The 288,358-nt window shown below is 40.5% G+C and overlaps 14 protein-coding genes across 43 annotated transcripts in view; 5 read left to right on the top strand and 9 right to left on the bottom strand.

Moving 5' to 3' along the window:
• The window catches only part of prex1 (phosphatidylinositol-3,4,5-trisphosphate-dependent Rac exchange factor 1), a 101,442-nt gene extending 40,229 nt beyond the window's left edge, over positions 1-61,213 (bottom strand). For all 4 annotated transcript variants that reach the window (XM_061058274.1, XM_061058278.1, XM_061058275.1 and 1 more), the window contains exons 1-13: positions 60,803-61,213; positions 36,388-36,453; positions 36,049-36,171; positions 29,681-29,785; positions 24,730-24,831; positions 24,149-24,310; positions 19,489-19,622; positions 18,019-18,134; positions 16,141-16,290; positions 10,629-10,776; positions 5,983-6,083; positions 2,928-3,031; positions 1,724-1,773 (exon numbers count right to left, since the gene is read on the bottom strand). In XM_061058274.1, coding sequence (XP_060914257.1) covers positions 1,724-1,773; positions 2,928-3,031; positions 5,983-6,083; positions 10,629-10,776; positions 16,141-16,290; positions 18,019-18,134; positions 19,489-19,622; positions 24,149-24,310; positions 24,730-24,831; positions 29,681-29,785; positions 36,049-36,171; positions 36,388-36,453; positions 60,803-60,946 — 1,505 coding nt within the window. In that variant the 5' untranslated portion in view covers positions 60,947-61,213. The remainder of the gene's footprint in view (positions 1-1,723; positions 1,774-2,927; positions 3,032-5,982; positions 6,084-10,628; positions 10,777-16,140; positions 16,291-18,018; positions 18,135-19,488; positions 19,623-24,148; positions 24,311-24,729; positions 24,832-29,680; positions 29,786-36,048; positions 36,172-36,387; positions 36,454-60,802) is intronic.
• A 2,356-nt stretch (positions 61,214-63,569) lies between these two features.
• Positions 63,570-86,247, bottom strand: LOC132990382 (ral GTPase-activating protein subunit beta-like). 11 transcript variants are annotated; one of them, XM_061058619.1, is made up of 32 exons: positions 86,107-86,247; positions 85,059-85,280; positions 82,543-82,745; positions 82,249-82,415; positions 81,967-82,153; positions 81,595-81,726; positions 80,535-80,713; positions 80,077-80,148; positions 79,423-79,574; positions 78,628-78,868; positions 77,975-78,010; positions 76,931-77,132; positions 76,670-76,837; positions 76,386-76,500; positions 75,355-75,502; positions 75,171-75,235; positions 74,942-75,080; positions 73,202-73,332; positions 72,930-73,112; positions 72,541-72,689; positions 71,617-71,804; positions 71,295-71,398; positions 70,980-71,135; positions 70,240-70,449; positions 69,844-70,002; positions 69,492-69,660; positions 69,252-69,374; positions 69,003-69,139; positions 68,803-68,911; positions 68,403-68,481; positions 67,793-67,941; positions 63,570-65,811 (listed from the first exon to the last, which is right to left on the bottom strand). In XM_061058619.1, the coding sequence occupies exons 2-32, from the start codon at positions 85,233-85,235 to the stop codon at positions 65,618-65,620; spliced, it is 4,623 nt and encodes a 1,540-aa protein (XP_060914602.1). In that variant the 5' UTR covers positions 85,236-85,280; positions 86,107-86,247; the 3' UTR covers positions 63,570-65,617. The 11 variants fall into 11 exon arrangements, with proteins under 11 accessions (XP_060914602.1, XP_060914603.1, XP_060914604.1 ...); XM_061058620.1 differs by having other exon boundaries at positions 70,980-71,132; XM_061058621.1 differs by having other exon boundaries at positions 73,202-73,323.
• A 2,121-nt stretch (positions 86,248-88,368) lies between these two features.
• On the bottom strand, positions 88,369-99,437 carry vwa1 (von Willebrand factor A domain containing 1). The gene is made up of 6 exons (XM_061056843.1): positions 99,038-99,437; positions 93,211-93,768; positions 91,246-91,578; positions 90,150-90,425; positions 89,609-89,884; positions 88,369-89,364 (listed from the first exon to the last, which is right to left on the bottom strand). Exons 1-6 carry the CDS (start codon positions 99,120-99,122, stop codon positions 89,336-89,338), a joined length of 1,557 nt encoding a protein of 518 aa, XP_060912826.1. The 5' UTR covers positions 99,123-99,437; the 3' UTR covers positions 88,369-89,335.
• Positions 99,438-114,371: 14,934 nt separating this feature from the next.
• On the top strand, positions 114,372-123,836 carry tmco4 (transmembrane and coiled-coil domains 4). The gene is made up of 14 exons (XM_061056651.1): positions 114,372-114,454; positions 115,196-115,346; positions 117,062-117,236; positions 117,691-117,718; positions 117,810-117,939; positions 118,713-118,810; positions 119,013-119,156; positions 119,301-119,420; positions 120,305-120,469; positions 120,928-121,064; positions 121,283-121,367; positions 121,594-121,711; positions 121,826-121,943; positions 122,603-123,836. The coding sequence occupies exons 1-14, from the start codon at positions 114,412-114,414 to the stop codon at positions 123,122-123,124; spliced, it is 2,034 nt and encodes a 677-aa protein (XP_060912634.1). The 5' UTR covers positions 114,372-114,411; the 3' UTR covers positions 123,125-123,836.
• A 1,316-nt stretch (positions 123,837-125,152) lies between these two features.
• htr6 (5-hydroxytryptamine (serotonin) receptor 6) lies at positions 125,153-131,610 on the bottom strand. Its single transcript, XM_061056652.1, has 3 exons — positions 129,954-131,610; positions 127,618-127,752; positions 125,153-125,539 (listed from the first exon to the last, which is right to left on the bottom strand). The coding sequence occupies exons 1-3, from the start codon at positions 130,866-130,868 to the stop codon at positions 125,183-125,185; spliced, it is 1,407 nt and encodes a 468-aa protein (XP_060912635.1). The 5' UTR covers positions 130,869-131,610; the 3' UTR covers positions 125,153-125,182.
• A 2,453-nt stretch (positions 131,611-134,063) lies between these two features.
• Positions 134,064-136,640, bottom strand: micos10 (mitochondrial contact site and cristae organizing system subunit 10). Its single transcript, XM_061056650.1, has 4 exons — positions 136,501-136,640; positions 135,333-135,380; positions 134,367-134,473; positions 134,064-134,270 (listed from the first exon to the last, which is right to left on the bottom strand). The coding sequence occupies exons 1-4, from the start codon at positions 136,571-136,573 to the stop codon at positions 134,262-134,264; spliced, it is 237 nt and encodes a 78-aa protein (XP_060912633.1). The 5' UTR covers positions 136,574-136,640; the 3' UTR covers positions 134,064-134,261.
• Positions 136,641-137,997: 1,357 nt separating this feature from the next.
• Positions 137,998-140,270, bottom strand: sike1 (suppressor of IKBKE 1). The gene is made up of 5 exons (XM_061057937.1): positions 139,820-140,270; positions 139,426-139,531; positions 139,206-139,348; positions 138,975-139,088; positions 137,998-138,405 (listed from the first exon to the last, which is right to left on the bottom strand). The coding sequence occupies exons 1-5, from the start codon at positions 139,976-139,978 to the stop codon at positions 138,274-138,276; spliced, it is 654 nt and encodes a 217-aa protein (XP_060913920.1). The 5' UTR covers positions 139,979-140,270; the 3' UTR covers positions 137,998-138,273.
• Positions 140,271-141,399: 1,129 nt separating this feature from the next.
• csde1 (cold shock domain containing E1, RNA-binding) lies at positions 141,400-158,593 on the top strand. Of its 6 annotated transcripts, none has more exons than XM_061057933.1 (21): positions 141,400-141,558; positions 143,863-144,514; positions 147,074-147,262; positions 147,866-148,064; positions 148,198-148,364; positions 149,133-149,219; positions 149,528-149,625; positions 149,718-149,799; positions 149,889-150,017; positions 152,189-152,314; positions 152,464-152,679; positions 153,206-153,376; positions 153,473-153,637; positions 154,763-154,870; positions 155,120-155,298; positions 155,389-155,501; positions 155,605-155,724; positions 155,816-155,994; positions 156,132-156,295; positions 156,432-156,564; positions 157,116-158,593. In XM_061057933.1, the coding sequence occupies exons 3-21, from the start codon at positions 147,104-147,106 to the stop codon at positions 157,161-157,163; spliced, it is 2,643 nt and encodes an 880-aa protein (XP_060913916.1). In that variant the 5' UTR covers positions 141,400-141,558; positions 143,863-144,514; positions 147,074-147,103; the 3' UTR covers positions 157,164-158,593. The 6 variants fall into 6 exon arrangements, with proteins under 6 accessions (XP_060913916.1, XP_060913917.1, XP_060913918.1 ...); XM_061057934.1 differs by lacking the exon at positions 147,074-147,262 and adding an exon at positions 145,651-145,918; XM_061057935.1 differs by lacking the exon at positions 147,074-147,262.
• A 444-nt stretch (positions 158,594-159,037) lies between these two features.
• Positions 159,038-161,928, bottom strand: rassf11 (Ras association domain family member 11). Its single transcript, XM_061057936.1, has 3 exons — positions 161,804-161,928; positions 161,474-161,586; positions 159,038-161,395 (listed from the first exon to the last, which is right to left on the bottom strand). Exons 1-3 carry the CDS (start codon positions 161,911-161,913, stop codon positions 160,095-160,097), a joined length of 1,524 nt encoding a protein of 507 aa, XP_060913919.1. The 5' UTR covers positions 161,914-161,928; the 3' UTR covers positions 159,038-160,094.
• A 3,268-nt stretch (positions 161,929-165,196) lies between these two features.
• On the top strand, positions 165,197-178,113 carry ampd1 (adenosine monophosphate deaminase 1 (isoform M)). Its single transcript, XM_061057490.1, has 15 exons — positions 165,197-165,340; positions 169,241-169,406; positions 170,542-170,695; positions 171,855-172,020; positions 172,122-172,341; positions 173,274-173,403; positions 173,813-174,007; positions 174,631-174,762; positions 174,936-175,099; positions 175,232-175,358; positions 175,626-175,789; positions 175,942-176,062; positions 176,250-176,423; positions 177,474-177,584; positions 177,737-178,113. The coding sequence occupies exons 1-15, from the start codon at positions 165,319-165,321 to the stop codon at positions 177,890-177,892; spliced, it is 2,202 nt and encodes a 733-aa protein (XP_060913473.1). The 5' UTR covers positions 165,197-165,318; the 3' UTR covers positions 177,893-178,113.
• A 1,888-nt stretch (positions 178,114-180,001) lies between these two features.
• On the top strand, positions 180,002-199,775 carry dennd2c (DENN/MADD domain containing 2C). 2 transcript variants are annotated; one of them, XM_061056725.1, is made up of 19 exons: positions 180,002-180,338; positions 183,735-184,850; positions 186,607-186,731; positions 187,553-187,635; positions 187,785-187,943; positions 188,909-188,987; positions 189,247-189,291; positions 190,504-190,688; positions 191,099-191,208; positions 192,489-192,558; positions 193,572-193,649; positions 194,053-194,193; positions 194,641-194,789; positions 196,273-196,450; positions 196,592-196,633; positions 197,795-197,903; positions 198,257-198,499; positions 198,800-198,886; positions 198,978-199,775. In XM_061056725.1, exons 2-19 carry the CDS (start codon positions 183,952-183,954, stop codon positions 199,007-199,009), a joined length of 2,814 nt encoding a protein of 937 aa, XP_060912708.1. In that variant the 5' UTR covers positions 180,002-180,338; positions 183,735-183,951; the 3' UTR covers positions 199,010-199,775. The 2 variants fall into 2 exon arrangements, with proteins under 2 accessions (XP_060912708.1, XP_060912707.1); XM_061056724.1 differs by having other exon boundaries at positions 190,501-190,688.
• Positions 199,776-203,659: 3,884 nt separating this feature from the next.
• On the top strand, positions 203,660-216,954 carry LOC132990339 (RING finger protein 223). Its single transcript, XM_061058554.1, has 3 exons — positions 203,660-203,774; positions 209,925-210,290; positions 215,836-216,954. The coding sequence occupies exon 3, from the start codon at positions 215,870-215,872 to the stop codon at positions 216,554-216,556; it is 687 nt and encodes a 228-aa protein (XP_060914537.1). The 5' UTR covers positions 203,660-203,774; positions 209,925-210,290; positions 215,836-215,869; the 3' UTR covers positions 216,557-216,954.
• Positions 216,955-218,042: 1,088 nt separating this feature from the next.
• On the bottom strand, positions 218,043-261,464 carry ptpn11b (protein tyrosine phosphatase non-receptor type 11b). Of its 3 annotated transcripts, XR_009676049.1 has the most exons (17): positions 261,353-261,464; positions 245,261-245,383; positions 238,344-238,538; positions 234,600-234,792; positions 234,282-234,401; positions 233,988-234,101; positions 232,113-232,209; positions 231,799-231,878; positions 230,758-230,913; positions 229,747-229,878; positions 229,046-229,200; positions 227,809-227,876; positions 226,987-227,138; positions 225,848-225,948; positions 225,603-225,732; positions 222,076-222,302; positions 218,043-221,968 (listed from the first exon to the last, which is right to left on the bottom strand). XR_009676049.1 is itself a non-coding variant. In XM_061058551.1 (16 exons), the coding sequence occupies exons 1-15, from the start codon at positions 261,364-261,366 to the stop codon at positions 225,645-225,647; spliced, it is 1,788 nt and encodes a 595-aa protein (XP_060914534.1). In that variant the 5' UTR covers positions 261,367-261,464; the 3' UTR covers positions 218,043-221,968; positions 225,603-225,644. The 3 variants fall into 3 exon arrangements, 2 of the variants coding, with proteins under 2 accessions (XP_060914534.1, XP_060914535.1); XM_061058551.1 differs by lacking the exon at positions 222,076-222,302; XM_061058552.1 differs by lacking the exon at positions 222,076-222,302 and having other exon boundaries at positions 234,282-234,398.
• A 6,633-nt stretch (positions 261,465-268,097) lies between these two features.
• The window catches only part of agrn (agrin), a 291,135-nt gene continuing 270,874 nt past the window's right edge, over positions 268,098-288,358 (bottom strand). For 5 of the 9 annotated variants that reach the window (XM_061058541.1, XM_061058543.1, XM_061058542.1 and 2 more), the window contains 8 exons: positions 286,104-286,220; positions 283,614-283,797; positions 281,597-281,684; positions 280,652-280,675; positions 278,845-278,877; positions 276,752-276,976; positions 274,822-274,925; positions 268,098-271,019 (listed from right to left, as the gene is read on the bottom strand). In XM_061058541.1, coding sequence (XP_060914524.1) covers positions 270,859-271,019; positions 274,822-274,925; positions 276,752-276,976; positions 278,845-278,877; positions 280,652-280,675; positions 281,597-281,684; positions 283,614-283,797; positions 286,104-286,220 — 936 coding nt within the window. In that variant the 3' untranslated portion in view covers positions 268,098-270,858. The remainder of the gene's footprint in view (positions 271,020-274,821; positions 274,926-276,751; positions 276,977-278,844; positions 278,878-280,651; positions 280,676-281,596; positions 281,685-283,613; positions 283,798-286,103; positions 286,221-288,358) is intronic. The other 4 variants (XM_061058544.1, XM_061058545.1, XM_061058548.1 and 1 more) reach the window with 1 other exon arrangement.

Raw genomic sequence — 288,358 nt, 5'->3', positions numbered from 1 at the left:
TCTACTTTATTCCACAGAGTATGACGTCTGCAGCAGTCTCATTATTGATTTTATTGGGCTTATATCTAATTCATCATATGTTATTATGCTTGCATTTTAATGTTATGAAACAAGGGCCTACTTTGTCACTCAAGTTCAATAAAACAGAGGCAGGGGCGATCATATTTATGATTCATAAAATACAACGCATGCATCACTCATAAAGTATAATGAATGGCTGCCACATACAATGCCAATTTAGTGATGGATTAAAAAAGGCCAGGGCCGTATTACATAATATCTGGCAGGCAGCAGAGGGTTTTGCTTTGTATGTTAATAGGATTTGTGCCCGGACCAAAAGCTCTTTGTTTGCTCCGATGGCAACCCCAGCACTTCAATCAGCGGGTGACTGATGGAGGGAGAGATAGAGGGATGAAGGGGGAAGAGCATGAAGGAGGGGCTGCAGTGGCCTGAGTGTGCGTGTGTGTGTGTGGGGAGTCCAAAGGCGATGACGATGTGTGTTTCCGTCGCTTCTGAACAAATTCCTGCTTTCATTCTGACTCTTGGAAGTTCTGATGTAAAAACATTTCTATAAAGTGAGATCACTCCATGGCCCTAATGTCACTATCAGACTTATTATTTAGATTTTAAGGTAAAATTAACCCCTTAAATGACACATCCGTTCAAGGTTAAAGGGTCAAGAAAGAGAATTTAAATATCTGAGTTTTTAATGAACAGTTAAGGACTAATGTTCACAGGGTTGTGCTTTTTCCTTTGATGACACATTCAGGGTGGGAAGCTTAACCTTTGTTATAAAGCTGAACTGATGTTTTCAATGTTTGCTAACCTTGTAATTAAACCAGGCATAATGTGACAAAACCTCGTCTATACAGCAAAACGTTAGCTTTCCCTTTGTGAAGACACTGAAAAGACAGTTAGTATAGAACATTTGGAGAAACACTAACGCCATATTGATGGTAAAAGAACATATAATCCATCAGACACCACTTAAAAACAGCATTTTAACATTTTACAGAGTTGATGGTGAAACATCTCACAATAGTTAAGACAAATGTTGTCTATCTAACGTGCATGTTGGTTAGGAATCGGTTAAATGTTACCGTTAGATGTTGTGTCCCAGCTCTCAGAGATGGTTTCTGTGTGTGTGTGTGTGTGTGTGTGTGTGTGTGTGTGTGTGTGTGTGTGTGTGTGTGTGTGTGTGTGTGTGTGTGTGTTCTGGACAAAGTAGTTTCATATTGCAGAGTACGTGTTGTGCATCTGTAAGCAGTAAAGTTGGACAGAGTGTCTGCGTTGATGTCTGAAAGCAGGGAGTGCATTAACTAAGGAATAAAAAGAAAAGGAGATTGATGAGGTTGAAAATGCTGCTGTCATCATCTGAACTTCTTCTTCTTCACTCATGTGTCTCAAGTATCCACTAAGATAAATTCACTTAAACCACAACACTGCCGAGATGAAGGAACAAATGCTCATGATATGTAGATCTCCTTAATCCTTTAAAAGCTACCTTTTTATAAACCTCGCTTAATGAAAACCTGGCAGACTGAACTGAGAAGACGTAAACCTGCAGCACCTCCAGAACTGGTACGAGAGGAAAGTGTGACTGTTAGTTCAGTGATTACAGAAAGGGTGACGCAGGCCAATGTGAAGCCCTAATGAATATGCATGTGTGCACCTGGAGAGCAGAAACATTAGCATACTGTAAAGGGGGGGGGCAGGTACTTACTTGATGACAGGCGTGTGGAGGCTGTGGAGACGGCAGTACAACCTGACGCCCTGAAAGAGAAGAAAAGCAGAGCGGCTTGAGTCATAGGAGGAACACACCTTGAGTAAACAAGAACAAGCATGGCTTCAGGACAAGATGTTTGACTGCTGACTGTGAAAAGAGCTTCCCCCCCTCCCCCCCTCCCCCCAAGGCAACATTTTTAAGAGATTCATTCCAAAGTCATTATCTCTAAACGAGGCCTTGGAAAGAGATGTAAACCAACACAAACAACCTTCATGTCCTTTTTTTCTTTAAATTTAGTCTCTGATTGAGTTTGCTATTTAAAGGCTTCAGAGGATTATAGAATAAATGTAGACACAAGTCGTTCAGGCTTATATGAATGTATTTTAAAAACTACATTTTTTAATAGATTAAAAACAAAAATATCTAAAGGTTCCAGGGGTGCGTACAAAGGGGTGGCATGGGCCCCCTTTGAAGTCTGATTGGCCACCCAGAATCCAAATCTGATTGGCTATTTACCTAAAACAGAGGCAGGACTTAATTTAAAATAGATTGTTCTTATTATTATTCTTTATGTTTGTACTTTCAGTGTAAATAAATACTTTGCATACTTTGCTCTTAACATAAAAATTCCAAACAAATACTTAACTTGTAATTAACAAACTTGTCAATAAATATATTTTTTTGCAAGTTAGAAAGCTCAAGAGTTAGCATGCAGTTTTCTGACTCTAAATTGTGACATAAACATTTTTGTTTTTGAGTCGCTAAATAATCCATCTTAGAAGATTCATATGTGGCCAAATTGTGTTACCTATAAGTACATCTCAATGTGGGGATAAGAAAGGGTAAAATGTTTAAAAACCATAGGCGTGTGTTTGCCCACAAACTTCATGAATTAGTCGGTGCCCCAGGTGGGCGACTCCAGTCAAAAAAAAGTCTGGACACGCCCCTGAATGGTACTTTGAAAAATTATGATAGAAAGTTTTTAAAGTCAAGAAAATGAGGTGAGGTTTGTCAAGTGAAGAAGAAATGACGGTGTAGAAATGATACACGACTTGCGCAAAACATATTTTACACATGATTCACCTTAAATCTGAAGTTAATGAGCTCAGACTTGTGACGCTGGTGTCTGTAAAGACGTGGTTTCTCTTTTTCATATGAAACACAAAAGAAGGCTATTCAGAAGAAGCTCGGTTACAGCTACCTTAGACATGATGTCCTCCATCTCACTGCGGGCCTTGTAGGTTCCGTCGTCGTAGCGGAATCGGTACAAAACCTGCTCGTTCTTGAACTGGTGTTTGTCTGACACTGAAACACAAAACAGAAAAACACCGAAGTGTCACCTGAGCATTACTCCTGTTGCGATGAATCTTCAGGTATGATCTTTAGTGTTTACATTAGTAATATAACCCTCGATGTTCGTTACTCCTGCCTCGTGTAAACGCTTTGAAAGGCTATCACTTCCACTTGAGAGGGCTCTCAGATACACTTAGTTTAAATCTTCAAGGTTAAACCTGTACAGTATGTTTGAGTCCTGGCTCAAGACTTAAAGTTAATCTTCTTTTTTTCTGCGAGAGTGAATTTACTCTGGAACTGTTTGTCAGAGGAATTGACTCATGCACGGTCAGTTTCATCTTTTAAATCCCTTCTAAAAGCAGACTTTTATGTGATTTACTCCCCACACACTCCAGCTCAGGAGTTTGGACTCATTGAAGGTTTACTGTATAACCTCCCTCTTCCTTTTATTACTCTTAACTCTGATATTTATAGGTGTCATCTGTTCTCTATTTGTTGATTTTGGTTTTCTACAATTCTACGATTCATCTAGCAGACACTTTTATCAGGAGAGACGAACATCAGACAGTAAGATAAACACAGGCGAGGATCTCGAGAGGAGGAAGCAATGTCAGGGAGCGCAAACAAGCAGCTTTAAGTCTGATAGGACATAGAGGTCGCAGACAGGAAGTGACCAGAGGCAGAGCAATTTTTTATAATTAAAGGTAAAAGTAATATATCGTCATCAATGACTACATCAACAGCTTTAAGTATCAAAACCATCCTAATTATCATAAGCATCATCATCTTCAATATCAGAGAGTGTGTAGATGTTCAGGAAAGTGATGGGTCTTTCATGAACACCTACATTTAGTTTCTGACCTCAGATATCACCAATCCTTTCATTATCTGGATTTGTTTTTTACTTTCTTGATGCATTTGAATTTGAGGGAATAAAATGTTAAACATTTTTTTTAAAGTTCTATATAAATGAAGTTATTATTTTGATTGTTAAAACCTTAACAGCTGAAGAAAATATCCAGACTGTAGCTGAATTTAGTCGACATCTATCTCATTCTGTCACACCAAGGATCCATCAGAAGAGTACTTACTATACATAAGGATGACATGTGGTTCAGCAGATATGATCTCTGAACATACACATGCACAAATACAGAAAGAAGCCTTCTTCTTCTATCTACGGGAAGTTTTCCCGTGATAAATAGTCTGAGCTTTTTATCTCGTTATCTTGGGAAGTATTCCATAACTACCGTTGTTTTCTCGACATCGAGAGTACTTACTTTGAGATAAAGACATACACAAGTCGAGATCTCCAGTAAACAACTGGACATTTCTCGTCATCACAGGAAAACAGAGTAAAATTAAATGTGTGAACACATGTCCGCTTAGGGCTTCCGTACAGAAACAAAAATATCTTAATGTTTGTTGTCAGACGTAAAACACCAAGCATGCACGTTTCCTCATGCTAGGACAAAATCACTTTTGTTTTAAGTGTCAATGAAATGTTATATGCATTTCATCTGTGGCTGTTATTGTGTAAGAACAGAGAAGAGACTAACAGCTCGATGTTAAAGTTTTTGGGGAAGCCCTGCGGTCGTGTGTTACAGTCTGTGTTGAGTGAGTCATGACATTCAAACTCTCAACACAATGGACAGCTGCCAATTCTCATTAAATCTCTCAGCTCACATTAATAAACAACCCAAAACATGTTCTTATTGATAATGAATCCAACAAAAACACAGAAAAGGACTAATACATACACAAACAGATGTTTGTTGGAGAAGCTTGCAGTGAAATGTGCCAAACAGAGGCAGTTTGGTTTCACCACAACACGTTGGCATGGGCTCAAACAAGCTGCTGGTTTCTCTCAGTCTAGACTTAAAATGCTCTCGTAAATTCAAAACGGCACCACACAATCAGCCATTGTAAACTGTCAAATGTGGAATTCAAAGTATGTCGAACGATAACTGAATTATTGTGATGGGACGAGGTGATTGCTTTGGGAAAATTGCAAACATTCAAGTAGGAACTGGTGTCTTTTAGAGGCTCAAACATGCACAGCTGACTGAATAAAGTTTGTATTGTGTGCTATAAAACTCATGTGGTCGGCTGTCTCGCTTTTTATGGGGTTTTTTTAGAGAGTACAGTCAGCAGGGAAAGATGGACAGCTTTAAGTGACCCGTCTGTCACATTTGATTCATGTGTCTGATTCCTTGTTTTTATCTGGTGTCACCTGCATTTCGCCTGCAGACCTCAAGCCTCTCCATTTCACCCACAATGCCTCATTGGTGTCCCACAGAGCCCTGCACGTCACCATTGTAACGGTTTGTGGTTGCACGCTACACTGACGGAGGATTTCAGGGGATTTTCCACACATTTTAAAAGGTATGTAAATGGTGCATTTCTGCAAATTCTTCCTGACAGGTTGGTGTCTATAAATCATGACGGTGGTTAGCGTTTACTTTGTACCCGAGCCCCTTCAGCGACACTTTTGATAACTGTGTTCATGCATTATTTATATGCGTTTGTGTTTGTGTGTGTGTCATTTCTTAATGCATTATTCAGGTTAGTGGACGAGTGTGAATGTCACACTCAGGAGAAAATCAGGAGAAAGGAAATGATGCAAGACACATTTCCAGCATCATCATACCAAACAGATCATGGTGGTTTCTACCCTAAATTGTCTCCCCGATTGGAAGTGAGGGATAATTCATAACAACAATGAGTCAAATAATGACAGAAGGATAATGTGAATCAGAGGGAAAAGAGAAAAACAAGGCAAAGACCAGAGGATGTGCTGACTAAACAAAGTAAAAACAGACAAACAACATGACAATGGGAGCTGCAGAGAGCCTCAGCCAACGTATAAGGGATTAGAAAATGATGGAGGTTTCACAAAGAGAGAGAGAGTGTGGGGGGGGGGGGGGGGGGGGGGGGAACTAAAGGATTCTGTTGTGTCTCACCGTGGTGAATGATGCCATTTTCCAGCAAGGCTTGTCCCAGGTTGACTCCTTCGTCAGGTTTGCTGATCTCTCCGCTCTCGATCAGCCATGACACAAACTCACTGGAAAAACAAACACATGACAAAGAAGAAAAAGATGAGGACTGCTTTCTTAGGGTGGCAATGTTATCACTGAAAATGTCACCATCTTTCCCACGGAGTAAGGTTGCAATGAAATAAGATGGTCATAGTAAAAATAACTGTTATCAGTAAATGTCATGTTTTTACAGTTTCCTGAAGCCACTCACTGAGGGCTTTGAAGTGTCTGTGGAAATAAAAATAAATGGATATTTAAGATTTTGGTGTGCTGTGCTGAAATACTTTCAATTCTTTTTTTTGGGCTGAGGGCGAGCGCGTTTTTTTGATTTACTTTGTGGAATCAAGGTGGCCAATAAGGTTTCATGCCACACCACTGGACACACCCCTGTTAAAGAGAGCTAGATATCATAGACAATATGAGTCTGCAATTTTTCAGCCAGAATTATTATGACTACAAAAGAAGAGTATGTTGGGGTGCTGATTTAGCTCAGTTGAGCTCACAGGTCGCAGGTTCAGTGGCGATTAGAGTCTGTTGGGGCCCTAGGCAAAAATTAATTGGGGACCCCTCCAACCAGCATTTATCACCAGTTTCCCAATGCTTACTTGTCTTCCTCTTTACAGATAATTCCTCTTCATTTTCTTTTGGTGACTTTCATTGACAAATGTTGGTTTTCAGATTTAAAATTCATGCCACGCTTAGCAGGGCAAGGAGAGCGAGTACTGTCAGATGGGACCCCCTTAGGGAGGTATTCCACTGTCATTGCAAAATTTGCATATTTTGAGCCACTGCTGAGGTTTAGCCTTGGGGCCCCCTATTGGCCTGGGGCCCCAGGCAGTTGCCTGCCTTGCCTGTTGACAAACAGCGCCTCTGTGCAGGATCATGACTCTGTTTGGTGCATGTACTCCCCCACTCTCTCTATATCCGTCCAGTCAAAGCAGAGTTTGTCCCTTTCAGTTCCATGTGACAAAACAAGTGAAATACAATCACTCTGAAGCTGATCTGGCCTTCATGTTCACCACTGAGACCCGTGTGTAATACAACATGTTAACACCCTGCAAGCCTCTCTGAGTAACACAGTCGGTCAGTATGACATTTAAAAATGTTCACAGTAGTTTGATTAATCACGGGCACAGAGGAGAAGTTTTGTAGAAAATTCAGCTTCCATCTCATCCTTTTGTCTGTGCGCTGAACAAATGTTTGAAGAAGCAAATTGCATTCTCCTCCTCTACCTGATTATCTGGGGAAGTGATTCCACTCAGCAGTCAGAAATACAAACAGTGAATGGGAGAGAGACGGTGTCTGTGAGTGTGTTGGTGTGTGTGTATTCATAAATTCTGAGAGTGAATATTTTGGCATGGGAATCATTTTGAAGCTCCTGTGTTAGAAATCTGTGTAGATGTGCTGTCAGGAAGGAATGAAGGAAATGTTAAAGAGTGTTTGCGTCACGGCTAAGTATGCGTAAATGTCAAGCATGTGTGTATGCGTGTGTGTGTGTGTGGATGTTACGAAAGAGTCCGTTTAATTTTGGACACAAATCTGTTGTTGAAATTAATATGATGTGTAGTAATAGTGAAGAAGGTGTATGTGTCGGTGAGAGGAGAAGAGAGAGAGTGAAATTGATATATAGAGAGAAAGTCACTCGCACACACACACACACACACACACACACACACACACACACACACACACACACACACACACACACACACACACACACACACACACACACACACACACACACACACACACACACACACACACACACACACACACACACACACACACACACACACACACACACAGCACAAGTGAAATCAACGTTCTTGACAGTTCTGAAATGAAATAAAATGACATGATACGGTTGCCACTGTACACATATCTAGATTTAAAAAATGTTTTTGGATTTTGTAGGATTTCACAGTACATGTTTGACCTGTGATTTGTCCACTAACCTCACAGCTACGGCACATACTGATACTGCTGTGGTTCACTTCATGAAATTCTCCAGGTATGAAAATGCATTTTAGCTCAATTTTCCTTTGTGTTCTGCGTTGTTTAAAAAAAATGTGCACCAACAGCACACAAGTAATGTATTTCTATTTCTCATACATTTACACTGTGGAAACAGTACAAGCTCAACATCTAAACAGGATGAATGGGAGGCCTGGAAATGGGACACAGCTTGAGTGTTTTCCCCTCGCAGGATAAGAAAATATAATGAAAACTTAAAGCTAGTGGAACAGAGTCCAAACAAGAACTGGAGCAGGAGGATTTGTCTTAAGACTCGACCGTTGAAAGCACATTTATACAAACAAACGATGCGAGCCAAGCACTAAAGTTGCAATCACAAAAAGTAAAGCATGTTACCACAGACTATCTTCCAAAGTAGAAAGCCGACAGATGATGGAATAAGATGGGATAATGCTATCAAGACAGCAGGGTGCTATCAAACAGGCAGTCAGCATCTCTGTTTAATGTAATAAGCACTCAAACTGTGCATGCTGCTAATTTCATCAGAGAGATAAATGCAGAGCTAATGCAGGTAGCACTCATCGGCAGGAAATGACCGAGAGATCCAGGGAGGAACGCTGATAGAAGTGGAAAACAGAGTGAGAGATAGAGACGGGCGGACAACACTTTAACATGGCCGACTCCAAGAAGAGCGAGTGACGGAAAACTGAGTGTCAGAGGAGAGTTTCCTCAGCCATAGCTAACCTAGCTAACCTTGAATTTTTTGTATTGATGGAAGTATGTCAGACTCCTGTACAGTTGGTGGAAATACTAGTTCAGCTAGTTACTATTGGACCATCTTCACGATGGCCTAAAGAGCTCAACAGTTACCGCCCACTTTTCAGGCGGCTGGGGTTCCGCAAGTAAATTTCTTACAATTACTTACATTTCAGAAAGTCTTTATATCAATGTTTTTAATCCTGGAACCAAGCCAACTAGCTTACAGAATACTCGCGACTATAAAAAAATGTGATTCGGCAAAAAAGAACTCCGATGGGAAACGGAGAAAAAGACTGTGAATAATTTTTTCCGGGAGTGAAAGACCAACGATCGTTTGCGATTCCAACAACAATATTTTATCGCGCTTCTTTTGGAACGTACACGGACCTTCATCATACATTTATCTTTATCGTAGTGTTTGTGTTGTTTAAAGATTTATATTTTAGGCTTTTTCAGCCTTTATTGTAGAGATAGGAGAGTGGAAAGAGTCGGACAGAGAGAGTGGGGAACGACATGCAGAAAAGGAGCCACAAGTCGGACCCGAACACAGGTTGTCCATCCCGAGGAACACATCCCCAGCACATGGGGCGCCTGCCCCAACCACTTGGCCACCAGCGCCCCTCTGTTTGTATTGTTATTAATAATAATGTTGTAATATATTGTAGTTTGTCTGTGTCAAACTTTAGTGGTAGAAACCGACAGCCGAAGTTCATAGGGGGAGTAAATAACAGGGAGCTTCACCAATCAGACGTAGCTGTAAAACTCTAGGATTCTGGGTAGTGTAGTTTCCCCCCTGAGATCTTGAATAAATCATGTTTTTCTTTAAACAAGGTTGATATCATACACACTTCTCTTCTACAGGAGCATATACCCTCGTTTCACACTCAGGTAGCTCGTGGTTATGACATTATGGGGAATAATCAAATCAGCTATGTAGAAAACGAATGGCATTTTTACATGTTTTAATATGTCATGCTCTGACAGGGATATGCAGTACTGCTGATTGTTCCTTCGAAGGTCTCAGAATCCAGACGGCTAATGAGGCACATTTGAATGGAAAAGAAAACCACCCAGTCCAGGACTTCAAACGATACCACCAAGGTGGAACCTGTCTCCCAGAAACACCATTACATCTTTGAGCAACTCATTACATTTAATTCTTGGCAATGGCTTAATAGTGTTATTGTTCATTTCATTTACTTAAAATAACATCTACAGATAGGAGGTGCATTTAATGATTTGTAATATACAGGGAAGCCATGCTGGTAGTGTTACAGTCGTTAATGGTCACTCCCTGGTTTCTCTTTAAAAGTCAAACCATCACTCGAAGTCTTAACTCGTTATATTTTTTTTATCTTTTCAAGCCAGTGCTTGGAAGAATCTTAATTGCTGCTCAGGATCTCTGGTGTGTATGTAGAGACTCTGAGGGAAACTTAAGATAGTCTCTCATTCTCCATTCATTGCATTGAAACATCAAGGGGACTGAGGGGACGGGCTTGTTGCAGAGCTTCAGCTAAAGGTCCTCCGCTAATGAAAGTCTGGGAGTGAGATTGTGTGCTCACTGGTATTAGTGTGTGAGCAGCAACTGGGTCCTTTCTGTGACCCGTTTAAAGAGGCTATGAGGGGGGCTCATTACAGACCAGAGTATGAGGGGATAAAACTGTTTAGGCACTCTGCCAGGACTTGAGTGGACTGGATGGCAGCTCTTTGAAAACCTGCTGATCTTACATAACAACTATTTGTAAAGATCTCCTTGTGAACGACACAGCAATTGCAGTCACATTCTTGGGAGCCAAAGAACGCAGGCAATGAGAAAGCAAAAAAAAATAGCAACTCACTTTCCCATGAAGCACTTGGGAACAATACTGAGCTTCCGGCGTCTATCCTTAATGAGGTGTCGACTCTTGGTCATCATCATGTGGTAGAGCTTCTCGCCCTTCTCGGCAATCATCACATAAGCATCCCGCTCCATTCCCAGTTTGAGACCTTAAAACACAAAAGAGAAAAATGGAGCGTAAGAGGGTTTGTCACCATTAATATCAATAGACAGCTTGATTTTGCCAAGTAGGACATGTTCCTGCACCAGCATCCCACACTGTGATCCTGGACAAACATTGCAAACAACAATTCACAGTCATATGAATTCTCCATTGTGATCCTCTTTACTTTTTCCTAAATTTCTATTGGTTGGATTCAATCCCCTCTAAAACTGAACACATACCCAGAGCTAGGGTTATATGAGCTCCTGCAGGGTTGGGGACTTGGTATGCAAGTAAACAAGTAAGCTTGCCAATAAGCAACAATATTGTTCACTTGCATTAAAGGAGAAACATGACACTATACACTTTAAAATCCAAATACAAGAATATCAAGTTATTTTTCTGCAATGCCTTTTCAAAATAATTTCAAACTAGCTCATTGGCAAGCTTGTTAGCATAGCATCCCTTGTTAGCATAAAACCCCTGCAGTAGCTCACAAAGCTACAGTTTTAGCTAAGTACTAGAACTATATATAAACTATAAACTATAAAATGCTGATAACTTAAGGGTATGGAGTTGAGGATATTGTAACTAACTTAGACTTTGAGAAGTCAGCAAAGCACAACATCACTTTGAAAGAAGTGCAGAAGCAGAACAATGATGATATCAGAGGGCTGCCATTCATTAAGCTCCATGTTGGTCCAGCACTGCGATCCAGGAACATGTCCTACTAGTGAAACATCACATGTGCACTTTGCTGTGTCATCAATGTCCAAGTCTCAGACTTTAAAAGACGCGTTTCTTTTGACGGGGATGTGAGAGTGAAAATAAATGAACAAACAAAATCTCAGCACAGCACAGCGACTGTGTCTTAATGCCAAGAAAAATACAGCAGACCCATTACTTGATTTTCAGAGCCATTTACACATCAGGGCCAAAAGGTAAAAGCTGTTATGGTGCTGTAAGAGGAGACATGCATGCCTTTGGCCTGGTTGTGTTCTGGTATTGTGCAGAGGGAATGAGGCAAGAACAGAGCATGGAGACTCAAGTCTGCTGCAAACTTTTGGTGTAGATGTAAATCTCTCACAGACAAGCAGTTTTCAGGAGTTCAGGAGGGCAGTGTGATTCTGATCTTGTTTTTGCGTTGGCTTGTAAACTATTATTCCTTGATTGTAAAGCAGAACATGTGAGGGTCCATTGTCAACGCCTGCCACCCGACTAGAACCTCTCTGTGAGTACACTGTTTGAGCTGCTTAACCTCAACAAGGGGTTTTGATGAACTTCTGAACCGTACTGTGAGACTTTCTGACTCGAGCGGCTCAACCCGGCTGCACTGTGACTCCCTAAGCTGCTTAACTCCTCTGAGAGGCAAAGAAATCTGCTGAACTCGGCTATTAAAGTATTCTTATACAGACATCCAAATAGACTTCATAAAAACAAATATTTGTGACACCTGGAAAAAGAAGTCCAACTAAAGATCTTAATCACTTTTCAACTAGCTTGCTTCCTTCCAGAAACAAAGAAGCTGAAAACTGTCAGACATCTATCGTTGAGTCTTGCAGACTTGCTTGCATCAGTGAATTTTACTATTTCATGCAACTTCTTCATGTTGTTGTTTTTTCGCACAAAGTGTGATATTGTTTCGCCTACAAATCTAAACTGCTGAACTTGCTATTTCCTATTCGGAAGCAGATTTATGTGCATGCTAGAATTTAGCAGGTATTTCCTTGCAGACTTTGCAGACTCTGCAAACAGTGAGTGATCCAATGGACCACATTTTGTTGTAGGTTTTCACCATTTTTATACATTTTGGAGGTTTACTACTTGGAGAGAAATGTATCCCCTTTTTTAGTGTAGATAACCAATCAGTGTTGATAGGAAAAGTAGTGTCAAGAAATCCTTCAGTGCATGCTATACTGACAGAGCTGTGCATTTACAAGGATGCATTGGTGCAAGCAGTTGCAGCCTCTGCCTTGAACCAGGTCTGCTTTGTTCTATCGGCCGAATATGTAGGAAAGGTAGAAAGGCTAAATATCCATGTCTTCAAAACAAAAGTCATTAATATTCTCTGCACTCATGAGAGACCGTTTTCTGTTGTGCAATGTACCTTGCAGGTAATTGCAGGGGTTAGAAAAATCCACACCTTTATAGCCGGTTAGCCTTGTTACAACTAAGGACTTCAAAATCTATCTCTGGTGCAGTGAAAATCCTTCCAGTATTTTCTGTGTATTGCAAACTATGCACTAAGTGGAAAACAACAAGCTGCATTTTGCCACTTTTGATATCTAAAGGTAGAGCTGAGTGGAGACTATGGGGCCGGAAGTCTGACCAGCTAATAGAGACCGACAGGATGAGACAAACAATGTATAAAGTTACACGGTTAACTCTTAAATCCAGTTTTCCCATTCAGTCTTTTGGGGTTCTGCAGTGGCAGCCCGTGATGGAGGTGGGGTTAAATTACATTTGACAGCAGCTGGAGTAGACTTAAACAATGAGTGTCATTGAACAACAGACGGGGGGCCCGACCAGAGCGGAGGCCCCCTCAGCTTCTGCTCCAGCTGTCAGAGTTTGTCTTGTGCCGCTCCTCGTCTAATACCCTGTCGCATTATCTTGACCCACGCATTTTGACCAACACTTCCGTGAAAACAGTGATAAGACAGAACACCTCCAGCTGGCAGTGGTTGAACAGAGGGAGGGGTTCAGGGGAGCTACATGTACGGCAAACGGGGAGGGCTACAGTGAAAAAGGTCCCATTGAACAAGGCGTGTCAGGGAAGGAAGTGATGCATAAAGAGGCAGAAGTTTAAAAAAAAAAGTTGTTTTATTAGATTTATTGCGGTAAAACTTTATCATTTCGATGTCTAGACTGTAGTTAAGAGGGAGAAAGGGAGAGAGCAGAGAGTAGGGTAGAGAGGGTAATAGAAAGAGAAGGTGTGGGGAAATTGGGCACTGTGACTGATCTGGCATCTGTTAGCCTCAGGTCGATTTCCGCTGGGTTGAAACTTAACACCGCGGGCTGCAGCACGCTCCTCCGTACTTATTTGTACTCTGAAACCCTTTCTTCACAGGATCAGATGACGCAAACTCCGTGTGGATGCTTGTTTAAAGTCAAATTAGGAGGACTAATTCACAAAAATGCTAATGTTTGTGTTGAGTTACGCTAACATGCCTGCGCAGCTTAAACCTTTTTTTCTGTTATTTCAAGCCAAGTCATGCTAATGAGCCAATAGCTTTAGGGATCCTGTTTAGATTTTTCTTTTTTTTTTAGCTATCAATGCTATCAGATGACCTATGTTGTATTCTGCCCCAAAATCTGTTTAAAGCCTCTCACACTGTCTGTAGCACACAACATTACAAAGACAGATGGCCAGTGCTGAACAGGTGGGGACACATTTTAAGACAAAAGAGGGAACTCGAACAACAAAGGGAAAGCATTTAAAGGAGCACCAAGGATATCCCTTTACATTACTAATCTGATATTATTACTGTTGTGTGGGGTGTTACTGTCAACGACTGGGGGGGGGGGTTGTTTTCATGCACATTTAGTTGACATTAAATATGCACCAAATTTTCTGCACAATCCTCGACTTCCTCCACATTTTAAATAATTAGTGAAAATGGATATGACTCTTGCAACAAACAAACACTCACATTGTGCTTGAAATAGAACCTGATTAATCAAAGGTGTGCATGACGGACTGAGCTTCATTTCCTTTTACAAGCGAATGCTTTCCTATTTTAAGCAATTGCCCAAGATGCCGTTTTTAGCACACCTGCTGTTTGTGAATGAGTCACGTCTCAACAAAAGCTTTCATCAGTAAAACATCACAGGTGCACTGATTATTATTATTTTTTTTAAAGTGAGGATCAGATTGTTAAAGCAGTATTTGTTTGGCGCACAGGTCACCCAGGCGGACTGTAAACGTCACAACGGCTAAGCCTCTATTTATGAAACAAAGGCAGGCAGCTTGTTCAAGGTGGGACATAACTGCAGGACACAAACGGAGTGTATCCAGGTCAGAAGCACAGCCACGGTCATTACTGTATGCCAGCAGAGGGGACAGTGATAGTAAGTGAATTAGAGGTGACACCAACATGTAGGCCAACATACAGAGAGTGGTGAAAAAGCCTCACGACTGCTAAACTACGTCGACTCATCAGGAATGCAGAGGCCAAAACTGGAGCCCATTAAATGTGTTTCCAAGGACAGAAACATCCGACTCCATCTTTTGTCAGTCAAATTGGATTCATCTGCTTAATACACAAACACCTTTTGTTCAATTAAGTGCCTCTGCAAATATATATATATTAGCATCATGTTTGACCTCTATTAAGCACCTTTTGCAAGACATCATTTAGCACCTTCCTGTGCGTTTCACATTCAAGATTCAAAGTGAGAAATTTGTCTTGGGCTCTTCACCCATTCTGCAGTTTAAAGTCCCTTTAGGTTTCTTAACTTGGTGATTTAACCCAATGAAAGATTTGAGTCACCTAGCAAACTAAAGCAAGATCCAAAACTGAGCTGCTCTGATTGGATGCTGTTAAAGTGATATAATGACTTGGATGCAGGTTATCCTGGCTGTAAATCTTCTGCCTGACATATAAAGGATTGGGAGCTATCTTGATAAAAACAAAATAGCTTTTTTAATGTATTAGTCATTGTCTTTTTAATGTATTTAATTGTGTATCTAGAACTGTCTTGGCCCAGAGACTCTTGAAAAAGAGATTTTTAATCTCCAGAGGTTTCTAGCAGCAGCTCAGCTAAGAGCCTCCTAACCAAGCTGATCACTGAGTGACTTGTTTTGATTCATTAACTTTAAGGGTGCACCCAAACACACATTATAGTGTTGGCCTCACTTTTTTACTGACAGGTGATATCAGGGAATGCAGCTCAACATGGCAATGAGCACACACAATAAAACGTGGTGTCAAAAAACGAAAGAGGATCTTGCAAGAAATTAAAAAAGAGTGACTAAAAATAACGGAATGGAGAGGAGCAGGAGGTACTTATTTACGCTCAAGTGCAAGTTTATGTGGTACACCTAATTAAAACTGCTGAAGTCGAACAAAACAGTCCGCCTATAAAATCAACATCATGAATGTTCTGTAGCTTTTGATTGGAAGAGCTTCAGAAAGGTGTTGGTCTTTTTAAGGAGTTTGGTGAATCATGTTTGTGACGTTCAGCTCACCCTCGTCGAAACAACTAAATCATAGACATTGCTCAAATCTGGAGGTAAAGTTTGGTGGTACCAAAGCTTTTTAAGCAAGACAACACCAACAACACTTTTTATGATGGGATTAAAAAAAAGGTTATTTCTTGTTTGACACTTTGTGAACCACAGGAGCCACAAAAGTTAAAAAGAGTTACTCACTCTCTCTCTGCTCCCGTTCCCTCAAGATGGCATCCAGCCACTTCTGCTTGTCCTCTGCATTTTTGGCCATGCAGACAAACCACTTGTTCTTCGCAGTGTTGTGGATCTTCCAGCCGTTAGTCACCGTGTAGTTATTACTGTGATAGTCCGCTGCAAGGGGGGAAAATAATCAAGCAATTAATTTGAAATAAAGAAGGAAGATATTTAATAGAGTAAGGCTGAGGGATGTGTAATAGGCCCATATTGGAGATGCCTTTTGGGTTTTGGGATGTACTTAAAACATAATTTGCAAGTCATCTCTTTTGCTCGAGCTTGTTTGTTCTCATGTTCTAGTTAAGAGAGAAAAACCACAGACACACGCTCCACGTTAGCTCTGACCTCAGTGGTAAGTAAAGGAATTGAATTGCACATAATCAAATTACAAGTGAGTAAGTTAACATTGAAGTTATCTCTAAAGAGGATTCAGCACTCGAGCGGTGATTTACAAGCCAATTAAAAAGATAAACGTGATGCACCCTGAGAGCAGAAAGACACCGTCTTTCCACTGACTCGACAAAACCTCTCCTCGTACCCCCGCTCTAATTTTATCATCCATTTAGCTGCAGGTGAGCCGCTGCTGAATAATGAATGGCCACTGGTAATGGGGTGCATTAGTCTCACACTCAAAGGTCATATAAATAGATCTGATACTTCAGGGCCCCGCAGGGAGCAGCTCCTGCTGATCTGTGGGAGTGAGGAACAGAGATTGGACACACATACTACCGAGTCTCTTTTTAGACACCGGGGGGGGAAAAGATGGATTCTAAGAAATCTTATGTAAGTACATGCTGAGATCTGTTAAGGAGGTATTGATCAGGAGGGAGAGGCGTATGAGTCAGTCAAGAGGGGATTTAAAATATTCCCCCTAAGTTTGTATTTAAATATTGGAGCAGGTTGCAGCTAAGAGTTTCTTTACCTGTGTATCGGTTAGCATTTTTAAAGAGAAATCTGATGTTTTTATTCAAGCTGTCAGCAGAGAAAACCCTCAATTTTCCCGTGTTTCATCTTCATCTTCATCTTCTCACTTGGTAGTCAGATAAGCTGTGTTCTAGGAGTTCATGCATGTCTGTTTTTTTCAGTATAGGACCACTTAGTTCTGAGAATAAGGCAGCATGTTTTTCTTTGCGGTTTCCCCTTCAACAGCCTAAATGTGACAGCCAGCATGCAGAAAAAAAAAAAAGGAGTCATGTGAGCTTGCAAAACACGCTGCCAGCGCAGAGGAGAGAGAAGAAAAAGAGGAAACATGTGAGAGAGAGGAAGACAAAGTGTTTCCACACCAGCATACGGCTCATACCGAGCTCAGCGAGGTGCCTCACAAACAAACCACAACAGCTAAACGAGCCGACTGAGGTCCGTATCTCTGCAGGCCCGCAGATGACACTTTGGCACATTGCCTCAAACAATAACAGAGCACCTTAACTTTATCACCTTTTTTTTTTCAAGGATTGCTTGTAAGCTTCAGATTTGTATCAACACCTCAGCGTATGACCGAGGAGCTGACATGAAAAGGTGGTACGTGAGGTAGCGAGCTACATCCGGTTTGAAACTAGGTGCAAGTTTGATACTCCACCCAAACTGTCAACAAGTACCTGATTCATATCCAACAGGCAGTTTCTAAACAGACGGTTTATAAACGAAGATGTGAAATAAAAAAACGACACTTCAGGCTGTTATTTTCTATCAAAGTGAACACATCAACACAGTTAAGAACTTAAAGGAAATATGTTCAGAATTAACCAAAAACGCTTGAAAAATTACAAAAATTTGCTGGGATGGGAGAGTTGCATGAATGGACACATAGACATTCCCCGAACGTAACTCTGCTGGGCAAACACAAACCTGTTCCATCCTCCACATTTTCCACCTCCATCACCTCCGTGTTGATCCTGCCTCTGAACACATAGAGGGGCCCGTTGATAGATTTGGTCCTCTTGGTGGACTTCTTTCCAGAAACCCTAGTAAATGAGACAACACTGTGGTTACTCTCAGCAGGAAAAAACATCCGCTGGTGCCAGTGCTACAGTGAGGAGAGAGCTTTGGTCTGTAACACGTTCATGCAGATACAGCTATGCAGACACATGGAGCTGTTATTGGTTTCCTTGCATAGTAAAAAGCTCGAATGTGGAAATTTGCCACAAATGTTCTGAGTTTTGTTTCTTCCCTAGCTGGTCAACAGAAATTAGAAATATTTTTTCCATGTTGTCCTTTTCTCTCTTCTTGACCCACTGCTGTGGTAGCTACGGTTTGTTGTCTGATAGTTAGAGTCTTACCAATACCAACACTGGAGCAGAAAAAGCCTCTAATCCAGCCTTCAAATCAGGAATCAGTATCTGTAAGCACGGCAGTCCAGTGTACTGATAACAACTTGTTTCAGTAGAATTAAATGATCCTTTACTTTCTGCTTGTCATTGTGGTTTAATGTAGATTTGTATAAGTGAACCACCAACCTACCAAGGGACTACAGATGGAAAATAGCCTATGGCTAAAATCTGGCATAGTTACATATTTATGTTAATCAATGTACACTGTCCCTATATTAGATGATCTTGTTTTTTTTTTTGTCATTCAGATACCCTTAGCATCCATTATTTAAAGGCTTGATTGGCTGATTTTCCTCAGAACTCTCCTCCTCTCCAAAACAGATTGATTCCCTGATTAGAACCAGTAGAGCATCAAATAAAACAGTTTCATGATAAATGTTGGTAAACATGAAAAAGAGGTGTACAGAAAACCTTCGTTCATGAAGAAAATATATTCCTTAATAAAGAAATGTCCCCCTATTCTAACTGTTTGTGCTTTAAAGAGGTTTTAATAAAGCTGCAATCTCTGCTGTCGAAAAATGAAGCCAAGTGTGAAAATGCAAACTGCACCTGCAGTACCTCAGGTGTCCACTTGGGGCTGGCTGAGAAATAAAAGGTCCCATTGATGCCTGAGTTAAAATGCCTGTTTTTACAGCAGAAATAAACATTTTTACAGGTTGGTTAAAAAAATGGTTCAGTCTGAATAGCTGGTGTTTATTTGTGCACACTGAAGGCGGGGTGTTTTAAAAAAAAACTCCTCCGTTTTGATTATATCAAGACCAAGAGTTAGACATAATTAACAGGTATGCAGGCTGTAACTGTTTACCAGGAGGATGAAGGCTGACCTCAGCTCTACCTCTTAACCTGTTTCTAAATTGACCGAAAATGTCTTTGAGATTATTACTACGGTAACCACCAGAGTTTGGCCTCAATACTCGCCTTCAGAAACCAACAGGTGAGAATGATGAAATTGCACTGGAACATATTAAACAGAAGTGGTTGTTCTCACCTGGACTTCCTCTTGCAGTAAACCAAAAGGTTGTCGAACAAGAAGAAGATGCGTTCCTGGATGTTGCCAGCTGAGATTTTGAGCAGATTTCCGTGAAGCAGCAGCTCTGTGCAAATATCAGTCAGGTTTGTTCCCTGAAGAAAGAAACAAAAAAAGGAAGGTTGAGAAAATGAGCAACATTATCACAGTAACAACAGAAGAGTTATTAAACGTCAGGTGGCAGATTTATCCACTGAGCACAGAGTCGTCACGCTCATGAGCTGCACACACAGTTTTGTTTTATCTGAGAAGAAAAATGGAAACTCTGATAACACTCTCGGTCTAAATTTAGAAGACGAAAGAAAAATAGAGTCGTCTGTATCAAAACTCGAAGAGTTCACAACCTCAATGAAACAATGTGAAATTCCTCTTTGACATTTTAAACAATTTGTTTTCATTCTGTCCTCAATGATAGGAAGAAGTAAACACAGCTGCTCCCCTCCCAACTTTAATTGAAACTCAATGCAAAAGTGCAAACATATCTGCAGGGGCACTGTTGTGTTTTTAAACCTTGGTCTTATATTTGGTTCTTATTGACTAAAAGGTATGAACAGTTTTGGAATTGCTCCAAGAGACTGATATGGGTAGGCAGTCTGTGATGACATCTTCTTTTAAGAAGTGATTGTTTTTCCTAGCAGAGGCTCAAAATGTTTTCTGGAGAGACTCAAAATATTATTGAAAGGAGCCCAGGAGATAGACCTTGCTGTGAAGGTGAGATGCTGTGACAAATTTCTCTTGAAAGCCACCAGGCTCCATTGATAAAAACGTTGATGTCACCCCACCGGACGTGGAGTTGCGAGCCTCAAACATTGCAACACTGATGTTTTAAAGGGTTACTTCCAATCTGGCACAACACAATACCAGTTCCAGTTCCAACTTGAGAAGCTACAAACTAAAACCTAGCTGTCCTACACTGAGTCTTGTCAATGCATAGCAGCTGGAGAGCCCTTTAAGCATTACTGCAGGATTTGAAAGGCCTGGAGGAGCTTTGAGTAAAATCATAATGAAAGTGTTAATTGGAGCTGTCACCTTTGGGACTCTTGTTTTAGAAACAAATAAAGCTTTAATATCTTCTTCTCAGGGTGTAAATCCAAAAGCTTCAAATACACATAAGATAAGACTGCGTGTGCAAAGAGGAAGGAAGTACACATGCAGCTAAGGACTGTATGTGGAAGTGCTTTAGTCTCGCTCTTCTCCCTGCAGCAGAACATGATGAAATGCTTTGTTCATCTGTGTTACAAGGGGGGAAACAATGATAGAAGATTTGGATGCAAAAGCCTTGTCCACTTCTCTGCTCTTATTGAAAAGAGGTTTTATCACTGGTTTGTCACTCTTGAGCCTTCCACCTTCACAGGATGTGATCATATCTTTTTTTAACGCCTGTCAGCTGTCAAATACACCACAACCTGAAGACACTGAAAAAAAACATTTGTCTCTCTGAAGCAGGGCGCTAGGCTAAGAAACCACACAAGCGCTGGTCTTTTACTGTAAACATAGCAGACTGCTACAGCTTCAGTAATGTACAGCATTTATCTGTTCAATTAAAGAGTTGCATGCTCTGTATTAAATCCTCTGAAAGACATTTATCATGAAGGATGAACAGATGATGGAGTTCTGTGTCTCATTTTAATGTATTTCTAAAGTTTAGAACATCTGTATTTACCAAACTGCTCTTTGAAGCTTTCAGTCTTTGTTACAGTCAATCTGAAACTGTTTTGCATTGTGTCATATTAACCTTTCCTTAAAGTAGCTGAACTTTAGTTACCAGTTATTCAAATTACTAAGGCATTACTCGTTTCAGAAAATCATTTTCAGAATTTTGTTTTTCTACTCCGGAGAACACAAAATGCTTTTATAGATACAAGCATGAGCAACCGTGCAGCCACATTCTCCTACCTGAGCCGTCAATTGCAGATTTAATTATTTTATCAAAATCTAAACAAGCGAGGAAAGCGAGGATTTAATTTAATGACTCAACAGAGTCCAGGAGCAGCAGAAGGTAAACATGCTGCCCGCCAAAGCTGTCAAAACATGGCTACTAAAGCATTTCATAAAAGACATCTCATTACTCATTGTTAGACGGATCATTCCCCTCCAAATCAACTGGAACTAAACACACCCATGTGTGGACTGAGGACCACCCCGCCCCCCACCCTCCACCCTGACTCTTGGCAACCACCCTCTGACCACCTCCACCCCCCCCTAAAGGCACACACACATATACATTAGAACAAGACTCTACCATTGTCTTTGATGTTTCTAATACAGGTCCACCAGAGACCCTCTGTGGAAACCCCCCGTTGACCACACCCACGCTCAAGCGTCCATAATTGATTCCCATGAGTGTACTTTTATGATGGATGTGCATCGCTTCAGAGTTCATTGAGAGAAAAATGATTCTGGGAGCTTTTCTAAAAAGGTGCATACCGACAGAGTCTGGGGGGGGGGGGATTGTGTTTCAGAGGAATCGATTCAACCTCATGTAAACTGCACTCAGCTGAGGTGAGTTGGCGGGGGCATGAGTGTGCGTGGAGGTCTATGAGAATACAGAGGTCAAGCCTGTACCATGCTCTGCAGTGTGTGTGTGTGTGTGTGTGTGTGTGTTAGCATGTCCATGTGCACTGTCATACATTTTTTATGTTTAAGAATACATGGTGGTGGTGTATGTGTGTTTATGTCGGTATATGTGCGCGCTTTCTCTGAGCAGATGTAATGCGTCTGGGCCTGATTCTGCACAACTGGCGTCCCCTTCCATTAGGGCTGGAGGTGATTATCCAGGAGAGTGGCTGCAGAGAGGAAGGAGGAGCAGAACTAATGCTGTAAGGTTGGCGGCTCGGCAGGGCGGACGGTTGGGGGGGGGGGGTGAAGTGCCTTTCCGAGCTTCTGCTGAGTAGTTCAGAGGAAGAAGACAGAGAAATTGCCTGTCTTTGCCAGCAGAAATTACAGTCTTTACGAGCCTTCACCTTTTTTTAAGTAATGGCTGCAAGCTGCGTAACGACAACATCATCTGAGTTCAGTGATCAATCATGTTCAAGCTTTCTAGACAAGGCAAGGATTCAAATCCACCCCATGACTTATCTGGAAGTCACTCACAGAAACACTACTTTACAATAGGTTAGGTCTGCATCATCCTCAAACGATTACTTTTATTACCCGTAATTATTTTTGACCAAGTAATTCATCTTTTTCATGTATAAAATGTGAGAAAAAGTTTCAATTCCAATCATATGTTCCCAGTGTCCAGACTGAAGTCGTCAACTTTAACTTTGTTTTTTAACCAAACTCAAAGTCTTCACATTTAGAAATCTCTTTTGAATAACTCTGCACAATGTTTAACAAAATTATTAAATTTAAGAGCATAGCAGGATAATCCATTTAGCGCTGCCTGTATTGTTCTTGGGACACACTGTAAAATAAGAAATGGGGACATCATGCAAGTTAATCCACAAAGCATGGAGTGAAAAAATAATAATATTAATTATTCAACCCGAGAGGGACCAAAAATATTCTGTATGATCTTGTACAGTCAATATTTTGCTGCTAACCCTTTGATAAAGTTAAACAGAGGAACTCTATAACTCCCAGTCTGCCTCAGTTATTTTCCCTGTTCGGCTTTTCTTAAATATTTAATTTTTGACTTCCTTATCTGTTTTTTTGTGTTATTTAAAAAAAAAAAAGAATTTACATTTTCTCATTTTATTGTATTTGTTGACTGGGATTTTGCATTTCCTTGTGTTTTGTCCTTTTCTCTGTGACTGTAGTTTTTTTTAAAGGTGATACATGAACAGATTTTGTAGAAATATTATTGATGTATTGAAGCCAAATTCTTTAAGTTCTTGTGGTGGTCGTTTCTAAGTATCACATTGTGACATTCACAGGAAGGGAGAAAACAAGTTTTGATTTTGGCAAACAGATAGTGGGATGTCCTGATGGGGCCCTCTCCATAGTTTCATCTTTTTTGATCCCCCCCCCCCCCCCCCTCCGATGGTCCCCTCACATAACCCTCCCCGTGCATGTGAGACTCGAGTTCTTCCTAGGTCTCTTCTGATTGGGCTGTACGCCCGTTGGCATCCTCTTGGCACCCTGAGTGGGTGGATTGTCCCATTGGTGCCGGCTGAGACAAGGCCTCTGTTGTGGTGGGTGAGGGAGGCGTGAAAAATGTACTGGACCCTCCGCTCGGCTCCCAAGCCCTGACCGTGGCCCCAGAGCCCAGAGGAGTGATTTGGCTTCAGTAGCGGTTAACTCTTACCATAGACAGAAACTGTGCAGGTTTTGATATTCCTTTAAGTCTGGCTGTTTTGGATTTTTATTGTAGTGTTAAAGAACTTTCAGCTGTTCTTTTGGCAGATATCATGTGCAAATAACCCTCGAGTTGCATTTGAGGATGCTCTAAGAAAGTATGTAATTCTTGTTTTCCATTTGTGCCCTCTAAATGTCAAAGCAGCGCCCCGAACCGTTCTGTCACTATCTTTCAGCTCTCAAGGTTTCAATTATTAGCCTTTTTCCTCTTTTGTCAACCTCTATCTTCCCTCCTTGTGACATACAAGCTTCCTGAAGACTATTGTCTTGTTCTTTCCTACCCCCCCCCCCCCCCCTTCCCCTCTGTCCGTCTAACGCTCACCTCCCAGCCCTCAATGTGAGACTGCAGCTGTTCCAGAGCCTCCAGTTTCTCCATCTGCCTCTTGGTCTCATTGATGTTGGAGCAGACAGCCTTCATGGCCTGCAGAGCCTCTTCCACCGGTGGGTAGTCAGTGTGCTTCTTAGGGGTCCGCTTCAGCAGTTCCTAGGTTTTTTGGAAAGGAGAGAGGGTCTTTAAAACAGAAATCAAAGACTGGCAGCAGGCACATGAACGATATTTCTGTCTGTCTTTGAGAGGCTTCAAGTGTTCTGTGACATTTAAAACAACTTCTTCCTGAGAAGTAGAGAAACCTCCACGCCTGAAGTCAAAAACACAAGAAGGTGGGGGAGATCTCTTCTTGAAATGCCAGCGGGTAGAAGGTTCCCACACCAATAATCCCCTACCTGAGTTACAGGTTTTAATCAATTCATAATATGCGTGATGATCTACATTACATCCACATTTCATCATGACTCATGTAAGTGTAGATCAGGGTGGTGTGAGCCTGTTGTGCAATGCCAAACAGAGCTGGTGTAATTACTTGACGACAGCATCATGACATTATTGCAGCAGCTGTTCTGTACCTTCAGCAGCAGAGGGTACTTGCAGATCCTCTGAATGGGGGTGAGAAGGTAACCTTCCAGGGGAATATCTGTGCTTTTCTTCCCTCCCAGAAGCATACAGTGCTGAAAGTGAAACACAAACCACAATATTACTCACCTAGACTGATCCACATTGTATTAAACAAGAGTATATTCATGGCCTGACGGTAGGAGGAAGAAATGTTACTGAAATGCAAGATGTATGGTGGCACAGAGGTGAAAATGAAAACGGCTGGAACGACTAACATTAAGAACACGCATAGCATATTCAAGAATTGCACATTTAAAGGCAAATGCAAACGTTTAAAACAAATGCAACAGGTGACACAAACATGCTGGAAAGAGCTGAAAGAAATGCATTAGCATCAAACTAGCTGCAAAAACACATAAAGAAAACAAAGTCATAAAGATGTATAGAAGAAGAAGAGATCCTTTAAAAATCCTGCGAGGGGAAATTGAATGTTACTCTCTGTTCTCACAAACATAGGCTGACCTACACACACATGCACAAACAGGATCCTGTGGATATGCACTGCTGGAGACATGTCACAGTGAGGGGGCTGCACACAGCGAGCGCTCCTGAGCTGGTGGGGATTTGGTGGCTTGCTCAAGGGTACCTCAGCAGTGCTCAGGAAGTGATCTAGCACCTCTCCAGCTACCAGAATGATTTTTCCAGACCTGACTCTGTCCACACCTGGACTTGAACCAACGACTCTCCAGTTCCCAACCCAAGTCCCTACAGACCTAACTATACACTGTACAGTACACAGAAATAATCTGACATTCAAAGGCTAACTTTAAGAGTAACTACATTTAAAACTTATTTTGTTCAAATGTTTAAACCAGAAAAGTTTGTCCAGTTTACCCCTGCTTTATAATGCATCATGGTTCATTTACAAAGTAAAAGAGTACATTTTACATTTCCCCACTATTTTAAAACTCTTTATTATCTTAGAAAGCATCCGTGTGAAAATCTATTTTGAACACACAGCTGTTTGCGTTGCCGTCTCACAGCCATTTGTGTGTTTTTCTTTCTGCAATAAATTACTTTAATTGACTGTTGTTGTCGTTTCTATTCAGTCACAGTCTGTCGCATCGGCAGTGTATCTATAACCGGTCCAGGTGCAGCACGACGATTGTCTCAGTTTGTTAGAGGCGGGAACGAGTGAGGTGCAGTGCATTTCCATATGTCTACTGCTTTTAAACAACAAATTATTACCGGTACCCCTGTATGCAGATTGAGATATGCTCTCGATACTAAAAAAATGCATTTGCAAAGGTGGAGAAAGTGTTTAAACTGCAGTGTTTTTTGTTCTCATGAGAAACCGTCAAAAAGTGAAATGTGAGATTTTCCAACATTGATTGAACATTTTATCATTATATGGAGCCGTTGGAAGAGTCAGTCATCTCTCAAGTTCAGTTACCATTTACCGTTAATTTAATTAAACAGAACTACAATTATCGTGTTTTCCTATTAATAGATTTATCCGTTTGGTAGATTAGTTTATTCATCTGCGAGAACTGAGCGATTATGGTTTATGATAACCTGACTTCATATCACTGATGACTAGAGCCAATATGAGATTTTTTGGGGCCGATACCGATATTAGTCTGAAAAATCGGATATCGATATATCGGCCGATATCTTTCTTAGATATATCTTCGATCTGAAAAGATAATTTGATACAGATTTACACATTTATTAAGTTGATCCCTCAAATGCCGTTATCAAACACTCGTGGAAAACATTTATAACAAAGAAAAGATGGTCACTCAACTGGAAAGTAACTGAGCATGTACGAGCATCAGCGCTTGACACTCTGGAGAGTGATGATGCTTGTTGGTAAAAGAGAACGGCTAGTGTAACACAATAAAACTCAAATGAAATGCTATTTGAGAGCTGAATATATCGAGTAATATCTGCACATATCTGCAATAAAATCAGCCGATACTGATAGTTACTTGATATGCTAATATCGGCCAATATTATTGGCTGGCCGATCAATCGTCGGGCTCTACCGATGACAACTTTCTGTCACCAAATATCTGTGTCACTGAAGTTTATTTTGTTTTATAAAATTGTTAAAATCACTTTCAGGTCTGTTTCAAACACATTTTTAGATTTCCGTGGATACATGACTACAGTGTTCTGTATACTTTTTATATATTGAAAATCATGATCAACAGCAAAAGATAATTTCCTTTTGTATCTCATAAAGTAAAGTAAGGAGGTTAAAAAAAAAACATGTTTGTGTCATTTTTAAGCCGGCTTGTTTTGACACACAACTCTACATCTCTAACTATCTGTTACTATATTTCTTGTACTATACCGCGGCAAAGAAACAACCCTCCATCATATCGAGTCTTTCAACAAAAGGATTACTGAGAAACCTCTTAAAAGCCTTCTCATTCCCCAGAAGATTTGGGCTTTACCAAACTGGACCACAGAACCAGTTAAAAGGATGATTTTTCTTCAGAAGAGAGGGAGGAGGAGGGTGAGGGAGGGCGTACAGTTACAGTCTGCGCCTTGAGTTTCGCAGGAGCGCAGCCTGTCAATGTGCTATGAGCTCATGGGATGGGATGAAAGATCAAACGCAGCCATGCAGATAAACCACTCGAGTGTTCTCCAGTGGGAAAGGAGGCAGGAGATCGCTTTAGAGCATTACATTCATATGGCAATTCCTTTCAACTCCACGTGGAGCATGAGAAGCTGGAGGGGGGGGGGGGGGGTTTGTGAAGTGTCTCTGATGGAAAAATGAGCAACAACCCAAGTGAACTTTGGGGTTCCACTCATTCCTAATGTGCTCCTCTCCCACACGCCCATTTCCATCTAAATCCTTCCCCGACTCTCTCTTTTCTTCTTCCCTCTCATGTTCTGCTTATTTGTAATCTTCCACAACTCCCTCTGCTCTTCACTCTGACCTCCTTTTGCTTTCACGTTTCTCTCCTCTCCTTCTTTTCCAAACGTAATTAACAAGACTCCATTTCTTCATGCAGTTTCAGAGGCTCTGTTCATTGTGTGAATCAATTAGCATAAAAATAGTTTCACCAGGAATTTAATTCCAGTGGAATTAAACACAGCTGAAAAGACGCCAATGGCAATTCATATTTCAACACCATTAAATGCTAATACAACGATTAGCAATGGTCACTGATTTAAGAAATGAGAAACCTCCATCCTTTATTTTCAGCTTTTCTTCAAGAGGGACCATGCAAACTCAACTTATATTAAATAGTAGGGCTGAATTTTGACAGTCCATCAAATGTGGCTGTTCCAACACAACACTAAACTCCTATCAGCTGGGGTGCCGTACATGACTTGTGCCCCATGCACAGAGGCTATGGTCCTCGTCGCAGCGGGTTTGAATCTTTGCTAGCATGTATGCGAGAGTGGGGGGGGGGGGGGGGATCATCCCCCACCCTCTCCTCCAAACATTTCCTGTCGCTCTTCAACCGTCCTATCGAATAAAGGCAATATCACCAAAAATATATATGAAAATAAACTCCTACCAGCTTAGATGGCTAGACACTAAAACATTTCCATCTTCTGATTCCTTATTATTTTTATTCATATCATTCATTCAAGTGTTTTTATTTTTTAAGTTATAATCAACAGGTTCGAGATTAAATATATTGTATATATTAAATATTGTAGGTAAGTCACGTCAGACACCTTAACAACATGCTCCCTCTTCCTTAAATATCACTGTAGAAAACAAATCAAACTGATAAAACTCCTCCTGTTAGATGCTTCTTTTGGATTGTTCGGAGCATGCTATCACCTTAACTGGTGAGTTTCCTGCAGGACACGCTGATGTTGTTGCACCCGCCTTGTCCTGTGTGCATTGACAAAACTAAAAAACCTAAAAAACCTAAAAAACAACAGGCGAGCAGACTCTCGGTCTTCTACACTAATGATTTGAGTCATCAACCTTTGAAGGTCAGCCCTTTATAAATAGACGATGCGTTGTGGTTTTGCATTTGAATATTTGAATCAATCTTGTTTCTATTTTGCTCTTGGTTGCTACACAAAACACAACAGCAGGTCCAATATCTGAGATTACACCGAGCAGGTCTGACAACAGGCCCTAACACATAACCAGATGTTATGATTTTATTTTGGAAGGATTAATGTCACACAACACCAAACCAATTAATGGCTGCTTGAGCGAGGCCAGGTGGACGCAAAAAGCCAAAGCACACAGCAACACTGTGATCCCGATGTTTCCTCCGCTGTGGGTCAGAATAATGCCAGGGAAGTAAACCATCAGGCAGCGATAAACGCACCGCCTCTGATCTCTCCGCCAATCCCATAAACGCTGCCAACACTTCACAGCTGGCTGGCCCAGACTCTGCAGATGATTTCATTGGTTGGACCCCCAACTCAAAGGGGGCCTCAAACGCCATTCAAAGTTCATTCATTGTCCAGGACCCAATGGGTCGGGAGTCGGAACACAGCTGGCAACGGAAACCCTACAAGAGCAACCTTGATGGTGGCTGCATCCTGTACAGGCAGGAAGAACCTTGTGGCTTTGTTGTGGTTACTGCCCTTTAGTCAAGTGTTAATATGGAAATAGAGGTGATATGATGGAAGGAACAATGAGGAAGAGGATGAATAGTTGATGGAAAAAAAGAAATAAGCATGAAGTGAGTCACTGGGAGGAAAGAAATGTAGGTCAGAGGAAGACCATAGAAAAGAAAATGAGGTGTGAGGGTTATGTGGGCAAACCACAACTAGAGCAACAGGATACTAGAGGCACGAGAAAGAATGAGAACACAAAGATAGTTATGCATAATAAATAGGATAAAAGTCATAGCGAGAAGAGGAAGGAAGCCCTCAAAAATGCAGAAGAAAGATGGATTCGATGGCTCAGGATTGGAGAAACCATGCGATGAAAAAGGAATGAAAAAGAGAGAAGCTGTGGTGACTTACCAGCAGGAAGGTCCTGATGTTGGGGATCTTGTTAAGCTCCATGAGAAGCCGTAAAGCCTTCTCATGGTTACTGCAGTACTCGCCGTACACCGAGAAACTCTTCCTCTGCAAAACAGGAAGAAAAAAAAAAACACAGGTCAGGATTGCAAACCATGGGACTAGATAGCATGGCTCTAGTCACACAGCATGTGCAAGAAGGAAATGTGCAGCTTTAGGGCCCGTGTTTACTAATGGCCTGGCAGTGCTCACATCCTCACTGCTCACCGGCATTTAAAGTTGTTAGGTTGCGGGTTAGAAATTGTGTCCTGGCATTAGCAGCAGCTCTAGACCTCGAAGTTGTACCCAAAAAGAGACGAGTCTGATAAATGTTTCCTGCTGTTGACAAAGTTAGTATCAGAAGTCCAGTACCTGTCTTGATTTTTATTGGTCGATGAGAATAAAAATGGCATGGACAAGTACGCCCTTGTTCCAAAAGTTGAGCTATTTTCAACTGAGAGCACTATGAGCTCAGCGACAAACAGCTGATGCATTACGGATGTAGAGCACTGAAAATGCTGTGTGCACTGGTTTTGTATAGAAAACGGGAAAAAAAAACTGTATAAATGGAAACAGGCCATTAAGTATAAAAGGTAAAGGATAGTAAGTTGGGCTGACGTTAAATGTGCGCAGGGTAGGAAGTTGCGGAGCCGAGTTGTTAGTTGTATAAAGGTTGGAGTCAGATGAAAAGGACATGGGCATTGTGTGCAACCAATCAAAAGCAGCCAACTCACAGCTAACCTATAACGACCAACAGTGTCAAAGTCATTCACTACTGAGCAGAGGACGAGATAAACCACCATTTAACGGTCGTTAAAGCACCATTATAATCATTTTAGAAGCACTGTTGCTGCCCCACATGCCTCAGAAACACTTGCATACGGTCTAAACTCCCTCACCTGGGCAGTTACTGGTGTTGTTTGGTTCAAGTGTAAAAAAGAGCAAAGCCGGCATTATAACCGGCCCATTTATGCAGCATTAATGAGGGATCTCTGCATATCAAGGGCTCATATTTCACTGGCTGGTTTGCAGCCTTGAGGGATAGTTTGAGACAACTGACAGGAGGAGGAGGAGGATTGACGGGGCAGAGCAGAAACTGAGGAGAAAGCAGTTATTATAGTCGGATGAGTTCTGTCGTACTACAGTGAAGAAAAGTGTTGGATAACTGCACGTTCACAGCTGCCGTTGTTTATTAATATGAGCAGTGCTAGTAGCATCATTAGCTTTGACTATGCCAGGCTGTCATGCAGAAGTGTAACTGTGACACTGATTAGACAAAACTACAGAGCGACCACTGACTGTCAAAGCTTTTTTAGAGCTTTTAAATGGAATTCATAATCATCTACACACTTCTCTTTTCTAAAGTAATGGACAGGGGGTGGGAAAAAAAATGCATGTCAACATTCAACATTTCCTCTTTTTACAAGGTGACAGCATCACACTGTACAGCCAGTCCAAACAACCCTACACCCAATAAAGAGCTTTTGTTGAGCTGTCATTTACTCTTCTTTACCCTGTGTAATACGAAACCTGGGCCTGATAATGTACCAAAGCTTTAAATGCATTATTCATGCAGAGTGCCATAGATAACAATGTATATATACAGTACCACAGCTGCAGTTTGATTTCCAGCCTGAAGCTTGTCGAAGCCTATTGTACGTATATTCTTAACTGTGGGGTATATCAGAAATGGGGATGTGAAAGTGTGTGTGTGGTGGGGCTCGAGCTGCAGGTCTAGAAACTGAAACTGTCATTTGAAACAGCCTCATGAGTGAAATCCAAAACTGCAGGTGCCCAGACGCCCGCTTTCATCCTTAACTAAAAAGCTACAGCCCGAGGGTGTTGAATTCAAAGCAGGATTGGTCGTAACGCTAAATAGGAATAGTTGTTGTTAAGTTTCTGCAACTGATCAGATTAAAAAGCTTGATAGCATCTTTCATGTTAGTTAAATAAAACAGCTTTAAAAGTGCAAATAGTTATTATTATTATGTCTATTTAAACTCGAAAATCATTGAGAGCATAGCCCTCATTTACAATGACGTCGAGCATGATAAACAATGAAAAATAACAAACATACATATACATATATATGTACACATACACATATAAGTATATGCATATACTGTATACACACATATATATACATCATAGATAAACAAAATCAGTTAAAAACCGACAAACAAATAATAAGAAGTATTAAAATCAAAATCAATTAAAACATGTGCAATCAGAAGTTAGGGAGTTAATAATTAAAGATCTAAAATGGCCATAAGAGACCAGTGCCTTGATTTTTAAAGTGCTTTGAAGCAAATTCCATGCTGATGGTGCAAAGAAGCCAAAAGCAGCATCCTGGAGAGGCACACTCTTTGTTTTACACACAAACTTAACTACACAGCTTATGTCCCTGCACAGTGTGTGTGTGTGTGTGTGTGTGTGTGTGTGTGTGTGTGTGTGTGTGTGTGTGTGTGTGTGTTTGACATGGTAGCCCAGCAGTGGTGACAGCAAGCAGCCAAAACAAAGCCGGCAGCTCTTTTTATAGAACTCTGTCTTTTCTCGATCCTGTCTGCACCAGAAGCAGTTAAAAAAAAAAAAAAAAAAAACGTTTGTACATGTGTAAAAACAAGAGAGCGACACAATGTAAACGGTGGGCTGTGTTGACCACACGCACAGGCTGGACCCCAAACACACCCAAAGCCACGTTTGGAAGGGGATTCCAGTCTGAAAGCACCAATGGGAGCAACAGCTGGGCCGGCATATGGTGAGAAACCCCAGATACTGTCAGAGTGAGTTAGTACACTACACGGAAAGTGGAGAACACATGGGGGGGTGAGACTGGTCGAGATGCATGTACCAGTTTAATCAATTTGTTTATGTCATTGCATAAGGATTCATTATCTGTATTCATTATAGTTCAACCACTGTATCAAATTTTAAACACTTAGCTGAAGGACTATTTTGTTGTTTCTGAACATATCTGTACAAAATCAGAGTTTTAAACAGTAAAGCCTTACCCACATGTTGAAAATGATGCTTACAAGACTAGCACAAACTGTGATCCAGCTGAATACAGGATGTCTCAATGCATTAGGACAACAGATAATTTCAGGCTTTCTAATAAAGCGAGTGGACGTGTCAATGAAAGAGTACTGAGAAGGAATACTGAGACCAACTCACAGGGTCGTTTCATGACATTAAATTATAGCTACAGATCAGTTGACACTAAATTGCTCCTGGATTTGGTGTCAGCTCAGTAGCTAGCTGCACCTGAAAACAGTGTGTCTTTTTGTTGCTATGTTTACAACCCCGGCCCACTCCAAGGTGTTTCCTTTTTCTCAAGTGACAACAACTGAATAGTCAATTCAGGCTCTGCTAAAGGTCTAACCGGGGCCAAAGTGTGGACCACAAAGTCAAATTTAAACATCAGGCCTACTACCCCTGAAAGACTGAAAGACATCAGTGTACCCAGAATAACTCAAAGACTCAGGTTGTCCCTTTGATAAACGTGTGTCTTTATTCGAATTCTTCGTCTTCGGTGTGTTATTTCGGAGGCGATCACGGAGAAATCACAGAAAAAGTCAAAGCATAATGGGTGTAGTTCAGAAACTGCATAATGACACGACTGTTGCTTCGTGCACTGAGCTCATGTATACACTCACAGAAATAGAGCAAATATTGATGTCTCTGATTTCTCCACTAACATGAGTCACTTTTTCACCTTTGCAGAGGACGAGTAATCTCACACATGCTGTGATTTAAACTGAAAAGAAAATCTTGAGTTTCTTGTGAAACTATTAAGCTTCAGTTAAAACTGTCCTGAGTTAATAAAAGTGAAGACGAAGCATTTGAAACAATGACAACTGTTGTATTTATTTGAACTCAGGATGAAAATCTGGATTTTCTTTTTTTTTTTATTATTCTCTACATCTGCAACCTCACGATCAATCTTGGCAACATCTGACTTTGAATAGCAATGAATCTTCCCATTTATCTTCCCTAAATGTGAGTGGCAGACAGTCTAGTGGAACAATGCGGGAGGTTAATCAAATCCCAGTCATGGTGTTGACCTCTGGTCGGGGTCAAGGGCTATGGCTGGGGGCGCCAGACGGGCCCAACGATTGGCTGTGAGGAGGCAGTGTTTAAGGAGACAAAGCTCTTTGGATGGATATAAGGAGGGTCACACTCTACTTTAAAACCTGATGTGTCTTTTAGATATATATACACATTTAGTAAATGCTTTATAAGATATTGGAGTTGTAGGAACATGGATGGATGTGTTTCAACTTGTTAATGGACAAACCCTTTTCCCAAGAAGCTGGGACGTTTCAAAACTTTGGACAACATATGCAATTTTTGGAGGCGGGCTAATAATGTCTTTATTTAGAGATAGGACATTGGATAGAGTCTGAAATCAGGGAGAGAGAATGAGAGTGGAGAATGACATGCAGCAAAGGAGTCACTGGTCGGCTCCGAACCTGGGTCGCCCACCTCATGGACTTTAGCCTCTCTGCATTGGACGTTCATACATTGTATGATTTATTCCTTTTTTTGTCAACAGCGTAGATCTATCTAAATGTGCCTGACTTTTCCTACAGGTTAAATTCTTGTTAGAATAAGTTATTGTGTGGTTTAAGTATTTTTTATTGCTTGATTTATTTCATTGTACAGATTTATGTTGGGGCTTTTTTACCTTTATTATAAAAACAGTGGACAGAGCAGGACATTCAGGAGAGTGAGATAGAGTGGAATGCCACGCAGTCGGACTACGTCCTCCTAACATGAGGAGCGAGTCAACCCTCTGGGCCATCAGCTCCTCATGTGATTTTGGTCTTTTTATGGGATTTTTTTGTGTTAAAGATATAGAATATTGCCATCTATCCTATGAGATTCAACAACCAAAAAACAGAAACACCTGCTTCTCTAGGTTTTGAATTGTTTGTGTTACAAAGCCAGAAAGCCAGAGATTGATCCCATTCATCTTTTCTTGCAAACATTCACCATATTAAAATGTTTTACTGTACATTTTAAATACTTCATATAGCCTCTGTTTTTCATGCATACTACTATACTACTTATTTGAAATATAATGCATAAGCTTTAGTGACATTTATTTGGATTCACTTCAATACTGTGACTCATTATCATGAGCCACAGGTAGCTCTCTTTCTTGTCACGGTTCTGACATAGACTCAAAGTAAATTGGAATCCAAGCACCTGCAGCCTTCATAACCCATCCAGCCTGACCTCTATCTCTCTCAGTCTGACCACGGAGCGATGGAAAAAAAACAGGCTGGGCTCCTTTAATCGATTCTCTACGCTGACACTTGGCCTGCCAGATTGAATGACCATAATGACCATATGTGTGAAGGTAAGATTTGATGGGCCAATTCAACAGCTACCCCGAGATGAGATTAAATTGAGCTTATGCAACCAGAAAGTAGAAGGTATAGGGAGGGATTGATAGAAGTGTAGTGTGGTTTATAAAAGGGTTTGAAGGTTAGATTTTTACATATATAGTCATTTCTTTGAGGCAAAACATATCCTCTGAGACACTGGAATTCCAATCTAATGGTGCCCTGCAACACTGACCTGCAGGCTGATGGAGCAAACTGATGGTGGAATACCTGGCTGAGGAGGTGTGTGTCTTAGTGAAAGTGTGTTGGAGATCAGAGCGAGACAAACAGAAAGAGAGAGGGAGAGAGAGAGAGAGTTAGAGAAGAAGCTTGAGATTGAGTGCTACCAGCAGAAGCATTGTCCCCTGCACTGAGTGACACACCATCTCTTCCTCCCCGGACACAGACCCTTCTTTGTTTGTTCCCTGAGGCCAAACGAGTTCAAACAGAGGGGAGGGGATGGAGCGGAGGGGGTGGAGGGGGTGGAGGGGGGGGTCACAGAGCGGAGAGAGGAATCTTTGGATGGAGGGATGGAGGGGCAAAAAAGAAGGAGATGGCAGGGACAGGGACTTGCACAGACTGATGAAGAGGGATGGAGGGAAGAGAGACTCTTTGGCCTGACAGGATGTAAGCCTGTTTAGAAAAGGAGAAAAAAGTATGGGAAGGGGGGAGGGGGGGTGGAGGTAGTCTGTGTGAGTGTGTTTGTGTGTTTCGTGTGAGAAAGAGAGAATTAAGGGGTATTTTCCCTGCAAGCTTTGCACGCTTTCCCTGCATCTGTGGTTACGGATAGCCCATGAAAAGAGTTTGTGTGAGGCCTTTTTGCATGGAGGGAGAATTCATGCATGCGCCCCCTCCCACCCCCCACATGCGTGTCCATGTGCTTGTATATGCATGTGATTGTATGCTTCTTTTTGTGTGTTTCTGTGTGTGTCATGTACTTACAAACTTGAGGAACACGTGGCCCAGTGCATGCTGAGGATGGGGTTCGGGCTGCAGACTGGACTCCACTGCGGACAACACCTCTTTGTGCAACTCCAGGATGTCCTCGATATTTGAAAACAGAATCTATAAACAGAGAGATGATGTAAAATGGGAGGGGACGCAGAGGAAGGAAGAGATAAAGAAACAGGATGGAGGAAGAAGAGCAAGGAAGGGACCAGCAGATGGTTGGAGGTTGGGGGGGGAAAGAAAGCAAATCTGTCATTAAATATTATATGTGAGGATAACGATGTCCAAAAACAACTGCTTTGAAAAGTATTCACAAGCCAGAGAGAGTCTTACCTTCACATGTTCAGGTGAGAGACACTGCTGGTCATCTGCTGTTTGTCTGATTCTGTGCAAAAATGCCTGAAAAATAAAAGAAACATTGCTTAAAAAATCTGTTCTTGTTGGTAATAAAAGCACATTAAGCATTTAAATCCACATAAAAGGACGACCATAAGAAAGACTGCCTATCAATCAGGGGTATAAAGAACTGTTAGGTGTCTTAATTTGGTTCAGTATGTGACTGAGTATGTGGACGGTACACCCTGTGACCAGCTGACATAACAGAAATTCAAAAGTTTATCCCAAAAGTTCCAGTTGTTGTCAATCAACTTAAGCATGCTAGTCCGCTTAGCAGGGTTTGTTAATCAAGCTAGCTAATCAAATTAGTAAGTCAAGCTAAATGGGATAAATATCATTCAAATATGTTGATCTTATTCGGCTAAAGCTGGATTTGTCTCCGTGGAAACACTTCAAGAATGCTACTCATGACGGTAACACCTGAACGTGTCGATTAGGAGAGGAGGACAAAAACAGACTGGGAGGAAAATCCTTCTCCCTGCAGCGCTGAGCCAGCCTCTCAATGCAGATTCAGACTTTAATGTCATAACAACTAATGCTACTGAGAGCTTCCTGGAGGCCCAGCTGCGCAGGGGGGGCCCTTAGAGGTTAGCTAAAACATCGTCCACTACTACTTATTAAAACGACAAAAAGACAAATTGTCCTCATTGTTGTTTCATTAAATTGAAGCCTGTTTCAAAATTTCCTGTCATCTTTTTTTTTTGTGATGTTAATCTTGTCTGCAGCTCCATTCACTTCGACTGCATCAAATCGACGTTACCACAAGCCCTGTGACTGGACGGCTGGAAAGCACTGTATGTCCTGCATTTACAACACTTCCAGTATGGCTGCCGTTTTTTCAGTCGCCATGGTTTCCTGTACAATGATAAACCAAGTCAGATACAGAAGAGCCCTTTCACCGGGGCCTTTCAAGGTGCCCAACTATTCATTTGGTGTGAATTTTTTGCAGGATAACCCTTCTTTCAGAGATAATGAGAGAGGTTTCTGACTTCTTCAACTTTTCTGTGTGCACACAACACAAGAAGTGGAAGTCCAGGTTCCGTCTACTGATCATCTCAGAATGAGTTTGTACAGTAAGTACTCTTTGCTTTGAGGAAACAGAAAGGTACAGACATCATTACACGCGAGGATAAACAAACAAGGCTTTCAGCTTTCCACAGTCACATGTACTCTCACATAAGACTGCTTTTTCATGGTGCTACGCTTCGATGTGTCACAGTAGCTTCGCGATCCCTTAGCCACCACAGAGCTTTCCACTATATGACATGTTTTTTTTCATCCCTGTCTTGTGACACTTACAGCCCACAGTATGGATCCTCTGTAGTGGAAACTAATGCACCTGAGCAGTCATCTGTAAGACATCAGCAAAAAATAGCTGCTTCATTGTTGCAGCGTCGACACACACCACTTCACCGAAGACAACCATAATAGGCTCATGTCAAGTTGAGAGCTGCTTGTGTGTGCAGATTTATCTGTGTGTGTGTGTGTGTGCTTGCCAATCAAGACTTGTTAGAAAAAAAATCGGATGGTGAAGAGAGACTGGAAGTGAATCTGTTTCTTTTATTCTCTGTTCCTCAATTCTGCGTCGATCGGCTTGCGTCTGAAAGGCTTAACTAACCTGTTTCCGTCTGACTGTCTACCTCATTTCCAGACGCCAATGCTGTCTTAAAAAGAAAAGGGATTGAAGAGATATGAATCCCCCAGACCACTAAATTAAAAAAAAAAAAAAAAACTCCATTCCTGTAGCCTCTTCTTTCTCTGGCAGGCTACTGATGTTTTGTCTGCCAGCATCTACGAGCCTAAAGTCTGAAAATTGACTGCGAGCCATGTGGATGAAGGGTTTAAAAAATGAACAATAATACTGGGTACAATGATGAACGTACAACGATAGTGATAATCCAGTTTGAGCTGATGGACAGTGATTCTGATATGAGATGGATGACACCTGCAACCTGCAAAGTTGGAGAGACGGAACAACTCATTGATGATCTGTATTCAACTCGCCTGCTCGAGTATATGACATAGAGACGGTTTAGATGTTTGTAGTAGAGTTGGTTTTGTTTGGTCAGATTTGTGATTCTCTCTGTCCTAGATATATAGCGATTCTTGTTTTGTTGCTCACAGTGTTTAAAAGTGACAAAATAACTACCCAGGACAGGAGCGCTGCATTCTGTAAACAAAGTCCCAATTAGTCTGAGAAATCTGAGGTTCTCCTTTTTTTGTTAAATTAAATGTCAACACTTCCCAATTAAATGTGAATTCAGTGCCAATAGGGATTTAAGTTTGAACCTTTTTAAAAAAAAAATGTACTAAACGTCTCAGTGCATCAGTGTAGAAATGGAAAAAAGTACAAAGTTGAACTGGAAATATGTCATCAGAACAAGAAAAAAAGAAAAACAACTGAAGATTAAAAACTTGTTTTTCGCTCGAGCTAATGGAGGTGATTCTTCTAAGCAATATTTCATACACCTTGATCCATCGATCTGGACAAACAGTCTGAGGGAGGTGAAGCTGCAACCTTAAACTTGATCAAATGAAGTCTCACAAAACATCAATCCTTCCATAACGTCGAGACAACATGGAAACTATAAACCTTAACTTTATCCAACTACATGTTAGTAAGTTTCTTTTCATATTTTATTCAGTTTGGCAAACAAAAAGCACAATTACAAAGTAATCACCTGCACCTCATGGAGTAAAGAAAGACAGAGCTGCTCAATGCTATAAAGATATAGTCTTTATAAAATGTTCCTGGTTTCAATCTTTGAATGACTATTCCACTAAATGTTAGTATTTTTGTTCTGTCATTTGGTTGAACTAACCCTGCGTGCTCTAAAAAGTCACATTTAACACCGGCTTACTACACGTGTTACTTACTGTAAGTCCCTCTCCGTTAATGAAAGACTCACACTCTTAATCACACATTTGCTCTAAAGATAGAAGCCCAGCCGAGCCGAGCAGGCAGTCAAGCAGCAATCATATCATTTCCTCAGAGGCCCAACACTTTGGGAGGCTTGTCTTAAGTTCCTCCCTCTTTACCATCTTTTATGCGTAGGTGGCACCAAAATAAGATGCAAAGGTCCTCGGCAGTGGAGTGCGACCTCACTAATTAAGACCAGCATTAAAGGGAAGCAGAAGTTGTCGCGTTCTTGACTGGTTACTGGAGGGAGGGAGCTGACTGTGCTCGAAGGCGTGCGCTAATTAAATCTCCCATATGGTAACTTGTACCGTGTCCACACTGGAGGAGTCACTCATGTGAGAGATTGCTCCCTGGCAGAGAAGACAAGAAGAGGCAGGAAACAGGGCTTTCCCTCAGTCGCTTTTTAGATGGAGGAGAGCGTAGGGAGGGACGGGGATGGGTGAAGGGTGAAGAAAAAGAGGGTAAAACGAAGTATCTAGAACTTAAAATCTTGCCTTAGACAGCTTGCATCAAGACTCACTCCTGAAATAAAATGTGCCACACAGATGTGGTGACAGTGGGGAGGATGGAGAGAAGGAGCAACAAAGAGATCCTTTCAGTCCAACGTCCTGCTCCAACACAGCTATTCTCACCCAGGGTTGTATTGGCTGTCTTCATTGTTCCATCACAAAGCACACACAGGTTTCTCCGGAGAGAAAATTTGAAGCTTTGTCAGTCATCATCATCTTGACTGAGACACTGACTGCAGCAGACCCAGAGAGGGACAACAGAACGCATCATAAACCGGGCATGCACACCAAGCATGTCGACGTTTACTTAAAGTCAGGGGGTTTTGGCAGTCTGGACTGGATTTCAGAGCGTGATCAGAAACCGGAACCAGAAATAAACCCCAAAAAAGAAAGAATGATGGGTCTAATTTGAGGGATGCTGACACATGATAGGCAGCAGTTTGTTGTGCTTGGAAAGCTAAGCATCATAATTGGACAAACTGCTGTCTAGACAGATTTTCATATTCAGCTTTCTTTTGAGCACTTAACACTAATGACCACCAGAGAAAAGCAACTTCCTGTTTAGACAAACACATCAGTCATACTAAGAAGAAGAATCAGTAGAGTTTATACTTCAGTTTAATATGAGAAAAGTTCTGGTGTTCTCTAACAAGTAAAGAAGTTTGCTACCAAAAAAAAGGTCCTTAGTCATCCAGAGGTGTTTTGGTTTTGCAGAGTCAGACCTGCAAAAGTACTTTGAGAAACTGCAAGCTGCAAAGGACAGCTCAACCTGAAAACACCTGCTTGGTGATATTAGCGAGACTACTTTTCCCACATGAGAAGAATGGGCTGTATTTTGTGGTTTACTAACAAGTGAGATATGAGGACTATAGAAAATATCATTCTAAATAGCAAGCAGGGGAGGCTTTTTTTTGCAACTGATCACAGATACAACACCGCCATAACATTTAAATGAGTCTGCAAAATTAACTTTGTAGGATAGACGTCTTTGTAGAGATATTATGCAAGAGGAGGCTTATACTGTAGAATGAATTGAAAATATACCAGCTAGAAATCACAGTCAAGTTCTGCAGACTGCAGACAATATGTAGGACAACTTTTACGATTGGTTTAATGTTATAGGATTTTCTCAAATCGTTTATTGATCATTTTAAATGGTATCAGATTTTGTTGCATGTGTCCATGGTCTTGATTTTTATCTGTTCGTGCTGATTTTTAAAAAGTGAATAAGGTGGGTTGGAAAGAAAATCACCATTTCCCCTTTTCAGCCCTCTGCCAATCCCCTAATGCTATTTTTGCTAAGACGAGAAGTGTTTCAGAAGTGTGAACAAATGCAAAAAGTCAATATTTCCACCTCTAGATTGGATAACACAAAGGAAGCAGATGTGACTGCAGCCTCGTATAACCCTCAGCACATTACAAGTCATGCATCATTTGCATGGAGAGGACAATACCTCAGAGCATTGCGCGCACACACACACACACACACACACACACAAAAAGACACACACACTGACATTAAGAGATGAGCTGAATATTAAAAGAGTCCTCCTCTCCACCATAAGCAGCTAAGCCCGTTGTTATTGGAAAAGACTCGATCATGAAAAACAAACACAGTAGTCATGACAAACAGTGTAACTCTACTCCTGTCTCTGGGTGAAGTCGTGGAGCTCATTACTTCTTAATCAACATGCAGAGAGGCTGCAGGATGCGGCTGATGCTCCTCGTTTACTTTCATATCTCCATCTCAGGTGACCTCTACACCTCTTTATATGGCATCAGGACTCCGTCATCAGTGAGCCGAGGGTGTGAAATCATGTTAAGTGAAGGATCAGACATTGCGTCTGTCGAGATGGACAGATTTTTCTCCTCGGCCCGTCTGTTATTGTCTGAAATCTGACACAGCCACGGGGCATCACTGCCCAACACTGTCTGTGAATTTGATCAAAAAAAATGAACGAGGAGATCGTTATGCTTTTAAAGCATGCGCCCTGAGGCAAAATGTGGTTCTAATGTATCTGCAGTGTAGCCTCTCTCCTGCAGCATGAGCAGCTCCAGACAGATTCTGAGGATACGAGTCTTCAAAACCCCTTACATATCAATCAATATGTTTAGCAACTTAGATGGTCTGATGATATTTTTTTGGTTACTCTTGGACTCATAATGAGGGAGGGTGGATGACAGTGAGGGCTCAGCTGCTGCAGAGAGCACTGCAGAAATATTGCACACGATGGTCTCTCGCCACAGGGGCAACGGGCTGTTTGGGGGGGGGCGGGGAACTGCTCGTGATGCAATTCCACAGAGACCAGAGACACAACCGGGAAGCTTTTTCAATGACCACAAAGTAGCAGCACAACACTTACAAAGAACTGTACCATGGAGTATGTATGGTAAAGCTGCTCAACTGGCCTTCATTAGACGAGGAAATCTAATAAAATGTCATTACAGATGTCTGAAGTCAGTCATTGTTTTTGCATTATTCCTGAAGCTGCTTTTCACCCCATGTGCACTGTGTGCCCATGAGGACTAAAGCTAAAGTAAAGTATTCATTTTGACCTCTCTATACCAGAAAAGGTGAGATGATAAATTAGGCTGACTTATCTAATTGAAACCAAAAAAAAGGGCGAGCCTAACGGACCCGAGGTTCCCGGCAACAGTGCTGTGTGCTTTGTGTATAGCACACTTGCTTTTGGTTATACCACGATCTCCACCAAACAGGCCCACACCCCTTCCACTAAACGTTCATATGCAAACAGTTGAACAAGGGTGTTTTCACACTCGAACTAACAAGAGGCTCCTTGAATTTGCCAAGTTTGCCTTAGTGTGAAATATCCTGGTGTGGTTCAGAAAAGGTGAAAGCCAACCACTCTGCAAATAATCGCTGCAACAACTCTACTCCATGGTGTGAATCATGTGAAAAGCACTAAACACTTGTTCATGAAAACTCAGCAATTTTCTGTCCCTCTTGAAGATGCTGTTTACTGAGCAAGGTGCATTATAACAGGACAACAGCGAAACCGATAGCATGCAAAAAGCACTGACGACTAGATGTGATGTCAGCATACAACTTTCAATATTTTGAAGAACTCTGGTGCTAAAATCCAAACTCATCCGTCCAAAATGTCTGGAGAAATTCTCCAGGTTCTGTATTTGAGTGGGCCGGGTGACTAACAGCCTTTACATCAGATGCTGAATGAGCACATGAGCAAGTTGACGTCTGGTCGGGAGATCCCGCAAAACTGAGTCACTGCCGACTTTATTGCAACAATTTGTGTGCAAGAAAAACTGAAGAAAGTTTAGAAGACTTCTGCACGCATGCCTCTGTTTGTGTGTGTGTGGCACGCAAACAGGAAGTGAACACAGAGCAATCACAAGGAACAAAAGCCAACAGTGGTTTTTTTTTTTTTTAGACAACCAAATCTTTGACAAGACTTTAGCTTCTTTTCAAAGCAGATAGGCAGAGGGTGAACTCAGCAGGGGGGGGGGGGGGGGGGGGGGAACAAACAGTCTGCAGAATGAGGCACAGACACAAAAGCTGCAGACGCTGTTTCTGGACAGGAAGTGTGGCTTTTTTGTGCAGAGGAAGTATGTGACATGTTTGACTGACCTCTAACTCAACTGTGTTTAAAGTGTGCCTGTTTAGCATGCAACCAGACTGTAACTAAGTTATAAATATTATCCACCTACTTCAACTATATTCAGCAACCTGTGGCATCAATTATGTTTATTTTAGGATCCTTTTCACTACTGGCTCCAAATGTCACTGATGTGAAACACACTAAGATATGTCTGACATTATTGACCTTGTCAAGCTCCTTGTACTTATTTCAATGGTAGGGCTATTTCTGTGTAGGTACACTGTGAGAAGCTTAACTGGAGTCAAATATATGTACACACATAACCTGTCAATAAATCAGATTCAGGTTGTTATTGTCATATAACGCTCTGTACACATGAAATGATGTCATTTCAGGATTTGATATTATTTGACATTTCCATCACTGCTCTGCAAAGCCACAAACTTCAATATTATAAGGAAACAGAAATAGAAGATGACTAATGGAATACTATTATTACGTCATCACTCCAGGAGACTCGGACCAGTCAAATGTTTTTGTCAAATTACATTTATTTCAAGCTGAGTCATTCTAAACATTTCTACTAGCAGCACAATTATCTACAGATGTCTTCTCATCTCCAAAACAAGCGTGGCCCAGTAATCAGAATTCAGAAGACTATATTTGGTTCACGTGGTTTTGACTGGATATCCACAGAGGTCCCAACTCTCGCCAAGACAACAGATGTTTTGATTAAAAAGTGGTGGTTTTCAAATAACAAATCAGTGTAAATCAAGCTCTTTGGTGAGCTTCAAGGAGTTTGAGCTAATTTTAACTCACTACTGGATAAAATCTAAATCCAGTCAAATGATTTTAATGAGTTAAAAACACTGGTGACATGACATGATGCACTAAGCAACTAGCCAGCTGGAAGTGCTTTAATGTCCGGGTGATAGTTCAAACTCTGATAAACGAGTGTTTGACAACTACAACCAGACCAGTTTAAAACAAAGAAGGGGTTTGATGAATGGAATAAAACAATCATAAGCCAAGCTTTGAACTGAGCAGCCACCTCTAAACCTACTGACATAACTTGTAGTCCAGTACAAACCACTAATCAGCTGCCACCCTGCTGGTGTGATCAGTGTGATCAACAGTGTGATCCCTGTTTGACAACAGTATCCATCTCATCCCATATAATTTGATACAACCCCCAGGCTGGAGAGTCAGATGTGGTTTGGGTGGTTCCTAAATGTAGAGGTTTATCAGAGCGAAGAGGAGCCAGACAGGAAGGTGTGAAGATACAGATGGACCATATGCTGGTGTGGGTTAAATGTTCGCTCCACTGGACAGAGAGAAGGAGGCATGCTGCTGACACGTCTGCCTCGTCTGCTTCTGAACAGAGCGTGACCCAACAATGGCTTCAACTCTGTTAGGACGAGGTCTTCCCTTTGGTCTCAAAACTCTTCTTAAGCTGGAAAAGAGTTTTACAAAAGGTACAAATACACATGGCTCCAAAACATCATCAAGCAGACTGCGAAATCTATATCACGTCTTAACAAGTTTCAAATGTTGGCCACTTAAAATTCATTTTTCAACACAAGAAACTCTACGCAGTCATTTTACAATAGCTAAAAGCAACAGGGAAATAACTGGAGAGAAGTAAGAAAATACCGTGATTGTCCAACAAGGTCCAGTTGCATCATAGCAGTAAATCAGACGTATACAGTCAGGCTCATACTGCAGGTTTGAAGCTTTAGGAGCTGCTGTCACACTGCTGACAGGGTGATGTTATCCCAAGGGTCGCTCGGGCCGTGGATTTAATTAGATTTTTGATTTGCCTTTACCTCCGTCAAAGGTTAACCGATTAAACATGGATTAATGGCACGATGAATGTCTGAAGGAACATGGTCTCACGGCACCTTCACTGACATTTTGGACGCCACCGCAGAGTTTTACTTGATTGCATCATACCGGAGAGCGGGTATTTCTTATATTTTGTACAGAAAAACTACAGGAGAGAGACACGCAAGAGTCCACCAAGTTCCCTGAATTACTTTAGAAATGTAAAGAATTCAGTAAAAAAAAACAAAAAAAAACAGGGGATATTAACATTTAAAGTCCACAAACTATTCCAACAACAAACACATCTGTGCTGATGGATTTAGAGACACATGTACTTGTCATTTACTTTCTACACAAAGAGCTCAATGCAATAAATTGATTCTGATTAAACATTTACATGTGTGCCAAAGTCAAACAGCAGTTTCATTATGTTCATTAACCTCTCTTTGGTAAGCATACTCTTGTATAAACAGTGTGCCAGGGACCTGATAGATTTCACACTTCCTGTTAGTCATAAGAGCAAGTGGAAATGTTCATGAAATACAACACAACTCAATAATGAGATGATGGTGTAATGCCCGTTTCTTTGATAAAGCGAGTTATTTCAGAGCGGAGACTCTAAACAGAATTAGTCCGTTCTGAGTAGGACAATCAGATTGCTCCGTTCGAGGAACATAATTACTTCAATCTTAATTTTTCTTCTTTGTGAGTGGACTTCTTAAATCTCTAGCAGCTTCTCCATAATGAGTCTAAAGATGACATTAATGGGGACAAAACTGGGCCCTTTTCCTGATTGCCAACGGCTACATCAGCATTCACAAACGCTGCTGCGCCGTCTCACTGAATTCAGATATCGCACACACAACAGACCCCGTATATCAAGCACAAGCTCAAACACTTGTCAAGGTTTTTCCCGCAGGCCCTGAGGGCCCCTTTTCAGTTCTCTGTGGTTCCCACACCGACTGAAACAGCCCTTAAACAGAATCCCAGATCCACAGATTCAGGACATTTCTATACAAGTCCTCAGGTCACCAGCCTCACTCTCTCTACCCCTCCTTATCCGAGAGAAAACAACAACAAGCTAAAAACAATGTGCCCATTAAGGGTCTTTCTCTTTTGGGAGAGGACTGGGATGGCCAGGGCAGTTCTGGAGAGGGAATTGGGGGCCATTTTGGGGTCGACATGGCATGAAATTGAATAAATAAATGAAGAAATCCCCTCTTTGTGGCCTGAGTGCAGCAGAGCCAGAGAATGGCCCGTGGTGCTGCCACAATGAGGGACCCCAGCAAACCTTAGCAGACTTCTTTCTCTCTGACGCCGTAATTCACATCTCTCCCTCCCTCAGCTTCCCCTCACCCTCCAACCAGCCCCTCACTGTCTTCCAAGAGAAACCCTTTTTGGCAGAGCCAATCACCAAAAACACAAAGTCTTCTTTGAGTCTGGTCCAGTTTTTTTTCCTCCCACTTTCTCTCACTTCCGCTTTGAAGGACTTTAAACTTGAGGGCTCTTTGAGACGCACACATGGGCGGAAACTAAACCCTACAGGGGGATGAGTCTGTGTCTCAACCACAGAGGACAGACAGCACTGGACCAGAAAACTTCCTGTTCAAGACTGCCTACTCATCAAGCCCACATCAGCTTTTTTGAACCAATGAATGTATGCGGTGAAAAATCTCTCAGTCTGGATGTGAGCCTTTTATAGTCCATCAAAAAAAATCTGCTTTCTCAAAGTGTCATGGCTGCAAACATCTGACTCATCTGTGCATGACTTGTTTTTTTCATTGGGCATGTTGGCATGTTCCTACGATGTGGTCCTGTATAAATATCTGCAGTGATATGTCCTCTTCCTCAGGTTGTTAGGCAGCTCTTTCCACACAACTAAAGCCTCATTCCCAATTCTTACACCCATTACCCAAACAGTGAAGTAGAAAACTTCTGTTCTCATGTACTCCCTTAGTGAAAATGAAAATGGAAATTTTCTTCATGCTTGTGATGCACAAAAGAGTGCTGGATCATACGTCTTTATAGTCGTTTCCTTTTTTTAAACTCTGAATTTAACCAGCTGGCAAATTCAAACATGCACATCTGCTCCAACCTGTTAATCTGTTAAAGAGGTCCAACTCTATCTGCATTTGACGTCTGTATTTTAATTCAATTCTGGACTAAAACATCATATTCTTATCTAAATGATCAGCCAATTTGATCTCTGCCATTGCCCACACTCAGGTTTGTCAAAGATTTCTCTTTGAGCCCTTCTCCGAATGACTTTCATGTTGAGGGGTGACATGTGGTGATCAGAAGATAACATCATGGACCAGATTGTCAAGGCCATCTGGACGTTTGGATGTGAGTTCTTCTGCTGCTGACAGACGCAGGCATCAGAGTGTGGCGAGTGTGGAGATGAGTGAGCCATCAGAGACCTGTGAGGCCCCTGACTGAGCAAAGAGAGACTGCAGAGAAAGATTTATTACACCAAACTATTTTAGCTGCATGCATTTAGCAATATCCTAAACATACAGTATTCCCTGTTAAAATGTGTATCCGAACAAAAATATGTGTTTACTTACTGTCCTTACAATACAATAATTATATTTCTTAAGTGTAAAATGGGAAAAACAGTAATGCAAATATCCTTATTTCTAACAATATATTGAACTTTGAGGGAGTAACGTATCTGACCTCTGCTCCAGACACTATACATTAAAGGAAACAATGACCCTCTTTGCACCTGGTATCAACATAAAGCGACCTGATCACAAGTGGACAGCACTTGAGTGACAGCGTTGAAGCTTTGCATTGAAAATGTGTTTCCAGTGACCACTTGTGATCGGATCACACTTGCCTGCTACATATACTTCTCCCAGTTCGTAACAGTGCCATCTTAGATGATGTAACTTGTTGGGGCAGTCCTTAATGTGGCTCAGGACACATGAGCATTCACACTACCAAACCCATGTGGACAAATGCATCCCAGATTACCTCCGTAAGCGGCCTGATTGATCAGATCTGTATGCATATCAGGACACATTGGAGTGCATTCACACTGGGGATGCTGGGGATGTTAGATCAAAATACAGCCAAACCGTGCTGCTCCTATGAGATGGTATCCGTCCACTGTGCTCGTTTACATCCAGTTAGAAGAGCAGGAGGAACAGGCCTGTTAACAGGAGCTACAGCCAGTCTGTCGCTGTAGGCCCAACTAATGGTGGTTGGCTGCGTTACAGTTTGAGCATAAAATGACTGCAACGAAGGCTGAAATATTAAAAATGAATTTAACTAACTAGTAATTCTGGTGCTGACTAACATGATGATGTTTAACCGTTAAGTCAACTAAACATGCACATCCCTAGTTCACATGTAGCATTAAGGCTGTCCAGTTGTGATCTGATCCCTCAGGGGGAATACAGTTGTAAACAGGGACCATTACAGTGTAAAATAAACTTGAAATCTGATGATTTTATATTGCTGTTTCATTGTATTTTTAAGGTGTTGTTAATATCATTATCTTAAATCATCAAACAAAGTTAGACCACATCAAAACAAAGGACACTTAAGAGGAATTATCTATTTGCAAACTAACGTCCTCTAGAGTGGAGGGGATACATAAATATAATAATGATCACATGGAATGGAGACAGCCTTGTAGAATGCATTCGGGTGCTGCATCTTAAATGGTTTAAATGGCTTTTAAATAAACGTGCACTGTAAAAGGTGCCATGAATGAAAGGGTTAACTTTTGGAACATAACCAAGAAAAACCCAGACAGAGAGAGCCACACCTGGCATTCAGCTGGGCAGACATAAACTGTGTCATGGGCACAGACTAATTTGGTAAAACACCAAATTAGTGTCCTACACTACACCATAATGGTGATTTGGCAAAGCAGAGTGGGATGATCACAGAGGACACCCACTGATTAAGACCAAAACAGTAATTTACCAACTCCATAGAGAACAGTATTTAATGGACGTACAGACAGCAGCTAGTTGAAGCCATTTCCATCCATAAAAATGCTAAAAACACACTGATGCAACTGACCTACATTCTGTCTCAACTTCTCTCCTTGGCAGCCACTAACACCACTAACACTTCTGTTAGTCTCCACTTCTGAAAGCGATGCTTCCAGGATCGTTTGGATTCACAATAGTCCAGCTCGCTGCAGCATCAAAGTGTTGCAGAGAGATAACAGAGAGTGGAACTGCTCATTGTGAAACTAGATCATATTTAATCATACGATGAAAAGAGGCAGTCCTGGTATCCCGATTAACTGTTAGAGCACTGCAAACATGCTCCACCAGTTCCTACATTATTATTTTGGCGGAGTATTTACAAATGATTCCTTAATAAAAGAAAATCTGTACTTCCTCGTTTTAAAAGGTTTTCATTTCATAATTACAAAAGATAGATGTGTCACTTCTTTCCAGCAAATGTGAACTCAATGAACACACAAAGCATTCTGGATGGAAGAACATACACATAAGCTTTAGCTGTGAGAATGGGTGTTTAGATCTTATAGAAACGCAGTGCCAACACTGGTATTACTTCTTCATGTACTTTATTTTCTTGGAGTTTCTTCAGTCACTTACTTGATATTTCTAAAATCGGTGGTACAACATTAAGGTATTTTATGCAAAATATGCAAAATCTTTTTTGTTTCTTTTTTTAGATCAATTTTAAGTAGGATGATGCACTCAACAATCTCCCCAGGCCATATAACATCCGCTCACTGCTGCATGCACTTATCATGTTATAAACTTATAAAGCTTCCATAGCAACGACATCATCGATAACGATGAGCTTAAACATGTCCGTCCCTATAAAAAGAATGAAGACTGTAGCTATGAAATGTTCTGTATTAGCTCACTTTAACTGGATTATGCAAAAGATGATTTCTGGCAGCAGTGAGTCAGGGTGAATGTTGTTTTTAAACAGTTGTAACCAGAGCTGCTTGCACTCACTCAAGGGTTTGTTTTTTTGGTCTGTCATGAATCCAGTCTGTAGACTCTAGAGCATCATGTAAATCACAGCTGGAGGCAACAACAAAAAAAATCCCCCCAGAAATTGGCCATGGTTATTCGTCATGTCAAAACTTGGTACAATTTCCTAAAAGGTTTCCTGTCAGCACAAGAGAACAAAATGATGGCATTAACAGCTCGAGCATGCATGACTCAGGCCTTTAATCATGCCATGTTAGCTGGCAAAAATTTCAACGCACTGAACTTGTGCCAGAATACAAACTCTTCAGCGAGCGGGTCCAAGAGTTTGTCAGCAGCTGTCTTGAACAGTTACAACAACAAAGTCTGCAGCCACTCGGAGTTACTGGGTTAAATTACATAAATAGGAAAGACCTCTGTTCATTAGTGAAGTCAGCTTGTTATCTCAGAGTTATTGTTGAACTTTGCATGACATGGTAATCACTACATAAGCCTGACTTGTTCTCAACTACTTAAGTTAATATTCAAACACTCTTACTTTTTGTAAATTAACCAAGAAACATAATTCAACAATGTTCTGTCTGCCAGATCTTTCCATGGTTCAGCACTCACTCTGGCTGACACACACAGTACGCTCTATTGGCACTTGTAGGCTGAACAATCATCTGACACACTGTGATTCAGTTTTCTTTCAGTGGATGTCAGAATGCTAGGCTGACATTTACCGTTGACCTTGAGCTGTCACACCAAAGACAACATGGATGAAATCCATGTCCAAAGACCGAACTGGATAGAAGCTGAACCCACAGATTTACACCTTCAACCCATGTGTTTATCTTTTAATCAAGATCTTAAGTCCACTGGCACGACTTGAGATAACTTGCCACCAGTTTCGATGGGAGGATGGATTTTGGATAACCAGGAGACAACATCCAGGGCCAAAAATGAAGGGAAGAGGAAGTGCCAAAAAACTGCAGTATCATGAGTGGCCACCTGTGGTTGCCTCTATAAAGAAGTCAATACATACAGAGACCGGGCGGCACCAACTTAACAAAATACTTAAATATATTTACAGTGTAGCACAGAATCAGATTTTTGTCTCTACAGCATGTACAGGGAACTTATTATTGCAACACAATACCCTACCATACCGTACCATACCATACCTTACCATGCCTTACCACACTGTACCATACCAGTGTTTCCCCCACCATTATATTGGGGGGGCGGCCCGCTTGCTTGAAGGTCAAGTAAAGTAAGTAGGTCAAGGTTTTTTTAAAGATTTATTTTTGGGCTTGTTGTGCCTTTATTGTAGGGATAGGATAGTGGATAGAGTCGGGAAATCAGGGAAAGAAGTCATTTAAGGATACCTTTCCGATAGAAAAGGACAGCTGTCATTAAAAGTAACACATGAACACCAAGATTCCTTCAAGTGTTTGTGTCGTCGTGTCGCCGTGTCGGCATGTCGGCTTGCCCCCCCAACGCTGTAAACCTAGGGGAAACACTGCATACCATACCCTACCCTACCATACCATACCACACTGTACCATACCGTACCATACCATACCACACTGTACCATACCGTACCATACCACACTGTACCATACCATACCACACTGTACCATACCATACCATACTGTACCATACCATACCCTACCACACTGTACCATACCATACCATACTGTACCATACCATACCCTACCACACTGTACCATACCATACTGTACCATACCACACTGTACCATACCATACCCTACCATACCACACTGTACCATACAATATGATACTGTACCTTACCATACCCTACCCTACCCTACCACACTGTACCATACCCTACCATACCACACTGTACCATACCATACCTTACCATACCCTACCATACCACACTGTACCATACCATACCCTACCATACCACACTGTACCCTACCCTACCACACTGTACCATACCCTACCATACCACACTGTACCATACCATACCATACCACACTGTACCATACCATACCACACCCTACCATACCACACTGTACCATACCACACTGTACCATACCATACCACACCCTACCATACCACACTGTACCATACCATACCCTACCATACCACACTGTACCATACCATACCCTACCATACCACACTGTACCATACCATACCACACTGTACCATACCCTACCATACCATACCATATGATACTGTACCTTACCATACCCTACCACACTGTACCATACCATACCTTACCATACCCTACCAAATAGAATTTCAGTTAACCTCAGCCACTTAATGAATTAGCATTGAGCATTCACTTTATGACTTTTGGTAGCCTACCCTCTAAACCCTTGTTCTCATCCAAATATGGGTTATTTTGGCCGCATAAAAACAAAGAATGGTCATTGCAATAAACTGCTATGAAACTGCTGCAGTGTTGCAGAACAAGTGACAACAGAAGAAGTGGGTTAGTGGAGTGTGATATGGGTGTGACTCTCCTTTGTCCCATTGTGTTATGGCTTGTGTACAGTGGAGCTTCCTAACTGGACAGCATACAGGCCAGACATTTACTCTGACCCGCTCCGATCAGGCAACACTTCAACAGTCCTGTAATCGTACCCAGACTTCATCGAACATCGACACATTCTCTACCTTTAAGAAGCTTTGTGTGAAGTTGTTCTGTGGTTGTTTTGTTATGCAGCACCTCGAGGAGGTATATGACCTCTGATCCTGAAAGAAGCCACACATCTGGTTGTATTTGAGAACACAAACAAACATTGTTAGCCCGCTGCCACAGTTTGTAAACCAAACAAGGAGCTCCAATGAGAGAGATCCCATCAGGTCTTTCTGCAGGTATTCCTCCATCCTATTCATTCATCTTTCAGGAGTGTTCTCATCAAACATGCTGCAGCCAGTGTCCATCCTGAGAGAGAGCATGTCCTAACTTTGTTCAGGTCAAAATATCCAAGGGGACATTAGAGATCTCATGTTCCTGTAGTTTAACAAGTCATGCTAGGTCAGCCACTGTATCATATAACAGCTTGAACAGCACTTCACAGAGCTTTTCAGATACACTGTTCTCACATCCTCTTATTTGTTTGGCTTGCTCCAGTAGTAAAAATGTCTCCGTTAACCAAACAGTACAACTGCAAAGTCTGTTTTGCCTGCATTCTTGACATTGCATGACCTGCTGTTTGACACAGTGAAATCAGTGCCTGATACAATGTTCATGAGTTCTTGTGGTACATTTTTTCCCCTTCTTCCACACCCCTCGGATTTCAAAGTACCGCCTTCTAAATAGTTTCACTTTAACTTCAAAAACACTTGAAAATAAACGTCTAATTTTATTTAATACCTATGACGGCAAAGTCAACATTCAAAATAAGACATCCTGCTACCCTGATCGCGTCAAATGACTTTTCTCCTACGCTCATTCAAGCTGGAACAATACGCAGACATCTCTCGCAGGGTGGGGTGATGGTAATGGGGGGGATGTTGACATCATGCCTCCGGGTGTTACAGTGGTTTAGACTTGTTAACTTGAATTCTTAAAATTCCTGCTGCAGTCTTATGCCTTAAAGAAATGGCTTATCAACACACATGACTTTAAGACAAAAAAAAAGCAAAAAGATTAAGTTGGGAAAAACTGGCACTAGCTTCCATTTATGCCGCAGCCTCCATTGTAATGAGTTGGCTCCACTGCAAGGTACCAGTTGTACCAGACTCAGATGGAAAGGTGCACAGTGGCAAACACTTGCGTCATATGTTCACCTCAAAGGTATGTCAGTGGTTCATGCTTTGACCTCAGGTGTAAGGTAGTCAGGTCAAGCCTAGTCAAGTCACTTTCTTTATGAAGCACGTCGGGGAGCGTGGGTTAGGATTTGGCTGTTCAGGTTTATAATCAAACATGAAAACATACAATTGTATTCAATAAAGCAAATAAAAACGAAAAAAGGCCCGAACTATCATTTAATCGACAACATGCAGTAAGAGGACCCTGCAAATGAGGTAAGAATAGAAGATCTGAGGGCAACATTAAATTGGAAGAAAACAATGTGTCAATGATTAAACTGAGGGTGTAAGTAAATATTTTGATACACTTGAGTATTGCAATGTTGCTCTTTGTGATGATGTCTCTTCTTAAACACACTGCCTAGTTTATTAATCAATAATCTGCATGCAAAACAATGTATTTTCTTTACTTTATCTGCGGATCGCTTTGCTTTAGGGAGGATAAAAAGCTGTGCTGTGATGATGGGTGTTACAGGGACTGTGGAAAACACAAAAGCAGATCCAATTGTTCTGACTGCAATAACAAGAAAACTTGTTATCAGATTTAATACATGCGCTGCCTGTTGTCTTTGGCAGTTTTCATGTCCAATATATTGCAACATATCCAAACCCCTCGTTTGTGATGTGAAACATATTGTTGGATTATTTCCAATAAAACACTCTGGCACTTGACCGGAGCATAAACGAGGGACTGAGACGAACTGTTGTGAGTATGACCTATGTGACCTTCGGGGGGGGGGGGGGGGGGGAAGGTACAAAACAGTCCTGGTCAGAAAGAGAGTTCTGTCTCTTTATTGTATTTGAACACCAATATCTACCTCTGCTGAACACCACCCTCAGAATTGATGGTTTGGCTATCCATGGAGTCTGTATACAATTTCTCCAACAGGGATTTTAAAGCCCAGTAATAATAAAAATCCTCACAAAAACCCCAGTGGTCTGCCATGGTAAATGTTCTACCTGCTGTTAGGACTCCACGTGCTGTTTTTTCCCTTTGGCTTTTGCTATATATGTGAAGCCTGCCTGTGTTTGTATGACTTCAGCTGGGCTGAGGTTGCAGCCAACTGAAACCACCAGCATTGTGGCCAAGATGAGAGTTAGAATCTGCAGCTATTTATACCCACTGAGCCCAGAGAAACTTCATCCTGGTCTTTCCCACCAAGTGGGGGAGGGCTGAAGAGATGGAGTGGAGGGGGGGGGGGGGGGGGGGAGAGAGAGAAGGGGAAAAAGGTAAGAACGAGTTGAAGTTAAGAGAGGAAGCTCAATGCTGGCTTCCTGCATGTGTGTCTTCCTGGGCACCAGCTGGATGATGTCTGTGTTTGAATGCATGTACACATGTCATCCTGTTTGCTCAGCAAGTGTATAGAAAAGGCAACAACAGAAAAAAAAGAGGAAGGGGTGTGAAAGGCTGCAGCTTTATACTGTACGTGCATGCGCATACAATAAAACGCCTGCACAGGAGGAAACATCAGCGTAAGACAACATGTGTAATCTCACTTGTGTGTGGGCCAAAGCAAGGGTCAGAGGGGGCAGGATTTCCAGATGTTTCCTATTATCCTGCAGCCCTGACGAGACCTTCCTGGTCACCCTACACTCTGTCTTTCATTCTCAGAATTAAGAAGGAAGGCTGAAAGCTGACTAACTTTACAGCCACATGATTATTATTCTGTTGTCTTTAGCGGAGAGGATTCATAACAGGCATGGGTCAGTGTGGTGAAAAGATGGCAAAAACCCTATTTTTACGGTTTTGCAGGAAAATCCCTCACATCTACCAGGTATGACGTCAATGCCCCTGGTCCTGACATAGATAGCCTACATTTTGGTGGATCACGGCAGGGAAAATCCAGTTGCTTGGATTAAATCAACAAAGCACAGCCCTGAAGAAAATCCCCACTAATCTACGGCTTTAAGAAATTATCAATTCACACAAACCAGGGATTTTTTTCCCCCCAACAAAAGCAGGAAGAGAGCAGTTATCACCACTGACTGTGATTTGAAAAGGAAAGGAGCCAGCTTCCACTTGGTCTTGAAGAAGAAACAGATTTGGAGATTTGCAATGACAACACAGAGCAAACCCAGTCATCTAATCCCTCCTTTCACATATCCCCCTACCCCCTTCTCACCTCTTCTCCTCCCAACACCCCTACATGCTTCCTCTCTAGCGTGTTGGGTGAGCTTGTTGGCACTGGTAATCGCCAGGGGATGAGTGACATGCAGAATGACTGAGATGCCAAAGCTGGATAAGCATCTCTTTTGTGTGTCATTGCAATCATTGCAATTGAGGAACGATGCCGCACGGGGGGCTAAAGATCTATCAGGTGAAGGACGACTACAAAGGGAGGGTGAAAATAAATCAGTGATAAGGCGATCGAGATTGACGTGGGCGGTCATCGGTGAGCTTCCTTTCATTGGTGGCTGTTCAATTTCTACCACTGACATGAGGCTTAAACCCCAAAGAGACTGAGCTAAAACTAACCCATCAGATGTGGACAGATAAGACAGAAGCTGTAGGGTCAACATAAGTAAATCAATAGCATGTAATGCTAAGCTCTGGACTTAAACATTGAGACATGACATCATCTGGATTTTTGGATCTGGATCTGGAGCGTGGCTGCAACTGAACTGACAGCAGAAAATGGTTTATTGAGCTAATTATCAACAGTATGTCATGCATCAGTCATAGTCGTAAAACTGGAGGAGAAAAGGGGCAAAACAAACAAAGAAACAAGTCTCTGAAGGTCGTTAAGAACATTGCTCAAAGGGTTAATGTTCCCACCAACATAATGCAGTTACTGTTGCAGAGATGTACGTTATATCATTTTAACATGATAAACAGCTCATTTATTACATTTTTATTTTGAAGCAATTTTGTAAATAACTTAATTTTAGACAGTGATCGCAAGAATTGGCCGCCTTTAAATGTTTTGAATTTCCATGACTGGTATTGGCCTCAATGGAGTCAATGCGTCATTATCTGCACTGATTTCCAGCAAACAAGGAACCAGATTGTGACCACAAGCCATGTCCTGTTTTCAGTTACATAGGTGCAGTTCACTTTCACTAAGGGGAAATACCTCTCACTGTCAAGCTATCACTATTACTAATTTGCATCTAACTCACAGAAGATGTGTAAATATACTAATAATTCTGAGAGAGATGTTAGATAGCATTCAGAGAAATGGAAAGTATCTCACTTAGCCATATGACAGATCGATGACGAACATAGCTGTCTGAAACAAAAATAACTGCTCCGATTCTTCTCCAAGACAACTCACTTTTCATTCCCCATCGCTACTTTGGCCTCTTCCATCTGAAGGGCTACGCAAACCCAAAACAATTAACCCCCCACCCGGAACGACTCCGTCCGTATCTTTACAGAAACCATATGTTGTGAGCTCCCACAGCCAGACTTCCCTTATCAACACCAGTGTGAGCTGCATGGGGGGACACAGCCTCGGCTCCCACAGAGGGGATGAGGAGCAGGCTCAGCTGGACCCTGGATGGAGAGCTTGGGAGGGATTTGTAGAGGATCTGCGCTGGTTGTTGGACTGATGTTTTCTTTCTTTTTCTTTTTTTTTTACTTTCAGCATGGTGCTTTAGCAATGAAAGCTATACTGAGCGGAGCGCCCCCCAAACACTAAATCCTCTGTAGTGATTGTCTTTGGGGCCTTGGAGGGGAGGGGGAGTCACATGACAAGAAAACATATATTACCACATATGGGGTACTAGAGTATAGAGCAGCATGCTTTGGCAACAGAGCTTGTCTACACAGTATGAGAACATATGTGAGGATGGCTCGTAATGAGGGTAATGAAATGCATCCATCCCACCCAACAGAAACACTTTAGAGTGAAATTTGAATGCTTTTCTTAATCTCTAAATGTGAGTTTGAATCAAGGCTGTCAAAATGTTTCTATACTCTGATACTTCTCGATACCATCTGTTTTAAAATAAAACAATCTGTTATTTTATTGATGTATAGTACTGTATCAAAAAGTAGTCAAGCTTGAAAAAAACTTCACATCATCAGTCATATCTTAACCAAAAGTTGCTGCAAGGGAAAGAAAGAGCCCCGTCGAAACTGTACAAATATGTCAGCAATGTTTCAGCACAGACAGTGTGCTCACGTAAATAAAAACAAGAAACTTCCCAATTATTGGTGCCCACCAGTACTTGTATTGTTGTTGCCATGGTATCCAAACAGCCATGACATCATCATTTCTTCTAGCATCATATCTAAGTTTAAAAACATGGTATGGTGACAGCCTTTGTTTAGAGATATGGTCTGAGGAACTCTACAATTGCTACTGATGTTCTCTGTATCTCAGGGATGCTGCCATTTAAAAAGAACAGATTTTCCTCTGGTCACCAGTGCCACCAATTGACACATAACAATGTGTGACATAACTAAACTCCCATTTTTGCTAACACTGCAAACAAGCTTCAAAGCTACGTTTCTTGGCATGCAAAAAAAGCATCCCGACTACAGAGGATGTTTGAACAAACACTAATTTAACAGAGAGTTGGCTAACTAGTTGGACATCAAACCATCTGAATCCAACCAAAGAATTTGTCTGAAGAAGAGCTGCTGAGCACGGCAGTAGCATGCAATGCATCCTGGTACATGTATGACGACATATGTCTTGATTACTTTAGGTGACCACATTGACTGCCAACACTGAAGGAAATCCATATGAAATGTGTGAAAAAATCATTTTACCAAGATGATAAAACATGAGAAACAGACCTTACATTTACACAGACCTCGATATCAAGCTGCACGTGACACTTGAATTAGAAAAACACCGGCAGCTTATATCGAATAGAGACAAAAATTCCAACACAGGATCATAAAAGCAGGAAATAATGGCTTAATCTCCACTCCTTTTTAAACTACAGCCTTTGCTTTATAATTGGAAATGCTATACAAAGACACATTGATAACATTCCCCTCCGGCCGGAGCGAGTCACTCCCCTCTGGCTATCACCGTATGGCTTAAATCAAGACATGCCAATTGATGTAATGTCGGGGAGGAGCATGGTGGAGGACACCAGCACTGACAGCTTTCAGATGTTCACAGGGGGAAAAAAAGCTTCCAGGCTTCAATGATAAAAGAGTGGGGCTTTGTCTTTATCAATACGTCTGAACTGGCTTTTTGAGGTGGGGGGGAGTAGGTCAAAGCGTGTCTCGCTCTGCTGCCTGGTCTGTCTTGTTGCAGAAGATAAGAATTGGCTACCTCTCAGCCCTTGCGTCATTTTTTTAAAAGGAAACCAAAGAGATAGACAATCTAAAGTTCACAATGTGTTTTTCTGAATGTGTTCAGTAAACTAGTTAAAGGTTCTGCTGCATATCTCAAAACGTTGTGATGTAGTTACCACTTCCAGATGATTTAGTATCTTTGTGACATTAGAAGTGAGGAAACTTTGAGGAAGTTCTTCGACACATGACAGCACGAGAGGAAGAAGGAACCATGACCATGTTTGACAAATACTTTCCAGCGGTTGAAATCGGACAATTTTACCAGCAGATAATATTCAGTCGTTGCCTTGTCAATCTTTTGAGCCAGCAGGGGGGGCAGAGCGGGTAAAAGATACCCTGAAATCCCCACCAGCTTCAGGGGTTGTGTTTTGTAGCTTACACTGACCTTTGACCTTGTTGTGGAGGTGGGGAGACAAAAAGGGGGGGGGGGGGGGCTTACCCCTACTACAAGCAATAAAGCATTATAATATAGTCCCATTATTGCTGTCATATTAAATGCAGTCAATTTGGAGTAAGTCCCACAGTTGTATTCGTCTCAGCTGGAGGCAGACACCACCTGCACAGTTCAAGTCCAACAGATGACAAGGCAGGGATAAAGGGAGGAGACAGAGGGACGTGAAAATGACACAGAGATGTGACAAATTGAATAGTCTCCTGGCTGCAGGTGGGAGCCATCTATGTCTGGCTGAAAGTAGCATGAAAAATCGCCAGGACAATCATTCATCAAAGGCAGCTGATGCGGCCAACAATGAGTGAATAAGTAGGCTAACTGTGCTGAAAGTGCTTCTTATCTCAGTGTGGAAAAAAGGGAGGCGTGGTGGTGTTGAATGCTCATGAATAGGCTACCTAATTATTTGCAAAGCCAGTGTGAATAGAGCTCTCCTTTGATTGTTTTGAACCTGAGCTTTAGCACACAAGGGAGAAGTGTGAATGATGCCTCGGGCTTCAATTTGAACACATTTACCAAGGTCTTATGTCTCTCACATACATGTCATAATTCCATTGACAAAGTGGGGTCTAAATTACTCAAAGCTGAACACATAACATGACAAAATAACAGGCTGTGCTCTCAGGAGAAAGCTGTCAATGTATGTCTGTGAAGAAAGACACATTGTGCAACAAACAGAAGCTGTAAACCCAAAGCTCACTTCCGCAGCCTGTTATGTATCACAACACAAATGTATTTAAAAATTAAACTACCATCAGATAAACTACTCGTTGAGTACCAAACGTCAAACCAGAGCCAATGCGAATTTCTTCCTATTTAATGTCGTACCAAGCCCGTCCACTACACTGTGGACAACACATTAACTTTGTTATTTTCTTGCTAATTTCTGCAGCTTAATTTACTCCTTGCATGCCGAAGTCAGCTTTGTACCCTGCCAATTCATTCAATACCACATGTCGTCTTATGAAGTGTGTCATTTAGCCTAAAAAGTGAAGACAACCCTGACTTTGAAGATGTTTAAATGGAGTTCGGCGGGCTGTCCTTGTCCGTGTCTGAGGGCGCTGAACGTGGACACAAACAACGTGAGAGGTAAATGTCAAAAACTTACCGACTGAAGGAAAAGCAACGTCCGAACATAATCCCTCTCTGTGTTCAGCATTTCATTCAAAACACAAAGTCTGAGCCGCTGTTGCCGGTCCGAGTCCTTGGTGGCGTGGATACCGTTCTCCAGATGCCCGTCGTCCTCTTCCATGATGGTAATTCAACTCGCAGAAACGGGTCGCTCTCTTTACAAATAAACTCTTCTTTTCTGGAGTATCCACACTCTGGCTGTGCTGCTGCTGCTCCTTCAGTCCATTTTGCAGCAGCAAGTTTTTCAAAATCCGCACGCAGATTAAGTGATGCACAGAGCACCACAAACACTGGAAATAAAGTTCAGTAAAAAGTCGCAAACAAACACAAGCGGAGAGCCGGAGTGTGTGGTCGCTACACCAGCTGAGAGAGCGGGCATTGAAGGCAACAGTCCTCAGTTCAGAGAGGACGGAGAGAGAGAGAGAGAGAGAGAGAGAGAGAGAGAGAGAGAGAGAGAGAGAGAGAGGGGAGGAGGAGGGACCCAGATCCAGACACACACAGGAGCCACAGCTCACTTCTGATCTGAGTACAGAACACAAAAACAAACACTTGCACAAACACATCTGGACCTGCATTCATGTTAAGACCCTACAGTTTATATTAAATAATGTGGGATTCTGCAGGAGATTAAACAGAACAACAAAACAAGAAGTTATTAAAAGTGCGTTTGTCTCCAAATGAAACAAGCTATAAAGTATACAATATAAACCCATGTTATTATATTTAGTCATGTATTTGGAGTGAGTGCCACAGTCAGTATATTGTAAATGTCTTGACTATTCCTAGCACAATGTAGCCAGCAAAGCATGCAAACTTTGCATCAATAAAAAATAGCAATAATCTACCTTTTATTAATGATTGGTAAAGTTATTTGGAAAACTATTTGTCTAAATTATTACTTGTTTTAATATACATGAATACATAAATAGGTCTATCCATAGCCTATGATATAAACTAAAGAATGCAAACATGGCTATTAAAAAAAGTTTTTGTTTGACTAGAGAATGAGTTTTTTAGGGGTGCTTTTTTATTTTTTGTGACTTAATTTTTCTAATTCTATATCTATTTGATAAGCATATTTATTTTGTTATCTTATTCATTTAATATAGACAAATACATGTGGGTGATAGCATTCCTTATGTTTTATGTGCATTGTTCCTGCTAAGCTAATTGCAAATTATGCTACATATTAGTAATCAAAAACAAATTAAAGGTCAGAAATTAGCAAATGAGTTGCTGGTTTTCTAAAAACATTTCAAATATTTTTTTAAAGGATTGTAATAGAGAGTCAAGTAAATGCATGTAACCATGTAAAGCATTGATATGTATCTACGCCTAGTTATAATCTTAATATTGTAATTGTTTGGCCCCTACCTGTCACTGGAGACCCCACCTTGAGCCAGCTTGTACATTTAATATGAAGGCGGCGCCCCCTGGTGGCTACAGGGATAATGCAGCTATTATTTTAAGATTCAGCGGTTCTCTAACGGTTTACATTTATGATTAATGTGAACCAGTCTGGGACGAGCACTTGTGATATGAGACTGTTCTCTTTAACGTCACTGTAAGTCTCGTTATTTCTATCTACATGCATTTTTAGTCACACACTGCTCATTCTTCATCACAGCCTCGGGGCATTGGAGGCACACCTACTTTCACTATGGACTCACCCGTCTATGGACTCACCCTGGATGAGTGTGTGTTTCTTACCAAGTAATATCCGGCTTGTTTCACTGAGTTCATCAGACCACCGTTAATGCCACAGGCCACTTCATTTCGTCTGTGGTGTAAAAACAAATCATTGCAGAATAACCGAAACGTCTGCATTCATAGGCCGACTCAAATATATTTTTAACTTAATCAAGTTTCTTCTTTTGGCCACTTTAAATACAGTTGTTGCATGTTTTACTTAACACTTTCTATCTCTGCAGTGTATACTTGTGATTTTTATAAAGTAAAGAACCTGTAGAACTCTGATGATGTGTGTACTTCAGGTTTTTATTAGTGAATAAGGAACCTTCAGATCTTTTCTTTTATTTGACTTATCATTCTAATGTCTTTATTTTGTATTCAGTCTGGCTGACCTCTAATCAGTCTAACATTATACATAATATACAACAGATATTGTGTATTCTGTTGTTTGTACGTCAACCTGTCAAACACCTCTTTGTGTTTTTTCTTTTTTTTGTGTTCGGGCTGCTCCACACCAATTACCCCAAGAATAATGAAGTTCTTTCAAATGAATTAGTATCTTGGTCACTTAATAATGTAGTTATTGTGTATTATAGTGTCCCTTATATCATGCTGTGTCCTCCTGTTATTGATTGTGTAAGGCCTCCGTACATGCAATCAATCATTTTGTATATTTTACACAATTTTATTTTTATACTTTGTACTGAGCAGGATATAGGCTACATTGTTCCACTGACAGTGTTAATAGTTTTTTTATTATGTAGTTTATGTTTTCAGGTGTGTTTCTTTATCGTCCTTTATTGAGTAGAGTTTTATAGTTTGTCTTGCATCACTTTTCTGTGATGACTACAGATGGAAATGAGCGACTTGCTTAATCTGGTTTAAACATTCTTTTTCGTTTTTCTTTGTATAAATGATCAATGTCAGTGCACACACCGTCCCCTGATGAATAAAATAAATAAAATAAAATCACTATTATTGTTAAGAAAAACTTATTTTTGTTCCTTATAAACACCCTGTGAACAAAGGTCAAATATTAGGAATGGGAGAAATTAAAATGTCAATAATAGTTTTAATTGATGCATGTTACATTCAATACCCTTTGTGATCCTCACACATAATTGCATACATACATTTCTTTTCTGGCCATCTCAGATGAGGAATGCGACAGACAACTTGTAAATGCCTTACACTATCATATATTTACATATCATCATCCTCTGCTTCTGCACATGACAAGTCTTTAAATATGATCAAACATCAGAGGTGTAACATAGGATACAATGTATGACTGATTGTATGTTCAAACATATTTCATGTACTTTTTTTTTAAATTCCTTCCAAAAAAGGCATGTGCATAAAGCACGCTCGTAAAAAGTGAGTCACACAGTTCGACATGATAGGTTAAAAACTCCTCTTCTTCCTTCTTATATTTCACAAGATAAAACTCTTCCTTCAGCAGGGTTTTTTTTTCTTCTTTTCTTTCAAAATGCGCAAAAAAGTACAAAAAGAGGGGATAGAAAATAAACATAACATGTGCTCAGTGCATTAAGACTTTGCGATGTAACAAAGAAACTAGAGAGGTGTTTGCCCTGTTCCATCTCTGTGATAAATAAATTCACATTGTTACAGGCGGACAGTGAGAGGGCTTCAATCAAAACCAAAGTACAGTGAGTCAACACAAGTGAAACTAATTGTGAGGAGGGGGGGGGGGTAGAAGAAAAATGTGCATGAAGGCAAATTGCATGTTCCTGTGATCAAAACGGAATACAACTAACGGGTTAAATCATCTGTTTTTAGGGTTTTGAATGAAAACGTTACAGCTTTAATCAGACAAAATGTGGTTTTCTTCCATCGTTGTTGGCTCCACTGAGTGTTTTGGCCCTTTAATTCATCACTGTAGATTTGTTTGGGAGGAGTGAGACACTTCAACTGTGCTGTAGTTCTGTTTGCGTGAACATGCCACCTGCAAACATCGAGTGCAAACCCAGGGAGCTCCGTCACCACTCTCACAATCAGTAAAGTCAAACGTTACCAAGCTGGAAGAGTAAACAAATGAGAGGATTACATTTGCAAAGCTGAATCATCTTTGAGATATTGATTTTTAAGGGACAGAAATCCTCTTTAAATGCCATCTATGGGTTTTTTTTAGGGGTCAGTATGACTCCTTGTAGTGTTTCTTACTAGCTGAAAAAGAATGTGGCCGCGCACGCACACACACACACACACACAAAGTGCAGCGACTCATGCGAGATGGGATGACTTTCATGACTGGCACTGAGGCAACGCAGATGTCAAAAAATAACGTTCAGATACAGAATACAATGCAGGAGTCCTATAAATCATGTAAAAAAAACAAAAAACGTATACAAACAGCAATATTGGTGTGCTCAGTCGAATGCTGTGATGGTTTGCACTAGGAAGACTTTTAGCATGTGTCCGCATGGAGATGAGTTTTGTAGTAAAATGACACAACGGGTTAACGCTTCCAATCGTTCCTGCGTCTCGCCTTGAAGCAGCAGCGATGTCTATTAGAAAACATTTGTCTGACGTGTTTATCTCCTTGGCAAAGATCCAACAGAAGTCTGTTTGACCGAAACAAAAACAGATAAGCGTGTAAGGTTTTTTTATGACACAAGTGTGTATTTACCAAAAACCATCATGAAGCCGACTCAGTTCACAGAGTTTAAAGGACAAACATTTGTACAATTTCAGAAAAGGCCAATAGTGTTACTATTGTATTGCAGTTAATGACAAGCAGAAAGTCTTTGCCACAGAGCGCGGAGCTAAATGCAGAGAGACAGTCACTGTTGAGCTTCGGCCGTTCAGACGTTTCGATGAGCGGCTGCGACATACAAATGTAGCTTCTTCCACCTTGGCATGGTTTTTGACACTTTGCTCTCGGAGTCAAAGGCAGACAGTGTTGATATTTGTATAAATAACAAAACAGTACAGTATAAATATAAAGATTCTGTGTGTTCCTGTGTGTGTGTGTGTGTGTGTGTGTGTGTATGTGTAATGTGTAAATGAAGTATATGATAAGAGCTTGGTGTGTTGCTGTGTGCGTTGGTGAGCCAGTGTTAGGACAGGGACAGGCGGGTTAGAGGTGGGGCTTCCCCTCCCCCACCTCGTGGAAGAGCGAGGTGTAAAACTCAGGCTCCAGTTGCTTGTTGCGGTAGCGCTGGACAATCTCCGTTATTTTCTGCTTCCGCCTCACGTGAGGAGGGTTGTACAAGTCACTTTCCAGGCGCTTCCGTCGGCACACGTTGATGACCGTTTGGCGAACAAGAAACCCTGAAAGAAGAATGAAAAACACAAAACAGCTCATCAGGTCGGCTTAGCCTTAATGGACAGTTTTTAGAATGTGTACACACAAAGGTAACAAACTCTCTGACAACTGATGAAACAAATGAGACACTACAGGTGTTAAAATTCTCCTGAACCAAATTTAATTTTACACTTAATTTCACATATTTAATCGATGGAATCCTTTTTTAAGCACTTATGCCAGTGATAGAAATGAGGCGGCTGTGTGCTCAGTTGGTACAGTCGTCACCTCTCAACCAAATGGTCGAGGGTTCGATACCCAGCTCCTGCAGCTACATGTCCGATTTGTCCTTGGGCATTGCTCCTCAGAAGACTAGAAAAGTCCAGTTACCATTTAATAAGATAATGGATCCCTATTTTTTTTAAATTGTCTTTATTATTCTGTTTATTTATCAAGGACAGAGCATTTTAACAAAAAAGCCAGCGGGCTAGTTTACATGTGTAATACCGGGAAAAGTCGAAGCTTTTTGTTGTTGTCAGTTCCAGTAAGCAGAACACAAACATGAGATGAAATAACACAGAGCATTTTCTATTTGGATATTCTATCATCATGTAGTGATATCAGATGAAGATATGTGAGATGTGCTGATATTATTCAGGTTGTAGGAGCAGTCTTTGGAAATGTACACCATCACTTTGGCTTTTTAATGCAGTTTTCAAACTCATAGCCTGTTTCCTGTTTACGATGTGTGTTGTAAACAAACCGACTATGTAGAGTTTGCAAGTCTGGGGTTATTCTCAGTATGGAAGGCTGCATGCCACACCGGTGACTTCAAGGAGGCGGGAGGATTTCCCAGTTCTGTTGAACTTGTTTATGTTGTTTCTCTGTCATCTTTAAAGAACCCATATTATGTCCTTTTTGGGGTTCGTATATTTAATCTATGTACCTACTTTTGTACGTTCACAATAGCTAAAGTTCGAAAAAAGTGTCTGTTTTCATGTACTGCTCCTCCTTGCTCCCTCTCCGCTCTGAGTCCGTCAGCTACGCTCTGTTGAGCCCACACTGTTAGACCCCACGTGGGCCAAGTCTGCTCTGATTGGTCTGCCGATCCGCTCTGTCCTTATTGGTCAGTTGCTCAGCACGGTTCTCGGAAATTTCAACATGAACTGCAGGGCTTGCCACAACGAGCCAATGGATTTAGATCAGTGATCTCACACTGACATAATATGGGCCCTTTAAATCTGGCAGTGACCATGGGGTCTCCAGAAGTGCAGTTGTAGGCAGCAACTGTGCTGTGTCATCTTTGAAGGGATTTCTCTTCCTTCAGTGTGTGCAGTATGAGTAGGTGGTTTTTAAAAAATATGGAGGGAGCGACTAAACATGCTTTTGATTTCTTAAAACAAACTGAAAGCTCATTACGATCCATTTCATATTTAGGATCAAAATCAGGACGCTCTTAACAGCATTACCACCTTCTTACACGATACAGGAAGTGAAGGGGGGGGATTAAGATTCAACATTTCAAAAACTAACTGCCTTGCCTAAAGATTTTGTAGTTTTAAAATCTCTTACATTTATGTTTTAGAAAGCCAAAGCAACCTTCAAACAAAGACTCCACCTACGCTGTTTGGTATCAAAGAGTGGCATAACATGGACTGAAGCAGATTCAGGTTTGCTTTGTTTGTCAAGACAACAAATAACAGCCAAGACTCGCTCATATTACAAACCATACCTGCTGCGTTGCCATATAAAAAGATTTCCTGTGTTTGTTACTCTCCATTGCCATCTTTAAAACATTAACATGGACACATTATCGTTTTAGTAAGCGATGATCCTGATAGGTTTCCTGTAAAAACCACAGGGTACATTTATACATCCTACCCCTGCTCTTCCTGATGATGAGAAATACAAAATGCATCATCTGGAGGGATAAACAGAGAGAGAGAGAGAGAGAGAGAGAGAGAGAGAGAGAGAGAGAGAGAGAGAGAGACCCATGTAAGCCATTACCTAGAGCTCTGCGGCTGACCACCATGCCGTCCACCAGGGGAATCACCATGCCAAATTTACCCACAGCTCCATGCAGCCGGACCCTGAAGAGTCCCGTCTTCAGAGGGTGGATGAAGATCAATGGTACATCCTTCTCAAGTAGCCCTGACCTGCAGAGGAAGCAACAGGAGAAGAGAAACAGAGGGGAAGATGATACAGGAGGTTTTGCACAAACTAGACTGACACATTAATAATATTGGAATATAATATTGTTGCATCTTAAAATAGATTATAGAAACAACAAAATACACCACAAAGTCAGTGAAGTTGCAGTTAATGTTGACTAATCTACAATATTTACAGTGAAGATGCTGAGTATAAGACAAATTAATAACAACAGTATTCTCCTCGATGCCACGGTTCCTTTTCCCTGCCTGCTTTTGCACACACTGCAGGTTCTACTTCCTGTTTTGCACCCTTTGTTTATGCACGGTTTGGTATTCTGCACGATAGAGGTCATGCCACTTTGTTTTTTAAATAGTGTTGCTTTTGCACCCCACAAACACCAGTTCATGCATCACATGCTCTACATACTTTTAGCAGGAAGTGCTGAGTGTAAACTTCTGAATACCTGCAGGAAGTGCTGTTGCTCATGCTGGCTTCCAAACCCGTGCTGGTTTCCGCCAAGAGATCAGTTAACGGGAAGTTCTCTAAAAAAAACAGAAAACAAATAAACAGAGAAACAATGACAGTCAGTCACTTCAATGTGGCATCAGGCTACCCATGTTACATAGCCATTAAAGCACACTGGGCATGAATGCACATCACACAGACACAACATCCCTATTCAGACATTTTAAGTTACTATATTTACGTCCCAGTGACGTTTCATGATGTTTGTTTTCGAAAGGATCGACTTCATCGACTTCATCTAGCTAATGGCATGTTCTTAAACTTTTTTTAAGAATGACTAACAAACGTAGAAGTTTAGACACGGCCCTGGATGTAAAGCGAGTAAAGTCATTGCCTACCAATGTCATCAAAGCGCTCCACCCAGACAACAAACACCTTCGTCTCAGGACCCAGAGGAGGGAAAGATTTCCCAGTTGATGACCTTTTTGTCTTTACCAAAGGACTCAGCTTTGGGGGGGAAAAAATACACAGCAAGTTTAAGCAAGTTCTACACACTCATTTAAAATCACAGTTAGTGCAGCCCAGATACAAACTCTACCTTTTTGGCAGACTCCAGGTTCTCAGAGTGGTTGGGGAACAGCTCCAGTGTGAGATTGGGTTGTTTGAGTACACCAGGAATGATCTCTGAGTTTGTGTCTGCCTCCACTGTGGAGTCACTGTGCACTGATGACTCCTCTGTGGAAACAACAACAGAGAGAGAAAATGGACCTGTCAAGCATGAATTCCTCTGGGGTTTTATTTTTGTATTGCATATAATATGCATCATTTCATGAGAGCTGAGGCTGACCGGAGTTTTCTGTTAAGGATGGGACCACGAAGGCAATCTCTGTCAAGGCGTCAGCATAGTACAAAACCTTCTTCTCCCCATTGAACACTGAACCTCCAGTGTCCTCAGGAGTTGCTGCTTCTTCTGTAGTCAAAGAAAAAAATCATCATCAGAAGTTTCACTTATTATCCAGAATATTAAACATGTACATGAATAACAGCTGTTGTGATATGCATTCTTCTGAAGACCTTCATAGCTTACCTGTTTGTTGTATATCGTTACTGTCGGAGCAGGAGTTTAGGGACCAGCTGGTGTCTAGGTGTCCAGTCCACCCTGGGTGGCGTCCGACGTCCACAGGCCAGCCCAAGGACATCAGGAACTCTAGAAAGTGGGGCTGGACGCTGGACGACGACTCCACATTCCTCAGGATCTGATCATTACAAGAAAAGGAACAAAATCCTTCTTATATAAGGATATATTTATGTTACATATATTATAATTTTAAGCCATATCATTCCATTGTCAATACAAAAACAAGCCACAGTTTTAAACGATTATACATCATGCTGTGTTTTGTGTGTTGCCACAACAGATCAGCCAATGTTCCCCTCACCTCAGGGCTGCTTTTCTGTCCCGCCCTCACATAGAAGACAAAGACGGTGTCGAACGGTCGGCAGGGAAGCAGGTCAAGGTAGCTGATGTCATCAAAAAACCCCGGCAAGGACGACTCCAGACCGATCAGATGAGGAGGTAGACGACTGTTGTTGGGCTCCTGTCACGAGAAAATTAATATTGTAATTGTAAATGAACTATATTAACAATAACAATATTAGAAATGTATAATTAAAGTATAATTAAATTAATCCTTCAATAGCACCATGACATAAAACTACCAATAAGAGTTAAGTGTAAGGAGCTGGAAGACTTTTTGATATTGGCAGAAACTTAAATCTGCCAGATTTATTCTTCAGCTATGAAAAGAAAAATCAGGCTAGCTACGTTTTCCCACCTTGAGCGCCTCCAGAGACAGAAAGCCAAAGTGGGAGAGGAAGAGGCGTGCTGTCTGGAACTCCTGCGAGGGTGGAGGAGGTTTGCAGTCCGTCTGTGGGTCGGGGAAATGCTTTGATTTCCAAATTTCATCACTGTGGCGCTCCAAAGCGTTCTCGTACTCTATCTGCTTGGTCATCAGAATACGGAGCTTGTCGTGCTGAAGTTCAAGCTGAAAAGAAAAAAAGAAGGGGAACGTCCAAATGTTGATGAATATAAAGTAATTAGTGTAGACCTTTAACACTAATCCAGTACCACCGCTATTCAATATCTCCAGTCTTTCTGAAACTTGTTGTTGTACTTTTCTTCACATTGTGCCAGAAATAAAACATGGGGGATTTTGTTCATAAAAAGTTAGTCTGTTAACATCGTGCATAAGCTTGAGAAGCCGCACACAACCGTTATTTTATCACCCAACTAGATGATTTCATCCTTCTTCCCAAGTGACACCCGAGTGAAATTTCATCTCTCAAATCAACTCACGTGTGGAAAATTACTGATCAGTGTATTGGAAGCTCTTGAATCATCCTGCCAGCCCATACAACACGCCTGAGTTTGTATAACAAATAGCATCAGAGATTTGTTTACTGCAGGGATCTGTCACTTTTGTGTGAGCTCATGCCCTTTTTGTAGAATCCTTTATAATGGAATATGTTTGTAATTAGTCATGATGTGGATATGATTAATGACAGCAGATCTCACCTCTTTACTGACAATGTCATCCAGGTCGGGGATGCTTACATCAGCTTTGACGAGAGGAATCTTATCCACCTCTTCGGGGAACGGCCGCTGCTTGACGTTGTACTTGATCCCCACGTCGTTGTTCGGTGTTGGGCGGCCCTCTGGGACAAACACCTGCTGTGGAAGGAGAGACATTGACAGAGTTGTGTTATCAGCAAAACCGCTGAGCCGCTTTAAGTTTTGCCAAAGAAAAACTTGGCTTGTCATGTACTAAAGCATTTCTCAAGATGATACCGGTGAAGCACAGTGATGCAGTAATTTACAGTGTGATCTCACCCTCTGATTGGCCCGAGCCCCTCGGGGTTGGTGGAAGAGCTGCATGGTCCAGGCATGTCGACCAGCAGTCCCTCGGATCAAGACTGTCACTGAGGGACTTGGGTCTGTGAGGACAGAGAAGATCTTATTTATGGAGCAACAGGATTGTTATTTGATTTTCATTCAGTAAGAGATTGGTAGTCTGATGATGTGCTAATTTATCTGTAATTTTAGGATCAATAGAGATCTAGTTCATCTTCAAATAAACTAAGTTAGTCCCTTATTCTCCCCGATATCGTAATATGTAATGCCTTATAAACTGTTACTAGTTCAAATTACTGACTCTGCTCATTGCCGAGAGGCTGCTCCAGCATGGCCAGGATGACAGAGTTGTCCAGGACGAAGTAGCGGAAGTTGCTCGCTCCTGTGGCACTGAGTCTAGCATAGCGAATCAAGGTGTCCTCGTTCAGCAGGCTGCAGGTGGAGGCAGGACCGCTGGGGGAAGGGAAGGCCCCCAACACCTGCATGATACTGGGAAAGACCACAGTAAAACCAAGAAGAGGGTAAATATGACGGAACTGGGTCAGTAGGTACAGCATGTTTACTTTCAGGTGGCCATCTGTGTGCCATGTGGAAAAGCAGAAAAACGGAGGGTAGGAGGTCATTGGAGCAACTGGAATATGGAACAAATACACGTTTTGTGCAGCCAAAAAGATTTGAGGTTTTAAATGAAAGGCTTTGACAGGGACTGCTCTCGAGTAACAAGCTCCACAAGTCAGCAGAGACAAAGTGTCACGTTTGACATCGTATCACGTTTGACATCATCATCAACACCATTTTAAACTGAAGCTAATTTCAGTTCCTAATCAAATGTTTGTATGTGTGTGTCAGCTGTCTGGATCTCACCCTGTCAGCATGTCAAATATGTTAAAAGGCTGATCATTAGTTAGCATTTTATGCAGATCTTTTACAAAACGCAAAAGTGGCAACATGTTAAAGAGTTTCTTCTACTATTACCACAAAGAAACACCCAACATAACGCCCTGTACAATCACATGCAGCCCTGTACAATCACATGCAGCCCAATTTTCCCCCTTTGGTGCTTTTTTATCCCCACTAAGAGGCCCAGGAAATGTTGCTGACTGAACTGGTGTACTGTTTTTGAAGTTAAAAAAAAGTACTTTTTAGTTTCAGTGTGTTAAAAGCAAGAGTTTAAAGGGACAATTTTCAACTACAACGCTACTTTGCATTGAATTTCTGATCTCACCAGGATAGAGTGGCCTCAGCAGCGTCCTTCACCCTCATGGAGGCTGGGTTGTGCTCCTTCTCCCCTTTATGGCGGACTTCTTGTTCCTGTCGAGACTTGCTGCCAGATATTCCCAGCTCCACAATCTCCAACACCTCGACCAAACAGTCCTGGTAAGAAAAGGGAACACAATCTCAGAGGACAAGTACAACATTTTCATTTCATTACACAAGCCTTGAGCCAGACTCGAAACTTACCGACAAAATCTTCTGTAGAATTCTGACTTAATTTTTTGAGTGATATCTTCCGTACGATCTCAGTAGCAGTGTAGCTTGAACTAACAAAGTTCTGTCTGTCACCAAACCAAATATCTGAGGCAAAAATGTACAGTATGTATTCTTTAACCATACCTTCTCATCCAGCATGTCGGGGTGCTCTGTGAGCCACACGCAAAGAAACTGGAAGGCAGCTACGATCATGGAGTGGAGGTCTCGGGATTGAAGAGGAGCTGGACGGCTACACTGGTACACAATGTACCCACATATAGAGCTGACAGCTCGCTTACGGTCTGCAGAGTCTACTCCCACCCTAACCTGTGCAAAAAAAAACAATACAGTATTGTTAGAGAAATTGCTTCATGGTGTCACCGAGTCTCTGTGGTGTTTGGACAGTGCAGCTTTACCTTGGCGAGTCCGGCCAGCAGCTCCAGTGCAGCCAGTGAAATGTTCATGTCCTGCCTCCACTGGGAGTTGAGTCTCTGGGTGACCAGGTGGATGCTTCGCACCAGCAGGCCTGCCGCCGTATCTGGAAGAGCTAGACCATATAACACCCAGAAAATACCAAACACCGCAAAGAATAGAGCAAAGCAAGATTCAGGCAACACAGCCAAAATATAGAGAACAAAAGGGAAAATGTCCCGAATGCCAAGTTAGTAAATATGTCAGTCCTGGTATTTTAAACATGCAGTTTTAATCAGTAAAGCACACAGATAGTCCGTAGAATACAGAGTGAACACATTGTCCAGGAACAGGGCTGAGCGATTAAGCTTTGACTTTAAAAAATGGATTTAGTCATTTTAACAAACTTATGGCAATACATTAATTTATGTGGCTGATCTGATAGGACAACAGAGAATGTACCAGTCAGTAGTCACAACTTGTCAGCCAGCACTTTCACATTTTAACTGAAAAAATGAAATAGATTGAAACACAGTAAAGAAATGTTTTAGCTTGTGTTAAAGAAGAACTTAAAAGTTGCCAGAATAGTTGGCTTTGTTGCTTAAGAATAAAATAACAAGTGAAAGAAATTGAGCCTTCAGGTAATATCATAGACTGTAAATATTGTAAATATTAGTGGACAAAGCCTGAGTGATGTCACCCATCTGTGACTGCAGGGGGCTTTGGGAGTCATCGATGGCAGTCTCCATGCAGGAAATGCTGTCTCACCCTAACTTTCAAAACAAAGCTGCTGCAGCAGAGGCGGGTCTTTAGCCTCTTGACAATCATTACATCGCCCCCACCTGTCAATCAGGTCAGACACATGCCTTACTACGCATAACTTGTATCCTTCATAAAATCAACGCGAATGAGTTATCAATACAATTCCCAACCATTTGTGATCTGACCATCAAATCAGGAGTGTATCCCGTAACTCAAGAGGATAGAGCAAACTAGCTGAGATATGAGTTAAGGTGCTTATGTTGATGTTGGAGATCTGGCTCAAGCTTCAGATCCATGCTTATGGTTTTCAAATGTATAATTAATATTATCAGCTCAAAAATCCTTAAGTCATGCTAAAATGGCTGCAGCGGATCAAGAAGTGTTTCTAGTCTGCTGCCTACACATAAGTCCTGTTTCCTGTCCGGCACTGAAACAATGCAATGGTCCGTCAAACAGGAAGTCTGCAGACGCCCATTTCCTGCAGGAGAAAGCTTCCTATAAGCAGCACTGACTTAAAGGGTAATGTATGGGAACTTGCTGGCAAACAAGAGTGGTTATAAATCAGAAATATCTCTGTGATAACAATAACAAACACTTTCATTTAGTCAAACATCGCTCAACCCCCTCTGGAGAATCTTTGAAGTGCTTCTGATTAGGAAACTTTGTTACAACCAATCAGTGAGAGAAAAGACTTAAACAGCTCGAGCACTTCTTCAGTGTAAGAGCCAAAGAAGACACAGCATCACAGCAAATAACTTTTACTTCACCTACAGAGACATTTCACCCAACGCTTCTTAACTCTGAACATCACTTTAACCACGTTAGCTATAAGGAACATGTGTTAGTAGATCAGCAAGCAGGTAAGAATCACAGTCGAATGCTCGCAGAGGATTGTTATGAACTATTTTAGCAATGCTAGGTTCATCGTGTTAATTCTGAAAGCACAGGGTTATTAGATTATGTGGAGGGGCCATGTGTCTTACCGTAGTCTCGCAGCAGGGCCTGGGCAGGACGCTCAGAGTCTGGGCTGGTGGCCTCTGTGCTGCCCCCGCTGTTGAAACTGATGCCACTGTTGGTGCGACTGTGGTTCCTTGAGGTTATTTGGCTCCCATCTATACTCCCCTACAACCACAATAAAACACTCTTTAAGTACAGTCCATCACACTGCGTCAAGCATCATAAAATGTTTAACAGCAGCAATCTGAGTCTTACTGTTTCCGTCTGCGCACCGATGGACTCCAACAGCGCCGAGTCTTGAACAATATTGAGCATTGCACCTGAAGGGAGAGAAATGAGGGATCCATATAGAATATATTAAAACTGTAACAGTGTTGTTTAGGTTTGCAAAAATGATCCAGACATGGAATATAAAAAATAAACATAAAGAAATAGATACCCAAGATGAGCTGTGTGTTCGTGGGATCGGTCTCAGTCTGTAGTGCTCCAATGAGGACATTAACCAGACGTAGCCTCAGGGACAGGAAAGACACGGGCTGGTCATGAGGCCACCCGTCCTCCTCATTGAACTTTCCTTCCAAAAGGACCTACAGACAAAAACATCACAATGGTAAAGAACACAGTGTACTTAACTTAAAGTGGCTTTATGCTTTGGTTATGCTTCGACAAGAATTTCAAAAAATGCTACGGTGAAAAGCTGCAGTAATTCAGTTTACACAACTGAGGTCTAGAAGCCCAGAGAAGAAAGTGAGAGAGAATATCAGGTGATCCAGTGTAAATGTCTGAACTCAACCTGTACTTCTTCTGTGTTAAAGTTGGGAAAAAAACGGGGGCACTGGTAGCCTAGCGGTTAGTGTGCACGCCCCATGAACAGAGGCTTAAGTCATTGAAAAGCGGGCGGCCCAGGTTCAAATCTGACCTTTGGCTCCTTTCCCACATGTCATTCCCCACTCTCTCTCTCTCCTGGTATCTGACTCTATCCACTTCTCTAAAAAAAGGCATAAAGATATTGAAAAGAAGATTTGCCAGGGAAAGAAACAGATCAAGTGGAAACAGTTTTGTCTGATGAAATGAGAAGTTTTCATGGACAATCTTCTGATCTACTTTTTCTTTTCCTTCTGTGAAAAAAAAATGTTTTAAATTCATTTGACGGTGATTTTTTGTTATTGGTTTATTTTCTCAAGTATGTTGTTGTTATACTCAATGCAGCCACAAGGGGATGATAAGAACAACTTTTCTGCTCTGCATAGGAGTTCAAACTGACCCAGAGGAAAAAATGAATGTTTTTGTCCGGAGTTCTTTTCTTCAGTTGTTTAAAAAAAAAATTAAAAAAAAAATACAAAAAAAAATAAAAAAAAGGAGGGAGAACATTTTAGATCAGACTATTTTCAAGGATCACCAGATTTTTTAGGTTCTCACTCGCTTCTTAGGGCTTCAAAAAAAAAAAAGGTCAGACAGCAAAAGTTTTACCTCTGATTTAATGTTGCCAAAGTGATGTGGCAGAGGCAGCATGGCAAGCAGGATGTTGATGGAGGCTCTCCTCAGGTCGGTAGGATTTACATACATCTTGAATTTGGACAGCTCTCTGCAAAGAGAAAAACAAATCATATAAACGTCATGAAACTTCCAGTATTCTCTAAACCTCTGAAGAGAAGTCTCACTAAGATCTTACAGTCTGATAAAGTTATCCAGAAATAAAAGGAATGTTACTGCATGACAGAGATTCAATCAGTGTAAGATACTACCAGTCTGACCTGTCTGGTACAATAGTCTCTAGGGCAGCTATGAAGTACGGCACCACCACATTGATGCCCTTCAGATCGGTGCAGAAGAGAGAGGAAGAGTTGAGAATAATAGACGCCAGAACTGGTCTACAGATGAAATCAGAGATCTGGAGGCCTTGAATCAGGACCATGTAGAATCTGCATGAAGAGAAATAATTAGTTTTTCATGATAGAAATCTCAATGTGCGTGCTTACAGTTTGGCTTTTGTTAGTGAGAACTGACTGGGTTACCTCGACAGGTAAACAGGTAGTATATCCTCCCCGGTTTTCTTGCTACAGAAGATGCGACAGAGAGTCCCACAGGCCTCGGCTCGTCCTGCCTCGTAGCTCTCTGGGAACTCGTTGGCATCAAACATGGGGTTGGACACCATGGAGTCTGTGGACATCTGTGAACCCTTCCTTCTCAGCTCCAGACCTACTTGAGTGGCTATGGCTGTAGAGAGCGGGAAGAGACAAGAGAATGAAAGGACACTGAATTGTAATGCTGTCATTAGGATACATGCACGTATGAGACACAGGCAGATGTTAACATTTAGCTGCTGTATGCACACTACAGTAAAAGTCAACATTAGAAAAAACAAAAGCACCATAAAGCAGACGTTTAATTGCTTTCACAACGAGAGGGAACAGATACTCCATGACTGCAAACACACACTCACATCTTCGAAAGGCATTCAAAAAAGGGAGCTGTGACACAAAGAGTTTGCCATAGAAGTTAACCAAGTGAAGCGTGCTGCTAGTAAAAATGTTTTCCTCTGCAAAATCTCTGTGTCAGCTCCTGCGCTGTTGCAATTACATGACTGTCACTCAAGGAACAGAACATTCACTTCATGCATCGAGGCACCAAACCAATAAAAATCAAAACTCAAGTGGACTGACAGTAAACAAGGAAATTTACAAGTAACAAAATATAAATGCTGAACTCAAGGGAGGGGGGGGGAGGGGGGGATCTGAGAGGAAATAATAAGGATTAGTGTGACCCAATGGAAGAGAAAATGAGAACTCAAAAGAGGGTGGCGTTGTCACAAACTGGCAACATTATGGTCGAGACAAGTGGTCAGTTGGTGAAACCCATTCCGTCACCTTTGGAGAAACGCTGAGAGAACGCTGGTGAAACTTTGATATATGACAAGCAGTGGGAACAGAAAAACAATGGCAGTAATGACAATGATCATGAGGAACTCAACTACAAAAAAACAAACAAAAAAAAAAGCAGGAAGATTTTTCAAGGAACGCAAATCAAGTGAGGAAAGAAAAGCTGCTGTTCCTACTTACAAGATTTATAAGAAAGGAGAATTTGGATAAAAGAGGCTGCAAGATAACAGAAATAGTGGAGAGACACAAAATCAAAGCAGGTCCAATATTTGGGGATCAATTCATTTCAGGCATGAATTGTGTTTTATTTTTGTTCTCCTTAATACGTACATGACCTTGACAAATTGGTTAACATTAATCAGACATGGTAGACACGTGCAGGACACTTCACCAAAAAGAGGAAAATTAATATAACGCCAATGATGAGCCAAATCTCTTTTTAAAACAACAACAACTGAATATGCTTTCAATGACTCCTCTAACAATGATTTCACTAATTTAACCACTGGGTGATGTCTTTAATTGGCATGTGATCATAGTGTTTATGCAGATTTAGCCAGGTTTCAATAGTTGGTGGATGTATATGGATTAGAATCAGATGGAAATCTCATATCAGGCCACTTCTAACCAAGCCCTCCACACACAAAACGAACGACACAAAGAAGTTTCAGAGAGAATGGTGATAAAAAAGGAAAGGATATCCCAACAACATACAGTCAAAAGAACAAAAGACACAGATAACTCCACAAAAACACACTCGAATGAACAGAAACAAAACACCCACCTGCCCATGCATTTATGGAAACACTACCAGCTATCGCCTTGCTGCTTACCGGTCATGCTTGGGTCTCTGCTGAGGCCGCTGTGGAGCTTACAGTGGACCAGAGCAGCATCGAAAAGCCACTGGCCAAACAGGTTGAGGATGCTGTTGACCTTCGGTCTCGCCGGGGCCGGCAGGGGTCGAGACTCCCAGCTGCTCTGATTGGGGCTGGAAAGTAGGGTCGGGGAGGAAGAAGTCTGCTGCTGCTGCTGCTGTTGCTGCTGGGATGCTTTGGTTGGTTGACTCCCACTGCTCTGAAGCGTGGACAGGAATAGAGTAAGATATCTGACTGAGATTGAAAACACAAGTATTGTAACTTACATGTCAAATAGACAGAAGGAGCTGAGAGCTTTCATTCTGCATAAAAAGGGCTAAAGAAATGACAGGATGTTTTAAAGCTGGATGACTAAACCAACACTAAAGGGAATGGCAATAAAATTAACGTCAATAACAGTGATACACTTCAGATTTTTACACAATATTGCTAGATCAAGAAGTCTTTCATGCTGCAGAAAAATCAACAATAGTGAGAGCCTGCAGTTTTAATCTTGCACATTCGGCACACTTCCACTTCCCCGCTGCAAAGCAGTGAAAAGAATCGAGTGGAACAGAGGCGGGAAAAAGCAGAGTGAACTCCAGTCATCCTCACAAAATGAGGAAACACAGTGGCTCAGCTCGCAGCCCCCTCAGGTATGCTGTGCCCGCCAAAGAGAATCGAGAAGACACAAATTCTAAAATATATCTTTGTTAGCTGTTCACTAGCTCTGCAGTAGCTTCTGGTCACGTAAAAATGGAAGGCTTCACTTACAGTTGAACTCTTGCTTGTGGTTTTGGTGACCACTGTATGTCGTGGCTTGCGGCTGTGCGGGGGCGTTGTGTTGGTGATGGAAGGGGGCGGGGACATGCTCATTCTGTTGACTGGAGTGGGCGGGGCACTGTCAGCTCTGGGACGTGAGATACCTGTTGACAGGAAGCTTAGTTAGTTGTTTTTTTTTTTTTAGTTGTCTGATGAAGGCGGGAAGAAGATTTCTGATTGGCTTCGGTAAACAAAACAAATCATTTGCATCCCACAACTTTTCCAGTGGACAGATCCTTTTTGAGTAAGTAGAATCATTTACGCCAATTTCCCATTCCTGATGTTATAAGAGAGAGAAGAAAATGAAGTGGCTTCCAGTCAGTAAGATGATCATAGACAAAATTAATTCGTAGACATGCAGGACACGGTTAGAGACAAATCAAAAATAATTGACATCCATCCATTTGGATTTACTTTTTTTTTCACAAACAAAAGACTCCTGCTTTATGATCTTGTTGCTTAGTCTGAATGCCTGGTGCATATTATTTTCCTGTGGCAAGAGTGAGCCCAGTTGTTAATATCATCATCACCAAAAAAAAAAACAGAAAACTGCATCCAATCCCCCATGAACATGACATTATACGATGTACCATCTGATGTCTGTACCATGAGAGAGCAGCACTGGAGAAAAAGAGAACACCCTCTCCCGTACAGCTCTCTTTTTTTCAACAGAGACACCTAAAGTGTAAAGAGAAAAATACACACTGACATGTTTCAATACAGACGTACACACAGGTATTTCTGACATCTTCTCTCTTGATTTTAATCAGGAGCAGTGCCTGAATAACGATGGAAAAGGAGTGAAAGTCAAATTAAATCAATGTTTATAATAGCTGTATAACAACGACTCTTTTTGTGTTTTTACATGTTTGATGTTTTCATCATAAATGAAAATACTTTCCTTTCCTCAAGGACCCCCTCAGGCTCAAATGTGCAAAAACAAAAGTACGATCCTACGGCCGCATTTTATAATTTCACTCTGGAATGTATTCCACTGTTGGTGTTGAACATTTACAACATGATAGTGGCACACGGCTGAGCTTCTCATTTATTACTTCTCTTACCTAAGAAGGCATCCACAAGGCAGCTGATGCCTCTCATGGCCCTGAAGAAGATCTGGGGTAGCTGCTTCAAACACGGATGCAGCACCACTTCATGAGGGATGCCGCTGGAGTTGAGGAACTGCTCCTGAAACTTTGGAGTGGTGCTAACGACCGCAGGGTTGCTCAGGTCCACTGGGTTACTAGAAACAAAAAGAAAAAAAGATTAAATCATTTAGCAGGGGTGTCTCAAACTTATTTGGACAAATCAGATATCTGCTTTTGACATGGCTTAGAAAGAACTAAACAAATTTTCTATCATTTACACTTAGACTATAAGAAAGTAAATGTCCTCAAATAGGTGATTTATGATACAGCACTAGTGTTGTAGTAAAGACCACATTAACTAAGACCAAGACATACCCGAGACCAGAGTGCTCCGAGAACAAGACAAGACCAAGACATTTAGGGATCAAGACCGAGTCGAGACGAAGACCAAGGCAGGGCGAGACCGAGACAAGACCAAGACCATAAATATCACTGAAAATCCTCATCTTGAGTGCAGGATGTCACTCACTTAGACCATAAAACTGGGAAGGTTGGGGACGTAACCGGGAGATAAAAATAAAATAAGGTGTTTTCCTTCTAATCACAGTAATGGTGTGGAAAAAGGTGGAATCAGTGGTAGTCTTGACTGGTCTTGATTTAAAATCTGGAGTCTGCCCAGACTGAGACCAAGACAAGACCGAGTAAAAATGTTTTGATTCCGAGACTAGATCTTTAAAAAGTGGTCTTGAGACCAATCTTGATAACTACAACACTATACAGCACAGAACAAAAATTAATGGGAAACGATAGACAACCGCAATAACAATAAATACGTCTGTAGCAGAAATCATTTCTAGAATCAACTTCCAGACAGAGGAAGCCGAGTACACAGAGAAGGAGAAGTAGGGGAACTTGACTTAAGATGAGGGACTACTTCACGTCTATCTATTAACACCACGTCTCCATCCCACTTCAGCACATTTAATTTAATTGAAAAAAAAAGAAGTTATAATCCAGAAAAACATGTTCTATGTACCTGAGCATGTGAAGAAAGCGGTACCACGTCTGTGCAACACAGTCATTGTCCATTTCTAAAGGAATAAGGTTGGCATCTTCATCGGGGACTTTGAAAGGCGGGAAGGACGGTCCGTGGGTGAAGCGTAAAAGTCTGGATTGAAAAAGTGAGACAGAAAGGCATAAATGATCACACTTAAGAAAGTGAACGCAGTTATTACTTATGATTCTTCATCCTTTTTCTTCATTAAAAACACAGATATATTCCACATGACAGAAACTACAAGTTTAAAAATAAGTTCATTTCCCATTTTCAAACAGTTGAGGAAAGTGCTAAATCTGTTTCAGCAATGTATCTTAAAGCCACATGAAGTTGAGTTGATGTCTTTCTAACCTAGATGTCAGGGCACAGGCAACTCTGCTCCACTGCTCGACAACAGGTGGGTGGTGTCTCCAGTTGGCCAGCATCTCCCTTGCTGTCTTCCAGTACGGGGGCGTGGGAAAGCAGCGTGCACATGCCAGCAACCACACCTCAAACAGCACCGCCATGAGTTTCTCTGCCAGTTTCTCTGCCACCCCAACTGAAAAAAGGGAAGACATTAAAGAGATGAATGGTGTTGTTCACCAGATTTAATTAGTAATTATAGGAAAAGCAAAAGAGAAGGGTGGGTCATACCTCCAACTGTGGGCGGTGCAAGTAATGTGTCATTGATGCGCAGCAGGAAGAGAAGGAGCACCTCCCAGGTTTCCCTCACCATGGATACAGACTCTCTTGCCAATTTCTGAACTGCAGTCAAAACCTGCTGGCAAAGCCTGATGTGGTTCAGACTGTGCTGCTCAGGTCTGCAGGGAGAGACAGAGGGATCCAAATGAGGGGAAGTCAGAAAACAGCAGGTATTTTAGTGACAAGAGGTTTATGGAGGATGACTTAGCGCAGCTTTAGGATCATGTGTGAACATGTCTGACATACCTGGGTACAAAGACATTGTAGAGATGTTTGAGGATGGTCTGGACGTACATATTGGGCTCTTTGACCACAGGCTGAGGCATTGAGTCTCTGGGGGACACCAGGGCCATCATCCAGTCCGTGTACACATCCACACACAGTTTGACTGTGTCCCCCTCTAAAGGGAGGGTGAGACCGTAACAAAGCACCTCCATGGTCCACTTAACCTAGGAGTCAAACACACCTTTGTTGTTAATTTATGTTAATGTTTAAAAGTTAAAAGCAAACAAACTTCTGGGTTCATTATGCAGCATAAAGTCCTGTTTCCTATTGAACATGGCACACAAACCACTGCTCCCATAACCAGGACTGTTTTTCTATCAATGTCATATCCTGTGAGTGTTGCCATTCTTTTTATATAAGACTGCACCCCTCATGCACAACTGCACTATGTCAAGTGAGAGACCTTGAGAAGCTTAACACATGATTTAGTGTCTCATAACAAAGAAGGCCAAAGGTTTATAGTAAGATGATGACGGCAATAACAATTCACTTCATCTCTCAACCCCTCTCTTTCTGTTTTTCTATTCATCCATCTGCCCATAAAAGACAGAACATTTCAAATGCAAGAGATGAATGAAAAACAAGATTTGATTTTACAGACCATCATTGCTGAACATATCAAAGTCTAAGATAACAGTAAAGTAAAGGGTTCATTCACATCATCGTTCTGATTCAATTATTTACATGTTTAGTACCTTCATAGCCTATAGCGAGCCTACATCATCCTTGTCAGTTTTCTGCAACTTTTTGTTTTTTTGTTAAGTCTCCTAGATTCCTTGTTGTTATTGTTGTCAACATGAGAGAGTCAGTGTAGATCAGCACTGGTGAGAAGGCTAATCCAAGCTTCATCCTCAGTATGAAGTTCAGCTCAAAGCAACAGCAGCCCTTCAGATGCATGGTGCACCTGAGAAATATTGCTGAAGTATTTTTAACCCGGCACATCCTCTCACAGCGCTTCCTGACGCATGCTGTCATATCATTAATTGAAACCCCCTGGCTTGCTGTGAGCGCTGCAGTTAATTTGCTCACAGCAGTGCTTGTTAGTTAGCAGACAGAGAGCACACAAAGAAAACAACCTCATCTACTTTTTATAGCTGATACGCCAATCCATTAAATGCAGCTCGAAAACAACAGTCAGTAACACACTTAATATTTCTCATCAGCAAAAATCCAAGTTCCTCTCAGGGGTTCATAAAATACTCTCTCCATCCTGCATCAGAGGCTTTAAGATATACAAAAGGCCTTTATCATTGTATATATTCTTTTACATAAACAATGCACAAGATGCAAAGAAAAATGTCTGCCCTGCAGGGATATGAGAAGCTAACTCTGCACCACTCCATCAGTGACGCTTTAAATACCACAGCTTCTCCTGACTATACCGAGATACTCATTAAAACGGACAACAGCCCAACTAGTCTTTGGGCCTTTTCAGAACTTCTTTACCTTATAATCACTTAGATCCCAAATACATAAAGTTGGCCCAGGTTTAAAATCATAGAATTTCCCTTTAAATGCAGACATAAAAGAAAGCAAAGGAGAAACCTACTGGATTTAGGTATGAACACTTAACACTAACATACTGAAGAGTCATTCTGGCTGTAAATCTTGACTGTATCTTCAAAAAATGTGTCTGAAAATGCTTTCAAAAGAGCCCTTGTAGATTTGCATAAATATGCAAAGTAATGTTAAGCATTTTGCTTTGCTAGGATTGGTTGTAAACTGCCTGTAAACCTAATTAAGCGAGGGAAACAAGAAGCAATATATCTTTTTAGAAGTGCAGTTATTTTAATGATGTGTGTGTTGGTTGGTTGTAACAATAATGACATTGTTCAATAAAGTTGCCCTCTGCATGCAGAAGTGTAATTATGTGGTACACAGACAGTGTACAGTAAGAGATAGAGGGCTGTTCCTTTATATCTATTACTGTACAAATGACAGCATGTTAAAACAAACAAGGAGCACGCAGGACATTTCATCTAAACTTCCTTACAGTGGTGTCACCAAAATGACTTGCAAGAATTCAAACAACTAATAATAGAAATTAAATCTCAGTTAAAGGGACCATACTTTTTTTGTTTTTTTTACAAAGTGCAACCTTCCTGTATCCCCTCCTTTTAGAGTAAAAATAAAAGGATTTTGGGGCACTGGATAGCCTAAAGGGTCCGATGCACGCCCCATGTATAGAGGCAATAGTCCTCATTGCAACGGCTGTCGGTTCAAATCCGACCTCAGCCCTTTGCTGCATCCCCCTTCTCTCTCCTCCCAACATTTCCTGTCACTCTCCAGCTGTCCTATCCAATAAAGGCCAAACAGCAAAAAAAATCATCATCATCATAAGCGGAGACATTCAGAAGCTGACAGGTTCTCTTAAGTTTTGGTAATATAGCTCGAAGCAAAGCATTCTACCTAAGCACTAAAACAACATGTCAACAACACACGATCCAAAGGTACACCAGCAAGGGAGTCTCTCTCACCTCCTTGTCCGTCTTGAGGATGTTCTCTGTGGCCACAGGGCTTACAGCTGTCCCCAGAGGCTTGACCACAGCATTTGCCACCTCAGTACCCACGCTGGTGGGGTAGGTGTGCAGAACACTGAGGTGGCCCTGGTCACTCTGCACCACCAGCTGCAGCGAGCGCCACTCGGAGTACATGCTGCTGATGTCTTAGTACAGTCTACTCACACCTCCTGCCTCCACCTGTAGACACACAAACACAGAAGGTCAGCTCAATATGGCAAGCTGGGGAAACTATGAGCAGCATACTTGGCTAATAAATAAAACAAACACAGCTGTGTTCAAACAGTCTCAGCATGTAACCCTGCAGACAGAATACATGTGAAACAAGATTGTTTGTGATAATAGATCATAAGATTATGCAGCTTTAACATATTGAACATATTTACTCTTAGATAGTAACTAAGTGTAATCTGATGGAGGTAGGATGACGCATTAAAACGTATTACTTACAAAAAACAAATATTTGACTATTTGTTGCATGATTTTAATGTTTTTATACTCATCATGTGAGATGACATTTACAGCCCTGATTTTTGTTTTTCTATCTAAGTGACGATGCTATGAGGGCTTTATTAACACAGAAACTGTTTAATACAAGCTGGTGTTTATGCTCTTCATATCAAACGAAGTTGTTAAATAAAACATACAGACAGTTTGAAGCTCGGATCGTCAACCAGCCGACGAACCAGGAAACGGTCCTGAAAACGATTAGCATGCTAACGCTAGCTAGCACTGACATCAAAACACCTTCCACATCACTGCTGATGACAAGAGCTTGTAAAGTAAGCTGCCGGCTGCTTTCTGCGATGCAAGACCGTGTCTCTCGAAAACACTAGAAAAGAGTAACTTATCGTACTTGGTTACAGTAGAGCCGACGCTTCCAGCTAGCTGTGCTAATGCTAACTCCTCCGTTGACATTAGCTCGTCATTACTGTTAGCCGCCTAACTTTACAAAGACGCTCACGTTAGCTCGCTAGCAACGTAACCAAAGGTGTTTTCCATTTACCTGAACCGGCTGGATATGTTGTCATAACAGATCTCTGAACCCTGCAGTTGGTGGTTTTCTCTGTTTCCTGGTCTAGAGCAAAGCAGCCTCCATCTTCACAATGTCAGGGGCTTGAAGTCTGACGGGCTAAAGATTAACGCCCCCTGCTGGTCTGACACCGCAACTACATCAGATGTGATGTTAACTTACAAAAAGTGTGTCTTCATGAGAAGTTAGCTATTGATTTAAACTTTTATACCAAACACTAAAATAATAATAATAGCATTCATTTTATTTATACAGCACATTTAAAACCTGATGTTTACAAAGTGATTTGACAGACAAAGCAAAGGCAGTAATTTGGGAATATAACAAATTAAGCATCAATAGTCAGGCCAAACAGTGAGAGGTCTACAAAATTCAAACAAAAGGCAATTACAAAATGCAAAAGAAAAACATCAATAAGAATAAATCCAAATGAAGAGTTCAACTAGAAACAGGAGATCTAAAAAAAATGGTTTATCAAGATTGATTTTTGGGTGTTTTGCCTTTATTTGACATGGAGCAGGGATATGGTAGGAATCGGAGAAAGTGGGGAATGACATGCAGGAGGGGATCCGCAGGCAGGACTTGAACCAAGGTCGTCCGCTTTGGGGAACTTTAGCATCCTACATGGGGCGCGACCTAACCACGAGAAAGAAGTTACTGATTCTGCCTTATCTCCTCAGGGAGGTTAGTCCAATTGCTCTAATTAACTTTGTTTTGCTCTGTGGAGGAAGAAAAGTATCTATGTGTTAAGATATCTATGTAAACTTTAATTAGACTAACAAGACAGTCACGGAGCATGAGATCTGTCACTGTGAAATAAACCTGTTAAAAACACACACACTGAATGTAACTTATATTAAATATATACATTTTATTAACACTCACCTAATCTTGTAAATATTCTTATCCTCATGCTCTGACATCATGCACACTGACTTAACGTAAATACTGTAAAACGATGCACTTCATGTAAGTTATCCCGTTGTCTAATTATGTAATTTATTATCATGTTTATTTTAGCATCTTTTTTGCACTCCTCACCGCTGCACTATTGTCTTATTTAGTATTGTACACAGACAATTAGTCTTTGTTCATTTGTTTGTTTATTGTTAAACTTTGTACATGGAGAGTAAAGTTTGTGTGAGAATACCTTGGCATTAAAGCTGATTCAGATTCTGAAATTACTTTAACTGAAACAAAATTCAAATAGGTTAAAACACCTTTATAATGATGCACTTTAGTATAACAAAATACAATACATGTGGTGAAAAAAACCTTCATTAATCATCTTTTAATTCAACATTTATCGAGAAATTATAAATTAATCTAATCCTTTGAAATTCACAAGTTAATACACCTGCTGACCAATTGCAGTTGCTTCCACTCTCCAGCAGGGGGCAGCATTGACGCAGACATTTGCCTTCTCAGGAGCAAGTTTCACTGTGGATGTACTGTAGTTATTTCATCGTGTGTTTGCTTGATCTGCGCCCAGAATCTGAATTAATGAAAGTCTGTAGAAGAGCCTAACTAACATTATCATTTAAAAATAACACATCTAAAGCAACTCCTGTCAAAGTAGAGTAAAACAATAAGATACATGAGACAGATATGTGTTCAGGGTATGAGCAGCATCCCTACTTGATTAAACTGTGATATGACTCGTTGTCCATTTCATTCAAATCCTTTTATGTTTGGGGTTTAAAAACACTATTCATGTCAAGCATGTGGTTTATACTGCGCTTTTAAGTACTGACATATGTAACATTTATAAAGGGGATGACACCTTTAAAAAGTTGACAGCGACTTTTGGAATCAAACTCTTTGTTTCCTCAATAATCCTGTGTTTGTCTCTGCGAGTGTTGGTATACAAAGATGCTTTTTTAATGTCTTGAATTTGCTAAAAAAAAAAAGGCAGGGTACTTTAAAGAGACACATTTAAGAAAGAGCGCTCAAAATATGAGGGGGAGATATTCTGGATTTCAGTCTCTAGAAGACGTTATTGTTAAAAAATGCCCAATCGTAATTCTAAACTCCTCTCATTAGAACTTCTCTGCCTGTGAAATGATCACTTAAAATTTCTTGCAGAGCCGTTAAGACATTACACAAGTGTCTTCACCTTCTGAGGAGCTATTCTCAAGACTTAAAAAAAATTACACTGACATGTAGAATCAGTGAAATAAGGTGTCGCTAATCTATGTCCATAGCAGATTGTGTGATAGAAAAAGAATACATGTGTATAAACAAAATTATTAAAGGACTTTATTGCAAGCTCATGTTAAAATTCAAAAGTGGTGAACAGTCATAAAACCTTACATTTGCTTTCAGAAGATAACAGTCAACGATAAAGATCTTTTCAGTAGGTGGCAGCAAAGACCGGCCTTAAAAAAAAGGTAACAGTCTTAAAATGTAAACTTCCTGCCTGTAAATACAGTATGAATGCTATTAATTCTTACACTTATACGAATACAGATTAATAAATATGAACGATAGATCTATGCAGAGACCTTCTCTCAGTAAAACTCATTGGTAAAAAGATGCAGCATCTCCGTAGTTTCAGGGCATGTCTGTTTGTAATTTTGGAAAAGTTCAAAGCGATCCTGAAGATCCTGTTATTAGGGATGTGAACGTTGTAATGTGGCGCTCCAGTGTGCACACATGCGAGTATCGAGCATGTGCAAAGAGAGAAGTTATTTAAGTACAAGTCATAAGTATCCATTATAAATGTAAATCAGATGTGCTCTGAGTGTTAGCAGGAGTTGGAAAAAATATGCAGCGTCGGGCTTCAGGCCCACATATGGAGGAAAGCCTTTTCTCCTAAACAAGCCACATAAGACATCCAACATTCCCAGCAAGCCCTGCTCTGTAACTGCGAAACAGACCTAAGTAATATTGAAAGTTTGCATATTTTAACTTAAGTGTTATACATTTACTGTAGGTGTTGACCAGATGAGACACAGAAACGGGAAAGCAAAGGGTCCTCTGTGTTGCAGATCGTAGCAGTCAACATGTGGTCATATTGTCCCAGACCACTATTAAGTGTCTATGGCTTCCACGTTAGCGCTCAGTGAGCCAAACCACACAGCTCTCCTGGAGGATGTCCACAGAAGGGGAGAGGCAGGAAAAGAATTATGGATGAAAGTCAGCATTCTTCTTGCCAATCGTCCCTCCATGTTTGGTAAGGTGCGCTTGCAGTTCAGGAGTGCTATGATTGGTAGCCATATGCTAATGCATCTAAAGACGAGGAGGAGAGAGGGAGAGGACAGAAGAGGAGATATTTAGGTTTTCACACTTTTAACATATGGGCAAAAGTCAAAGTTATATGTTTCCTTTTGCTTCATGAACACAGCCGTCAGAGATCAAATGGAATGAATCAGCAGCAGATCATTAAGGTCATCATAAATCAGTTTAAAATTCAGTTTAGAGCGTCTGTACCATCCAGTATGAATTCAAACATTTCCTTTCTTACTTTACTCACCTGAATGAAACTGTGCAGTGCAACACAGTCCCTCTCCCCGCGCTGTCCGATAAATGGGCGACACACACACTCTTGCTGAAGGAGGGATGTGTGAAAGGCGCGTTGACAGAGAGTCAGGCGGCAAATAGAGGGAGGAGCGCTGGTCAGGTATTGAGTTCTGCTGCCCCTCCCAGGTGAGCCAGTAGCCCCTCAGACCGGCTACACTGCCCTTCCAGTCCACCTGCACCGAGTCGCTCCCCACCGTGGTCAGCTGCAGGTCTGCCAGGGCTGGAGTCACTGGAAAGTGAGACCACAGAGATGTAATCAGAGTAAAAACTGATAACATATAACGTGACTCTTGCAGTAGAAAAATGTGAATTCTTTTAAATCGAAGCCACTCTAGCTGCTCAGTGAGCACCTAAAGTAGTCAAACCTGTATGAAAACGCAGGTAATTATCTGAAATGTAAGACCCTAAGCGGAATAGGCTGTGCAGGATTAGGATTAGTGTGCAGTAAATTGATCCTCATTCAAGTTTGGCGGCGTTTTCTCCTTCTAGCTCACCTTCCTCAGTGCACACTTTGACAGACATGGCCTTCTCCTTGCCGGTAGCGTGCCGGGCAGTAATGGTGACGAGGTAAGTGGTATCAGGCTGAAGGTCTCTGAGGAGCGTGGAGTTTTGAGTGCGCCCCACTGTGACAGCGTTGAGCTTCCCCCTTGGCAGGGCTGAGTACTCGATGTAGTAACTTGTGACCTTGTCAGGCTGAACAGGACCCCAACTCACCCGAACGCTGGTTGGGCCTGAGTCAGAGATCGTCACTGTCGCCGGGCTCAGCAACTCTGGTGTGTGGGGAGTCCAGAAAAAAACACTCTGAGATAATATAACCAATTATAATAGGTGTACATTCTGACAGGTGTGAATTTGTTTTTTCTAATAACAGAAACAACAAAAGGAAGAAAAGAGTCCAGGATTGGCACACCTCAAGTTAATGTTTTTCAGATAACAAGTTTTTAAGCCAGTGTACAGCTGGTCAGCTCAACATTCAGGTCATTGTTCAAGAAATAGCGTTTTCCAAGCTAATCTTTTTTATTCAGCCTGGGAAGCAGACAAATCTGCGAGCTCATGTTTAATTAGATCTGGCAAGATACATCTGGCCTTCTCCAGCTCGGGCACATTTCCATCCGACCTGATTTAAGTCAGGCCAATCACAACCATTTATGTCATATGAGTTTGAGAGAGAAGGCATTTATGTAAACAACAGAAATGGCTGCTGCTGTTTAGAAACCTTTGTGTTGTGTGAGTAATAAACCAGTTTGACTGTTCTTTAAGTTATATACAACTGATGAGTGTTGGCTAAATAATGCCATGACAATCAAGTGATCAATGGAGAAACCCTTTGTTATAAACATTAAATAAATATAAGGATAACTTGCCTTTGTAGTTTGGTTAGGTACAGTAATGAAAGTCTAATAGAAAGAACGCAATTATTTTTTAATTTGGGAGGAAAAAATTAGATCTAATGTTAAATAATTTCCCTATAAAGTGTCAATAATAATAAATAATATCCCTTAATTAAAATATTCAGTTTACAGGGACACACAACGCATATAAGAAGCAAATTCTTAAATGTGTGTAAAGTGTAAAAGGATGTAGGCTAACCTGGCTTTGTAGTAAAAGTAGCGTAGAGCGTGTTAAAGGATTGTTCATTGGACTCTGGTGTCAGAGTGGCGGTATAGGTGGTGTCAGGCTTCAGGCCCGTTAGCCTGGTGGTGCTGGAATCTGCATTCTGGGTAATTCTCTGGTACTGACTTCCACCAGTGCTCGGGCTGGTCCCAGTTCCGCCAGTTCCGCCCGCTCCCGTTCCACCCGTAGGCACAGGGCCGAAACGAATCTCGTAGAATCCCGTCAGACCGGACAGAACGGGTCGCCACTGCAGCGTGGCGGTGTTGGTGGAGACGTCGCGGACGCTGATCCGCTCAGCTCGGATGATCTCTGTTGGAGTCAGGGTAAAGGTGAATGAAATCACAGTGTGCATTCCGGGCTGTCAGAGTTATAATTCTGCAAAGACATGCAGAAAGGATTGGTGACAGTGACAAGACGGCGTGCTAAAAATGCCCTGGCTTCAGACAGCCACCCACATAGACAGCCGGACTTGGGTTTCTGGATGCTTTCATAACGGCTGCAATAAGACAACTTGAAATAGCTAACCCAGCGAAGCCCTGCAACATAATAACAAATGCTAAAGAGGCAATGATATTTTTGATTAGATCCATTTAGCAGAGACTGGTGCATTGCTGCTTGTTGTTCAACAGCTTTATTTATACCACGCATCATGTCTTAAAGCTGTGGTACATACAGAGTTTTCCCTTGTGAGTGCAGTACCCTAAAAGTGGGTGACCACTCTCTCTCTCTCTCTCTCTATATATATATATACATATATGTATCATGTCTGGCATAGTGTTGGATGATGCAGTAAGGCGATTGAATCATTAACCCATTAATAGATAGCCCTATCTCATTACAGGGACTCTCACACACGCTCACAGACAGTCTCACTGTCTTCAGGAGTATGTTTGGAATCAGGGAGAAGCACAGAGACACGACAACTAGAACTCACTCATGGGTTGGGCAGCTTTTGTTTTTTGAGCTTTGATCCAAAGGGTCAGATGTTTTTTTTTTTGTTTTTTTTTGTGGTATCTATCTGGGTGTGTCTTAGCCAAAACAAAGACTTTATTACTTTGGTTGGGATGGTCCGGATGAGGAATCATTGTCCTTTATAGGGACTGATTTTTGTGGGAAAGTATCTTGGCAGTTTGGTTTAACAGAGGAAATAGGAAACTAGTCAGAAGTGTTTTTGATATACTGTGATAATACCTGGTGACTCAACTGTATAATCAGTCTTTTTTTTTTTACACTTTTCTAAGTTTTAAGCAGAAGTTCAACGTAAGCAATACACAACCTTATCACCTTAAAGTCAAAAACTATCATGGCTAATATGGTACCATGAAGTCACATATGTACACGTGCGGTAGACGCAGTGTTTCTGTCATGCAGGTCAAATTTTTGTTCTGTTCAACGTTAGGGCTTCAGCAACCCCTCTTGACTAAGTTCACAAGCTAGTTACAAACTTTGGCGGCTGCTTGGCGCTGAGAGCTTTGATCATTTTCTTGCTTTAAATAGTTGGCAACAAGGTTTGTTTCAACGTAAAAGATGAAAACCAAAAGACTTAATGGATGTTAAATCAAAACACTGGGCTAAAAATGCTTAAAAATATTTGTAGAATTGAGTTGAACTCACTTTTAAGTTCAGCAATATATTGAGATTTTGGACACTTTTTAAATCATCTCCTTTTTGTATCATCACTGACAGATTTAGTGTTGGACAGATTTGTTGGACTGATTTCAGACTCAGTCATTTGATCTATTATAAATGTAAAGAGTAGTTAATTAATAAAGATGAATAATTATGAATTAGAATTAGAAATACATGTATAAAATCGAATGTATGGAGCCCCTGAAAAGTAAAAACTGAACACTGAAAAATAACTTTAACTTGCTACACAGTTTGGTCTCCATACCATTAACTTAAATTATCATCGTTTCACTCATTGGTTCCCACACTCACCGATGATGGCGTTCCGCAGGTCCTCTGTGATGATACTCAGATCATCGATGTCCACAAAGTACAGATGTTCCTCCACAGGCGGGGTCACCACTTCCCTCAACACTAGATAGTTGCCGTGCCCAGTGGAGACCACCAGCACAGCCACACCCTGGTCCCTCAGCTCCGCCATTGGTCCAACCACATCACCCGGTTTTACCCCGTCTGTCAACCACACCAGCACCCTCGGCAGCCCCGCCCTGGCCCCGTCTGCCGCTCCGGGTCTCAGCACCCTGTCCTTCGCTATCCTCAGCGCCTCCACTGTGTTGGTGTCCCCCCTCAGAGGTTTGGTGTTCTTCAAAGCCCCCTGGAGGCCGCTCTGGGTGGTATGGGAGTCAAAGCCAAACTCAAGGCGTGGTTTGGTGCCCACCTGCAGCAGTCCCATCCTCACCTGGTCCTCCCCCAGAGAGAACGGGAGGAGGAGCTCAGACAGGAAGGCGAGCATGCGGGAGTGCTCGTAGGAAGACACACTGCCCGAAGAATCCAGTAGGAAGAGGACGTCACCCTCGCAGCAGTTCAGCACTGTGGTGAAGAAAGCAGAATCATTATTTAACCAATAAAGTAAACTTTCATCTGACGTTACTTTGATCATTTTGATGCCATAGCTTTTCAAACAACACAACCTCTGTTATTTCAATGATGGATAGTATCAGAAAGTACTGAAGCTTTGAAAACACCTATAGATCTTTAGTCATACATTAACTAAAAGCTGCTGCAAGCAAAAGAGGGAGCGCAGCAGTGGTTCATTAAAATGTACTGGTCTGCAAATTCCAATGTATTTGTGCAACCTAGACAGTGTGCAGGAGTTTGCGTGCACATTTTGGTAATTAAAACCATAAATTACCCAAAACTGGGTGCATATGGCCTCTTAGGCATTAATAGCATTAACATTTTTTCCTCGTATCTTATCAAAGTTTTAAATTCCGGTATCATGATGGCTATCATTGTTGTATAGCTTGGCTCAGAAAACTTAAAGAACCCTAGCTAAAAACAAGCTAAGCTAAGCTAACTTAATCTGTTCCTTGGTTGTAGCCTCTCTGAACATCCTGTGTCGACCAAAGAGTGATGGAAAAAAAGTTGTTTTTTAAAAATGCTTTATTTTGTTGACAGTGTAAAAAAAAAGTAGTTTAATTGAAAAACAAACTTTAAATGTGTGATTAGAAAGTACTGAATGTTGACTTTTAGCTAACTTATCCCTCTCCGCTAGCAGCATTCTGTATGGTTTTTGTTGAGGCACTTAAGACAGTGTTGCCAGCACTGATTATCGCGGGGGAAAGAAGATTGTTTTTACAATTAGATATTGTGTTTACACCATTCCTAATCTTGTGATTGGATACGGCTGACTGCTAACATTTTGCTAGCTCTAGCTAACACGTTAGCACCACACTGATTTCCATTTGCTACTCTGAAACAGTGGCTGCTCGACTGAGCTATATTCAGTCTTATTGATAAGTATGCTGCTGTTGTGCAGAAGAAATGAAGGTCAGTACTTTTTGTTATTGGCTGATTGACCCTTTTGATACCTGATAACACATTTCAGTACTGTGGTACACATACACTTTACCTCAATCGACCTACAACAAAGTCGTTAAGCTTCAACATAAGATAGTATCAACATGAAAGCAGAAAAGATTAAGTAGCAATTTAGAAGCAAGTAGCCTAATAACAGCGCAGATAAGAAGAAATGAAAACACAAACTGAACTACAGATAGATGTTGACAGTATGATAACTGTGGGCGATAATGGATGAAAGACCTTTGAGCACTGAGCCGGGAAGCTGACATTTCGCCCCCAGAAATTTCCTCATTTCATAACAGAAGCAAAGTTAAAAGTCAATGCCATGGGGGGACGAGAGAAGAAAGGGAGGGGAAACAGTAGCTGCTGGGCAATAACGAGGGGAAGGAGAGGGAGAAGGAGCGGAGAAAGGAGGTGGGACAGGGGGAAATAAAAGGCGTTTAAAGGAGAGTGAAACAGAACGGGGGGGGGGGGGGGGGGGGGGGGGGGGGTTCGCTGGCAGTTCCAAGTCAGAGACGAGGAGGAATGTTGGATGGCCATATTCAGAGCAGACAGAGAGTGGGAAAGAGAGAAGAAGCAGCAACACAGACAGGATCTAAAAGCAGTATTTAGATGCAAATCTTCAGACTGTGGTCATTGCATAAACAAAACACACGCTGTTAAAATCTGAGAGGAACGGTTTGAGAGGGAAGAAAAATAAACCTGTGAGAGACGGATATAGCCTGCAATGAAGATTAGATTGCCTCTTGATTACTCTGATTCAGTAATGCTGCTTTTATAGGCACTGAGTGCTAAACCACAATTTGAACCTCCTCGGAAGCTATTTTTGAATACTTAACGTGTTGTTAAGAACCAAAGCTCTGACAGCTAAGATAGCAGCTACGCATGCATATTAGGGTTGTCACAAGACAAGATACTGCAATACGATACTACTAAGAATCAAACGATAAGCGCTCCCGATGGCCTGACGGTTTTGTCATGCACCCCGTGCATGTAGGCTGGCTGCAGTCCTCACCACAGTGGCCGCGGGTTCGAATCTGACCCCGGCCCTTTGCTGCATGTCATCTCCCATTCTCTCTTCCAGTGTTTCCTGTCTCTCTTCATTTGTCCTTCCCAATAAAGACAAAAAGGCCCAAAAAATATAACTTTAACATGAAACGATACTGAAACATGTGTTGATACCACAGCAAAAAAAAAGTCCTAAAGTCCTAAGTCCTAATATCCCAACACTGGAATATTTATTGTTTTTAATTACCAAAAATTGCACACAAACTCACGCACTGTCTAAATTGCACAAAGACATTGGCCAAGTTTCGATAACAAAACGTTTCCAATGTTTTTTGCAATTTAGACAGTGCTCTCTTGTAAGTATGGACAGTTCTGACAACCTTATTGCATACACACATACTTCAGACATGTACACACACACACACACACACACAAACACACACACATGCATTCATCATCAGTCTAAAGAATTCCTTTCATGTCTATTGTTATTTCACTCTGGAGCGAGGGGGCTGCTCCATATCAAAGCCCCCCTACTGCTACCTTTGTGCAGGTAAGTCCTTATCTACAAACCACATGTTGACGTCTGGAGATAGCCTCTGCAGTGTTTATCTAGAAACAAGACGTGTTCTAAATGTAGCCCGGGGGTTATCGAATGAACAATAAATAAGATTTATCAGGTGGACTATTAGCTCTGCAGTGATGTTATGGTGGAAAAATGAAGCGTCGAAAAACCTCATGTGGCCCCAGTAAAACACTACAGGGGCAGAGCAGGTCTTTCAGTCAGACCGACACATGGGTGCATTTCACTGACGCACATGCAGCAATAAAGTTTAAACAATGCGTGCAAAAATGTAGTTTGAAAGTGAGGACCACAAAATACGAGCTTCAGGGTAAGGCTGCAGAACATCAGAGGAATTGGAATTTCAGGCATTTTATTTCCAGCTTAAAAAGAAGTCTGTAGGTTCTCAGTCATCCAGGTCATGGTGAACTCGAAGCTTGATCCAAAGGGAACTGGACAGGTTGAAGACATACCTTTAGATCAAGCTTCAAACATCTCAAAAATCTGCCGACAAGATGAGAATCAACCCACTTCCAGTCATCCAGTGGCAAAGAATATGAAGCCATTCCTCTAAAATATATTTCTAATCTGTTATTACCTTTAAATAACTCAAAATGACAACAAACCATGCACCTTCTTATTCTTCTGTAAAGGTTTGTTGTGAGGGGTGGTATAAGCTCGCCATTATAAATGGACGACACATAATATGTGCACATGCATAACAGCATGAGCACTTATAAAAAGCCCAATTACTGTAGGCTATGTTGGTTCAGTCTCTCAGGTCCCTATTAATGGAAACAGCAAAATTACAGCATGTCACTCACTGCTCTGTGAACAGCGTCATAAAGATCTGCTCGCACAAACAGACTCGTTGGTGTCACCACCGCCCAGTTTAGCCCATCTGACACTTCATGGTCTTGAGCTTGAATGCTAGGCGTGTTGGCATGGCTTTGATCACAACCGATTACAATCAATGACTTGTAGACGTTTGAAAAAACAAACAGATAAAGTCACTGAGGGATGTCTTAGTGGTTTAGAGAACGTGCTGCAGCGATTCGGGTTACGTGCCCATCACAAATATGTTGATAATGGTGCAAGCATTTTTGAATATGTGCCTCCCTACATATGGAAACCTTTTCTTGCTAAACAAAATAACGCAGAAAACAATACTTGAGGTGATTTAGAAAAGATGTGCTCACAGCAGTCTGTCCAGCAGTTGAAGCCCAGACTTCATTATTTACTCTCAGCACTGTCTGCAGCACACGTAGAGGAGTATCACAGCTCGGCACACTTAATGTAGTTTAAAGCTGCTGTGAGGAGTTTTTAGCATGTTATGAAACAGACTGATGCCTCTTATAATAAGAAAAAAAACACACAGCGAAAAGGTTGACTATTTCTACATAATAATTGTTAAAGCCTGATGCTGGACGTTGTCAGAAGAGAAGATTTACAGTATGTTCCCGAAACAGTCTTTTTCCAGAGGAAAGATTCATCGTCTGTGATACGTCTGACTGACTGAAGGATGAGATTTGTTTGGCAGAAAACACTCCTGAGGCATGTACAGAATGAGATTTTTGTTTATTTAATTGAACTTTTGTTTAACCAGGTTGGTCCCATTGAGATTAAGAACCTCTTTTCCAAGACAGTCAGCAAAGAGAAAAGATGTAAACAGCTTTGTACAACAGGAGCACCAAGATTGTCACAAATCCCCCAAGCCCCCCGGAGTCATTTGTTTATCTGTTTTTGGTCAAATTTGTATCTTAAAAATTTCAGATATTGAAATTTATGTTGGTAATTTGTGGGTTTTAAACTCTATTTTGGGAAATCTATGTCGGACTCATAAATCTGCTGAGATCTAAAAGAGAAACCCCTTCACGACTTTGATCTTTATCTTAGTTACCATATTATAAGATTTCATTTTATGACACATAAAACTTATTATCATACTTCCTAATTTAGAGTAGATTTGGAATAATAAAACCATGGATCAGACGTGTCAGTCTTGATTTCTTTGCTTCTTGTATTAAAGCTACAACAATGAATCATTTGTTGTAAAAATCAAATTACTCTTCAGGTGCTCTGATGGCTGCTCTTTTCTTCCCCTGCATGGAAACCACGGCTAAGAGGTTTCATCACTAAATAATAATGTAGGAATTCAACCTTTCCTTTTACTGTTATGAGAGCACCTGAAGTTTTCCATAGCATGTCATGGGTGGTCCCTGGTTATTATGCCCCAGTTTTTTGGAACCACTGCCCCAGGCTTTGGGATTTCATCAAGTCGCACATCAATACTTGGACTCGTGCCATTTCACTGAGAACACTGGTGTAAAATCAACCCCACCCTGATCCACCCTGAAGACAGACAGGCAGGCAGACAGACAGGCAGGCCTCCTGCAGCAGCATCTGATTCTAATGGTAGAGTCACTGCATCTAATAGACAAAATTGCATTTAGTATACAGTTAGATTGCATGGGGACAAAGTTGTGTTCAATCTAAGAACATGTTTGTCATTGTGGGTCGTTCTTAAATGACCACAATAGTGTTTTTACAGTGAATATTTGTCCTAAAAAAAGATGGAAAAAATGATCTAGATAATTCAACTTATTGAGTTGTAATACTTTACTCATGATCTCCAAATGCAGCAGATTTTTAGGCACTCATTAAAATTGTATTGATGGATTGTCAGGTCCATCTGAGGGTGCTTACCTCCTTCAGGTGCGGGGTTCTGTGTCGAGGATGGCCGCAGGAGCAGACACAGCAGCATCCATAACACCGACATGTGGCTCTCCATCACAAAGTTTAAGAGTTAGGCTATCAGTTCAACCGAAGCAAAGACTACAGCGCGAATGTTTAAGGTTCTTGGGTCAACCATATATCCCACACACAGCTCGGAGGAGCGCGCTCTCTGTCAGTAAATCATATTCAGAGCAAGAAGAATATTATAATGAGTCACATCCGGTCCGGCTCTTTTATTTCACTTCTCCTCTTTCTTCTTCGCTGAGCATGATCAACCAGCCGCTGGAAGTTAAACTTAAACTCAAAAGTTCAGTCCGTGTGCGCAAAGTCCTGACGCTCCCAGTCTGTGGAAATGCGCCTCGCTCGAGCTCAGAGCATGAAGCAAGCGAGGAGTGAAAATAGCTTCCGGCAGAAACATTCAAAGTAAAACTCTTGTGTAAATATTTTTCTTTTAAACATCTGAGCGTTAGCCACAGGCAGTAAAACATTTTGATAATCCAACGTAAAGAAAAAACATTTAGGCTTCACAATATTTAAAGACACCCATTATTTTCTAAATTGTAGCCTGTATAGCAGTAGACTCAGGTGGTGACCCGTCTCAAAATGTCATAAATGTCTACATTACAATATCAAAATTGCACATGCAACTTCTTAATAAATGTCTTTTTTTTTTTTTTAATTAACAATTAGACACAATAACCATGTTATTCATTTTGGTTTTTTTATATTGAGGCCTACTTATTTTTTTTTAAGAGGAGTTGGTAGGTCGTTTTCAGTAGTACAGCAACTTTCTGAAATAGCAGTGTGACTCTTAGCTTTAGTCTGATGAGCTAGAGCGACATGAAAGCACATATTTCAATATTTTTCATTTTGTTCCATTTACAACCCTCACCCCTGCAAGTTTTCACGACCCATAGGCCTGACAACTTTGTTGAAATGTGGTTATTAATCACTGTAAAACAGATTATTGTGTTCTCAAATTTTAAACCTTGATATTTTTTGGGGGTTATACATCTTCCTTGGTGATGCATTAGGCCTTGTCCGTCACCACTGCAGTGTATAGGCTAAATGATGTCATCAGTGTGCAGGTGCATGTGCAAAGACAAATGAACAGGGTACCTTTACTTTAGCTATCAGATAAACTGAAGTAGAACAAAAAACTTGACCTATGAAATATAGAACAGTAAGTAAACAACTGTTTTCAATAGATGGAAACAGGCTGAAATTCTGGTTGCATAAACCTTTATAATAAACCGTTTTGTAGACAAAATATAATGAATAAGCCCTGGCAAAAAATACTTTCATGAGTCATATCAACAATGATGCCGAGTTGTTCTTAAAAAGAAAAATATCTACATAACAATCAGAGTAAGTAACCACTAAAAGGGCTGATAAAAATGTGCTTTTATTTTGAAGGTAAAGTTTGATGAGCTTCCCTCTGGCTTCTTCAGTTCAGCTTGACACCCGTGAGTCTCTTGAGTACCTCACTCCTCCCTGCTCTCTCCAGTCTCCCCAGTAACTCAGTATATTAAATGTGTTCATCCAGGCGTCAACACTCTGGATCTGAGCCACAATTAGATTTAAGTCTTCATGTTACCTTATTAGCAGGGATATAAATGGAGAAAGTCACTTTACATCTTAGTCTTTAAAAATAGTTGATATATGTGGGGATATAACAAATACTTACTGGTGAATCCCAAGTCAAGGGATCCAATAACTTTCAGACTCCATCATGATCCCAAACAAGATTGACTGTTTTTATTTAGTTAGTATTAAAGTCTGTAACTGCTGCCGCAGGGTGTCAGACAAGATGATTAACACACGCCGAAGAAACAGTCCTTATTTTTTCTTACATTTTCCACAGCTAATAATCACATTTTGTGATATGCTTGACTGTTAAAAAAGAGCAGGTTTTTTAAAAACGACTAACACATATACATGGCATGATCTGCTTTGGCCAAAGGGGGCGCCAAAGTCAGCACAATCTGAAAGTTCCTCACAGGAGCTTTAATCTAATCCTACAGTACAGGAATTAGAAGGAGAAATGGTTATTTTTAGGATATTCAATCTCAAATTCAAGTTTTTTCCTTTTTGGTCCGAAAGAAATTATGAAAGTAAAAAAAGAGAGAATTTCATGCTGTTTATGTAATTTTATGTTCTATATGTCATATTTGTATAGTCCTTTAGAAACCGGTTGTTTTCTACAATTCATTTAACTTTTATCCAAAGAGTCTTGGCCAAAAAGTTGCACTTGAACACACCACGAAGACTACAACCGACGGCCAACCACCACGTACGTTCTGCACATGCATGAGAGGAAATAACTCTCCATGCCAGCAGGGGGTGGTAGTCTGTTGTTATGATACGAGAAGACCATTTTCACACCGCTGTCGGTCACCACTCGTGTTATAGGTAGCCTACTAATCCAGGTTTTTTAGTGGAAAAAGAAAAGAAGAGACAAATATGGAGAAACCGCACTAATGGGTGAAAGCATGGATACTACAGTGGCATGCTCAAGGGACTTTCCTGAACCTGTGTCAAGAGCTGGAGATAAATGAAACCTCCGAACAGCCAATCATAGAGATTCCTCTCACCAATGCGCAGACATCGATTCAACATGTCGAATCGGCCGAAAAAAGGCAGACGATCGCCTTGGTGTGTCAGGGCCTTTAGAGCTTCATCCCTACATAGAAGCATAAATCAATATTTTATGTACACCTTGAGTCAGTCTTCAGACAGTCTGAGTATTATTTACACATAGGCATTACTTATTTTCTAAGGATTTGTCATGATGAAGACATCCAAGAATTCCAGCGATCCACGAGATGTAGGAAACGCTGGTTCACCGAGAAGAAACCACAAGTACTTGCAGCGCTCAAACCACAGGGAGTTCATCTTTTAAACTGCACAGAGCACATGTATTCCCAGAGTGGAGAAGCTTTGCATGTTGGCATCTTTCTGAGGTCAACCACTCGGCCCTTCAAAATAAAGCGAGTTTTGCCCACAGAAAGTGAAGCGAGTCGATTGTTTAGCAGAAGGAGAAGAAGAAAAGTGTTTGTTGTCGAGACAAACAAAAAAGGAGACAAAAGGCGTAGGAGGGAATGAATGGATGTGAGCGGATGCAGGAATTCAAAGGTCTGGATTCTTCTTATCCAAATACTTTTATTGTTCCAGTCAGACATTGACAATAAACACACCCTTCCTTATACACACACCTAGTAACTAAACACTGAAGGGGCTGCACTGTAGGGATTTGCAAGCATTATGACAGCACAGTCTGACCTATATTTCTCTGCCGTCATCTATATGGAAAACTACAAACATAAATATATAACTGGCACAAGCACGTGTAGTTATCCTTGTGAGTCACCTGTTTGTTAATTTCACACATGATGGCAATAATAATCCTAAAAGAAATGACGATAAGAGGATATGTCTGGCTTCTGAACATTTCAATTTTACGATCTGTTGCTAAAATTGCACTCCAAATCTCTGCAGAGTGAAGTTCCCAGCTGCATCTTGATCCATTTACACCCTGCTGCTACTGCACAGCGGACATGCAACATTAATTTCTTCTGCGGTTTTTGTGTACCTCCCATCCAGTGCTAAACGAGTCCTCACAGGCACATTTTCTTTGTGGCCCCCGGAGCTCACGGTCATCGTGGACACAGCGCTGTTTTGGGATATCACTACAGATGGGAGTTAGCCTCTTGCGCTTGTCTTTACAGTCGGGCGAGCTGTAAATCAGTTCGTTACACGCAGTATACCCCCACCTGGAACAACTTGGCGCTGCTGTGTGAGAAAGCAGTAAAATAGCTGAAAATGCATGTGCACAGAGAAGTTTGAGTTTTCTCTGCATGAGCGAGTGCATGCATTTGAACATGTTTCTTGATATGTATTTCGTCATGTTAAGCATTGCATGAGTTGTGCAATGACGGACCACGCGCAACAGACGTAAGAAGCTGGTGCTTGCGTTGATGTTTGGCTGAAATTTACAGACATTTAAATCAAACACAGTCCTTGTATGTCAGATGGTACACCCTGAATGGTGATCTGTTCCTCCTCACTTTCACATAGCATCATAGTCCTAGTGGGATGACAACTGAAAGTCCTTCAGGAGGGAAAAAGTGACAGTGAACTTGACCTTCTGGCTCTGGGCAGGGCGGCAGCAGCAGAGGGAGTAGAGAGGAGTGGGAGGAGAGGCGAAAACAGTCAGATGTCATCAAGGCGATGGAAGAGTTTACGACATTTTGTTCACAACAACATCGAGGGTGTGATAGCATGGGAATACAGAAAAAACAGCACATCCTTCAGGAGAAGGGAACACTTTTCAAGCTGCCTCAGTTACTGCCTCTAACACAGTACCTTGTAACTTAGTCCCATAAAAGCAGCCTTGTTGTAATTACCCATTAAAGTTTTGGCTGTAGAAGATTTGGCTTCCTGTGTGAATGCCACTGTCAGTGGTTAAATTCCACAGATCTATATTTGCCAGTGTTTTCCTCCTTTCTGCGAGTTTATGGTATTTGAGGTTTGGTTTATAGAAAACCAGGGCTTTGTGCAGAACCAAGGAAGAAAAGCAGCAATGTTGCCACTCTCTAAATCACTGGTTCCTGATTTAACTTCCATGGAGCACCCTTGTATCTTAAAAAAAAAAAGCCCCCACCCCTCAGGATCCGCACAAAAAATGACACAATACTGTCAAAATTAACACAAATTTAGAGACAGAATAGGCCTACACACACTTGTTTTTACCAAAAGGCTGATGTATCATCATGATTTTAGATGTGAAAAGCTTATTTTGACAACCTCAGAGCAGACAAAGCCTCACACTCCCTCCTTAGATCCTTGGAGTCCACCACCAACATGAGCATTGGATGCTCTATACGTAAAAGAAGCTCGATCACAGTGAAGTAAAAGATGGAGAGGACATAGAAGACCCTGGAGCGGTAGCCAGTTAATCCCAGGGCATACACATAGAGACTGACAAGCTGCCACACTCACATTCATACCTACGGGCAATTCAGAGTCACCAATTGACCATCTCAAACTCCACACAGAAAGTCTCCTGTCCGACAGGGATTCAAACCAGGAACCTTCTCGCTGTGAAGCAACAGAGCTAGCCACTGCTTCACCGTGCAGCGCAGAGAGATAGTTAAGGAAGATCAATCTAAGGGACGCCTAATGATATCGAACACAGACACAATATTTACCTTGTATATTTGCCCACTTTACAATTTGTACTTTTCAAAGTAAACAGGACAAGAGCAATCCATGCCTCCTTGTGTAATTGACACGCACATAAATAAAAGCCATTAAACTAAAAATACAGACAGGGAAGTCGCAGGGATTTCCCATCACTGTGATGTGCAGAAAAGTGAGCCAAGTATACCCACTGCCTTCCTGAGAAACACTGACACCTCCGGTCCTGCATGCGTCAGTGGTACTTTCCTGCCTCCTCTGATCAGCATCCTGTGTGGGTCTCGTCTTTAAAAGGATTTCCTTAGCTTTTTAACTTGCAAAAACAATTTGTTGTTATTTTGCACGACGAGGGGAAAAAAGTCAGACTAAAATGTTGAGTCTAAAAGATGCTGCCTCAAGAGGAATCTGCCGATATCTCCCTGCATTCCAAAAACCTCAAACCCTAACTGCATCCAGGCCGAAAAGCTCAGTCCTTGCCTCCCCCAAACAAGTATGACAAGTTACATTAAACACAAGCAGCCGTCCAGTTCGAGGCAGGACCACATTTTCACAAAATAAATCAGAGTGTGTATTTAACTTTGGACGGATAAGCAACCGCGTCTGCTCACTGTCTTGGAGTAAAAATCTGGTTGCACAGCTCGATCCATCTCTAGTCTGTAGTTGGAACATCTGTTTTGCAATAATCAACAGTCAGTGAGTCTCCATACTGCATGGTGAGGCCAACACCCACTGCAGAGTTTCCACAGTAAAATGTCACAGGCTGCCTCTGGTTCTGCCAAGTTGGGTCAGTAAAGCTGGCTCGGCTCCCCTTGAGAGGTCCGCTCAGACAATGGTCTTATTGTTTTTCGGGGATTGGCAGAGACTTGATTTATAGATAATAGATAAATACACTCATCTTTCTGGCTCCGTGCAAAGAAAAACTGATCAGGACAGGTCGGATGAGCCAGGAAAAGATGGCTGTCTGATAGCGCAAGGTTCAAAGATTTAAAGAATAGAGTGTCATCATTTATAATAGAGCTTACTGAACAACATTTTATGGCTAATTTTTAACAGTGCACTGGGGTCTGACTCCTGGGGCATGTGGGAAACTTTACCCCTAATGAGCCTGAAGTCTTCTGGGAAGGCTGCTTGTTTCCAAAATATCTAAATGAAGTAACTGAGAACTAAGAATTCAGACCAGAGTTCAGAAATATATGGAAGGGAAATTCTTTTCACAGCTACAGGATGCCCTCATGTGCTCTCTTGTATTGTACAAAATAAAGTCCCTTCCATCCGAAAGCACAAACAAGCTGAAAGAACCTCTGATGGTGGCTGTATACCGAGAAACTCTAAAGTCTCACTTATTCACAAACCACATGAGAAAGGTCAGCAGCGGTGACTCATCGATGTCAGAGATCTGTGGGAAGGAGGATGGTGGGCTACAGTGTGTTCTCTCACACACACACAGAAAAATCACAATCCAGTTCTGTGATGAAGTGTGTGTGTGTGTGTGTGTGCAGTCACATCACGAGGACTCTGAAAAATAATTTCTTCTCACTCTCTAATCACATGTCGACACGCCCTTTACTTTCTTTCATTTCTTTCTATAAGCTCAGCAATAAGAACTCTTTTCAAACCTTAACGGCTTTTCATTTAGTACCCCTGTTTGGGTTTTTATAATTCTGTCAAATTTGCAGTTTCTTTGATCTATGATTGGTATGTGTGTACCAGAGTGAGAGGAACACCCTGGACTGGTCACCAGTCAATCACAGGGCTGACATACAGAGACAACAACCAAGCACACTCACATGTACACCTACTGACAGGCAATTTAAAGTCACAGAAGGGCCAGAGTAACCGAACCCACCCATGCACGGGGAGAACATGCAAACTCCAAACAGAAAGGCTCCTATCTGACGACTGCAGGATGGTGCAGCGCTAATCACTTCACCCTGCATCTACAATCTACCATTTTCATATTTCTATCAACTTCTACTTTTATCCAACTACTGTTTTTATTTCCTAAATAAAATGTGTACCCTTACTCTGAAACATTTACCCTGAAATCTTTGCTACTCAACAACATGGAACAACACGGTACATTTATATGTGAAGACCAGCCAATTGAAATCTGTCTCGCCATGCTTTTCTCTTTAATTGATGTGAGTCAAATGTGAGTCTTACCCTCTCTATCATCCCTTTTTCATGCACAAAGGAAACAAAATAAACTAAAAGAAATGGTCTCCAAGATGGGATGTGTCTCCCCCTCACTTAAAGGAACCGGACTTTAGCGCTGACTCATTTTTTGAACAGCTCATCTGAACTATCACTTTCTTTTCCACTTCCATCCTTTCAGCCGGCTCTCCAGAGTTTTGGCCTCGGTGGACAGCAGCTGGATTCTCCATTCTCTCCTCCCTTTTGTGATTCCTCGCCCCCCCCCCCCCCCCCCCCCCCCCCTTAATGCTCCTCACCCCACACAGCTGCCTTCCACCCTTAGCAACACTCCTTTATACAGTATGAACACACAAGCACGCACACAAGTCCTCACACGTACACTGACGGAGGTGCGCACATGCACATGCAGTGTGAGTGTGAACATGGGCCGTGGCATATGCACACACACAAAAGGGAGTTGAAGTCACTTTTGTGGTATGTCTTGAAGTTTTGAGAAGCAGGGATGTGTTGTAATTACGAGTGCATCTGAATCTGTTAGGGCAGGTCGAGTCAGGGGAGGACCTGGCAACCAATCACAGAACTGGGATTGCACAAATAAAACAAAACAAAGGATTGGATATAGTTGAAAAAGGTACATGATTCCCACCTGGTCAGATCTAACTCTCTGTGTTTGAAGGGCAGATATATTAAACTATGATTATTGAAGAAGTGGAAACTCTGCTGCAAACTTTTACTCAAACACCTGACCAGGTGTGTTGAACATCCCACTGACTTTTAATGACAGACAGATGACACCCTGCTGTCCGGCCCATCCTGCCTGTTAACACAATCACCTGTCATCCATATCCGCTGCCTCCCCACTTAACTCGCTGCCTTTCACTTCCAGGCAAGTTCTGCACGCGCTCATAGTTTCAGCCCCTCTCTCTCTCTCTCTCTGTTATCTCTGTCCCAACTTCCTGCTCTTTCTTTTTAAACCTATGCACACAAAACACTCCCTCCCGAGTGCCCCACAGGTCAAACAGTCCACTCTGTCTCGGTTTCACTCAGCTCGCCTCCTGTCGAGCGTCAGGGTGACAGAGAGAGAGAAGAAACCTGACATTGTCTGTTAGTGATAAGGTATGGGGGAGTCTAGGGGGGTGGTGTGTTTGAACTTGTCCGCTGTGTGCTGTGCCTGTCTGCCTGTCTGCCTTTCAATGAGTAATCCATTGTAAGGCTGAGCTCACACACATACGAACACGCTGGCAGGTTGTGTGACATAGCTCAAGTACAAGAAGGGAGAGGAGATGTAGCCTGAGGGAGATGGATGGGTGACGTCTGAGACAGGGAGGCTGCTGGTTAGGTTAGAGAGGTCGTATTCTTCTTATGGAAAAGTTATTCAAGCTACTGTGATTGAAAAAAAAAAGATCAATATCAGCCGGGAGGCAGTAATGTACACCAAAAACAGTCAAAGCTTCAAACTATTTCTTTGACATCTCTAATGTCCTTCTTGTCTATCTTTTAACCCATTTTGCGGGGTAGCTCTATGGAAGGCTTGGTGATTTATGAAGTGCCATTCAAAATTTCCCCTCATGCTGATTGTGATAAATTTGCCAGCCGCCTGTCTTCTACATTTCAATAAATCCGAGACGCAATTTCTTTTAAGCTGACACGTTCATTTATTTCCTCAAACGTTTCCAGATATCTTGCTCACACATTTCACTAAGATGGCGTACAATCTAAACAAACATCCTGTAAACTTCAACATGCTGATGTTAGCATTTACCTCAAACCACCCGTGTACCAAAATACAGACATACAGAGCTGGCTGTAGATATTTAGCTATTATGCATGGTGGTGTCAGGATACCTGGAAAAAACTGCTGATGCTTGGCATTATATAACCCAAACTTTTCATTACATCACATGACACATTAACCTTTTTTTCACATGATGAGTAATACACGATGCGGTTTTATGCATTAGTTGCCCAATACGGAAGCCCTAAGAGGACATACATCCATACTTTTTTTTACTCCACACAGTATATTTGGCTGTTTTATCTGTTGAGATGTCATCTTAATTATCTTGCTATCTTGGAATAACCATGCTTTTTTACTAGTGATAACAAGTTAAAGGAGCAATATGTACTCTAAGATATCTACTGAATGAAATGATAAAGTGATCTTACTATATGATCAGACATTAAGGAAACATGTTATGTTGAAGTGCTGGCTTCTCTGACAACAATGCAGCAGCCAGTATGTCCTCCTTCTAACTTTAGATTCTGCTCCTGAATGCTCTGGATTTGTTTGGACCAGAGAAGGTAGACGGTTTTAAGGCCCCCCCACCCCCCCCCCCCCCACACACACACACACACACACACACGGCCGTTTTGGACGCCCCTTGGTTTTGGCAGGCAAACGGCAAACCAACAGGTGTTGCAGTGATTGAAGCTCCACAAGGAGAAACATGCTCAAACTAGGAACAATATTGGAGAGATGTTTTTGAAACATTGCGAGAGAATTAGAAAATGAGTGCACAGACTTGACATCATATTACCAAGATGCATGGCAGGAAATAAAAGCCAAAATGTTGTCTTGATATTGGAAAATGTTTTGATTCATCATTAAATTTGAACTCTCATTTGGTGGCTGCCAATTTAAAGCAACCTGGAGCAGAAAATGAGCAACAACATACACTGAGTTTGTTGTTGATCTAAATGTCATGAACACACTGAAGTCGAAAGAATGACGTCCCAACTCTGGAAAGGGAACCGTCCAAAGAGCAGAGTTACTTTCTGAACTCGTGGAATTTTTTCTTGGCGACTGAAAAGTTAACATCTGGAGTATGACATCAGCAATGAGTATCATTGCAGTAAAGTGAATGAGTGAAATATTTGTAATATTTAAACGGTGGTGCATTTAAAAGCCATCTGTCCTTGAACTAGGCTAACAGTCTGCAGCAGGGATCTGTAACTTCATTTAGTTCTCAATGCCAGAGGGACAAATCGTCACAAAGTGGAGGATACTCTCAATTAGACATTTATAATAACTTGTATTCTTGTATGTGTCCATACTGCACAAAACCTGGAAGTTCAGTTCAGTATACTGAGGTGGACCCAAAAAATTCCCACAGAATGACCACAAGGGTTCAGTCTACTGAAAAGTCTGCACTCCATATTGAACTGTGGCTATTAGGGAAGGGGCCTCTGTGTGTCCTCCATCTTGTTGCCAGTTTGTTGTATTTCCTGGTGTTGCCTCGTCCTAGCAATCTCACTGTGTTTTTCTATTGAATGACTTTGCCTTCCTTTTTGACCTGCCTTTGCACACTCCTTTCAATTTGTCTGTTGAGCCTTTAGGATTTTCTGTGAATCGAACCCGGACTGTCAGTAAACCGGCCTTTACTCGACCTCTTGGAGTCTGCATTTGAATCCTTTTAGTGCAAGTCTTTGTGTCTGCTGCAACCTCTGCAATACTGCCATTCATTTCAAGACATTTTGATTGCATAAACTGTTATTTATATTGTCATTTTTACTGCATCCATAACAACAAAGACAATGCATTGGTAAGAGAGGATATCACAGTTTATCAAGGACTTGGATTTTTGGATTTGGAAAATCTTTATTGTCCCCGAGGGGCAATTTGGGTTGCAACAGAGGTCCATACAGTCAATACATCCATAAAAAACAGCACAATGACATAAATACATACATATAAAACATAACTACCATGGATATCACCATGATGGACTTGAGTGAGATGAGGGACAAAAGACCAACAGTCCATAGTAAAAGTGTCCAGGCAACAATGCCTACAGCTTATTTAAAAACCCAACAGCTGGCTAAACTCTGCATGCAGGGGGTGCTGAGGGTCTTCCAAGATGGCCTTTGCCTTTCGAGTGGCTCTTACTTGAAAAACATGGCCGAGATCATTCAAGTCAACTCCAACTATCTTTCAGCAAAGTTTAACAATTTCCCAGCCTGTTTTTGTTAACAATGCTGAGGTTACCAAAACCAGCAGATCATCACAAAAGTCAAAATGGACTCAATAACTTGTGGTTCAGGTGTATAAACAACCTGACTTTTATGAAAGATACAGCAGGATTTTACCTCAAATTATCTTTTTCTATCACTTCTTGTTTTTAACACTCAGGGTTTTCAAAGTCAGACTTTTCCATGATTACAAGTCTGGGCAAGCTGAAAGGGTATACTCTGTTAAAGGGGAACTCGTATAGGTCCTATACAACAATACTTCTCTCTGTATGTCTCTTATCTGTGTATCATCAACAGTAAGTTGTATATGTTGTACTTACTCTGTTTGATATAGAAATCATTATTTATTCTATGCATGAAAGGGATTCCAAATAAAGACAAACTACTGTTTATTCTTTGTAATCGAGCCCTGGTCTCGCAGTATTACATCTTGTTTATGACACACGGGGGACTGCTCAGGAGGCTGTATAAACAGGATGCCTTTGAGAGACAGACAAATACAGCACAGGCAGGTTTGGAGATTCCTCCATGACAAGGCCAGGATATTATTTTGACAAAGTACCCCCTCATGGTACAGTTCCTGCAGACGACGACCTGGTGCAGGTTTAATCCGCCCTTGCACACTTTTCCTGTGTTGCCCTGATCTCTTTGTCAGTGTACAGAATTCAGACTGGAAAATGAGAATGGAGATGAGAGCAGTGCCAAGTGTATACAGTAAATTGGAGCTGATGAAGCAGATGGGAAGGGAGTGGGCGAGAGGAGCAGCCAAACAGGCCGAAAATACCCGAGAGGAAGTCAGAGATCAACGAAACAGTGATCACAGAGCGTGTATGAAAACATACAAGAAAACAAAGAGTTCTGTCAGAAAAGAGAAAACCAAGATGTGATTGCTGCCAGTTCAAAGAACATCATATGTTGAGAGCCCATTTAAACACAGGATCAGCTGCAGAGGAGTTTCAAAGTGGATGATTTAATCTGTGTACAAACAATGAAAGGAATCAACATTTTACAAATCTTAGAATGTTAAGATTGTTAAAAAAAATGACAAATTAGTGCCTATATTAGGCGTCTAAACTTACATCATTAATCCGTCCACTTAGGGGTAATTGACGCACTAAACAAAAATACATAGGGAATCTCCATCCATCCATCCATAATGTACAGTATACTGCTTTTCCGGTTCAGGGTCACACTGGGCTGGAGCCGATCCCAGGGGCGAGAGGCGGGGTACACCTTGGACAACCAGCCACACTCACAATCATCCCTACAGTACAGACAATGTAGAGTCACTGATTAACCTAACAAGCATGTGTTTGGACTGTGGGAGGAAGCTGTAGTACCAGGAGAGAACCCACGCATGCACGAGGAGAACATGCAAACTCCACACAGAGAGGCTCCTGTCAGACGGGGACTCGAACCAGGAACCTCCTCTCTGTGAGTGCTAACCACTGCACTGTGCAGCCCTCAAAAGAAATCTAACAAGGTGAATGTTAGACAAAGTGTTATATTCAAAATGATGCTTTTAATGCCAACACAACAAGAATAAAGCAAGGTGCATGTCCACTTTCCTCTGACATTTAGGTTTTCTTTGTTCTCTGTGTCAGCCTGGGTTTGGATGGAGGAGTGGAAGTGACACGCGTGAAGGCAGGCTTTTAAAATGTTGGGGGTGTGGCTTAAACAGGCGTGGTAAGGTCAGGTATGGTGATGCAGGTTTGGTGTAGACTTGAGATTTAATGGTGCATTCATGTGGTGTCGGACACATCGAAAAAAGGAGTGTCCGTGTAGGAAAATGCACATGAACGCCTGCTCAAGTCGGAACAATTCGGGAAAGAATGAGGTGCCCGACTTGCCGACTTGATGTCATAATCATCATCACATGGGGGGCAAAATATGTTTTGTTTATGTTTATTATTATTTATTTATTCAAGCATTGCACATCAACTTTTTGCTCAAATATAAACTTGTAACGGAGACATTCCACAGATCTTCTTCTTAGCATCAATGCTTTTTGTTGTTGTTTTTGTTACAACATTCAGACTTAACAAACTGATTATCATTTTTAAAAATCTGAATGGTTGAACATTTTCATAAACTTAAGTAGTTGGTGGTGGGTCCTGAGCCTAGACAGGTTAAGACACAGCTGCTATACTGTATTTTGATAACCTAATACTATCTGGTTGGAGATAGCTCTTTATGACTCGTAGCTCACATCATGTACATAAACAAGAGCCCCATATAATTCTATTAAATCCCAGTTATTTAAAGGAATTGACCTTGAGCTTTTACATTTGCCTCTCTTCATGCACATGACCATGAAACTGTCAGACACGTTCAAACAACACAACATTACACAATGATGCTTTCTGTTGCAGTGTAAGCTGTTGGCAACATAATCAAACAATTCCAGTCGGCCTGTGACGGTGTCCTTGGCTGAAGCCGTTCCCTTGAGGGGTTGAAAGACAGCGGCCCCCATTCCAACGTACAGTCACTGAGCATCAGAGAGAAAGTCTTTCCTTTGTGATGAACATAAGTGCACACAAACACCCAGGCAGATATCTGCACTACAAGAACTCTGAAAAAAAAAATGTGTAAGTGAAATCTTGCTGAAATATGCAATTTCACATTACCATCAGCTAATCAAAGTGACATACAATAACAACTGTCATAATCAGACCAGTGGAGCCAACACTGCAGAAATATTGAATGGAAAATATATGTTACACTCACACCTACTGGCCAATAGCTGTACTGGCTTTGATTTTGGATCCAGTAGAAGATTTCTCTTCTCAAACGGATAATTTTTATTTTCTAAAAACACTCACATATTGCTCAATTTTAACAATATTGTTTGCATATTTGACTGTCACTTATTTTATATAATGTAGAGATGTATTGGGTATTTTTGTCCTATTAAAAACATCATATTTTAATCTGAATTGTTTATATTTTTCTATGTTAATTGTTTAGCACCAAATTACAAAAGCAAATTCCTCATGAGTACTATATTACTTTGCCATAAACCGGATTTAGTGTTTTAGTGATTCTTCTTTTTTTCTTATTTCACCCTAACTCTTAATAAATTAGATGTATAAATGTTCAGGGTAGTACATGTATATTTGAAGTGTTGTGCGTTTATCCTAGAGCCGGCTCTACAGAATAGAAAAGCATAAAAATAGAAGAGCAATATAAATATAAGAGAGCAGAAAAATAAATAAATTGTAATTACAACAAGTAGACTACGCAATAACTGTAAACTGACAAACAACTATTCACATTTGTTAAACTATAAAAGGAGACACTGAACAATAACGTTTTATGTTTTAAGTTATGTTTTATTGTCCTGTTAATTTATAGACTACATCTATTATTGCACACAGATTTGTTTTTCTTCACATTAAATATTCATAATCTTTTAAACTATTAGCTAAGAGATAAGTGCCGCAAAACAACTCTTTTCCTTAAACTTTAGTTTAAAACTTTGTTATAATAAACTTCAAAAACGATCAAAAACGTTTCAGTTGTGAATGGACCCCTACCCCGTTTTAGGCGTACGTGGAAGTTACGTCGCTCAAAGTTGTAGGCAGACGATGCGTTTAAGTACAATCGAAAATGTTGATTGTCTGAGATGTTTTTTGTGAACGACCACGTTTAATCATCGAGAAGTTTGCTTTGTCGTTACCATAGACTGTAGATATTATTATTATCGTTACTCAGGAAGTCGTATTATTAGTTGGTGGCAGCAGACATGTATATTTGTTTTTGTGTTTTTTCCCCATATATAAGCACATCTTTTCAAACATGTTTCTAATATTAATGTATCCGCTTCATTTTGCCCAAATAGCACAGAGTAGCAATTGCAGATTATGTATGCTGTATTGGTGCGCGGTTTTAGGGAGTTTAGCTCACTTTGTACAGGGTTTTTGAACGTGTGATTGTCACGTTAACGTGTAATTGTGAGATTTCGGAGCATGGGGGAAGCACCTGAAGGCAACAAAAGTTCAGTATTCAGAGTTGTGTCATCAATGGAGGAAAAACAGAACAGCACGGGAACAAATTATGCTCCAGGTACAACATATATCCGTTAAATATCTTCTACAAGTGGTCGTAGAGTAGATTATTGAATTAACGACGATTATTAATATTATTAAAGTTTCCTCTGAACCGTTAGCCAGTTAACCCCGGAGGCAACAACATCCACAGACAGACAGCTGGTTAGCAGCTAACACAAGTGTTGTTTGAATTCACTACTATCAGTAAATTAAACTATCTTCATTTTAAGTTGTTTTAAGACCATTTGGGTCAAACAACCTTTTCATTCAGGTCAGTTCATTAGAGACGGAAGAAACCTAAAGTTAGACTTCATTTAACCCACTTTTTGAGAAACTCATTTGCGAGATTAAATTGAAACCAAACCAAAACTTCCGTCAATTATCAGGAAGTCATATCAACATCTGTCATATGTCACATTGACATGATTATAAATATGACAATAGACTTATTTTTAATCATTGGGGCCTACTGGGAAATTCGGCATGTAGATGATCCACTAAAAAACAGTGTTTAAAATAAATTAACAACGTTATTATAACACTGTCTATGTACCCAAACTACCACAATAATAAGATTTAAACATGTGATTCATTTTGTTTTCACATGTCTTGCTGTGTCACTTGCATTGGGTTTCCTCCATGGACTGTATATTAATAAAATGTATGAATATAAACTCTGTGTTTTCCTCTATGTTGTGCGTAAATCAAACTACCACCTTCAGGTTAATGATTAAACTTTGTCCATGTATCACCTTAGATCCTGGGGGAGCAGAGACAACACAAGATGTCCCACGTGACCAAAGGCCAGAGGACATTATCAGCAGACAGTTGACTGAACAGAGCCGCTTTGCTTGTGCTGCGCTCTGCGGCGTGTCTTTGGGCCAGTTGTTTACTGGACCTGAAAACAGGTAACACAGCCAAAAAAAAAAGGATAATGTCATCACGACATTCAGTGTGTATCCTCCAAATTATGCAAACATTAACATGGGGTTGCATATGGCTTCAATGTGTTTTTGTCTCTCTGGAAAGTTAGGAACCTAATATCCAAAAGCTAACATTTTGTAAAGGATGGATGACTTACAAGATCGAGATATTTGCACACTGTGTCTAACTATAAAACCTACTTTATTTACACCAACAACTTTTAATGATCAAACACAGTCACTGGAATTCTGTCAAATATAAAAAGGACATTATGCAGACAATATTTATTTATCAAACAATCAATCAAACTGTATTCATATATCACATTTCAGACAAATTCATTTGAAGTTCAAAGGGGTTCACAAGAGAGCAGAAAAGTGATGGACTAAAGGTGAATGTGAAAGGATTTTAGAGACCAATACACATTCTTACGAATTAGATTTAATAACAATAATTAAAAGAAGAAGAATACTTTATTAATTCCATGAGGGGAAAGTCAATCTTACACTCTGTTGTTGAACATGCTACACACACATAGGCTGAAACACACACACATGTACAAACAGGATCCTATGAACATGCACTAACGGAGAGATGTGAGGGTGAGCGAGCGCTCCTGACCTGGTGGAGGGGGGGGTTCAGTGCCTTGCTCAAGGGCACCTCGGCAGGGCTCAGGAAGTAAACTAAAACCTCTCCAGCTACCAGACCAGTTTCTAGACTTGGTCTGCACAGGGACTTGATCCGGCAAACCCTCCGGTTCACAACCCAAGTCCAAAACTTCAACAGTAAAAAGTAAAGATGACTTTTAATGTGCATACAGTCTGGGTTGAAATCTTAAAAACTGCACTAGTGGCAATATTAAATCAAATAGTTAATTCATTTTTGTGTCATATTTGTCTAAAGTGCCGTGCACGTTGGTGATTTTACAGTGATCTGTGTAAAATGGTTCAATGCCGGGGGAACTGATTACCAGCCTGACAGCTGAACTCATTTCCACAGAGTCTCTGTGTTTATTCTGAGCTGAGGATGAATGGACAGTGTCCTTACATTGATGACAAATAGTTCATAGAAGTCGTAATAATGAAAATGTTTCCAACCTTGAGTTCTAAAGATGTCCTCTGCTTCAACTTCTCTGAAACGTCTTTTATAAGACTGTATGAGCGAGGAAGTGAATCAGTGTGTCAGGCGGTTCTTTCAGACTCAGCTAGAGGCAAAGAAAGAAAGAGAGAGAGAGAGAGAGAGAGACTCAGAGTCTGTTGAAGAAATTCTACAGTATCAGCGAGTGGGTTAGCTCCACAGTGGTGGTTACCACAGTAACTGACCCAGAGAAAGAAATGATCTCTGCTTCTGGAAATTAAAATCAGGACTGAACTCAGGGTGAACATCCACTAATCTTTCTTTCTGTGACACGGCTCTGGTGTACTGGAATGATTTTTTTTTTTTACAGACTATTCATTCTGGCATGAAAGTTTAAGGCATCCGGGACATTTTCATTCCCTTGATTTTTCAACATCACTTTCCCCTCTATGCTAAAACTGAACTGTCCTTTCAGTTCAGGAGATGAGCAGTGTGAGTGTGTGTGTGTGTGTGTGTGTGTGTGTGTGTGTGTGTGTGTGTGTGTGTGTGTCTGTGTGTGTGTCTGTGTGTGTGTCTGTGTGTGTGTCTGTGTGTGTGTGTGTGTGTGTGTGTGTTTTCTCAGTGGGTTCAGGGAGCAGTATCTGCAGGGTCTGGTTGGCTGGCTGAACCTGGATGAGTCGGTGATGCCTGTTATGGGGGCTTTCCTGTCAGGCCTGGGGTTCGAGGGCTCCGACACCTTCCTCTCCATCCTGCAGGCTGAACCTCTGCTGGCTGCTGGGGCCACCCCCGTCATCCAGGTATCAATATCAACACTAATAGAAGATGTGATTACATTCAACTTTAGTGGTGTCTGTGGAAAAACAAGATTGTTGCAAGAGCAGAATCAGGATTTTTTCTCCAAGTACATTTACACACAGAAGGACTTTGACTTGTTGTTTTTTTGGTGCAGAAAACAAGAAACATACAAGTAGAAAGCCAGCAAGCAGCAGTACTCCCACCGTCATGGGACTTGAATTAAATAAGATACCATAAACAGTACCTAATATGTATAATAGGAGCAAGAAAAGAACTGAATTCTTGGTGCAAATATTTATCTTACTGTATATAATTAAACACAGTGGCAATATAATGTTACAAAAACCACATTTAAGCTCTTTATTTTTAATAACAGTATTGGAAGGATATTGTATTTCTTTGTGTCTAGATTAAAAAAACATCTATTTGAATGAGTTCTCATTTTGATTTTTTCAGGATCTGGTGTCTTTTTCAGTCAAAGACGGTAAGAAACCTTTGATTAATTAATACATCTCTTTGTGGACATTCCTTACAGCCTGTTATTTTCTAACTTCCATGGCTTGTCGTGATCACAGGTCAGTATGATGCCAGATCGAGGGTCCTGATCCGTCATGTCAGCTGCCTGCTGCGAGTCCTTCCTCAGCAGCTGGAGGAGTTTGAGGGAACAGTGGGAGAGAGACTGTATGAAGCCGGAGAGGAGAGCGAGTAAGATGGATGACTGATGAATGTGTCTGAGTCAGAAGCTTGTAGCTTTTCCACCACCAATAATAGAAAATGTATTCCCTTAAAGCTCCTGTGAAGAACTTTATGTTAGTCATTTATTGCGCCCCCTGTGGCCAAACCTGTACATATGTACGTTTTTTTCAACCTAAAAAAATCTCACCCTGATTTCTTTGTTTTTTAAATATCTTTGGGGGGATTTCTGTGTCTTTATTGGAGTGATAGGACAGTGGATAGAGACAGAAATCAGGGAGACAGAAAGTGGGGAATGACATGCAAAAATGGAGCCACAGGTCAAACATGAACCCAGGCCACCTGCTCTCGTGGACTAAAGTCTCTGTACATGGGGCTCGTGCACTAACTCAAATCTCTATCGCACATTGAGAATGTTTGATTTGGAAAATGTAACGAAAGGCTGTTCAGGCCCCGCCCCCCCAACCCATGACCAAAAATAGCCAAACATTCTTTCACTGTGTTATGAAGGATGCAGAATTTCTGGTGACACCCAAGACTCTTCCAAAGTACCCATAAGGGTCACTGCCCCCCCCCTTTTAACACCACTGGTCACTGGATTAAACAGCACAGGCATTGTGCATGGCAGTCACACCAATGCATTGAGACAGTTATGTGGCATAAACAAGCAGCTTATTGTTTTTAAGTTGCCGCCTTAAAGACAACAGAAGTCATTTGAACATTTTATTTTTGGATATGAATATTTGATCTGATACAGATGATCTGCCTGTTTCTGACTCCATTAGAGAGGAGTCCTCTCGGCGGCAGAGGAAAGAACGAGGGCGAAAGTTACGACGCTACCTCCTGATTGGATTAGCGACTGTGGGCGGGGGAACCGTGATAGGTGACTATTCCTGCTTCAAGTGCTTACAAGCTGCATTCTCTTATTTTTTTACATGTAATTTCAATTGAACAGAAACCTCTGGATGAGAAACAAATATCAAAGGAAGTGATCATGAGATCATGACATTCATGCAGAGAGGTAATTACACCTTGCATACAGAAATGGGCTTTGAGTAGCTCTCTGTTCTCTGTGCCTCTGCCAGGTGTGACAGGTGGGCTGGCAGCTCCGTTTGTGGCAGCAGGGGCTGGGGCTGTGATCGGGGCTGGAGGGGCCGCTGCACTGGGCTCAGCTGCTGGCATTGCAATCATGGCCTCTCTGTTTGGAGCAGCAGGAGCTGGATTGACAGGTAAGGGTGTTGGATGACACATGATTGACTAAACTTTACAGACAAAGGTTTTTGTTGTTGTTTTGTCCGTAGCCGTTTTCCTTCCTCTTCTTGATTTTTTGCTCCTTTCTGCCTTCATTTCATTTTCACACATTGTCTCTCCAGGTTATAAAATGAATAAATGTGTTGGGGCAATAGAAGAGTTTGAATTCCTGCCTCTCCGTTCTGGGAAACATCTACACCTGACCATCGCAGTGACTGGTTGGCTCTGCAGTGGTAAATACAGTAAGTGGGCATTTTCCTGTACCTGTGTCTAATCCCAGTAATGATGTGAAAGAATAGCCTGTCAGTGATTGTCTTGAACGGTCTTGATTTAAAATCTGAAGTTAGCCCAGTCTTAGACCGAGATAAGATGCTTTGATTCCAAGATGAGACAGAGACCTTCAAAAATGTGTCTTAGAAACATTTTTTCCAGGCACAAATTCAAGACCCACTGAAAACAGTTCCACAACCCCCTTTTGGGTCCCGACCCACCAGTTGAGAACCACTGGCTTGGACTATACAACCTTTATGGATATAGGGTTTATGAATAACTTTTTACACAAGGTAGAGAGGCTACATTGTTTGTAAGTCAGCTCTTCTATTATTCAGATACCAGTGTTTTAATTTAATTGGTTTGTGAGTCTGAAGTCCAAAGATCCTTGTTATTGAGACTGCTCTGAATTTAGTCCAAAAATGTCTGGCTTCTTCTTCTACCCTTCTTCCACACTCACACCAAATGTCATGAAAAATCACACTGGCAGTGCACACACAAACCCCACCTAACCTTCTGAGAGGGGTAGTTAAAGAAAACTTGTTCAAGATTGCTGGGCAACAGCAAGCAAAACATTGTTGACAAAGAATGACATAGTAATGATGTTCACAGCTCCCCACATTATGTTCAGAAACTATACTGTGGAGTCTTTGCAATAGATTATGCAAAAAAAAAAAAAAAAAAAACACTCAAGTTTTACGTTTGCATAACACCACAATGCTCTCTCCCAGTATAAAAAAAAAAACACTCAATTTAAAAGCGGAGCAACGCCTTCATAAATAATGCCTAAAAAACACTCAACATAAGTGCTGCTTCTTCTTATCCTTCTGTCAAAAACACGTGGACTGTCCTCCAGGTTCATTCCAGGCGCCGTGGTGCAGCCTGGGCGAGTGTGGGGAGCAGTACTGCTTGGTGTGGGAGTCACGTTTTCTCAGAGATCTGGGATCAGCCATGGCCTCTCTGCTGGACGGGCTGGTCAGCATCGTGGCCCAGGAAGCACTCAAGTACACAGTGCTCTCAGGTAGGAGGATTATCGAGTAGAAAGCACTTAAGTCTGTTGAGTGGATCTGTATTTGGACTCAGGAGTGTTTTGTGCCCGTGGTGAAATATTTGTTGTTCTAATCTGTAAGCGAAAAACTCAAATCCTTGCTGCGTTGATTGTCAGCGACGACCTCTTCCTGTTAAACGATGCTGACTGTCTTGCACCGACACTTTGGAACAGTTTACCTCTGGACATTAGGCAGGCTTGTTCTGTTGAGGTTTTTAAAGCAAAGTTAAAGACCCATCTGTTTACTGTTGAGTATGAGTCATGATTTCTCTGTATGTTTTTCCTGTATTTTAACTGTATTGCTTTGTACAGCACTTTGATTTAAAGCGCTTTATAAATAAATTTATTATTATTATTATTATCTTATCAAGCCATCATGCTTTCATTGTATTGGATCTGCATCATTGTTTTTTTACACCATCATATTGCAGGCATTGTGGCAGCTCTGACGTGGCCTGCGTCTCTGCTGGCAGCAGCCAGCGTCATCGACCACCCCTGGTGTGTCTGTCTGAACCGCTCAGCGGAGGTGGGGAAACACCTGGCTCAGGTTCTAAGAAGCAGACAGCAGGTAGTGTACCAACACGTTACCCTTGTTACAACACACTTGTACAAATAGTTCCATGATATTGTGTCAGCTGTTGATGTAGAAGGGTGATTAGTTCAGTTTGTTTAAAGATTATGAACAAAACTGGAATTCTATATTCATTAAGCAAAGAAGAGAAAATAAAACCTGTGACCTGTAACACAAGGAGGATAAAGAGACTCTCTTTCTTTCTGTGTTTAAAGGGGAAGCGACCTGTGAGTCTGATTGGTTTCAGTCTCGGGGCCAGAGTTATCTACTATTGTCTACAGGAGCTGGCCAATGACCAAGGTATGAACATCTCTCTATGGATAAAACACATATGAAGAGAGCATTGTTAAAGTGAGAATCTGGAGGGACGTTATGTACTGTGATGGATACTTTTCAATATATTGAGATTGATTTATTTGTATTCATTTTGTGTCATTTTTTTTATTATTTTTTTTTATAACTTTTCTCTTCCGTTTGTACTCTTTCTGACAAACTCGTTGAGTCCTTTGTTGTTGTAAATCCTCAGGTAGTGAAGGAGTTGTGGAGGATGTGGTTCTCTTGGGCGCCCCTGTGGATGGCTCTGAAAAGGCGTGGGAGAGAATGACCAGGGTGGTGGCTGGAAAAATAGTCAATGGTTACTGCAGGTAATCCAACAGAGCTTCATTCAGTAAATGTTCACATTTTTTATATACTAGTTCTTGTTCAGTCGGAAACTGTGATTTAAGTATGACATAAATGAAATATTTCCTACCTATCAGAGGAGACTGGCTCCTGGGGTACCTTTATCGAAGTTCGTCTGCACAAATGTCTGTTGCTGGGCTACAGCCAATCAACATCCAGGATCGGCGTCTAATCAATGTCGATCTTTCTTCCGTGGTGAGTCACAGCTTATATTTATATTAGACCCTCTTAAGATCTCTGAATAAAAAAGCACCTTCAAACTGTGGAGTTTTTGAAGCATCTGAAGGTTTTTGCTTTTTAAGAAAAATCATGACGCTGTGAGGTCCTGCTGACGGATTTCATGAGATAGAGCAGTAAAGGGAAAATAGAAAACAATATTATAGTGGAGCTTTGTACAAAACTTGATTGTGATTGGTTCATGGAAGTGTTCTAAAGATAAAGGTGCTATAATAATAAAAACGTTTGCAATATAAATACAGAACTTTATTGGCACTTTAAAACAGACGGTTGTATCATTTAAAAAAAAAAATAAGGCCCCTGTTGGCACAGCAATGACTTTCTGCTCTTCAATAACCAACATGACTCCATATGAACCTTCACACTCCAGTGTTATTCATCATGAGAGTTGTTCTTTTGAACCAGGTGTAAATCTCAGAGGCTTTTAATATCACACAACTGGAAAAAAAAAAAAGAGTAAAAATGTTCTTGACACGACTGAAGCACCGTTATGGTACACCTGCTCAATTGTTCACATTTGACCTGATTTAAGCAAATGTTTTTTTTTAAAAGAAGTAATAGCCTGTTATTTACAAAGAAATGTGTTTTCCCTTTTTGACCATGTCTTGGCTTCACAGGTGAACGGCCACCTGGACTACATGCGTCAGATGGACACCATCCTGGTGGCGGTAGGAGTTCCCACTAAAGAAGTCCCAGGAGCGTCTTTAGTTCTTCCTCAGACGGAAACTCTCACAAAGGAGACAGTGGTAATCCCCGACCAAACCCCTGATGAGAAACAATCGACTGAGACGCTTAACCAGGCGGAGAGTGAGGCGGCCGGGACGTGTTCAGAAGATGCTGCTGCACAGGTGAAAGAGGCTGCAGAGACTGAGGATGCGGCTGACGGTTGGGATATCCCTGACATTTCTGACCTTCTAGACTCATTAAATGAAACAGAATCAGAGAGTCAAACAGAACAGAGGAACCATTTAACTTTGGAGGAGGAGGAGGAGGATGCTGCAAATGGCAGCTCGGCCTCTGATGTAAACAGCCGGCGTGATGTGGAAGATGATCCTGATAATGAACACGCTTCATGGAGCTGGGATGATACACAATGGACGACAGAGCACACACACAAACAACGGCAGCCGAACTTGTAAAGAGCATGTTACAGCACCAGCTGCTTCCCCGTAAAATCTCGTCTTCTCAAGTTCTTTTTTTTTTAAGCAACGGGGCTTTATCCAAGAGAATAATCCCCTCTCAACACTCTGACATGCCAGAGATGGGAATCACAATGCACACATATGGCAGCCTCTCGATGAAAAGCCTCTGACTGAACTGCCAAATGGTGTTTTTAACCAGTCTTATAAATTAATGACAATTCAGAATTCTCGTCAATGAAGTCGATTTTTGTACAAACTGTAAATAGTGCTTGATAATTTATTTTCGGACCTTGCTGTGACATCTAATAGCTATGAATAATATGTGTGTTTTGCAGGTGTTGGAAGGACGCTCCAAAAAGGTGACATCTGTGTTCCTCTCAAGCCGTATTATTTTCAGGAGACGTCTCAGTTGCTATGGATATTATCACAGTCATTTAATTTCCATGAGGCTAAAGGGGGAAGTGCAGCGGATGTGTCTTCTTCAAGGTCTCTATTTCTCCTTTTCCTGACCCTTTAAATGTGAAGCGCTGACTGACGTAAAGTTACACTGTAAACTGAAGATGATACTTTTTATATTCTTAACCCCCGACTTCAGTGCGTTGGTAATGCACCAGTATCCATTTCCTCAACCATCATTTGTGTTTGGAAGAAATGAGTAAATATGTGTCTGTTGGAGTCCAACCATGACAAAGGTTCACCGATTAAATGGGCCGATAAGAAAATTCTGGTATTTTGATATCTGGCTTATGAATGGGTGACATTGTGGGTGATTATAAATGGTCTTATTCTTCCGTTAGTATAAGAGAGCTCTCAACACTCAGCGATGTCTGCAGCTTCTGTATTAGAGCGTCACCGCTGAGCCGACCGTGGTCCACGCTAGCAGTGCTTGAAAAAGCATAATAGGGTCAAATATAACGAACAGCGCTCTGAGGACCTTTGCAGAGTCAAATCCATGTTAAATCAGGGGAATTCAACGAGATTTTTAAATCTTTTAGAGAAATGTTCCTCTAAAAGCAGTGTTTGTGTCGGTCTCAAAAATTCCCATATTGGTCTGACTCTAGGATCCATGGACATTTTTCTAAGACCATTTTGATTTTATTTCAGAAGTATGATCCTCTTTAAAGGCTTTATATGTGATTTTTTGATCCAGCAGATGTCGCCCTTGAGCACCAGCATGAAACCAAAACAACTTGCGCTGCATTGTTGTGTTAGCATGCTAATGCTAGCGATCTTTATTATGCTCGTATCTTCACACTGCATGTAAATTTACCTGAAATGACTGTGATCTAGAAACACAGTTAAGCAGTGAGTACAGTATGTTATTCTTCTTTTCTCTAGTCCCTCAATTAAAAAACTTTTATACAAGAGGGGAGGAGTCAGCCGGCCGTCCCAACGATGTAAACAAACTGAAGATAGGACTCTGAAAACATCACAGACAGTGGGACTCGGGTGTTACACCCATTGTAGACAGTCATGATATTTTCAGAGGATATACTTGATTTCTATTATATTTAAGTGTGAAAAATAGCATATTAAGCCTTTAATGTATTTTAGGTCAAAACCTCTTAAATCGTGGTGAACAATTAGCCTACTCATCATTTTTCATTATCGGAAAGAAAGGCATTATTTGACACTTTCTGAATTTTTATCCCTGGGCAGATATACAGATGTTCAAATATACAGTATGTTGTTATCACACACTTTTTTTAACCATAAGTACAAGGCATACAAAACCTGTTGTGGTTGATAAGAAATAGTTTAATCCCTTAGTTTGTCCAACAGAGCGCTCTTCAACTTCATGTACATCACTCTCTGCTCTGCAGCTCATGTGGCAGAGCATCACCACAGCTGAGCAAACAATCGGATTGGTTGACAATGTTTGATGTGGTGTGTTGAAAATGATTCACTAACACATTTTTAAATCAAATACAAATCTCTTTAAGCCTCTTAGGTCAGAACCCCTTCACCACTGCTGCACAAACATTAGTCTTAATACTTAAACCCTGACAGGAAACACTTACTGACTTTTTTTTTTTTTTTTTACATAATTGGCGTTTAATCAAGACTCTCGACCTGATTGGGCAGCAGCAGAGGCAGCTCGATGCCAGCGTGTTCAGCGTCCAGCAGGTTGACGGCGTCCGTTGCGGTGGCGGGAGGGTGTGTGGGGTCAGAGGCCAGCGGAGAGGGGGGGCTGCTGGCATTGTTTGGCTCTCCTGAGTTTCTGAGGGAGAGGGAGAGCGCCGGTGAGGGTCTTCTGATTGACCTCGAGAAACAGCAGGGCAGGACCTTCCCCAGAGCTCGCTTGAAGTCTCTCATGAAGAGCGGGTAGATGATGGGGTTCATCGTGCTGTTGCAGTATCCCAGCCAGGTGATGGCGTCAAAGAGTGCAAGAGGGACGCACTCGCACACTGCCTGAATGAAGACGGTGGAAATAATTGAAGGCATCGAGGTGACAGAAATACATTAAATGAAAAATTGTGGATAATTAATTGCAGAAATAAAGCTGTAGAAAATAAATGAGGTACAAAATGACACATGGAGTAGCCAAAATATTCTATTATCAAACTAAAATACAACACAAAGGACGAATGAATCACAGAAAGAGACATTTAAACCACAACCTGACAGAGGACAAAGCAGACACATTTAGAAAAAGTCCATTTTATATGACGTTTTTCAACAAAAGGCTAAGGCTGTTAAATGTTTTTGTTTTTTTTAAAGTCATCAAAATGAATATTATTTTATGGCCCAAATTGAATTTAAATAAAGAAAAAATATGTTCACTTCTGCTTTATGGATGAGTTTTAGTATTTTTTTAAGCCAATCATTCCCATTCATTGACTCATACGTCATTCATTTAATGAACTTGTGTGTTTTTGATTTGATGTAGCTTGAGATTAACCAAAAAAAATGGAAGATAATAATTTAGCTCTGAAGGAAGTATACACAGAAAGGAAGAACTAGATAAACAAATGTAAAATTATTCAAATGTATTCCTATAAAAAAAAGGAAGGGTTGTTTTTCCCCCACCCACAAATCACTTCTCGTCTTTCTTTGAAACGTCTCATTTTCCCTGAATGGGACTTTAAAACACATTTATGTCTTTTTGGTTAACAGTGTTTGCCGTTCGAACCTTTAGATTTAGATTTTAGATAAGGACATTGAAGGAGGAGACAGCTGTTAGAGGAGAGCTTCCAATACTATCGAGATGAGACGGGGAGGCGGTGGGAGCAGGACGGGAAAGGAGGGGTGCGTTTCACACACCACATTGAGTGTGAAAAGGAAGGAGAGAGCAGACACAGTCAAGTCTCTGTGCTCTATGTTGTGCAGGGGAGAAGCGAGAGGGCACAGATGGGAAATCAAAATGACTGGATCATTGAAAGCTTGAAAAACAGGACAAGTGTCATTACCAATTTAGATGAAGCTGTTTTCTGACATTCATTTACTCTCGCTCAGGTTTTTTTTTTCCGTGTCCGCCTCTGTCTGCCCGCTGAGTAATGAGTGTGTGAGGTTGTCTAATCAGATCGAAATCAACAACTTAAAAATAAGACCAAATATTAACGGCACATCGGTGTTTATTGTGTTCTTTGTTTTCACTGTGAGTCAGCCACACAAAGCTGAAATGCCAATCTATTTCTTTGTTGGATCGTTTGGCGAGGATGTGACGCCAAGGATGGCCATTACAAAAATAGAACAGTATCCAAGTGTTTTTTTTTTTGTGTGCCTGTGCTTCTTTCTCATTTTTATAATGCATTTACTTCACACTGTTTTAGTGCCCCACAACTGTGAGTCACTGGGATGTATGGATTGGAAGAGCTATTCAAAAAGAGGAAATCTACCCGAGGCTATTTGAACAGTGCTGAAAATCAAATGTGCACACAGGTAAAGGAAACCTGGACACTTTAAAGCCAATCCCCTCTCCAAGCTCGTTACTTTATATATTTATCATCCATGATTTGTTTTACGCACCAGATTGATATTTCATGTTTCTGGACAAAGCCACATTCGATGACACCCACAGGTTTGTGAGGCAGACAGTTTTTCACCCTTGAGCTTGGCATTTTTGCCATCCTCATATGTCACATTGTTATTGGTAGTTATTTGTGACCATATTTAGACAAATAGGACCTACCATAGAGGTCAAATTCAGTGAATTGAATAAGCTATTGTGACAGCTTCAAGCCCATATCCGTCAGACGCCTGCACGACTTACTCCATTTGGGCAAATTATCTTTAAAAAGTAACTATCAATACCAAAAGTGTTTTTCTTTTAGTCTGTATATGCGAGTTTATTCCTGCTGTAAAGTTGAGTTTTATAAAATGGAGGTCTATGGAAGGGATTCTCTTTTGAGGCAGCCTCAAGTGGCCATACAAGGAACTGCATTTTACAGTACTTTGCTGTTAGATACATTTTTCAGCCACAGAGTTTGTGACTTGCTTTCTTTTTTTTATTTATTGATTTGTGTTCTGTGTCTGGTTGCTCATCTCACCTGAGCCATGTTGGTGATGAAGAAAGGTAGCCACGCACTGAAGAAAAGTCCCAGGAGGACTCCAAGTGTCAGACTGGCCTTTAGCGCCCTCCGACCCTGCCTGTGAGCCAGACGACGCTCACTGGTCACTGACGGCTGTAGACAGAATATAAAACAGTTACAATGTGAATCTACTTTCCCTTTATTGGTATTTTGTTGAAGTAATTTGTGATTTAATGTATGCACTGAAGCAAGCTTATGAACAAAATGATTAATACTTTTTGGTTAATTATTTGCTTTATTGATTTTGATGAAGATAACTACAATCTTTTACAAATCTGTGCAAATTTGTGTAAATCTCTAGAACAAACAGTGAGCTTGGCTAAGTTTAGCTCTGAGACATGAACAGCCACAAGCACATTAAAACTTGTTTCGTTTTATCTGTTGAGAGTAAAAGGAAGACGTTTGGTGTTTATTTATTTCAGGGAGTTACGAGCTGCAACATTTTGGAGCTTTAAGCCAATATTTTGTGTTTTCATTTATCTTGTTGTTAAAGGGAAAGTAATGTCGAAACACCAGATTCTTTTAATTTGCACAGAGCTAGGCTAAGTGTTGCACAGAGTTAGCATTTATGCTAAGCTAAGCGTCTGCTTAGCTCCATCACTAACACACAGATTTCTTCGCATCTAACTCGGAAAGTAAACACATTTCTCCAAATATCAATATTTTTGATAATTTCTTAATTTAATGCCTAGAAGAGAATTATGGTGAAACAATTATCTGCCATTCAAGCTGTTAGCCAAATATTTGAAACCATAGAATTTGAGTTTAAACTTTTGTTAAGCTGCCAAACAAAGCCAAACATTTCCGGCTTCATTCATTTTTGGGGGGAAAATGTGAAAAAAATATGCACAGGACATTTTAAAAGGACATGTACTTTTGGGCTAATGTAGAATATTTTTTATTATGAATAAACAAAAGAGATTATTCAAAAAACGACCTAACGGAAGAACTTCATGTCACAGGGTTAGACTAAATTCAGCAGCTTCTTTGAGAACCAGATCAGAACTGACTGTTCTATTGTGCGCGTATGAATCTATTGCCTGCAAATGTGATAGACGATGCTGTGACCCTTTCAGACGAGGGTAGCACATCTGACACAATGTCTGCAATTTTCTCTGCAAGCTGTCATGGCAGGTTTTAGACCTCTTCCCTTCCCCTGGGTCCCCACTTTTTTAAAGACACTCCATGGTTTAACTAACCGAAGACCATAGTGTTTTTTGATTTAAAATCATATACCAGCTTCAGCAGAAACATTTACATTTATTTATGAATTAATTTCTAAATGAATGAAAGTTTAGGAATGACTTTATCTCACAGTTCCTGCAGTCATACATAGTTCTGTATTGGTTCATGTTCAGTGACATGCAGCTATACAACAGCCTTTCACATCACTTCTCTTTTATGACTGCAAAGCCTCGATGGAAAGGATGCAAACCTTCACACTGATCCTTTTCATTGAGAAAGGGAACATCCTACCATGATACGACACACATGTGTGAACACTTTTACACCTGCACCATGATGTCCAAGCAATAGTGCACACAACGTTCTGTGCTTTTATAATCAAACATAACAGAAAAGTCAAGTGTGTCTAGACTCAAAATGTCCTGTAGGTAAAAATTCTAATTTGGCAGCCAAAAACAAGCTTTCCTGCAGCTTTTCTAAAGGCTTTAGCAATTGAAAGCAGCAGCGGCTTATTGTCACATAAAATTGAATCTCCAGGAAGAAATTGCTGCACTCCAATGATACTTAACTGTGGAGTGGATTTTAATGGTGAAATTTGTACTTTAGGGGAATGGTAGATATGAACGGTGTTATGTAAAACTTCAAAATGTCAAGCTTGAGAACTCTTACAATAGATGGACAAGTGTAATTTGGTTATGATCTTTGCGCCACCTTCGCCTCTCGCAACCTTTTCAGCTCCTACTCTCATTAAGTTCTGTTCCACTTTAAAGGCCAGTCTGCTATTTTTGAATCACTGCTGAGGCATCACAGTCTGCCTTCTTCTTGGAAATTGTACTAAAAAATAGAATATATTGTGGGGTGTCTGTTTAGCTCAGTCAGCAGAGCAGGTGCCTCATGTAGAGAGTCCTTGTTGCACTTGTTGCCGGTTCTACTCCCAGTCCTGTCGCTAATTGGTGCAAGTCATTCTCACCCCCCTCCCTATATTTCCTGTCGCCCTAAAGCTGTCCTATCTAATAAAGTTATAAAAGCCCCAAAAAGAATCTTTAAAAAAGTAATTGAAATTGTTCACCTTGACTGGTTTGTTGTACAGTTTGGTCCCTGTTTCTTACCGGTACATTTTGAGACATAGGAGGCTCCTGGTGACTGCAGTCATCTCCGTCCTGCTGAGCTATGCCTGCTGCCATCCCAGGTGAAGGAGGCCTGGAAGGTTCCCCGAGTGATGGATGTGGGTGTGGCGGGTGGCTCAGTGCTGCCACCCTCTTCGCTTGCCTTCTTGCTGCTAGAAGAATCCGACAGTAGGTGAAGCAAATTGCGCTGGAGGGCAAAAAGAAAGTGAGTACAGATGCCACCAGGGCAAAGGGAAGGGTGACCCTCAGGCGACATTGGAAAGAAAGGCCTCCTGACGGTGACAGCTGAAAGTAGGATGCAGGGTACAGTGTGTCGGAGTAAGCGCTGGTGTTGCTACTGCCTAAACCAGGAACAGACGATTGTCCACTCCAGTGACCTAAGCTGTGCCATTTCATCTCAATAGGCAGGAAGGAGGCCAAAGCTGCCAAACCCCAGGTCGCTCCTACCAGAAGCAACGCCCGAGGCGGGGTCATCCTCTGCTTGTAGCGCAGTGGCGAGATGATAAAGAGGTAGCGGTCCAGGCTGATCACACACAGGTTGAGGATGGAGGCGCTGCAGCACATGACGTCAAAGCAAAGCCAAATTGGGCAAAAGGCTGGCCACAGAACCCAGGCCCCGCAGAGCACATTGAGCATGGCTGGAGGCATCACCACCAGGGCCACCATGAGGTCAGACAGGAACAGAGAAACAAGGAAACAGTTTGAGGTGCAACGCAAAGAGCGATGGGCAAACACCAAAGCGATCAACAACATGTTCCCACAAATCGTCATGAGGATGATGATCGTGAGCATGAAGGCCAACAGCCAAGGGCCGCTGCCGGTGATGTTCCAAGCGCTGGGGGTTGAAGAGTTGCTGTTGTAGCTTCCCACAAAGCTGGAAGTGTAAGAGTCAGCCATCGTGCTGGTTAGCAACAATCAATGGAGCAGCTCCTGGAGGCTCTTCTTCAGGCAGCAATAAGAAAACCTAAACTGGTCCTCCTTGACAGCAAACACTCTCACTACAGGTTCATTGTCAACTGAGGTATTGTGTTGAGCATCCATCCAACCCTCTTCCTATCAGAACTGTTCTCCACTTGTAGAAATCACCCTCTTCCTTTGGCATAAATATATCCAGAAGCCCTGGGTTTACTTCCACTGCCACCAGTATCAAAATAACCAACACAGTTTCACTCATCTCTCCATCCTCTCCAGCATGTCCCTGACTGATCCACAGCTAGGAGCCAGAATGAGCGATGACTGACAGAGGGGGGTTTACGAAGCAGCAAGTCACAATGATGACAGCCACTGGAGGAGGGAAACACGGAGAGAAATGCTCGACCAGGCATTCGAGAGCCGTGCTGGTGAGAGGAACAACTGAAGATGAAAAAGAACAAGGACCAATGCTGAGAATTACACCTCACCTCACAGAAGTGAGATTGTACAGCATCAGCAAGTCCTTTGCTGAGCTGCAGCTCTTCTGCCTCTCACAAATCCCTTTTTCTTCTTTGAGATCCTGAAAGGGAAGCAATATCCAACAGAAAAAAACTGAGCAGCAGTCATTTGTAAGCAAGGCTCTCCGTTCATAAGTGCTCCACAGGTATCATGGTCCTTGTGACGCTGCCTTTTTATCCCTCGCTCCTGTTAATCCCTGTGTCGGCCACTCCAGCGCGCCTCCCAGTCAGAGCGCACAGCTCCCGAGAAGGAGCGTGTCAAAGCATTGCGCTGTTAATGCATAACCATGCACAATCACAGCCAACAAATGCTAATTTCACATCATAGGAGCTGGTGTGGGTGTTTTTTTTCTCCTTCCATGTTTGGTCTTTGTGATCTTAACAACTGAGGTACAACTATCATAGCTCTCTTGTAGTTATATTAATGGTTTGATTTGACTACTTTTTCCTTAAATGTTAAATCTCTTTGAAAAATGACTTAATTTGAAATGATGCGTTCTCCTTTTCAGTGCACAATAGCAGAGTGAGTCAGATCTATTAAAGGAGTCATCCTGGATTCATGAAGTGGTAGTAATAGGCTCCATTCATTCTTTAAAAAGATAGCACCCTCCCCACTTTTTAATAAGACAGAATTAAAACACATATAATTAAGCTCTTTTGGTCCATAGTTCATGCCATAGAAATGTTCTTGTATTGTTCTAAATTCAGTTATCTTGCCTCTGATTTATTTCAACATTTCATCAACACCTTTGTCCCCGCAACTGAGATTAAAGGTGAATTAACCTCATATTACTTGGCCTATAGAAAGCCTTAAGCAGATATGCATCTGTCGTTTTTATTTTATTTAATTGTCAAGTGCATGTCCGTTTTTTTCCCTCAAGATCTCAACTTATTCATTATTTTAGGATAACATTAGCCGACGTCTTGAGAAAAACAACAACTGTAAATTACCTGTGTTCACAGGAAACCTGAGAAAAATAAAATGTATGGATATCAAACCTCTGCAGATGATCCAAAACGCAGCATCGAATCACTCCGCTCTTCATATCCCTCCACTGGCTCCCAGTTACTGCTCGCATCAAATTAAAAACCATGCTTCTCGCTTACGAAACAGCCACAAAAATGGCAACAACAAAAAAACTTGAATGTGAATGTGCCCTCTTGAATGCCCCGCAGTAGTAGATTAAACATGATGAAGCGTCCTCCTGGGTGCCCTCTTAGCTATAACTATTCCACTTTAAATGTATGAGGACTTTTTGTGCACTGGTGCCCCGCTGCATTGAGTAGGTGCCCTTCTGATTATTTGTGCCCCTGCCCCTCAAACATCCCGAGTCCGCCAGTGCTCACCTGCCCACTACACTCTGCCAATGAAGTATGCCTGGACCAACCTTCACCACAGGGCCACCTCTAGCTAGACTTGCTCATCTGTCGCCCCCTGGTGGTGGAATTAATTACCAATCTGAATTCAATCTGCAGAGTCTTATTCCACCTTTAAGAAAAAGCTAAAGACCCAGCTCTTTCTTGAGCATCTACGCATCATGAGTGATGGGACTGACAATGATGATGATGATATTGATGGCTAAATTAATCTTAGAATTTTAGGATGTATGGATGTATGTCTACTCAGGGCTTCCGTACATGGCACAACCACACAACTTGATTATACACAAGTGATCTCCAGTGTAGCTTATGTGGTGACTGAACGAATGTGACTGAATTAATTAGGTGCAAAAGTAGAGTACATGGATTTACATTATTTTGCATTTTAGAATTAGATTAACATTCAAAATTAAGGATTTGTTTTCATTTTCCATTTATTTTTCTGTACACAGAACCAAAATCCCAGTTATTTTACTCTGACTTTATGAACTATGAACAACTTGAAAAATAAATCTAAATATTTCATACAATCATTCATTTTAAATACAAAGATATCAGTGTCAGTGGATCGATAGTTCGGGGGTAAAACTCATGAGATAATCACGTTTAGCATCAGTGAACAAATGTACGTCCACTGTTCTAGCACATATCAGAAAACAAAAGACCACCTCACCTTGCTCCTACATTATTCTCATTACAGACAGCATGACATTAATAATTATTCGTTGAATGATAATTATCGATTTCATTAATTTTCTCTCAACAGGAACACTTGAATATTAAATATCATAAAACAGCCTACAGGGTGTAAAATCCAATGCTCTCCTGCATCTCAACAGCTTTGTCAAACACTACACAAAATATGCAAAGCACTCAATTTCCATGCCCCCTCATGACTGACTAATCCCCTCTATCACTACGCCCCTGTCATCTGCCACATCAGATCAGCTGCTGCCAACCTTCTGACCCCTGTCTCACCCACACCGAGCCCACCACCTTATGGGCGAGCGTTTGCGGTGCAGTCCTCTCCTTCCTCCACGACATCTTTCAGAAAAAAAAAAAAAAAAAAAAAGCACTCCCACTCGCATTCAGAAATAAACTGAAAGCCCCACCTTTTCAAAGCTGCTTTTACACTTGAATCCATTTACTCCCTCAAGTGCAATCATTTCCACCTGGAGTGTCAAAGTAGAATATATCCATTTTAATACTGCTTTGTTGAAATATTTTGACATGTGTGCATCCATTACACAGCATCAAAGAGACACAAATGACTCATCAGCGAAACATTTGATTATTTTATTAAATAAACACAGACTGTCCTGATCAGGCACAAACACATCATACAGAGTCATACTAGGGATGGATCGTTCAACAGGGAGACGGGGATCTTACTGCAGAACAGTGCAAATGGTGACTCTCCCACAGACAAAACAAATAAGTGCAAAAAAATAAAAAAAGACAGTCCCTCTATGAGTTGCAGCTACTGCTCCTGTCAGGAAAAAAAGACACAGGGTCGTTATTCTGAGATACAGACCATAAAATACTCAGTTATTTTTATATTGTGTGTTCTTTTGCACAAACCAACCTTTTCACTTCTTTGCAGCATATAATGTGACCGCAGGTCGTTCTGACAGTTGGCATATGCCATCCCAAGTCCCGCTCCTGAGCCCAGGGAAATAGGCCACGTGTGCCCTACGAATGAAACGGGTAACGGTACTTTATCTCTCACAGAAATGCACTTCATGCTTTAATTTTTTTTTTTTTTTTAAACACAGCAGAGATGGCGTGTGAAAATCTTATTCACACTCTTGTTGTGACACCTTGTCTTGTTCTTAACATTAATATTCACATCATGCTCCTCTCTGGGTAGCCATTATTGGTGCTCTTCTCAAAATAAAACCCAATGATTACTCTCAACTATGAATGCATATTACAAACACCTTGTTTTAAAATAGCAACAATTTAAATATACTCTGTGATGAAGCCACAGTGATTAGCTGCAGGCTTTGGCAGATGACTTTAGTGCATAAAAAAACAAAGGAAAACATTTTCAAAGGGCACAACTTGTCCAACATAGTAAGATTTTGTGAATTAGAATGATTTTTTTTTTTTGGGGCTTTTTCTCTTTATTTAGACAGCACAGTGGATAGAGCGGGGAATTGGGAGAGAGAGAGTGGGGAATGAAATGTGGACAATGAGCCACAGGTCAGACTTGAACCCAGGCCGCCCACTTGAAGGACCACAGCCTCTTGCAACCTAATGGTTAGGCCATCAGCACTTCAGGATGATGCTTACTTTAAGGTCTCTTAGTGCTGGATGTGTCCTGTCAAACATTGAACAAATGCAATAATACCATTTAGCTATTTTGGCCTTATTATTTTAGCATTACATTTTTTTTTTATTACATCTGATGCATTTTTCAGAAGTGCATTTGTATTTTCTGCGGTTACTACAGGTTATCTCTCCCGTCTCTGCTCCTCTTGTCAAGGACGTCTGAGCTAGATTACAGGTTAAAGGCACAGTACAAGAACCTGTTATACTATATACTCACGTTTGAAGAACAGAACAGAAAACACGATTCCTAACCCCAGCCCGGTACCTGGAAAAACAGGAAAACATTATTACATGGATGTCTCTGTCCCTTTCATTGACAAGTCATTTATACTAGTACTCTCACTTTATTTGTATTTATTTAATTGATTCATGAGTGCACATGCTTCTCATGCTACCCCTTGCTTGTATGTGGTTGTATTTTTATGTTGTACATTTTTCATGTAGCCATTGTTCCATCGTATATCCTTTTTGATGACCAGTATCATAACAACTTTTAAACTCTTTTTTTTTTAACGTATTCTCTCATTCATAAAGGCAAGCAGTGTGATACTAAGTACAGCACTGATCTCATGATTTATAACATAGTTTAATTTCATCTCACACCTGACTAACAGCGATTACACCTGCTGTTCAGTTTGTTTCGAGCATGCTTAAAAACTTGGGGGCAGGTAAGTCTCCTTTTAGAGTTAAAGCTGTGGAGGTGACGTCACACCAAACCTCATTCAGAAATCGGCTCATTTTGTTGTGCTGTTCATAATAGCTGTATATGCACCTGATTTTCCTTTTTAGTGCTAAGTTACTGGATCCAGAAGCCTACAATAAAAGTGATTAAAAACAAAACACCTTATTTGAAGAGATAAACAGCACCACCCAGCTCCCTAGCGCCATCCTTATCTCGTTTTTGCGTTGTGTGGGACAGTAAGCCTACGCAATGGAAAGTTTCTACCATACTAAAATAAATGGGTTTTTATGTTTTATGCATAAGCCGAATTTAAAAGTAAATATTACTGTCTCATAAAATGTATTTACATGCATCATATAAAGGCTTTACGTTATGATACAGCTGGAAAGAAACAATTTAACATTTTCTTAATGGGGGTTTCGCATAGTTTTTTTTTAACAACCAAATCCAAGTTGGGTGAAATTATTTCAGAGTAACCATATTGAAAAATGAATAAGTTTTGCGTTTATAAACGAAAGAGAAACAAACATTTGTAGATATCTGACTAGTCATTCAGTTGTCCTTTACAAGCCCTTTATGGCTAGCTAGTTAGCCTCTCCCAGTCAATGACAGCTGTACACTACGGTCAAAACTACAGCTTATTTTTGAACCTTGTACGGGCACATTGAATTGTTTTTATAAGCAAAATCTTTGGGATATTTACCGATCTTAATGGCACCGTCAGCCAGGCATCGGTCCCACTTTTTTCCCAGCTCCTTCTCAGACATACTGAACATTAGCTTGTGTCGGGCTAGAAGTGTCAAATGCAGCTAAAGTGCTGCGTTCAAGTGCAATTAGATATATTCAACTTACTGCCATTTATACGCTTTGGTGCGCAACAAATGCGAGAATGCAGAGGATTTGAAGCCCCCAAGTATATGTTTATGTAACTTTGCCACTTTTGAATATGTTTTTTATTTACACTTTCAATGTAAATAACACATTGTGTAAGAAACTTAATTTACGCATGTTTGCATGAACGCAACATTACGCCAGTATTCGAAACATCGCGACGCCTCATACCTGTAGTGGCTTAGAGTCGCCATCCTGTGGTAAACTTATTATTTACAGTCTATGGTGATTATCGTAATAGTTCAATAATACTTTACATTATACTCTCTACTCTTTATACTGAACAATTCTAAAAAATGTACAAATATAGGCGTCGCTGTGTTTTGTAAAATAATGGAGAAAACATTTCAAAGTTTTCAAAGTGTAAGAGAAGAGTATAACTTGGAAAGTTCTGACTTAGATTTTTACAGTTACGACAATATCTCTTAAAAGAAATTGGGAAAAATTATGCAACTATAGAATTTCATGAAATAATAGAATTAATGATTAAGGCAATCAGTGGTAGCACAAAATCAATCTTTTCAAGACTTTACCAAGGGATTCCAAAAGGTAGAGGGACCTACACAAATAACCGTTCAACAGTGGAAAACATGTGACACCACTATACTGCACATTTATGTTCTGACAGATGGGAAAAAAAATCTCATTTGCATACGTTTTTTGTGGCAAATTTATTGTTAAGTTTCTACATGAAATCTAATTTGACACATATCAGTAAACTGTCATGAAGTCATTACAGCATGTCCACCCTTTTAACACTGATTTCCTGAGATGACAATATTTAATTTCTCACAACATACAGTCTTCAAACATTTGATACCGTTTACACTAGAAGTTGCCATGTTTTCAAATAGTTAAATAAAGATGTTCCATCAGCTCGATTACTCTGTATCCAAATCTGAAAATTACAAAACTAGTATTTAATGCACAGAATCAAAATACGAAACATGGAAAATATGTTGTTGTTATCTGTGAACTCTACAAACTGACTGACAGACATATCAAATTCATAAAATGATCAGACAATCACATAAATGATCCACTGTCACTCCTTAGCAGGCATACTGTGAAACAGCCAAAGACATATTGTTGGCAGTGATTATCAAGCACAACCTCCAAACATTGTGAAGAACACAAGTTGGACTTCAAGTGAAGAAATAGCATGGATGATAACAAACACTTTGTGAGTGTGTGTGTGTGTGTGTGTGTGAACAGCAAAGGGGCATCAAAGAGGTAGAGACCATTTCCGTTGAGAGTAAACCATTCATAGCTCTTTGAGCGATGACCAAGACATTTTATAAAATATCAAGGTGAAAGTGTGAACGTCACTCCAACAAGACTGCAGTGATACATCCCATGCTGAACACATATTAACAATAGCTACCATCAACAGAGATCCCGAAGGTAAAGAAGGTGCTGTGTTTGAGTGGCCTTCACTAATAAAAAATATGCTTGTGGTTTGACTGCATTCCACCTTAAGATAAAAAAATAATGTGCTGAATTTAGGTAAAGAGAACATCCACCCTGTCTCCTGGTCCTGAAGGTGTCATTTTCGCGACCACAGTTCATTTCAGAGTTGCTCTGTTTACTCGTCGTCTGCTGGCTCAGGGGACTCTTTTTGTTCTTGTGCTGCTGTTGGCTGGTTAGTTTCTTCTCTCGCTGTCTTCACCGAGGCCTTGCTGATGACCAGGAGGTCTCGCAGCTCCTTGTTCTCAATCTGATACACACAGAATATTTGATTAATTAGGGGATAAAAAAGGTTCAGACAGAAACTTGTGAGGTAAATGGATAGTTTATCTAAAATACATCCCCTAACATTTTCAAGTGGTATTTGGATTTCCACCTTAATACAGTAAAGGTGAAGGAAATATATATATACTGTATATATGAGCTACTCTTCTCCTCTGTCACCCCGTGGTGGAACGAATTACATACACTTCTTCGATCTGCAGAGTCCATTTTAAGTAAAAGCTAAAGACTCAGCTCTTTATGAACACATACACACTTAATGATATTGATGATGTTGATGATATTTAGGGAGAAAACTCTCAAGAACAGCTGTCGATATTTTTGTTGGTGACACTGTGCACTGCCTGTCAGCACCTGTGTGTCCAATCAGACTTAAAGCTCTTTCTTTGCACTTACTGACATTGTTTCCTCCTCTCTAGATCCTCGCTTGTGTTATTCTTACTCTCTGAGTTTTGTCGCTTTGGATAAAAGTGTCTGCTAAATGAGTTGCAGAATTGTAGAATATGGATCATGTCTTTAATGAAGCACTGTGCTAACCTCTAGTTGTGCAAGCCTCTCTCTAACAGAGCAGTAGTGCTGATCATCCACCTGCACCGCTCTTCTCATCACCTGTCCCATCTCACATATTCGCTCCAATTGGCTCTGCACTTCCTGAAGGAAAACAGGAAAAACAAGACGTTTCCACGGATCAATACACTTTAAAGGAAGAAAATTAAACTCCTAACCTACAACCAATTAATTTTAAAAAATGTTATATCAGCAGGTTACTTTGGCGTGGTCCTCGTGGAGGGTGAGCACAGGTTTAGTGTCCAGCTCTTTCTTCGCCATCATCAGCTGGAGCATCTGCTTACGGTATCGACCCATGATCAGTTCCAGTGCATACTGGTGCTCTTCAAGAGACAACCATAGCTCTGCAGAGGCAGGAATACAGGCATTAGCAAAGACGTTTAACACCAGTCATTCCAAAGACAGAGCAGTGTGTTTGTACCTTTATTCTCCTGCTGCAGTTCCTTGATTTGTGTGTTTTCCTGAGTTAAAAGGACATGAGGCTTGTATTTGGTCAGCTCCTGGATCTCTGAAGTGTCTTCTATGTGCTTGGAGGAGAAAGCCAAATAAATAATTAATTAGGTGTAGAAACAATATGTGGCTCTGATCTCAAACACACATAATTATAAACTAAATATTAAGAGGTGGGAGTCCTAGGGTAACTCATGAAACGATATGCAATACATGGCCCAGGATAATGATCACATTTGCGATGAATTTACACACACACACACACACACACACACACACACACACACACACACACACACACACACACACACACACACACACACACACACACCTAAGTGAATGTCTTATCATCTCTTTATCCTCACCTTGTCAGGAAGGGCATTCCCCACCTCTTTCATGCTGTGCACTCTCTGGCTCAGGGCCCCGGACTGCTCTATCAGTCCCTCTGCGGCCGTGTCGTGCTCTTTCAGCCTCTCCAGAAGCGTCCGGGCATCGCCCAACACTTTTTCAAGAGTGCAGGCCATTTACTGACAGGTGTGAACTCCAACACCGACAGCTAGCTCCTGTACAACAACAGCAGCTTACGTTTGGTTTAAAAAATGTCGCAGCTTTAGCGTTAGTATGGCTGGCTGTCTTGGCTTAGTCGACTAAAGTCACTGTATGTATTTAAAGCGACGAATAAAAACTTTTCGAATCCTCGAAAATATCTGGAAGAAACAGATTGAGGAGTTAATTAAATTACAGGAGAACTATTCACTCGGGATTGTTGTCAAGTCTGTCGTTTCCGTTTGACACTGAACGAATACGTCACGTCCGTTCCGTCTTCTTCTTCTTCTTCTTTGTATTAATAATCAACCATCGCAAAACTCAACACTTCGTATATCGCCAACTGCTGGAGGGTGTAGATATAACTGTCAGATTAATTTGATAACTGAAGCTTAATTTAGGCAATGATTATGAAATAAATCAGGCAAAACAGCTGAGCAACAGGGAAGATAATCTTGACTGCTTTGACATCCCTCACCTTCTAAACCAACATAAAAAAACTTTTTCTCGTTTTGAATTTTTTGAAGTTCAGTTTATTTCCGACAAAGATCTGACAATTAAACCATGTTAAGCCAGCATTTTTGTGTTATTTCATTATAATTATTACTGCTTTCCCTCTATCTCATGTTAATACACACAAAATAAAGATAATTTAAAGGAACACATTTAGTCTTGGTTATTTATGCATTACCTCTGTTATTGAAGGTGAAGTAATCACCTATCACAAACAGGCATTATCGTTAATGTCCTAGGTCTGTCATTGGTAAATTGTATTTTTCAAATACATACATTTATAAATACGCCTATATTTTCAAAATCTGGTGTAGACAACAGTGTCGTCCATTCTTAAACATCACCGATTAAAGGGGAATAAATAACTGAACGCAGTAAACAGAAAAACAATATCTCAACTTATGTCAAACCTTTTTAATAATCAAAACAATTTTAAGTCTTTATTGTCTTAACCAACTTAAAATAGTCATTTTAATTTAAGAGTTTTAACTCATTCCGCCAGTCGTTTAAACTTGGTTTTGTTTTAGAATATTCGCAATTATGAATACAAAAACAACAACTTCCAGTTTAATTGAAAAGTGTTGTGGCCTTAAATGACATTTCTCCCCACTGGATTTCATTCTTGAAAACACCCCCGAGTTGCTACGTGTGCCCTTAGAAATTCTATTGTCGGGGAAGATATGTCACTGTGAAGCGTTTAATGTTGGATGTGTCGACTTCAGTGACCGGAACTGGTGATTGAAATTCTGACGACCATTTTTATAAAGCATAAATGAACAGTTACACGATTTTTGAGTCCCTATAGCAAGCTAGAAAGTATTACAACAACTTCCCCACATATGTATACCCAGGCCCCCATTAATCAGTGCAAGATCGCAATATTAGTTACCTATAAGCATCAGCAGAGCAGAGGTCACTCTTTCTTTCGATAGGCTCTTTGGTCGACCGGGCGCTGTCAAATATCGCGGTATCCGCTTCCCTAATCACTACGTAATGTGCCGTGCTGCTTCTAGCGGCGCTGGTGACAGTGCTGAAAGCTGTTGGGGTGAGTTTTTATTAATATATCTGTTTAAAACAACACTTTTTCTGAAGGAGTTATTAAACGTAGTCTTTTCCTGTAAAGTAGGTGTTTAGAATTGAACGGGGTCTCTTGAACAAAGTCATACGCAGAGGTCGGGCCTGGGTGGGGGCTGCCGTGTTTTTCCTCTCCATAAATCACCACACAGCAGCAGCATGCTAGCTAACTGTAGCGGCTATTAGCCACGTAGCATTATGTACGCCCTGTATAAATGAAGTGTCAAACATGCTGATAGACAACGCTGTGTTTTTAAAAAGGTTGCTCTGTTGTGTCAAAACAAACAACACTTGATTAAAATGTTCGTTTGGGGACATTTCTGACACACACTAGGAGCCGAGTACGAGCCTCAAATCGGTTGCCATAGCTTCTTTGTTGTCCCGTCCTCGTGTTGTTAGCTCCTTTAACGTTGTCTTCCCGTTAAAGGAAAATATTTAAATACTGTACTGTACTGATAATATAGTTTAGCATTGTACAAAGGGAAGGTACAAAACCCCCCTTTACTTAAACCAGAATGATTCGGGGTTCAGTCTGTCTGTCAGTCGACTCAGCTTCTGTCTGTCTGTACATTGTTTCTGCCAGTGCACCACTTCTCCAAAGTACGATTTTTATATGCCGAAGTTTCCTGACAACCAATGTCATTGTACCGAGTGTCGAAAAAATAGTTAATGAAGCGTAATCATGCTGACTGACTACAAAACATCCAAAACAAGCAGTTCATCATATGGAGTCTGGTCTGCGAAATGTACCAAACTTGAAAACGCATACAACCAAATGAAGAAAAAAAACAACAACTATTCAGTTAAAGTGCTGCGATTTGCCTGATGCAGTGAATTAATTTTCATTGAGCATTAAGAGTTGGAAACGCCCGGGGGGGGGGGGGGGGGGGGTATTCGCTGTTTACCACTATAGCGTTAGCAACATGCTAATCAGCCTGGTTCTGTTTGTCCACGCAAGGTCATTAAGAAGATTAGGTTTATTGTGATTATAAATAACCGGGTTTAATAAGCAGTCAAAAGTGCGAAAGCTATGATATGTGGGATTTGTTTAAAAAGCATGTTCTGATTGTGGGATTTGTGCAAAACGTGCTGGTTAGCATTAGATGCGACGTTTTCGACAGCTCTCCTGCCGCAACGTGTTGGATCCGGATCAGGCCGTATTAGCGTTTCCAGCTGAGGATGGCGGATTGCTAGGAAGTCACATGTCTGGTCCTGTCAGAGCGGGGTTTGTTCGGGCCCAGATCGGGATACTACCACGAGACTATTGACATTAAATGTGATCTTTTGGCCATTCTTTATGTTGTACTCCCTTGGTCTGTCTTTTTGTAAGATAAGCGAGCTAAACTGTTAGTTTATTATCTGTTAAAGTGCTGGAACGGACAATCGGAGCCTGTGGTTTTGTGGGTGGACTGTTTTCCTCTTTCTGCGTCACCAAAGCTGAAAGAGGAGCAGAAAAGCCCCTCTCCTCCAAGGTTGTTTTCACTGGAGTCGTTTCTTTTCATTGCTCACAACCTTTAACCCACTTAGCCAACCCATCTTGTGTTAGCTGACTATTTTGTTTGTACCATCACTGGGTCACACGGCTTTAGTTCTTGTTTGTCAGTAATTGTCCCCTTCAGTTGCAAACAAAAGATAAAAGTTGTTTCTAATGTTGTTCATCTGGATTTTAGATTTCAATCTGATTGATTTTAAGCCCCTCTGCCAAACTGAATCCATTTAAACATTTTACAGCGTTAAAATTTAACCTTCTGGGAAGTCAGAAGAGTGGGAGACATTGCGACACAGTCACAGCAGAGCAGAAGAGATATCATGTGTCCCTGGTTGGCTCATCCTGCTTGTTTTCTATGATGTGTATATGGGTCAACACCAGTCCGTTAGAAACTGATCTCCATCAGTAGGTTATACGGAAGTTTAGCAAAACGTACACACATGGTACACATGCACCAAACAACATGTACTATAAGGTATGCTGAGGACTTGTAGGGCCACAGCTCTTCCCTGCCTGTCAGCTGCCTAACATTTTGGGCCTGGGTGGGCTGTATATCAAGAGGCATCTGAGGAAAATCTATTTTTATACTTGTGAGTCTGGGGGCAAAGAATGAAGTCATCTCAAAACTTAAACCCACTGGTGCTTGTGGGTTTATTGTTGTTCATGCAGAATGACGTTCATTTAACAATGTCACAGAATTTCTCTGCCCTTATTGTTTAATTACAAATGTTTAAGTAAAAGAAATCAATTCTGCCAAGCTCATGTATTCTGCTTTTCCTCCAACAGTATGAAGTGACACGGAACTGAATTTTTGTACCATCCGCAACTGCTTCAAGTTCAGATCACAACAAAGAAAGAAGATCAACCTTCCAAAACAAGCAAAGTTGCAACACCGAAGACACATGGAAAACAAAATATAGGATCACTTCAAGGTTTTAAAAACACAAGAAGTAACCAAATCCTTTAACGACCAAAGAAGACTCACATCAGCCCAATTGAAACGCGGAAAGAGAAGCAATCCAACACCCAAGCATATTCTGAGAAGAAAATAACTGATCTGAAACCAGAAGTTTGTGCCTACTCAACAGCTTTGACAAAGCACACGTCCCAACGCTGCTCCTAGCCCTCCTCATCCTCACCACACCACCGACTCACCACCGGGGTGTGGAGTGGGCTGCTGTCTGCTAGTTTTTTTCCCCCCATAGATCCCCCTGTTTTCCCCCTCTACGTCTCCCACTGTGTTCATTATATTTTCTTCTAAGCAGTGTTATTACACCTGCGTTTGCCTTTTTTGTGCTAGATTTCTCCCCCTTTTTTTTGCTTTATGCAACCATCCAGAACTTGTGCCAGAAACCTGTAACAAGTGTGTGTGTGTGTGTTCAACTGTGTGCGTGAAGAGATCTGCAGGAACCTACAAGATTCAAGACGACAAATAAAGGTTGGTTTCAGTTTTAATTTACATGATGCATCTAACATGAAGGGACTACAACTGTGCTTTTCAAATACAGTTTATGATTTCCTTTGTCAATTCTTGAACGATTTCCTCCCTCAATTTGCTCAAAATATATCCATGTATGCAGGTTAATAATCCAGATAAAAAGTTATGATACCACAAATAAGATGGTATTCAGAGACTTTATTTGCCCACCCTAACATCCAGATGAAAAACAAAGATTGTGTAACACTCAGTTCTGATTTAGTTTGTACAGCTGTGCTGACTCAGATTGTTTTCCTCCATCACTGAGAACAAATAACAGCTAATACGTTATCATAGTTTATTTGATAAATATTTAACTTGGACAAACAAACACCTGTGCTATTATTTTAAAAATGGCTTTTATTGAAAGTCTATCCATAGTTGGCACCTCATCTATTAGTCTGAGCCTCCAAATTTAAGATGATTATATAGAGCATCTATTATCACTGGTTAGCACAAACTCATCCAGAAAGTGTCAAAAATAATCCACGAGATAAGTTATAAATCCTTTGATTACATCTTTGTAAAAGTGCATGTTTTTTGTTTTCATCTATATGCGTTTAAACGGATCGTCTTTTGGATTTGGACAGAAAAATACATTTGAAACTCATCATGGGCATTGGAAAAATGACCCTTTTCACCCATTTCTAATTTTGTAGACCAAACAACTAGTCGATGATTCAAGAAAATAATTAAAGTGACAACCCACGTTCCTGTAAGTTGCAGCTCTTGTGTAACATTCCTTACGTGAAGTGATTGCAATTATTGATACTACAACTGTTAGATTTGATCATGTTGGTGACCTCCACATTTCTATTTGCCATAAATATTCCTTAAATGTAAGCCAGCTAAACTGCCGGCACCAAACAGTTAAACGGGTTATTCACTTCAGTTTGAGACTGATTTGATTGCCTTCCCACACCCAGCCCGCACTTTTTTTCCTGTTCTGCTGTATCAAATCTTATCCTCCATGATTTCGGCCTCCTCTGGGGGATAAAAAGCCTGCAGCTATTTTTCCTTTTGTTTGTGACACTTGGCACACTGGCTGACCTATCTGCCTTACCCGTTATGTTTGTTCCTTCTCTTCACCCTTGCAGACATCCAGCGGTGTATCATTTGGGTGGTTACATAGGAAATAGAACTTAACCGTCAAGCCAAAAAAAAAAAAAAAAAAAAAACAGACAAGTAATCAAGTTCAACAAGTGCTCAAGCAAGTTTGGTCCGAGTTTATGGGAAAATATGGGCAGCCCCTGGAAAGGCTTTGTTGAGTTTACCTTGCCTGCGTCGCCACCCACCGCGTTTGTTAGCGCTGACCTGAGCAGCACCTCCCCTGTCGGACTCAGCCTGTCGCCATATGGCCGATCCGTAAGTTCCACCTTCCCACCTCTTTTTCTACGTGCCCCACCCCATTGAACACCATCCACCCACCTTGCCCTGCATTTCTCTGCTGTGAATGGCCTAACCTCTTTCATCCTTTCCGGGCTCCCGAGACAAGCCTCTACTCAATTTTGTTGCAGGGTGAGGGGTGTTCTGGCGATAAGACTTGTTCAATTTGGGGTTTTAGTTTTGTTTCAAAACTCCTTAAGAGACTCCTCATTGAAAATCCTTAAGATTTGTTTTGCGTCACAATCCTTAATTATTTCACCCAGGCATCAGACATGTATGTGGGGCTCAATCAAGGCTGATTCCATGAATTCGCTCAAATGGTAGCTTTTATAAAAAGATCGCAAAAAAATATCAAATTACTTACCTATTGGTCCCTTGGGAAAATATCAAAGTATTGTAAAGTTTGTGATAGGGCCTGAAAGCAGAGGCTGCTCTGGGACCCCCCTCATAACCCATAACCCATCACCAACTCTGTCCACTGTAGATGCACCGCTGTCATTTTCTGATTCTCCATCTTCAGTAGTTTCTTTTTTTTTTTTTTACTCGACCTTTAGTAAACTTTGCAACACCTTACCTAAACCACTTCCCCATGAACTGGCTGTGCAAAGAAGTTGGTCGATATTTTCAGGTGTTCTTCAGTCTTTTAATCTGTTGGAATACACAGGAGTTGTCTACTCGTCTTTAATTCGATTGATTACTTTGTCATGGTAAAGGAGGTATCGTTACAGAGCGGTATACCAGCTTGGTATTTTGGTTTCAGGAACTCCTTTAGGGTTTGAATGAGGTCATGAAGGGCTTAAATAAGAAAGCAAATTTAGCATATCGTATTTCTGTGATTTTATCTATGTTGAGGTCTGGATCAAGGATGTCTTCATTTTATACAAAGGGCATTTTGCTGTAAAGGCAGCTGTAACTTAATAAACAGGGAAATGGTGAATATTCAGTACAAAACAATCGTGAAATTATTAATCGACCAGTGGCTCTACTGTTCCTGCAACATGGCATACTGTATCCATGTCCAGTGGAAGGCAACTTGAGCTCATTAGACAGGGGTCGACTTGGGGCAGCTTGGCGAAAAATGTGAAATGATCATGACACTGCTCCCTTTTCAAAGCTGCTGCCTCCTTTCAACAGCATATCCCAGCCCTAACCCCAGTGTCAGAAATGGAAAGGGGCTCTTCCGAACCACCAGTGGCGCGCAACACTGGCCCCACCCCCTCTTCCTCTACCGACCCCGTGCCTATACCCCGCTCCTCTTCCGTCTCATGTCATCCCCATCCAGGAAGTAAAAAACACAAGCGGACTCCTCTGTATCAGAGATCAGTAAGAGGGCATGTTTGGTGGTGCAAACACTGACTCTAACAGCCCTTTGAGCAGCTGTGGTCATGTAGCGTTTGCTAACAGCATGGTGTGTAGCTGTGTGAAGTGAAACCAGGATGTAAAGGCAGATTAATTGACTTTTTATTATTTGATAGTTGGCTTGTTGAGGAAAGTTAACTGTTTTCAAACACTTGTGTATCTAACAAATTGCATGAAATTATGCGGTTGTTGGTTTTTAGGTGATATGAGACTAAAATCTCTTGAAGTTTGAATGAACTTTGACTTCTAGATGTCATGTCACTTGTAAGCAAACTAGAAAATGCCAGTCTTTTTCTTTCTTTTTGTTTGTAAAGATTCAAACGAGTTCTATCAAGTTATTTTCACTGTTCTTGTCTGCGGAAGAGAAGAAACCCCCCCCAAAGACCGTCGCTTTACTTTTTCTTTTTATCCTCAACTTCTAAAATGTGCTGTACCTGCATGATTGAAGTGTTTTTTTGTTCTTTAAGGTTGGCCTTAAACACCACATTAAACTATTTGTTTTTTTTGCTTGCTTCATATTGAGCCACTGCTGGATCCTTTTCAACACTTGCATCTCTTTCTCCCCAGATGAGTTTTGACCCTGGCATGCTCCATAACAATGGACACACTGCATATGCCAACGGCACAGGGCCTGGCATTAGAGAGATTGGTGTGGTGGAGAAGCTACTGACCTCCTACGGGTTCATCCAGTGCTCAGAACGTCAGGCTCGTCTCTTTTTCCACTGTTCCCAGTACAATGGCAACCTGCAGGAGCTTAAAATAGGAGGTGAGAGTTTCTGAACTTGTCCTCCAATCATAAATAGTTAAAACACCTGAGCTGGATTACTGAAACTTGAGTTGTCTGTGTATCATTAATCAGATTGTTGTTGTGTGGTTGTCTTCTGCTTCTCTCTCCTCAGATGATGTTGAGTTTGAGCTTTCCTCTGACAGGCGCACTGGCAAGCCGATAGCAGTGAAGCTGCTAAAGATAAAGCCAGAGGTGCTGCCAGAGGAGCGGATCTCGGGCCAGGTGGGGCCAGACCTGCACGCCTATCCCTTTACTGTGCTGCATGGTTATATTCATCCAGTTAAGGAACACCATTTTATTTTTGGTTCTGTCCTTGTCTGTCCACCTAATATTTATATTTACATGGCCCATTGTCTTTTCTTTTTGGGGCAGGGGATGTAATTGTAAGTACATTGTGAAATTAGAACCCCCTGTAATCCCACATCTAAATTACAGAATAACTTTTTCCACAAAGTTTTACAGTACGTTTTAACTTCAGATTTGGCTTGTTGTGCTGACATGCATGAGTGCTGAAAGTATAGAATGTCTATTGAACAAATATAGTCAAGTGATCCATTATAATTGATGTATTCATTTCTCATCGAACACTCAGGAAAACTAGTGTAGAACACATGGACTTCTCAGAAACTTTACCTTTTTTGCATCATGAGCTCAACAGGGGCACTCAGAGCTGTGCCTTTAGACTTCTGTGCTCGCCTCATTATTTACAATTCATATCGTACAAGCAATGCCGCTTGACTTGTAATGTATACACATAATAATATAAGCAGAGAACAACGTGACTCCACAAGGCTGCACTAGGTGTAGGGACACTATCAGAGCTTGATACACATTTCTCACTGAAGCAAAATCATAAACAGTCTACGCCGTTAACTTGCGGCACCACATCCGTGACACTTGATATACTTGTTACTGTGACATTTGAAATTCAGCCATTTCATCCATTATCTGTGCATTAGTATTTTAGTTGGGCTTTTTGTTTTTTACAATCAATATTCTCTCTAAGATTGGAAAATCAGATTGCTAACTGTTTCCACCTTTCTGCAGGTTGTCTCGTCCATCCCCATGCATTTGGATGGAAAGTCTGCTCCCGGCCAGGTGCCCACTGGCAGCGTTTGTTATGAAAGGAACGGGGTAAGAGAAGTGGCATGGATTGTAGCTTGTTTGCTAAATTAACTCCAGAATGGAGTATTAAAAGCTTCCTCCATGTTTTATTAAACGTATTACACCAAAAATCATTATGTGGAGGCAGATGTTGTCTATATGACACCATATGCTGCATGTGTTTTAGAGCTCGCTCTGACTTGGTTAACACATTATCAGCCTCCACCTCACACATCTTACTGTCGTAAATATGTTGGCATTCTCTCTCTTAATGGGTTGTCTTGAATGTGAAATACTTTAGTCAATTTGTCTTCATTTGTTTTTTACTGACTCCACAGGAAGTGTTCTATCTAACCTACACTCCTGATGATGTGGAAGGTAATCTCCACCTGGACACAGGCGACAAAGTCAGCTTTTACATGGACACCAACAAGCAGTGAGTCTAAACTTCAGTTTTAATTTAGTTTTAGTTGGTAATTCCCAGCTTGAAACCAATTTGTATATGTGTCACTCTCTTTTGTTTTTTAGCACTGGTGCGGTTAGTGCCCGTAATATTCAACTTGTGAAGAAAAAGCAAATGAGGTGCCAGGGTGTGGTGTGTGCAACAAAGGTAAGGGACACTGATATGGTTTGATAGACCCGTTTCATTTTAGGTTATCTGTGACTTCCTGGTTAACACGGCATTGTGATGCTTTTCAGGAGGCGTTCGGATTCATTGAGAGAGCTGATGTAGTGAAGGAGATCTTCTTTCACTACAGCGAGTTCAAGGGCGATCTGGAGGCTCTGCAGGCTGGAGATGACGTGGAATTTACCATTAAAGACAGAAATGTAGGTGTTATGTGTTTTTCATCCTTTATGCCAAGAAGTAACCCAGTAGCAATTTACCTTTACACATTGTTATGGCCTCCCATCACAGAAAAAAATAGATGTGAAATGAGAGAAAAAGCGAAGTGTCCTGGAAAATGATTTTAACATTTCTCCTGATTTTTATATCGGAGTTCCCCACTACTGATGCCGTTGTCATCTAACAAGTGCTTAATTATGCCGAGGATCATATGAAATAGTGATGGTGGTTAATATACTGTATTAAGGCAACAAGCCGTAAACGTGACGTCACACAGTTACACCTGCAGGATGGATGACGCGGAGGTAACACATCTGTAGTGGCCGACCGTCAAGTAATATAAAAAAATATATCATGTTTCAGGTGTAAAATTATGTCGCTGCCGACAGCTTTCAGTAGTTTCTATCAGTCGAATATGTTAATGTTGTCGTATGTTTTGTTAAACTGTACAATGTTACGTTGGTTAGCATGTTTGGACGCGTTGCTAAAAACGTGCTAGCTAGCTAGTTTCGCGTGCAAATGTTTTCAAGTTTGTGATGCTCTCCGAGCCTTGGAGCGCTGGTTTCTAATGTGTGTTTGTCATTGTTGGGAGTGTTTGATAACGAATGAGACGTCGTGGTTAAAACTTTGAATGGCAGCCAAACCGTGAGCGAGTGAAACACCGGCTAAATACTGGTGAACGGTACTATTTAATAAAAACTCTTTGCTAGCAGCTTCTCGTCAAATGGACCGTATCATGACTGTGCAATATGTACATCACAAGTAATGTATCTTAGATTCGTAACTTTTGGTTTTAGCCACCATAGTGTGTCTTTCAGTTTTGCTACCGTCGTTATTCGTATATTGATAATTTCGATAATTTGTCACAGTGAAAGGACAAAACAGCAGCTTTACTCTGAAGCTCAAACTGTGTGGCTCTGGATTGTGCAGTATTATAAAACAGTTTATTTTCTGTTGTACATTCACTGAAGCTTAAAGCAAAATGATTTTACATCAGGTTAATTGATGTAATAATCAGTGTTATAGAGAAGAGGTGGCATCTCTCGCAAAAACTGTGAAACCTGCAGGAAAGTGTCTATAAACTACACTAAACTCAGTGAGGAACAATTATTTGGGTGTTACATTTGTCGTCTTAAACATTGACCACTTTGCTGGATTAATATCCACAATTTTGAGCTTTTTTAAATGATCATTTGCTGTTATAATAATTTTTAGTAAGGCAGGTGCAAGATACTTTCATCTGCGCCTTCTACATAGAATATATTTTAGAGAATTGTTTAATGCACTTATAACAATTCAATTAAATGGTATACATCTACAGGTGTATGTGCCTTATTGTATGATCAATATGTCATAATTAGAGTTTGTGGTTATAGCCATAGACTGCACATCTTTTTGAATTAGACTTCCACAGAAAGGGACACGTTGATGTATGAGCACAATGTGTTCCTGTCATACCAGCTGAATTGTCATACAAAGAATTACATCTAGGAAAGAGTAGGAGTCCTGAATAACAAAACAAAGAAATCTGAAACATGCTGAGGGGTTCCTGCTTAGGGGGGAACAAAAAGGGAACCGTTAATAGGAAAGCCAAGCATTCCTCGCCATACTTCTGCCCACTGTGTGTGTACCAGTGCTGGTGTTCTGTTGAAAAGTGCTACCAATTGAGATGTTCTACCATGCAGCTCTGACCAGTACTGGGAAAATTTGATAGGGGAGAGAGATACTCCCTACAAAGTCTTGTCAAAAGGTTTAATTTTGGAATATCTTAACATGCGTCCACGTTACTTGCAGTGCAAATGCAGTGAGTAGAGGTGTTTTTAGTGAGTTATGAATTAATGTGAAATTATTTAATTCTGTTGGCATCATTTCATTGTGGGGATACGGGTAGCCTCTTCATTCATTTCATGCTATGGTAGCATTTTTCTACAAGGCAGCACAATTGACAGAACACCTGCACTCCCCGCAACTCTTAATCACCTACTACAACCTGAGCACTAATTGGACTCAGGTGTGCAGCTCCCAGAGAGAGTAGGGAGACCAGAGCTGCTTGTAACACACACATCCTCTTTGGACCAACTTTGACATCTGTTACTCTTTAATTACCTGCCTGAAAACGTGTAGTCTAAAACATGTTATGTGCTTGTGTCTGTAGGGTAAAGAGGTTGCCACAGATGTGAGACTGCTCCCCCAAGGGACAGTCATCTTTGAGGATATCAGCATTGAGCAGTTTGAAGGCACTGTCGTCAAGGTCATACCCAAGGTTCCCACCAAAAACCAGGCAAGTAGATTACAATTCAGGCGAGTTCAATTCTCGTATTTGTGAAAATGCTTTTGCTGGGAAAGCACATGTGTAACTATGAACCACTAAGCAAGAATGTAAGAGATTTACTTTTTTTATTAACAAACCTTTCCCTCCTGCTTCCATAGAACGACCCTCTCCCAGGTCGTATTAGTGCCCGGATTGGTTTCACTGACAAGGAACTACCGTTTGGTGAAAAGGACACAAAGTCCAAGGTGACTCTCCTGGAGGGAGACCACATTCAGTTCAACATCTCAACGGACCGCAGAGACAAGCTGGAGAGGGCCACAAACATCGACATCTACCCAGACACCTTTGACTTCACAAAGGAGACCCGAGAGATGGTGAGATATGCGCGCACACACAAAAAAGGAAACCAGTACAGTGTAAGAGAGGCATCCTGGGGAAGATATAAAAACCTGCTTTGGGCAAATAGATTTTGACATCCTGTCCAATAAGGATAGTGGATTCATAAATTAAAAATATTCACTCCTTCAGTTTGAGCTTAAGAAGACTATACTTACTTTTGCATTCAGAACATAAACTTAATTTTTACCAAATTTGTGTTGCTGCTCAAATGTTGTCCGTATTTACATTTCGTATACGGACTTTCAAAGTTTTGTTTTAAACTAATTTTCCTTTGGGGGGGGGGAGGGGGGGACAAAACAAATAGGCCTTAAGTATCCATTAAAACCTTTACAATGCTGCATTTATCATGTCACTAACGACACATGATTAAAACAACGATGCATGTTTTTCTTGCGTTGTTGTAAAGATAAAGGATAGTATTATTTATGAGGGGCTGCATTCATGTAACTGAAGTGAATGCTTTTTCAGACATTATCTTTGTGTCACCCCATCTTTTTGCAGGGTGTGATTGCAGCAATACGCGATGGCTTTGGCTTCATTAAATGTGTCGATCGAGATGCGAGGATGTTTTTTCACTTCAGTGAAGTTCTAGAGGAGAGTCAGCTGCACATCTCTGATGAAGTGGAGTTCACTGTTGTGCCTGTAGGTCCTCTTTATAACCTTTTCGCAAAAGTATGTATCCTGGATGATCATTTAAGCAGGCACATTCGTATCATTATACATGGATTCTAATGTGCGTTCTCTAAGTGAATGTTCTGTTGTTGGCAGGATATGCTGTCGGCTCAAAGGAATCATGCAGTGCGAATCAAGAAGCTGCCCAAGGGCACAGTGTCCTTCCATACTCAGTCTGAGCAGCGCTTTGTGGGCGTGGTGGAGAAAGAGCTTGTGGCAACCTCCAACAAGAATACCAGTCCAACCAGGGGAAAAGAAAAGGTAAAACATTTCACAATTGTGACACACTACACAGGGAAATACCCCGGTAACAGAAGCATTATAGTTAACCCCTCACTCAAGTCCACTTCCTTTCTTTCCAGTCTTTTGTTTTAAGTTTTTAATTGTCTTCTTTGTTTTCTTCTTCAATGACATCATCCTGTTCATGCTGGTTAGAAAAAAGACAAGGTAGGATGTGCATGAAGCAGCAGTAATAGTCTCTTAAAGTAATGATTAAGATGCTCATTTGTTAGTAAAAATCTTAGCATATTGATCCTCCTAACATTTAGTCCAAGATATGGCATTAATCAACAAATAAAGCAGTATAAGATCACTGTATTCACCAGCGTCCTCTCTCTACTTTTCAAGGGTAAAGTTGTAGAAAAGGTCAGTCTTTGCAGGCCTCTGGCCTGATGATTGCCTCTTTAACCCCTTTGTTTTACAGCATGGTATTTGATCACCATTTGATAACCCGTAGAAACATGGACTCTCTGTACCACTGAGTGCGTTGTAGGGCTGCACAGTTACTAATGAGACAGGAATCCCAATTGCTAATATGGCCAGTTTCAGAGGTATTTGGAAGTTTCCATCACTTTCTTTTGGTCCTTCTTAATCATGTATCAGCACCTGGTCGAGTGATTTTATTTATTTTTTTACTCCACCACACTCTGGTCTTAATCATTATTTGTTTTTTTATTTTTCCACTGAAACAATTAATGTATACAAATTGGCAGCAACACACAGCAGATTAGGGATCATAAAATATTCATGCAGCCTGGCCATCTTCATTCAACCACTTTTTATTTCATACTTTTCCCCCCCACAAAAATGAGTAATTATGCAGCCTTACATTGTAGGCCGTATCTCAGAGCTGTTGCTGCAGACGTAGCTAACACTAACCAACTAGAGTGATGCGCCGGTGCCTCGGTTATGCTTGTGTAGGCCATCTGCCCACCATCTTTTAATCAACTACATCTCAGCTCATCTCATTGAATCAGTCAAGACATAAGGTAGTGTTCACCTGTTTAGTGTAGTATTGATAGGAAAATCAGCTTTGCTCGAGCCAACCGGATCAGCATTAGGATTTGTAATTATTGGAAAGATAATGGTTTTATTTTGTTTCTGTAGGAAACGGAGGAAGGCACAATTGCATATGAAGACTGTGGAGTGAAGCTCACTGTGCCATTTCATGCCAAGGACCTGGAGGGGGGAGGTCTGCCACAAGCCGGAGATAAGGTATTTTAAGTCGGATGGTGGTGGAAGTCAAAACTTGTGTAAAATAATGCAAGAGTTGGTGACCCTGCTTGAAAAGAAACCTAGCATATAAAGACGTGTTGACAATTAAAACAAATGTATAAAACGCCCTAGAATTCTACACATTTTCATAAACTGTAGAAATCTAATCACTTGCTAGCTTAAATATTGTTACATTTAAACTTGAAGACATAGATTTATCTATCTTATCATGCTTTTTTTCTTTTTTAGGTGGAGTTTTCAATTAATGAAGTGAAGCGAACAGGCCTGCAGAGTGCTGTCTCCATCAGAGTCATGAATAGAAACTCCTCCAACACTAAGAGACTGCATGGATTTGTCGCCACGCTGAAGGACAACTTCGGTTTTATTGAGACAGCGAATCATGATCAAGAGATATTTTTTCACTACAGGTAATAAACACAAAGATGCCTGTGACTGATTTATTTATGCCATCCAAAGATCCGTAGATTCATAACGAAGTCTGTCTGTCTTCATCTCAGTGAAATGTGTGGAGATTTGGAGAACTTGGAGCTGGGCGACACGGTGGAGTACACTCTCTCAAAGGGCAAAGGAAACAAAGTCAGCGCTGAAAAGGTTACTAAAGTGGCTGCAGGTATGAGGGGGGAATTCATTTCTTTGATTTAATAATTTGTCTTGACATGACTGTGAAAGTAAAATTGGCTACAAATAAAAGGCTCAATTTTATACATTTTCAGTGAATGGCATTGGTGACGATGTTGTGGCAACAGTGATGATGGGTAAAGTCATCCGTCCGTTACGCAGTGTGGATCCTTCACAGACGGAATACCAAGGGCTAATCGAGGTCGCAGAGGAAGGTCGGTGTCAGATTACAAAGTGTATAGTTAACTTCTGGTTACTTTTAAATCATAATTTTGGGGTAATTAAAGATGTCTTTCCTGGTTTCAGGTGGGGTTAAAGGTTCAAATTATCCCTTTGGAATCATGGGTATGTCAAACAAGGCAGACTGTCTGCAGAAAGGTGAACTTGTCAAGTTCCAGGTGTGCACAGTAACCCAAACTGGACAGAAGATGGCGTGCAATGTGGTCCCTCAACGTAGAGCCATGGTGGAGTGTGTCAAAGACCAGGTAGAGATCAACTTTACTAAATCTCATCATACATTACATCATAAATATATATATATATATATATATGAAAAACCAGGTGATGCTGGAGTCAGTAAATGTCCATGAATCCTGATGATGTGTTGTTTTGTTTCTCCCAGTTTGGCTTCATCACATATGAAGTTGGTGAAAGCAAGAAGCTGTTCTTCCATGTTAAAGAGGTGCAAGATGGCCTTGAGCTCCAGACTGGGGATGAGGTGGAGTTTTCGGTTGTCCTCAATCAACGCACAGGAAAATGTAGTGCCTGCAACGTGCGCCGAGTCAGGTGAGGACTCCTGCAGACGATGAAGATGCTGTTGTCTGCTTAAGTTCAATCCATTATTGATAATACAGAACTTTTTATCAACACATAAAGTGATGCTCATCTTAAATTCTCATTACTTGTCTTTCTACCACGACAGTGAGGGGCCGAAACCTGTGGCAACTCCACGTCCTGATCGTCTGGTGAACAGACTGAAGAGCATCACTCTTGACGACGCCAGTGCTCCTCGTCTGGTCATTGTAAGACAGCCCCGTGGTCCCGATAATTCAAAGGTAGGACCACTCCTGTTCTCCTGCGTCATTTTACCTGTCCAATAAAGTAACTTCTCTTCTTTGAATTGATCTTGTATCAAGTGCATTTAATTATTTTCTTTACTGTTCTCTCAGTGGGGGAAATGAATGGCTCATTAACAATGATATCATTATTGAGAAATAGTGAAAATTGATAACAAAGCTCATCTATATTAGTTCTTAAATCAGGGCTATTTACTGGAGAACATCCTGTAGGTGCTAAATGAAGTTTGACTATCTTGTATGGGAAAATTCATATTGCAATTAATAGGACAGTATTCAATTTGAAATACGATTCACATGTAGCAGAAGTGATAATTTGTGCAGCAATTTTTTTAATGAAGATCATAATCAGGATGTTACATTTGTTGTTTTCTACCAAACAAACTTGATTTCTTACATCTGGAATATTTATCTTGCAAAGTTTCTTAGAATAAATGCTTCTAGACTTGCATTGTATTTATGAACTGTTACGTAATTGTTATTTCACACGTCTGCAACATCAAATGTGCCCTTTCTGTGTGTCTATGCAGGGCTTTAATGTGGAGCGCAAGACCCGCCAGCCTGGTGTAATCGACTGAGCAATACAGAGCCCACCCTGTTTGGTGTTGTTGGATGATGTCCTGACAGGCACAACAGGGTACAAGGGAATATGATTTGACACATGCTTGTACACAAAGTCAATAAAACAAAAAAAATATGCGCCACACATACAGTAATCGGCATGTGTAATCTTTGTCCCCATTGAAACCTGCGCGGGAACTTCTCATTCCACAGTTCCCTGCCTCCCATGTATGTACGTGGGATCTCTGAGTGTGTGTGTGTGATGTATCCTAAAGTCATTATAGTGTGCAACGGAGGTATTTGTTTCTGAGGGCCATGTCCCTCTAAATCAGAGTGGTGACTGTGTGTGTGTGTGTGTGTGTCTGCGTCCTGATCGTTTGAATCTGCTTTGTCTGGAATTCTGCACCTGTAATCTGTCCCGTATGAGTGTGACTGTTGGCATGTCTTTAAGCGTCGGCTCCATTTTTTTCTTTCTCTCATACTTTTGCTTACCCCTGGAAACTCGCAATGGTTTCATTGTAAAGTTTCCACTACTGTATGCTTTCCTATAAGACGCATAAAGCAAAGTTCCCTCCATAAGGAGGATCATATTTCTCATATGTGCGAGCTTAAACTGAGGATTCTTCTCTGCTCGGTTTTTTTGAGCAGTTTTTAAAATGCTTTATTGAAGAGCTGAAGTGAAAGCATGGTGTGTGTTTGTGTGTGAGAGAGAGATGTAATCTAATGGGATTTACTTTAACCCATCTGGAGCCTTTAGATACCTTTTTGGTATTCACATGTTCCACTTAAGCAATTTCTCCCAGGTGCAGAATTCCTCGTGGCATCTTATATCTGCAGTTCTTTTATACAATGTTTTTTTTCTTGCACATATTTTTGCTTTTTTTTTTTTTTTCCATTGAAACTCAATCTGCTAATATTGAATAAAGTAAGAATAATAAGGTGCCTAAAAACTACAAGCAAAAGGAAATGAAAAGAAAAAAAGACAAACAAAAACATTAGATGTATCCTCTGTTCCCAGCCAACCGCCAAAACATTCAGAACAATCTTAGGGTGGCTTTCTTTTCTAGTAGAAATAATACTGATATGCATCCCAAACCTGTGGGTTGAACTATACTGTATGTATTGTGTGCTTTTTTTCTTTCTTTCCTTTCTTAGTGAAAGTTCAAACTTGAGATATAACGAAACAAATTTAACTTAACGGAGAGAGGTAAAGTATTAGAAATCCAGTTAAAAGAAAAAAAAACAAAATGAAAAAAAAGCATCAAGAATCAGTTATTGTGCTCTGCAGACTCGGTGGGGATGCTGTTGTGCCTCTGCACATTGAGTTACAGTCAAAATTTATTTCAACTTTGGAGGTCACTGGGTTTCAGTTAAACCACGTACAGAGGTTCTCATGTACTTTTGTTAATGGTCTTGAATGAAACAAATTAAAGTTTTATGAAAATCATGACATGTTTGGTGTTTCTTTATTCTGAGTTTGCTCTCTTTAATACTGCACAAAAACAACTTGAAGCTTCGCTGTGGAAACGATTCTGGTGTCAATCTTGCACCCTATTCTAGGGCATTGTTAGTAAAAAGGTGTAATTGCATTAGGTCTGAACGATGTGAGAAATAAGCATAGTACGTTAAAATTGTTCTATATTGTAACCATATGGAGATTGTATAAAAGTTAATGAGGGCATATCAGGGGTAGAACTCAGTTTCAATTTGTATCCTAGTGGTTTTTTTGTTTTCATTAAACCTTTTTGCAGCAGGTCTCTCCTGTATCCATATATGAACAAAAATATTTTTTCCCCTGACTAATGCATATGCACCAATTAATCTGAGGGTAGCTGATGGCTAGCTTAAGCATCATCGGACTGCAGCAAAATGGAGAGAAACATGTCCCAGATTTCCATCAGATATTTACAATATATGCTTGTTAACAACAAATAACGTTTCTCGATAAATTCAGACTTCTGCAATGTTTACTGTGTCTGCTCATATTGGGATAACTATGAAATTGCAATTAATTGCAAAGCCCTAAGATGCATTCGTTAGAGCTCCATGTCAATAAATGAACCCCATTTCCTCAATAGCTTTATAAAATGGTATCAAAACATTGTCATACAATTCAAAATACTTCACCAAAACAATGAAAATATTTCATTTCAGCATCTGACTGGTTGTCTTTGCTATTTTGTGATAAGAAATACAGGGATCAAATGTTTTTAAAATATATTCTGGTTTATTTACATTTTACACAACATGCCAACTTTTTCAGAAATCTGGCCAAACAACTTTAAAGGTCTAATAATCAGTTGTAGCATTAACTTCAATGTCCCCAATCACTTGACTTATTACTGCATGCACTCTGACATTCAGGAACTATTTTCTGTCATATTGTTCGGAAATCTGGTTCGTTACTTGTACTGAGAAGTTCAGGAAGCTCAGTCCTAATCTAAATTAAACTTTATGGAAAGCTTTCTTCAGTTTACTCCCTTCCCTTTAATAAAGGAGTATCATGTACAATATATTCAATACTAGTATTGTTTGGGTTGCATACTATTTGGCAAGTAGTCCTATCTGCACAAATCATTTGGTTTTTAACTAAAAATGTTAAATCTAAGTTTGTTTAGCTTCTGTTGATTAAACATGTCTTTAAACAGGTTAAATAAAAAGAGGTATTCTAACTTTTTTAAATAATCTGTCTTCTCTAGATACATATTTTTTTCTGATGTGCTGGTACAAACATTTTACAACCACAGACTCACTGCTGCTATCACTGCCCCATGTTTACCAGTAGGGGGCTCCCTTAACAGAATAAACAAGGGAAGGTTGTAGGAAATACTGGAATTGAGTGAGAATTACAAACCCAGTTTTGGATTTTAAAACAATCCTAAAGCTGGTTCAAAATGCGGCGTCATAATATCTATGGTCTGTGTATTTCTGATGTTTGGTTTTCGATTCTAAACCTTGGTACTGCCCAGATAAATCGTAAGCTCAGAGCGGTGAATCACCTTTTTTTTACTCTGTGCTTGAGAGCTTTGGGCTTCAGACCAGCGTGTCCACCATTCCCTCAGCTCGGTGGGTCCTGTGGGCCGTCGCTCTTTTGTCTGGCTGGTAGCAACTAGAGCGTGAGGTGGGTTTGAGTCTTCTCTGGGCAGGAACTTCCTGTTAGTGTATACTTCAAGGTCAGATTGTTTCTGATTAAGGTCCTTAGTTTGAAGAGCTGAACTCTCATCTGGGGCGTCTGACACTGCCCCTGAATCCTCTTCAACAGTGTTTTGAGTAAAAAAATCAAGTCCTTGCATCCTTCCCTTGTACTCCTCCAGCTTGGCTTTACACTCCACAGCCTTTGCCTTCATCTCAAGAAACTGACATTGCAAATCTTTCTCGAAACCTTCCTCTGCCTTTAGTTCATTCTCCCAAAACTGGATCTGCTCAATTTCCTCTTCGACCAGTCTCTGCTCTGCCTCCTGTTCAGCTTGTTTGGCCTTTTGCATTTCTTCAAGCTCAAGAATCCGCTTGTCTACGTGCGCTATCTGGACCTGCAAGTCCTGCAGATAAGCGAGTTGACATATGATGGTTTCTCTCAGACTTGTTTTTTCATCTTCACCTGTAGAACATCTAGAGATGAACTTGTCGTCTGATCTTACGTCTTGAGTTTTCCTGGAGTGTTTGCTTTCTTTACCCCTCGTCTGACTTCCCATGCAGCAGGATGTTTGATGATCCAAGTCTGAATTTAAACTTTTCTGACCTCTTATTTTGCTTTTACTACTTCGACTTGAGTTCTCTTTGTCAACCGTGAGAGAGACATTCAAAGAGGAACGATTCCTGCTGCTTTCCTTCTCACCAGCAGTGCTGTAGACCTTGCCTTTCCCAAGACTCTCCAACCATTCCCAGGCCTCCTCCATGATCGTCAGAGACTTTCTTTTTGGCCTTTTCACTTCCTCTCTTTGCTGATCCGCCTCCTGTCTTGAACAGGGCAACGGCGGCAAGCTTTGACGATGCAAACTAAGCGAACTGCTGCCCCGTCGGATCCTGGGGCCGGCATCCTTTCGTCTCAGCGGCGGGCAGGGCTGGTATCTGCCAACTTTTGTCCTGCTCATTTCATCACAGACTGAGGGTCCATTGTGGAGCAGTGTGAGTTGCACCTCCTTGGCTTGCTCACCATACTTCCGAAGAGTCTCCAGAAGGCGTTCGCTGGGCGTCATGCAGCGCTCGAAGTCTTTGAATTTCTCCCTTAATGTGTAACGTCCAGGTTGGCCTACAGAGAAGGACATTTTTGTTAGCATGAGTACATAAATCCTCATACTATGAAGAGTCACAGGCATATTTTACATACCCAGGGCTTGAGCCAACACTACAACAACATCTTGGCATGTTGTTTCCTCTGTAATGCCACAGACAACACGTTGAATACCTTCCACAGACACCTTGACTTCCATTGCACCCACTCTGTTATTTTAAAAGGGACATGAAAGTCTGGTCAATGCAACAGTTTGGGTCATTTGCCACAAACAACTAAATTACCCAAATAAGCCATCACTGTTATCTGTCATCCCATAATACATTTGTCAAGCTTGGCGGCTGCTCAAAGCTACCGTGCCACAGCCCCACTAATTTTAGAAATAAAGTTTTTTAATTGAATGATAGAAATACATGAAGGACCTACCTTTGAGTCGTGCCTGTACAGATGCTCAGACCTCTCTGCTCTGAAGGAAGAACAATCTTGTTGGGAGGAACGCTTGAGCAATTAAGACCAATTAAAATTCCTGAAGGCATTTAACCACTGGAAAACAGATTACGATCCCACCCATATTACATTGTTTACATTAATCCTGACAAAACAAAGTAAATTCTATTTTATTTACGTTCGGAGAATGCAGGAGACATTTGTCTGTAATTGTCAGTACTTATATACTTGGCGTTAGCAGCCTTGGAAGTAGGAATGCAGAGATTTTTTTGTTTGTGAGCATTCCCACTGTTCCACCTAAATTCATCTGTATTTGCAGCTAGGAGGTTTAATACCATAATAATGATAATAATAATAATAATCACCAAAGACACAATGTCCTGTTTCTGAAGATCATTTTAAGACTCAATAGGATCGATCCAGTAAAAAGGACAAGTTTCTCTCTTCTAAATTACATTCGACGAATCGGACTGTGAAAGAAAATTGTCCATGCTCATGTTTAATTTTAAAGGTCACATGTTATCCTCCTTTTCAAAAAGTTTAAATAAGTCTCAGAGCTCCCATAAACATGTCTGTGAAGTCTCTTGTTCTAAATCCACTCTGATCCTGTATTTGATCATGCCTATAAACCCCTCTATTTCAGCCCTGCTCAGAACAGGCTGTTTCTGTGTCTGTACCTTTAAATATGTAAATGAGCTGTGTTCGATTTTAAGGTTACATTATCTAGTTTTTAATCAACGTTTAATAAACCTTGAGGAAGCTTTATTTGCTTATCTACAAGTAGTTATATTTTATTATATTGAGATATTTAAAAAGTAAGATATTTCAGCCTCTATTCTTGATTGTTCAGGTTTGAGAAAACATACTCAAATGTTTGGTAGTTTCATTTGCTTAGTGGAAACCAATCCATGGTGTGAATCCTGTTGTCTGAAAACAAGCTGGTCCTGAAAACTGCCGGTGCATTCATCAGTGATTATGCAGTTGTGCTGTTTTTAGATCTGGGTGTTCCTCTTTATCTTTCTAACAGGAAGGGTGATCACAATCTCAACAGAACATGGAAACATGCTGAACTTGTAAACCGTGCAACACTTACCGATTACCACCAGGCACATACTCACTCCACAGTGTGTTTTCCACAGTTTTGCTGTTTAGCTTACAAAAAGAAATCCCTGTACTGTATGTGCACATTACATACATGCTGCAGGGGGTCTTTGCTTTCTGTGTGGCTGTAGCCTACATGCAGGAAAGGTTTCAGATTTCTTCACACGTGCACTTGACACCAGTAAAATTCTATACCCAACAAAACCTTAAGACAAACGTTGAACTATTTATGTCAAGAATTCAAAGGTGTTTCTTTCCAATCCGTTCTTGCTGGTGTTCATCTGACTTCTATTCTGGCCCTTTATTTCCTAAATCTTATGCAGACTGAAATCAATTTGAAACTATGGAAATGTCCAAACACAGCCAAATAACTCACAGACCAGAAGCAGGTCATGGGCGCACCTGTTGTAATTAGGTAATGTTTGGCATTACAGATGATGATGATAGGAGGTAATATGAGATGGTGAAACTTGGACTTCGTGCTCTCTTCTGCCGGTGTAAACCACACGTCCAGCTGCTGATAATCTCTCAGGTTCATAGTGAGACGCAGTCAGATGCAAACTGAAAAGAAATTCTTCAGAGAACTGGTCCTTCATTGCAGTAATTGTGATGCATTGTTGCCTCTATCCTTGCATACATTTTCCTTCAAGTTCACACTGATATGGCAACTTATATGCATATCTTGGATTTCAGATTATGTTACAATGTTGTTTATTCAGTAAACATTACACTACATTTTGACTTTTGATTTGAAAATAAATACTTGTAAAACAACTAATTTTTAATGGATTATCTTTTGCAAATCGTGGTCCTTCGCCTAAAGCATTTTTAAAAGTAAAAAAACTGTCAACTCTGGCATTTTTAGTAGCTACATAGCTACACTGGAGGGCTGCCCATTTCTAACTCGATCTCAGTAACTAGTTGTACTTTAAGAGGAACTTTGACATTTAGGATCACATTCCCTAAAAATAGACGGCTTGTTAAGTGTCTACAAGCTGCACAGCCTCTCAGGATGACAAGACATTTTCCACCCTAACAACCAAAAACAGACAGCCATTTTTAAGAATCAAACCAAAGATGCATCTTCTTACTCATACAGTATATCCTGGTTTCTAAGGAGATAGTTTAGGTTGGAAACACATTCAAGGCAGAGTCAGTTGCTTCTTCCTAAAATATATAAATGTACACTTGAACAAAAGTACTGGCACTCAATCATTACTCATGGGCCTCCATACATGTTAGGTGGTGACCCTGTTCTCTGACTGTATTTTGATGTTTTCGTTCCTGTGTCCACAGACAGCTGTTTTTCGCACTGGCAGCGCAAAAACAATGTAGTTCAGCCTTTTCGAGGTCAGCGTCCTGAGCGCTAGAATCACAACCAATCAGACTCAAGAAGGGGCGGAGCTTCTGACATCAGCTTTGTTAGGTTAGGGTATCTGTGAGGATGTCAACTCATGTGTAAACAAGGCCTTCACCCTTTATCTAAGGCTGAGCCTAGCCACCCTTCAGAGGTAACTCATCAATACCATCGACGGCTTCGACTGCTGCTCGGTCTGCAATGCACCCAACCCCCCCATGCCCACCCAGGTGGTGGGTCCACAGGGAGGGTGGCGACTCCATGTTGTTTCATTGTATTGAATCGGGGGCGGTCCACTTGCTGGCCAAGTTCCTGTGTCCCCCTTCTACTCACAGATCTCCCAATGCAATTGTCTGGAATTTTTTTCTTGCCAGACCCATATTACTACAAAGTCAGCGTGCAACAACAAAATAAATGAACTTTCACTGCCATGTATATTGGTCAGGTCTCATTACACGTATCCAACCAACTATGCTAATGCAAGTATATATATGTTATGTTGATTGCAGCAATATACCACAACTTGGAAACATTTGTGAAAGCTGCAGATTATTCATGTCAGGTGCAAAGATAACATGTTAATTGTAAGAGTTTTTCTTAAGAATCAACTCTCATCAATTTCCAAAATAACTTTCCATTTTAACCCAAAAGTAGCAATTACAATGTTCCACCTGTTGTATTTGTAATGAAAACAACACATGTACCCACCTGCCATGGGCATAGCAACTCATACAGCTATCAGGTCGTTATATAACAGGAGTTCCTTTGCTTGCACATACCAGTGTCTTTGTCTACACACTGTGCCTGTCAGTGTGCACATAGACAACTTAAAATAGAGTTGGACACATATGAGTTGCCCATTCAGCCAGGCGTGTCCCATGTGGGCACAGCCGGTTTATGGTTACACTCAAGGCAGAAGGGGCTTAATATTGCACAGACTCAAGCTCAAGGCTCCACACTTCCCTTCTACAGTGAGTCCAGCGGCTGACCACCAGTTACCAGTCATCAGGGAGCGTTTCACTGGAAGAGCGTCACCATGCCTAAAGTCGCAGTACCAGGTGAGTATTGGCAAAATGACTTTGGGTTTGAACAGGCAATCCCACCTTTAGATAAGGGGTTTGAATATGATTTTTAACAGGTTGTTTGACATGCAGTTCTCCAAAAGTGTGCTCAGTTTTGTGTTTCTTATCTCTTTCCTTGGGCTGTTTTGGCCAATATGCAAAAACGTAAAAAAAAAAATTCAAACTTCACCCTTTTTGTATGTATGACAACAATGGAGGTGAGGATTTCCTAAACTTGTTTGTATGAATATGTATTTTACAGGGGTCACACCTCTTACTCTTTTGAATATCAACAACTGTTGTGGTAATAAATTCCTATCTCTATGCCGGTGTTACATACTCTGGGCACTCTAATGGAAGGCATTGACAGCTCTAATGACAGGTTCATTGGGGTTGAAATGCAAATAGTTCCAATACGAAGTCCATTATGACTTATGTAGACATCCCAAGATGTGATTTATTTTTGCATAGGTGAACAGGTTTATGTTAAATGGAGTTTAACATCCTTTTTTTCCTGGCACCATAAGGCTTTTGTTAATTTAATTTTTAGATAAATTGGGCGATCCCAACCTCCAAAAATCTTTCTTGTGCTCAGTTGTTAGCATTCAATTCGGGATCATAGAGTCATCGGGTCAGTGTATCAGCTTCTGTTGAATCTAGTAAGTGTGCCTGTACTGGCTGTGAACATGTCAAAAGAGGATATTTGATGGATATGATATTTCAGCAGGTTCTCGGCGTGCATGTGTAATCAAATTATGAGGGAGCTTTTGCACACTTTGTACTTGAGGTGTTAGCTTCCGTGGTGGTCTTTGTTTCAATCCATCTCCAGGATTTAATGCTACTGAAACTCTGCTGTAATGGTTGCTAATTATAGTTTTACCTTTACCAGACACCGGACAACTGGCAAGTATGAAATCATATTATGCCATGAAGAGTCTCGCAGACGGTGAAAAATAGAAGTGCGATGGGTTCAACAGCTGCTGTTGGAAGAGCTTCATTTAAAATGTAATAGGGTGAGCTAGTTGTAATGGTTTAACAGGCAGTGGTGGAGAATGTGTTTGAGACTGTTTGCACTTGTTCTGATATTCTGATGTTACTGCAGAGATTTCACACCTGTGTCGTCCAGACAAAACCAGGCAGGCTGTTTTATTATCTGTTTCAGCAGGATGGGGAGCTGAGCACAAGGCCAGTTGACCAAAATTACAAAAACAGATCCCATTTACTTTTAGTTTGATTTAGCCATTGGTTTTCTTTGTAGAGTTTCTGGGGTGCAATGGAGACAAAATTATTAGATTGCATTTCCAACACATAAAGAAGCATGTCCAGGGATGGAGAATTTTCTGTGCTCATTTGCATCATTGCCTTTTTTCGCTGTGACACATAACCACACTTGTTTTGTTCCCCTCTAACCGAGACTATTCCACCCTGACTGGGACTTTTTACTTACTCACCAGAGGGAGGAAGTGAGTACAGAGCTGAGAAGCTACAGAGGGAGCTGTGGGAAATCTAAAGCATTTCAAATGCATGGTTCACAGTCACATTGGCAAATGTTGTTTCTCCAAGGTGCATTTGGATACAACCTAGAAGGTTGGAAATAGAAAATGAGAGATCATTATCTCATTGAAAACCCTTTATTAATGTACTGTTCACATTCAGTACTGTTTCTCTGCATCATTATACTGTTTTTGTATACAATGCTTCACAAACAGAGCATCATTAACCAAAATAGATCTGAATGTGACCAATTACATAAATAAATGACTCTCTGCAGGCGTCTCTCTGACTCTGGCAACATGGTAATGCTTGTCATTTAGCAAAGCAGCACACAAACAAGAGCTAATGGACTTGGACCATTATCTTGTTTGATCCATTTAAGGTGTCCACAGGAAATGCATCTTCTCAAACAACTCCAAGTGGGGCACAAATGGGTTGAATCTGGGCTAATATTTTTTTTTGATTACCAACTGGGAACAAGCCAATTTTGAGGCCCCTCATGCGATAGCCAAGATGGGTTGATGTGTCCTTGAATGGCTCCACACAGGCCCAATGAATGATGTCAATTTGGGAACCCGTCAGTACCCATATTTGGTGTGTATGCCTATTCCCAATGCTTCTACCTATCTGCTGGGTTACGCATGTGGACCAAACCATTTTGAGGCCCACTTTCGCCCAGTATGAGTCATGTTCAATCGAATGGTGCCACCCATTGACATGTGCATCCGTGCGTATCTGTGCAGTACAATAAGCATTATTTGATTGGGGCTATTTGTCTGTCGCTGTATGCTTCATCTTATATCTTATATCTATAAAGCTTTTATAATTGAGTATCAAAAATCCTTCCTGTTTCCTTACAATGCAAATGAAGCGAAACATTTGTGTTTTAATGACATTCTTTAATGGGAGAATTATTTGTTAAGAGCGTATTGTCCATAGCTACCCCTGAAATCTTAAATAATAGAGTACCAAAACTTGCTCCCCATACTCTGACGATGCATATAGAGTAAATTGTGAATCAAATTTGCTGCTATCATTTCACGCTGTGGTTGCATTTGGAGACAAGGGAGCACATCTCGAAAGAACACCGGCTGAAGCTGGAGTAAGCCCATTAGAGCCAACTTGGACATATTGATTGAGCTCACATACATTGAGATGGTAGCACCGCAATAAGAGAATCATATCACCTGAGTATCCTCCATTTCTGATTCAAAAGGTTGTCGAACTAAGACCACAAAATTATCTCTGCATGTTTTGGGAAGATGCTAATTCCAATTTTTTGCCCTGCCTCTGTGTTTGATTTTCTTCAATATTACTGTGAAATGTATTTAACAATTTCCAATCATCACAATGTATGTTAATCCTTCTTGTCCATTTATTGTACGCACTGATCCATCATGTCACTCCTCTGTAGCTCATTTCTGCTGTGATTAAAGTTGCATGCCTATTTATCTCAGAAAAAGTCTTAACTGTAAATAACTTATCCAAATGTGTTCAGTTGTTGTTCCTTAAAAGTTTCATATTCAGAATTGGAGTAGTGCCAAATGTGCCTTTTTTGCAGTACAATATAGCAAATGTTTGTGTGTTTAACTCATTTCTAATAAATGCTTTTCTATGCTTTTTTTGGGGCTTTTTATTCCGATTGGTGCTCTTCTCTTGCTGGTCTTAATCAGGTCAAGAGAGTAAGTATGGGGGATCATAAAGTAGAACTTGTTGTCTTCAATGCAGTATTGTAGTTCTTGTCTTAAAGCAGAGAGATTGATCTCTTAGCTAGTTTGTGCATGTAGAGAATGATCTGCTGTAAGCATCATATTGTCATTGTCCTTTGTGAAAATTGAATGCCTTGTATAAGTAATGTCGTATATACAGCAGATTGTTTTTTAACTCCAGTCACTCTGGACTTCGACCCTTTTCCCCATTGTTTCTTTCAACATGTTAATCAATTCTGATCTAAATAATTGACTGACGGTTTGCAAACAATAACAAAAAATTCAAGATTGAACAAAGAAAGACGATGAGAAATCTGGGTCTGGAGTTAAAATGATAAATGAAATGAAAGCTTTTCCATTTTTTGTCAACATGGGTCGAGCCAACTGTGTTTGTCAATTTGCCTCTTCACTGTAGTTCCTCTGTATGCATGGGACTGTTTTGTCTGCAGCCCAAACTGGAGGTCAGAGTTGCAGACTTGTAGTGTCTGCATCAATCTTTGATTGCATGTGCTGGAGTCTGTGAACACCAGACTGGGTAAGGTGTGTGCCCTTTATGTTCATCATGCAGGATGTCCTGTGCACCATTCATGCAGCTCGCCTTGTAGCCTCAGCAACAGTTTAGTTTAGTGCTGCATGATGTGACAGTTACAGAACGGGTATTTGTAACTGACTGTATCTTCTCTGGGCCTGACAGAGACCGATGACAAGATGCGAGCCTTCGCGGAGAAGGTCTTTGCGTCTGAGACCAAAGATGAGAACATCCGTGATGAGATCTCTATGTTTGACGTGGCTGACGACTGTCCCATCCTCCACGAAGAGATGGCCCACCATCTGCAGTATGAGGATGACGCTGAGAAACGGTGAGACGGGAGATGTGATGCCTTCCTTTCTGTCATGTAGTCTACTTCTAAGGATTAGCTTGCCAGATTTTCCTGAGGTGTGTTAAGAGCCATCCAATCCATGAAGAAGATCATAGCTGCAAAGAGTTAAAACTTTACGATCTGATATCCTGTTAAGTGAGGGGAACCCTGAGGGCAGCCGAGCATGCACTCCCCAGAATGTCAAGTAGAACAAAACACTAGATCATTAGAAACGAGCTGACCTAATTATGAAAACCAACAACCACAGCATACCAGTGTGTACTCTCCTACAGCTCACTTTTTTTTTTTAAACTTCTCTTTATTGGGGTTTTTTCTTCTCCAAATACAGATAAAAAAAAAACAATCTGAGACATATTTATACATACCTCAAACCAACACAAAAAACTCAATGATAATAAATAAATAAAAACATAAGATATAAAAAACACAAGTACAAACAAATATAATACCAAAATAATAAGATTTTAAAAAAGGGGAAAAAAAGAGATTTAAATAGTAATCATTATACAACTTGGAGGATGTCAAGTGCTCTGGATTTGACTAAATTATTCATGGGGTTGTTCTTGTTATAGTAGTCTATAAATGGCTGTCATATTGAGTAAAACATATTTATCTTTCCTCTCAGGGTAAATTTGATTTTTTTTCTAACTGCAAATGCTTCATTACATCATTCATTAAAGCTTGATAAACTGGAGGGTTTTTTTGTTTCTACAGCTCAGATTTTAACATATACAGCACATGTTTCTGCTGTCTCACTGACTCCATCTATGTTTTTTTTTCTTTATTCATTGTGAATTTTGGGGAAAAAGTCCAAAAATCTGCCGTACACCATGTTTGCTTGATGAACTTGTGTTTGACCATGACAGATTTAGCAGGATACTTTGTTTTTAGAGTCAGGGTCTGTTAGTGTGTGGTGTCCTGTTTCTGTCCTCTCATTGCCTATAGACAAACTGCCTCTGGGCTTCACTTGCCAACTAATGATTCATATCCCATCTTTTGCAGAAGGCCATAAAATAAACTCTTCTTTGCATTTTGTTTGGCTACTGCATTAAACGTTTCAGAAGTTCCAACACTGCATTAAAGCCATCCTCTGCCTTTATTACTCCTTCTGCAGCAAGAGGCACCAGCGCAGCTGCACCATGGCTGTGTCCGTGGCCGGTGCCAAGGCAACCACTGCCACTGTAGTGTCAGTGGAGGTGGACACACCCACCTACCTGGAGGTGCCCGACTTCCAGAGAGTGGCCATCATTGGAGACTACGCCTCCGGGGTACTGTCTAGTTCAAATTGTTTGATCAAATCAATTTTTAAGTTTTGTCCATCCACTGAAGACTAGAATCCAACAATGCAAAATCATTGTTTTATCTCATATTGGTGGTTAACATTAGTTATTAGATTAGATTGGGATGATACAATACCACATACTCAAACATTTTAAGTGAGTTTGATTTAGATTCCCTCACTTTTTGTCTGATATTTTTTTTACTTGCATGTTTTTTTTTCTGTTTCCTTATGTTCCCTGAACAAGCTCAGCATGAGTTTCAAAATAAATAAATATGGATAGATATATCATGTATCACAATTTAGCATAAAAAAGAATATGTTGAGATGTGATTTTTGTTCCTAGCGCGCAGCGAATCAACTTTGTTCCAAAAGCATCAAAATCAAGGGCATCTGACAATAAACACAAGTCTCTTATACTTTCATTTGAATGCTATTAAAATCTGACCGTTATGCCACAGTTGTTTAATTTTGGATAATTGGTTAATTGAATTGAATTAAAGTATGATGTTTTGCCTTGTGGTAACAGCAGCAGTTTCTGACATTTAATTACAAGGTCCTAAACTAGCCTGGGGTCAGGTTGAAATGGGCGCAGGTGTTGACTTTGAATTTCACTGACACCGTGTGTCTGAGGATCAGCGACCTCACAGCCTCTCTCCCATGAATGGAGCTCATCTGAGAGCAGGCGCAGGTTTAGGTTTCATGACTCTGAGTTTGAAGTTACCAGGGAAGGATACGCTTCAGACCAGCTTTGTTTTTGTTTTTTTTGCCCCGGCAAACATAAATCCCTTACATTTTATTCTGACCACACAAGATATTGCATGATTTCACTGTGAAGAACAAGCATCTCATGTGTTAAAGTGCAAAACTGGTAAATAAGTTCAGTATATTCAGGAAAAAAAGTGCAGATAATGCATATTTTCAAAACCAATTCTCTCCATTCCTGAACCTTAAATATAAATATGTTTTTTAATCAATAATCTAATTCTTAATGGAAGCTTTAGCATCAGAGCTGGTGATTTATCTTGTTATTACAGGGACTGCTTTTAGATATCACCTTATGGTAGCTATATTTAATTCCAAGGTTAAAGTATTTGTATGATGTGTTTTCACCATTTATTAAAAAATCTCTTATAACTGTTGTTCAGGTGACCATGGATGACTTTGAGTTGTCCTGTAAGGGTCTGTACCGCGCTCTGACCATCAGAGAGAAGTACATGAGGCTGGCCTTCCAACGCTTCCCACGCACGGCCTCTCAGTACCTGCGTGAGATCGAGGGAGAGACCTTCAAAGTTGAAGATCAGGTACAGCCAGGTGAGGAAAATTTAAATCATGACCATAATAAAACAAGATGTTTTTTGCATACTTTGAGAATCCAGAGTGTTTTAATTTAATGTGTTGCATCTATCCGACAGTCTTCACATCTCCTCCAGCGAACGGGGAAGACCCCTTCGAAACCAAAGACCTGCCTAAGAATCTGGGATATGTGGCTCGTATGAAGGATGGTGTTATCTATGTGTACAACGACGCTGCAGCTGCTGACAAACATCAACCCAAAGACCTGCCCTGCCCCGACTACGACACCTTCATCGATGACATGAACTTCCTCATTGCTCTCATTGCTCAGGGTCCAACGTGAGTCTTGGGAAATGTCAATGAATTTATAGATCTAATCAATGAATTGCATAAGGTAAAATGGCTCTCATCAGCTTGCAAATAATTCATAAAAAGTTTTTTTAAAGGACCAGTATGTAGCTCTGACACCTAGCGTTCAAAATGGGTACTGCAGTACAAATTGAAAACGTTGGAGAGCGCTGTCTCCCCCTGCCCCCTCCTCTCTAGAATCAAGGCGCACGCAAGTGGCCAGCTCTGCATCCATCTTGAAACATTTCTGCGTTCTAAACCTCTCTCCATTTTTCAAAAAGCATCTCCAATATTGATCACAGTTTGAGCACGTTTCTGCTCGTGGAGCTTATTAGAAACATGCAGAGGCTTTTGAGGTCAGGTAGAATCACTTCTATCTGAACCACTTCTCTTGCCCGCTTTCAATGCTGCAACACCTGTTGGTTTGGTGTTTGCCTGCCAAACCGAGGGGCGTCCAAAACAACGTGTTGGGGTACCGTAAAACCGCCTACTTCTCTAGGCCAAACAAATCCAGACCATTTAGGACCAGAATCTAAAATTAGAAGGAGGACATACTGACTGCTGCATTGTTGTCAGAGAAGCCAGCACTTCATGTTTCCTTTAAAATCTGATTACATAGAAAGGTAATTTTATAATTTCATTTAGTAGATGTCTTACATATTGAACCTTTAAACAATGACAATCACACAAACAATAAATGACACCATAGAATATGGATATGACCTCAAATTAACACTCATACAGTGTTGGTTATTCTGGCTTGAAACAGAGAAATAGTTTTAGAATTTCATATTAAGTAACCTTACTTTGTCACTTGGCCACTTTTTTTCAATTTTTTTTACAGACACTTTTGAAATATGTCCATGAGGACACAGCTGCTGTTTGGTGTTGTCATGTGTTGATATGGTTCTCTTGCTTTGCAGTAAGACTTATACTCATCGCCGTCTGAAGTTCCTCATGTCTAAGTTCAACGTGCACGAGATGCTGAATGAGATGGAGGAGATGAAGGAGCTGAAGATGAACCCTCACAGGGACTTCTACAACTGCAGGAAGGTAGCTATGAACAGCATTTGGACACAGACAGAGGCTCTAAATTTACTTTAAAACATAAAAACCACACACACAAAAACACTAAATTAACCCTTAGGCTTTTGTTATATGAAAATGAATGGGCAGAGGAAAACAGATGCACTATGGGTACAGTTATCAGAGGGACTACAGACTTGCCAAACAAAAGTTGCTCCTCCTTTTTTTATAAAGAGGCAGAGGGTTGCTGGAATATAAAATTAAAATAGCAACACTTTAACACTTACTGCTAAAAGCTGTTTATTTACTTACAGCTGCCGTGCAACGTGTGTCTTTAGCTCCCTCTGCTGACCAAGTTGAGTTATTACACCACTTTAAAAAACACACCAAACCTCACTGATCCCCTCTCTCTCTCTCTCTCTCTCTCTCTCTTCAGGTGGACACTCACATCCACGCTGCTGCCTGCATGAACCAGAAGCACCTGCTGCGTTTCATCAAGAGGTCTTACCGTGTGGACGCCGACCGTGTGGTGCACAAGCTGCAGGGCAGAGAGGTCACCATGAAGGAGCTGTTCCAGTCCCTCAACCTGCACCCTTATGACCTCACTGTGGACTCCCTGGATGTGCACGCTGTACGTTACTCACTGGTTGTTAAATGTGTACAAACAGAATAGTAACAGCAATAAAAAGGTAAAAGCAATAAAAGAGGTGAGAGCAATAGAAACAGATAAATACCTGATAATAATAATAATAATAATAATAATAATAATAATAATAATAATAATAATAATAATAATAATGATAATAATAATAATAACAGAATAGTAGATACAATAAATTAAATAAGATCATTCAACCTTTTGAAGAATTAAATAGCTGTGCAGTCTTGCAGGAATGTGCATAATATTGACTCCAGGGCGCCAATAGCCTAGCGGTTATGTGGTACATCATGTACTGAGGCTATCATCCTCATTGAAGCAGCCGGGGGTTCAAATCCGACCCTTGAATCCAACGATGCATGTCGTCCCCCACTCTCTCCTCCCAACACTTCCTGTATCTCTTCAGCTGTCTAATCAAACTTTGGCAAAAATGCCAACAGTAAAAAATAAAAAAAAGATACATATTTATTTCAGAATTGATCATTTTGTGAAATCGGCAAAATGTTCAGAGTACTGGGATCATTTTGATAAACTATGACTCTGAATAGAAATGTGTTGTCAGTCAACATTTCCTTTTCTTTGTCGTTCCCCTGAAGGGAAGACAAACCTTCCAGCGTTTTGATAAGTTCAACGCCAAATACAACCCTGTGGGAGCCAGCGAGCTGCGTGATCTCTACATGAAGACCGAGAACCACATCAACGGAGAGTACTTTGCCACCATCATCAAGGTCGGTTTACACACAGACGTAACGGGAAGTAGTTTGGGATAGCGTCTAGTCGATACATGCAGTTTTGTTAAGCATAGAAGATGTTTTGCTGTCTACTTGTCGCTAAATAGGTTATCTATTTGTATTATGAAATACCTGTGACCCGAGCCTGATTTGACCTTTATGTGAACCAGGAAGTAGCCAGTGACCTGGAGGATGCCAAGTATCAGTATGCTGAGCCTCGTCTGTCCATCTACGGCTGCAACCCCAGCGAGTGGCACAAACTGTCCGGCTGGTTCGTCAAACACAGAGTCTACTGCCCAAACCTCAAATGGATGATTCAAATCCCCAGGATCTAGTACGTTTTCATTCATCATTAAAGAATAAACCTTTTTTTTTTCTCTCTTTAATTACAAAGTACTCTTTGTAATTGATGACTGGAATAAATATTAAAAGGATTTTTTTGTTTTTTGTCCCTCTTCTATCTTAGCGACATCTTCAGAGGCAGGGACTTTGTGCCCCACTTTGGCAAGATGTTGGAGAACATTTTCCTGCCCGTGTTTCAGGCCACCATCGACCCACACTCCAACCCTGAGCTCAGCATCTTCCTCAAGAATGTGAGTCTGAGAGAACTGTGTGAAGACTCTTTATTTAAAGGTAAAGAGGGCGGATCAAAGCAGCGCAGTGGGGATCTTAGGTTAAATTAGATATTGGTGGTTGGTGTTGGAAGAAGCCAACTACTTTGTATAGAAAGTACAAGTTTTCAAAGCTTTAATAAGTCCCAGATTGAAGGCCCTAAAATAACTTTAAGAGGAAAGTTAAACCACCTGGGAGCCCTCTGTACCTCATTTAATATTCTCTTTCCCTCATGGTATGTTATATAGGTGACAGGTTTCGACAGTGTGGACGATGAGTCCAAGCACAGCGGTCACATGTTCTCCACTAAGAGCCCCAAACCAGAGGAGTGGGACATCGCGAAGAACCCCTCTTACACCTACTACATTTACTACATGTATGCCAACATCGCTGTGCTCAACCAGCTCCGCAGGTCAGTCCCCTTCTCTCTGTACATGATACACATACTTTGGTATATGCAAGGAAATGATCGTCACAGATCAGATGCTTTCTTTGAGGGTTAGAGTTTTGTGAATTTCTGTCCTTTTCACAGTATGATTCTCTGTATTTTTTTTTGTTCTGCAGGCAGAGGGGGATGAACACATTCACATTCAGGCCTCACTGCGGTGAAGCTGGTGCCGTCACCCATCTGCTGGCTGCCTTCATGACCGCTGACAACATCTCTCACGGACTCAACCTCAAGAAGGTCAGACATCTGCTGAACAAGGAGACGATTCTATAAATACTATCACAATTAACACATTACTTATTGCCCTTTCTGTTTTTCCTGGCTTCATTTACCCAAATTAAAAGTGAAGAAACAGTCGATGTCATAGGCTGAATGAACCTGTTCCTGTAATAATCCATCACTCCTCCTCCTTCTCCTCCTCCAGAGTCCTGTGCTGCAGTATCTGTACTTCATGGCCCAGATCCCCATCGCCATGTCCCCCCTCAGCAACAACAGCCTGTTCCTGGAATACGCCAAGAACCCCCTGCTGGAGTTTCACAAGAAGGGCCTGGTGGTCTCTCTGTCCACTGACGACCCCATGCAGTTCCACTACACTAAGGTCAGAGCTCACAGAGAGAGGGGCCTTTGATCCTCGTGTACACAATAATGCATTCTGTGTTGTATTATAGAGCATATATTGTACAATGTATACAGATATTGTTTGCATGTCTTTGTGTTCATGCAGCACAGGAAACTTAATGTTCAGCCCAGTCAAACAGAAATAGAGTGATATACGGATGAAATCAGCATGCATTGTAAACACATTCTCAGGTTTTCACAAGTATGCTAAAACATTTACCTCTAGGAAATAATAATGCCCTCCACACACTCGTGTTAAATGTATTTACACTCAGGGTTACTCTTTTAATACGCCTTAGTAAATAGAAGTAAGAGTGATCTAAAGTAGTTTTAGTTTAAGCAAGTTTGGCACTTTAAAAACTTACTTATTAAGAGTGAGACAGCAAGCGCGCATCCCGGGTTCAAATACGACCTGTGACTCATATCCCGCATGGCATTCCCAACTCTCTCTCTCTCCCAATTTCTTCCTCCATCAACTGTCCTTTCAAAATAAAGGCAAAAGCCCAAAAATAAATCTTTAAATAAATGAATGGTGACATTGAAAGAAGCATTTAAAGTGTGAGGCAAAGAACATTGACAAAAACAAATTTTAGGGGCGCTGGTGGGATAGTGGTTAGCGTGTGCACTCCATGTATGGAGACCACGGTCCTCCAAGCGGGCGGGCCGGGTTCGGATCTGACCTGTGGCTCCTTAACCACATGTAGTTCCCCACACTCTCTCTCCATGATTTCAGACTCTAACCACTGTCCTATCTCTCCTAATTGTTAATTGGGGACTCTACAGTACAGAGCCCAGAGGTGTGAATGTGAGTGTGGCTGGTTTACTCTCTCTATATGTCCGTCCGTAATATTGCTGGATGTATAATTATTATAATTTTTGTTTTTATATACTGCCATGTGTTCTCCTTGAGGAGAATGTATGTTTTTATATTCTTAATATAAAGTACTTGTTGGATGTATATGATGATTAAACATGTGTTAACAAAAGAGTGACCATTACAGGGTTTAAATCTGGGATTATTTATCCACAGGAACCCCTGATGGAAGAGTACGCCATCGCAGCCCAGGTGTTCAAGCTCAGCACCTGCGACATGTGTGAGATCTCCAGGAGCAGTGTGCTGCAGAGCGCCTTGTCCCACGAGGTAACAAACACAGAGGGAGAGGGAGAGATGTGTTGAGATTTGTTAACCTTTAAACACATTTGACAAAAATCCTTTTGAATTTGTTCATCTTTGATGTAAAGAAAATGGCTGTGGTGGTTCAAACACTCTTGTGGTTTCCTTCTGTGTTCTAGGAGAAGGTTCACTTCCTGGGTCAGGACTACCTGAAGGAGGGTCCCGAGGGCAACGACATCCGCAAGACTAACGTGGCCCAGATCCGTATGGCGTACCGCTTTGAGACCCTGTGCTACGAGCTTAACCTCATTAAGGAGGGCTTGAAGGCTGAGTAAACTCTTTCAAAATCCAACTCTGAACTCATCTCTGTTGTGATTTGTTTTTCATTGCATCTCTTAAGAAAAAGTGAAGTTTAAAGAAATCTACCTTCTAATGCACTGATGTTCTGTCCTTTGGAGGATAACACTTTAAATGTCTTCATTGCACATTAACTGCAAAATATGCAAATGAGGAAACATCATGTAAAGAATGAAAGGAAATAAAATGTGAAACAACACTTTGCATTTTGATCACGTCTCATAATTGAATGAATATTATATGCAGCAGTTTTTACTTAACCTGCAGACTCTGACTTTGCAGAGCTATCACTGCTTACTTCCTTTTCAGCTCTAACATGTAAGTTGTGACTGAGGCTCATTATACACTAATCAGCGCCTCTTATTCTAATGGCAGGTGTATCCTTTAGAAGTAGCGCAGCAGAAATATTGGGGATGCACAGAATCCATATCAAATACTAACATTTCTTCAACTGATTTTGGCTCATTGTAGAAACAGATAAATGCATTTTTTTCATCCTAGAGATCATCGAGTTCCTTCTTTATTAAATGGACCATTGGCAGATGCAGAAAAGAAGATATGCTTGCACACTTGCTCAAATGCCACAAAAACCTTAAATTCAACGTAATCACAACGTTTCAACCAGAGATGACATTAAATGCACAGCTCTTTAAAGTATACACATTACTTAGGTGAAAATATATATGCAAAATGCCATGTGACACCATGAAAAGGTGCATATAAGTGAGTGGATGGTCGTATCTATATTTCCTTTTCTAAACTGGGATCAAATGTGTTTAATGAATGATACTCAACGTTGAAATTTAATTGGAAGTCCTGTCAAAACACATCAGGATAGTTTAAGACTAATTATCCCTGTAGGCAATAGAATTGTCTATACCGCCTACAGAGTGTGCTGTGAGTGCTCTATGGGCTAAAAGCTTCTTCTACTAAAGAGACTATTATAGATTTTGGCTTTATTTCAACGATATCCCAACAGTTTCAGAGCTGTCCACCACTTTCCTGCAGCCAAACATCGCATCTGTTCTTTTATTAATGTCAGTAAAGTGCCAGACATGGACGCGTGGAGTCCCGCAGGTGCGGCTCATTACACAGTGTCGATATTTCCCAGGACACTTGAAGACAACAGTATTTGTTCATCGATGACAGCTGCGGGAGTGGATGCGATGACGTCCTCCCTTTTGGATCGGGAGGATTCAAGCAAACTTTCTCACAGTCACCGCTGCGTCAAGCTGGATGAACACACCCGCAGCGAAAGAGGAAGTTAAAGGACTTGCTTAGAAAATGATGAACGCTAGGAGTACTAAGGCGGATATACAGCACATGGAGATGCATGCGTAAACAGATAAGAACTAAACAGACAGAATAACTTAAACTCCTAAGCAGAATATAGGCCTATAGTTAAAGTAAGCTCATTAGTCGGAAATACATTTTTAAGGGCCAAGTAAAGACAGTATTTCCTAATTTAGGGATTAGTTTATCTATTTTATATTATTAATCTAATGCATTTAAGAGATGTATAATAATAACAATAATAATGATAATATACACCACTGTTTTCATAATAACATTTTAAGACACAAACACACACAAAAAAAACATTTCTCATCAGCAGTTTCCCCCCTGGAAATATATATAGGTCATTAAATCCATCACAAAAATAAAAATGTTTTTAAAATATACAAATTAAAGCAAGATTATATTGATACATTGATTTTCTCTTGATGATGATGATGGGTGCTTTATTAATCATGTGCAGGAAATTACACCGTCACAGCAGCAACTGCAATCACAGTCAATACACCACACAAGAAACGAACAAATACCATTTAGGCACATAAAAAAACAAGACATAAAAATACTAAGATCAGTTTTTTAAAAACTAGACTCGTGTTGCTTTTTCTTGTAATGTACGTCGAATCGCTTTGTAACCCTTTGTTTTTAAAGATGATGAATAAATAAAGTTATTATTATGGTTTTGGGGATGATGATGATGATGATGATGTTTTTATTAATAAATTAGCTTTGACATTAAAAGTTTTATTTTGGAAGTAAAAAGCGGAAGTCACATATTTTGTGGCTGACTTGACCCCAGAGTCCAGAGGAGGAGGGCGAGGAGTGTGCTGCTTTACTTTTCTGCAGTCTTTGCCCTCTTTCTTTGTTGTTGTGTTTTCTTATAAGAACAAGGAGAAGTTTATAAGGCCTGATAAAAGTTTATGTTGTTGTGATTATGAAATGACCGTGCCGGTAAACGGACTGTGGATTTCAACACACGCACAGGGACGTTTTTCAAACCGCCTACGTTAACCTCTGCAGATTCTTTTTGAACGATGAAGGCGACTGGAAACAGATTTTATCTGCGGATTTATTTTATCAGGAGAAAATGAAGACAGCACATGTACTTAACTCATCAAAACACGACAAGTAAGTCACCGGATATGTTGTCAATGTATCTAACTATGTTGTAATCTGTTTAAATATGTTAACACAACTTCTCTCACTGAACAAAGTGTATGTTTCTTCTTCTATGAAGTTAACGAAACAGGTTATTTACTTTGTCGTATTCAGTAATTAGTCATTAGAAAACTTGTTTTTATTAAAAACTTGTGCAGACTCTATTACCCTAAGTGCGACTTTCTTGGTTAAAAAAGCAAACGGAAGCTCAACTGAAAATATGGCAAGTTAAAGTTTAATCTATTATCTGCATTTATATGTAGCTTCATTTCAATATCAAGCATATTTATAGCTCTATTTAGTATTGGGGTTAGATTCGGCATGTCGCTAAAATCTAAAATCTTGCTTTAAAGATCGATACAAAGCATGATAGGTAAAGAAATCCTTGTTCATACGTCGCTTCTTCAGGCGTAACTCAGAACATCTGACCTGCTGGTTTGCCATGCTTAGTGTTATACAAGTGAGTTAATCAAGGTTATTATTTACCTTTGATTATTGCCGAATTATAGATTACTTCTTAATCAGTAAGATCAATGAGTCAGTTTTTATTTCTGTGAAAGTGAGACTTAAAAATCCCGAGAAACACTTTAACTGTCTGTATATCAAAGGGAGATTGGTATGTACCTTCATGTAACATAAAACACGTTTTTTTTCCTCTCTGCCTTTTTGAAACTATTCTTATTTTACTGCAACACATTCAGGTTACAGGGTGATCTAAGGTCATTGGCCCTAATTGCAGGGAGTACCGCTACTGTATGGAAAGCTGCTGCAGGTGTTGCCAAATGTAGGGAAAACAGCTGAGTTAATAAATGACTGACTCTAACTGAAAGCATATGAGATGTACTTATTGCCCTCAGAGCTTCTTTCTAAAGATCTTCAGCTAACTACACAATTATGAGCACATTTTATAGGTTTAAGATGTCTATATAGAGATTATGATGGGATTCAGAGACATTTTGTCTCACAGATAACAACTGACAACAAATGAAGAGACTTGTAATGTTTAAGTGGTCCATCACTCTTTCAGCAGCCCTACAACACTGATGTCTACATGTTTCTCAGGAGGCTGGTGATGGATTGGTCATTTTGAGGCACTTCATCTTCGTGTGTCCTTTTTATGTTGTCATTTAGCAAACCCACATTTTTCTTTTATTATAGCTGTAGCTGTCACTGTTGCTGGTGAACCGCAGTCGTACAACAACTCACCTTAGACGTGTTGAATCATGCCGTACGAGGGCGTCTTTTTTGTGGTGGTTTTGAAGGTGCAATTAGACTTGATTTAGCTGCCAAGTGATGATGGGGTATTTCATGGGTCCTCTGTCTGGTTTGTACATTGGTGAGTCAGAGAGTTTCACTTGAAGATACATGGATACCTAACACAGAGTTGACAGCCTAGTCAACATAAGCGTAGTTCCTTTTTATTCCCCCTCTGGCTTAGACACTTGATATCACAGCACCTCACAGTTTGCCTTGGCTTACTGGCAATAACATGAGTTGATTTAAACAAAATGCCATAGGAGAGGGAACTGACAGTTCTAGATGTGTTTTCACATGTTACTGTAGCTGCTCTGTTTCTGGATATTCGCAGTTCAAAGACAAAGCTTGATTACCATAGATGATCTAAACAACTCAAATCAGTGGTTAGTGCTGGGCGCAAATCTCTCTGCCCCATAATTATGGACAGTCTGCTGATCCGTCTTCCTGCATGTCAGGAAACTCAACTCATGCCTTCCTGCGTACAACATACCGCACACAGACAAATAACGCAAATGGGTCAGTTTTAGGAGCTGCATTGTCATTGCATGGTCTGACAATGACGAAGCAGCAGCATTCCAGTCCCCACATACATTTTGATTTAGGTCAAACCAAACAAAGGCATCACTTGCAACGCTGACTGACCCACTGTCTCTAGTTAAATGTATTCCCCGACCCCCCCCTCCCCCCTTCCCCCCTTTTGAAGAATGCAGTTCATAGAGTTATTATGATCATGAGCTGTGTGCGCAGTGGAATTTTACCATGTCTCCCCTTCTCCACATTCTCGCAGCCTAATGTGCAACGTGTCCAAATGGTTTGGTTCCAGCAAGCCAGGAGCTGAGAGTGTACAGTGACTGCATTGATGTCCGCTCAGGGAGCATGAGACGGGGTGGCTGCAGCTGCAGAACTTTGCATCGGGCTCAGTGTTTAAAAGCGTTTGATGAGGGGAAGTAAGACCATACACCAGGGCTTTAAACTGTGCATATTCTAATCCTTGCACAAAGTCATCAGTTAAGCAGAGTCTCTTGTCCTGTGTGTTTATATCTGGATGAATAGCTCATCTTTTTTTTTAGCAGCTATCCTGTGTAGATACTAGATATATCACTAAATATCTGTTGAATCTGACCTATATCAGTAAGCCAGTGTAAACAACCCATGGGCCTATCACAGATACATATCAGTATCTGATATTGAAGTTGTTTCTTCAAACATATTGTGCAGAAACAATGCTTGAGGTGATAAAGACACTAATGTCTTCATGTGATTTGTCTTAGAATAGTCTGATTTAATCATTTACAATCCTCTCTTTGTGTCTGCAGAATATGTAGCATAGCATCACATCTGAGCAGGTGAATTAGATGACACTGTATAAAACCGGGGTTATAAATCAAGAGTTTTATAACGATGACATATTGTGTTGATTCTTTGATCAACAATTTTCTGCCTATATCATCTAGTCTGCCAGCACCTGACTTCAGACGATGTTGACAGTTTGAGAAATAAATCTCTATTGGTTGTCAAATTGTTTAAAAAGATTTCTTTCTTTTTTTTTTGCAATTGGTAATGGTCTCAGAAATCCCCCATTGTTCTGCCTCTTATTGTAATTTGCTCTGTATGCATACTGTGTGAATGATTAATGTGTTTTCTTCCCTTTTTGAAGTTCTTTGAAACCAGTTAAAATTCGTCTGAGTCATTTGAAAGAACAACAGATTAGATTAGAGGCCTTGTTGTGTCATTGACATTTTTTATTTAGGAAAGCAGCTACAGAGAAGACAACTTCGCCGGGGCTATTTGAGGCGGCTTTGGGCGGCTACCAACACAGACACACACAGCAGCAGGAATATGTGCTCACCTTGTTCCTGTCACTATCCTGCCTTTTTTTTTTAACTGGATTTATTTTTGGCAGCGGACCCTGACAGGAGTCTGTCCTTCCTGACCTTCCTTCTCTCTGTCCCTTCTGACTGCTTCAGATGTGCTCTGTTTGGAAAAGACAAGTCAAGTCTTGTGTCTCCTCAGAAGTATCCCTTTGACCCTGCACTGTTTTGTCTGGGCTTGCTTTTAAGTGCAGTGATTGATGAGTAATATTGATGCCTTGTCTTTTCCTCTTTTCAGGTTGTTTACAAAAGGAGACATGGGGGAAATGACACTCTGCTAGCACAAGAAGGGGGATAAAGAGTTTGGACCATACACTTTGGGGCCCTCTGTTTTCACTTATCATTTCTGGATTAATTGAGAACAGATCAGGAACATCTTTCCTGTCCAACTTTATGAGGAAATTCCTGATGCATTCATCAATGGAGAACTGAGGGTGAGCTGACCCCCTCTCAGCATGCTGGCTCTGAGGCTGGAGCAAGGCAAGCGAGGGGGTGGTGAGGTCGATCGCCTGCAGAAAGGGGCCACTGTGGCTTGGCAGTCGGGGAGGCCCTGTTCTAAAGAGCGCCGCGTTAACATCAGGGAGAAGATCTCCCAGTGGGAAGGTCGCAGTCAGCAGGACAGCAGCCAGGATGCCGGGGTCAAAGTACACCCTCCAACTGTATCCCGGAGTCTGTCTGGAGATGTGCTGGGCAACGGGTGCTCCAGTGAGGGATCAAGAGGGGGGCCTCACGCTAAAGCTAGCCTCTCAAAAGCTAAGAGCCTAGATTTTCGAGAATCCCCATCCCCAGCTGGACAGACTGCTGTTGGTAGAAGGTCAGAGCCTTTGCAGAAATACTCAACAGAACTTTCAACCCCAGGAAACAAACCACTAGCATCACAAAAAGAAATGGGGTCTCCCAAAGTGGGGGCTTACACCCCGAACTCTACAGATAAACAGATCTACTCTGCTTATGGCGACCGAAAAACACAGCGTATCTTGGACTTTGAAGTAGTTCCTAAACCTCTACCTCTATCAACTGATGACCAAGACGACAACATGCCCGCCGGAAACTTCTACACCTCTCGGGGTTTCTGGCGCAAGCTCGAGGGCGACAGACTGCTCTGGGAGAAAGGCAGGGGGTCTTCAGGTGATCCTGAGCCTCCTCCCAAACCTCAGCGGACATTCCAGTATCAGGGATCCAAAAACAACAAAACCAACACGGAGCACACAATACGCTGGAACAACAGATCCCCCAATAACAACCACTCCAACGTGAGGGGCAGGAGCAGGAGGGTAGCTCAACCACCCAGCTTCCCACCACCTCCGTGTCCAGGAGCAACGACCAACGGGCTTTCAAGGCATAAAAAGAACAGGTGAGTCCAAACTCTTAAAGCAGAGCAAACTTTTTAAGAGACATCATTTCATGCTACTCTTAATTAGATCTGAATCATGCCCGACCATTTTGTGAAAGTACATGTGAATACTCTTCTCTGCTTTGGACTGGAACACAGACTGAATATGAACAGATTGTTTTCAGGGCAGTTTTTTGGGGTGGGGGACCACGTCTAAAGCTGGCTGGGGTCCTGGTGTGATGTCACATGATATCTGGCAGCATTGTTCTCTATTGTCTGGATGTGGCCTAGTTCCTCAACAGCAAACACCCTCACACACTCTCTCACACTCCCTGTCACACAGCGACGGCTCAGATAAACAAGACGTGATTCTGTAACCCATGAACAGACTCCACTCTGGACTACATGGCATGTCTCTGTAACGGTCATACCCTGGTGCTGTCTCAATAGAATCCAAACTGTGTCCAGGAGTTGCTGACTGAATCAAATCACGTGCACTTATATTTACAATTTGTGACAAAACACATTTAGTGTTTAAAAAATGTCTCTTATTCAGCCCCAACTCTCATTGATGTTAATGACTCGGACAAAATATCCAAAACATCCAAAACATCCATACAGTATGTCTCCATCTTCCAAACCAACCACAGCGTTTCTGTAGAGTAGAAATAGACCTACAACAACAGTGATGTTGCATTACACATAAAGTTATTCTCTTTTAAATCAACTGCTGAGTATTTTTCATTGTTTATCACAAAGCTTTGACTGAATATAAATTGAAAAGAAAAGAACATTGTTGTAGTTGAAAGACTTAGTGTTGTTATTCTTCGCACAGTAAAACCTTAAAGTAGCCTTAATGATCATTAGTCACTCAAGACATTTTAAACCAGCACATTAAATTAAAGATATCCTCATTTGATGGGAAAACACACAATCTGACAACACTGCACACTGCAAGAGATGATGTGTTTAAAGCAACCAAATGTAGAAAACTCTTTGAAATAAAGGTGCTGTTATCCTGTAATTGTAGTTTTGGCCACAGTGTTTTTAAGATAAAGTTATATTACATTGACTGCACTTTTAAACACTTTGTAAAAAGACTTTTAAACCCCTTCATTTTCTTAACCATTATTCCTCCTTAGTTGACGGTGTTATCTCTTTGTCTTGCATTGTTGAGTTTTATGCCAATAGTTTGTGTTTGACCTGCAGTCCTCCTGCATGTCTGTACAAAGTGAACATAGCTCTTTTGCTTGGTTTGTTTACCGACTCCACAGGAAGCCCTTAACTGTCACTCACTCTTGTATATTAGGAAATACCTCCATGGGGATGGGTATTACATCACACTGAACATGAGTCATGCTACAATCTGTCTGAAGCACTTAGAAAAATGTTTTGTAAAAAAACAAATCAAGTAAATCTTGCACACTGAACTTGTACTTTAACCTTTGTGATAGTAAACCAGCTGTAACACGATGAAACTATTTCTTTCTCTTGAAGGTTTTCCAGAGAGAAAAGCTGCACAGTGACTGAAGTTTTACTGACAGTGGACGTTGTCATGTTGCACGATGCTGTCTCTGTCAAAACGCTGTCAAACTGTGTTTCCTTGTTTTGCTTTCTTCCAACTTTTGTTCCATATGCTCAGTCATTTCCTCCCCTGACACTTTATCTCACACTCTCTTTGTCTTGCTGTGTTTGATATCGACTAAAGGAAATTTGTGGTGTCTATGTTTAGGACAGCAGCCATATTTCACTGCCTTCCCTTCCCTCTCTGCCACAGGAAGTCTTTTGAGTACGAGGATGCTGCGCGCCTCACGGCGAAGCAAGGCACGCAGGGAGAAGACGACAGGCGCTCAGGCCTTTACCATGCTTACTCTGATGACAATATCTATGAGGACATCGTTTGTAAGTCCAACTCCCTATATTTACCAGCTCTCTCAGAACGCTCCGTTTTGGTGTGTGTGTCTCTTTAAATCCAATGAGCCCCCCCCTGAGTTTTCCAGGTAGACATCACTCCTCTGTAGCGAGAATGAAAATGGCGGACCTGCTCAAAAGTTTTGTTCTAGTCTGGGGGTGGAGTCTATGGGTGGAGACACTAGGGGAGGGGAGGGTATTTCTTTTTACCCGAATCTCACTGTGATGTCACAAGTAGAGAAAATTTGAAACATAGCATTTTTCTCTGTGTTGTAAGACTTATGCAGACCACAAACAAAGGACTGGATGGGTTTATTTCACATTTTGTGGGTCAGTAGACACTCAGGTTACCCAGATATATGTTCAAAAACACTGTAGAAGAGGATGTTTCACAATATGTCCCCTTTAAGCAAAAAACAAGCAACTTTTATACGTTGTGCGAAGTTATGCATGGCATCTTTCGACTCATTTCTGATAATTTATTGGCAAAACATGTGTATTTACTGACACAGCTTTATAAATTATTAGGAATCATTATGGTTATAAGGTTAATTTAAAGAAAATTATTAAAATGACAAAAACTAACTCATTAAAGCACATCAAAAACTGAAAGGAATACTGTGAAACTGCTCACACTTTGATATTGGTCTCAATGTTTAATCACACTAAACTAACGATAACTGTTTTATCAACACTGGAACCAATCGATCTTTCACTCTTCTGCTCTGTAAGCAAAGGAGGGTTTGTACTAAATCAGTTGAAGTAACATCGTCAGCCTGTCTTATCTTTCCCATTTCTCTTTCATCGACCAGGTGAAGGGACCAGAGATAACCCCTATGAGGATGTCAAGCTGTCTCCATCGTGTCTCCCTATTTCAAGGCCTCAGCGCCCTAAGGTACGGGGGTTAAAAAAATTCAAGAAGTCTTTTATAAGTCGTGTATGAGTGTATGAAATGATAACCTCCTAACTGGAGATTCTGAAGGAGGAAGAAGATAGTGTTGTAGTTTGATACTGTGTAATTATCTAAATATTCTTGACCTCCAGCTGCCTCCTAAACCCCAAACATTGCACGGATACTCTGGAAAAGTGGAGAGGAAGAAGTTCCAGACCATCGCAGCGTCTAAATCCTCGACCTTCGTAGAAACCCCGAAACCAGCTTCAGCCCGGCGCTCGAGCACTCAGAAAACACAGCGGACGCCTCAGGTAAACGGATCTTCATCACTTATAAGCCAAACGTATTCACACTGACTGAGGTATTTTTATTTTTTTATTGTCATATGACTAACGAGAGAAATGGTATGTTGAATGACGAGTGGTGTGTTACGTCAGACGGAGAAGAAGAGGGAGGTGCTTTGTTGAGCAGGAAGAAAAAGAATAAGAAGACACTGAAAGAAACAGATAGTGGCAGAGTAACATGTGTGAATGCTTTGTTGAGGTTCTGTCATGTAAATACATCAAAATAAACGACACATGGCCGGGGAAAGAGCGGGGACGGGCAGGAACTTTGACAATAAGGTACAGTGAAAGAAAAATACACGTATTGACGGATATATCTGTAAAGTTAGAGTAAGTAAAGGTTGTTGCTTCATAACCGCGGGCATAATGTGGACTTTGTGTAACAGCAGGCTAAACAAATGCAGAGGAAGTCTTTTTATGTAACATTTGAGAAAGAAGTAGTCAAACTTATAGACCCAGAGAGGATAAACGACTTAATCCATGATAATCACACACATATAGTTTACAAACACTGTTTTACAAAAATAAAGTGAAAGAAATTATTGTATTTTTCTGCTTTACAACAGTTCCATATTCTTCACAGGGGCATCTCTCCTTATACTCAGCTACAAGTTTTCCTGCCATACTATCAGTTTTCTGTTTGTGTGTGTCCTCTTAAAGATAAGTTTTCAGCTTCCTGTGTGTGTCTGTATGTGTTGTGACGTGAAGTGTGAAGTCTGTATCTCTCCTGAGCCCACTATCAAACATTCAAATGTTCTCTCTCGGAGCACACAAGAGAAAACTGCAGGAATGTAACCCTAAAAACATGCTGAAAATCTATAATATCATTATGTACTTAGTGGCTGTTATATCAAGATTCCCTATAATCATGATTCTATAATGGCTGTGAAATTATGGGCCTGCCAAGTACCTGTGTGTGCTCTCGTTCTCAGTACGTCAACAAGATCGAGACCATCTTTGACGACAAGCGAGGGAGGAAGAGAGTCAAGAACCAGGGCTTAGCAGTGCGAGGTAACACACACAGACTCAAACATACACATGGTGTCACAGATGTCTTCATGTCCACCACATCAACACTTGAATAAGATTAAGTTGAGCCTCTTGTTGGAAATACCCAGCTTTTGATGGTACACACATGGCAAGCTGCACTCGGGAAAAAGCCACTGATTATGAAACAAAGGCCGACTGTCTGCATCTGATTACGGCTTCTCAAGTTTGTTCCATTCCTCTGCCTCCCCCTAATCTCTCCCCCCTTTATTTATATCAACAGAAGAGACCAGCGGGACAGAGAGCGATCCAGAGGACAACACTAAAGGTATCACCATGGAGTAAATAGATCTTAAAAGTACCTTTTATGTTTGGTGTGCTTTTCAGGTTAGAGGTTAAGGTTTAAAGGTACCAATCAATCTTTATTTGCTTAGCACCAATTTATAACATGCTTATCTTCAGACACTTTACACAAGAGCAGATAAAGACCTTACTCTGTGTTTATTATCTACAAAGACCCAACATTAATCCAGCTTGAGCACAGCTCTATGCAACATTTAGCAAAGTTACAGATGCAAGAAAAAACTTCATTATAAGAAGAAGAAACCTCGAACAGAACCAGACTCATGATGAACATCAATCTGCTGAAACTGTGTTTCTTTTGGAAAGTGGGATAGAGGGGAGATGCAGTTGAAGGGGTTGAAGTTGAACACAACACGAAAGGAACAACTGCCACAAATCTTTGCATGCAAACTTTAATTAAAATCACAAGTGTTTTAAGAATCAGAAAATAATAATCAGAAAACTACGATTTAAATGATTTCATCTGACAGCTTTCTGTAGGAACATCTTGTGTTTTTATGGCTAATGCTGAAGATAGAACGCTCACACTGCTAACATGCTAATGATTAGCAAGTATTATTTTAATTTGCAACACAACCCTAACATAGCATTTAGCATGTTAGCAGTTGTTAGTTAGCAATAAAAACATGTACAGAGTTTCAGAGACTCAAATGATAAAGTGTAATTTCTGCCACACCATATTTAAGACTCTTGCTGTCCTCCAGCCTACACGGTTCAGTTGTGGGGGCTAGAAGTGGCCATGTGGTAGGGTAGGTAGAATCAGCATTGTCACTACCTGGAGCTCACATCAACACAGCCTGTGTCTGTTGAAGGCTTTGTTTTTTTGGTTGCTGTGTAACTTATTAGGGGCATAATGGGGATGTCTTAACTGAGCTCCTATCATATGGTACCTTGTGTTTATTTCAAATTAAGGGATGAAGGCACTGGGTTTTTAGATAAGTAAATAAATCTGGATCAAAGTTTACATAAAGTCATGCTTGGCAACTGTGGTTATAGTGTAGAGCCTCCTCAGAGAACTCAAATAACACGCCCAAACTAAAGTTATTAAAGACTATATTTTATTAACAGAATAACTTCACAATGCATAGAAGTTGTATTTTCAAAACGCCTCATCTTTCTGTGATGTACGGCCGAGGACAATCATAATCGTCTCGTGTCATTGTGTGGTATCCAGCAGGCTCCAGAAGATCAGTTTACAGACAGTCTACACTGAAACGCCGACCAGGGTACCGCACCCTGGAGAGAGACCTGATCCAGCTGCAACAGCAGCAGCTCTTCCAGATCTTTGTGGTCGTGTCGCTAAGAAAAGGCTCCACGGGAAACACCTACTCTCCTGAAATCACGCAGCAGTTCCCCAAAATGGTTAGAAGGAAGCCTTTTGCATGATCCCGCTTTGTCTCGGACATAGAAGAGCTTTGATACGGGTGTTTGAATTTAATGTAGAAGACAGACTGTCGTTAATATAATCTTGTTTGGTCAAATTAAATGAAGATGACCTTTATAATACATGGAGGGGAATTTCACCAACTTATATAAGTAAGGAGCTTTTATAAATGCCAGTTTTTTCTAATTTTGTTTTCCCATTAGAATTTTTATTCATGCTTTACAAATGGTTATGTGAAACTACTGGCGACAGATAAACATAGAAGAAGTATTCTCTAATTCTCACATTAGATTATTTCTATTGAATTATATCATAATATACTGATTTCATGTTGGTCTTCCTGGAAACCACGGCTGGAACTGGTCTCCCTCTGTTCATTTTTTTTTAGTTTGAAAAGTCATCCCGGCTGTCCAGAGAGGCAGAGGATCAGCTGAAGGTTATCCCCAAGTTCTGCTTCCCCGACTCCGAGGACTGGAAACCGTCTGCACACATGCCAAGGTCAGTGAATGCATCACAGAATTCTTTCTATAATGTGAAGAAACTGCTTCTTAAAGGCAAAGACAGTTGCATGTCTTTTGTTGTCACAAAACTTGTGTTGTTATCCAACAAATGCTTTATAAATCTCCTCTTCAGTACTTTATTCAGTTAAGTTATTTCACCAAATCAATGGTTGTATTTACTGCCAGTTCCTGTTTTTTTATTTATCTCCTCATCTGTCCAATGTTACACGTAAATTGTTGGGCAACAAGTCAAATTCCTCACTGAGATAATAAACATTTTGAAGGATCTAATCAGATGTCTAAGGACGAAGGAGCACTGGGCATTCTTCTTTTTTTAATGTGTAAGGTTCATGTTTTAATATAGGATAAAATCTTAATACACACAGCTTCACTCCCAATTTCCACATGTTTCCGTGAGTACCGCAGTCCGTCAGCGCCGTGCACTACGCCGCTGTTCACTGCCACTCTAGTCAATCCTCCTGTTTCCACAGCCAGCGACGCGCTCTGTCTCCGGAGCGTGCTAGCAGTGGCACTACGCTCTGCTCCATTTCAAATATGCTGCAAATCTATTTTAGACAGAGTACACTGCAGGCACGCGTCAAGCTTGAAAGAATAGAACTACCCATACAGGAAGTCAGACAAGGACACACACAAAGCATCTGGTCAATTTCAAAATAAAACCCAATATACAGACTCAAGATCGTTTTCCTTCTCTTTATCAGCATTACATCAAAACAGGCACAGAATGAACAACAAATCAACGTCAGAAAGACAAAACAAAACTTTGTTTTGCATGTTTTTCTCTTTATTCCAAAGTGATCTTGAATTTCTCCTTCGATGTGAGGTCAGCTGTTCATGGCTATGCTCACGTTGCTCTTTGCTCCCGTTCCAGAAACAGAGCCACTGACTGTGGAGATTAAGACTCTTTTTCTTTTTTTTTCTTTTTTTTTTAAGATTTACTTTTTGGGCTTTTTTTGGGTTCAACTAAGAGATAGGACAGTTGATAGATTCAGAAATCAGGGAGAGAGAGAGAGTAGGAAATGACATATAACGGAGCCACAGGTGAGATTGGAACCCAGGCCGCCCGCTTGGAGATTGGGACTCTTATCTGCAGTGGGGCACTTCAACCGAGTTTCTAAATCCAGTTAGCTTATTCGTCTAACTCTACCTCTAAAATCATTTCACGGTTTTATTATTTCTTTTTCATCTTTAAGGCAGTGAAAAGTAAATTATAATGACATAACTGTAATCTCCTCTGTTTGGATGTCGTGTTTACAGTGAAACCTTTTCCTTCGTCCTGACCGGAGAGGACGGCAGCCGCTGGTTCTGTTACTGCCGTAAGATCTTGGTGAGTGAGGATGTGTTGAGTCACTGACTTGATGACTTGTGTCTGTGTTTCTGTGTGTGTGTTCTGATGTGGGATCCCGCCATGTGCTTACACAACATCTCAGAGGAGATGTGAATCAGTACATGTGAATCACAGACCATAAACCACTTCTGAATCAATGACAGAGTGCAAGAAGAATGTTTCCCCTTTCTTTGCCTCACAGGGAGAGCTCCTCGTAGATCTTATTAAAGACATTTTTAAACTCAATTTGTTGGTTGAAATAATGAAGTTTGACTGAATGTGCTTTTTAAAAAATATTTTAATTTAAATACTGAACATGCTTTGTTTGTCCTGTTAAGTACTCTACAACTCTGTGTTGTTAGGTCAAACTCTACATATAGTGTTCTGTTGGTATGCATGCTTACTGCTGCTCTCATGAACATACTGTAGACTTTGGACTCTTTGGTTCTATTTAAATAGTCTATACCCCCGGGTAGAAGTGCGTGGTGCAAGTGCATTTAGGATGTGTCCAATCCTCCTTTTTTCTGGTTAAACAGTGTATAATCTAGGTCCAAAGTAAGACACTAAGGAGTAGTTTTTAGTCTCTTCATTATGCGTAGGTGTGTTTTGGGTGTTCCTGTGTTACACAGTGAAAGTGTGTTGTAGACCTGCCCATGTAGGCTCATGTTACTACCTGAATAATACATCTTTTAAAGAAAGAAAATGACCATGCCATTTCATCCTCGAGATAACATTTCATCTGGCAACACCTTTTTAGACCAAAACACTTACTTTGAGTTCTCTATGGCCCTGTCAGTCTGAAAGTATCAATGATAGGAGACCTTTGCACGGGTTGCCCATGTTAAATTCATCTTATCGTCAGTTATTAGGGGAAAAAAGTATTATGCATTAAAAGGGGAAAAGGTAGTACTTTTTTTCCTCTAACATGTTGGTGTTTTACTGTTTTTTTTGGTGTCAAAGATTTATCTGCTGTTTCCTCTTTTATGACGTTTGAATCTTTGTGTTTCTTAAAGCCCAGTGGAAAAGGCAAGAGGCTCCCTGAGGTGCACTGCATTGTCAGCAAACTGGGCTGTTTCAACCTGTTTGCCAAGGTAAGGCAACTGTACAATACGCCTGCACCCCTGTGTCTGCTGATAGAGGCCTGAAAAGAGCAGGAGTTGTTAGAGTGCAGTGCTAATCCTCTTGAAGTGTATCAGAGCTGCTGCCTTGAAACTCCTCGGTTGTGTTTTGATTGAATGAGGCTGCAGAAGAAGATAATCCCGAGCAATCCCCGGGTGTGTTTTACACACACAGAAAAAAAGAATTGTATGCAAGCAGACGTGTCCCACCTTTTTTTCAGTTGGCTCAGGGAAATTTACAAACAGTTAAGCGTGAAGCCTGAAAAACTACATTCACATGCAGAGCTGCATCCTGCCTCTGTTGTTTTGTTTAGAGTTTAATCAAGATTTGCTCCTTCAGGACACAAACTGTGTTTGTCTGCTTCTCTCGGTCCAGATTTTGGAGGAGGTGGAGCGGCGCAGGGAGATTTCCCCAGCACTGGTTTATCCTTTTATGCGTAGCGTGATGGAGGCCCCGTTTCCAGCCCCTGGACGCACAGTCACAGTGAAGAGCTTCCTCCCCGGCTCCGGGAATGAGGTAACCCTGAAACCAAAAGAGGAAATGTTAATTAGTAGTTTTGGTCCTCCTAACCACTCCTTTCTGCAGAGTCGGAGTGACTCAGAATGTGAGGTTATCTGTAAACAATAAGGAAAGCTTTTTCAGTTTGGAAGGGCTCATTTTGGGAAGTTATATATACTGTAGCTGCCCACAATAATCACTTTAGTCGTTACCGTTTAGTGACTCAGATAAGTGAAGAAATGACCCCTCCCATACCAGGAAATGTTACAAAATCATCACCGTCTTGTGTGTCAGCAGTTAAGTTGCTCTAAAGACACAACTAGTAAACTGTTAAGCTACATTACACAGAAGTATTGAAAGTACCTACAGTCTGTTTTCACACATTCAAGAAACATACAAGGTGGCGCTACATGACACTCCATGTACACAGCAGCCTGACTCCATGTGCTCCCGTTGTGTCGTCAGGTTTTGACTCTGTGTCGGCCGGTGGACTCCAGGCTGGAGCACGTGGACTTTGACAGCCTGCTGCAGTGTCTCAGTGTCGGGAAACTCCTGCAGGTGTTTGCCTCCATCCTGCTCGAGAGGAGGGTCATCTTCATCGCTGACAAACTCAGGTACTGCTGTGCTAACACGAATCACTGCATGGACACTCAACCATCAATATTATATAAACATAAATACAAGAATAATGATGATTTAAGAATGAGGCACACAATGTCACGATGGTTACTCCTACATTCCTTCTCGCTGTGTTTCAGCCGTTGATGATGCTTGATTACTCAAAGGCCGAGGGCCAGTCTTATTATCTGTGTACCTTTCTCCCATTGTAAACCTATGGCGGTTTTAGAAAGGCAAGTCGGGGCAGGTTTATTTGTACAGCTTTAAATGACTTACAGTGTCTCAGTGGGCTGTACAGAGCCCCAAGAATAACACGATCTAACAGAGCCCAAGCTCCTTGTGTTACCACAAAGAAATTAAGGACCATAAATTATAGATGATCTTCATCGTTAAAGAAGGAATGAGAGGGATGTGTTGGTTAAGCTGCTTTAGTGAGGAAACAAGCAGTGAATAGACAATCAAAACATTCTCTCTTCTGTGTCATGGCTGTTTCGTTCTAAAGCACAAAAAACACCTCGGCACAATCCTGCCGCTGCTGGATTTTGTATGACTCCAGCTAAAGCCACAATTCTTTCAACCTGCTGAGAGCTCCCCGAGACAGAGACAGAAATGTAACCTGGTGGCCTCACATGCAGCCTGCTGATACACGTCCAATACCTCAGGCGTTTAACACACAACTGTCCTTAAACACAGCAAAAAATAAAGAAACATACAGTCAGAGTCTACTACACTGTTAATTATGAGTTATGACCTGATTGTGAGGCAGGTAATGGAGGCCTCCAGATTATCATGTAAATATTCAATTCTACAATCAGCAACGGATGTAAAGGTTGATTTGTAGTCCGCAGCATGAGGCAGTTTTTGTGCTACAAAGTGTAAAACTGATCAAAAAGATTAGACATATATAGACACATAGACAATATATAACAGATTATTAAGTAACAGATGTTCAGGGATTTTTCAGGTATTGTAGTTTAGAAATCTGATAAAATAGAAAGAGCCAGAGTTGTGTTATTATTAAAAAAAAGTCTACTAAAAGGAAATTTCAATTAAAATGTAATTGAAAGACAATGCCTGACTCTCTTTAAGTCTAGAGGATGATAGGAAGTGGATAACAGATCGGTGTGCTTTAAGAAATAGCTGAGCTCTGCAGAATGTTTAGAGAAATCAGACTCGAGAACTGTTCCTTTTAAAGGGAAGTTGTTGAGAGTTTTGTTTTTTTTAAGCATGTAGCACCAACCGGACATGAAGTGTCAGCAGAGATTGAAACGACAATAACTGCAGCGTGTATTAGGGCAGATCTTTGTTGCACTGGTTCACACGCCTGTATACATAATCTATTACGGCTAGTTGCTATGGTGTAAAAGTTGAATAATATTATGACCCTGCTATTGTCAGACAGCTATAATCAAGTCATATGATCTGTGTGAGAACTGTGTTGTGTTTTTGTGTTGATTATTTTCTCTTTGTTGACTGCAGCGTGTTGTCTCGGTGTGGCCATGCAGTGCTGGCGCTGCTCTACCCCTTCACCTGGCAGCACACCTTTGTACCTGTGCTCCCAGCCAGCATGCTGGACATCAGCTGCTCCCCCACCCCGTTCCTCATCGGGGTGCTGGCCCCCTGCCTGCCAGAGCTGCTGGAGCTGCCCATCGAGGAGGTCTGTCAGAATTCAGTGAAATTGTAAACAAAGACTTGAGATGATCCTGTGCAGCAGCTTCCACTCAGTGCGAGTAGTGAGGAAACACCCTGAAGAGACTCACCACACGTTTGAGTAACTGTCATTCTTCTCTTTCCTCAGGTGCTCATAGTGGATCTGTGTGCAGACAAGTTTGTCATTCAGGTGTGTACACATAGCAGTGCTCAGTGGGGAATGAAAGGTGTGGTCCCTCTAATTAGGATGGCTTTGCCCACACTTGTCCCTGGTTTGCATTCAGAATGTTTTGTGACAGAAAGAAATGTACAGAAAGAAATGTGTTTGTTTATATTAGGTTTGTCTTAAACTGTCTGGGTTTCTGGCTAACTCTTTGTCCAGTCCCGTACCCTCTGGAGTAGTGACACTTCCAGTAATTATGAGCCTCATTTATTGCATATATTGGAATCTAAATGATTAATTGGTACATGAAGATATGGGGCTGCTTTACTTGAAGCTGAGAGACAGCCGGTCATGACTGTGGTGTAATCTTTAGGGGGAAATACAACCAAACAAAGTGAGTCCATTAGGTGATTTTATATCAAAGTATCTCACAACATTACAGCCATAATCCATACAGTAAACACACGTTGCTCTTGTAGCTCCTAAAGAAGCATCAGTACTTTGTTCAGATTGTTTCATAACCGGCTAAAAACTCCTCACAGGAGCTTTAAGGTAAGAACCCTTATTTAACCAGAAACAGATGTTAGCCTCCCATAGACAAAAACAGTCATTCTAAAAACAAGTTCCTGCTTAAACACTGACTCAACTGGTTAGTTTGAGTAATATCTCTTGTATTAGATCCAGACAAACTCTATAAAACTTCAGTTACACAAGGCAGCAATAGGTCAGTAACCTTATTATATAGATCAAATCTCTGTTTTTCTCAATGGAATCTGGTGGCTTCATCAAAAGAAAGATGTCTAGACTTGCTATTTTTAGTGTTTGGATCAAAATGTTGTTATAAATTAGCAAATCAAGATGAATATAGACTCATTGATTGATTAGGGATGTTTTCTTTTACTGTTTTGACACACCTAACATCAATCGGAGCCAGTGTGACTAAAAAAACCACTTCTATCAGACTTACGGTGACTTTTTCGGTGCATCTGCAACGAAAGATTAAAGTGCAGCAAACTCATATGTGTTAGCACCAATTATTCATGTAGTCCCCAAATATGTAGAAAATAGGGTCTAGGTATGAAATACCAGATTCCACCACTAGTCTGTTGAGACAATAAGAAACGTGCACAGCCTTGCTTCAGGTCATCATGTGACTGTTGTTGAACATTACTTGTGATGTTTGGACAGCTTGGTGATGAGGACTGCATCCTGCCCAGTAAGCTGCAGGCGGCGCTGCTGCAGATCCTGGAGGAGAGGGAAGAGATCCTGAGACAGGAGGATGGAGACAGAGGTGGAGGTTTGTGTAACAGAAAGATGCTTTAAGGCAGTCAGGTTTTCAACATCTTCAGTCACTGATTTTGTGGATTAGCAGACACTACAGTATATCATCGGCTGCATCAGCTCTTATACTGTAACTATGAATTCATGATGCCACCTCTTCTACTGATTAGCTGCTGTTTGTGCACCACAAAATAAATGTTTCAATGTTCATATTAAGTCAGTAAATCTTGTAAGCAAACGTGTTAAACTATCTAAGCCCTCATAGGAAGTTATGAAACATATACATGTTATATAAAGTCGTTGTAAAGCTACAGAACATTTCTCTGTTTTCAATCCATTTATCGTCTTTTCAAACTCTGCCCCATCCAGATCATCAGGCCGACCTGAGCTCTTTGGTGTCCGAGGGTTTCGTGCGGTTATTCGTGGAGCTGGTGGGCCACTATCCTCTCCACATGGTCGAGTCCTCCAACGGGAGCAGGGAGCTACAGCGCGACAGCTTCCGCAAATCTCACCCCTCCCGTGGAGTCCGCCAGTTCCTGCAGCTCTTCATGGAAACTCAGATGTTTGCAGGATTCATTCAGGACAAAGAGCTGCGCAAGGGCGTGGGCAGAGGTGAGTGTGTGGATGAAGCAGAGTCGATTCTTAACGGGGATCATTCTTAACAAAACACAGAAAATAATCCCTATTAGACGATATATCATTAGCTGTTTATGCTACAATATACTGATCAATTCTAAACAAGCCGGAATAAAATTTGACGCACTTGATTTGTCAGTACTCAGTTCTGATCACACTCTGTATTAGAAGCTGACGTAGCTCTCTAATTAAACTCAGATTTTTGGATTTAGGATTTGCATTTTCACCATCACCATCTTCTTGCTGATTGGCTCAACATTTCCGTGTCTCTCTCAGGTCTCTTTGAGTTCAGAGTGGCCGAGTATATGGATACGTACCCTGAGCCAGAGCCGAGCGGTGTGAACAAGTTTCTAAAAGGACTGGGTAAGTGATGCTGATTCATCTTCTGTTGAGTTCACTTTCAGAGTCTCTTTTTCAACAGCTAATGGATTTGTCCTTTTTTTTTCTTTTCCAGGAAACAAGATGAAGCTCCTACAAATTAAATGAAACTCTCCCCAGCTTTTAAAAGACTTTGTAATTAAAAACAGAATACCTGCTGCTGCTGGACTCGTTGAGGAAATGAATGTGGGTGAGAGGCCGGCGTCCGGATGTGAACAGGACAGCGAGGAGCGGACCCGCCTCATCTTTGAGTCATGTTTTAAAAGAAATGCACTTCTTATCGGACCAGAACTGGAAACTATCATTGAGGTGTATTCCCGTCACTGAAGCCTTCAGAAGGAGTCTGCAAAAGTACAAGAAGACATTCCTTAACCTCAGCCTGATCAACCAGTGGACGTAAAGGTTCTTAGTATAGAAACATGTTTACATGCATGGCTCGACGTTTACACCATCTCCTTCACCACGTGTGCATTTTTAGTGCAAAAGCAAGTTTGCCACATTTCAAATGTGTAAATACTTTTAAAGAATAATGTGCATTGTTCCAACCTGACGCCTGTTTTTACATTTTAATGTAAAATGTATCATTCCTCAGCACAAACTGTACAAATGTTTTGTTTACCGTTTTTATTGAAACATTCTTTGTGTTTGAATTCTCAGATAAACCTCTTCAGTCAAAATAAGAATTTAGATTTGGAGAAGAAAGGCTATCATCCTTGTGTTTGTGACTTTCTCCGAGTTAACTCGAGTTGTTGATACTTTTTTTATGTTTTGCACAATTTTGAGAACCAGTGTACAGTATTCGGAGTATTTTTATACTAAAGCATGATATGTCCTACAAACGCTACTTTTTAAATAAAGGGCTCCAAAGGACAGTTTTGAATGTGTTCAGTTATAAATGATTTAAATACATCTGCACACTGAGCCTGCAGAACACACGTTTAGGCATACATGTATATAATTTATTTATATCATAGCTGTATTTTTTAAGGTTTAGCCTTTATTAGATAGAACAGCTGAAGAGAGACAGGAAGTGTTGGGAGGAGAGCGCTGAGGACGACATGCAGCAGAGGGCCGAGGGCGGATTCAAACCCAAGACGGCTGCCATTAAGTGTCCATATATGAAGCGCCTATCCCATCAATGGAAGTAATGTAACAGAAGAAGAAAACCTCTTACGATGATTAAGTTGGAAGTCTGAAACCTCAAATATATTCAGTATTAAAATATAAATCTGGTGATTGAACATACTAAATACATTTTGGGAAATAAGAATGTTTGAAATCTAAATTAAAGGGATGAATACAAATATATTTTTTCTATAAAGTCCAAATCTTTCATTTTCAGTATTTGAATATATGATATTAATTCATATTCTCTTACAGAGTTGTTCATGACTATTATGTTTTAAAGCAGAATATTGATATATTTAAGCTTTAAATAAACAATTTAACACATTTCATGCACGGATGGATTTAGTTCCCTTCACTAACATTAGTAATGGATCAGTTTACAGCTGTTTGAACAGCAGGGAAACATTTAATCAGGTTAACCCTTTAATGTTCACAAGATCTGTTTTTTAAATATAAGCTTTAGTTCTGAAAAAAAATCTGTGAATCGTGATCGACTCCAGTGTATATTGATATACACTATACTATTTTTATTTTTATTTATTTAACCAGGTAATTATCCCCTTAAAATCAACATCTCTTTCACAACCTGGCCAAGAGGGCAGCAGCAGCTCACGTGATGTTTATTTATGATAAATTAAGAGCAACAATTCAAATGTGCAAATTGGTTTACACAAGTACTTCTTTTTTTTTTACATCGCTTAAATCTGAATTACAAAGTTGTTGTTGTTTTTTTTTTTAAAAGCACATTTATTTATGAAAGTTGAATGAGACTAAACGTGAAACATCATGACTGTATTGTGTTGTTGCATTTACCTCTGAGCTCTCAGTTTGTCACTTCTTGTGCCGACCCTGAAACCACAAAAGTAGATTCTTAAGGTTTTAAAGAAGGTGCACACAGAGCAGTTAATCCTGCAGAGGTCAGCTGTGTGTGACACACCCAGAGAGGGAGGAATGACAGGAGCAGGATGAACAGGTTCTTCTGAGGAGGGAAGTCAGTCTCTCAGGCACTACTTCCTCTTTGGCTGCATAAATCTACAACTTCCTCTTTTAATTTCCCAACAGCAAACAAACTGAACATATATAGGTCAAAAAATAAAATGTGAACCTTTGAATGACGGAGCTGTTTGTTGGCATGACCCCTACGATAACAAACAACCCTGAGAGGCAGATTCAGGTTAACAACTTTATAAGAACTCCAAGTGATGTCATACAAGCATGTACCAACCATGACCACATGAGGGCGCTGTCTCCACATACTTCCACTGACAGAAAGTATCCGGCAGAGTTGAGCTGTCTTCATGAACGTTTGTGTTTCAGAGCTACAACATCTTAGATTTCAGAGGTTTAGTATTTATACATTTGAATGTCTGGATTATGAATCTCTTTGATTCAGCGGTGAATGTTGGAGACTTTCTGTCAGATTACATTTAAGCTGTTCTGTGTTGGGACAGCATCATCAAATGTCCTTGTTATGAGCTAAGATTTGAGGCTAAGGTCAACCAATTTCCTTTTAAATTTGCACATTTGGATCAATCCAAAGCAAAAAAAAATAGTCCCAACCAAAATGCAAAACTTCCTGTTGTTTTAGCATTGTTAGATTAAAGACTTCAGTTTCCAGCTGTTTAAAGAAATTTGGTCTTTTATTGAAAAAATAAAACCTAAACAGTGAGTTTCTTTCTTTTTTACGTTCATGATCAAAATGTATTAATCCGGCCACACTGTTAATTTAATTATTTTCCCTTAATAATCGACTTAGGTTTCCCTTTAGGAGAGACTTGTTCTATTACATAAGCCCTGATGCTGGTGAACTTAAACCAGTTAAATTAAATAACTGGTTTGTGGAAAGTTCTAACACCATTTCTACCAGATCGAATATTTGAAGTAGAGATTTAATTTCATAGTATTACATTAAAATCACTTTTAAAGGCTTTATATGCGATTTTTTGATCCAGCAGATGTCGCCCTTGAGCACCAGCATGAAACCAAAACAACTTGCGCTGCATTGTTGTGTTAGCATGCTAATGCTAGCGATCTTTATTATGCTCGTATCTTCACACTGCATGTAAATTTACCCGAAATGAGCGTGATCTAGAAAAACAGTTAAGCAGTGAGTACAGTATGTTATTCTTCTTTTCTCTAGTCCCTCAATTAAACAACTTTTATACGTGAGGGGAGGAGTCAGCCGGCCGTCCAGGCGATGTAAACAAACTGAAGATAGGACTCTGAAAACTCTGAAAACATCACAGACAGTGGGACTCGGGTGTTACACCCATTGTAGACAGTCAGTATAAATACACAACATTCAATAACATAAAACCACATGACACTATATAAGATACATACAACCATAATGAACTTGAGGCTACACAGCGGTGCAGTGGTTAGTGCTGTCGCCTCACAGGGAGGAGGTTCCTGATTCCAGTCCCTTTTGGACCGGAGCCTCTCTGTGTGTAGTTTGCAGGTTCTCCCTGTGCATGCGTGGGTTCCCTCCTGGTACTTTGGCTTCCTCCCACAGTCCAAACACAAGCTTGTTAATTGGAGGGTGTACCCCGCCTCTCAACCAATGACAGCTGGGATCAGCTCCAGCCTCCCCGCTACCCCAAATGTGAAAAGGGGTACGGATAATGGATCTTATAGTCTACAGACTACTCAAAGCACTTTTACACCGCATGTCACACCTACACATTCACACACTGATGGTAGAGTCTGCTATGTAAAGAGTCCATCAATATTAACTCATCCATTCATACACATTTATACGCCACTGACGAAGCAGCAGCAGGAGAAACTTGGGGTTAAGTTTCTCGCCCAGGGACACTTTGGACATGTTGCTGCAGGAGCTGGGGATTGAATTGCTGACCTTCCAGTTAAGAGACGACCAACTCTACCAACTGAGCCACAGCCGCCCCCATCAAAACACCTATACCACAATTTGACAATACAAAAATACTATTAGAATTTTAAGCTACAACATTAAAAAATGGGTACCTTTAACCAGCCTTTCAGCTTTGTAGTGACAGATTTTAGTTCTGTGTACAAGCGTTTACAGCCTTATGTGCTGCACAGATACACGTACTAATTTAACAAGTACTCATGTTGCTATTACTTCATTAGATACACTAAAGCTGTTTGATTCAGACACTCTTTGGGATCAGGTTTTGTCAAAGTAAAATCTGTGTCTATCTGTTTTTATGAACAAATTCTAAATGTATCTGACCCTGGTGTCCTCGGGGTCCCTGCAGTTAATTCAGCCATGTACTCGGCTATCTCATTTTTAATCTATCTCCACGACTCTCCTCAAAAGAGAAAGACTGTTTAGAAATGTGGATTAAAGGGTACAGTCGGTTTTTATTGTTGAAGTGTTTCAAAACACTGAATCGTCTTTCAAAGCTACTATTAGCCTCTATCAGTCTGACTGACTTCAGTCTGCAAAATCATGTGGTGTTACAACAATTTTGAATACAAATATCCTTTTTTTTTTTAAAGGCGGTGTGAAGCTGCGGTTGAGGGATAAAAACAAAACTAAAACAAAGAGGTCATTTATTAGTAAAAAAAAAAGACTGACGCAGGCAGTTGAAGGCCTCATATTAACTTCAGCTGAACTTTAAAAGATCATTTACCACACAGAGCCATGACTGTGGAGTTTGTCTCTCACGCTTGATTCACATCAAGAAGGGATTTCTGTGGGACAGGATAGAAACAGGACCAGGACAGAGGCCAACTATTTAGCTGTCGATCCAGACATGTGAGTATTTCTCTGTTTTTGTCTTCTGCTTGGGACAGACTGTGTGTCAACAGGTGATTTTTGTTGTTGTAGAAATGTAATTATGCATAAACTAGACTTGGCATAGCTGCAGCCATAAAAGCCACATGTTGTCAGTTTGTTTGAAAATGAGGATCTCGAGCCAAACGGAAACATGGCAGAGTTCAAGAGTGCGCTCTGTGTTATGGAGAGAAATTTTTAACCTGCTGTAAACGTGAGTCCTGTGAGCCTGAGAATCCGAGAGGGCAATTTCCATCCAGCGTACATCGTTAAATGTCTGTTTTATTTCTTGATTGGACTGATAAACGTACCTTGATAAGGACTTTTTTTTTTTTTTAATGTTACGAGGAATACTTTCCACTTCCTCAAAGAATGACTTAGCAAGAGATCTCGGGGAGATTCACAGAGGCCTCGAGGCCAAAGATTATTCAAAGAAGAACGTGACTGTTTTGGAGTTGTGGGTCGTAAAGATAAGCTGATGACCCGAGCTGGTTTCAGTAAACTGTAAATCAGACCCTCATAAGCTCGTAAATCAATGCTGCTGTTAACCTGCTTTGTTTTGAACCTCACCTGTCAGACAGCGATAAGGCAGCGCTGTATGAAAATGACGCGACTTGATCAAAACTGCACGTAGGCTACACCAAAATGTGTTGTTAGTGCATTTGATGCATCATGATGTATATCAGTAGACTGTATGTATATGTAGCCTCTTATTTGCAATAGAGAAAACCATGTTGAATGGCCTTAACCCTGTGTTCTTCCTAATGACCAGTAGGGGGCGGTTGCAGTGGTCAGACTTCATAAAAATCTGCCAGAGAATGACAATATTTCTTAGCGCAGAAAACATTTTCCATCAGAGTGTTTGGCATGAAAATTTAAGGAAAAAAGTAAAAACTAACTAAGTCTAAAAGGAATTGCATTGAGAGACATCACCACCTGACAGTACCTGATAAGACGAGGAAACACTCCTCCTTTTTATAGTCATATAAAGTGTTCATTCAAAATCAAGATAATGACTAGAACACGACTCTGGATCAACTCTGATCGATCCAAATCAAGAACTGATGAACCTCATGAACTGTTTTTTGGTGATTAAATTCCTATGTGTTCCTCTTTTCCTGAAGTCCATATCACCTGTAGGGCTTGAAGTAGGGCACTAAACTTTCCACTGAGGCGTGAGGCAGGGGCATATCAAGAGAGGCGGCCAAGGGTGGCATGGGCCCCCCCCAAAAAATCTGACTGGCCACCTCAAAAAATCCTAAACCTGTGATTGGCTATTTGCCCTGTCAGAAGTGAGAAAGGCTTCTAGTATTTTTTATTTACACATCAATGAGTTGATATTCAGAGAGAGCGAGAGAGTGGGGAAACGACATGTGGGCAGGAACCAACAGGTTGGATCCGAATCCGGCCCACCCGCCCCCCTCTCTCTCCTCTCTTCTTTTGACCAGAAATTTGTCAAATACTTTGTCTTACATTTGAGTCTTTTGGCAGTTTAAGTGTTTACGGCTGTAGACAAAAGATAATTCAGGGAAATTATGAATCTTTTTCCTTCCTGGCTAACTTTTCTTTCACCACAAGATAAGATGAGAAGAAACCTCCTAGTAAGGAAATCAGTTCTGGACAATGTCCTGAAGTTTTCTGGAGAGTTGCACATAAAAAAAACCCATATAACAATCCAAGGTCCAATAAAACAACCGTTTTTATAACATAATAAACATAAAGAAATGCCAAGAAAGATTATGCACACTAAAAACTTTTTAATTTGATTTCAATCAGGGATGCACCAATGCATCGGTGTAATATTGGTATAGGCCGATATCGGCCCTGTCCACAGACATCGGCATATCGGCAAATAATGTGACATGAACCGATGTTGGTCTGTTGTGTTGTATCAATTTAAAGTTGACATCTAGTACATCTAACTACTAATTCAGAGAACATGGCTGGCTTTGTGGGAGTCTTAAAGCAAAAAGAAGTCATGAAGAAACAATCGGCTAAAATTGTTATTTTAAACATCGGTATCGGCCGTGATTTTCACAATCGGTGCGTTCCTAATTTGAAGACATAAAGACGAGAGAGAACAATTGTGATCAGGAATTGATTGTACTTGTTGTCCAGGACTTCCATATAAGAGACGCTCTACTTGTGTTGATAACAAACTACAGCGTGAAATAGCATCATCATCATCATGAGCGTCAGAGTTAGCATCATCATTGAAACATTCCAGTATTTTCCATCACATGGGAAGCCAGAATGATGCTCATCAGTTCAAATCACTACACAAGCGGTGGATTGTACCGAACACACTCTTCTTGATATATAAAACGATATAGATGTTCCACTGCTGTACATCTCTGAGCATGACCTTAGGAGTTCAGATTTGACCCTGTGGCTGAGCGTAAGAGGTAGAAAATCATCTTTGCTCTGTTGTGTTCGAGTTAATATGGACTGAGTGAACACACAGTAAACACTGTGTCATTTTTACAGCCTGCCTGCACACACAGCTTCTCGGCTCACGTGTATCCCTCCCCAGCCTCATCAGCAGCCGCACCCCTCCCTCCACCCTGCAAGACAACTTACCATAGATTGTTTCTCTCACCCACCCTGCCACCCCCTAAATCTCTGACGTGTTTATAATAATGGCAGCTTCATGGATTCCAGTCAGGGGAACAGCTTTTTTATTGTATTCCTTCTCCTTCCTCAAAGCACTCACAACTCAACGCCCAATAAATGACTCTGCTGATATGATACGGCAGTATTTGTGTTTGGGTTACTGAATAACCCCGTCAGCTAGACATCTGCTATGACCCGTAGTCATTAGTCATTACCATAAAATAAAACAACTCAAACTCATCCTCTGAGTCAGGTTAATGAGTATGAGTCGGTTCCTGTTGGTTGTTTGTTATTTTTACGACCACTTCCTGGATTTAATAATTAAGAATGTTGCAGAGAGGTTTTTGAGACGCTGATGTTTTGGGATAAATCTTCTTTTCTCGTGATCTCGTTAAGGCCTTATGAAGGATTAAAGAAGTGTATTTAATTAAACAAGTAATCTCACTACATTTCACAGGGGCTTCTTGGTACTTAAACTTCATTGATAATCGTTACTCAATCATGTCATTAAATAACTTTCCCCCCTTCCTTATAGTTAAATACTGAGACTCAAACTGTATTTTTTATAGTAGAAAGTGAATAATTACCTATTCTATTTATTTATTTTATTATTAAATGTCTGATACAACAATCATGTTACATTAACAGGTGACAAATTAAAGTTTTCAAACACTGAAAATTAAGTCGAGTACATAATCAGAGCCATGTGGTCTACATTAAATCTTGTACTGAACATCTTCCTGGGAGTTCCTGGCTGTTGTTATTCCACCCCAAAGTTTCCACACTCCGAGTGCTACAACTATCGTTAACAGCCTTACTTTATCGATATTATTATAATATTAAAGTGATTCTGAGATCTGCTCAACTTTATCCTCTCTAATTAAATGCTAAATGGACTTGAGCTTGGCCGGCGAAGCAGCAGGAGCAACTTGGGGTTAAGTGTCTTGCCCAAGGACACATCAGAGGTGTGGCTGAAGGAGCTGAACACTTGACCTTCCGGTTGAGAGACGACTGACTCTTCTAACCGAGCCACAGCCGCCCCATATCTTCCAATACCTATTACTGACGTTGTAACTATAAATCCATCTGTTGCTCCGTCTCTCTCTTCCTACATCTCCCTCTGTCCCCTCTTAACCCCGACACAGTTTCAGCTGAAGGCTCTTCATCATGAGTCTGGTTCTGCTCCAGGTTTCTGCCTCTTAAAGGAAGGTTTTCCTCTCCACTGTAACTTTGCTGAAAGTTGCTTAGCGCTCATGATGGATTCATGTTGGGTCTTTGTAAATACCATAACAAAGTGTTTGGTCTTTTACCTCCTTGTGTAAAGTGTCTTGAGATAACATTTGTTATAAAGTGGCGCTACACAAATAAAGATTGATGGATTGACATGTCTTGCACCAAAAATAGAGTTTGAGCTAACAAGGATGCAAAGAATTCTTTGTTTGTTTCAAGAGGAGGCTACTGAAAAGGACGTAACATTACACATGAATTCCCCCTCTGAGGATCAGTGAAGGATGTCTGATCTTACGTCCAGGGATACAGAGGTACATAGAAAAGAGAGGACATTTTAAACTTCTACAGTGTTTTTGAACATATATTTGGGTAACCTGAGCATCTAGTGACCCACAAAATGTGAAATAAACCCATCCAGTCATTTGTTTGTGGTCTGCATAAGTCTTACAACACAGAGAAAAATGCTCTGTTTCAAATATGCTCTCCTTGTGATGTCACAGTGGGATTCCCCTCCCCTCCCATGGACCGCCATTTTTGCGAGTGATGTCTACTGGGAAAAGTCAGGGGGGCTCATTGCATTTAAAGAGACACACACACCAAAACGGAGCGTTCTGAGAGAGCTGGTTCATACAGGGTCACAAACCTCCTCTGGTGCTTGATTCATGTTATATTTTGCACCAAAGCACAGCACAGATGTTTCATTTAGACCACAGGGGACTGTTTGAAAAGGTGGAGAAGGGGGTAATATTAATTTGGCTTCACAAATTTGCTAATAATAACTGCTGAGTGTTTAAACACACAAGGCAGACTCTGGACTTGGTTTCTCTCATAATGACCACTGTTAAGGCACACTGAGCCAATGCATCCATCTTAGGTAACCAACTTAAGATGGATAACTTTTTTTGCTATTTATTAACACAAGTTCAGAGGAGGTTTTCTTTAGCACAGAACTTTTAGAAGTCACTTTGCTTAAAGATCAATCGTGCTTGGTGCAATAACCCCGCCCAGACTGCAGTTACTTGAAGTCCAGTTCCTTCGGTTAGCGAGTTAGGGAAGGTGACTGTATCTTATTTTCTTTATTTTATTTCATGGTAAGGTAGTCTGGGTTATGGTTAAATATATAGATTTTATTTTGCCTCTCCCAGCTCTCCCTGAAGTCTGAGTAATTTTGTGTTTAGTAAAAAGAAGAAGAAGAAGATAAGGTAAACAGCAAACTTGATTTTGTTTTTGAGTCATCATAAGAAGTAAGGAAGGAGAGAGTCACTTTTAATACTGCGTCTGGTTTCCCGAAGTCTGGGCCTATTACTCAGACTTTGTTTGCTTTTGAAACTTGACTCTAAGGTTATTTTATTACTTTGATCACATGTTGGCTGCACTCGTATAATGCTCATTTGTCACCGTGTAGTTTTAATCCGTTATCTGAACCGCCCTAAGGTAACTCTTTTTGGACACAAGCTTTTTCTAAATGCTTTCAGACATTTTGCATTTTACAATATTGGAACCTAACGACCTCTGGTGCTGTGTGGAGTCACCAATCTGTTTCCCCTTTTCCATGTGTTTCTCTTCTCTTCCTTCTGTTATTTAATGTTGACTGTGTGTTTGTTGTCTTATTTCAACAACGTAGCTTCTCCAACAAACATGACATCATCATTTTATCACAACAATCCCTAAAGTAATAGTGTATAAAAAACAAAAAGCATGCGTTACAAAGTAACCGCTGCGCGTTCACTCTCTGGGAACAGCCGTGACTACAGTGTCGATGTATCATGATAACTAGCAACTTTGTATGCTGGTCAGTAAGTGGAACAATGGGAATATAATCCTGTATCACCACCACCTCTTACTTTATTACTGACTACATGGAAATGATCCTTCGTGTGGAGAGTCCGTCCTCAAGCCTACTCAATGTTACAAAACCTGGGAAGTTTGTTTTTGGTGTGTTTAATGTCCAAAGCAGGAGTGTTACAGAGCCGTAGTGCGCTTTGTTTGTATTTCTTCATTTTTAGTTCTTGGTTATAAAGGTGCAGCCTCTGGAGTTTTCTAAGAGCGGGACATTGTAGGAAAGAAGGGAAAGGCGGCTGTCAGTTGAAGGATTTATTACACTGTGTGTGTGTTTGTTTATTGGGTCCAACCTGAGGGGAATGCTTTTTTTTTTTCTTTGTGTTTTTGTGAGAAAGAGCTGAGGAGGAAAAATAAATCAACATAGAAAGAGACAGGGAGGAGGGATGAGAGGGCAAGAATGTGTATTACTCTCCTGAAATCTACCCCTCCCGCCCTCTTCACCTCCAGACACCACCTCAAGGCTGAGACGCTCTGCGAGGACATTTGCATAAAGTGCTAAATAGGGATCTGATGGAGCAGGGCAGGTGATACCGGCCAACGGACACACAGAGGAAGGAGGGCCCAGAGCTGACACTGACAAAGACTGAGCTCAGAGCACACACCCACCAACACACACACACACACGCTCACACTAACTCACACCTGTGGCTCAGGCAGAGAACTCAGACCTGCACAGAGGAGGACTTATACAAACCTCAAACTCTCCCCTGCTGGGATCTCAGAAGCATTTGATTGCAGAAAAATGTATTTTGGACTTCTACGGGAGTGAGCTGGGAGAAAGAGAGAGGATCATCTCACATCTTCATTCGACAGGTAAATGCAACCTTTGCTCTTAATATAACCTTGACCTTTTGTGCTGTTTGTGGCATAAAAATTATAAATATTTTCACTACAACAGTTTTAATTTAAGCATTGTTTTCTAAAGGGAATACCTGGTTTCTTTTAACAACTACAGTACTTAGATCTAAGAGATTATCCTCACAACTAACACCAAGAAAACCTAATCCTGAACCACTGGATTGAAGTGTTGTACGTCTCATTATCTCCATTTGATTCAGTTTTAAATAAAGTCAAACGTGCACTTGGATAAAAGAAATGAGGGAGCAGCTGCACGAGGCAGCAGTCACATTTCTTGAGTTTTTCCAGTTAGCTTTCTCAACTGCCAACAAACAGCTTCCTGCATTGTCTGTTTGCACATCTACCTGTTCATGCTCACATTCAGTTGAACTGTCTATAGCAGACCCCCCCCCCCTCACCCCCTCTCACCCAACCCTCAAGTAGCAGGTAGATCAAGTTTCATTTACCTTTCAAACTGAGAACAGGTAGAGCAGCATTAGAGACGATGGGTTTAACTGAAAGTACAGCTGAAAGTACACACAACTGAGAACGAGACAAAGGGGCTAACAACACCATCATCATCATCATGATGGTCCAAAAGAAATTTGAGATATATGCAAAGTGAGTCTCGCGACATACGAAGAGTGATTTGTATATTAGTGGGTCAGTAGGACAGGTAAGAAAAACATGTGCCGCAGACTGAGATAAGGGATCGTAAAATGCAGCTCAAAGTAGGAACCTATAGACACATAAAGGACCTCCCCCATGTTTGAAGTCGGGGTTCTGGGTTCATCAACGACTCACCTGAACATTATATGACTCTTCAGTTTGGCCTTCAGGAGGACTTTATTTTAATTATGTGTTTTTTTTAATTTTTCAAATAAAAGCTTCAGTATCCTTTTTAGATCCGGCTTAAAGCAAGACTATATATTCTCAAGCTAAAGCACATTGAGCTTACCTGTAATAAAATCTATACTTTATAGAAACCACACTGTGGCCAACAGGGACAAACAACCTACAACTGACCTCGATGAATTAGGAGAAAAATGTGTCAATTTAGAAACGGTGCAAAAGTAAAAAATGTAAAGTAATAATGGAAACATGCAGCAAGTATTTTAAAAAGCTCACCTCTTGCACGGTCTCTGTGCTTCTGTGTTCCTGACTTTGCATCATTAATCCATTTACTGTGTGTTTACCATTAATGTTTTTCATTTGCATTTCCTACATTGCATCTGTTTTGGACTTTTGCACATGTTTTTGAATTTGCAGCACGTTTTCCTAATGTAAATTGTTCGGGCTGTTGAAGGTCAGTTGCCCTTGTCGACCAATGTGACAAATACTTGATAATGCTCAGACATAAGGTAGCAGAGGCACAAGAAAAGAAAACAAACATTAGTAATAAGAAAGACTGTGGGTAACAATTACTCGAACCTCGTGGTTGCAAAAGTGAAGCTACAGCAGAGTTGTCATAAACCTGCATTCTTTATAATGGCCACCAGGCGGCGACTCCACTTGTTACTTCAAGCGGCAAACTCTGGTTTTGAAAAATGAAGCCAAAGTGGGAGTGAAAAATCCTGCAGTTCATTGAGTGTCCACTTGAGGCTGACTCCAAGAACCCATATACACTCACATACACACCCAGAGAGTTTTTACAGCCGAAATAAACATGTTTCCTGGTTAAAAAAACAAAACATGAAAAAGGGTCTGATAAGCTCACATCCTGAGTGGCACACACTGGGGGAGACATTTTTTTGATAACTCATCCGTTTTGATTTTATGAGGGATAACAGTTCACAAAAAGGCGTAGCGGCTGAGACAGCATTGACAGCATGGAGACCGCCATCGATAGGACTCCAGAGGCCCCTGCAGGAAAAGATGTGTGATGTCACTCAGGCTTCATCCTTTAACATTGACAGTCTATGGGTCTACTTACTCTTTAATTAATATTAAGGAAACATTTTAGATTTATATATATTTATACAACGTTTCTGCTCTAAATTGCTTGTTTTAAGTCAGAACAGCAAAATGTTCTTCTGTAAATTATTTTAGGTTATTCATTTTTGATGAGTAAGAGTGAAATAGATAAAGAAGGGTATGCTTTATGTCGTGGCGATTTTGAAACCAGCAAAGAGTTCTTCTTGCTCCAAAATACAAGAGAGCATCGGCTGCAATGCCACACTGGAGGTCAACGTTGCTAAGTCGTCTTCTTCTACCAGACGAGAGGCTAGACCTTTGAGTGTTTTGATTTGATTGATATGTTATCTTGATTTTATAAGATTGATGGAACATCTAAACGAACGAAAAATAAACCAATTAAAAATGAGAAATAAAAAAAACAAACAAAAAACAACACAAGACACAAATACAAACAAAGACACAGACAGAAAGCCTGTCAGTCACTTTAAATATACTAACATTAAAGATGTTGATCTTGTTACTTGTTACTACCACTCTTCCATTTGATAAAAACTATTGGATGGATTACATTTTTGAGGGTCAGATTATGACATAAACAGCATATTTTCTGCTTTAAAAACAACGATGGAGGAGGAATTTAAACAGACCCCTGTGGAATGTATTTATGCATTCCTCCTGACCAACCAGATGATACATGAAACAGTGAAGCGTTAGCTTAGACTGAAAATAAATGTGGTACAAAACCAGCAGAAATGGAGATATATACTGCGGGGACACATTTAGACCTCACACAGTGAAGGTCACATCAGGTACTGAGCTAATCAGGTGTGAGGTTTGTTAGTCCGGAGTTCAAATGAAATTGATTTTATTATAACCCATAAAAAGGTCAAACAAAGAGGCTGTAAATGCATTCGAGTCTTCCTGGAGATTTTTATTAAAACGTGTTTTATCCGATATTACACACAGCCTGTCCTTGTGTTGACTGTTTGAGGAACGATTAAGGGTGCAACAAAAGCACGGCCTGAGGCGCTCGCCAAAACTGCTTCCAGCTGGTTGATTTTTGACAATGTGAGACTCTTTTGTTGCTCAGTGCTCCCAAGGTTGCTATTGACTCAGTGCTCGTTCTACAGGTAACACGGCCCGAGGCTGTTGGAGAACAGTTTATCTTTGAAAAGACCTTGAGCTTGATCTCTCTGACCCGTGAACGATGAGGAGCGTGTACTCATTAACCGTATATGAATCTCTTTAGATCTGAATAAACAATTCCTTATACTTGTAAATGCCAAAGAAAACATATACTTCTGTGGAGAGCCAAAGTTAAACTTAAGCTGAACTGTGTATTAGTAACTTTATTCAAACAATGTTACCATACTGTTTCTTCATTTGTAAGAGGAGACATTATTGCAATAGCATGCTCCATTTGTCTCATATTATTATTCCTACAGATATTTATTGATTTCGCTTCAATTTCTGTCATTATAAGATGTAAGAAAGAAGGCACATTGTAATATATTTTAGTTTTTAAAAGACTTTGAGCTCTAACTGGAGGCCAGTAATTGGCTGAAAGAAACAAACCATTGTTGTAAATAAAATGTTACATTGATTAATATTAGTACAAGAAGCTGCAGCAAATTACCATACCTGATAATTGAATGTCAGTTTTTGCAACAGGGAAATCAAGAAGAGATCTGCGCTGAGGGGGATCTTGAAACTGATAAGACAGGTGTAATTATACTGAAGAATCTGTCCTCATCCCACTAAAGCATGTAAGAATTCAGCGGAGACGAAGAGAGAGCGAGAGTTGGCGGTGCAGGAATTTCAAGGGTAGATGGAGCGATTAGACGGGGAACAAGCAGGGACTTTGTGTAGACGGGAGTTCTAGGGCAGGACGGACCCTGAGGGCACAGAGAGGAGAACACCTGTGGTCAGGCCTCCTTCACATTAGGGGGGCCTTTAATGCCTAACCCCTTGACCCCAAAATGATGAAGATATTAACTGGTGAAAACCATCTCAAGAATGAGTGTAGACAAGGAGGTGAGAAATAAAAAAAAGAGAGAACTTATCAGGTGGTGCAGATGTATCAGAATCCAAACAAGGCCCAAGTGAACTATAATGCCTACATTTGCTTTCTGTGCTTCTCAAACGTTCATGCTTATAAAGTCAGAGCAGACTGTGTTGGTCCCCTAGCAATCCCAGGTCGGGTCCTCTACAGTGACTCACTGAAAAACCTTCTTTCTTCAGCTGCTCAGTGCAAAAGAGGCCTCAGGACTCTGTATGCTAGCTTGTAGCATGCTATGGTGGCTAACATTAAATGAGTATATATTGAGCTATAACTTTAACCTTCTATTTCTCTCTACCTGCAAGCTAACAAACAGGCTAATGTTTAAGCTTACTATGATAAATGCAAGGCAGAAACATTGGCATTAGCATGAAATAGCCAGAATAGATAAGTAAAAGTGAAAAGAAAGACCTGAATGTGCGCTAATTTTAACCTTATTTATGGCATGCTAACATACGTACACTTTGGCCTGCTATGTTGAAGGCCTTTAGGCAGAAATGGTAGCATTTTTCTTTGACATGCCCAAAATTAACTACTCGATATTGAAGGTTGTCGAGTCCTTTAAAAACGGTTTCTGTGCTATGGCCTACCTTTTTACCTTTTCAAACAAGGTTCCAGCAGGTAAAAGTGTGAAACTAGCAGCAGTACCGAATACCAATAGCTTAAAAGAGCTAGCATGTGCTACATTCTTTTAGCGTAAATATGTCATCTGCTTTTGTTGGACTACGTACTTTCTGAATATCAGCATCCACGTCGATATTGAAATATTTAAAAGTGCAGATAAACCGAAAACAGAGCAGCAGTACAGTACAAACATTACAATGTCTCTTTTATTACCAGTTACACTCTGTACTAGGAGACTGTGAGGACAATAAAGTTTGCTCTCTTTGTCAGGTCATGAGCAAGGAAAAATTTACAATTTCCTGCTACTGCTACTGCCGGGCGCAAAGGGAACATGAGCGTTTCAAATTAGCACTTGTGATACAACACTGCTAAAGCAAAGGTCCATTGTTAATTTTGATTAAATTAAAGGTCTTAAAGTGGTCTATCTTGGCTTCTCTTAAAGACATGGTACTTGTAGTCATGGTTGTAGTGCGTTCCTTAAAATAACAGTTTGTCCTGAATAATAACTCTGTAGGCTACCTAAAAAAATCAGTCATGCTCACATTCCACGCAGGAGTCGACATTTTCCTGTGAACTCATTTAACCACCTTTTTTTTCCTTGTGCTCAATGCCGTTGCTTTATTTAGGAAATCCCCAACATCACTGAACAAATTTGACCTGTTTTTCTACATCACACCCGTGATTGAATTACTCATTGACAGACCGAAATCCTGTCAGCTTTGTAATATAATGTGTGCTCTGCATGAAGGGGAAAACAGTTCAAGTTGTACATTGTATGAGATTGACTCAAAGCTTGTTGGGATTATGGTTGTTGATGACGACAATGGTTTGCACTTGCTTGGACAGTTTTCATGACGCTTAAGCAAGATACGACCTGAAATATAAAAACTAATCTCTACTTTTTATTCTCTGTTTTTAAAGATAATCCAGACGTACATACATACATCTCCGGAAGATGGATCAGTCTCCTCAGATCTGGCACATGCAGGTTGACAATGCTGGAGAGCTGCAAAAGAAGGTGTCGATCGCTGGTCAGCCAGAATGCTCAATCTGCTATAACACCTACGACAACGTCTTCAAAACGCCAAAGCTGCTGGAGTGCACCCACACCTTCTGCCTGGAGTGCCTCTCCCGCCTCATGGCGTTCTCCCTTGCCGAACAGGAGGATAATGGCGGCAGCGCTCACCTCTCCTGCCCTTTCTGCCGCCAAACAACCACGCTGCCTGAGGAAGGACCCCCGGCACTGACCACAAGCCACGAGGTCCTCTGCAAGCTGCCCAGCCACCAGCAGCAGGAGGAGCCGGTGTGGCTGGACGGGGAGAAGCTCTGCTACAAAACCAGACACAACGCCCCAGACAGTCCCACGGCCTTTTGCGTCTGCATCGACATCGGGGCCACCAAGTCTGCTGCGCCGGTCCAGTCGCAGCCCCGGACTTCTGGCATTCTGGACCGGCTTTCTGACTGGAAGAGGATGGTGCTCTTCGTTGTACTCATGGTGCTGCTTGTTGTCATCGTGTTGTGGCCTCTACAGTGTGTTTTCAGCACTGGGAGCATGCGTTGTATGCGGGAAACAAACACTCCCAACCCAACCCCAGCTACCACTACCTTTAGCTCGATCGCTCGCTCTGCTCTGTCCGATTAAACTTCTAAACTTGCTGGACTTCACTGCAACTGTAAATTGTTTGTTTTTGACACAGCCCTTATTCATCCTTTGCTCATAATTGCAACAACTGTTGCTGTCAACACCTTACATTTTCACCTGCAATAGAGTCACAGGTTTTGGACTGCAATAGAACCACGATGTTGGACGAGATGTCAGACTTTAGCACCGCTCAGTGTTGGTTTTTATAAAGGCGCTCTGACGAACCCCACAGGGGGCCAAATATGAAAATGCTGAAAGCAACACGGACTGCATTCACTGGAATTTTGAGTTTTGGTTACCTATGCAAGTGAAATCATTGAACTATTTAACATTTTTAAAATCATAATCACTTTCAAATAGCTGCTTTAACTGGAATAAATCCCTCTCAAGCTCCTACACAGCAGTCCTTCAGTACAGAATTGTTAATAGAAGCTTTAAAGGCTGATTAAACGACAGTGATGGACTCTATCGCAGACTTTTCCTTGAATCATCTTCAGCGACACAAAGCACTGATGCACTTGAATCAACATCTGTCATTTGGTTCATGGCCTTGATGTCATGTGACACTTTGCTGAGGATCAGAAACAGAGAACATGTGTGGGTTGATTTGTTGATATAGCCTGCCAAACATGATGTTGAAGAAGCGTGCTGTATTTATGCCAAAAATTGTTTCAATGGATTGTGAATTTTTCTATGCAAATATACAGTCGGCTGAAGAACAACAAAAAGTCCAGATTGTAAAGAATGTAATCACAATGTGCCAACTGAGAACTCAAAGTGTTTATATATTGTACATTTGATTCGTATGTTTGTACAGACTATGTCTTTGTTTACAGAACTATAATAAAAGGTTAGATATCTTGGATCATATTCTGGATCAGTTATAGTTTACAATATTTACACAGCAGGTGCAGTAAATTCCCCTGAAACAACACCCAGCATGTGACGTGCTTGAATTCAAATTAAAAAGTGTTAGTTTCAAAGTCACGTCTTCATTTCCTCCCTATGTGAACCTTAGACCCATGACTACAGAAGCAAAGCCTTCCTTTGTCTTCTCAGGAAGTTGCATTCATTTATTCCTGGATTAGGAGCGTCACGTGAAGGAAAAGTGAGGCTGTGGGGGTTTTCCGAGGTGCTCACCTCTGACACATGTTTGATAAGACGCTTAAATGTATGTTAAAATGTATCACTTAGGAGCAGCCGTAATAAAAGTGTGACTTCCTGAAGCACCACCAGTAAACATGGGTAACCGATTGATGCAGGATAAAAGGCTTGAAACACACATTATTATTTTTTTAAAAGCAAATCCAGATAAGAATAAATCATAAGAAGAATAAACATTGTATGTAGACAAATTGAATAAAAGCTTCTTGTGATTTAATGCCACTTTGCTCCGGAGCTTTTGAACAACACACCTTCATAAAAAGAAACCTGTTGTTCCTTCTCTCCAATAAAGTAGAATAAACAGATGATTTTCCTTGTGGACGCCAGCTACATAAAACACTTGATTTGTATATTTTTGCAGCTCCTGTGTTCAAACGCTTAAAATGACGGTTATATCAGCCCTTATTTCAAACTCACCACTCTTCCAATCTTCTCCGTCTTTATTTTAAGTTTTACAGAACAACTCCTCAGGCTACTGCAGGAAGGAAATACATTGCCATTTCTTTTAAAGTTCATGATTATGCTTTTTCCAATTAAACTAAACGTGTGTTATATTGCAGAGATATTTACGTTTAAAGAGTTAAACCAGAGGGGGAAAAGATTAACAGAGAGATAAAGAGCTACTGACAGCAACACTGTCCTGTGTTTTCCTATTATTCAAGAACAAGGACTGACCCTGAAAGAGTCCGAAACTGTCTTGTTACACTGATGTCTTTTGTTGTTTCATTTTGGAGCACAGTTTCCATTTCCTTCCTCCAAATAGAAAATCTTCTCCATGTTCACTGGCAAAAAGAAACGAGCATGGTTCACAGGTGTTTTTTTCCATAGTGCCATCATAGATTTTTATTCAACTATATGATAATAAAACCATTTGGATGCCATTTCTCGCAGCTCGTTACATCAGCGTTTGTAGCCTGTACAGCAAGAAGGCGTCTGGGCAGAGCCAGAGGAACAACACTCAGGATACCACAACACACTTCAGGCATACTGTGACCGACACAGGGACAAAAAAAAAAAAAAAAGAAACATCAATATCATGTTCAAGTACATGTGAGAGGTTCAGCAGAGAGAAATATTGTGTTACTTCTGCATAGCTCCGTGTACACTGGTTCACCTCAGAGCCAGACTAAACCACGGTGAAATTACACCAATCAAAATAATAAAATAATAATAATAACATTTCAGACACATATAAAATGCAAGTGTGGTTGAAATAATTAATCTTAAAACACAATTTGAAACATCTCAGCAAAATGAAACATCGACAAAATATAAAGAAAAGAAATGAAACACTGATGGCTGAAAATCTAGTGCACTACTCAAAACACTTCCACAGTCGACGGACTTCATCCACACGCAGCCTGAGGCCAAAGATTCAGCAGTTTCACACTTTCAAGTATTGGCATTTTTTTTCACCATATCATAAAAAATATGACCAACAGAGGCAAAGTACAAGATAATAAAAATTCAAAAATCATCGACACAAAAGTCAGTCAAGGGACAGATCAGAATTGAAGTACAGGTGAAGAACAAAAGGATGATCTGGAGGGTTTCAAACATCTTCATTGTTCAAATTCAACCTCAGAAACTCATCAAGTGGGGCGGCATATTTCTGACAGGCCTTCAGCAACACGGGATATCAAAGCCACTTGGAGAATCAAACATTTATATACAATGGCAGAAGAAAAAAAAAGGATCCTCTACCGGGAAAACTCTCAATAAGTTGAGCCTGATGCGACTAAAATTGGGGTCATGTTTAGTCTTTTAGAAATAGTGAAAAGTCCTGCAGCAGGTTCTATTTTTTTAATTAACTGAAGCACTGAAAGGTTGTGTTTGTTAGCTTTAACCTTCAGAGCTTCAACTTATGAGCCTGGGCCTTAAAAAAATGTGCTCTTTTAGCCTTTAAATGGCAGCTCTCTGTTTTCAGAAATGAAAATTATACTGATGCAGGCTACACTGTTACTTTATTCTGATATCACCCACAAGGTCAAAAGTATCTTAATACAGTTTATTTTGGAGCAATGACTGAGAAAACATATTTCTTGACAATCTCAAGTTGCAGCTGCAGAAAAACAAGGTGATCCGAGCCTGTGACTGTCCTTGACATAGATTGTCGCATATTTGTATTTTTTAGAGAGAAAGGAATGGACAGAGCAAAAAAAACACGAACCAGTGCTGCTCACTTAAGTTTTGTATTTACAGTACACCTTCAAAAAGGTAGACTGAACACACTGACAGTGACCTGAGCCCCCACTGGACTTCTCAATATTTTACTGTCTCACAAACTTTCTCCCGAGTACATCTATTTCTGCTTTTTATGTTTGATTAACAAATAAAAGCAGTCTTAAATGCAGACATGTTTGTTTGATGTAGGCATTCACATGAACACAACTGACTCACGCTGATTTCATAGCTAAACAGTTGATCATTGCTGGTTGTAAATATTTTTTTAAACTGTGAAATAAAACCCCAAATTTTAAAATTGTGGACATTTCTAGTTGATAAATTCCACACAACCCTGCTAAAAACGTTCTTATTGTCAACTGAAATGGGACCAAATGTGTGAAAGTTGGAGAAAACTGGGTGCTGGTTTAGCTCAAATGGTAGCAGACGCCCCATGTACAGAGGCAAAGCCCTCAACACACTTCTTCGCTTCTTCGACTCCCGGCCTGGGACGACATTTCCTGCCTCTTTTCAAGCTGTCCTATCAATAAAGGCAAACGCCACAAAAATAATCTTAAAAAAGTGAGTAAATACGTAGGCAAGACACTGTGTTATGACATCATTCTACCATGTGAGACTTCCATTCATTATTGCATTTTACACGTTGGACATCACGATTGCAGCCGCGCTAGTATTTGAGGATCTATATTTTATTCTGGAGGCTAAAAATAGCACACAATCTGCCAGACAGTGCAGAGGGCTCAGTGCTCCACGCCTCCACTGTCTTCCTTATCACGTCAATGACACCGGCTTACTCGCCCCGCGATCATCAAGCCTGGATTACGGCCATCTTCTAAATTACTTTTTGGAGACAAATCTATTCTTCAATCTCAGGCAGATGGCCATCTGGCCGACTGTAATCGCCCCCCCTTCCCTCGTCTCCTTGTGACCATGTCGTCAAACAGATGTTGAACTGCTTCAGACCGGCTGATTACTAAGACAGCCAGTCAAACAACTTCCACTCCAACCATCCATTTAGGAATCCTCGCAACCTGTTTCCTGTCAAATGTGGACTTCAATAAACCATTACCACCAGCTGGTAAATCAAAATAAAGGGTGGGGTTGCTGCCTGAACAATTGTGCTTAAACATGATATTTCACCAAGTGTTGCTCTATAAATATATAACTCCTGTATATATATATATATATATATATATATATATATTAAAATAAGTCTCATATGTTACACAACCCTGACACCAAACGTATCAACAAAAACACCAACAAACAAAATCAAACAGGCTGATTTAAAAAGACATAGTTTGGGAAAAAGAATAAAATAATTGTTCAAGAATGAGTTGAGACTCAAAGTGGAACCGCTTTTAAACACAAAATTAATGTTAACCTGTTTTTTTTAACAGAACGAAGGACTTGCTTGTGCCTCATATGCCCCCATTACATAAGCGCTCCTGCCATCAATCAGCAGCCACATTAATAACCACCACAGCTGGAGAGACAAAATGCAGCAAAAACAGGTCTCGGGTTCAAGTTCAAATGACAAACCCGCAAAAACAGAGACAGAAGGATGGAAAACAAAAGGATTTCTGTGGACAAACAGCTTAGTTTTGACCTTTCTTGGGTCCGGTACAGGTCTGCTCAGTTCAGGTGGGGACAGACTCCATTCTTAATCTCTGTCCAACTGAGGAAAAAAGCTTCTCACGTCAACTTAGGTTTCCAGGGTTGGGAAAGCAGCAGAGATGCAACAGCAGGTTTTTTTGGGAGGCTGGATTACAGACACATCCTGTAGCAAGGCACTTGTTCTGGTCAAAAAGAAGGTGGGTGAGAAAGAACGGGGACAAAAAGGGTCCTGAGTGAGAGCATTATGCTGTAGAGTCCTCCTCTCTACGGAGGGTAAGGCTTACTCCGGACAAAGAGGTCCAGCAGGACGGCAGCAGCAGGAGTGGGGTCAGCTCACAGTATTCAGCCCCGGCAGGGTCCGCAGACATGGGGGTGTAGTCAGAGTAACGCACTCCCCTCTGTCCCGAAGGATTCTCAGGCGCTGACTAAGCGACACTCCCGCTGAAACTGAAGCAAACACAAACAAGAGTCAGTGGCTGGAATCATGGGCCTGAAGAACTGATGTGATTGATGATATTGAACTAAAAACAAGAATAACTCAACATACACTCTACCTAAATTAAGTGGTGACTCTAAACTGCCTGTAGGTGTGTGGATGTGAGTGTGGATGATTGTCTGTCTCTATTTGTCAGCCCTGTGATGGACTGGCAAAGACTCCAGGGTGAACCCCGCCTCTCGCCCAGTGATAGCTAGGATCGGCTCCAGCCCCCCAGGACCCCGAACAGGTAAAGCGGTAAAGATAATGGATGGATGGACACTCTACCTGACAGGAAATGTATGTCTACAGGAATGTAGACATGAGACACGGTGCAGACCCAGCTGTTACAGTCAGAAATCAAGATACTTTACTGCGGTGTTGTGCGAAAAAAAATGAGCTAGATCAAACTTCCGTTAACACAATTTAAGAATGAAGTAGTGCATGTTCATAGTTGCCTTTATACATTTCATTTCTAGTCACGGTGATTTTTGAATCCGTTTTTTCAAAGACAGACCCGAGAAAAGAGCTACATAGCTTTGTAAAGTGTCTTTATTCATTAAACTAAACTGCCCTGGACCATAATTCAGAATAAAAACATTGCGTGAAAGTGCAAGGATATTCTCAACACGGAAAAAAACACATCAGGCTGTTACTTCGACAAATATACCAGTAGTGTTTCCATTTTCATTTCATGCAATGGACTTTATTCTTCAGATGTTTATCATGTCGGCTTCATGTTGTTTGTCAGACTTCGGCACATACCCGTTGGAGTGTGAGCCGTCGTTCACCGTCTCCAGAGAGAACTACGCTCAAATATCGTTCATGAGTTGAAAATTAAACGTTCAGTTCACCGAAAATATGACCGCATTAAATAAACCACATCATTTAGCGCGTTCAGACACAACACTGTTTTAATGTATATGTATTTAAATTTGTGTGGGTACAATCATAATCAATCATTTCTTCATTGATATGTACTCATAAAACACTCAACACACTTTATGTCTATAAAAGGTTGAAAACATAGTTACTATATTACTTAACAACAGTAGAATCCAGGATAATAGACTAAAAAGGGTCAAAGGTCAAACTGAACAATTGTTATATATATATATTAATATAGAAGACTGAACAAAAGCATCATTAGACCGACCCAGTCTGTCATTTGTTAGGTAAAAGGACATTAATGTGCTTTTTTAAATGAGATGATAAAAAGGATAAAAAGGAGGTTAGCCATCAGAAAGTCTTTCAGGAGTGATGGCGCCCTGATAGATGAAGGCCTGCTTGCCACCCGGTTTCAATCTACATATATGAATTTCTAAAAGAAACCATTTGGAGGATCACTGATGTGACTCTATCCAGTCACATCAGTGCCTTAAATGTGATGACTAAAACACCAAAATTGACTCTCAAATGAGTGCCTGGTTAGTGTCATGATGGTTAAATTGGGGTTATGTTTACTCTTTTGTCAGTATAATTGAGGGGTCCTGCTGCAGCATTTTAAATTAACTGAAGCCTGGAAAGGTTATGTTTGCACACGGATGAGTAGAGTGAGTTAAATTAGTCCAAACAGAACGTGATGATGACTGTGTCAATTTTGGGTTCTTTAGATTCAGAGAGGAGTGAATCAAAACGATTAGTGAAGGTTAAATATTCAGCTAAGAAAAGTTCTCAAGAAGCGGTTGTTTATTATGCCTTTATTTTATTTTGTACTGGATAAAGCTAAGGCTACATTACTTCCTGTTTGGATGAAGACTAGCTTTTATTTTGAAAGAGGAAAAAAGGAACTTCCGGTTTAACAAAAGTTGGAATGTTTTCCTTGTTTATTTTTTGCCATTTAAGCCTTTATTGGATAGGACAGCTAAAGAGAGACCAGAAATGTTGGGAGGAGAGAGCATTGGGGATGACGTGCAGCAAAGGACCAAGGTCGGATTCAAACCCACAGCTGATGCAACGAGGACTACAGTCTCCGTACATTGGGCGCGCAACATAACCGCCAGTCCACCGCAACCCCAGTTGTGACCGTGTCTTAACTAAGCAAAAAAACTAACATGCTACAGATAAAAAAAATGAAAGTAATAAGTGAAAGTGTTTGACCCAAAGCTACCCACTTAAGAAGCATTACGCTCCTATGGGAGTTTATTTGTTTACTAGGTTTCTGTGCTTTGATTTAAACCATAAAATCTTCAGTTCAAAAGTCCAACCATCTTTAGGGAGGGATGCTACAGACAGAACACATCTTTGGTTATACAAGATATTTGTAAAGAAATAAGGAAACTTCTATTTTTAATTAAAAAAACAATAAAAACCAAACGTATACATCTGCTTTAAGCTAACATTGTTGAGGATGATTTCTAAGTATTGCTCTGCACAAGAGCTTGTGAAATACATGACAACACTCCAAGCTGAGTAAATCTTTCTAACAGAGATGTACATCAGTCACTAAAGTGTATGATTCCTTTTAAAGCTCATGGTACCGGAGCAATTCATTTGGGAAGCAATTCATACCACGGTGTACTTTATATTTGCATCGTTTATGTCCCGGTATGGCCGCGGATAGAACAACTTTATGAAACAAACATATTCTACTCAGAAGCTCCGAGATAGCAGCCATAGTCACATATGAAAGACTCATTATCTAAGACTCAACAAACATTTTATCCTGACTTGACTTACGACCTCATTACTGGGAAAATGGAACTCTGAATTATGAACTATTGTAACTTCAATATTTGAAAAGAGCTCAAAGAAGATATCCCAGGTCAAAGTCCCCACTGAATAAGGCATTGGATGTTCAAATGCATTAATAATAAGTAGAGAGTTCTAACATGAAAGGCATAAAGACAAACTCTGATCTATATTTGTAAAACCTATAATTTGAATTTCTCTTGAACAAGAAAGAACTGCTCACAGAATGCCCTGATACTTTCATTTACTGGGTATTTTACATGAATTTTCCTGGAGTCCTGCGCTGATGACCCCAAAGCAAAGCTAACACTCTCTTAAACACTGCTGCCGGGTTCCCTGTCTGCTTTATTAATCACTATGAAAGAGAAGAAAGAAAAGTAACTGCCTGCGAGGATTGAGCTTGATTATAATTTGAACTTAAATTGAATCTTTTGTTGCTTTAAGGGCTTCTCGGCTCTCTCCTGGTACCTTATAATTTAAAGTACAAAAAGAGAACAATAGCCATACAAAATGAATTTGACTCACTGGCAGACATTTACTGGTACATTTTTCTTGTGTCAGAGTAAAAGTTTTAATAAGTTCTGAAAAATGTGTCAAGCTCCAAAGAGAAGCCAAACGATTCCTCAAACATGCAAGAATGTGATTTTTTAAGATTTTGTGTTTTGTATTTTCAAAAAAAAAAAAAACTACATTCATCATGCAAAAGCAACAACAACAACAACACTCTTCTTCTCCTCCACTGTCATGAAGAAAACGATTATTAAGCATGACCCAGCATGTTTGGAAGAGTTCTCCAAATTAGCAGGAGAAAGAAAATGTTCAGCTAATTCTTACTAAAGGGCCTGGTGGTTTTTTCCACACCATGAGGTGAATAGCAAAACAACAAAGGTTGAATAGGATTCATGAAGTACTCACTGAGAGGCAGGCAGACAGACGTGGAGGTCCACGGTGATCGTTTTACCTCCTGGTGTTGCTGCTAAAAGACGACTGAGGGCTTTTAAAGTTAATGTTCTCGTACACACTTGACGAATCATCATTTGTCATCCTGAAAAAAACAGAAAAACACAAAGAGAAAATCTTTCACAACTTGACTTTTTCTGTTATACTTTTTTGTTTACATATCTAAAAGTAATGCCACTGTATTATCCTGTTATACTCACATAGAAGAAGAGCGTGATGATGTCATGTTTGATTTGGACCTAGAGTTGGTCATCTGGGGATATTTGATATTGGAATATTCTCTTTCCTGCAGCTTACTCCTCTGCAAAGACACAACATAATATAAAACATTTTTTATTGGCCATAACAAAATACACTGTGTTTAAGACCTACAGTGAATTCAACTAGACCCAGATGGCCTCCATATTCAGAATTAAGATAGCAGTTAAGGGGTGCCGGTAACCGAGAGGCTATAGTCCTCCAAGCCCGGGTTTGAATCCGAGCTGTGGTTCCTTTCCCGCATGTCATTCCCTCACCTCTCTCCCCCTGATTTCCAACTCTATCCACTGTCCTATCTCTACAATAAAGGCATAAAAAGCCCCAAAACTAAATAAAAAAAATAAAAAGATAGCATTTCAGAAATTTAGGTTGTGTTCACAAGAACAGCCAAGGAGCTTATTATTTTTGTGGTGCATAGTCATGCATTGTCAATGCAAAGACGTGATTAGATTTTTCCTGTATTCTGTAACATGAATTACAAGACTTGCCCCTCTTGTGCTTTTTAACTTTACTAAGAAACTCATGAGATGCTTTGTTGAAAATGCCCATCATTGTAGAGATTCTCCTCATTTCCTGAGCTTGCATCAGAAATGGTTGAACCGAACTGTTAAAAATAAAAGGTTGCTTGACTCTTCTCGGGGACACAATGTGGAAGAATTAATTCAGAGTCTTTAATCATCGGCCACATAAGCAACTTATTACAGCATCCTTTCAACCCAATTATTTGAATGAATCTCACCAAACAGTGTTTATTTGGCTTCATAGCAGCAGTGAGCCAGATCTCTGCAGACATCTGACTCTCTACATACAATGACACATTCACCAGAGACAGAGAGACAGTTGGGACGTTCTGACAGTAGGTTGTCTATCTGAGAAGTAGTTAAATAGCTAAGATAGTTGTCATGTCGTTATTTTCCTCACTACACTGGCTGCCATTACATTACTCACCACACACTGCCTCTAGGCTGTAAGCTCAAACGTGTTACATAATTATACTCAAGCCTTCAAGTCCGTGTCAAAGTCATTTGATGGAGCATTTTAGGAATCGTTAGTAACTTTGACTCTTGTTAATATAAAGTACCTGCTCCTCCTCCAGTCTCTTCTGGGCGGTGTCTATGTACTGCTGCACGGCCATGTAGATGAACTTATACTGAGCCTCCGTCTGCACCATGCCCGACCTCTGCTGCCGCACTCTCTGGATGGTCTTAGGGATGTCTATGTCACAATCTAAACCTAGAGAACACACATGTGCACACAAAACAAGGGAATTAGCCGAGATGCAGAATAATAACTTTATTAGAGAAAGGTCCAGTGTATCAAAATCTATGTTTGCATCAATTCGATTAAAATCAGTCCGATTTGGGATTCTAACTTCACTGTTTACATGGACGCTGAATAAAGTGATACGATGATGTGAAACCATTTCGACATGAGCAGAGTCGTCCTGTCGGTCTAATCCACTAATATATAGCAGCAAAATAAGCGTCTCCTTCCTGTTAACATTAAATAAAAATGTGCTCTAACTTTTTTTTTCTAACGGAATTGATCCCTGTTATTTGATGCATCAGGTACGTGTTTCTGTCAATGGTTTCACTCAAGTTTTTTTCAGAGTTAGATTTCAATTTCAAGCAGAACTCAAGCCCTGCTGTGAGTGTGTTCCTTTATTAATATTTACAGTCAAGTTTCTGGTAAGCACACCAGAGTTGCTGTGTAAGTTGACTCCGCTCGTGGTGTAAGTATAAACCACCTGTGTAGCTTGGACTGACGTTTCTTTCCGAATGAGCCGGATTGGATCAGTCTCTTCAGATTGACTTGTTTATATGAAGTATTTGTATTCAGACTTTTTTACTTTGATAACTTGTGTCCATGTAAACATAGCTAGTTTCATATCTTGATCTCCCACCTTGACGGTTAATGACGTCAATAAGGATGTCGACGACGATAATGGTGCCTGTCCTGCCGATGCCTGCACTGCAGAAACAACAGAGAGAAAATGAGTGCTTACAATAACATGAATGTGTTCAATTAAATAGATTTGATCCTATCAAGTGAGTCATAAAAAAGGGCTTTAAGTTTTCATAACCCTCACAAGACATCTCAAATCTCTGCTTGTGAATTAGAGACTTGAGCTTCAGTTCTTTGTTGTGTCATTTTTACAATGGTGTAAGATCTCAAAGGTCTGTTATTTCCCCCAAAAGTAGCCTTATTTTATCAGCAGCCATCTGATCGGTAAAGTGAGTCAGATGTGCTCTCTCAGTCAGTCCTCATGTTTATAGAACATGTGGGGGTGGCCCTGCATGGTCAAATACAGGAAGCAAAACAAACGGACAAATTATATATAAACAAAATGATCTTCTCTTTATGGATGTGTTTGAAGGCTATCTCCTGTCTAACATTAGACAAATGCATCTATACAACACACCATGTTATTTTTCCCTGCTATAAAACCCATTTTAATGAAATACATTTCTTTGTCTTATTAAAATGAGTGTAGAGTGTTCTGCTTCATAAGTGGCCGTGCTGACACTGGCTGCTTTGTACATAAAACACATCAGAGTAGATAAAGCGTGTAGAGTAATAGTTCATTGGCAAAATAAGAAGTTCATCTAAAACTGAATACAGCTAAAAGTAGTAACATGGAAGTGCAAACATGGGCATGTATATGTTTTATATTAACTATTACCTGGTCTTTGAAAGGGACAGCTGAACCATAGGGCACACATTTAATTATAGCGCACTCAAGTGGCCATTTTCATAACTTTTAATTTGGTTTCTGATGTCAAAAGCTTTTTCATCTCATGGGGAAGTGAACATGGAGCAGTGAGTGATACAGGAGTTAAGCCAAACTAGAAAAGTAATGATGGAAAGGGTGTATGAACATATCTCTGATTCTGAACCTGTGGGAGACTGAATTTTAAAGTAACATTATCACATTATTCTCTCATATTTGCATCCTATTCTGCCTCTTAAAAGTGGCCAACTAACACACTGAAATTGTCTTCACCAGAGTATTTATATGTCTTCATTCAGAATCTGTTATCTTCTGATGTAGAACTCATCACTTATTCTTACCTGACCTCCGCCTCCCTACATTGACCATAAAGACAGATTACATCTTCATCTTGTTGAACAGCTTATACCTGCAGTGGACAACGATCGGTCCGGTGTCTGGAATGCTACTCTGAGTGCGGTTCACTTCCTCCAGGAACCAAAGGACCCCTCCCGGTTCATTTGGTACACCGTGGTCCGGCCAGCTCAGGTACTGATAATGCCAGATGTACCTCAGAGGCTCCCTCTGCAGGAAAATGACAGCAAGAGGAAGATAATTGTAAACCTTTATCTGTTTTAAAAGCATTTTTATACTTAAAATGAATAATGTTGATGCATCTTTTTTTCTAGAGTGGTCATTAAAAGACAAGAGCCCAATGTGAAAAATGAGGGCCAAAATAAACAATCATACTCAAGGACTTATATTTAACGTAACATACCATTTCACATCTAGCTTTTTTAGTTCGGTTTAATTAGTGAGCATCGATACTTTGATCACAGTAGTCTGTTTATACACGAGCCACAGCAAAGAGTTTATTTATTTTTTATTTCAAACTCTTTAACTTCTTATTATTTATGATTAGTTTTGTTGCAGAAATCTCAAAAGTCATGATGTGTTTTTTTGGTTTTTTTTACAATCTGCTTCTAGTATTACTGAGAGCCACACAGTCAGCCTCTCATAAGCTTACACACGTGCAGTACGAGTGTGTGTGTGTGGGTCTGTGTAATGGGGTTAGATAATCTGATCCCAAGTCAGTGGGTCAGATCTCATAGAGGACACAGCTTTCCCTACCCGGTCCAGACGGGTCACCTCCAGCTTCCTCAGGATGTAATCCTGAGCCGGTCTCTCGTCCACATTTCTTACCAGCACCTTCCCAAACTCCTTGGTGCCGTGGATGTCAGGCCAGTAACGGACACATTTGTTCTAGATGAGAGGAAAAACAGAGAGAGAGAGAGGGATGAAGGGAAATGGATGGGAGGGGGGGATGGTGAGTATTGGACAATCGAAAGAACCAGCTCATCACAAGCAGCTTTCCAATCAGCTTAACTGTCATACTATCCTAGTCAGCTGTCTCCCTCCCCACCCCCACACCTTACACACTCATCCACACCCTCGTCATCCCTACCACACATATCCACGCCTCTCTCTCGTAGAAACAACTAATGCCATCAAACACAGTCTTTGAACTGAAACTTCAAAATGTTGACTTCCAGTTAAAGCATTGGAGATTAGTTAGAGTTAATACCAGGACTCATTTAAATTGAGACATTTTGGTGTCTCATACTTCAAGGACTTTCCATGTCCTCTGAGTTCTTCTCATCAGGGTTGGAAAGTTCACAAAACAACACCTGGCGTTGCAATTGTAAATGAAAGGATCTATATAGATCACATTTGATTTAGCTCATCCTAAGACTATAAAACATTCCACCTCTTGTGATTTGTTTTCTTTTCTCCTGAAAAGCTAAACCTGGCCATTAATGGAGCTTGGAGGTTATTTCAACTTAAGTAGTGTAATGGTTTATGTGTAATATTTGATGTTTATGATGTAGGGCTTTTGTAGATTACCATCATTACAAGCAATCGACAGAATGCAACCCAAAGGAGTGCAGTAAGGACACAGTACAGAAACCATTCGGGAGTTAGAGTGGGAGAAGGAAAAAGAGCTGGTGAGAGAAATTGAAGCTTTTTTTCTTTGAAATGATATTATATAGTTCAAGAGATAATCAGAGGCAATCACAATATCATAAACTGGTCTAACTATACTACCATTCATTTGAAGTATGTTTAATGCTAAATGCTCACCCGTCCTCGCTCCACCTCCTTCGTGGTCATGACAATGACGTGTGTATTCTCCTGATAAACCATCTTCCAGAAGTCGATGACTGTGTTCTGTAGGCATCCTTGGGTGGCAATGAAGACTTTGCCTTCTTCCACGTGGCGCCCCTCTTCATGCATACTCTGTAGAGAGTGGATATTAATCACTGAATTAAACATTTGGACGCAGAGGCTAAGCATTTATATTTACAAAGAATATCTAACTATGTAACTTGAGTTTCTTGATGATAAAGTTCAATATACAAACAGTGTTGTAGATCCCTGTATACACAGGTGTATGGGGAAATCCTCATGTTTTTTTAAACATTGTGTAAACCCACTTAAAACCTTCTGATTGTTCAAATAGACTTTTTGGGCTTACCGCAGGAGAAGGGCATCATGGGAAGTTGTCTTAACTTTTGACTAATTTTATTTCTTCAATCAGCTTTATTTTTTATTCACACAATACCAAATCAAAAATGATCTTATGACATTATACTACGGTCTACTATTGAGAAGAATCAGACTCTTGACTGCCTTCTGCCTTTGGATCCTTACTGACTGAAGTCAAGCAACAGGAATTCAGTGTAAATGTGAAAATGTACGTGCGGCCCATTTTTTTGTGAACTTAACAAGCAAGACTTCTCTTAGGTCTATATCTGGTTATATCACTGGACATTATCCTTTGCTGATAGGCTTCTTTACAAAATAGGTATACCTAGTGCCATAGTCCACACTAAACCACTGTTTTAAGATCGAAACTAAAATGAATTTACTAAAGATTCAAATAAAGACTAAAATAAAGAAATTATTAAAATATTACAAGTTAAGTGTGTGTGAAGTTTTGTTTTTATATTCTAAGTGTACAGTTTGTACTGTTTGATAAAAGCTTCACCATAGACTTTAACCACATGCACTCTCTTCCACTAAAGGTTAAGTTTGTACTATAAAGACTAAATGTTTTGTATTTCTGCTTCTTTTTTAAAGTACATTTAGTTATTGTGGCCTTGTATAACTTTGAACACTCACTCGGATGTAGTTTGCATTGATGTAGTCTGCACCAGGAACTTCTGGATCTGCTTCCACGATTTCAACCCGAGTCGTGTCAACTGAAAAAATGATCAAAGTCGAGCAGTCATGAATGTACAATGAAACAGTTTCCTGAGATCACACATGATGATTTTTTTTTTTTTTTTTTTTTTAATGTCAACTGATTGCTATGAGCTATCGGAGAAAAAGTTGATATGCTCTGCTGAAGCCTGTGTGGTGTCTGTTGTCTATTTGTGTCATTCTTTCCACAGGAAAGAGAGACAGGAAATGGCAGGTTGCTGTGTGCGACTCACAGGGGAGGATATTCTTGTATCTGTTTTTACTCTTGTTTTCTGGCTTCTGGCCTTCTTTCCGGGGATACAGCAGTTTGCACTCCTGCTGCTGAAGTACCTAGTAAATGAGAAAAGAGTTCCAGGAAGTTACAAACAGGAAAAACAGAGTGGCATTATTCTCTAGGGATGATGCATTCATATCAGCTATAATCAGGTTTAAACTTTTAGATTTGACTGTTGAAGTTCCCTGCATATAAGACAGCTCTAGAAGCTCTTTGAGGCACTACTTCCCTTACTCACACCTTTTTGTTTGCCTTGTGTGAGTGACAATTGTTAACACGTCTTCGTTGATCCAACAGAGGCAGATATGAACAAAAAATTGCACCGACAAAAAGGTGATAAAAACACTGCAAGATGATAAACAAGGATGTACGAAAAAAAAATGCAGACCTCAGGGATATACTCTGCATTTACACAATTTAAAACATGATGCAATGAGCCTCTATTACACTAGGGGTCACCCTGGGGTGTTTTCACAGGAATACATTTGTAAGGTAGTAGACCTAAGAGGACGCATTTCAGCGTGACGTTTCCTTAAATACTACCACAGCTAAAAAGAGTGACACTTTTGGATAAAATATGTCAAGCAGTAAAAGCACTTATCTACACGTCTTAGGCTGTGATAAATTCTCTGCCATAAATACAATGTCAGACGGACCTGTTGAGATCTGAAAAGCACTATTCCCAAAATTTACAACCAAATAACTCACATTGTGTAACTCATCTAGAACACAGCATAAAGTATTAATGTTGTTAATTTTAATATGTCACCCTCTATCACAAAAAAGTTGCAGCATTTGCAGGTAAGTAAAATATGAAGACGTCATCTTTATAAAGACTGTGGGCTAGGTTCACCTAATCTCACAAAATGGTCATAGATCAGAAGTTACGATTCAGTAGTCAAATAAACATTTAAGAAAACGTGTATTTGGCCACTAAAGAACAGATAATTAATCTCTAATATACTTTGAAACAATAGAATTTTCTGATCTTTATTGGCCTGTCAGCTGCTTGAAAATAACAAAAGCCAGGGACATAAGTGAATACCACAGGATACATCCCAACAAACATTCATGCTCGAAGGTTAAGACAGCATAAATGCATTTGATTGACAAGATAACAAATTATTAACTGAAAAACTACAAATGTAATGCCACACAAATATTAAAAATCATGAAACAAACCCTTGTTCATTTTAAATTGAAAATAGCTCTCAAAGTTAGTATTACAACATTATTCTAGTCACAAAACATTCTTGTAATCTGTCCCCAACGTGCGTCTTGAAACCGGGAAAAGGAGTTTCAGGTACGCTGCTCCTGCAGCCTGGAGGATTTGTTTCTGGGGGAGATGGTCTCTTTAAATCTTTTTAAAAGTGGATTAAAGGCGTTGGAGGAAGATGTGTCAGGTTGTAGAAGCTTTGACGGATGACTTTCTGCACTGTGACTCAGGATATGTTGATCTGTGTTTGTATTCACTCTGTGTTTTACATCTGTAACTTGTTTAATGTGCCGCTGCCTGTCTTGACCAGGACACTCCTGAGATTCTTAATCTCAAAAAGGTTTTCCTGGTTTAATACATTTTAAATTGCCAAGTGCACAATACTAAAGACTGCACTCAAAGTTGACTTTCTCCATTTATTTTTTACACCTACAGTGCAAGGTATCCAGCTCTTAACTTAGACCATGTTTCAGTAAACATGTAAATAAAAAAAAATCAAACACAGAGCCTTTAAAATGATTTTTAAAAAAATAAAAATAATAATAGATATAGATTTATCCTGGCCATTAAAAAATGAGGTTTGAAAGGAATGATTCTGACAGCTTTCAGTCTACCTACCTCAAATTCTTCCCAGAATCCTTGTTTGGGTTTCTCAGAGTTGTCTGCTACTTTGTTGAGCTCTCGTACCCGATTCTCAATGTTGGCTGCATTTATCCTTGTGGCGTTAAAGGGCTGAGGTCGTCATGTGTGGACAGGAAAATCTGATTAGTCAACATGTCTATAGAGGGTGTTCTCATTTTCATACTGTTAATATAACTGGCATATTACAGCACTATCAATAGCTTTATGCATATGTTGTGCACACAAAATGTTTAGGATTTTTTTGTTGTTGGGTAAACTATTCTTCCATACCTGTTTGAGGTGCACTACGATGCCACTTTTCTCCACCATGGGGTTCTTCTTGTAATGATCCACCAGGTCAGCCAGAGTGTCAAACCTCTCACCGCCGCCCACATCGTATTTACCGTCCTGCTGGGGACAACATAAACAGTTTAACTAAAGGAATAGCCGGTGTGAGGAGTTCTTAAGAGTCATAAAATGAATCATGAGTTTCCAAAGATACAATTATTCTGACTTGAAGCTTCAACAGTATGCTCAGGTAATTTTAAAGATGAATTTAGGCATTATATACTTCTTTATATTTACCAGTTCTGACCTGTGTAACCTCACCTGGTAGCGTATCATAACGTGGGTGACCTTTGTCTTTCGGTCCAAATTCTCATGTTTCTCCTCGTTGGTGAGAACTGAAAGTACAAAGTCGCCTGGTTTACTCTGGCTCTCCCGCACTAGGAAGCTACCGGCTTTGCCTTTCTCTGTGAGCAGCTTCTCTGCATCCCTCCCTGAGAGGTGCCCGTGATACCACCTGGAGACCAAAGAGAATTCACTGACACATTTTCTCAAAGTGATGTGCTGGACATTTAGGGTCAGAACTTTTTATCTATGGTCAATACAAAAAGCAAAGTAAAAACATGAGTCACACAAAATCTGTTAAAAGAGAAACAATGTTGTGTCATAAAATCATTCGTCCTATTGGGAGGTTAAGACATCAAAATCTCTTACTGCTATTTCAATTACTTTCACAGATTAATTTAACGCTGACAGGTCAGCAATTAGCATGAAACTTAACAGGCTAAAAACGGAGCTTGTGATATTTCTTCAACATAATTTCTTCATAAAATATTGCGATTAAAAAAAAAAGAGATGGAAAGTATATAAATGCAGTGCCTTTTCATTTACATCAATTAATTTAAATCAAACAATTATACTTTATATTTTTTAGGCCTTAAAGAAATGTTCTGATTTCAAATCTAACCCCCTCCTACTTTCATCACATACTGGGTCAAGCCCTTTGACAGCAACTCTCACACATACACACCGAGTAGGAGGAGGAAAGGTGGAGGGAGAACAGGTGCAGCGTCACATTTCTAAATCAACTTTACAATCAAACTAACCGCTTTCCGTTACTTAGAAGTACTCCACCATTTCTAACGATGAGCAACGTTACATTTAATCTACAGTCTTGCATGGGACTCATGCAACACTTTACCCTGTACGCTGTAGGTGTAGCAGCCAAACGTAAACAATCAGCTGCAAATCCACTGTTATTTAGCGTCTGCCTCGAGAGTGATGTCGGTGTATCTGTCAGAGCAGCAGTGTCGCATGTAGCTTATGCATTCTTACAAGCAGGGAACACACAGACTGCATGCACAGTGGTCAGGTCAGTGACTGTTGATTGCGACATCAGACAGACATTTACTGTATGGGAAAGGCAAAACTGTTGGATTTGGTTTGCATCAAACAACACAAAAGAGGCAGCATGACGTGCTTCAGGTTATTTGATGTGACTAATGCGCATGCACACATAGCCTTGTTTCAAGACCTTTGGAAAGCTAAAGGGCATTGTGCGTCATCCTGAGAACATCATCCTGAAACCTTTTCTTTGCATCTGGACAAATGTAATTGTTTTGAATAAGCTTTACCAGTTTTAAGATATATTTCCTAAACATATAGCAGTCTTTCTTGAAAACAGAACAAGCACATGCAAAATGTAAGTATCTTTTGCCTTCATTTTGAGAAAACAATCTTTAAACGTTCCTTGTGCCAGACAAATAAAACTATTCTTAGTTTGGATGGACTTGTTCTTTGACACTTTTTGTTTTAAAATCTTTTTTGAAAGTGCAACATTTTCACATAGTGTCACCTCCTTCTACAACTGTCGTGTTGAGGAAGAAACTCAGTCTCCTACTAGATGCTGTTTCTAGGTCAAAAAACTAATGAGACAAGTAACAAGAGTTGAGAATGAAACTTGTCAAACTGAAGAGGAGGACAGGCAACATGCATCCTCCCTCAAGGGAAGAAGGCAAAGAGTGTAACTATAGGGTTTTATATAGTGTCTATCTATATGAGCTGTACATTGTGAGCCCAGACTCCTACTCAAGAATTAAAGTGTCTCTCACGTAGCTGCACCCAGTTGCTGATGATAACATGAAAAACCTGCATGTGTGCGTTTTTTTATTTTTTATCTGGTGTGGTGAGGACGAGCGTGTAGGAGGCTCTGACAAGAGACGTATATGTAGAATGGAAAAACCACACGAGCCAAAACCATAGAACACAAGTTGTTCTTAGACCAAAACAGAAACTGAGATATAAACAACAGAATGTGTGTGTAGAAAGATGTTGTACATAACACCCTCAGAAAGGGATAACACCAAACACAGCTGGAAAGTGATTATTTAAACATCAGAATTTTATGAGCATGTAGCTCTCCAAAATGCTTCCTGTATGCGTGTGAGTGCATGCATGGATTCCTGGCAGGGGCTCTTGTCTCCCATTTCAGCGATGTGTGTAGGTGTGATAAAGTGTATGGCTGTTTGAAACCTGTGCGTACTCTCTGGAGAGCGTTACATGTAGATACTTGGTGCACATAAACAAAAACAGCAACACCGCCCACTAAGCTTGTTTCAAGTTGCATTTGGGAATATACAACTATTTATGCAAGTGGATAAGAAATGCATCTGAATATATGTTTATATATATGTGTGTGTGTGTGTGTGTGTGTGTGTGTGTGTGTGTGTGTGTGTGTGTGTGTGTGTGTGTGTGTGTGTGTGTGTGTGTGTGTGTGTGTGTGTGTGTATTAAGACAAAATAATGTACACTCTCTACCACAGCGTCAACACGTGCACCGGGTCCTACTTACCGGTCGTAAACTATTGAAAATCCTATTTAAATCATTAAATGAAGTTTTTAAACGTACAATATGTTGAATTTTTACACTAAAATATCAAAATGAATAAAAACTGACTTAACTTAAGTTATATACTTTTTGCTGTTGAGAAATTACATTACCTTAAATATTTCCAAGAGTTTAAAATCTGAATTTTATACTTGTAGCGGGACTTGTCGTGGCTGCCGCCATGACAGAGCCACCATGACAGAGCCGCCATGACAGAGCCGCCATTACAGATATGACAATTTTATCGTTGCCGTGGAATGATTTTTTGTTGTTGAGTACTTTCATTCCCTTAAATATAACAGTTATGTAAGCCAGAGAAATCTGTAATGGAAAAACAAACTGGATGTTTGATTGCGCTGTTGGAGACCCAAACCCAGCACAAATGTACATTAACCATAAAATGTCCTTTAATGCTAATTCATTATTTAAGAACAAAAAAATATATATGGTAGAATTTATTAAAGCAGATTTGATAACCTTTAATTTTCAAAAAATGTATCATCCAAATCCATGTTGAAGGTTCAAAGAAATCCTTTCATGACTCTAGGGAGATCTGACCTCACTTTCTGTTACATTGACGACAAATAACCTTCTGAATTATTAACTAGTGTTAGGACTAAAAAGTTGGTTCTATATTACCCACCACAGTACACATAAAGCTCTGACATAAGTAGTGATCCCATGCAGACTTGAATTGTAACTCTTCAGTGAGATTAAAATTTCCCCTTGAGGATCAATATGCTGGAAAAGCAGAATTTATATGCATATTATTATTTGTTAAAATTCTCATGCTTTAAAATAATTTGAAAAAATATCTTGCAGAGTATGTTGTCCTCTGCAGGGTGAAAATGCCTCAGAAACAGCATTAAGTCCACTACAGGATACTGTAGCTGCAGAGAAATCTAGACTAATAACATCCTCAGGTGGTTTAGCTGCTTCTCATGGCAGGATGAGGCTTAACAGTCTGACAGCCCAGACGCTGTAAGAATTCAAATAACCGTCTGTGGTCAGGGAGAAAATTCAAGCAGTTTTAATGAGTTTAGCAACATATGGAGCCAACCTTAGCTAAACTTTACGTATATTTGTGTCTCTCTGCCTGAAGTTGTCCATATAGAAGCTGTATGCAAATGTCATCTTTTTTTGTTTGTGTGGTGTGGGTGTAGTGTGCGACTTTGTCCGCACCTTTCGGAGGTGGGGTCCTTGCAGTTGAGTGGGTACTTGAGCTCGATGACATGGCCGTTCCTCTCGCGCAGGAGATCCTGTTGCTCGGTGTAATACTGCACCAGCTCAGCCAGGGTGGCAAACTTCTCACCTCCATACAGGTCGTAGTAGTCGCCTGAGTTCTGTATCTTAATGTGGGTCACCTCATCATACCGCCTGAGTGTGAAAAAACACAGAACGTTAATTGTATCACTAGGTTAGTTATCATTCATATAACAGAAAGGATCACAGTCAAAAAAAGCAACTAGCCTTTTTTCTTTTGGTGTTATTTTTCTCTTGAACACTTGCACCCTGCAGATATTCAAACTGTGAACACTAACAGCCACCCACACACATGTTCATCCAGTATAAGCTCATACTTTATTCAAGACTGTACACACTTTCTCGCCCACACTCACTCACAGAGCATTAATGCATGTACACCATAACATTTTCCAGCTTATCAAGCCATCTGTTCCCATATTTAGATATTTTCTTACCAACACGTTGTGGTGAACTCTTTTTTTTTTCCTGTTCATTTATTTCCCACACCAATCTGCCTTATTCTGTCGGTGATCATTATCTCTGCACACTGAGACTTAGAATAAAAAGCTGAACAAATAAAACTGAATGAAGAGTGTATGATATTTAATATTCATAAAAAAGCTTTGACTATTTGTGTCAACACTGGAGTAAAAAAAATAAGCCACAACCTATTACAGCAAAGAAAATTGCCAGAAAACCCCACGACACAGGTTTGAAAATACTAAGGAGTTTTATCAAACAGTGTTTTTCACTTTAACTGCCATTTGCATACAAACATAAATCTTCTCACAAGGGATCATCCCCCTTTTTAATACATTGTAGTTTTCATATCTCATGTATTTGGGGGGGAAGCTGCTTTGCAAAAGCAGCTGCCCAGCTCAAAGACTGATAAGCCAGAAAACATTTGGTACCACTTTGCATATCCAAAGTCCTCTGTCTGCTTTGAATCGGTGTATACAAGTCTGGAAAAACACTGAATAGCGCACACACACGCACATATAGTTCAACTCTGATATCTGTCTGCAAGCAAGTGAAGAAGCAGCTCAAGAGCCCGAGTACCAAATCTACTTGTTTTCCAATTTTCCATCTCCAGTAACTTCATCCGACATGTTTCTCCAGCAAAAATAAACAAAAGAAAAAATCCAGTAAACCTATTAAATATGACACACACAAATATACAACTGAGTTTTGTGAACCACAGGGGAGGTAGCAAGGCAGTCAGTGCAGTCTGATCTGCGGGTTGAGCTACAGTAGTCTCCCTCTCTTCCCCTGCAAACTGATTACAAGCTAATGGTCACATCTAATGGCTCAAATCCTATTACCTCCATCACTTTTCTTGTTGTCCTCACTAATTTCACATTCTTGTTTCTCCATTCTTTCCATCCTCGCACTCATACTGTAAATCCTCCCCCTTTTGTTCTTGTATTCATCTGTCCGATAATCCATCACTCTCTTTCCCTGCATCCCTCTTTCCCAGTATTTCCGGGTAATTGCTTTATGGCTGTATAAGTGGATGTTGGCCGGGTGCCACAGGTCTTTGGCCCCGTTAAAGGGCCCTCCTCAACTGTCGGGCCAAAGCCCCTTTTCTCTCAGAGTTTAAGACCATTAACTGTGGAATGAGTCACACATGGCCGCTCTGAAACAGCTTGGGATATTTTTTAAGTATTGATATCGTCAGTACCGAAACACTAAAAGGTCGACAGCATCATGTTTGCTCGACGATTGAAATCACTTTTTAAAACATAAAAAAATATTTCACTTGATTTCTGTTTTTTTCTCACATGATTTTGTGAAATTAAAAAATAAATTCTCACAACTCTTACTTACAACTTTTAGTGATAACTGAGCCAATGCTTTTAGAAATACTATTAGGCACAACAGCCCAGCTGCTGAGTTATTCTTGTGACCAGCTTACCAATATAAGAGAGTCTGCTTCATTCTTCATCTATATCTGTATGTATAATGCAAGAGGTAATAGCAGAAAACTTAAATACAGTACATACTTATGAGAGGAAGATAGTGTTTCCTTTTTCGTCATTGAAAGTTCAGTGCCGGTTTTCCCATCATCAATCTCACCAGTTTTTGCAGATCAGGACACACCTGCTGTCACTCCTAACTGAGGTAGTTCAAATGAGCTGTCATGATGTTGAAGGTCAGATTTCTGACGGCAACAACAAACACAGCTTAAAGAAAACTTTAGAAATAGGTTGGAAATGAAAAGTCAAAGACTTATTTAGTTCAATACATTCAAGATTCATTGATCGGCTTGATATCCACAATAACAGTGTTCTTTCAATAGACTGTGTAAACCTATAAATAGCCTGGCTGAAGTGGAAACACATCTAAGTAAACCCAGGCTTGCAGAGGCCTGAGAAAATGCTCTCTGAGGTAATTTGCTCAGCAAAATTCTCTCTAAAGATTGCCCTTAAAATTCTTCCTCAGGGTATTTAGAGTTTCTAAAGAGCATGAAAAATGAGAAAACTTGACCAGACTGCTCTCCTTATGGAGTTGGACTATAAATTAGGATGAAAACTTTTTCTTTGTAAAACTTTCTCTTTCTCTCTCTTTGAGCTTTGTGAAACTCCGAATTGATTACAATTTTCAAAACCCTCAAAAAGCTCTCATTAGCAGCTCAGGCTTTAGAGCAGCAGATCTGTTAGACCACTGCTTCTGCTGTTCACCTCGTGGGCCAGAGAAGAAGAGACGGGGTGGAGATAAGAGGAGGAGAGTCGGAGAGAGGAAGATAAGACAGAGAGAGAGGAGCAATGGACTCCCTCAGCGTCCATTACAATCTCAACATTGCCTATGACTTTCCTGTAGATAAAGGCCCGGGTAAGATGAAACCTGGCTAATGACTGGCTAATTAGCCTCTGCTCTGATAAGATACTTTGTGCCCGTGTGTGCATGAGTGTGTGCGTTTGTGTATATAGGAAGAGAAATGGAGATTGCATTAGGTAGTATGATATGCTAGCTAAGAATAGCTTCTGTAGATAGAGGATAATTATGTACTTATCTTCACTACATTCTATTATTTTTCTACATTTGACAGACTTTATTTAACTCAGTACAATAAGTGTCAATGTAGAAAGTTCAAGAATCGTCTGCAATGTAATTACTTACATTTTTAGACTTTTTATATCTATAATTTCTTACATAACATAAATAACTTTTTGTGCTTAAATATTTATTTAGTGTTTATTTCTTAAAACTCATTGGTCGAAGAGGGTTCACCAGAGTTGACGTCTCCTTCTCTCCAAACAAACCTACCCAGGTAATAATAATTACAGAAAAACCCTAAATAAACCATTTTTAAGTTGACAGTCTGTTTCTCTCAAACGCTCTTCAGCTGTGAGAGGATGCCAAAACTTCCACGGTTCATATACTGTACAGTAATTGACAACTTCTAAAATGATTAATAAGTAACTCTGACATATAGCACTTAAAATGGGTACTGCAGTCCAAATTAAAAAAGAATTGGAGATAGTTATCTCCCCTGTCCCCTATTCCCTAGAGTCCATGCGCATGCGATTTGTGGACACTGAAGCTTCAGTGTTTATCCAGCTCTGCATCGGTCTGTAAACCTTTCTGCGTTCTAACCTCTCTCCATTGTTTTAAAAGCATCTCCAATATTGATCCTAGTTTGACCATGTTTCTGCTCCTGGTGCTTATTACAGAAACGCTGAGGCTATTAAGGTCGAGTAGAATCAGTTCTATCTGAACCAGCTCACGTGCCTGCTTCCATCGCTACAACACCTGTTGGTTTGCCGTGATAACTGGTCTCACATCTGGCAAAATGAGGGGCATCCAAATCGGCCGTGTGGGGTTCCCTAAAAACTGACTACCTTGTCTGGTCATAACAAAAACAGACCATTCAAGACTGGAAATTTAGAAGGACATACTGGCTGCTGCATTGTTGTCAGAGAAGACAGCACTTCAACATGACATGTTTTGTTAATGTCTGATCATACAGTAAGGTCATTTCATCATTTAATTTAGTACACATCTTAAATTGCTCCTTTAATACTTTTTGTCAACAAATGTGTCTTAAAATGTAAAGTGGGGTGTACTTTGTTGTATAACTCAAACATGATGCATAAAACAGCAGTCTAAAGTGTTGCTGTCTGACGATCTGATTAATCCATCCATAATCAGTAAAAAGTTAGCCAAAGTGACTCATTATTTCCATAAACAATGTGGTGTTTGTTCACATGTTTGGGCCCTGAGTTAAGTAATTCAGCAAAGGTACATTTAATCATGTAAGAGTAAGAAATCAATGTGATTTACCTTCTCTAGCAGGTGCTGAGCCTCTGCACAGTGACCACTTGACCTCAGAGTGTGTATGTATGTTTAAGTCTGTCAAGACCACAAACTGTGGCTACAACTCCCTCCCACCAGCCTTCCTGTGGCGTGTGTTATTTATGACTCTCTGTACCAAATTTGCTCACCCACACACACATACACACACACACACACACACAAAACCACAGCAAGTGAAGGTCAAACCCTTAACACTCTTTAACATTATTTAAAGCTACTGCATGTCTGTTTCCCTTTCCTGCTTTAGATTTTTCTCTACAGTATCTCTCTGTGTGCATCTCTCTCTCAGACACACACACACACTATCTACCCATGCAAACATGCCAGCTTCAGCTGCAGTCACACAGAAACAAATGCTTTTGGGCCTCGTTCCAGGCGCTTGGCCGACTGATGTATCTCTTAAAAGCTTCCGTTGCCAAGGAAGAGCCACTCTATAAACTCTCTCTTCTTTGTCTCAGTTTTCCCCCTGCTCTCTGTGAGCACAACATGTCCTGCTGAGTCCTCCTTCCAAGAAATTTCAATAAAGAGATCAAGATAACTGTTTTAGGGCATTACTGTGGTTTCTCAGGGTGTTAAAAATCGGCTGCTTGTCTGACTCACCTTAAGGGGGGTACACACTACAAGATAATCAGACTGATTTGGGGCCTGGTTCCCCTCTTCCAACTAAAGTCAGCAAAGGGCTGATTATCTGATAGTGCCAAAGATTATCTTGCCAGATCTTCCTGTGTTGTGAGGTGTGTTAAGAGGGATTTTACCATCCCAGATCTGTTTAAAAGATGATCGGGGCCGCACCAATTTCAAATCGATAAGAAACCAAATTGTGCGGGGAGAACACAGAGGACAGCCGAGCATGAACTCTGTGGACTGTCACGTGGAACGGTACAATAGTCAATCAAGAAGCAAGCTGACTGGACTGAAGCTGGAAGCACAACTAACAGTAAAGGTGGCAACAGCAAAAGCAATGCTTAAAGCTAGATGGACGTCAGAGATGGAGGACCAACTTGTTGATTTTTGGCAACAACACAAGTGTTTATACAATGTGTCCTGGAAAACAACTCACAATCCAACATGTTTGTTTACTCTTACCTCTTATAATTAAGAGTTTTGAGACTCTGGTTGTTGGTGAATTATGGTAATCTGTTAGTGTGTGGTATGCTGAGTTGGTCATCTCATTAGACAACACACACTTTAAGAACAAAACTGTTAAATCTGTCCTTAATTTTCGTCATTGGCAGGGTCTCACAGGTCAAATTTTCAAAATCGTTTAAGATCCAAATGTCCCAAATATGGATTTTCAGGACAGTTTGTGTCATAATAGTATCAGATCACACACATTCCATCAAACACTTTCGTAGAAACCCTCACACAAAACAACGTCTGTTTAAAAGGCACTTATTCAATCAACATTTTCGTCACTCGGTGTTCGTCTTCCTTACCCTCAGGAATGGAAGTTGCATAAAATTGACCCCTATCTGTAATTTTTGCGAACATTAACCCCATCCTTTGAGGTCGTTTTCACGACTTCTGCTACTCAAACAATGCTTTGCAGTGGGATGTTGGCATGTGCTCCTTATTTAATTCAGATTAAAATGGAAAACCTGCAGCCTAACTAGCTGTTGTCACTATTTCTGTTGTGTAATACATTGTGTAACTGTCCATTTATTTCATTGTTCTCTATAAAACTAGTTTTCACACACTCCAACCATGAATCATAATGTGAAAAAGATGAAGTCAGTTATCAAGTCTTTAAATAAGTTGTGGCTGTTCTGGTTTGACTTTAGTTGAAAAGTTCACCATCAGGAGAATCCAGAGTCCCTTCCTAAGCAGAAGCCCCGCACATGCAGAACAGAGTCAGAAAGACACAAATTCTTACGAGGAGGCCTCTGAAAGTAACTTCATAAACCTTGTGACTAATGAATAAATAATCGTGTCCTTTTAAATGTTGTTGTTGGCTAAGCACAGCTTTTTTTTTTTTTTTTTTTTTTTTTTTTTAAGTGAAATGGCTTTATTCTGAGATCTTTTCAAACAAGAAAAATGTATTTCATTCCACTTTTTTTAATTGGAAAATTACATTGATAACCTTGTGTTACCTTCAGGATACCATCATTATCAGCACTCACTTTAAACTGGCAGCATTACCAAAATATATATCACTTTGTTTATCTGATTGGTCAATTAGAAAAAATTCATATGATCAATACTTTGCCATATTGCTCAGCACTTGTTAAGTGCCTGGCTTTTTGTTTGTACGTATTTCTTTAGGTCTATAGGCTTATACAGTTGGACCCCTTAAATCGTGAGCTGGAACACTTGCCAACATAGAAACTTAAATGTCATAGTAATGATTTCAGAGAGGGACCCACTTGACTCTGTATCACCCTTTCAGTGAAGTAACCGTTAAAGTAACCCAACAGAGCATTGCTTGTTCTCAGGACTGAACTTTGAAATGGGGAAAATAGTGAAGTTAAACAGAAAAGCTCATGTGGAGCAACAAAAACGATAGACAAAAAGTGAGGGATGTGTAGGCGAGGACTCACCTCACAGAGAGGGTAAAATCCCCCGGGTTGCTCTTGCTTGGTCGGGCCAGGAAACTGCCGTGGACGCCCCGCGTCAACAGGAGCTGCTCTGCCTCGATTCCGGTGATGTTGGGGTGGAACCACCTAATCACAAAGGGGACACAAGATTGGCTATTAAACACCAATGTGATTTGTGAATTGATGTGTTGATGTTAAAACTACCCAGTCTGTGTCCTATCACCCACCAGCTTCCTTTGCTAGGGAGACAAAAAAGGCCCTACTACAACAAGATGTCCTAAACTCAAGTCGTTTTGCAAATACCAAACATAACACTAATAATATCACAAGAAGTACAAGCATTATTTAAGTAACAGTATATGTAGAACAAGGAAGGAGAAAAAAGCACAGATCAACACCTCACAGCTTTTGCTAAAAATAGCATTATTTCAGACTCTGGCAAGCGTTACTCACTAATCGATCAAGTTTTTCAGCTGTGCAAAGTTTTAGTTTGTGATTAAGACACAGCTGCCAATTGGTCAAAATGTAGGTCCCTGGATTCAATTTTATTTACTTAATAAGAGGTATCCTCGTCTATTTTTTGTTAAGTACAATCCATCATGTTTTGTGCAAAGTTCTTCATTTTCGTATATAAAAATGAAGATGAAAACGATGCTTGCATTATATCAGCCGACTAGTTTCAAATATCTGTTTTCTTCTTAATTTACTTGGCCTTATAAACACAGTAGAAAGCCCATTACTAAAAAGTTAGAGCTAAATTGAGCAATTTCTATAACTACAATTTATATCCCATCATATTCATCCTCTTATTCTTCAGAATATGTTCCCAGAGTGAATACAAACTGTATGTCCTGTCCTGGTTTTAAAGAGAAGGACATCAAGGTTTACAGTACTGTCAAGCCAGAGCTAATGATTACATGTTACTTCCTCTGTTGCAAAACACTGCATGCAAATATTTATCCAATAAACTTCTCAGGTAGGTTGACCAACTATCAGGGTTGTGCACTCTTATCAGCGTGTTTGTCACTTATCCAAACCAAATCACAATCATCATTAATACACAAAACCAGTACATCTGTCCTCACACTTGCATGCTTAGTGCTGAGAAAGAAAAATGTGTTGAACAAGTAGAGTACTCTGCTAATCTCCAAGAAGCAGTGAGTAGGTTGGTTCCACTGCAGTGTTGAAGTGAATGGCTGAATGTCAGCTGCGTGGATTAAGAGCTCATGTTTAAGCAGGGATCATTGGGTTAAACCTCCCTAACTACTGTGTGCCACTGCTGGCTAATCCAATGCACCATTAGCTCCAGGGCCCCATGTGTGTGTCAAGGAATGGCGTTTGACTAAACTGACATAAAATGAAAATACAGTCAGTAGTGCGTTGCCTAGTCAGTGGTGACACAAAAGTATGGTTCAGGAGCAAGGGGTTCAGGAATATGGGGTTGTCTTATTTTGTTTGGGTGGCTGAAAGAACACTTTAATACAATGCTATTTGTACTATCTGTCGACACAGTGAAGTCTTATTATGAGTGGACAGGAACTGTCTGCTTGAACTTTGTGATTTTAAAAGGGCCAGAGACGTATACCTGGCAAAATGTTTAAGTTAAAAATCTTAAAAAGCTGCAAAATACCAATCTATCATTGTAGGTTATAAACCAGACAGAACAGAATCAGTGAATTATTACCTTGAGAAGAGTCATGCACTCTCTAAGCTCTTTTCATTAGGATGATTCACTTTTTGAAACACATAATTAGACTCTAAGTTGTTATTCAATGTTTCCAACAGGCTGTATTCTTTGCCTATTTATTCATTTGTTAGTTCTGAGTAATGGAAATCAAAAGCCCCCACATTACCCAAATAATAAAGATAACCTTTAATATGTGCAGCCATTGTCTAAAAGAAAAATTTAGTTATATGTCAGTGATTCAACAAGAATGGAAAATCCGTCTTTTTGACATTGATATGTGGACTAAATGAGTCATTGAACTCTTGAACATCACGTCCTAAAGTGTAGCTTTTCAACACCACCCCAGGATATTACAAAGGCTTATTTATTTATTAATATAACCCAGCAAGGAGCAGGCAGGGGGTGACACAAGAGTGCCTTCATGAAGCCCATGCTGAGAAGATACTATCTGAAATTTAACAGTGGTTTGAGTATTAAGGCGTTTCTGTTTTTGTATACTGGATGACACAAACTCATGACAGTGAGATAAAAATAAGACTCATGTGTCAGCTCAGCAGATCTTGTGTCACCTCAGAATGGCACATTTAAACCAGAATACTGTTGTGGCCAATCTTAACGTGCAGAATGTGACGCAATGCTTTCAATGCTTGATTTCTTTATAACTCATAAAACCTGCTGCATGTACAATATTTTGCTGAAGTTGCTCTGCTTCATATTTATTTTTGCTGTATCCTGACACTACACATTGCACTTTAGTTTACAGCTTGCGCTTTTACCCCTAAAGAGAAATTCAGGTTACTTTATTTATCCTCGAAGGCAAGTTCAGTTTGCTTTCGTTACATTTTATTGATAAAATAAAATAAAAACTTGTTTTTTTTGTCTTTTCTTTGTCATTTGTAATTATTCTTTTTGAAGAAAAAAAATCTATTAAAATCAGAAATGGAGTTTGTTGTGAAAAAAACAAGATTTTATTTATAGGCTGTATCCCCCAGCCCTAAAACATCTGAATTATAATCACTGTGAAACAAGGATATCTTTTCTAATTCTTACTATTAACAGTTCAAGTTAATGTCAGTGTCTGGCCTTTCGACATTCAGGGGGATTCCAGTTTTAGATCCAGACCTCAATGCAAAAATATTTTTAAACAAAAGTAAGTACAAAGGACATTTTGAGTTACTCAAGTAAATGCTGTAGTTTGAGGCAAAAAAACTAGCTGTAATCAGCCACGGCAAACATGCCATATCAAAGTATGTGACTATAATTGCTTGTTTTCTTAACTGACTGGCTCAGATGGTTATACAAAGTGTCAAGTGACATTACAGAATGTAATCCTGAAAAGAGAGACCGTTTTTGAGGAGTAATTTGCTTTGTCTGACACCAAAGTACTTATATTGTTCTCTCCATGGCCACCAGACTCTGTCAACAAAACCAGTGATTTTCTTTTCCAGAACACAGGAGTCATTTGTCAACTGCTCCCTTGATTAATCTTTTTTTTTTACACAATGTTCAAAATGTGTTGACTCTGAAAAGCCATTTAAACACCTCTGTCACACATTAATAATCCACCTAAATGATAAATAACACCTCCTGTGTTCTGCAAGGTAAAATTATTGTTTTTGTCAATGGCGTCAGGGTGGTGCCTTTAAAGGGAGCAAAAAAATAGGGCCAAGGTTAAAAAGGAATGGAAATTCTCCATCAACTATTCAGATCAAATAAACTGAGAAATAAATTTACTTGACTAAATTAAATAGGCTTAAATCGTTTGGGGGCGCAAAATGTATTTGTCTGATGTAGGTTCTTGGGAGATAAAAAACTAACAAAATGTTGCATTCAACTGATGAATTAAAGCAACACCCAGTGCCTGTCAAGCACAAAGCTGCTCATCCTGTTTGGATTATCACAGAGAGGAAACTTGAGAAGAGTGGAAAGAGAGACAGATGAAACAAGAGACAGATACTGCAGGGGAATTATAAATAACACTAAATGTGTGATAAGGTTTGAACAGGGACGAATAATACATGATGAATATTGTAATAAGACCATCGCAGAGATACTACAACCTACCCATTTCGGTCATGGATTATTTTCTGTTGTTGGAGGTTAACCACAGGACTAGTCCAGTATTAAATAAAATCCCCAAATCTGCTTGATCCAAATACAAATATCAGTCCAGCTTGCATGAATAGAGAGTCTTGACTGATTAATGCAACCCTAAAGCAGAAAACCTGGACTGGAGCAGCTTGCTGTAGAGGTCTCACTGTAGAACAGCGCAGACATCTGACCCAGACTGCACCTGACCCTCTTATCCTCAGCGAGGGGGAGGGGGGGAAACCAGTCTGCTGTGCTTTCTCTCATACCACAGGCAGAGGGAGTAGATTATAGGAGGAACTTGACAAATAACCGGTTACAAGGGGATTAGTCATTAAAACATGTCAGAGACATTGCCCTCCCGTGACATTAGAAATATATCTAAAGTCTGGCAGTGAGGTTGGAGGGTTGAGCTTGGTAGAGATTTGTAGGCATACAGGAAATTTCTTGAAGGTCTGGAGGGAAATTTTCAAGTATTATCCCAAAATCTCAAAGAGAACATTATCCCTAAAACATAAAAAAAAAAAAAAAACACACAACTGACTCTTAAAGGTTATGGCTACAATTCAAGATTGTTTGCGGACAATGTGAAACAGAAAAATAGATGCAGTGTCAATGTGCTCGCTGAAATGAAATCTAATCTTCTGTTTGTGTGTGCCTGTGAGAGACCAATTTGCTGGGATAAGGAAACCCCTTCCACCAAGTAAATATTTGATCAGTATGCGCTTACGTTGTGGCAAGATGACTACACTGGTGTCAGATTTAACACGTTACTTTTAAATGTAACTTTTACACTTTTACATACAAGTGAGGAGAGGCAGCAGTGTGAGGAAGCACCGCCATCATTCAAATCAGTGGTGTTGGGACATTTGAGTTTTGGCGTTGAGTATAATGACAAGGAAAAGAAAACAGAAAACAAAGAAATTACTGTCTGCATTGTTTTACACGGGCCGCCTACTCGAATGGAAACTCTTACGGAGTTTGTGTCTGCAAAAAAAAAATGTGTTGTTGCATTAACCGACATTAAGACTGAAGCCTTTCCTTTGTCAACATTTGAAGGTTGTAGCTATGGTTGTTTTTATTCTGCGTTTATACTGGACAATGCTGCTGCTGCATGCAGAGGGTCTTTGGCATAGATCAACAAAGAAGCCATGAGAAACTATTGATATTTTGTAAATCCCACCAAGTTAATTTCATATCAGTAGATACTGAAACTTAATTTATTAAATGATGGATCAAATCAAAAACTTTATAAGCAGAGACTTATGACTGGACCAAAATCAATAACTGGAAGTTTTATGGGAGCAAGAAATGGGATGATACAATTTGAACAATAACACGTAACTAAAGGCTTCGCTAAAGCTCATGTTAATTTATTTCTTTATTTGGATTTTGACCAGAATGATAATTTTTATGAAAATACAATTTTCAATGGTTTCAGGCTGGCAACTAACTACATCATAGCATCACTGATTGGCGTGCCTTTAAAGCTTAGCATCTTTCGAGAGCGTACTGTGATCTCAGAGTTAGATTGTCATGTTGGTCAACTGCATCAACACTAATTCTTGGTCAACTCCTCTTACTCCTCTGAGTCTTCTGAACAACAACATTGCTGCTCTACGGCAGATATATTTCCATAACAATAGCATCTATTGTCTTACTAAATACTGAAACTATAAAACCCCCAAAATGACAGTAGGGGGAGTGAAGGTAATGTAATCTACAATTCATTTAGCAGAGGCTTTTATCCAAAGCAACAAACATCAGAGAGTAAGAACAACACAAACAAGGATCTTGAGCGAAGAAAACATCGTCAGTACAAACAAACAACTTTAAGTCTGATTGGACACACAGGTGCTGACAGGCCGTGCACTTCTTTTTTTTTAATAAATCATTGTCAAATTGTATGTGTGCCCAAACACTGTAGCACTGGTATTACTGACTACTGATGCAGGTTTAAGTATGGACAATATTGAAAAAAATATTGTTGTTACAGTAATTCAGGTTTTTTTTGTCGAGGACTTGTTTTCAATTTTCACGGGCCTTACCTTAAAATACAACCTAAGATGACACCAAATTTAGGTTACTGTACTGAAGAGCCACGACAGGTCAAGCATGTCAGCTGGTGGACAGATTACTCATTGTACTGTCTTTTAATCCCACACAGATTCATACAGAAAAATAATAACAGTGGGTCAAAAAATGCCTTATGTCACTAATCCATATCTAATCCCTTATCACAGCACTGCTGCCGCTCAAGAAATCTCAACAATGGAAATGGGCTACAAGCAGGCAGAAATACTGGACCCACACTTAAAACACTAAACAACAGCAAGTCAGCAACAGTAACTTTTGCACAATTGTTCACCTGTGGTGTTTACAGACAGTTTGAGCCAGGGAGGCACATTCCCCTGAATGCCCTGGCACCAAGTCACACACAAGCAGAGCCGAGTCCTAACTCTTTAGTTACCAAACATCATTAAATTCCCACCTTCAGAGCGACACACACAACACATACACACACACAGATACACATACACTGTTCTTGAGAGAATACTATACATCCATACATGCATGCTCTGAGAAGTTCACTAGTTATCCTTTAGCGCTATTCTGTGCATTTAATCAAGCCAACTAATGCAGAATCAAAGGGATTATTCAGGAAAGAGGAGGAGATGTAAAAAGTGTGAGCATTATGCAAAAGCAGAAAATACTCAAAAATTGAATGTGAACCTTTCTGCCCTACCTCACCATTCTGGTCGAAGCCTGCCACAGCCCCTTGCTTCAGCAGCCTCAGAGCTTAGTAATCCAGCACTGGGCACAGTTACACAAGAGAGGGAGGGAGGCAGTGAGGGAGATATAGAGACGGAAGGGAGAGAGAGAGGGGGGATTGCTTGTAAAAGTGTTACTGGCTGAGATTGAGTGAGACAGAGACAGTGAGAGAAATGACAGGGGTTGCTTTGTAAGAGTGTAAGAGAGAGAGAGTACATGGGGGAGAGCAAGGAGGCGGGGGCCTTTTAATCTTGGATTTGGACGAGCGTGAGCAGGCCTGATACCAGCACCCTTTAGTGCTATCAGTCGTCCCACTCCTAACCCTTTCCCACCTCGGATGAATGTGACAGGCTGACAGACTGGTCCAACCACCCTCTGCTCTCCTCCCTCGTACCCCTAGAGCACAGCGGCCGTCAGATGGCTCTGCTCCAAAGCCCCTTCTGTGATCCTAAAGCTAACAGAGCTTTCTCTGGCTGTAACACAGACCAGACCGGGCCAGGGCCAGATCAGGGTGCCAGAATCTCCGAGAGCGACAAGGTCTCTGCTATCTGGTCGGAGGCTAAATGCAACAGCTGTGTTGCTTGTTCCTGGAGATTACACCTAATCGTGCATTGCGTAGTTACACCGGATCATAGTTAGCCCTTGCAAGGCTAAACCCCCCCCCCGATCCAGCCAATTCAGCAGTATGCCATTAGAGCCATTAATTTTCCACTGCTGGGTAAGGAAGCTTTGCAGATGAGCTGGAAAATAATTGCAGAGAACAAAAGCACAGCAGAGTAACTACTATGACCTAACAATAACCTCTGGATTCTGCATCTTATCACAAAGCAAGGGGCATCGCTTTATTTTATCCACTTTTTACATTAGATTTGACTTTTACGTGGTCTTTATTCAATTGTTAATCATTACCTTGCCATGGCTATAAATCTATATTCCATATACAAATTATAAAAAACAAAATATCAAATTTTATGTTACACTGGAGGGAAATTCAGGTCACCAAGGAGATTATAGTCGATCCTCTTTGGACCGTAAATGTGTGTAGAAAATAAAACGGGAATCCTTCCAATGGTCTCAGTGTTTTCTGTAGACTAATTGACTGAGGGACATGATGTCCAACCAAAAAACAACGTTCAAAAGAATAAGCTGTTCTGTATTTAAACATTTACTACAAAGTTGTGTAAAGCAGACAAATGATGACTTAAACTGTATTAGTACTCGAAAACACACTGCTCAAATACTACATAAAGTCAAACCAGAACACTTCAAAAAAATAAAATTGAATTTAATGTTGAAGTTTACAAGTATCTTACAACTGGAAGGATAATAACTGTAAAAAGAGAATGTTCAACATTGGTGCAGATACAGTCAAGTAACAATCTTCTGGCTTTCTAAATAGATGTTCTGACTATGATAGAAAATAGGCAACACATTTCCTGAAGCCATACTACCCTTCACCAAAATCTTAGCTTAGGCCAGGAGCATTGCATTTGCTTAATATTTTCCCAAAAGGAGTCCAATCAAAGATATATTATAATTGGAAGCTCTGAAATAAAATCACTTTGAAAATGTAAGTTCATTGTACACTATTTTGCATTAAACTCTATAATAACATTAGAAGATTTCTGAGTATGCCATTGCTATAAAACTTTCAAAAGTTACTCCTAATTTATGTCACGTCCGTAAATCTGCATTTACTTAATTAAAGAGAAGTGTGTCCCTCTTACATCTTAATAAGATGCTTTCTTGCTGATGACTAACACTTTTTGTTGCACAGTCTGATTTGGCTCTGATTCCAGCACCGTCCTTTTAATAAAAGGTTGATCAAACAAGACATTTTATCTTTAATTACCAGACTCATTCTCTGAAAATGTCACTTATGTAATCCTGCCTGCAGAAATCTTGGTAGGTTTTCCAAGAAGCCTTTTAAAGATTTGAAGTCAACAATTATTTTGTCATCTGGCTGTCTGTGTCTAAGCACAGAACACAATGTATTTGACCTTTTCTCTTTCAGCGTGCTGCTGTGTTTAATGATTAACCTTGAGGACCTCACTCACCGAGAAAAGCTTTTGGAAACAGACCTGGTTATTGGAAACCAGTGAAATGCCAATGTTCTATGTCATATTTACCAGTTTCTGTAAATATGCTGATAACAACCAGGGCTGCTGGTGTATTTCAATATCAAATACACATACATTATGTCTGCTTTTGATTAAATAAAATGATGGTGAACTTTAATGTGGTGACTGCTCTGTTATAACCCTCATATGGCCGAAGGGTGGCCTTTCAAAATACATTTCAAACTGTGTTATTAACCCTGAGGGATGCAGAATTGCACGGATGGTAATAACTTGACTCACTTGACTGTCACTTAAAACTTTATTGCTAGTCCCTGTTTTTTTATTACTGTGACTCTGCCAAGCGATCATCATACGGCATGATAAGAAACCTTTTTTTAACTTCATACTATCTAATGCTCAATGGTTATTAACATGTGAATCACATATCTGAACATGACAAGCTTCTTTAAAAGACTAGTTTAACATTTCTAATGAAAAAAAGCAGGACTATCAAGATATGTCTGCACCCTAATGTTGCACTGGTCCTCACTTAAAATGAATTATGGGAGCTTTCCTGTGCATACTGATAAAAACCAGGGCTGCATCTATGGGCAAATAAGTTACAAAAGAATTTATCCAAATCCAATAACCAATGGATTGGTTAGGGTTAATCCACTGCTGTTCAGACACTAAATAGACAGCTACAGCAAAGTTCTGTACAAATTAATTTGATCAAAACAGATTACTTTTTGCAAAAATCTTTTTGGGCGATATCACTGTTATCCCAAAATGAATGTGTAGCCTTTTAAAATCAAAAGTAGAGTGGGTAACATTGATGAAACTGGCAACTTTTAAACACACGTGCACACAGGCCATGCATTCATATGTAGTCTGGGAGCTGACAGGCTACACCCTCAGGTTAATTGGTGAAACTTTGGTGGCTATTGAGAAGTTAGCTAGGGAGATTGATTTGGAAGAGCTAAAAACCTATACTGAGTACTTACGGGAAGGCAAGTCTTAAGGTGGAAAGGCAGGTAAGCCATCCAATTGTTTCTAAATTACAGTCAAGTGAGAGGCAAAGATCCTAAATATTTTTCCTTTTTGTAGACAGAGACTTGATATAGATTTCTTTTGTCATAAAATAATGTAATTGGATATACTTTCTAGATATCTCTTGTTTTATCTTTGAGTGAGGCAAAATAAGATTTATTTCTCTCCCTGCTCCTTTCCGAACATGGATTGGGATATAATTGTGAATCGTATTCTGTGAAGGTTTTGCGTTTTGACATGTGCTGTAGAAATAAAAATGAAATGAAATGAAAAAGAGAATGTCAACAAATGAATAAAAGGTCTTCATAAATTGTCTAACTGAAAGGCTTTCTCTTTGCAGTACTTCATTTGAGTTAGTATCAATTTTAAATCTTTAAAAAGACTTTACAGAATGTACTTCAAATACAACCACGTCAGTACACTCTCCCTCCCTCTCCACCTCAGATCATGACAGCAGGAGCAGGAGTGACTCAGGGCTTTCCAAGAATATGATTCCCTTTGACAACCACCACGCTCCCCATTTCCCTGCATCTGGCCTTGGGCAGTGGGAGAGAAAAAGAAAAGACAAAGCGAATGAGATTTCAAATAACCAGGTCTTGTCATTTAACTGTGTGTACTGCAGGAGAGACAGAGGCAGCACGGAGCTGCAGGTTAGGCCTTGAGCTAGTTGAAGGGAAACAGGCCCAGTGTGCATCCAGCCACCACTCTATCCTCTTACATAATGTCTCAAGTTCAATATAGCCCTGGTCAGCTATTTAAAGCACGCTCGTCTAGGCCCTCTGACAAAAAGGTGATATTCTTAGTAGCCGCAGCACGGTATGAAAGCCTCTGCTGGGGTTATATCGGTCACAGACAAGCCCTGGGGTGTGGATTTTGGTAATGTCGCTGATATTTTTAGGCCCGCTGATGATCCGGGGTATTTACATGAGGTGCAAATCTCACACACCCTGTGTCACTGGATGTTTCCCTTCTTGGTAGCACCAAGGCAGTCAGCTTAGCAGAACTAGTTAAATGACCAACTTAAGCAATCACTGGGCACGCGCATGCACTTGTACCCAAGCTACTGATCAATAAAATGTGACCATGGTGATTTGAAAAACTATTCAAAGCTTTAAAAGGTAGTTACACAGTCATTTAATCCTGCAAAAAAAAGTCACAATGTATTCATGAGCAATTTTGATCTTCACATGGAGTAAACCGTACTTATTAAACAGAGTAACAGTAGCTTTGTAGATTATTTGTTAATGAATAACTGCAATGTTATTTCACAGACACATCTGGCCTTTTTTCAAACACACAACAAAGTTCTGTAAAACAGAAAATAAAAACTAAACTTTGATCACACTTTGTGACCCTTGAAGGTGAAGGCACACCCATAATGAAGAGAAAAAATCACACTTCAGATACAATTTAATGGCAGAGTATATCTGCTGTACAGAACAACATAGCCTGTGCAACAAGAACATTGGTCAGTGCAAAGAATTATTTTACCTCATCGCACTGACAGAGAGGTTTTATTTTATTTTTTGTGTGAGAGAGAGGGGTAGGTTTGTGTCTGTGTGTCAGGGTTGGAATTAGGGCTGGCCAATATGTACCAAAACTCATATCTTGATATTGATTAGCTGAATGGCGATACTCGATATATATCGATATGTATTTTATTAACAGTGAAAACACATGGAAAAATAAACTACCTGTTTAAATTGAATTTAAAAAGTAATATTATAAAATAAAAATGTTCCTTAAATACAATAAAAGAGAGAGAGGGGAGGAGCAGGGTTAAGAGGGACAGACAGTCAGTCATCATCAGTGAGATGAGAAAAAGGTGACCTTGCACCTATGTAACGTTATTTTAATGCAACATAAACTATATCCATATTAACGATATTGCTTTACCCTATATCTTGTTTGAAAATAGATCTATATATCTTAAAAACTTGATATATTGCCCAGCCCTAGTTGGAATTAGCTCCAGTATTGGCAGTGTCAGTTGAATTCAACCTACCGGCCAGCTCTTTACAATGAAAGTCCCTAATTACTATGTCTTTTAAATGTTTTTATTATTAAGCCACCGTATCAAGAAATGGTGATTTTAGCAATAGCAATTTAACACAACTGAGATGTCTGGAAATAAAATTACAGGAGAGAAATAAAACTTCAAACCATACAGGTTCAGTTACAACGTACTGAGAGCTGAACACAAAGTGCCTAGAGCATTTCAGGGTTTTCTTATATATCAGGCTACAAGTTATTGTCTTGTGCTACAAGACTATCAACCTCTGTAGCACAAGTGCTATGGGCAAACAAAGTTAACGTACAACCCTGTATCTTTATGAGAACTTGCCTATTGTCATACACTGACATCAACCTTCCAGCATACAGAAGTTACAGGATGGTAGATTTTAGTTTGTTGTTCCTCTTAACCATCCTGCTCTAACAAAGATAGTGAGATTACTGAAGTCAGACGAGTGCATGGCTCATATTCAAAACTCAGTTATCTAATCAGATGACACAGGTATGTGTGGTAGCATTAACCTGAGCCTGGATTTTCACGACTAAATCAAACTTGTGTGCAGGTCTGATTTTTTTCAAACACCAAGAAAAGTGAGTGTCTTTTTCTGTTTTAACACTTGACCCTAAAATAATTCACCTGCAAGACACTCATATTTGGAGGTCCTGAGTATGTGGAGCTTTTGTGTCCTCTAATAGCTTGTTTTTGAGTGATTCAAATGAAAGAATTCAAACCATTTATCTGGAAAAAAAACTAACAGTTGGTTGAGAGCACTCCTGGAAACGTTGGCAGTGCTATCTTATTCCTCCACATGGGCTGTTGTTTTCCTGTCGGCTAATCGACAAAACTGACTCACTGTTCTCAGCTGGTCCAATGAGCTCCAGTGACAGATGAGGTCTCCTCTTTAAACAAAGGAGGGGGGCAGAGGTGGTTTCCAATAGTGGAAAGTTTGTAGCACTACACAGAATCAATTGGGAAAATAAAAGCAGAACAGCAGTGAAAAGTGAAGCTGTGAAGTGAAGTGAAGTCATTGTAACGTTAATGGCAAAAACACAACGAGGGACTGTATGAGGTTCCTTTATTACTACTAAATTACGTCACAAATCGTAACTGTAAAAACAATAAAGGTTTGTGGAAACTCCAGCCAGCCCTAACAACATAGTATGTTGAAGTTAGAGCCTTCCTGTAACGGGGAGTATGAATGATACTATCAACAGGAGAGCAAGTCTGTCACATCATGATGGCACGCACAGCAGTATTGTTCCCCTGTGGTATTTCAGCTCAGGAAGTACAGAACAGGCCACTGTGAAACAGTCTTGCTTGTTTCAGTCGGCGGCACACCATGGAAATTGGCAGAGATGAAAACAACTTTTAACTGTCTGTGTTTTCCTCTATCTCTGAGCCTGCTGCTGACTTCGGCCCCTGGGGCAACTGAACGCATGGCTTTCTGTCAACACACAAGTGTTTATTGTAAATGTCTGAGAAAAAAACTTCTTCAAAAAATGTCGAAGGAGAAACTTTCTTGAAATAGAATTCTAGAGATAAGTTCCCAAATGTGGGCTGAATCCAACTCCGACTTTGTCAGACACTTCAAAGTATGTTTTCACCCTTTTTTCCCCTCATTTGAGCCAAAATCACTAAAACTCCTAAATCATCCCATCTTAATCTTGTTTCCCTTTCAAAAGTTACTTTATCAGAGTTTATCATCAAAGTGAGCTGCAGGCCAGATATCGAAACACTTCAGCAATTCAATCGTTTAAAAATACATTGCTAATGACTATATAAATAAACTAAGGATTTAAATCATCCAACGTTTGAGTTAACAACAGCTCAGCTTGCAGCCCTTAAATGCCCTGACTAGGAGCATTGGACAGACACCAATCTTTGATGTGAAACTGCTACGTTCAGTGCTTTCACCCATTTTAAGGGCATGGTTCATTTATAGGAATCCCAATCTTGAATCAAACTGAGCACAGGGACACAAGCTAGCAGTAGCTCAGCTTGTAGACTTGACTGCCTGACTCATATGTCTGCCATAAAGAGTCTGGAGAAAGTCAGATTTTTACCCATTACTGTTCTTTGGGGGACACTCCACAAAAAAATGCAATGGCTTTCCCCAATAAATCAGATTGATTCAAATAATCTGAACCACAAACAGTGTAAACAAGTCGAACTAGGCATATTTTAAAGTTTGAGGGACTACTCTCTACTTTACTACTCTCTGCTTGTCCAATATGATCTACCAACTTACCTGTACACACACAGTAAGGTTAAACTCATGATCTGTGTTTCCATTACAACTAAATATGGGAAAAGATTTAAATAGAAACAATAACTCGTTTACATCCGTGTAATAGTCTGAAGAATTAACAGCCACTGCAGCAAGTTTAAAATGATTTGGATTTTGTTCTAAAGTCTATGCAAGCTGAGCCACACATAGTACCACTTCAAGCTGTGTTTAGTACGTCCATGCTTTAGGGTTTACCATGAAGCATCTTGGCATTAAAAAGGTATACTATGTTTTGTGTTGTTAACAATCAAATTTCCCTCAAATGAACCGGCCAGCCTGGCAGCTATTACTGTATGTTCATGAACTCTTTGATATCCTGAGGTCTAAGCCATGTAAAGCTATTTTCTATTGTGAAAAAAAAAAGACTGCCAAATAATATCGCCAGAATTTAATACCCTTTGTTCTGCGAATAAGTGCCTGTTATTTTAGTGAAGTGGGATTATGCTTCAATTAATGAAATGGCCTTATTACCACAACATTATTAGTTCACCGTTGCAATTTAACAAACAGTGAGAAGCCAAACCATGCAGATACAGCATATCGGCTATATTTTCCACCCATATACCAGTAGACTAGTTGTTTTAACAGTAAACTCTGACTGCCAACCTTGCATTTTTCTTATGTCCACAACATCCATAATGGTCAAGACACAAGCTGGTTTTTGGAGTCATCTTTTCTGAGGTCACCTTGCACAGACATATACATAGGACAAAACGTTTTTCCACACAGCCTATTCATTATTTTATAGAAAATTATAAAATTGTCAAATATTTTTTATGAATTATTCTTCCTGGTGCATACAACAGTTTATGGTGTTTGGCACAGCCTCCTGTCGCTCTTAATTCCTCACACACTAATCTGGTCAATGTTTCAGTGAGACCTACAAATGATTACTAGTCCACGGATTTACATGTGGTTAATAATAAGTAGAAAGAGGACAGAGTTATTGGTAGAATGAATGGACACACTGTAGACCACTGTGCAACACGGAAGAGCAGGCCCTATGTATCTGTTTATAAAACTGTGCATAACATAGAGGAACTTAAAAATGTGGTAGTAGTATACATTCTATTGGTATTACATATTTGAGGTGTTTTGTTGGGCCTAATATAAGATAGAGTTACTCATCTTATGCACACTTGTATTGTTGTTGTTGCTGCTGATCATTACAACAATTTAGACCTGCAACTCATGTTGCTTCAGTGTTTTAAACATGACTTTTGCTTTAAGTGCCCTTAGAGACGTGTTTTCCATTTTCCACAATACTTTGTATATGGTTAGGATTCAGATTAACACTAATTAATGACAAAAAGAGACAAATAATAGCTCACAGCTGTTGATAGTTAATTGAGGTTAATTGAGGATTGATGTGTTGTGTTTGGATATAGCCTAACTTTAAAGGTGCCCTATGTTGGAGAAGTACAACTACGATATATTTTCTAAATAAATACACAAACTTTACTCAAAGAAAAAAAATGGGTCCCTGAAACTAGGAGGAAACCCAGGAGCTAAAAAGCGACCAGGAGAGTTAGGGTTCACTGTAGCGGCCCCTCACCTTCTTGCATATCATTTTATCTTCAAACATTGTTACAGGGACCAAATGTTCCTCTGAGGACACTTTGAGTATTGAGTTATGAACATAAACCACAGAATCTGTACATTTCTCCAAATGTCACATTTCTCTACCAAAACTCCACAGTGCACCTGTATGGATGTAGCCTATTCATATTTAAAATATTATATTCTGACTTAGCTGCAATATAATACTATAATTGGGCAAACACTGCAACTTGTTATAACAAAATGACGAACTTAACCTATGTTTTTAAGTCTTGTTATTTTATATCGCAGCAGCTTGTTCGATGAATAAACTGTGACGTTAGATTCACTTTTTATTACTCACAAGGCGGTTATCAATTTGTCAACACATAACTAACCAGACAAACTTACTACGACATGTAATTTCTTTGAAAACATGAATTATGTGAGGCTGAAGTTTTTCTTTGGAGGTGAAAAGTTGAGTCTGTTTTCAGTTTGGATCTCGTCCGTTAACGCGCAGTGTAAATAAACGGTTCATTATGACGGTGTCTTAATGTCAGTTTATAAAACAAAACACACAAAACAAAATCCACTCTACCTGCGAGATGTCATAGCAGTCTCTGAAAGCGTTCAAGGATCCTCAAACGTTTCCCTTTTACCTCCGCTAAGTCGCTGTGAAGACTGATCTGTTGAACCTGCGCGTCCAGGCAGCGACACATTTCTGTTGACACGGCTTCCGGTCGAGGTTTTCAAAACAAAGGCATTAGGACCAGGCGGAAGTAAGGTGGATGCTACATTTTAAAACACTTTAATTGTATAATATTCAATAATAACTATTTATTCATTATTTTATTCACATTGTCTGGGTGTGCTGCAAATAATCTGATTCATATTCATCTTAAATCATTATTATTTTTTAATATATCTGTTTGAAGGAATGTCATTCTTCAAGTTGAGCTTTACAAATCTCAGGTTGTGCTAATTTCTAACTCCAAACTACAATTTATTTTCCCAATAGTAAAGTTAATTTATTTCCAGAAAACAAAAAAAATATTTAGGCTATATAAACATCACAAAACTAACCTACAAGAACAACAACCCACAACCCACTATACAACATACAAAGATTCATGCTTAATGAACATTATCAAAAGCATGTAACATCAAGAAATCCAAGTAAACATATTTAAGTGTGACCTCGTGCCGCCCTGTTTTTGCCTTGAGTTTGTATTTTATTCAGATAAAAAAGTATAATATGCACTTTGTTGGATTTAATGTCAGCACAGTTATGTTTAATGTGATTATTTTACACTGTTATTTTGCACGAGGTTTCTTTCCTGTCCTGTTTTGACTTATTGTAGCTAAGTATTATTAAGATGCATCAAGCATCTTAATAATACTGTTGCAACTCTTGTGTGTCTGTGCAGGTTAATAACTTTTGTATAATATATATAAACAGATTGTTAATTTCTCAGCTCCAATTGGACGGGACAGATTTGTAAACAGGGTCTCAACTAAAACATTTCATGAAAAAGACACAGACAATCTACTTCCTGTTACACTAAAAAAACTCAAAGCAAGTGCATTTGTCTCATTTTGAGTAAAAAATATCTCAACACACTTTATCTGGACTTGTCAGTTGAATGTGGCTTACAAAAGTTTAATGGGTTCACTTAATCTTATTTAATTGATAATGCTGATAATGCAATAACAAAGAAACTGGACCATAAACAACATCAACAACAAATTAGACAAAATAAAATAAAAAATCAGAAACAGCTGTACACATGTGTGCATTGAGTATGCTAGCCATTAAGGCAATAGTTTTTCACCCTTGATGCAATTAACCTGCAAAGTTTTTTTCTGAGCTATGTTAAGCTCTGCTATTGTCTTGTGAGAGATAAGTGTTTTTTTTTTTTTACTGTAATACCCTCCTGATGGGAAAGCCTCCCTGCTCAGAGGATGGTGTTGCTGATTGGGAGGGAGGGGGGCAGAGTAGTAATGGAGGCAGAGCAGCATTGACGTCACCCGCCTGTGGTTATCAGCAGAGGTTAATCTACTGGGGGATGGATGGGCTTATGCAATTGTCTGTGAGCTCACAGGCTTCACATGTATAGATTTGCTTTTCCACTGTTTGACCCACTGCTGCAGCTTACACACAAACACAGAGGCGATGGAGGGGGAATTTCTTCTCTCTGTGGGATATCTTGCTGAAGTAGATGTTTTATTTTCTCTGCCAGCTGTGCCGTGCTTCAGGCTGGATAGATAGGTTTGAACATAGGGTTTATTGTTGGGACTTGGCAGTTAAAATGATCCTGTCACACAATGGGAGGACATTACTCTCTGATCGATACTTAGTGGAAATTGATGAGGTGGGTGAGAAATGGCTGAATTGGAATTGGACGAACACAAAGTGCACATTAAGTGTTTCATACTTAATGTGATTGTTACAATACTGAGGGACTTAAAAACAAAGTCATTACCATTTATTGGGCGCTTTTGAAGAGGATGGGACACCTTGGGATTCTTGTGCTCCGAGCCTCCGACTTCAGGCATGGATTTTTGGAGATAACAGGAGGCGATTATTTTTAATAAGAAGTGCAGCAAAGCAGTTTAAGTGCATTTTGATTTGCCTTCAAGAAACACATGCCTTAAGGAGTTGATTTTCTTTTTAAGTTTTCCTAAATTTTAAGAAAGGTTTAAGTAACAGCTGAATTTGAATCCAGCTAGTAAGTACACATTTGGTGCTTCATATCAAGTTTAATTGATACAAGTCTATAAAGTAAAGTCATTATCATTATAAGGGGATTTTATGGTTCCTTGAACACCTTGGGAAATTTTGTGCTGCACCCAGAAGTGCACACTTTAAGAGGTAACTGAGGGAAATTATTGTTGGCGTGTACTGACAGCTTAAGTGGATTATTCTCTTTTAAAAAAAGACTAAACTGCATCTTAAGAAAAAATCTGAAGAAAATACATTTTCCTTTTATAAATTCAGTGCACATTTTTACATCTGATTTGAACATCATAATGAATCCAATAGGGGGAAATTGCATGTATAGAAGAGCCGACAAATACATAAAAATTTTAGATTTGAGTGTGAGAAATAGCTGAATTGAAATAGGAATTTGAATATAGCAAAATGCAAATTTAGTGCTTGATACCAAACATAATGGAAACAAGTCTGAAAACTAGGTCATGATCATTATTGGAGGATTATATGGTTCTTTGGAAATCTTGGGAACCTTCTGAGCATCAACTAGAAGTGCACATTTTAAGAGATATCTAGGGGAAATGATTGCTGATGTGTTCTGGAGCAGTTGGATATTTATCTGATGAGACAATGCAATGCATCAACATATGATATTGTGGAAACAAAAATCCTTTACATTTGATTTTCAAACCACAAAGAAGCCAATAGGGAAACATGTGTGTATAGGTGAGCAGACAGATACAGTCTTTACTTTGATAAAGAGTGTAAGACACAGCTGAGTTGTAAGTGGAGTATGACCACGACAACGTGCACATTAAGAGCTGAAATTCATAAGACTCAAAACAAAGTCATTAAGTTGTATTGGCTGAATTTAACGTCTTTGGAAACCTTGGGACATTTTTGTGCTGCACCACCAGATTAAAAATACATCAATTTGAAAACACAGCACTACAGCACAAACATAGTGAAACTGAAAGAAGCCCTATTGGCATAATGAGGCCTTGAAGAACATTAAAATCCTCAAAAACATAATGGTGGAGTTGGTTGAAGGATGTGTTCACTCAGGACAAAGTAAGTAATGGAAAGGTATGACGAGGTTCCTGCACTGAAGCATTCACTTATAATCAACATGCAGACTCATGTCCTGTTGAGTCTAGGAGGGACAAAAAGACTCAAGAGCACAAAGCAGAGTTTCCCACCCAGGGGACTGCAAACCAGGATGTCCCATCTACCCCGAGGTGGCTGCTTCTATGGGCTTGTGACCTCTGCCCCCTTTTGCCTCCAGACTTTTAAATCTGTCTGTCCAGAGACTGAAAAAAAGTCTGGAAGAGGAAACAAAGAGGACTTATACTGCGAGATGCAGCTGGACAGCTGGAGCCTTGTCACAAAGAAAGCACTTTTATTACCATGTGGACATAAAACGCTGTGAGAGGGGAACTTTATCTCACCAAAGGGGTGTAATGTAGCTTGGTAGGAGGGAGGTCTTTTATTTTTAAGTATTGAAACTGGATGACATTTTTAGAAAATATTCCTAGAAACTCAAGCGGTGGTTTTCTAAGAACAGTTTCTTTCATAACGGGTGATGCTGTGGACTCTTTTGGTTCAGGGCTCATATTTGGCTCAGGTTTGAAGATCTGATGAAATTTCATCCAGAGGGTTTGTTGCATAATTCATGTATTCCACTTTGACCTTTTAAACAAACCTCAGTCTCCAACATGTGATACAAAAACACATCTCAAAATGCCTCTGAGCTACAGCTTTGGGTTGCTGAAGACATGAATCAAAATGAGAGCATTCTGTGTCAATCCCGTGTCCTCTCAAAGGCATATTTCACCATGAGCCGTCTCCCCTGGGTGCCAGCCAAGCAGAGATTCTCAATTTCACGATCTGGTTCCATGTTTGGATATTGCATTTAGTTCTGATTTTATTTCCTTGAAAGCCCTTTAATCAAACTACTTACTCTTATTAACTTGAAAACGATCGTTCCCCAGAAGGATCCCTCTCTGAGCAAAACTATTTCATCAGCACCATTTTAATTAACACAACACAAACATGCAATGTCCTTCACCGTCATTAGCGAGGAATAAATCAAACTCATTAAATCTCAGTCTTAATGAAAAGCGCTCGGCACAGATCTGGGATGTGCTGAATGATGTATGAATCTGTGCAGAGCTGTTGCAGTTTTTTTTATATACTTGAATTCCAGGCTTTTAATTAGTGCTGAAGTACCAGAAATTGCTATAGGTGATTTGAATGATAAGAGGTAAATATCAATGTTGCTGTTTATTGATATGTTCATGAGTGTGCTGGTGTCAATTGCTTTTGATTTGTAGAAACACTGTTTATCTTGGACATTTCAATCAACGATGTGAGCAGAGAACGCTCATTAAGGCACAACATAGATTGAAGTCTAAACTTATAATTACTTGAACGTGAAGGTGTCTGGAATCTAAAAATGATTAAAAGACTGACAGTGAATTCATCGGAGACTTGGGCTTCTTCACCATATTTTATATTACAATTTTAAACATGTATCAACTGTCTCATTCCTTATTGATAATAATACTTATTATTATTATTATTATTATTATTATTTCAGGGAGCTGGAAAAAGTTTCAAGAAACTCTGCCTGCTTGGGGCACCGGATGGCCTGGTGGTTATGTCGTGCACCCCGTGTACAGAGGCCATTATAGTCCTCATCAGAGGCACCGTGGGTTGCCACATGTCATCCCCCACTCCCAACATTTCCTGTCTCTCTTTAGCTGTCCCAACTACTAAAGGCAAAAATGGTCCAAAAGTTATAACTTGATAAAGTAAAACTCTGCCTGCTTGACAAAAGATACCTGACACAAGTACGGCTGACCAGCTTTTAAGGAGGTTTTAATCACACCTCATGGTCTTCACCAGGGGTGGTGGCTGTGGCTCAGTTGGTAGAGTCGGTTGTCCCTCAACCAGAAGGTTGGGGGTTCACTCCCCGGCTCCTGCAGCCACATATCTGATGTGTCCTTGGGCAAGACACTTAACCCCAAGTTGCTCCCGCTGCTTCATCTGTGGTGTGTGAATGTGTATGAATGTGTACAAATGGGATTAGTTACTTCTGATGGTCACATAACAGCTTCTGCCATCAGTGTGTGAATATGTAGGTGTGACCTGCAGTATAAAAGAGTAATACAAGCTCAAGTCTGTTTACCATCAAGCAGACACTGTTAGCTTAAAGCAGTACCTTTCATCCCTTTACTGGCTGTTGTCCTGTAAATGTGTAATCATCCTGCTGTCTTTTAGCTGTCACATATATCACTCATTGAGACTCTTTGCAGTGGAGATTTATAATAAAGGCTGTTTCTGCAGTGTGCAATGACTCACTTCATCTGACACCTACCAAGCAACTGGGGTTTCTGCCATTAAAAATAACTATATAGAAATAATCAATCTTTATGCTGATGGTCTTTTTTTTTGCTTTTGTAGGTCATAAAGAAGCATCAATATTAATTTCAGTCTGTTTTATAAGCAGATAAAAACTCCTCACAGGAGCTTTCAGTGATAAAACTTTGTCATTGAACAAGGGAGCAGGTCATAAAGCACGACTCTGGTAATATGATGACGACCAGGACATCTCCATCCCAACTGAAAAAAACCCGTAACACACTAATGAAGACCAGGAGAAGGGGATACAGCTCCAGGAAAAGGTGTCTTTAAAAAGAAAAAACTTTTATTCTGCTTGAGAATCTCCTTGATTTCATGCAACATCAGGTGTAAAAAATGTGTCAGAAATGTGCTTTACTGTTAGGCCCAGAGGAGAAGACTGATGATATGCACAATTTTCTTACTGTTAACAAATCCCATGAACTGTAAACCAACATCTAATTGACCGAACTGACAAGATTATCTGTGTATCTAAAGCCTGGTGTAGATTTTTCCACTGTGCGAGGGAGCTCATTTTATGTCTATAAACTACTAAAAACAAATCAAAGAGCTCAAATAATGCACCAGGTGTGAAGTTGCTTCATTAAGATGGATATAGTTTAAAAAAAGGAGGAACTCTAGGTTTACTAACTGTCCTCACACTTACATGTAAAGGTCTAAAGGGCTTTTTTTTAATCATGTATTTTATTTTCAGGTTTCTGCAGCTTGTTGTTTAAAGCGCTTGAAAAAAGCGAGCAAGTCATCTAAAGTGAAGATTTTTTCAAACTTAAATTTCCAATGAGTGCAAATTATTATATAACAGTTACTTCAAATACCATCCACGTGTAAGGAATGATCGTTCATGTGTAATTCACAGGTGAAAATAGTCTCACAAAAGAGAGCTCTTCATCGTGATTGGAGAGGAAATGCTAAAAAACTACAATACCCAGCAGAAACACAAAAAACACGTTTGTGATTTGTTTTATGAAGACGTATAACTTCAGTAGGAATGATCCAGGACTTTGGGTTGAGAAAGAAACCGATGACAATGTAGAGACTTTAGAAATGATTGAGATAGATTCACACATTGTTAGTTTTTTTTTTCAGAGGATTTGTTGACAATGCTGAACGAAGACAATAACAGCAGCGTACTCTTTTTAAAGAGTCGCTAAAAAAAATAAATAATCAACTCCAGATGATACAAAATCAGAAGTCCGACAAGAACGTCTCCATTTGGTTGACATTTTATTTCATGGTGGTAGGAACACAAGACAAAGGTCATAAAGTTAGTAATGCTCAGGTCATGCCACTCGTACTCGGTGCACTGCCGTTTGAGGAGGGTTCTTTTTTCCGCAGTCAGACAGTAGTTTACAGAGGCCAGACATGGAGGGTAAACCACATAAATAAGGAACAGAAAATAGAGTCATAAAACAGTAAATAGGTTTTTTGTCAAAAGCCTGGGGAGGTTATTTGCAGAGGCCCCCCCTGGGATTTTTTTTAAATGTGTGTATGAGCATTATTACTAATATAATTATCATCGTTATTATGCATTACTCATTTTTACATTATGGGGATGAGGCTAATACACTGGCTAAAGTAAGGAAACAGTTATATGGATGACGTCTTTGTCACCTGCTAAGAGTCCAGGTGATGAGTTTTTAAGGCAATTCAAAGTTTCCACTCAAACCAGACCAGACTGCAACTGTCCTTATTGGTCTAAAGTCCTCACAAATACACAGGAAACTCTCCTTTATTAAGTGTTACCACCTGAATGCTCCAATTGAAGAAAGAACAGTGTGGTAGATAAGACCATTCGGAGGTTAATAAGAGAGTAAGTAGTGGAATTGAAACGTGTACTGGGACACCAGAGAAGTGTTGCTCGATGTGGTGTGGACACTCAGAGCATCATCCCACACAGTCCCTCCCCCATGTACATGAGTATATCATCGTGTGGGCAAACAGACACGTCGGACACGGCTCCAGTGTATATTACTAAAAACATAAACCTCCACAGATCACACATTTGCTAAATTTACACTTAAAAATTGCAGGGCTGTACAAAAACAGGTTGTCTGATGATTGAAGAAGGAAAACATAATTAAACAACTTAAAGAGAGAAAAGAAAAAAAAAGTACGAGACCATTTGATACTCGACCACGAACAAGCATGATTTTGTCTTAAGATATTGCCAAGTTTCTCATATCAAAACAAGAGTCTTTTAGTCAGTCACCGCAGCTTTTTGTGGTCCAGCAGCAACGACTCCAAGTTGCATCTGTTCACTGAAAGTTACAGAATTTGCACTAGTAATACAAACCCATGCGTTGCTATGTTAATTTGCAAGTACTGTAGGATTATGCATCTTTTTTTTCCCATTTTTGCAGCTGCTATGGCTTCAGAAGGTCACAACAACATCACAGTCTCTCTCTCAGAAACAGCCGAATAAAGACTCCTCCAGGAATGCTCCGAGGTCAAATAAGAAAAGAAATGAAGTCTCAGGCAGAGTTTTTTTTGAAGCTTTTTTGTTTTGTGTGTGTTTGTGTCCACTGTTCTCTGACAGGATGTTCCCAAGAGTAGTTCTCCTCGGCGCATCCTTTTCTGTCTGTCCTTTTCTTCAGTCTTTGCTTTCAGCACCTCCTTAAGGTCAAATATGGTAACAACTCTTCCCCGGATGCACCATTCAAAGTCCCGCAAAACTAACTGCTCCCAAAACAAAAATAAACAAAAACGTCATAAGTAGATACAGGGAATGAGCGAACAGAAAACATAACTTTGTAGTTTGTGAAATCACATCAGTGGAAATAAGAGAAGAAAGGGAACCTTTTTCAAAGTCATTGCAGAAAAACAAGCAAACCCCCAAACTGTGACATTTCCCCCGGATAAGAAAGAAACAAAAAGTGAATATAAAAACAAACAAATAAAAACCAGATTCAAACCAACACTGCAGAAGTGCATGCATTTATAGTGGTCATCATTAGTTCATCTGCTGATTGTAAAACAGAACGCACAATAGTACATGAGAAGCACAATTCTCCAAAGAGAACCCATCGTACATATTCACAGTCTCAGGTATTATTTATATACTCTATATTTATAACATTTATTGATGTCTATGATTCATGTCTTGACTTATGACTAATGATATGCGAGTCATCGAGGAATGCAGCGCTCTCTCCGTCTCCATCGTGTCGGCTTGCAGTGTTAGTGAGTCATATTTCAAAACTAAAGGCTCTGATGGGATTCAGATTGAGAGGAGAGTCTTGACTGTTTTTTTTGGGGCGCTGTGAGATGGGGGTTGATCGAGTGGTTATGAATGTGTACTTTCTCACTGTAGCAGCTTGACTGATATCAGAAAAGTCCCATTAGGAAAATACAGAGGGCTACAGAGGATGAATACGGAGTCTTTTTTTCTTTTAACTGGAGACACCAGCTGGCTGCAGCATCAAAGACTTGCACACACCAGACTACACTGAGTCCAGCTCTCTCAGGGGAATGTATGTCTACATATTCATGGATGTATAGGCCATGCTTGGGGAATGTGGACGATGGATATGGCACCAAGACAAGGCAGTCACCAGAGATCATCTGCGACGTCCACCAGTGTTCAAGTAATGAGTGAGAAAAAAAAGGAGCAGGCTTTCTTTTTTTTTTTTTTTTTTTAAAGTTGGCATTTGTTCTAAAACAACAAAAGTGGCCAGAATAAAATCTCTCTTTTTCACAGAGATGCCTGCGCTGATAAAAAAAGATGAAGGGGCCAGAGCAGTAAAGAAAAAGAAAAACGTGTTCTGTGAATGGAGGTGCAGAAGAAAAAAAACCCAAAACATATATAAACAAAAATGACATATTAATTTTCTTTCCATATAAAAAGCGATGAAAAGTATACAAAAATAGAAAATAATTACAGCAGGAGACATGGGCGCTATGGAGGGAGCGGGTGGGGAGGTTTTTTATTTTTTTAAACGATTTTCTCAATATATTTCGTCTCTGCCCGGTTATTTGGCGGCAGAACATTGTAGTATTTGGGGGCTGTTTAAGGCGTCCTCCACCAGGTGGAGATCCAAGCCGTCCACCATCACGTCCTTGATGCAGCCAATGAAGCCGGTGCTGTAGGCCTTGGGCAACCGACGAGTCACTGCCAGCTCCTCTAGACCACCTGAGGGAGACAACGAGAGAGAACACGATGAGTCATTTACACTCTTACACTCACTATGAAACAAACTGAAATGAATATATATGTCTTTTTAAGACCTACAAAGACAAACATGACCATCAGCATAAAGATTGACTATTTCTACAGTTATTTTAAGGTCCAAACCCCCCTGCTGGGTGTCAGACAAAGTGATGAATATCTGCAGAAACAGCCTTTCTTTATATTCTCCACAGCAAAGATTCACAGTTAGCGATACATTTATCTTTTAAAAGAAAGCCTGATGTGTTTTTTTTTGGACAAAAAACACCCCTTACACATGTACAGGACAAAATCGGCAAAGAGATCAAAAATGGTGCGCCCTTTGTCCACAGGGGGGCGCTGAAATGTCTCCATCTAATGCATGTTAATCACTGTTTTCTCAGTAGCAGCAACTATTATTTCTATTTTTAAACCAAAAAGTTGATTTCCTACATCCCTCATAATACAGCAGACAACATTAGCCTGTATAGCCCAAAAAGAAACCAACATGACATTGGAGGGCTAGCCAAGAAAAACTCCTCTTGTTGCTTTGATGCCTCAGACTTAGATAAGAAGCTGCAGTTGCACAAAGACCCAAGCCAACATCCAGCTTACACATTTATTCTGCACCTGAGTGACGGGAAATAACACTCCAAAATTAGCATGTAGCTGGAGGCGCTATAAAATATTAGATGAAGGAAACAACAGAAATCGGACTACTGCACAACACTCAGAGAGCTACTAATATAAATGGGATGCTTCTTATTAAGAATGTCGAATAAAAAGGTTTTAAAGGATGTTTTTCTTGTTCAAGAATAAAAGATGAGTGGTCCAGCTACTTTAATCCCCTCTTTTTCTCTTCTCTGATGGTGTGTAACATGCTAATTTGCAAGAACAGCCACATAAAGGAACGATCAGTAATTATGACACAAGAAGACACAAATCTTAAACTAGGAGACAAGATGCTCAAAGACGGCCAAACAATGGTCTACGATCCACAGTCAGCCTTATCTGACATGAAGGCTTTCTGTTAGGATTTTCAAATATGAAGCCCCATCCAAGATATCCCCCGATGACATCATCACTGGATATTTTCTCTGCTCCTTCAGATCACCAGAAGACATTACACAAGAGCTGCGTGTGCCCTGTTAGAGATCAAACACCCGGATGAAGCCTTTCATTACAATTTAGACCTAATGCCATCAAAAGGGATGTACCGGAAACATTTTGGTAGGAGAATGTATTTCCAGTACTTAAGCGGATGCTTGTCTTGTCAGGCTTTGTCTTTGATTTTTCTGTTCCGCTTGATGACACCAGTCGAGTGACATGACAGATCAACGCTCTATTTGTCAAAACCAGCACGATCAAAGCGCTGCAGACAGAAAGACTGCACGCCAGCCACACAAAGTTAAGGTAGATGAAGAGACTGCTCTTCAAATGTGACATGCTTTGACATAAAGGCTCGACACGGGCGACAAATACAAGGTGTGAGAGTATCAAATCCTGATTACCTAATATCCTCATCATGTTTTTAATCCGAGCACTCATCGAGGAGCTTTGACCTCCTTAAATATGATCCGTTCATCGAGGAGTGTTTTCACTACTTTGACTGTTCTTAATGTGATGCACTTATTGACTCACTGACAGCCCAAAACGTCCTTCATTTATTATTAAACCAAATATTTCCTGTTTTTCCGATTTCTTTTTCCTTGGAATCGATGGTCCGCATGTCAAAAAACTCTGAATTAATCCAATCTGAATCTAGTTTCTCTACAAGAAGTAGTCCCTTTAAAAAACTGTTGACAAGTTCCTAGAGTTTCTCAGCAGAGATGCTGTTAAATACTTAATAAACTAAATACTAAATATGCACATATAGATACATTAAGACTGTTAAAAGGAGTCTAAATACTTTTGTTTCTCAGAGAATGACCTTTAAGACACTTGTGAACTAGATCTCACTGAAGTTCTTTGATCCATCAGTCACAGAAAGTTTAAAAACAGACGTTCCTCAATATGAAATTTTCATGGATTTCTACTTCAAAGCAAATGTTTCAGCCCCTTGTACTTTCCATTTCGTTTTCACTTATTATTTCAAATGATTTTTTTTTATTTCTAACCACGTCTCATAACATCTTTTGGTGGAGACTTGATGACCTAATTGCCGGGTGTACTGCTGGCTCCTTTTTTCCTTTTGATGGTGTTTTGAGTTACTCTTTTGAGCCAGCACACCCAGTAGTAGTCATTAGTGTCGCTTTCAATAAAATCAGCATGAAACGTCTTTATTCAGAATTTTATGAGATGTGTTCTTACTGGGAAAGAGGTTGACCCTAGCTGTTTGATGTTTTACCTTCCTGCCATCGCTGCTCTCTCTTCTTTCTCCCTTTCTTTAATCTGTCACATTCTGTCTGCGTCCTGTCTTTCTCCTTTTACGTTGCTAAAAAAAACTCCCCTCTTTAGACCCACATTCCCCTTCTCTGCTCCTCTTCCCCGTTTCCTCTTCTCTAATCTTCGGAGCTGAGGGTTCATATCCCCGTCGAGCTCCTTACATCCCCTGTCCCTGCCCCCTTTAATCGGATTGCGTGCCTCCGAATCGAGGATCGACAGGGCTAATTTCATGCGAGTTACAGATGAATTAATGATGAACTGTGAAAAGGGGATTTTAAAAGGACAGGGGCTCTCGATGGGAGGGCTGTGTGAGGATTAAGTATTCTCGCTGCAGGCCCTGCTCAGCACCTGTTCCAAAGCACTGCCTCCCTGTGTGTGTGTGTGTGTGTGTGTGTGTGTGTGTGTGTGTGTGTGTGTGTTTGTATACGTGTTCCCTGAGTACACGGACGCACCCTCTGCATGCAGCCTGTCTTTTAAATGTCACTCACACTACCTCTCCTCTCCAAACCCTCTTCCCCGCCTCACGCTCTGCATTTTGAAAGAAGAGTCCGACTGCATTTGCTGCCTGTCTTCGATGTTATTTCCCCGGCATGTTCGATCCTGTGTGTTCTCTAAAAAGTGATTCCTCAGAGTCGAGCTCAGACCAAATTCAACTGGAGGCAGATAACGGCCCAACTTTAGACGTTTTCAATTCAGGAGAGCAGGCAACTTTTGAATACGTCAGATAGCCTTTCATTTCTCAACTCAATACCTGAATGGGCTTGGCTGTTTTTTTTTTTTTTTGCCCAAACTGCAATTTTTCCCCCCTGCCAGAGACTTTGCTTATCCTCTGCAACGCCAATGAGTCCATTCCTCATTTTTGGCAGCCTTCTACCAGTGGCTGAATGAAAAAGTACTACAGAATTACTGTACAAGTTTAGCCCTGACATGATGTATAGCACTCATAGACACATTTCCCAGTCAGAATTATGGACTGTATATAAGAAGTGGACGAAGCATTTGGTCTCAAAAGTGAAGCGAAGATGGAAGGGCTTTAGATCTGTTTAAAAAAAGAAAAGCAACTCCTCTGGTTTGGATTGTATGCAACCAGATGAGACATGAGCCCACTTCTCAGTAAATGTATTACATTTAAATATGTTCCAACTGAGTTTAAAAGTGTCCTTCAGTACAATATAATCTTTCTCTTTATAATAATGGTGACACTAAATGAAAAATCACCAGGACGAAGCTGCGATGATGAGTCTTCAACTGTTTCCAACTGTGATGTCTTTTGGTTCTAAAATATCGAGGTTGAAGGTGTTGCACTAGACGCTTCAATGGACAACGTCTCAGCGGCTACATCCACTTTTTTTTTCTTCATACAGTCAATGTTTTGAATGAATGTTAATGTTTGGACACGTACCCAACCAGAGCGCTCCGTCTGTGTCCAGCTGTGTAGCTGCCAAAGGTGATGACCCTGTTACCGCCGCCTCGTTGCCGACCTGTAGAGAGCCGTCTCTGAGTGCTCTGAGGAGGAGAAGGAAGAAGGGAAAGTTATGGACTGAAGTCAGTGTGATGCATGTAAGTCAAACTGGATCAGGGGATGGGAAACCCCACCGGCCCAACAAGGTGTTATTATCACTGTACTTTAATAACCATTCAATTCTGTAGTGATTTGAAACTTTCTGCAAGAGTATTGGTTTGACTGTATGAACTTTTTAAGCAAGATTTACTAATTAGACAAACACTATCACATAAACTAGCTTTAATGAAGCATGCATTTTGCTGCATTGGATTGTCATTTATGATGATGATAAGGAGGAAAAAGTGTGGACAGATCAATCAATCAATTAGTAATAGTTGTTTTACTTGAGGAATATTTTGCGGGCACCAGAAGGTTTTAGAGAAACTGAGTTTCAGGTCCAGAATCTCAGAGACGTTCTGTAAATCGTAGTTTCATTTCATCTGAGGCATTGCTCCTCTGCCACTACACTGAGCATGCACATAACCGTCCTTTGCCAAGCAGTGTTGTTAATGTGCCTGTCTGCAAGCTAACAGATGCCATGAGAGCACCATTCATTTGTGGTGGCTCTGCATTAGCACACACTTAAGAGTTGTGACGATGGGGCTAATTTGAAGCTATACAGATGGTTCCCAACAGAGGGAGTGTCATTAAAGGCAAACACAGATAGTTATGTAACTTCTGTCAGCCGTATCTTCCAGCAATGCATGCGGTCTCCTCTCTAAGCCCCGGGATGAGATTTGGCCAAATCCCTGTTTGAAATGGATGCAGAAGGCTTTTTTTGAGGATCGATTATTCTTGCCTTACATGATGAAACAAATCTAATTATCCCCCCTGCTTCCATTCACAGCCATGATGAAAGCAATAAAGCAGATATCACGTGGAAGGTGTTAAGTGGGTCATTTCTAAAGTTCAGCCAGTTAATTTGTTTCTAATGAAGGGATCCATTAAAGTGACATCACTATGTGGCAAAAAGTATTATGTGCCTTGTTTCTTTCTCTTATATCTGGGATTATTATTCATGCTCTGAACTAATCCCTGTTTAATGTGTCTGATTAATGGGTGACTGATGTATGACTATACTGTGGACACGTGTACAAGTATCTAGATTGACAAAACTGAATTACAAATCAAGGAAAAAACACAAGCTGGCACACACAAGGACTTACCAAGAGGCATCTGAGTTATTGTAATATATTAGATTTAGATGACGGGAACATACACCACTTAAGCACAGAGTCAACTAACATGATGAAAGAAAGACTCTGTGCTCCCATTTGCATATTCCTTAATCTGTGTTGAATCAAATTACCAAACAGCAAACCTTAAAACACTACGAGAATACTGCACAATGACTGTCACTGCTTTTCATCCTTCTTATTGCTATATTCTGTTTTAATCAGTTGTCACGGTGTATTTTTCTTCTTTATAACAAACTCTGACTTGCCTGAGTTTTGTGTGGTTGCTTTATAAATGAAGGCGCCTACTGTACACAGTGTACAGTCAGCGGGGGGTTAATCCATCCATGTATGTCATTTTGTTTCCGGGTTTTTTTCCCTTTAATGTCTCAAATTTGTTGGGATGTTGCAACACGTTCTTCATTTTTGTACATCCATTAATTTGCTTAAGCCATTTGATGTGCAGCGCTTCACACTCGTGCATCATGAGGCATGAAAGTAACCTTAATCTGAAGCTAATCAAAGTCATCTCAATGCACCACATCACCGTGTAGCAGAGGTGTCATGCAAGAGATCACACACGTTTGCAGCAACACAAATACAATATGGATTAAGTCTAATCCGGGTTTAAGTGTCAACATCAGGCATTTTACCTGCTGGCCTTGATGCGTATCCAGCGGTTGGTGTTGACGCGCACCGAGGAGCGCAGCACCACGGGCTTGGAGCCCAAGTCGTACGTCATCTGGACGTGTCCGTCCACGATGGCCAGGGCGATGTAGTCGGATCGCTCCACGCCCTTCCCGCTCCACAGCACCAGACCCTGTGTTGCCTCTGTGCGGATGCTCAGCTCGAACTTGTTCACCAGGAGAGCTTTCTCACTACGAGAACAGAAAAAAAAACACCAATTACATTTCTCACAATGCGATCCAATTCTTGATGTCGCCCACGCTGATCAGCCAGTGTGTGTGTGTTTGTGTGTGACATTTGAAGTTGCAGATGTGAAATGTGCAAATCGAGATGCTGGCTCGAGGGTAAATTACCCATGATTCCAGTGTGACATATGGTTCTGTGTGCAAGCACATGTAGTCAGAAAGCATTACAGTGGTTTTTAAGGATGCAGGCTGAGTTTAGGAATAGCAGGGGGCTGTTTTGCTATTAGCGTTCCAAAATCCCTCTGAGCCTGAACTGCGATGCTGCTCAGTACTTCCTGTGTTTCTGTGTGTGGATGTGTGTATGTATTTGTGTGTAGTGTAGTTTAAGCAGCTGTTTGATCTTGAGTCTCTTGGCTGCTACAGCTGCGGGGGTGATTTGGAAGCAGGGACTAGGCAGCTTCCACCTTCCCTTAAGAGACACTGTAAGTCACTGTCACACAGTCTACTGTATTTTCACACACACAGACACCATCACACATCCAATCCTGCATTCAAACAAACACTTACACATCTCCTCTGTTCCTCATGTCCAGCAGAGATTTATCAGACATCCACAGAATCATACCTGCGTGTTTGTGTGTTTGTATGATTGTGTGTGTGTGTGTGTGTGTGTGTGTGTGTGCACGTCATCAATCAGCATCCGTGCAATTGTCTGCACATCTGCTACATTTAGACATGGGTCTGTTTCTTCAGCGGGTATTTCAACACAAAGACAAGGACAAGGTGAGGACACACACAACAAAGAACCAATGACAAGTGGATAAAATGAAAAGACTGAGAGCAGCACAGAACTGAAGATTAGACGAGACAAGACAACAAGACAAAGAAAGCAGCACAGCAAGCAGAGAGGCTCATGGGGGCACGGAAAGAGGACAGGAGATGGGAGAGAAAAAGAGTACAGAAACATCTCCTTACACTGTAAGAAGTATTTTCAGGTTTTCTCTGAGGGGTTTCTCTTCATTAAAGAGTACCAGGTATAAAAGCAATGGATATTGTTGAACTTTGAAGTTCTTTCCTGTTTTGACGCTCAGCACAGGAATAATGTTGGTTCACTTCAGCAGACGAGTGGGTAGAACCAAGATCAAATTTGATTTCCTTTTACAAAAACATGCACAGGTTAGAAACTTTGACCCCCTTGATGAACTTAATCCGCTGAAGTAAACAGGATGAAAAAGAAATAAGCCTTAAAATGATTTTTTTTTTTCCTCCAGAGAGAGAGAAAAAACACATATACAGCTCAGTGAACCCTCTCCTGGCAAACCCTCAAAGAGCTTATAGGGCTCGATAAATCTCCATCCGAGTGGCTTGTCAGTGATAAGGTCAAGGTTATTAAAAGTGCTGAATATCATGAATAAAACAACACAGGCACACGGCTGTCTAAAACTCATATACACCTCTCTGACTTCTTAGATTTCTGGTGTGTTGCTGTGTTTTTTTTTTTTAATGTAGAGATCTTATCTCCTCCTTATATGTATTCAAATTCTCAGAAGACTTTCCCAGGGTGCTTTTCTACATTTTAACTCTAGGTGGCAGTAGTGGTTAGAATAAAAAGAAGCCATAAGGGAGGATAGCTGAAGCTCTGGTTGGTGTTGTGCTGTCATCGAAGCTCCAAATCTCAGAATTAATTGAAGCTTAGACAGAATTGATTCTTATTTGTAACTTCATCTTAACACTACTCACTAGATTGTCTTTGTGGAGGCGGATTTAGCCCTGTGAGAGGTCGGGGAGGGGTTGTCAGGAGAGAAGTGGAGCATGACGAGTTAAAAGGCCAGTGGACGGCATCAGAAAGTGTCAAAGCTTTCGAGCAAACTCACCTTTGGTCAGATGGGTTCTCCAGAGACTCAGGACTTAAGGGAGCAGGGGGGAGAGAGTCAACGGCATGCAGTGTAAGCGCAACAGGCCATAAGGAAAGAAGGAAGGAAGGAGGGAGGGGAACAAGAAAGGACGGAGGGAAGGAAGGAGGAAAGGAGGTTGTGAGCCCACTGTGTGACTCACAGAGGTCTAGTTAAGCTGGAGCTGCAGAAAGCATAACTTATCTGCTCTACTACCATATCAACTGCGCCAACAGCCGATAACAACGGTCTTGTGATCATAAGAAGAGTGTAGCTCGACCTGATCACAACACAACGTCAGAAGAAGATTCTCAAGGGAGCTACAGGGATGACTAATGCACCAAAATGCCTTGTGATGAAGCACGTTCTAAACAACATCAAGATTAAGTACATTCATGGTCAGTGTCCACGCCCCGGTAACAATGGCTACTTTAAGTAGGCGTCCAATTATTGAACAACCCGTTTATATTTATGGTGCTGCACGCCACTGTGCAGCAGCCATTACCTTCTGTCCAGCGATGGAAGCGTTGAATGAGAAAAATGGGGTAATTGTCAAAAAATGGGGTCAAGCGCCATATCAGCTGAGAGTCAGGGCCAGATGTGATTTGTCACAGAAATAATGGGGCTCGAGCAAATCGACCCGAGCTCTCAGATATGGGTAAGGAGGTGAAGGAGGGGCTACCAGAGGGAGCTGTAAATAGTAACAGAAACATTAACTCAAGGTGAGCGTTTGACATTTTGGCCTCGCGTAGCTCTAAATGTCCTCTTGAGAAATTTCTTTTATAAAATCAAAATCATGCCGGAATTGATCAGCGGGCCTCCCTAGCTCTCTGGTTTGCTTAAATTCACGCTCATTGAGGCTCTCAGTAAATGTGACATCCATTAAACTTTCGACAGTCTGGCTCCAAGGACCACTGTCCCCCTCCTGCTAAGTGAGATTGATGCCCATGGCTGCACACTGCAGAGAGATCTCAATTGGAGGTCTAATCTACAAAGGGAGACAAATCTGTGATTAACATGTCGCTGCCTCTCCGTACGGCCGACTCTGTAATTATTCACAATTACAGTTAGAAATCTGGCAAAAAAGCGAGATGACAGAAGCCCTGGCATGGATTGGAACTCTGGGCTGAATCCAGTCGGCTTAATTTGAGCTGAATTCTGCTTGGGCGCTTTGTGGGACTCTTTAAAAAGAGGTTACTTACCGAGCTAATGAGCAGGAAGAAAAAAAAAATCCTTAATAACTAAGTCATGACCGAGGGCTTTCCCCGAGCAGATAGTCCACACGGGCACCAGAAACTAGGTTAAGGGCTGTTTAGTACATCCTCCTCTTGCCGTGTTCAACAGGGTCTCGTTCATTTCCCACATGACAGATAATGCCATTCAGTGTAAAGTGCATGGCAATTCATTTTGTTTATGATCGAGTTACAACCATGCATAAAATATTGCACATTCTTAGCATAGCAATTCATTTTGTCTTTCTGAAGGGTGAGCACAAAGCTTATCATGCACACATTCATGCTTCTCTTTTCACGGGGAAACAAAAAAGGAGAACGTATCTAATGACGCTGCAAAATGTATTCAACAGAAGGAAATCTGTCTAATTAAATCATGGAGATGGAGCTTAAATGGAAAGTCTGACTTTATCAGAAAAGATGATTTCTGTTGGTTTTTTTTTTTATGAATGTGCTTTAATCTCTTCTGTTAGTTTAACTATTAAAACAATGGATTTTAGCTGTTAGTTTTGCTTGATTTGAACTGGGGGAAGTACCCAGTCTAAGAGTCTACTTACTCCGGGATCTCATTGGTCAGTTGGCTTGGTTGAGAAGGAAAGACAGTGAAGGACATTTAACATGAGACAAAGACAAAGACAGAGACAACTAGGACAGTCAGACTCAAGGACAGGACAAGGTCAAGCAGCTGGAACGCCAGAATCACAGACCAACAGCACATAAAACACATAAAAGCACACACACACACACACACAAACACACATATCCCGACAGAGTTCTGCAGCCAGTTGTTTTTGAGTGAGCGTGAGTGGTGGAGTGTGATGATCTGGGCCGCTTTTCACACCTCTGAGTGTTTGTGTGAAGAGCTGTGAGACGAAGATATAGAGCCGTATGCTTGATGTCTTCTCAGGTTCATCATATAAACATTTTTGTTGGTGCAAACTCAGGAGGGGCGCTCTTCTCTTGCCAAACCCTGTCGACGGATTGGAGAGTAAAAACTGTCTCATCAGCTGCCTAAAACGGGAGGATTTCATGATTTTTCTTTTTCCAAACCTGCTCCAGAGACCACTTTACATTTGCGTCATCATCTTTTTTTGTGTGGGCCTGAACGGGCTGTTGAATATTGCAGGTGATGTTTCTTTGGAGGCTGTTTTTTTTTTACAGAGAATACTAACACACTCTCAAACAGGAGAAAAAGTGTAATCATGCTTCATGTGTGCTTATTGTATTGTTCAATGTTCACTAAGCAGAGAAAACCGAGCATGCTCAGGGCAACGCTGTGATTCTTAACAATCTCGCTAATTAGAAAAAAGCAAAGCAGGACTGTTGTGGATGGAGGGTTTGAGCTATTAGCAAAGTGACTAGTTCACCCTGAAGCCACGGCACTGATGATATCATCAACACAGTGTCGTCGTGGCTCACCAAAGGAGGAGATGGATGGACAGAAAGGTTATTTGGCTAATAGCTATCATAGATGAAGATGATCTCCTTGTCCTCTTCCTTACCTCTTTGTAACGGCGTTGTGGTACTCGATGAACGTCCGCCCGTCAAAGGCGATGGCTTCGGTGTCGCCTGCAGACTTCTCATAAATGGCTGTGGAAGAGTTGGGGGGGGGAGGGGTGGAGAGTGGAAAGAAAGAGTGGTTTTTCAGAGGATGACATCACACCGATCAATAAGACAGAGCGTTCGGTTATCGGAGCCGATGGATCGTGAGCAAATGGAGCAGTGTTGGTGCATTTGTAGTTTTTAATTAAAGTGAAAGGGGACAGCGGGCCACAGTACAAGGTTAATGGAGAAGGCGGTGACTGAGTGTGTGAGACAGATAGGGCCTCAGTGAGTCGATCTCTGGCAGAGTGACATGATGATGATGATGATGATGAAAGGGATGTGCAACTCTTGAAAAGAGCATTTCATGAATATTCAATTGGCAGCTTTCATCATTTTGATAACTGCCGCTTTAGTTTGAAATAAATAAAGGGCTGCGTCGATACAGATACTGAAACGCCTTGGATAAGAACGCCAAAACATCAAGCCCTTACTGACGGTTTTTAGCCATAACTTCCATATTCTTCACCTCAACAGTGGCCTACTGTAGGAAGCAATAATGTAACTTATGGCTGCCTTTAGCAACTACTGCTTACAGTACGAGTGGCCAAGAGGAACCTTTTGTCAAAGCTAGCAATATATTACCAATCTGTGTTTTCCACTCACACATTTTCAGTTTTTCTATACAGTATGAGGTTGAGGTAATTAATAAAGGTTAAAACACACTTAAAAAAACGGTTTCTTCAACCCTCTTAGGCAGGCAAAAAAACATGGAAGCTCCCCCTCGACATGTTTCTAGGACTTGCAGGGTAACTCACGATAGGATATGAAACGATAAGTGACCCGCAATAACAATAACAATAATATCATGATACAGAGATTCTGCAAAGCACTCATGTATAGCAAGACAATCATATAATGACACATCACTATATTTAATTAACAGAAGAGTGAAGTTCAGGACTCATGTAATTATTATTTACTGCAACACACGGTGTCAGTTTCACCTCCCATCATGCCTCATGCTTTTACAGATATTATCCTGCTGTCTTCTTCTCAACTAATGGCCAATTAACTTCCATCTACATTACCATCCCTCGTGTCCTAAGCTGAGTCATGAAGTAGTGACGTGGTGAGTCAATTAGTGAAGTAAATCTGTAAACAGGGCTGTTTAAAAAATTTAAAATAAATCTATATATGGCACCAGTCAAGTTCTTCTTTAACTTACTGAGCCCAGCCAATCAACAACCTTAATGATGATGTCATGTCTAAACAGAGTTAGCTGAATAATAACATGTATATTTATTTTGCACCCTGAGGGCTTTTTCAATATGGACTAACACACACTCAGTATCGAATGGAAAACGTTTAAGAAAACCTAAAAAAATGTTTTTAAATCAGTTAACGTAAAGAGAATCACAGACGTTCTTGTCTCCAAAACACAGAGTGCAAACTAAAGTTTTATAAGCTGAAAAAATGAGACAGGTTCCTCTTCCGAGAACAAACTGTGTTATATAAAGTCTGAAAATGCTGCCATCATGTTTCCAAAGTTTAATACCCACAGGTAAAAAAAAAAAAAGTCCGCTCCCACATAAAGTAGATTAATCCTGATTTCAAAAGTGAACTTTGTTTTGAAGATCTGTGTTTGTGTGCGACATTTTACCTCTGGGTATTCAACGTTGGGATTTGATGACTCTGGTTTAGCAACACAAACAAAAGAACTGGGAAGGCAGCCTCCTTTTCAAAGACCTAACTCCTGCTGCCATGTATCCCTCAAGAGTCAAACCAAATAGTGTTGGAAGAGGAAATGGAACAATCTGTACACTTACAGTGATTCATTGCAGTTTCACACTGCCATGATGAGGTGATCTGAAGCCAGCATGTACGCCCACACCAATCATACTGATACTTACAAATCAAGATATAAAAGTGTTGTGACGGGAGATGATAACATGAACCACGGGCAGAGATACTCACTGTTCTGACAGCGTCCCCCCGAGAAGCCACTCAGGCACACACACTCGTAGGTGTCCAGCTGGGGGTTGCAGCGGCCGCCGTTGTGGCAGGGCTCCTGGGAGCACGGATGCTCCTGGAACATGGCTACGTTGCTGGAGCGCTGGGCGTTCTCCTCTCGGAGGATGGGGGTGCCCATCAGGATGATCTAAGAGCAGGACACACAGGGTTAACAAAGGCTCTCAAACACATTTACAGAGGTCTTTTCTTATTACTCAACTTGTGGAAACAGTTGTTAACTGTATATTCAGCTCTGGAGGAGGTTTTCATATCTGAGGAAATTATGTTGTCAAGGTTACCGTGATCTGAGCTTTCATACTTCAGTCACATTAGAGAAATTTTGTGTCATAAATTAGAGTGGTGTGGAGTTTGAAAGATACAGGGATAGGCAATTACCAGCAATGAGTGATTGTAAAAATGTTATAGTATGTGCATAGGAAAACGAAGTTACACCCTTTCCAGGGACTGAGAGAAGAATGACACACGTCTGCCTCTGGGACTTTGATCTTTATCGATTAATCCGACTTCTTCTGAGTCTCTAAAATTTTTCAAACAACATTCAATTTTGAAGATTGTTTTGAAAAAGGAAATGGTAAATGGACTTCTTCTTGTAAAGTTCTTTTCTAGTCTTCTGACTACTCAAAGAGCTTTTACACCGCAGGTCACACCTACACATTCACACACTGATGGTAGAGACTGCCATGTAGTGAGAACATCAGAAGTAAGTAATCACATTCATACACATTCATACACCGCCCACAAAGCAGCGGGAGCAACTTGGGGTTAAGTGTCTTGCCCAATGACAGGGCTGAACAGGGGCTGGGGATCAAATCCCCGATCTTCTGGTTGAGAAACAACCGACTCTACCAACTGAGTCACAGCCTCCCCAAAAATTAGTCAACTTAAGACTTCTTTTCCAAAATCTCCAAAAGTTAGATATAGGAAAGAAAAAATGCTTAGGTTTTAATGAACTAGAGTCTGAAACTCTGACTGAATGGGGAACGTGTGGGAGTGATTCTCATCAAGTATAAATGACAGCCAGATGTAAGTAAAATGCAAACACAGGTGTCTTTATGTTTGGATTTAAATGTGCTGAACTTTGATTGTGGGTAAAAAGAAGCAAACAGGATCCACACACCGAGGACTTCCTGTTTAAAAGATTTATTAACAGGTGATGTTTGGAGCTAACATGCTCTTCCTCAGACTTGAACTTTGATTGTTGTACAGAAACATTTTAAATCATCATGTTAGAAAACAAAACAGTGTAAGAAAGTTGCATGTCAATGTGTTATTGACTGGTTCACACTGATCATGGAAAATATGTTTCAGGGCGTACAATAAACAGCTAAAAGTGCTCCTCATCCAACATTAAGTCCAGAGTTATGGTCTCTGTAGGCTTAGTTATCAAATGACAGGTATTTTTTACAACCTGCCTGCATGTTTGGATGTAAATCAGCTGTTTCTAATTAAGCACCTATTTAACCTTTTCCCTTCACCTGTGTGGATGTAACAGTGTAAATATAAATCGTTTGTGACCTTCCTCTGGAGCTTTACCTCCACCATTCTTGTCTGGCTTTTAAATCTCTTACCTCCTCTTCTGTGCTTTTTGTTGTCACATTTATCTGATTTAATTTCCCCCTCCTTAGCAAAACACTTGAAGATAATCATTTGTTAGCACTCTTGGTTGTTGTCCAAGGGAAAGCAGCGAGTTATGGGGCTTAGTGTTTTCTGCTGAACGATCATTAAAACCTCATTATGCCAACACGCCCTGAGACCTAAACAACTGTGCACGCTGATACTGTAGATTCATTTGAATGTCTTCTTCCTTTTGAATATGAATTCCACTCTGTAACCGCACAGGGAAACGTCTCCCAATCAGGCGTTGTCACGACGCACATGCTAAACAGGACATCAAACTGAGTGTACAAACCGCCTTCCTCATAATTACCCATTCCCAACGGGCCGAGTAAGACAAACGCCACATTTAGCTTTTGATTTGCTCGGAAAAACTGTCAAGGGAAAGTTTGCAGAGGAGAACTGATGACAAGTTTGCACAAACAGTAACATCCTGCCTTTGTTCTACCGGGTTATTTTTGGCGTTCGGAGATGAGCTTTTTTGCTGGAAAGTGTAAGAAAAAAAACTGGAAGGCTGTCAGAGAAAGATCTGAGAGGAGCGAAAGGGAGGGACTTCAAAATGTGTATTCTATTATTAGTGCATGCTAATCCAAATGAGCAGAGTCACTGCCCGTCTCAGAGCGAGCTTATCACGGAAAATTACTGAAAAGAGGGTTCTGTAGTATGACAGCTGGACAGCTTATAACTTATCTTTAGAATATGTGTAACATCTCAGGGTGAAAGAGTCACTAAAATAACATATATACACATCAGAACAACCCACAAGCAGAGATATAGATACACTTCTCCTGCAAGATTTAGAGGCTTGTGAACACTTACCTTCTGGACGGTTCCCTTGAATCCCTCTGTGAGAGCGGCGCTTCTTGCCAGTCGGCTGTAATCAGGAGCTCCACCGACAAACAGAGACTCTTTCAGGTTAAGATCTACGTGCAGGTTCTGATGAGAGAGGACACAAAGAGGCGTCAGTGGGAGAGCTGGAGCTGTGCAGACTTGAACCCAAACATTTGGGTTGTCACAGTTATATGCAGTTTGCATCCACCGCTGCTTCCCTCACAATGACGATGAATCTGTGGTGAGGACGGAGGATGGAGCATTCATTGTTATTCAAAAGAATGCATTGGCTACCCCTAAAAGGAACAAATACGTACACTGACATTTAACAGGAGAGGCTTCACCGGATGTCTTTACTGGAGGGACATAATAAACCATCCCTAATAAAGTTCCCTCCAGATGTTATGAAGGTACCGTGCTCACAAGGTTGGAACGCAGTAAGAGTGGCCTTCACTCTTCACACTTACCAAAATCTAATATCTAACAGTTCAACTTTGAGTTCAAGTTGATGTTTTTGTAAAATTGTCACTCAAGGTTTTCCTGAGATTTCATGTTTACATGAATGTGATAGATATAATGACCTGAAAAGTGTTTTCTAGAATATTATGTTGTCAGAACTCAGTTGACCTTTCACCTTTTGGGAAATGATTGTATCCTGTATTACTAACTGTCAGTTCCAAAGACCAAAACTGAACCAGGAGGAATGCCATTTAAGTTTTTATTTTTCACTCTACTTTGAACAAGTTACAAAAGGTCCTGACACTGAAAGAGCTGCTCTCTGGTTTGAATGACTTGGAGGCAGGTACATGTGGCTGTAGATGTTCTGCCTTATACATTTTTAAATATTGAAGTAGATTTGCTGTTGGTGTTTTACTTGTTATTTCAGGTCTTCTTAATGTATTTAAGTCATGCATCCTGTAATATATCTGTATGTATAAATGCTCATCAAGTTTCAGAAACTTTGTCCACTCTTCTGCTGCCTGACTCGACTTAATCTCAGCGAGTTTTCCCCGGGTGAAATTAACGTTACAAATATCGTATGGCCAAAAACATTTGACAAGAAGGCATTATAACCTTTGACAACAATATTCTGATCTAAACGGACCTTGTTGCCAAATAAGGCGCTGTTACCTCTACTTGTTCTTTAAGTATTTCATCTTTGAGAATTTGGATGCTTATGGAAATAAAAGCATATAGTTAAAGAAAGGTTTAAAAAGCTTCTCATATATCTTTAGAGAACGCTCAATTTAATCTTTTCCACTGCACATTTCACAGGTTTTCTCCTCAGGACGGAACGGTTTATGGTTTTTCTATAGCAGGTTAAGTGTTTGTGTCCAGAGAGCATGAAATAAGTTGTATCCTTTAATTCAAGATATATGTATGGAGTGAGATTAATAAACCACATTTGCAGACATACCACAGTTAAATAGATTGTCTCGTAAAAAAAAAAAGGATTTTTCCATATTGTAGCCGGCAGACGCTTTAACTGCACATGCTCGCCTTCTTTCTGCGTCAATACACTTAATACATTACAGCGTAATAGATTTCTATGTCTCTCAGAGAGAGTGGTCAATTATCCTCTATCTGTGAGAGATAAAAAGACACTACAAAGGGAAATCAGGAGTAGGCCGGACCTGAGCTACTGCTGCTTCTACACAGACCTCTCTAATGAATGGCTGATCATAAGAAGCGACCTTTCAAACGCTCGAGTGTGGAGACACATTAATTGCAATTTATTTGCACTGCGACGGCTCTGAAATTCAATTCTTCCCACCAAACCTCGGGGCCGATTGCTTTGCAATAGCAAGGTACCACTTCTTTCTTTTTTTGAACAGAAGAGTCGGCCCACTTCAGAAGGAAAGAATTAATGATCTTTATTTTATGTAGAGCAGTAATTGCCAGAGGGGTAAAGTGGAGTTAATTGCTGGAAAAATAATGGAAGGGGCCAAGTAAACAGGCTTTGTGCGAGGCGAGCTGGCACTGGCTTCGCTTTTATTTAGGAAGGGATTTGGAGTGCAGGAGGCTGCGGTGCTTGGCTGAAGCCCGGGGGCTGTGTCACTGCACCTTGAGCCCCTTCCAACTGAGACGGGGTGGGGACCTCGGCCAAAGCTGCTGGACGAGCTGAGGCTGCTGCCTCGAGGCTGAGCTGAATGTTGTCACCAACAGCAGGGAAGAGTCGTCCACCTCGGGCTCTTATTGTCGACCTGGCTGCTCTGATACACTTTCACAGCAGATTAAACCTA

The sequence above is a fragment of the Labrus mixtus genome, chromosome 15, assembly GCF_963584025.1.
Source record: "Labrus mixtus chromosome 15, fLabMix1.1, whole genome shotgun sequence".
NCBI classification, from domain to species: domain Eukaryota; kingdom Metazoa; phylum Chordata; class Actinopteri; order Labriformes; family Labridae; genus Labrus; species Labrus mixtus.
The sequence above is the reverse complement of the archived record's forward strand: the minus strand, read 5'-3'. Positions and strand labels throughout refer to the sequence as shown.

Coding starts and splice junctions, on each gene's coding strand:
- ptpn11b (XM_061058551.1), bottom strand. Junction 238,539..245,260: donor GATTTTACCCTCTCTGTGAG/GTGAGTCCTCGC, acceptor TTTCACACTCAG/GCGGTATGATGAGGTGACCC. Junction 232,210..233,987: donor GATTCTGGGAAGAATTTGAG/GTAGGTAGACTG, acceptor CTCATTTACTAG/GTACTTCAGCAGCAGGAGTG.
- vwa1 (XM_061056843.1), bottom strand. CDS start 99,122: ATGGAGAGCCACATGTCGGTGTTATGGATGCTGCTGTGTCTGCTCCTG. Junction 93,769..99,037: donor GAACCCCGCACCTGAAGGAG/GTAAGCACCCTC, acceptor TCTTCACCACAG/TGCTGAACTGCTGCGAGGGT. Junction 89,885..90,149: donor CAAAGTGTGCACTGAGGAAG/GTGAGCTAGAAG, acceptor CTCACTTTCCAG/TGACTCCAGCCCTGGCAGAC.
- dennd2c (XM_061056724.1), top strand. CDS start 183,952: ATGCTGGCTCTGAGGCTGGAGCAAGGCAAGCGAGGGGGTGGTGAGGTC. Junction 187,944..188,908: donor AAACACAGCGGACGCCTCAG/GTAAACGGATCT, acceptor TCTCGTTCTCAG/TACGTCAACAAGATCGAGAC. Junction 196,634..197,794: donor CAGACAAGTTTGTCATTCAG/GTGTGTACACAT, acceptor ATGTTTGGACAG/CTTGGTGATGAGGACTGCAT.
- htr6 (XM_061056652.1), bottom strand. CDS start 130,868: ATGGCTGACTCTTACACTTCCAGCTTTGTGGGAAGCTACAACAGCAAC. Junction 127,753..129,953: donor CTATGTCTCAAAATGTACCG/GTAAGAAACAGG, acceptor TTCTGTCTACAG/CCGTCAGTGACCAGTGAGCG. Junction 125,540..127,617: donor TCATCACCAACATGGCTCAG/GTGAGATGAGCA, acceptor GTCTTCATTCAG/GCAGTGTGCGAGTGCGTCCC.
- csde1 (XM_061057933.1), top strand. CDS start 147,104: ATGGAAAGGGGCTCTTCCGAACCACCAGTGGCGCGCAACACTGGCCCC. Junction 149,220..149,527: donor TTTGTTATGAAAGGAACGGG/GTAAGAGAAGTG, acceptor CTGACTCCACAG/GAAGTGTTCTATCTAACCTA. Junction 155,995..156,131: donor TGGAGTGTGTCAAAGACCAG/GTAGAGATCAAC, acceptor TGTTTCTCCCAG/TTTGGCTTCATCACATATGA.
- ampd1 (XM_061057490.1), top strand. CDS start 165,319: ATGCCTAAAGTCGCAGTACCAG. Junction 172,342..173,273: donor CTCATTGCTCAGGGTCCAAC/GTGAGTCTTGGG, acceptor CTTGCTTTGCAG/TAAGACTTATACTCATCGCC. Junction 173,404..173,812: donor ACTTCTACAACTGCAGGAAG/GTAGCTATGAAC, acceptor CTCTCTCTTCAG/GTGGACACTCACATCCACGC.
- tmco4 (XM_061056651.1), top strand. CDS start 114,412: ATGGAGGAAAAACAGAACAGCACGGGAACAAATTATGCTCCAG. Junction 121,065..121,282: donor TTCTAAGAAGCAGACAGCAG/GTAGTGTACCAA, acceptor CTGTGTTTAAAG/GGGAAGCGACCTGTGAGTCT. Junction 121,712..121,825: donor ATAGTCAATGGTTACTGCAG/GTAATCCAACAG, acceptor CCTACCTATCAG/AGGAGACTGGCTCCTGGGGT.
- micos10 (XM_061056650.1), bottom strand. CDS start 136,573: ATGTTCAGTATGTCTGAGAAGGAGCTGGGAAAAAAGTGGGACCGATGC. Junction 135,381..136,500: donor TGACGGTGCCATTAAGATCG/GTAAATATCCCA, acceptor CTGTTTTTCCAG/GTACCGGGCTGGGGTTAGGA. Junction 134,474..135,332: donor TTCTGTTCTGTTCTTCAAAC/GTGAGTATATAG, acceptor TTTCATTCGTAG/GGCACACGTGGCCTATTTCC.
- rassf11 (XM_061057936.1), bottom strand. CDS start 161,913: ATGCCTTCAGGAATTTTAATTGGTCTTAATTGCTCAAGCGTTCCTCCC. Junction 161,587..161,803: donor TGTACAGGCACGACTCAAAG/GTAGGTCCTTCA, acceptor TTAAAATAACAG/AGTGGGTGCAATGGAAGTCA. Junction 161,396..161,473: donor AGTGTTGGCTCAAGCCCTGG/GTATGTAAAATA, acceptor CCTTCTCTGTAG/GCCAACCTGGACGTTACACA.
- LOC132990339 (XM_061058554.1), top strand. CDS start 215,870: ATGGATCAGTCTCCTCAGATCTGGCACATGCAGGTTGACAATGCTGGA.
- sike1 (XM_061057937.1), bottom strand. CDS start 139,978: ATGGCCTGCACTCTTGAAAAAGTGTTGGGCGATGCCCGGACGCTTCTG. Junction 139,089..139,205: donor TCCACGAGGACCACGCCAAA/GTAACCTGCTGA, acceptor GTTTTCCTTCAG/GAAGTGCAGAGCCAATTGGA. Junction 138,406..138,974: donor AGAGGCTTGCACAACTAGAG/GTTAGCACAGTG, acceptor TGTGTGTATCAG/ATTGAGAACAAGGAGCTGCG.
- LOC132990382 (XM_061058619.1), bottom strand. CDS start 85,235: ATGTACTCCGAGTGGCGCTCGCTGCAGCTGGTGGTGCAGAGTGACCAG. Junction 82,154..82,248: donor TGCACCGCCCACAGTTGGAG/GTATGACCCACC, acceptor CCCTTTTTTCAG/TTGGGGTGGCAGAGAAACTG. Junction 81,727..81,966: donor GCCTGTGCCCTGACATCTAG/GTTAGAAAGACA, acceptor TTTTCAATCCAG/ACTTTTACGCTTCACCCACG.